We start from the raw sequence: 238,468 nt of genomic DNA on the forward strand, positions 1-238,468 counted from the left end.
TGCTGAATTTTTTCTATGTTAATAGTTCAATAAAGTTGAAACTTCTCTTGATAAATATTGATATGGTTACACTTCTAGATAACACCAGCAATGGGTTAGTGATTTTCTTCTCACCTTTTTTATGCATTGGGGTCAATTAGTCATTATCATCATTTTTTCGACAATGTCCTATTTTTTTTACAGGAATTATTGTTTTTATGCACAACCTTTACATTTTCTTCTCATCTTTTTTATGCATTGGGGTAATTTAGTTTTTGCAGGAATTATCATTTTGAACTTGAAGGCGTCATGTTCACATTTTACACTTTACGGTTGAGAATCCCAATCTGAGCTTTCAAAGTTCAGTTCTTTCTTAAATGTTGTTTCTTATTTTTACTTCCATGTCTCTACATATTTTGGTTGTGATGAGTGAATAAGCAAATTTTACTGCTGCAAAGTAACTATTGTTAGTATCTAATGTAATTGTTATAAAGATCAATACGTTGATTAAACATTTAGAAAAGTGTACAATTACATTTTATACTTTTAAATGGATATTAATGTAATGATATTTGATATTAAAATGTCTTATAATATGTTTTTGTTTAATATTTTACTGAAACATTAATTGACATCCAGGTATATATTATTAGGGTGTTATAGTGAATAATATCACTAATAAAGTCTGAACATAATTTTGTAACTGGCAAAAGACATATTATAAATCATAAGAGAAATTATAATTCAGCGATGTAGCAATTAGTACTCAATTTTTTTTATTAGTTGAAATCTTTTTCTCATTGAAATTTTAAATTACTGTTTGAATCGTAAATAGCGTATAATAATTTTATTTTAAATTTGAAAATGTATTAATTTATATAGAAACATCAACCAGTATTCATTATAGGTATAGGAATTGAGATTAGTGAATATATATGGAATTAATTAATTAAGGCTTAATTGCCTTATAACAAGATTAGTGAATATATATGGAATTAGTTAATTAAGGCTTAATTGTGTTATAACTATTAGTATTTTATTTAAAAGTGAATACCGAGTAAATCAATAATCTTAGATTTATCCCATTTGACCACGATAATCCCATTTGACCAAGATAGAAATGATCCTTATCAATCTTTTCAGAAAATATATTTGTAATTTTTTTCCATTTTTTTCATAACTTCCTCTCACATCAATAAATATAGCAATTTTTTATAAACTATATATATTTTATTCATAAAAGAATTTATTTTTACATGTTTTTATTATTAGTGGAAGATAAATTTAGCAAAATTCTGTTTGACGCACATTCACCGATTATTTTACATGTTAAACAATCATGAATAAATGTGTGTAAAATTCAAAAATTTATATAATTAGATGTCTTACTTTAATTTTAAATTTTCTATTATTGAAATTATTATTAGAAGAAATTTATAAAAATCAATAAAATGAAAAATAATAACAATAAACTTTTAATACAAATCGTGCAACGCACGGGCAGACGCTAGTATATATATAAAGCAGGACGTTTTTTCCCATGCTTTGAGAAATTGACACTTGGCACATTCTCATTCGTTTTGAAAAAATATTACTACTTTAATTGCTTCGATTATTATTTTCACAATTCAATAATACTACATTAATTGATTTGTTAATTTTTTATATAAATTGCTAGCTTGATATACTTCTTTTTTTTCCCTTTATTTTAATCATAATATTAATTCTCTTACATTTTATTATGGAAATTAACAATCAATTAATCAATCACATTAAATAGTAATTAAATTTGTAAGAATTTAATGGTAATTAAATTGGTAACTTAATTTATAATCTTAGCATGACTACCCTATTTGATACATATTTTATATAGACTCCTTTAAATCCATAAATGCTAAAAAAAATCTTCATTAACTTTATTTTTTATATACCATATTTCTGTCTTTAATAACTTTATTTTTACATACAAAATACGGGCATAAATTTTATTTATGTCTAATCACCTTTTTATAACATGTAAATAAATTAAAAATTAGACATTTGTATTAGATATAAAAATTATTTTATAATTTAAATGTTACTAAATATATAATAGTTAAAAAAACTATATAATTTTAACCAAATATAAGTCCAATCATTCATTATTATGCATGGATGATTAAACTCTACAAAGAAAAAGAGAAAAATAGTGAAAAAGAGTTAATGGGAAGTTAAGATTTTTTTTAAAAACATATATTAATTTATTTACTAATCTTTTTAAAAATAAATTGATAACATTTATTATGTTTATTTTTCTATTAATTAGCTGAGTTAAAATGACAAGACTTCTTTATAAGTTACCAAATATTTGAACAAAAATAATGAATAAGGTGGAAATTTCATATTAATGTAATATTTTTTTATATATTTCCTTAATTTTTATTTTTTATCTAATTGCTTTATGATTTGAAAATATGAATACTTTCCTGCTTTATATATATACTAGCTTTAGTCCCGTGCGTTGCACGATTTTTATTAAAAAAAGTTATTTATAATCGTTTCGCCAATATCTATTAAAACAATGATAATTTATATTTTTTTCTTCATTAATATTTCATTAGACTTCTTTACAAAGATTTTAATTTTCCTTCTTTTTCAAACATAATTTCATTAATTAGCAAACAAAATTTTATAGATTCAATGAAATAAAACAATGATAATCTAAGATATCTTATTTGTTTCATTAAAAATTGATAAAATTTTAAAAAATACCAATGATTAGAGCCAAACTTCTTCACTTTTCTAAGAAGATTTCACTATAATATATCCAATTGTTTTAATCGGATTGGAGGTTTAAGTGATTTTTCCACTTCTAGGAGGAGGACCACCTGAATCAATATTGACACATAATGATAGTTTTCAAATATCAATAAACTAACATATATTACGATGCAATTACAATCACTAAATAACTGTATACAAATCTCAAACAATTTCGCACGAAAACTTATTGAATTTTAGGATATGAAACTCTTTAAAAACTTTTAAATTCTACATCTAAAACAATATTTCTATAAATCCATATAGATTAACGAAAATGGAAATAATCAAGATAAATACCTTTTTATTTCATCAAAAATTGAACCTGCAAAATTTAAAACATGATGTTTATAATAATCTAATATTTTATAGTAAAGAATTGAAATGTTAAAACTTAAAACTCACCTAAGAAGTAGTGAAGAAAAACAAAGATGTGAATATATATAATAGTGATTAATATAGGAAAAGCAAAAGAATTTTAACATTAATGACATAGTAATTTTTTCTTTAAGTTTTCAATATAATTTATTACCAATTCTAACGAAAAGGAAACGGTTTGAATTTTTGAAGATTACCATATAAACAATTAGTCATTGTAATTAATTTAAAATATTTATTAATTTTTGTTGGATGGTTGAAATGAATAGCATATAACCTTCTTTTTCATTGGTATGTTTAATGAAAGTTATTTAAATAAGGAAATTTCATGTTATGGATTTTGATAAGAAACTGAAATATTTAAAAATAAATTTTTTATTAAATGTTGGTATGAGTTACCAAAAAATTTATTATGTAGACCATTTTTTAAGCTATGATTATAAAACATATTTACGTTTTTTTCCCATTCATTTTCTAAGCCATGGTTACAAAACATACTATTAGCATTAATTGGATATGTGTCAATTGGTGTTTTTTAAAAGTTTATAATTAAAACAAAAAAATCATCAAATGTTGGTAAGAGTTACCGATTTTTTTATTATGTAGACTATTTTTTTAAGCCATGATTATAAAACATACTAAAAATAAATTAGGAGACTAAAAAAATTTAAACCTTCCATTTATGTTTTTTTTTTCATTCTTTTTTTAAGTCATGATATTTTCTAATACTATTAATTAATTTGGAAGAACAAAAAAATTATAAGACCTTCCATATATATAGTAGATTAGCTTTGGATATGTGTAAATGGAAGTTGTTTTTTTAAGTTTATAAGAATTAAAGAAAAAAAATGGAGAGTGAATAAGTAAACCTTCCATTTACGTTTTTTTTTTCATTCATTTTTAAAGCCCTGATTATAAAGCATACTATTAGCATTAACTGTAGGCTTAATCACTTAAAAACCCCTCACCTTTAGACTTTTTTTTCAATTTCATCCTGACGTTGTCAATTTTACCCACTTTTGAATTTTTCGTTTTCAATTGTACCCCAATTTTTTAATTTTTATTAATTTTTTTACTTAAATGATGAAATCATTCAATTAACTAAGTCTAAAGATAATATTAAATTCTTTTTTATTCAAAAAAGTACAAATAAGTCCTTTACTTTTAAAAACTAACTAAAAACCATAATAAATTAATATTAGTTTAAATTCTTAATTAATTTAACTAAATTTAAATAAATTTTAAAAACATACAATTCATATATGCTAGACATGGAGAATGTTTTTAAATTTTTTGCAAATAAAAAAGACGTTAATTTAATATTTCAGGGTACAATTGAAACACAAAAATGCAAAATAGGGTAAAATTGACAAATTTTTAACGTCAGAGTAGAATTGAAAAGGGGCTAAAAGGTCGGGGGTTTTTAAGGCATTAGACCTTAACTATATGTGTCAACTGATTTTTTGAAAAAGTATATACTTGATTTTTAATGGATTAGTTTAGAAAATGTAAACAAATCTTAAAAATGTCAACAATTATTCATTTTTATATTAGGTTAGCAATTTAGGAATAAAATTAATAAATCTACATAAGTTAATATAAAATGGAAAGAAAGGTAATGATTTAAACGTTATAAGAGTTTTAAAAGAAAATATTACCAGGCAATCAATGCATTAATTTTACCATAGCAATTTAAAAGGGAATGTTACCAAATTAGATTAAGAACCAATTAATGTATTTTCATTAATTTCACCATACCAATTAAAAAAATGTTATAAAAATTTAAAAGAGAAAATATGAGAGTGAATGTGGGAGTGCCAAGTGTCAATCATTTGGAAAAAATGTCCTGCTTTATATATATATAGTAGATAGATTATTTCCTTCATTAACTTGAATTCCTCAATTAACAATAAATTTTCTTTGTTTACTAATTTTAATTTTGCATTTAAGACCTATTAAAGAGAAACAAAAACGTTTAAGAATATTTTTTTTTGAATTAAATAACAGCAAAAAATAATGAATAAGGTAAATTATTACAATTAATTGTAGTTATATTGCAATCATCTCACTAATGTTAAATCTTTTGAGCTACCCAAATCATCATTATAAATACTCCTATTTTTTTAATACTAAGCACTCCTTAAAAATCTACTAATTTCTCACGTATGTTTTTTTTCTTTTCTTCACCATAAACTCTTTTTTTATTTTTATGAACATTTTTGTTTTATGTTTTATTTTATCTAACAGTAGTGATAGATTTAAGAGCAAAAAAAATATGTTGATTGTTTTTATTTCTATTTCAATGAATCTCCACGGATAATAAGTTTTATTGAATATATATGAATAATTGTTAAAATAATTTTTTTAAATGATTGAATCTACATAAAACCTATATTAATGTAATAAATGCTAAGCCAATGTACCTAAGAATCAAAGGACTATATAAAGATTGTCACAAGCTACAATTGATCAATTATGAGGTAAGTTTTCTATTGTTCTCTTATTGACTATAATTTTTTCATGATGTTCTTTAGTTGTTTTTTTTAGTTCTATTATCAAAATTATATATCTTAATTAACAATCTTTTTGCAGAAATTGAGAACATTTGCATCACAATAGAGAATTACATCATATACTTTTTTATAGATTATTATGGTAAGATTTAGTTGGTTGTTGATCTATTTTTTTTAATTGACACTTAACACTTTCACACTCATATTTACATATATTTCATTTAAATTTTTATTTTTTATATTTATTAATCTAATTTGATGAGATTATTTCATTTAAATTGCCATGGCATTTTCTTTTGATTTAAATGGTAAGATTGGTAAACTAAATTTATTAATTGACTTGCTAATCATCTTAACAATTTTTTCTTAAAAAATGTATACTATATTGGTATTTTTTTAGAAAATTCAACGACATATAATTTTCAAATGATATGGTAAAATGGGTGAATTTAAAGTATTAATTGATTTTCTAATCTAATTTGGTAAATTATTTTAATTTTTAATCGTTACCTAGCTTTTTATTTGATATGTTAAAATTGGTCAAAATTAAAATACTCATTGGTTTGTTAATCTGATTTGATAAAATTATTAACATTATTTTATTTGGTTTTCTTAACATGATTAGATTATAATAATTAAGTGATAAAATTGGATAAGAAAATTTAAAAATAAAATTTGGTAAGAGATAATAATTAAAATTTGGTAAGTGATAATAAAATTTGATAAAATTACTAACATTATTTTATTTGGTTTTCGTAACATAATTACATTATTAATCTTTTCTCTAATTTATATAATTAACTTTTTTAGCTATAAGATAACATACAATATATATAAATTAAAACTAATAAAGATGCACAGCACATTCTTTTTTATTTGTATTAGACAAAAGAAGAGGTCATTAAAATTTAAAAATAGAAAAAACAAAAGGCAATTTCCTATGGATGAAATAAACGACAGTTACTGTCATTAATTCCATAATTAAAAATCAAAATTATTCTTAATTAATTTTTAAAAAAATCTAACGTTCTTTTTCTTATAAAGGCTAAAACAATTATTGCACTTTTCATTTAAAAAATTAATTTGGTATTAACATTAATAAGAATAATTTTTATAAAATATAATAATAAATAAGGAGGTTAAAATTTTGATTACACTTTTCATTTATGTGCATTCATGTCTCTTAATTTATAATAGAAATAATTTATTCTTAAATAGAACATACATACAATTAAAAATAAATAAAATTAAGCATATTCTTTCCATTTTATTTGTCCTATTTCTATTCTCACACATTAAGAAAAATTACATATTAACATATCCTTTCTTTTAAACCCTTCATTATATTTCTTGATTATTGATTTATAATTATATATTAAAAAAGACCGGAGTACTCCATGCAATAAAAAAGCATTAAATACCTTAAAAATTATTTTTATTTAAGAAAATAGTATACTTTTACATTAAAAATACAAAATAATCAAACACGCTTATTTATTATACACACATTAATCAATAAACTCCATTCATTAATATTAAAGGTAAAAACGGAAAGTAAGTGTTTATAATTAAATTATAACAATTATTTTGGGACATCTAAAAATAGTATATAGGGTTAGCAAAGTGGGACAGAGAGAGTATTTCATTTCACTTTTAAAGGTTATTGTTTTAAAATAAGTGAATATATAAAAGCACATGATTCAAAAAAAAAATAAGAACACATAACAAATCTCTTTAACTAAAAAATCATCATCATTCATCAAAAAGAAAAACTAAAAAATCATTGACTGAAAGTTCAAATTTAAAATAATTACAATAGTTTTAGGTTATATATAAATTCACTAATGCATAATCTCGCTTCTTCTTTTTTTTTTGATAATTTATAATCCCACTTTTTTTAATTAAAATAACTTTTTACATATTTTTATAAATCATTTAGCAAATGCTAAGAAATATTTTTTTCTTCAAAACGCTACATAATTACTTATTAAAATTAAAAGAATATAAAGACCTCTTAATTCATAAATAAAAAACTTTCTAAATAAAAAATACAAAGTGCTACTAAATAAATCTTACCGTTAATAAAAACAAAATCGTGCAACGCACGGGTTAAAGCTAGTGTGTATATATATCAGATATTAACAGGACTACTTCTCCTTCTCTTCTCTTTTCTCTCTAATAAATCCTAGCCACCTAGAACTTTTTTTTTATTTTTTCTTCGACAGCCGTCAATAGCTTAACTTTTCTATTGACGTAGCCACCCTTTTTGTTTATATTATTTTAATTTCATAAAATATAATAAATAGCCAATTCTTTTTTATTTTTCTGACGGATTAAAATTTATCACGAAGCGCAATTCAATTATCAAGAAGCGACAATAGATTGAAGATCTTTCAGCAATAAAATGGATTCGTCTATGAGCTATATTAGTTTTATTTATTTTGTATTGTTTGTCTTTTTTATGAATGTTTTACTTTATCCTTTCTTTATGAAAGGTTTGTTGTCCTTTCTCTGTGAAAGATTTGTTGTCTCTTTTTTAGAAGGAGTTGTTGTCTCTTTTTTAGAAGGAGTTATATCAAATGTTGATTGAATCGGATGCTGTGAGTTTGCGGGTGTTTGGAGAAGTTTGAACGAAGAGTGATTGAAGACTGCACTTAATTCGCGAAACAGTTAGTAATTTATTTTTATTTTCGTAAGTAAGGTCTGCGAATCAGACAGCATGTTGTCTGTTCCATGTCAGGTCATCGTGTTTAATTTTCAAATTATCCCGAGTTTCTTACAAATGTAACTGTTTCATATTCAATTTAATGGGATCCTGATGAATTCAAAAAAAAAAAACAGGACTACTTCATTAAATTAATAAATATTTAATGCATACTTGTTTAAAATATTGACATTTTTGAGAAATTGGTTTATAAATAATAAAATTCAAAAATTAAGATATTTTTAAATTATTAGATCAAATTGTTACTGTCAAATAAATATTTTATATTATTACTGATGAATTTAATTTCAAAAAAAAAGCTATTTTAATGAATAATGAATAAATAATTTAATTATAAGAGTTTTTTTGTAGAAGGAAATGAAAGAGGCGTTTGGATTGCAAAGGAAAGAAAGAAAATAAGAGAAATGGAGTTAGAGAAAGTGAAGAGATACCTGGAGAAAGGAGATTATGATGATCAGAACAAGAACAAGAACAAATCCGCCATTGAAGGAATGCCTCTGAGGTTCTTCGAACGCTTTATAATGCAAGGCATTCACGTTGACCTCGTTGAACGCGGCCGTCTTCTTTGCTCCATGAAAGTCCCTCCTCGTCTTCTGGTACTCTATTTCCCTCTCTCTCTTTAATTTATAATTCAATTTACTGATTATTGATTTTTAATTCATTGCTATGGAAGAACTCTGGCAATTTCTTGCACGGCGGAGCGACTGCTACGCTGGTGGACTTGGTGGGTTCAGCTGTCATATTCACAGTCGGAGCTCCTTTCACCGGAGTTTCTGTTGAGATCAACGTTTCTTATTTGGATGCTGCTTATCTTGACGTGAGTTTAACTAATTCAATTCAATTCAATGCTATTGTGGTGTGTTTTTATACATGGAAGCCCTAGCTGGTTACTTTAACTTTAATTCCTTGTTTCCTTGTTTTTTCATAGTAATAAAATGATATATCCTATCAATAATTCATGTCTTGTGTAATAGTTTTCTTTGAGAAAATTATGTATGCATAGCTCCACACTTTATTCACAATTTCTCGCACTCTATACCTGCAAATATTCAATAAATTTGGTCTTTCCTGCTCTCTTTCCCTTATAAATTGAATAGCAATTAACTGGTTCCTTAATGCTAGTGTTAGTTGTAGCCCTTTTGAATGTGTAATATTTCTTTGCTCTCGTTTGCTACTCCGCTCCACTAATCTAACCTTCAGCTCCCGTACCTATCTGGAACATTTCCCTTTATCCTAGTTGGTTGGCTAATGGCTACATGTCTACATTAGAGCTGTTAATTCACTTTCCACTACATTTTGCATAAGCTCAACTCAGGCCTATACTCCCCCAAAACTTCAAAGACCAAAATGCTTGAGCTTTATTACATGTACTTGTGTAGAATTGTTTGGTTGTGATGAATTTGTCCTAACTCCTGACCCTCTCGATCCCTTTCTAAACGTACCTCTGATATCCCTGTTACTTTCATCTTCTTGCAAATAAAATCCTCATAGGAAGCCCACATACATTGTAAGCAACCATCAATATTTTGGTTCCACGTCTAAAATGTTGAATAAGTCTCTCAGTTTTATACATCAAGAATATTCGGATCATTGGAGTTGGTGGTCTTTTAACATATTGAAGGTTCTTACTTCTCTCTAGCAGAAGTCATATTTGAGATTATAGTTGAAAGCACTTTTTCAAAAAATTATAAAAAACCGTCAAGTTTCTTGAGTTTTGAAAATTGATATTTGAGTAAAGAAGGTAAAGATTATTTTTTCAAAAAGCAGGTTTGAATAACTTCAACAACAATCCTGAACAGCTCCTGTATATCTTTTGCTTCTCCCTTATTAGTATTAAGTCTTGGGGTTGATGCTATATGCAATAATCCTTAATTCTGGCCAATCTTTGGTAGGCTGAAACCCCTTATTTGCTTTTCAAGGTTTACCATCTCCTCCCCAAGTCCGTCTTCTCCTCTTAAATATGGAATTCTTAAAACATTTCTCCATCTCTAATTTTTATAATACGGTTTGTCTGCAATCTGCATTAAGACAGAGCTTTTGGTATGTGTAAAATTGTTCTGATAAGTTGCACTTGTATCCCGGCTTACTTTAGGGTAGCTAATCTGCACCACCTCTTGTTTTGCACATTTCTTTGCTTATTGGGTACAACAATTATGCTCCGTTGTAGTATATTACTTGATGTGCATATGAAGTAGATTCATTCATGCATGTAAATAACCATCGAGCTGCTATTTTGTTGCAGGAAGAAATTGAAATTGAGGCGAAGGTTTTACGAGTTGGCAAGGCTGTTGGAGTTGTCAGTGTTGAGCTGAGAAAGAAGAAAACTGGGAAAATTATTGCTCAGGGGCGTCACACCAAGTACCTTGCTTTTAGCAGTAAAATGTAAATGGCCACTTAATTTGCAGCTTCTCCATAATATTTCAATTTCTTCATTGGAAGCAATGTTTTTAACACATGGTACCCTATATATGATGATGCGTTATAGTGTGGATATTGTATATGTTCCACTGAGAAAGCAGTTGTGAGCAAATTGATTGTGCTTGGCTTGGTCCTTTTGTTTGTGAAGAAAAAAGAAAGAAAATGTAAATGATTCAAAATTTACATGTATACTACTCCTACGTCACCAGCATTATGGGCAGATGGAACAAGAATAGTTTCAAAGGTACTGCAGATGCTGAATTGGTCAGGGGATTGGTGATAAAGAAGTGTGCAAAGCTTCTTCTCTATGCTTTCAGGTAGGATTGTGCACGAATCCTACAAATTTCTCAACTCGAACAAAAAATCAAATTAAAAATATAAGTTGATTATTTATAATAGTAGATTAATTTTATTTTAAATTGTATATTATTTAAAAATGTTGTTGCAAATAAATTAATAAAATAGTTGGATATGATATAAAACTGTGGCATAACGTTAATTTTTTAAAAAATAAAGAATATAATCGGCGGGTTCCGTTCTATGCTCAAGAGGTGTTTTGTTTTTCTTGAACCGTGATCTGAGGGTTTCGAACCGGAATTGCTGGATTATGAACTCTCTAGATTAAAAAAAAATAAAAAAATCGTGGCTACCTCTAGAAAAAAGCAGCAAATGTTTTAGGGCTGGAGTATTAAATTAAGCAGCATATGACAAAACGATTCCGTTTAATGCGATTCACGTCGTTGTAAATTAGGGAGACAGACCCAAGAAGTATATTCCCTGGAATTGACCGTTCCAATTTCATTATTCTATATTTTATTTCTTTCCTTTCCTTTCCGACTGTCCGGAATCTATACGTTTTCTTGGTTACAAAATCTTCGTCGACAAGCGATTGTTTCGTAAACAAAATTACAGGTTTCTACTTTTCTCTGTTTTTTCTTCTTCCTTCTCTGTATCGTTTTTTTTCTTCTGAAATATGACTTCTATTTGATGTTCGTAGGTTGCGCCGATTAGAAGAATTATTGCTGGTATGTTTGATTTATCATGACTTTTTCTTTTTTAAATTAATATGCATAGCTACCTTTGTTGAATTTTTAGTATCAGATTGTTTTCTTGATGCATCACGTTCTTCTTTTAAGTTTTATCCGTTAACTTGCTTATTCATTTCAATTTTCTCAAATTTTAGAGAGACTTTTAGATCGCTCATTGTAATGGAACCGCTTATTTTTGCTCACTTGTTCCTTTCATTCATGTTATGTTTGGTTGATCAAGTCACATAGCCAGAAACCAATTGGGCTTTTTATTTAGCTGCTAGTAGCACGGAGACTTCATTCAACTAACGTTTCTTATTTCAGGGACGTGTTGAAAACTTGGCATTACGGCCACGAAAGTTCATTTTTAACATAGAAACCTTAAAATAATATGGTTTTGCCGCGTCCAGGTGTCCCATCTCCCTGTATCTGTTGTGTCAGTGCTACATAATTTAGCAGTTAATACATATGTGAAGAGACTATGAATGTTTTTCAATGTCAGTTAAAGATACTATGAAGTTCTGATGATTCTGATCTTCTGAATGTTTTGTTATCTAATTTTAATGGTTTATTTTATCTTAGGCACAATAGACCTGATGATCCAATGGATCACAAACAGAAGCAGCAGCACATTGCAATTTTCACTACCGCAAGCCTTCCATGGTTGACTGGAACGGCTGTCAACCCTTTGTTTCGTGCTGCATATCTTGCGAAAGATGGAGAAAGAAAAGTCACTTTGGTCATTCCTTGGCTGTCTTTGAAACATCAGAAGCTAGTTTATCCTAGAAACATAACATTCACTTCACCTTCAGAGCAGGAAGCATATGTCCGTCAATGGCTTCAGGAGAGAATTTCATTTCAATGTGGTTTTAAAATATGCTGCTATCCCGGAAAGGTAATTATAAAACACAATGTATCTTTGTGGCTCACAGTGTTGATATTTTGTTGATGCTTCATATCATTCATAGTGTAGTTTGCCAAAGACAAAGGAAGCATTCTTCCAGTTGGAGATATCACTGATGTCATCTCTGATGAAGAGGCAGATATAGCTGTACTTGAAGAGCCTGAGCATCTAACATGGTTCCACCATGGGAAGAGATGGAAAATTAAATTCCGCCTGGTGATAGGAATCATACACACCAATTATTTGGCATATGTGAAGAGGGAGAAGAATGGTCGATTAAAAGCATTACTTCTCAGATATGTAAATGGCTGGGTTGTTGGCATATACTGCCATAAGGTATGCTTTTTCATAATTTTCTTTTTTGTTAAAATATATTACATGCTGGGATGAATATAAGTAATTTCACTCAATTTCAATTGTTGTGATTTTTATCGGGAAATCATTTTTGGATATGATTTTATGTTCTTTGATAAAAATCACCTCCGGGAGTTATAGGTAAATGGCCTTTCACTGTACAATTGTTGCCATTCTGTCCATCATAGTTTGGTAGCAACTAATTTGTTAGAGGCTTAATGAGATATTAACTATGTAATTAAATGAACAAGTCAGGTCAAAAAACATGAGGGGGATCAGTATTTAAAGAATGGGAACATTTACCTCTTATATGTTGCATGACCATAGAAAGTACAACAATGACAAAGGAAAGCCATCATCTTGTTGGTTAGGTTGTTTAAGACGAACTCATTCAGCATCATGAAATTTCTAGATATTTGTTTTTCTCTTTCCTGTACTTCAGTGCTGTTATTTTAAAATACTCACTTCCTGACATATCACTTGTATGTAAATGCAGGTAATTAGGTTATCTGCTGCCACCCAGGATTATACTAAATCCATCATCTGCAATGTGCATGGTGTGAATCCTAAGTTTCTTGAGATTGGGAAGAAAAAGCTAGAACAGCAGAAAAATGGGGAACAGCCGTTCTCAAAAGGTGCTTACTACATTGGGAAAATGGTATGGAGCAAAGGTTACAAGGAACTTCTTAAACTGCTTCATGATCACCAAAAGGAGCTGGCTGGGCTTGAAGTAGATTTATATGGCAGCGGAGAGGACTCCGATCAAGTTCAGGAAGCTGTCAAAAAGTTGGATTTGTTGGTTAGAGTCAACCCTGGGTGTGATCACGCCAGTCTGGTGTTCCATGAGTAAGCCCCCCTGCTGCACTCGTTCCTTTTTGGTACAATTCTATTTTAGTATTAATGTGTACCCAGAATCCTGAGCCCTATTACATCTATAAACCCAAAGCTACTCAGCTGACTTATGCCCAGAGTAGTAGGAAGGTCTATTTTCTATATTTTCCCAATTCGGAGTTTACAAACATGAGGAACAATCTGATTGTAACGGATTGTGTCCGAAGACAACTCCATGAATATATTTTATGCGACCAAAACAACTAATTCTATTATATAATGGTTTCCCCTTTCTTTAACTCTGACTGGGATCTCTTATCAAATTTCATTTCCTTTTGCTGCCCCAGTTATAAAGTTTTCCTGAATCCAAGCACCACGGATGTGGTTTGCACAACCACAGCTGAAGCATTAGCAATGGGGAAAATTGTCATATGTGCCAACCACACCTCAAATGATTTTTTCAAGCAGTTCCCAAATTGCAGAACTTACGATAATAGCAAGGGATTTATTGAGGTTACATGTAAAGCTTTAGCCGAACAACCCGCTGAGTTGACGGATGAAGAAAGGTATAAACTATCATGGGAGGCTGCCACAGAACGGTTTCTAAGAGTTGCTGAGTTGGACAAAGCATCTGCAAAGAAAGTGGCAAAAATTTCATCTAAGAGCTTTGCTTCCACATCTTTAAGTTTTAAAAAGAACATGGAGGATGCGTCTGCATATATTCATTACGTTGCTTCTGGGTTTGAAGTGTCGAGAAGAGCTTTTGGGGCAATTCCAGGGAGCTTGCAACCAGATGAAGAGCAATGCAAGGAGCTTGGGCTAACCATTCCTGCCGAAGAAGGAAGCTCAAGACATTGATCTTATGATTTAGTTGGTGACCAATGTGTTAACAAAGGGCAAAGAGGTACATGCCATTGTATTATGCTTTCTTTTTTTCTGTGAATTTTGACCAAATTGTGCTTAGCAGCACTGTAGAAATAGCGACGTGCAGTTTTAGCTTAACGGCAGAATGCATCAGTATTTATTTCTTCCTGTTACATTGTTGTAGGTTTTTTCTTTTAGCTTCATTTGTTTGAGTTGTTGAGCTGTATTGGTTAGTTTTAAACTGTAAATCTTAATAGTTATTGCCGATTATATCTTGGAAATTGTTAAAGCTTGTTTTTTTTTTCTTATCTTTGTTACTAAAATGTTAACAAATGAAGTTGATTCTTGTCGTCTATTTAATCAGAGAGACATATAATAAAGAAGCCAAAATTGGGGATTCATAAAGATAAAAGATGAAATTGATAAAAGTTGGTCTGAGTTAGATGAGTTGAGAATCAATCAATTAGTTTTAAAGCATCTGCTAAGTTAAATGTGCCTCTCATGGTTCTCCTACCAATCCCTCCATTGCCCATCCTCATCATTGCTGCAAATTCTCCATAATCTATTTGCCCATCCTGCAATAAAATCATTTTCATTATTTGCCATATTATTATCTTCTTTTATGAGGGTAGTAAAAAAAGATGAGAGACTTGCATTATCTTGATCAATTTCCTTGATCATGTCATCAAGGTGGAGCTCACTTAATCCAAACTCTTTGCAAGCTTGTTGAAGCTCATCAATGGTTATATAGCCGCTGCCGTCTTTGTCGAAGAACGCGAAAGCCGATACCAAATTTTCCTCTCTTTCTAGTTTATTCAAGTGTACAGTTGCTGCAAGGAATTCACCATACTCGATTGTTCCACTGTTGTCAATATCAGCCTGTCAACACACGCATTCGATTATCCATTAAGCTCGAAAGATTAAATAATTACAACAGGATGAAAAAATTGTTCTTACTGCTTCCATCAAATCCTTTATCTCGGACTCCATAAGTTCAGACCCTACTCGCTTTAACCCTTCTTTTAATTCATCAAAAGTTATTGTTCCACTGTTATCGGTATCGATCATTTTGAACAACTCTTTTAGACCGCCGATCTCTTCTTCTGAAAGCCTCTCTGCTATAACCTAAAATTGAATAGAAAAATAATTACTTCAGTCTCATTGATTATACATATAAGCATTACAACTACATAACTTTAGAAACATGGTAAGAGTGAAATTAGTGAAACCAGCATCCTGTCAATGTAGCTTTAAAATTTTAGCAGCTGAAACAATATGGTTATTCATCTAAGCATAAACCTGATACCGATTTAAACGATGGCCAATCAAGAATCTCAGGTCTAGCAAAACAATTGCCATATGGACGTTTTCAGCATCGCATACACACTGAAAACTTCTATATGATAGAAATGACACGTACAAAGAAAAATGTAATCACTAAGCGAAACTAGATTAACTCCCCTCAAATGCCTTTCGATATGTTTATCATGGTCATAGTCTAGTTTAAGACAGTATGACACACATACAAGATGCATGAGTTGCAACATGCGCTACGTTCAGCGAAAAATTGTTTTACTTGTAAAATCAGACTACTGACTGATAATGTTACCAACCCACTCCACTCAGATGATTTAACCTTCTCTATGCTGATAGAGGGATTTATTGAGGAAAACGGTACATAATTTAACCAAACGTTGTGGCAGATAAGTGCCAACTGGAAAGTTTGTCAATTTGCAAGTCAAAGCAAAATGTTTGTTAAGTGTTTATATGCAAGAATTATGAATTACGTCCCATAATTTTATGACTGCTGAGACAAATGACAAGACTTGACAAATCTCAGGACCCAAGGTTAAGTTAACTCATCAGCCAAAAAACTCTGTTCTTACATAGATTCGATCAAGTTCTCTTAAAATATAGAAAAACATTGAAGAGCAGATGACCATTTAAATACACTAGAGACTTACTCGCAAAGCCATTTTCTTAAGCTTGTTCATTGCAGAAAACTGCTTCAAGCGAGATAAAACAGCAGAATCAAGAGGTTTATCAGGGGCAATTCTGTCATCCACTATCCATGGGTGGCCTGATATGGAAGGCATTAATTCGTCAAAATTATGTAACAATTTTCGCCATGCTACAACTTATTTAGGAGGAAACTTACATAGTACTTCGTGAGCAGTTAGCCTTCTCTTTGGACTCCGCTGCAGCATATTTTTTATGAGGTCCTTGGCGCTTTCTGAAATGCCAGGCCATGGATCAGACTCAAAGTCCAATTTTCCTTGTAATATCTGCCGGAAGATTCCCATTTCAGTTTCTGAAAGTGGCCCACAATGCAAAAGCCATGTCATTAGTACGTGTTACGAGCATTATACTTAATGAGCATAACAGATATTGTAGTTCCTTATCAAGCATCAATGCATTAACTTGAAGATGGCTACCTGCCCAAAAGGGTGGAACTCCAGATAATAATATGTATAATATGATTCCTGCACTCCATACATCTGATTCAGGTCCATATTGCTTGCGTAACACCTCTGGTGCAACGTAGTATGGACTTCCAACAACATCAGAAAAGGATTCACCTAGAAAGAAGCAAAAAATATCAGTGAGTCTATATTAAACAGAGACAAAATAAGAGAAACTTCCCGATTACAATTTCTATTGTACATGCAGCAATAACTTATAGTGTGATGATAAAATTACAGGCCAATAACAGGTTCATTGTATGAATGTTCACTCAATTTTGATTTTTACGATAGCTTTGTCCAATTCAACTTTCACTTTTTTGCAAACCAATAACTGACCAGAGGTACATTAAGAAGATCTTATTATGACGACATCAGAGCCTATTCAAGTGCAGTTGTCAGTTCCTAATTTGATACTACATCCTATAACAAAAAAGCAAATTTATAAGGAAAAAACAAGCTCAATTCTGCTTCTTTCTTTGTTTGCTAGAAATATTAAATTATTTTGTTTGCCTTTGCAAATAGGTGTGTCCTAGTAAATATAGGAGGCATAAATGGTACTAATCTGTGTTGACTGCATAACTGAGTTTTACTAATCAAGCTTCAATTATCTTGCCTCACATAAATTACATTTAATAACACGAGACAAAGATACTGCATCAACCCTCACAACTTTGTTAGAGACTTAACAAATTGAGCGTCACAATATATGTTATTTTATTATATATATTGTTAGATTACTATATGATGTGTGTGTGTGTGCGCGCACATGTGTGCTAAAATACATACAAGTTTAAGTATAAATAAAGCTCACATTAGTTTCTTTTCAAAAAAACACTCATAAGTTTTTTTTTTCTCAAATTAGATAACTAAGAATTATAAAAAGAAATTAGGATATAATAGTTATTAAATAAAATAATTTACAATTCAGAGAGCATTACCTTGTCATTTGGTGGGATGACAAATGAGGAATTTTGAAGGGTTTTATAATTCACAAATAGCAACAACCCTTACCAATTCTTACCAATCCTTTCAGACCCAATCCAAACAATGTGTAAGACAACTTACACAAAAAATAAGGGGAATTCCATAGCAAAAAACCAAGTAACTATACAAGGGACCCAAAAGGAACCTCAAAAAACTACTCGAAACTACCAAACAAAGAAGAAGACTCAAAATGCAACACAAATTGCTACAACTTGCTAATAACAAACATAAAAAGTTGGAAAAAAACATTCTCAAAATGTTCAAAATCCAATATGTAAATTACTACATAATATTTCTAATGAAAGCCCAATAGTAGGCATGATCACATGAATCACATGATCCCACTATAACCACTGCACGAGAATAAAACATTAACTAATCCAAACTATCTCCAATCTAATCATCATTTAAAAGAGAGAGCAATCCCAAGATTCAACATTTGAAGCAACAAAACTAGATGGTACAACAAAAACCGATCGAACCTGGCTTATAGAAGACAGAGAGGCCAAAATCAGTAGCTTTGAGAGCAGCATCCTCATCAACACTAAGAAACAAGAAATTCTCAGGCTTAAGATCTCTATGCATGACACCTAAAGAGTGACAAGCCTCAACAACCCCAACAATAGTCTTGATAAGCTTAGCAGCCTCCCTCTCACTGTAATGCCCCCTCTCGACAATTCTATCAAAAAGCTCACCACCTTCACATAGCTCCATCACCAAGTGAACACAGTAGGCATCCTCATAGCCACCACTGATCCTCACCACATGAGGATGCTCAGAGAGATGGTGCATTATCTGGATTTCTCTCCAAACATCTTCATAGTCTTCCGTGCAGAGAAGTTTTCGTTTTGGGATTGATTTGCAGGCGTAGTTATGGCCAGTGGACTTATGGGTACAGAGATAAGTAGTACCAAACTGGCCTTGGCCGAGCTTTTTGCCTATGGTGTAGTGATCTCTAAGGTTCTGGGTCCTGTAGGGAAGAACCCATTTGGGCTTTGACGAAGTCGGTGGTGCTGCTGCTGGTGGTGGAGGCGGTGGTTGGGTTGACGAAGCCGTTGGGGGTGGCGTTGAATTGTCCATGGTTTGAATGACTTGACCTGGGCTTGACTGTATTGTTAATTTTAGGACAGAAAGCTGAGTCACAGTAGTTGTGTTATGAAAGGGTGAAGTGTATCTCACTCTGGATTAGCTTTGTTTAATGAATCTACCATTAACCTTTCTCTCAACACACTTTTGCTTCTGTTGTGGGTCTCTCTAGACTATTTTTTTATTACATTCTTTTGATTCTATGGGCGGCTCAAACTGCTTCTTTTAAATCTAATCTCTTTCTTTTTTTTCTTTTCCTTTTGCAATTTTTTTATTGGTCCTGTCTGATTATTATTTTTAGACACTTATTTCATTTTAATATTTTAATTCTAATTTTTTTAATTAGTATTTGAACTCTTAAATCTATATAACTTTTAATTTAGGAATATTGGGAAAGTGATTTAAACTCTCTTTTTCGTTAATTTTGGCTAACCGACTATATTTTAGTATGCACAATTTAGTTGAAGAAAAAAAAGGCAGTTTATTTGTGTTACCATTTGTGCTGAGTGTGTACTAATTAGGAAAAGCAAAAAAATAGAATTAGAAATGGTATTTTATTTTTATTTTTGTCATAAGAAATGGTATTTTATTATGTTTATCATTTTAATTCATTATTGGAAACTGTATCTTTTCATCACGTGACTATATTCTTGCTTTTTAATCATTAAAATACAAGCAACAAAGAGAGGAAGATTGGGTAGGGTTTGCTATTGTCAAGTTAAATCTATTTGTATAAATATAGGCCAATAGAGGGATCTAATCGGCAAACATTTCTTGATGTAAATGAGCCATCCAAATTAAGAGCCTAACCGAGTCGAATCAACTCATAACATACTCGAGATTGACTTAAAAATATTCAAAATCAACTCAGTATTATACTCGTAGAATTTAATTTCCAAGTTACTTTAATTAATTATCAAGCCAAATTTTAACATCAAAATATTCTGCTCAATAAGCTCGCAAACCTAATTAAACCATATAATCAAATCAACTCGAACCTAATCTCAATTATTCTACCTAATTTGAATTTGAGCTCCTAAAATAAAACCTGATCAATTTTGAATCAAATTTTGAGTGTTGAGTCAAGTCCAAGAATTACACCCCTTAATCCAAATGTTGATTAAAAGACATCTTGCTACTTGCCATGCCAACCATAGCAAATCAAACACATAGCAGCTCAAAAAATGCACGAGGTAGAAAAAATATAGACCAAAATCTAACACATCTGCACTCAACAATAATCCCCAAAAAATAATCCCAAACTCGAGATTAGAACCCATCGAATCAGTACTAACGGTGAACTTAGATGATAATCGAATGCATAAATAAGTAATAACTCCATATACTATAGAAATAGATATACCCAGGTTACAATATTAGACGAGATAAACAAAAGTTAACATGCCTAGAGTGATTCAGGGTGGAATAACATACTAAATAATAGATGACTGACGTCTTCTTCTATTCAGCCAGATTAGCAGCAGCAGCAGCAGCTCCTAAATAAAAAGATAAGGTGTGGGTGAGTTTCATCCGATGGCTGAAAGGTCGGATGTCTTTCCGATGGCTTCGTAATTTAAACCCCCTAAAACCTGTACAAAATGTGATCCTACCACTATATAAAGCTAAAATACTCTTCCTGTCTATAACTAAATCCTATCCTATCCTTTTCTGTTTCACCTAGTATATTTGCTTTGCCTGCATAGCATTCACAGAATTCACAACCTCCACCATCTGTTCCTCCATCTTCGCCTTCCATTTCACCATTTCCTTGAACATTTCCTGTCACACAATACCATAATTGGATTTCAGATTAACAAGCTACTGCTGCACATGGATTACACGCGTAAATTAATCACTGATAGAACATACATATTTTGAGTAATCTACTACTAAATATCACCTGAAAAAGAACAAATGGATTGTCCAGATCACACTTTGAATTGTTAGTAGTAGAAGAATCAGGGGTGACACTAGCTTGAGCATCTTCCACCCTCTTTGGTAGCAGATCCTGTACATCCCTGTTTAGGCAACAAAGAATCATCAAAACTCTAATATTTATTTCAGATAGCAAAATGGTGAATCCAACAGCAAGTTTCCCGACCTTCTCATTTTTTCCATTTCTTCCTTAAGCAATCCCAGCTCTCTCGCACAGCCAGGTTCCTGAGAGGGACTATCACAATGTTTAAGCCAGGGTTCTGGTGCTAAACATTCCTGGACTGCAGCATTTTGCACAACATTAACCAGATCAGTGCTACCTAACCACGGTGCAAGGTCCTCCTCTTGAATATTATCCAAGTTGGTATTCTCCAACCAGTCCTCCCATCTTTCACCAACTGGACTAAAGGTGGTGCATTGTCTTGGGGCCTGCAAGCTGTTAACCGAATTTGCAATTTCAGTCAACTGTTGTTCAGCTTTGGACTTCCACGTCATCAATTCCCGGCACATATCCTGTTCAGAAAGATATGTCAGATAGGAGGAACTTAATCGAACATGCAAACAGCATGTGAGCAGCTCAAGAATAAAGTACTACTTTGATACCTGCATACCACTCAAAGAACTTGAAATCTCCATAAGGCGTTCATCAGTCTTATTTCTCCATCTCATCAATTCCTTGTGCATTTCCTGTGAAAAAAGAAGAGGGTTTTCAAACTAGCAATAAACAACCCATATTAGTTAATCATGACCACGTTATTATCTAACAAACTGTAATTCAACATTTACCTCGACCGGATTGACCCGATTTTGCTCTTGCTTCTTTGATGATAGCTCATCCATACCCCTGCAAGAAGAACTCTTAGATCTCTAAGGGAAAAGGACCACTAACTAATTCAAGTATTCTGGTACAATTACCTCTTCAATTTTGCTAGTTCATCCTTAAGAAGTTTCAATTCTAAAGATGCAGCAGACTCTCGAATGGCAACACCATTATGCATCCATCCAGATGGAGGAATCCAAGTTGGATCTGGCACCCCAGCCTCACGCTTAATTTTAACTAGGTCTGCACTCTCCAACCAATATTCCATTATCCCTTCAGTGTTGTGACAGCGGCGAAAACGTTCCGTGCCACCTGGTGTCAATTTACCGTCTACGTGCTTCAGCAAGTGGTCCAAGAGTCCAGTGTCTCCAATGTACTGACGAGCTGCCACTCTCAGCTTTAGCCGGGAAATGGGATTATCAAATGCAGCCCCTTCAGCCTTCATCACCTCAAACATATGTTTCTCTGCCAGCTTATACCTTCAAGATATAAATCATTTTATCAAGCCCAGCGGCATTTCAAAAGAAATCACATAAGGATAATCGTTTAACTGTACCTATCTATGGACCATCTATCTACACGATTCTGCTTTTTGCTGCATATAGACTTCGCTTTTATGCTAGGATCAGAATTCTCACGCTTGATTTGCTTATCAATGCTAAATTGGATTTGATTTGTACAATTTGCATCTCTAGCTTTTTTAGGTTGGTCGGCATCCTTGCGTTTCCGCTTCCGCAGTTTGGCCAGCACAGGGGATGATGGTCTCGTGGTTTCTTCATCATTTCCTTGCTCTTCTTTGATAATTGAGGACGGAACTCTAAAGTTGCTTCCCTCATGCTGATCAACCAATATAGCTCGACCACAGGAACCCCACTGTACCATTCCGTCGCGTCTTAACTCCAACAAACACGGACCTTTTTTGGTGCTTTCGTCTTGTCTCTTACAACTTCCATATAATTCTAAATCATATATAAAATAATGAAACAATTCAAAACTTAGATGCTGCAACCAACCCCACATCTTCATAAACATAAAAGGGTCATTTGATGCACAAACGTTCTGCAGGAGTAGGGAGAGGCAAGAATCTCCCATGTCCTACAGATAGCTAAAAGAGCAGCTTTATTTCTACAGCATGACTCACCCTTTTAAAATAATATATTAATATTCATACATCATCGCATAAACCATGATCTGTTGATATTCCAAAGGAAATAAAGAGACCAAACAGGATTTTAAAAAAATTCCAATTAGCTTCCTTGTTCCTTGGTTATTTAATTGCAAGTAACACGAATGGCACACTGAAAAAATATTTCCAAAATTGCACAAAAGGCCTACTCTTTAGAATGAACACATCTTTGGCACTGGTAGTTCTTACAAAAAGATGATTATCAAACAGATGGATGCCCAGAATACTCTGCAGTCTGCACATTTCTGTCTTTTAATATCACTGGTAATTTGAATCCAAGAGCTATTGTAATCTAGTACCCAAATCTCGCTAAGAGTGGAATCTGAAGAGCAAGTAACACATGCTGAGGCAGAAGTAATATGATAGGCACCATACTCCAGCAATGACCCCAAAAAATGGCTTACGCAGCATAAAAAGCTGAATTATTAATTAGCCTCCCTAATTGGTAGGCATATAGTAAAACTAATTTTTGACTCTTGGATTAACAGATATTACAACCCATCATGTGCTTATCAAATGAAAACCCACTCTGGCATTCATAAGGAAACAAGTCACAACAAAAGGCAATCAAAGGCCTAAGATCTTCTATCTTTACATAAAAGAGGGTAATGGATGGGGTGTAATATTGACTAGAGAGATCTATTCCTAAATGGCCGACTCACCGACAGCCGAGCCAGCAAGCCCACCATTGATAAATGTAGCACTATAATGGGAACACCTAATAAAGGGAACAATACATATCTTGCATTAACGAGCATAATCATGCATACAAAGATCTTTCATAAAATACTTGTGCGTGTTAGTTTTCGAGATTGTGATTTTACAACTGTAAAGCTGGAAAAAAATGCATGAAAAAGAACATGAACGACACCTGCTAAAATTATTTTCCTAAATCTCAAAACAATTGATAACATCACAATGCTTTTCTTTCACAATCAAGAATCTAACTTTCAAAGTTTTACCTGCATATGACTTCGACATCAACAAACAGACATTCCCATAGTCCAATAAAGCAACGTTGCAATGATAAATTTCCCTTCAAAATAACCAACAGAACAACAATAGAATATTAAAAAAAAAAACTTTTGATTATCCATTGTTCTGTCAAGACATAGCACACTAGCAAATAGAATACCAATATCAAGAAAAATACACACTGTTTCAAGATTTGGTTCTTTCATGCACTTAATGATCGCGACTGGAGGACAGCTGTACTTTTTTAATCAAGAAGAGATTGGAAAGGAGAGCATGATTAATCCATCAATAATTAGTTTGGTTACAGGCAAAAGAAAAAACATAGCACAGATCATAACAACTACAACATTTTAAGATACTAAAGACTAGGAGTGCAAACCACAGTCCACATATTGCAGGACACCGTCTCTTCGCTGAGTTTAATTTAAGCATCACACGAGGTGCATAGTCACATACACAAGTATAAATGAAAACATATAAGATCGATGTCTAGTATACAATGACTGAGCTAAATCACCATCATACAAAGCAATAATTTATACCAACACAAACAATGAAGAATACTCAACAAAGTTATCATCACGAAGATGCAAAACAGTGCAGTGATTAAATGAGCCAATAACAGGTTAGAAAAAAATAAATCAAATTAGTTAAAAAAAAAAAAGCAAACAGTTATGAACATAGTTACAGAAAAGATTACGCAGACATAAGCTGGGGTGGCAATATGAACCCACATTATTAAAATTAGACCGAAACCCTCTTTAACTGAGAGTCGTTTACAGGACCAAGGCCAACTAATAAACCCTAACATAAATAAATAAAACCTAGCATAAGGAAAATAAAAGGTTTAGGGTTTTACCTCGCAGGGGCAAGATTGAAACCTGGAAAAAAAAATCAAGGCATTGTAAGGTAAAAAGTAAAATAATCGGAAAAATGGTAACAATCGGAATAGAGTGATGAAAATTACAAGAAAAAGAGAGATGATGAGCGAGAGATGATTAGAATTTTAAGATAGAGAATTTGGGCGACAGAGAACCCAAAAATTCTCAATTTCTGTTTTTGTTTTTGGACTTAGAGAGGGAAAATCTATATAATTCTAAATGAAAAAATTAATTTTTAAGTCCCACCCACCCACTAAAACCCTAACCGCCAATTTTTGTAAAACCCGAACCACCTTTTTTATTTTTTTTTATTTTTTTTTATTATTTCCTTTATGGTAATCCTGGTATATCCCTCCAAAGGGAGGGACTTAAAGAGGGATGTTATTTAACCCACCACAATTAACCACCTTATTGTACTGGTTACGTGTCAATAAACGAGTGGATTTATTTAAAGAGAAATTTTAAGACATATACTTTTAAAAAAGAATTGAATAAATAAAAAACTGTCACGTCAGACAGTTCAATAAGATCGATTAATTTTGTTGGATTAAATAGTATTTTCCTTATATCTAAAAAAAATTAGCTCGAGCGAATGAATACTGGATTCTAAATTTTGAACCTATCACCCATATCATAAATTCCGACTCCTGAAGTGGTTTGGATTGAAACATAATACTTAAGGATCCGCCTCTCTAAACCGAACTTATTAGAATTCGCTTTAAGCATTCTCTAAGAACCATACAAACTTCAAGAACGTCTTGAACTTGCTGAAATCAAAATGACCTTGAGAGTTTTTATCTTCGAATGTATAAATCAAAATTTTACGAAGCTTCAAATTTTTTGTCGGTCTTAAAACTGATACCATAAACAAACGTCATTAATAGTCTATAATGATTAAATCAAAAAACAAATGTTGAGGTCGTAGCATATTCCTTAATCTTCATAAGTCGACCAACCCAATGAGCATACATGCAAGTGCAGCATATAATCTCACTACATCGCTAAACAATCCATAAAACTCGTAGTTTTATATACTGGGATACAAGACATGTGCATTTAGGAATCATGTTGAACATTCATTATTGTTCTAACTGTCTCATTATGCATCTCGCCCTTGAGTGAATCAATATCCAAAATTTTGCATGTATTTACTGTCACTCATAGGGGTGTGCGTCGGTCGGTTCGGTTCGGTTCGGTAGTTAGAAATCAGAAACCGACGGTACCGATTTAATCATATGTTAAAACCAGATTGATAAATTTTTAAATGAAAACCGAATGATTTATAACCGATTTTTTTCGGTCGGTTCAATTTGATTTCGGTTCGGTAGTATGATTTGGGCTTACTTTTGGGCCTTGGGCTTTATTACAGGCCTTTTACAAATTAACTTGAAATAAGAATAGCATACAGATAAAACTAAGTTACTGAAAATAATACAGAAATTACATCATATTCTCTTCAAAATCTAATACTATTCTTGATTTCCCACCCTTAAATACAAAAATCTCCCCAATGTATGCATAAATATACAAATTAGAGCCCTTCACAAATATACAAATTATGAACTGTATCATTGTATCATTCATATATGAATTTAAAAGGCAAGTCCCAAATGAAAGTTGGGTAGCTGCCAAAAACACATCCAGCAAACCAGCAGCTGAATTGCAGAGGAAGCTGTGAAAGATTAAGTAGATACAATTACAGAACTTACAAGTTATAAAAATTAAGTTCTTTATACAAAAATTTAGTTAAAAAATATAATAAAAACAGGGGCTCAGATTATGAGTTTATCTGGTCATTTGTAAGGCGAACAAAACATAAGATATGGTGGCTTAAAAAAGTAGCCAGTACATCATATCAGTGTAATATAGGCCTTACAAAATCTGATAGTGGTGGAAGCATCATCACAGCCCATAAAACTAGTTAAAAAAGTTTAAAAATAGATATAAAAATTATAACAGCAGTTTGAATCTGAAATAGCAACTATTCAAAATAGTTTAAAACATATTTAAAAATGAGTTCAAAAATATAAGTTAAATAAATAAACTGAATTAGGAAGTTTCAGAACAGCTTGAAACATTTTCAATCTATAAATTTGAATAACAAAAAAAGTATTAAAAGTTAGAAACTCATACTTTCAGAAGATAAAGTCAGAATTTGCTTTGCTTCCACCACCATATATCAGTTCAGTTCAGAAGGGACATGGACAAAATTGGATCCTTAGATCCATTCAGCAGGCAGGGACCAAAAAGGATCCTTAGATCCATTCAGCAGGCAGGGACCAAAAAGGATCCTTAGATCCATTCAGCAGTAGGGACAGGGACAATCAGAAGTTTGGCTTCCACCAGAAGGTCCAAACAACACATGGTATCACATCACATGTGTTTCCAAAAAGAAAAAAGGCAACATTTGCTTGTTTCATGTTGCAGGTGGACCAACATTTGGCAACTCTGGATAAACAAACAAAAAAGAAGTTCAGAATAGAGCAGCAAAAATGGCATAGTAAAATAACAAAATCAGAAAGGGAGAGAAGTGCATAACCTTGCTCAAATGTTTCCAGTTCATCAATGCATTCTTCAACCACCAGAGGTGCCCTTGAAGCTCTTAACCAATCTTGTGTGCAAATGAGGGCTTCCACCAATTTAGGAGTTAATGAACTCCTAAAGCAATCCAATACCCTTCCCCCAGCACTGAAGGCAGACTCAGAAGCCACAGTAGAAATGGGAACACCAAGAATATCTCGAGCAAGCTTAGACAAAATTGGAAACCTTTGGGCATTCTGCTTCCACCACTTTAAAACCTCAAGTTCCTCTCCATCCTCCATTAAATCCTCAGTAAGGTATACTTCCAGTTCACTCTTTCGAGTACTTGAAGTTCCCATTTCTATTCTATGCTGCTTAAATCTTTCTTTCATAACTGAAGGAGGCTTTCTTGAACTGGATGCATGCACAAGACTGGGGACTGAGCCTGAGGCATTGCCTCCTTGAGGTTGAACCAGTTGGGTTTGAGAACCCACAACAGCAGTATTGTTTCCACTTCCACCACAATCATACAAGCATTTGTACTCATTATACAAACTAGTTAGCTCATCAACAACAGACTTAAACAGAAGCAGACCCTTCTCATTACCAAACATAATTTTCAAAGAATATTCCATACCATCTAACTTAGAGGTAGGATCAAATATATAAGCAAAAAAAAATCAGCTTGTTCATCTTTTCAGGATCGCCCCAATACTTATCAAACTTAAGTTTCATTTTTTGACCCACCAATTTGACATCAACATCACTGCTTTCTATCATATCAGACAGAACCACATTCAAATCACAAATCTCTTGAAAGTGCATATCTGCAGTCACATATAGAGAACCAGATATTCGCAAAGTGACATAGTAAAAATGAGATAGACAATCAGCAAACTTCCTTACCATTTCCCAGTCTAAAGCATCAGGAATGCCACCATTCAAATCACTTCTAAAAGAGGACTCATCCTCATCAAATTTTTCAAAGGCTTTTTCATACAAGCATGCAGTGGTAAGCATCAAGAAGGTTGAATTCCAACGAGTGGGAACATCAAGACATAAGCATTTTTTAGTTTGAATGCCTACAAACTCAGCAGCCTCTTTGAATTTTCTAAGCCTAGCAGGACTGTTTCTGATATATCTAACACACTCCCTAACTTTCTTAACAGAAGCATTCAAATCCTTAAGACCATCACTTACAACAAGATTCAAAATGTGAGCTATACATCTCATATGCAAAAACTGCCCCTTAGCAACCCCAGTTCCCCAAGCAAGCAATTTTTTCCTAAAGGTATTGACTGCAACATCATTACTAGAAGCATTGTCCATAGTAATGGTAAACACATTTTTTAGACCCCAGTCAAGCAAACAATTCTCTAAAGACTTGGATATATACTCACCCCTATGACCAGTTACAGGCATAAATGCAATAATACGTTTATGCAAAACCCAATCATCATCAACCCAGTGGCAAGTTACACACATATAATTAATCCTCTGAATACTTGTCCATGTATCTGTTGTTATACTGACCCTCTGACTATGACTCTTTAAGAAAGCTTTTAGTTTTAACCTTTCATCAGCATACAATTTAAAGCAATCTCTTGTAACAGTCCACCTAGAGGGTATGATAAATCTAGGACAAGCAGTATTCATCAATTTTTTAAACCACAACCCTTCAACAAATCTAAATGGTAGCTCATCTGCAATTATCATATAAGCTAGAGCTTGCCTAACAGACTCTTGACAAAATTTCCAGGCTCCCACATTAACTCTATTATCATCAACAACATTACCAACAACAACAGGATGCAATGTCAACAAAGACTGCCTAGTCTGCTTACTATGTGGGTTTTTTAAGCAGGCCAGCATGTGTGCTCTTAAAGTAGAAGTCCCATTCAGTTTACTATGACAATTATAAAGTCTAGCACAGTACAAACATTTTGCAGTAAGGACTCTACCATTATCATCACACACTCTGTCAAAATGATCCCAGACAGGAGATCTACTAACCGTTTGCCTCCTCTTTCTAGATTGAGGATTAGTATCAATTGCTTGCTGAGGCACAGGTTGAGGTCCAGTGGTTCCCTCAATCAATGACGCATCAACAGGAGCAGGACTGGGAGCAATATTGCTCTCAGTCCCAGCTTCTTGAACTGTAGGCATCTGTAAAATAAACAAGAGAAAGTCAGATACCTTTGAATTAACAGAATACAAAATATAGTAATAATTAACAAAATAGAAAAAATCATTTCTTACCATTGAATCTGTTGCCATCAGATTCTTAATCCCTCAATAAAAAAGAAAGAGATCAAACTTTGCTCCCACCAGAAAGTCTAAGATCAAACTTTTGATTTTGATTCCAACCAACAGAACAGAAAGAGATCAAACTATGCTCCCACCACAAGTAAGGTTCAACCACCAACACTTTAATCCTCAAAAACCATAGAAGAGATATGAATGAGTAATAGAAAATAATTACAATATCAAACACAGAAAGACACGAACAGGTTACAACAAAGTACTCACCTTTTTTCAATCTGATGTTCACAAATGAAATGAATCGGTGCTCAAAAGTCAGATCCAACAGATTAAGCACGAAATATGCAAGAATCAAACACAAAAAGAGAGACCCATTAGTTAAAATCGAACACAGATACTTCAAGCATGAAACTTGATTAAAAATGAAATCAAAAAACTAAAAAACCCTCACCGTGATGTTGTTCTTCACTAATTATTAACAGAGAGTTAATAAAATTGGAAGCATGTTCTTTTAAATGAGAAACAACATCATGAACTGAAAAGGTGTAGATGAAACTCAAAACGAGTTACAATCAGAGAGTACAAGAGAAAGAGCCATTGATTTAGTAGAAAATTAGGGTGGGATTGAGTGTCTGTGAAGAGAAAACGAGAGAGAAAAGGTTAGGTTTAGGGTTTCATTCAGTGAACTGAAGAGAGAAAACGAGAGAGAAAGAGGCTGTGTGCAAAATGAAATGAGCGATTTAGGTTTAGGGTTTTTTAACGAGAGAATATATACCCTGCACAAAACGCTGCGTTTTTGTGTAGGGTTACTCGCTGAGTCACACGCTCTGCTCTCCCCACGTGCGAGTTCCTTCAGTTTAAAACGACGTCGTTTTCTTAATCGGTTTTTCGGTTAAATCGGTTGACTCATAACCATAGCCGAATCGTTTATCATTAACCGAAATTTTCCCTATACCTAGACCAAACGGTGCCGTTTTCTTCATTACTGCCGAATTGAATTTCCTTATTCGGTTTGATTCGGTCGATTTAATTCGGTCGATTTGATTTATGCACACCCCTAGTCACTCATAACTACACTCCACTGTCAATTCAATTGTAGTTAGAAAACCAATCAAAATTGGCACACATGTGATATGAACGAACTAAATCAGCATAAATTTCACATCAAAAAATGTTATGCTGCAAATTTAGCATAGACCAGTTCTCTGAGCCGGTTCGCCTAGAACTGCTAGCACACAGTCCTCATCTGATTATCTCCGAACAAATTGACTTATGAGTGATTTAATAGTGACGCTGTCCTAAATTACAAACAAATTGTAATTCATCTTGTGTTTAAGATTGCTATTTAATCAAAACAAAGTCTATTCTGCAGTGTCGTGAATTTATCAAAATCTGACTATCCCAAAAAAACTTTTCAGTCAACAAACTTTTAAAAGCAATTTTTAAATTTAATTAAGGTCTTATTTCTCTCTCATCTCTCTAAACTTTCTCTTTCTTTTCAGAAACCCTAGTCACAACAAGAGGGAGGTGATTTTGGCCATTTTTTGGTTCAAAATCACCTCCATACCTTCTCGTTTTCTGTTCAAATCTTGTATTAGTTTATTTTGCGTCAATAATCACAGTTATGAGATATGTTGGTATTTTTCTTTCTTCCTCTATGGATGTTTTGTCTTCCTTTGTGAAGTTCTGGCTCGTACCCTTTATGGGTTTTGCTATTTTCTTGATGGAATTATCTACGGAGTATAGATATGAAGTGCTATAAGTATAAATCTTATTTTTAATATTCTCTCAATCGGACTCATTCAAAGACCAAAGAGTCGATTTGTTGTTTAAAATAACTTTCGAGTGGAGCGGACGGATCTTTGAGTTGCATATTCAAAGAGTTTCGTCAATGCGATTGAAGAAATTAGATATGATTTTCTGTTATTTTACTGATGTTCTATTATTGTACTTCTTGAATGTATTGATTTATTCAATATTTGATCAAGTTGTATTTTTATTTCTCTATTAATGTAATTTTCATTATTCTAAAAAAAGCAATTTTTAAATTCAAATCATTAATAGAATTTAATGAGAGTATAAAGAGATTACCCCAATAATTCATCTTACAAAGACTCTATCAAATCCTCAAATAGTGTGTTTAGAAAAGTCACACTTTTCTTCTTTGTAGTTTAAAGTGACATATGCATCTCTATCATAAGAATCTCCTTAAGAATTTTAATACCCGAGTCCATCTTCAATTTGAATCAACGAATTTCAACACTTAAAAATTGGTGGCTTCTCTATCTCCAAAACATCTTCTTTGCGTCAAGTAATTTCACTTTCGAATTTTGAAATCCTCCAAATAATATTTTTGCCATAATAATCATAATACATATTAAATCTGAAAATCAAATTGGCTATGATACCAATTGTTATGACATTGATACCGATTGTTGAATCTTTGGTACCAATTATCTTGACCAGTTCGTGACCGGATTGGTATGCGCAACGGAATCGAACCTATTTGGTAGATATTTAATTATAGATTTGATCAACAAACAGTAACAATGGAAAAATAATAAAATAGAGTGCGAATTGAAAAATAATTTAACACCCTAATTTGGTGGATTTGTATGAGGGTTGAGGAGGGTTAAGAATGATTTTTCAACCCTCTAAAACCTTTTGAAAAGAAAAAATTTCAAATTGAGGTTGAGATTTTCCAACCCCTGTCAATCTTTACTAACCTCCAATTTATCCCTCAATCCAAAACTAAAGTTAAAACCGTCTTTCATATTGTCTCATTAGGTGCAACAAATTGTTTTCATTATTTTTCGAAAACTTTGTTGCCTTATGATAGATTTGGACGTGCCAAAAATTAAATCTAAATTTTGTAATTTTGATTGAAAACACAAAAATCTCAAAATGACTTTAAAAATAACTTTAAAAACACAATATAATTTTACTATTCGCCGTCTATATTTATTAGGTACCGCCTCTAAAAATTATTATTTTTGCCCTTTAACTAAAAGCAAATTCTCTTAACTTGATTTGAATACATCGATTATAATGACGGATAATGCTTACGATTCGTCGGGAAACTAGTGTCAACAATCTGAAACGAGTGTATCCAGATTTTCCAAAATAAATTACTTATTTTTTCGAATTTTTTAATTTCTTTTATTTAACTTGTATAGGACGACGTTCCCAAATGACATTTATCAAGAAGAGAAACGCCTCCATGGGACATTTCTCAAGAAGAGAAATGCCCACGTTTCTCTAAAAGAGAAACGTCCCCTAAGGACGTTTCCCCATTTGGGCCGACGCGATCCCAGGGCGTCGACCCATAAAAAAGAATTAGAAATAAGCAAAAACAGTAAAAAAAAACAAATTAACAATTACTTAGCAGAGGTTTCCGTCCTTTATTTTGGCTAAATTTTAACATTTATATTGTAAAATGTAATATTCGTTGGTCGAGCTTGAATGAGTTAAGTGGATTTGGATATGGATTTTTTTTATTTTGAAATAGGTTAAAGGATATTTTGGTAAAAATAGATAGTACCTAATAATTTAGGGGTGGTATTTAGTAGTCTACTAAATTTATTGAGGTTAAATTCTAAATGATAGCTTTAGTAATTGAAACTGCAAATAAAATTGAAAACGAAACAGTTTTACATTAAAAAAAACTACGCCTTCCGTCCCGTTTAAAAGGAATATATCTCATTTTTATTTTCCCTTCTAAGAAGGCCATATCATGTTTTCTGTGCTAATTTATATGAATTTTTTTATTTTCTTTTCTCTTTTCATAATGAATAATTATTAGTTTATACGCAAATTATATAACTATCGTTAATAGGAATAAAAAAGTTATAATAATTAATGCGTTCTTAATTTATGTGTAAATCATTTATCCCTTCTTAAACGATACAGAGAGAGTACAATTCTCAAATTACAGATTGCATACTCTTTTATGATAAATAATTAGAAGGTCTAATTATTTAAAAAGTCCCACCTTGAACTTTTTTTGCGTTTATACCCCAACCTAGAATTTTTTTTCAATTATAACTCTACCCCAAAACACTAAATTGATCTCTTTTTATCTGAAAAAAAAGGTTAAAATAGTCATTTATTTTTAAACTATATTCTTGTTAGACGTTAAGATATCTTCTTAAAAAAATCTACTAACAATAATTATTTAATTTATACCAATTATTAATAATTTTTTTAAATTAAAAACCATAAAAAATTAAACTTTTTGATTTTTTTCTTTAAGAGGAGCTCGAGCTCTTCCTCCTTCAAACCTGCTCCTCCTTCTATGAAAGGAAGCATGAAGGAAGGAGCTGCTAGGGAGCGAGCAGCTCCTTCCTTCATGGAAGAAAAAGAGCTACTCCTTCCAAAAACCGGAAAAAAAATTATTTGTTTAAAATTTAGTGGCGGATTCTTAAATCAGAGAAATATGGTGGTAAATTGGAATATCTTTTAAATAATTTAATTTTTTAATAAATATTTTAAAAACAATTAATTATTAGGATTTATTTAAATATTTTTAAAGTTGAAGAACTTGTTTGTATTTTTTCAAATAAAAAAAATGATATAACCCTTCTATTTGTTGTTATTAATATTCTAATATTTATATTATTTAAATCGTCAATTACATCTTTAAAAGGGGTAGAGTTGAAACCTAAATACCCGATTGAAAATTTTTCTAAGTCGGGTATAAACGCAAAAGAAGTTTAAGATGAGTTTTTTTTAACTAATCAGGCCTGATTAGAATTGGGGTGGGTATTATGTTTTGTTTGCTATTAATTACAGTAATTGATGATAGGTTTTGCAGGGTTGACTTGTAAAAAGTAAAATTGCAGGTTCTGTTTGAAAGAAAGCATACTCATGTCAACTTTGCAGGATGGGTGCATTACTCCTAAGGTTCAGGTTTGTAATCAATCCATTTTGACCGTCTTGTTTGTTTTTTTCTTAAAAATAAACTTTGGTGCAGGGAAAGTACTGTGCTATGTTTCTATGCTGGCTTCTTGGAACTGGAGCGCTCTTTTCATGGAACAGTATGCTCACTATCGACGATTATTACACCTTCCTTTTTCCGGTATCTCCATATTACTGTCGTAAATTATGCTTCTGCAACTTCTTAATTACAGGACTTGTTCTGTTATTTCATATCACCTTGTAGCTTAGATAATCCAATTCCTAGTTGATTATCAGTTCAGTGGCTTGGTTCATAGCTCAGAATTGGCTCATAAGGACTTCTCATTATTTACGATTTCTTTCTTTGACTAGTCTTGAATGAATTTGAACAGTTTTGTTCTTCGCAGTGCTGCTGCTATCGCTGCGATGTTGATTCGCCTCAATTTTCGTTTCTTATGCAGAGATACCATCCTTCGAGGGTCCTCTCTCTCGTGTATCAACCTTTTGCAGTTGGAACAGTTGCAGTACTTGCTTACTATGAGGCCAAAATCAATACGAGAAAACGGAATCTATTTGGTTATGTCATATTTTTTATAGGTTCTGTCATGGTTTTAGTTGTGAGTACACTTTGAAGTTTTAGCAAACTATTTATCTCTCTGAAATTTTATCAATATACAGCACATTAGCACATCATTTAAATCCTCACTTTTACTATGATGCAATAGTTGGACTTAGCAACATCAGGAAAAGGAGGGTTAGGGGCTTTCATTGGAATTTGTGCTATTAGTGGTATGTTTGGATTTGCAGATGCTTTTGTGCAGGGTGGGATGATCGGAGACCTCTCCTTCATGGAATCTGAATTTATTCAGGTCAGCATATTTGGTTGAGCTCACAACATGTTGCAACTTATCCCATCTTAAACTAATTTTATTGTTGGTTTTAACTTAGTGTGGTCTGAATTTATGCAGTCTTTTCTAGCTGGTATGTCAGCATCGGGGACTTTAACCTCCGCGCTTAGGTTTATTACCAAAGCAGCATTCGAGAATTCTAGGGATGGTCTACGCAAAGGAGCTAGTATGTTCAATGAAATTCTTTACATTCATATCCTAATGTTTTGTTTGTAAACTTCTAGTTTAACAGAAAATCATAATATTGCCATAGCTAATTACTTTTTCACTTCAAACTGTAGTTTTATTCTTTGCGATATCTGCATCATTCGAGCTAGTGTGTGTGTTTCTCTATGCACATACCTTTCCAAAACTACCCACTGTGAAATACTACCGCTCAAAGGCAGCTTTAGAAGGATCAAAGACTGTTTTAGATGATCTTGCTGCTGCTGGCATCCAAGCATTACTCCAAGAAGAAGTATGTTTCTTTCCTTTTATAATGTACTGGGGTTTATGAAAAAGTTTAATGGCATATTAACTTATAAGACGGTGCTATTTCAACAGTCTGAAGATCCAAAACAGCATGAGAGACAGAGCAACAAAGAATTATTGTTACAAAATATAGACTATGCAATGGATTTGTTTCTAACATACGTGCTTACATTGTCTATTTTCCCTGGATTCTTATCAGAAGATACAGGATCACATAGTTTAGGCGAATGGTATGTCTTTCGCTTAGATACATCTACATATGAGTGCACATAATTTCTGAGTGTGATAACTTTTCAGGTATAGCCTAATTCTGATAGCAATGTTCAATGTATGGGATCTTGTTGGGAGATATGTTCCACTCTTGCAATCCTTGAAGCTAGAGTCACGGACAGGTCTTACTATTGCTGCGGTTTCTCGATTTTCACTGATTCCAGCTTTCTATTTTACTGCAAAATATGGAGACCAAGGGTGGATGATAATGCTCACATCCTTCTTAGGGTTAACCAATGGTTATCTCACCGTCTGCATCCTTACTTCTGCACCGAAAGGTTACAAGGTTTGTTTTGAACCAAAAGATTGTAAGGTTTCGAATAGTAGTAATAAGCTGAATACTAGTAGAAATTAATTAAATTTTATTGCATTTCTGTTTTCTTAGGGACCGGAGCAAAACGCGTTGGGGAATTTGCTGGTTATGTTTCTGCTAGGTGGTATATTTGCTGGGGTTTCACTTGACTGGTTGTGGCTGATAGGCAAAGGATGGTGAGATTTAGTGTCATTCACATTAAGGAACCACCAGATAGGAAGTTGTAGATGAATCTGGTCATTAAGAACATCAGATGCTGTGCAACAATGGCAGTTTCTGCAAGCAGTGTTTCAGTTCAGAGTTGATCATATTTGTTGGCAAGCATACATGTTTTGTGGCAAGACTCAAGAGTGCTGCATAATCTTTTTCTACCAAGTCACAACAGCCAACAGCCTTCCAACCTTTGGAGTTATGGACAGCAGCAATATTCACTTGGGCCATTAAACTATAAGACTTAATTGGGTTTGGTATTTGTGTTTAAAAAAGATCATTCAAAAATATTATAATTTGTATTTACATCTTTTAGTTTCAGGATCAAATTATGTGGTCATTAAGTTTAATCTTGTTAATAGTTAGAGTTTTATATGAATGAGAACTTATTAAAGTTAACAGTTAAAGAACAAAAAGGACCAAATTATTAAAAAGGGACTAAAATATTGAAAAAAATTAATGTGATGACTAACGAGTGATTGAAAACAGAAGTTCAAATGATATAAACGTTAGTTAATACACTCTATGATTGTGAGTTCAATTTTTTCCACAAACGCTCTCCTTTCTCCTATTATATAAAAAAAATAAAAATTCAAAAAAGAAAATTTACATTCATTTGAAGTCTTAAAAAACGACTTAACTCTTAAGTGACAATTTGCCCCTTCAACTTGTAAACAATGGGCAATTAACACATAAATTAACTTTGTGGGCAAATTAATCACGAATTTGTTGATTGTGGACAATTAATTTCATTTTAGCAATTTGTCCCCTCAACTTGTAAGCTAATTGTTCTCAAAATTGGCAATTTTCCCCCTCAATTTGTAAATTAATTTATCCAAATGGAGTTAATTGCCTATAATTATCAAGTTCATGACTAATTTGTCCACAAAATTAATATACGCATTAATTGTCCATTGCTTACAAGTTAAGGGGGAGAAATTGCCATTTAAGTCCTTAAAAAACAAACTTTTTTTTTCCAACAACTTTTTTCTACTCTTAAATGGATAAGGGTTCAAACAATAATTAAAAGGGATAAAATTGTGGATCAATGCTTCTTTATTTTTAATGGTAAAACCAAAAAAAATTGTAATTTTTTTTTTGTATTATTAAAAGTAAGGGATCACATTGTTTTGTTAAAAACAAAAGGTTAAAAAACAAGTGTTAATTATGATAAATAAGAGGGTTTGTGAATTGATTAAAGAAAAAGGTATGTGAATTATGATAAATAAGAGGGTGTGAAGAGTAATTTGCTTTTTAAGTTGGGTTTGGTATGGAAAAAGGACTTGTAGTTAGTGGGTCCTATAATCTAAATGAAGACAAACTCAATTATGGCTTGAACATGTGAACCAATAATTTAATCAAACGTACTAATGAATGTTTTTCTATTGAAAACTTTTTGAATTTGAGTTTAATAATCTTAAATCCAAACCCCAACACATTAGTCCCCAAATTGTTTGCTTATAATTGTCAATTAATGAACGACCAACATACTCACCCCTAGGGAGAAGAGGCATCATCTCTCGATGTTCATCACCAACACCAAAGCTGATTCCTTTCTTATTAGTACTAATTAATTAATCAATCAGCATTGAAACTAAACTAATCATCTTAAGTAAAAATCACTTAATTTGTATCAAAATGAATGAACAGAGACAGAAATGTGTGAAGAAGAGCCGAAATTTACAGTGAGCAAAAGGACAAAAACATACCCCAAAAAAACCAAATAGCCTGTTTTTGTCTACTTTAGCTTCACGTGACCCATCACAGTCCTGCTGCCAAAAACTATAGACCATCACTCCCAATTACCAATGTTGTGACAGACATCTAAAAGTATCCAAACATGGAAACTATAATGATTATGGGTATAACAGGAAACCCTAGCAAAGAAGATGAAGAAGATTGAGCCTTTTCGAACTGTAAAGAATCAACAGCCAAAGGCATGTTTTCTTGGTCAGGGCTGCACTTGGATTGGTGCGGCGGATGGGCGCTGTACATGATGGCTCTTAGAACGGCTGAAACTGTGGGTATATACTCTGTTTTGTTGCGAGCAAGTAACCATGTGAGACCCATCAATTGACAGTCTCTGTTGAACATCTTGTTGGCTCTCTCGTCTCTTCCTCCGATCTCCGTCTTGTTGCTGCCTTTTAGCTGCATTATGCCCGAATTATGTGAATTTAAAGAAATTAGAATCTGGGTAGTTTGATTTTAGCAAGTAGAAAGTAAAAAGATAAAATCTTGAATCAATATATAATTATTGCTGAGCTAAGAAACAAATTGTATGCAATGTAAAAGGTTAAATGAGACAAAGGGCACATGGGTTTGTTGGCTTTGTTTTTCTTGATACAGAAAGGCACTAGCTTTACTTATTTTCAATTCCCAAAATCCGATCAAGAAATGGTGGAATTATTGGTTTTGAATTGAGTGGGATGGGTATTTATATAAGCAGATTAGTAACATAATAAATGCAACTCCATATAAATCGAACTAACATAATAAATGCAGGTGAGAAATTACCTTTTGAAGGGCACCAAGACATTTAGTACAGCCAGAGTATGAGGAATTTCTACAATTCTTTTCCAAATTCTTGACAGCAGCAGTCGGAGTAGCATTATGGAAACCAGAGCTGACATTGAAAGCTGCAGGGCAACTCAGTGAGCTTATTTGATGAAGCCTTATCCCACAAAAACACAATATAGCATCACAGCTCGCGTTCGGCTGCGGTATTTTCACATTCTTGCTTAGCAACGCACTTTGCAGCGAGTTCACACATTTTTGTGAGTCGTCAGGCATCATTGGTAGCTCTGCTTCAGCAGATGCAGCGGGGGCAGAGGCGGAGACTTGGAGGGCGTAGCGAGCGTGAGCAGCGAAGAGCCATGCGGCTAACACCGGGCAGCACCGGCTTCTGTCGAGGTCTCTGCCGCAAGCATCGTTGACTCCCCCGAATAGCTCTGCTGAGAGATCCAACCGGCACACCTGTGACTCGGTTTGAACAGGGAAGGCTGGGACTGTATTTGGGGATGAGTAGTCTCCTGGTTTGAGTGGCTGGACCGGTTCTGCTAGTAAACCAGCGAGAGAAGGAGTACACAAGGTGGAGAAGACGATGAGTGTGACTACAAAAGCTTGCATCTTTGCAAGCATATATAGTGAGAGAATGAAACTGAAGATTTGGGTTTGTTATAGTTTTGATCAATGAGAATTGGGAAGGGAAAAAGAAATTGATTCAAGATTTGGAGTTGTTCTAGTTGAGGTTAATTGATGTGAATAATGAGTGAAGAAAAGTTTTAACTTTATATACAAATACAGAAAAGTAAAAAAGGTGCATGGGATGAGATGAGTGGGTTTGGTTTTCTTGGAGGTTTGGTGAGGTGGAGAGAAAGAAGAAGCAATATATGTTCAGACTTCAGACAGTGAATAGAAAAGCTTTGTGGAAGATGAGTTGGCAAAAGTGTCCCTTCTTTTGTTTGTCTGTGGGATTAGTGTTTTTTTGGCTAATTCATAACTTTGTTTTTCATTAACAAGTTTGATTAACAAAAGTCACTTTTAGAAACGGGAGTCGGATCATCCATTGTTTTCTCGTTAAAGATTCATTTACCACTCTAAATTTTGCGTAAACGATCAATTAAGACTGTACGAGAAATTTTTAAATAGACCGAGACTACCATGTTATTTATAGACTAAACTAATCACGTTATAACACCTCATTAAAATGATGACAAAATCATATTAAATGTGTAATAAATGTGTTCAAATTTGAATGACGATATTACAATTTTACCATCATTTTAATAAGGTGTTATAACGTGATTGGTTTAGTCTATGAATGATGTAGTAGACTTGGTCTATCTAAAATTTTTTCAGACCGTACTCATAGTTCAAATAATTCACTTTAAATTTGAGATTTAAATTTGTTTTATCTATTTAACTTTAAATTATCCAATAATATTCTTACACAAGTCACCAATTTGTATATGATGTCGTTTTACGGATAAAATAAGACAAACTATCAAATTAAAAGTGTTTTTATATGTGAAAGTTAAAAATTTACCAGGTTTAGGAACAAGATAAATTTTTGTTGTTTGTCTTATGTTTTAGCAATATCACAATAAGGGTGTCTATTTAGTTGGGTTCGATTGAAAACCGAGCAAAACCGGATAATCAAAGTTTAATTTATTTATTAAACCAAATTAAACAGAACTTTTAATTTTGAAGTTCGAAAACCGAACCATATCCAAAAAATTTGATTTGGTATGGTTCGATTCAGTTAAAACCGAAATTGTTTATTTTTTTTTATTTTTTTTCATTTATTATAAAAGTTCTCAAGGAATCAATTAAAGGAATGCTTTCAATAAATATTGTTTGTTCTTACATATCCCTATTAATTTCTAAATTAATTCCGCATATAGTTTTTATATTAAATTTAATTCAAATATTTAACAATTATTGTCTATAAATTTTTATATATGTTGTACAAAATTTATTTAACTTATATATCAAGAATAATTAATATATATATATATATATATATATATATATAAACTTAATTTTTTCTTTTATGTCTTAGTTTGGTTTTTTCAATTTTTAAAATATCTTTAACATCAAATTTTACCTAAATAAAAATTTGGATCAAACCACTGCATAACCTAATCAAACAACAAATTTTAGTTCGGTTAAATTCAATTTTTGGTCTGTGTTTCAATAGATGGAGATAGTAGTGGTGGGTGTCTTTTCTTTTGTTTAATTTTGTCGTCAGGTTTTTAATCAATATAGAGTTGAACGGGATGAAATTTGTAGAGAATAACAGAAATTGATGCATACTTTTTATAAGAAACTATGTTATTTTGGTAACTAATTTTTTTTCTTTTGAATTAATTTTTTATTTTCATAACTATATCAAACAATTGTTTTAATAGCTGTTCTTATGTTACCAGCATGATAATTTTTTTAAATATACCTCATATTTTTTTTAAATTGATATTTTTTAAATATGCCTCATATTTATTTTAATGTTATTGTTATATCATTAAAAAGGCACCATCACTTTTAAATACAATATTTAAACTTTTTATCAATTACGATCAAATTTTTAATTGTATCTTATTTAAAAGATTTCTTGTAATTGTGTCTAAAACTTTAAATTTATTTTTTAAATTCAAATCTTTATTTTTTTTATCAATTACAGCCAAATATTTTAAAAATGTCTAATAACTTCTACAAAAAGTTATTATAAAAATTTGATCGGAGTGGATATATGCACAAAGATTTGGATTTAAAAAATAAAATTTAAAAAATTAATATATATCAAATATATTAATCAAAGTTTGGTCGCAATTGACCGTCCAATTATTTTGACATAATATTTAATCATCTTTCGAATAATTTAAATTGCAGCTAATGTAAAATATATTTTAGCATTATTTTTTTAGCATTATTAACAGTTGTTGATCAAAAAAATGAAAAAAAAAATACATTCGCTGATATATTTTTAACTTAAAAATCTAAATAGCAATTGAAGAAAAATAAAATTCAAACACTCAAATATAGCATGCATATTCAAAAGAAAATTTGAATACCAGTGATATAGTTTATCTTTTTTATTAATAAATATTATTGTTTTTTAAAATATTAAATTAATATTGTCACTGGAACTAATTTTTTTTGTAAAGATATTCCAATACTTGTCCGCTCTTTGTACGTAGTATATGTACCGCTAGATATCACGAATCAATAACCAATTAATTCATACCGAGTTGGATAGTTATTGAAAATTTAAAACAATAATTCCCTTCAAAAAGTTTTTGAAATTGTTTTATATTAGGATTTTGACTCAAATACCTCTCATTATTATAAGTAAGAACTATAATAGATATTCTCTACGTCTTAAAACAATAGTTAATTTTTTCATTTTCATACAATTTAAAAAAACACAATTAATGCTCTAACTTTTCACGACTTTATCTTCAATTTTTCTATTATATTTTTATTAAATACTATCTCTAATTTATTTTTTAGACTAATAAATGATAATTTTAAAAAAGAATAATATAAAAAATTAGCATTTTAAATTGTAATTTACACTTTGAAGTGCATGAGGTGATAGCATTGTACAACGAAAAAGACACAAGAATTGTTCAATTTCAAACAAAATTATAGAATAGATAATTGGATGGTTCAATGCAAATAGAAACCAATATCATAGGGACCATTAATTATTTTATTTGTACATCTAATTAAAGCATGCGATATGGGATGCAAAAATATACCATCGGGGCCTACTCACACATGCATACGTTCGTCCTAATCACCATAATCAATACATAATACGGATGATTCAGTAGATGACCAAATACGGATGATTCAGAACATGACGTTTAGTACCCGTATATGGTTAATGTTATTGAAAGTCCCTCAATTTCTGTCTATCTTCCGCTATACTAATTCTTAAACATTAAAATTTAATAATATTTATTTTTTTGACAAAGGCTAAAACTTCCATTGATAAACGGTTCTTCAACACAGTGGCGGAACTACAGCTAGGCTGGGGTAGGCTCTAGTCAGGGCTGAAATTACTATATATTGTAACTATTATGTAGACATGACCAAAATATTATTTGTCTCAACGGTTATATCACTTGTAGCCTTCTTGGCTTTTGGGTAAGGGTTCGAATCTAGTAGTCTGTAAAACCAACCATTTGTTTTTTTTTTTTGCCTCTCTTTGTGTTAGAGAGGCATCGGCTTTGTATTGTTTTTCTTTTTTTCTTTGAATATCTTTTTTCTTTTTTTCTCAATAAAAGCTAAAAGTAATTATAATACCAACCATTTAGTCTCAACAGTTATATCACTTGTAGCCTTTATATTAATCATATTTTTTCTTTATTTTAATAAAAGTTAAAACTAATACTAGACTTTTACGTTAATATAAAAAAATTGAATAATCAACCGAAATGTAAAAGTTAAAATTAATTTTTTTATTAAATTAATTTTACGTTAATATAAAAGTTAAAATAAATTTTTTGCATTAATATAAAAGTTAAAAATTTACGTTAATATAAATGTTAAAATTATTTTTTTTTCTTTTTTTTTCAATTGAATAAAGTTAAAAGATTATTCTATATAAAAATCAACCGAAATTAATTTCATGGTCCTAATTTTGAATTAAAAAAATACACAACTTACTAATTTTGATTCAGTCTATATCCTAATTTGACATCAATTGTGACGTTTTTTAATGGTTAAAATGTAAAATGATTAAAATTTGAATAAATATAGATGTTTAAATGCAAAACTAAAAATTTAGATTATTTTGCAGTTATGAAAAAATCAACCAAAATTTATTTCAAGGTCCTAATTTTAAAATTAAAAAAATACGCAACTTATTAATTTTGGTTCATTTTATACCCTAACTTGGCATAAATTTGATGTTTTTTATGGTTACAAATATGAAATTATTAAAATTTGAATAAAAATAGATGTTTAAACCCAAAACTGAAAATTTAGACACTTTTAATTTTTTCCTTTGAGTCGGAGAGGTAAAACGAATTTTTATTAAAAGATATTTTATCATAAATTTTATAGTTATCTCAAATATATTTTGTATTCATATATTATTAAGCCCGGGCTGGAAAAAATTTCTAGTTCCGCCACTGCTTCAACACATTGAGTAAACTATTCTATAAAACATGATGAGAACTGTACAAATATAGTCATAAAAATGGGCTAAACTAACCATTAAAGGTCAGCCAAATACATTTATAAAACATATAATATGCAAAGTCAAAATAATTAGATCATTATCAAAAAAAAAAATTAGATCTAAAAATTAAATCTAGTTAAAATATAATGATAAATTACAAATTTAAATAATTATAACAAGAAAACCCATAAATCTAAAATCTAAGGAAGAATAATCAAGTTGAAAAAAAATCTAAATTTGTAAGTTAACCTTTCAAGTAGACGATTTTTACAAAAACTTCACATTTGGAGAAAATAAATATTCCACAAAAAAAATAAACTCATGAAGAGTGGATTAATATAAAATAAAAAAACAACAATAAACTTTATTATATAATAGAATCGTTTATTTTATGTGATTTATAAAAAAAATTGAGCGTGAGAAGGTGATTTTTAAAAATTTAAAGGTTCAAATGCAATATATTCTGATCAAGCACCATTTTATTACAATTTGATAGAAATACAATTTTTTTTTGGTCAATCACCAAAAAAAGCAAATTTTATTGCTTAAAGCCAAAAAAATCCAGCAAAGAACAAGCTGATAATCAGCTACAACTGCAGCCAAGCTAAGAAAGCTGACAAAAACTAGTTGCTTCTACTTCTACTCATGACATCTGCTTTAATACATCTGAAAACTAGGTCACTGTTATCTACTTTCTGATTGAAGATAACCCCATTTCTTGCAATCTAGAATTGATATACCGTGGCACATAAGAATAATCTTCTTCTCCTGGCATTCAAGGATCTGCCACTGCATTTTCTAGTGAAATAACTGATCTCCCTTCTCCAAGGCATAGGCTGCTTGTTATACCCAATTTCTTGTAAAACACAATCCCAAACATCATAGGAAAACTTGCACCTGAAGAAGAGGTGGTTAACATCCTCAGGGTGCAGATTACACAGGCTGCAGACATTAGAAGGGATGATTTTCCAGTCAATCAGCTTGTCTTTAGTGTTCAATCTGTTACTCAGTGCTAACCAGGTAGTAAAGGAGTGTCTGGGTATGTTACCAGAAAACCAGATAAGCTTGCACCAGGGAACTCTACAGCTATTAGTATTCAAATTTCTCCAGAGACTTTAGATAGTGAAGATGCCATTACTTTGAGCTTTCCAAGTGATGTTATCTGCATTTTCAATGGTAATGCAGTTACTCTAAATAAAGCTGACATGAGGGCGATCATTTAAAAACCTTTAAAAAGAAAGAGAAAGTCTCTCCTTTTGGAGTTTAGTATCCATCTTTTTGGTTTGTTCTCCATAATGGCAGATGTTGTTCGAGGAAAAGAAGTTACAGACATGTGTTCTAAATTATCTCTCAATGATAACCCCAAAGAAGGATTGATTCTTGACGAAAGACATACTGTTCAAAAACCAGTAAGAGCTCAATACGTTTTGGTAGGGCGATTTCTGCACAGAAAAGCCATCCATTTTGATTCTATGCGTAATACTTTGTCTACTATTTGGAGACCTGTTAAAGGGGTGTGTGTGACAAAAACGAGTGTTGATTGTCAATACAAGTTTCAGTTCTTTCATGAACGCGATCTTTTTCGTGTTCTAAACGATGGACCCTGGACGTTTAATCAAAATGTTCTTCTTATGAAACGATTAGGGGACAACGAAGATGCAGATATGGTAGAGTTGGGAAAAATCGAGATGTGGGTGCAAGTTTATGATGTACCAACAGCTTTCAGAACAGAGGTAGCATGTGAAGCCATTGGAAATTTTATCGGAAGGCATATCTTTACTGACCAGAAGAATTTTGATGGAGGAAAACGCAACTATATGCGCATCAGAATTTCCGTGGGAGTGAATTCACCTCTTAAGACAGGAATGAATCTTAAAAGAAGTGGAGGAGAATGGACCTGGTTATCTTTTAAATACGAACGGTTACCTTCGTTTTGCTTTGGATGTGGAATAATAGGACATTCCGAGAACTTCTGTGAATTTCTTTTTGATAATCCTACAGAGGAGAATGCTTATGACAGTTCTATACGTGCTATTCCAGGAAAGCAGAATGTTACACAGGGTAACCCATGGCTTAGGGATCCGGCGAAGTTGAAGGTTGGGGAAGACGACTCGAATATGGAAATAGAATCAACGGGATGTCAAATCCCATCTAATCAGCGTGACTTCAGCTGGTCAAAGGAAACAAATCAGGCAAGTATACACAAGGCAACAGAGGGAAGTAAGGGAGCTAATTCAGGAGGAATGATGGGTATGGAAGTTTTAGAAAAGGAAGGATTGATTTTAGATCCTAAACGGCAACGTACAAACGGAGATATTTCTGGACAGGTGGAGAATCTTCGTGAATCTGATGTTTTGGGGCAAATTCCTATTACAGTTGGGTCAAAAAACCTGTTTATGGTGGGTCCTGTGAGCCAGGCCCACCCGACGAAATGAGTGTGTTATGTTGGAACTGTCGTGGGCTGGGCAACCCACGCACAGTGAGAGTCTTACTGGACTTAATCCAAGTCCATAAGCCTATTTTGGTCTTTCTTATGGAGACTATGATCAGTAGTGAAAAAGTTGACAAGGTTTGTAAAAGAATTGGGTTTGAAGGCTCTTGTATTATAGATGGGCTGGGCCATGGAGGAGGACTAGCCCTCTTCTGGAAGAGTAGAGACTGGGTTTCTGTTCAGAATTCTAGCAAAAACTTCATTGATGCCACAGTGGAAATCCCCAATCTTCCGATCTGGCGTTTCACCGGCTTCTATGGCTTCCCGGAGAGACACCGTCGCCAAGAATCATGGGACTTACTTCGAAGCCTTAACACTTCTGGAAATTCTCCTTGGTGTTGTGCGGGCGATTTCAACGACATTCTTCGTATTAATGAGAAAAGAGGAGGAAACCCTCAACCAAGATGGCTGCTTGAGGGTTTTAATAAAGCAGTGATGGATTGCGAGTTGGTGGATATTGATATGGAGGGGTACCCATTCACGTGGGAGCGCGGCCGGGGTACCAATCATCGGATCGAGGAACGTCTAGACAGAGTTCTAGTCAACGCTCAGTGGCAAGTTAATTTTAATCATTCCCGTCTTCGTAATTTGGTTGCTATTACCTCAGACCATTCTGCTCTTTTTATGGAGTTAAAGATGTGGCAAGTAAATCACCACCCTCGTCGGTTCCGGTTTGAAAATTCCTGGCTTCGTGAAGATGATTGTGCGGGAGTGGTTCAAGAATCTTGGAATCACCATAATCACTCTACTATCAAAGATCGCATAAGGGGTTGTGGCATGGCTCTTCAACAATGGGGCAGTAATATCAGTAGGAAGTTTAAGAAAAATCTTGAAGTTTGTAGAAAATTGATGAACAGATACAGAGGCTCCAACGATGCTTTCTCTTCAGATCAATTCAATTTTGCTTCGAAGGAATATGCCAGAATTCTCTCTCAACAGGAAGACTATTGGAAGCAAAGGGCGAAGCTCTTCTGGTTTCAAGAAGGGGACTGCAACTCTAAGTATTTCCATTCTTATGCGTCTGCTAGAAAGAAGAGTAACGGGATCCATAGGCTGAAAGACGATGCGGGCAATTGGTGCTACTGGAACACAGGTTTGGATAAAATTCTGTTGAATTACTTTGAATCTATCTATGAGTCTAGTGCTGGTGACTTGAATGGTGTGCTGTCTCACATTCCCAACTTGATTTCTGTTGATCAAAATTCTGATCTGATTAAATTTTTTACCAAGGATGATGTTTATTCTGCTTTGTTCGCTATGCATCCGGATAAAAGTCCAGGTCCTGATGGACTGAATCCAGCGTTTTACCAGAAGTTTTGGCATATAGTTGGTCCAGAAGTCACTAAAGCTTGCTTGAACATCCTTAATAGCAATCAGTTTCCTCAGGGGTTAAATGATACCAATATTATTCTTATCCCTAAAAAACAAAATGTTGAATACATTTCTGATTTGCGCCCCATTGCCCTTTGCAACGTGCTTTTCAAAATTGTGTCAAAAATGCTAGCTAATAGGCTTAAACTTGTTTTGCCTTGCATTATTTCTCCTTCTCAAAGTGCTTTTTTACCCAATAGGCTCATCTCTGATAATGTTATAGTGGCGTATGAGTTTATTCATCACTTGAAATGTAAAAGACAGGGCAGAAATGGTATTGCAGCTCTAAAGCTTGATATGAGCAAGGCGTACGAGCGTGTGGAGTGGGGTTTTATCCGGGCCATGTTAATTGCGTTTGGGTTCTCGCAGAGTTGGATTCAGTGGATCATGTTATGTATTGAGACAGTTTCTTATTCTATACTTCATGAGGGTACTGAGTTAGGTCCGATTATTCCTCGGAGAGGACTTCGTCAGGGAGATCCACTTTCCCCATATCTTTTTCTCATTTGTGCGGAGGGTCTTTCTAGACTCTTGGATTTCAAAGCTAGCATGGGGATGATACACGGGTTCAAGATTGCTCAAACTGCTCCATTAGTCTCCCACCTCTTTTTCGCCGACGATAACTACCTGTTCTTCAATGCCACTAATCTGGAAGCTATGTGCATTAAGGAGTGTCTTGCCACTTATGAAGCGGCCTCGGGTCAAAAGATCAATCTTCAAAAATCTGAAATTGTTTTTAGTAGAAACACCACAGATGAGCAGTGCAAGGATATTTGTGACTCTCTGGAAGTCAAGCAAGTAGAGGAGATGGGGGTGTACCTTGGTCTTCCTATTGCGGTTGGAAGGAGTAAAACGCAGACTTTCGGCTACATTAAAGACCGTATTCAGCGCAGAGTTCAAGATTGGAAAGACAGGCTTCTGTCAAAAGCTGGCAAGGAGGTTTTAATCAAGTCAGTTCTCCAAGCGCTTCCTACATATGCGATGAGTGTTTTCTTGCTGCCAATTCAATTATGCGAGGATATTGAAAGGTTGATTGCTCGTTTCTGGTGGAATTCTTCGGGCTCGAGTAATTATGGGATCATCTGGCAAAGATGGGAGAGACTTTGTAAGCCAAAAAACCTAGGTGGGATGGGTTTCCGCAGCTTTCATGACTTTAATCTGGCCTTGTTGGCAAAGCACAGTTGGCGTATTATTCAAGATCCCGAGTCCTTGGTTGCTAGAATCCTTAAAGCCCGTTACTTCCCCAACTGTGATTTTCTTAGTTGTAGTATTGGCAATAATCCGTCGTATGTCTGGCGTAGCATCATGGCAGGAAGAGAAACAGTCCGCCAAGGCATTGTTCGTAAAATAGGAGATGGGAAGGCAACCAACATTTGGTCTGATCCGTGGTTACCATCAGCAGAGAATCCCTATATTACTTCCATTAGGAATGATGGGCTTCATCAACAACAAGTGGCTCAGTTAATTGACCAGAATAGATCTTGGGACATTCCTCTTATTAATTCCATCTTTAATCCGAGAGATAGAGGACTCATTCTATCTATTCCTCTTGGGCATAGACTTGTTTCAGATTGTTGGATGTGGGGTAAAGACCGTGGGGGAATGTTTTCTGTAAAAAGTGCTTACTTTCAAGCTTTCCAATCCAACCATCTGGTTACTTCTGCTGATCTTAGTGTGAATTGGTCCAGACTTTGGAAAATAGCCATGCCGCCCAAAGTTAAAACTTGCCTGTGGAGAGCTCTGTCTGGAAGCCTTCCAACTGTGAACAACTTGATTCATCGACACGCTGCTGTCATGAATGTCTGCCCCGTTTGCGACATGGAGGGGGAATCAGAAGACCATATTTTCAGAGACTGTTCTTTTGCGAAGGACTGCCTTGGTATCTTCTTTGATATTCAGATAGTAGACTCTACTACTCCCTTCTTTACTTGGTTCAACCTTCTTTTGCTCGGTTTGAATGCAAACAGGTTTGCGGATTTTTGTAGTCTGTTATGGAACATGTGGAATCATAGGAATGAGGTGTTGTGGAAGAATATCAAACGCAGCCCTGTTGAAGTGGTTAGAGAAGCCAACAATTTTATCACAAATTGGAGAACTGCGAGACGATCGAAGCCTAACCATGCCTCTATTTGTAATAGTCTGGCCAGCAGTAAGTGGGTTAAACCTCCCCGGGGTTCTTTCACTTGCAATGTCGACGCAGCTATAAACCGTGGAGCCGATTACAGTGCATATGGTTTTCTTATTAGAGATCATAATGGACTCTGTCTAGTTGCTAAACATGAAGGGTTAGCTGGTAGTTTAGACCCAAGAGTGGCTGAAGCAACAGGCTTTCGTGAAGCGTTACGATGGATTAAAGACAACGGTTTCTCCCATGTCCAAGTCGAATCTGATTGCCAGGAGCTGATCATAGCTTTGAAGCATCACAGGAGGGATTTCTCTTATTTTTCGGATATTGTTTCAGATTGCATTTCTTTGATAAGCTCTATGGATTATATATCCTTTGCTTTTGTAAAACGTTCAGCGAATACGGCTGCCCATTGTCTGGCAAAAGCAGTCGATTCTATGTCTGTGCGTAGGTTTTGGGATTGTTCCCCATCTTTTATTGTTAAGACTCTTAATAATGATATAAATTAAAGCGTTTAGCTTTTTCCTCAAAAAAAAAATAAAATAAAGCTGACATGAAATAAAAATTGAAAAAGAATATAAATAAATAGATAAAATAAAGAAACTGCCAATTGAAGATACCCTCAAATATATGAATAACTATCAGATATATAAATAAATTTCACGTATGGAAAGTAAAGATAATAAAATTACAATCGGAGTTTCATTTGGTGATTTAAATTTTGTAACTGGTTGGCTAATTAATCTGGGCCTAAAAAATAATAGGTTAGTTAATTATTTTGAGTCACTATAATCATAAAAAAATTAGAATTTAATTTTTGATCATTCTCGTTTTGTTAACTAAATATTCACATATAAAATAAAATAGACTTCTATACGTATATGATTCAAATTCGGTAAGATTTGGATGCACAAATGTATTATAAATAATAAACTATAGTTTAGAAGTCCATCTAAAATTGTAATTTTGTAGATTGATTGATCAATGAGCATGTAAAGTGAAATCAATAGTATTAATTTTTGAATAATTGTATTGAACGTAGCATTGTAAATATATAAAAGAAAATTGAAATGATGGATTAATTCAAATGAAATTAAAAGAAGTTGGACATTTATGTGTTGAAATTTTGTGAGCAAACAGTTTCTGCTTGACTTCCGTTTGAGCTAAAGCTATCCAGCCACGGGAGTCGTGACTGACAGCCAAACTAAGTTTTATTTTATTGAAACAAATTCTCCTTTTTAAGCATTAATTATAGAATAATAAAATTAATTTCTTAGTTAATGCTCAATATGTTAGCCCACTACTTCTCTATCTTCTCCTTTTTCCTACTGAAAAGATGTGATTTCTTTTCTTTTAACAAAACATGAACAATAAAAATGAATTCACTTCAAAAGATACAGAAAAAGTGAATCTTTCAAGTTTCAACCAAAATTGAAAGTGAATCTTCATTAACCATGGAATCTCTTTTCTATTTCCTTCATTTCAAAATAGTCATATACAAGTGACTACAATTCATAAAGAAAAAGTGACTACATATTTAGTAAAATCAATGTTGTTTTCATCGACAAACTGTTGGGACTAATTGATATATTTAGCTGTCTGCCAGGTTATAAAAGGTGTTCAAATTAGAGGATTACTAGGTCTAACTCGAGTGGAAACATGTCAATAAACAAGACTCATTAGCTTAGCTATGAGTCCAAACACTTTAAGGCCGAATTCTTTTGTTTAAGCTTCTAAAAAGGGCGTTTTTGCAATTACGTCTGATTTAAAATTTTATTAATTTAATTTTTATTATACCCCATTTAGGACTTTTATTTTATTTTAGTATTTAAACAAACTTAAGAGTTGTTGCAAGGTATTTTTAGTTTTTGATGTTTTAAGACGTGATTTGTTACTTCCCAAATATCGGTATTCTCTAAATCAACGTATGTTTGATGCCTAATTTTTAGTATTTTTATTATCGAATCAATAGGTTTTATAGTTAATTACTGGCATTATTTTATACTCAACGACTTTGTTCTTTGCTGTGACTTCCGCTACATCACTATATTTGGTCAGAAGATTAATTTTCAAAAGGTCAATATTCCTTTTAGTAGTAATATTAATACTGTAAACAAACTCAATATGTTTGATGTTTTTCATGTTAATAATGTCCTTGACCAATGCAAATACATAGGGCTTCCATCTTTTGTGGGTAGGAATAAAAATCAAATTTTTTAATTTCATTATAGAGAAAATGTATGGAGAAAAATTGAGGAATGGAATTTCTAAAACTCTCTCGATAAGAGGGAACACTACAAGAAATTCTGTATTTGTTAACAAATTTTTTTGCAGCTAATTTTTTTTTACTGCTAAAAAATATTTTGCAGCACTAATTTTGAAAGTTGCTGCCATTAGTTAAGTTATAGCAGCATCTTACAGGAAATTTTGTTACCAATTATTTGAGGCAACGTTTTATTAGCAGCAACATGCCATAATTTTTTTTGTTGCTATATGTTAATAGTAACAATTTTAGTACTATTTTGCTGCTAATTCTATTATTTCTTGTAGTAAAAGACAATTTTACTTAAAACTATTACCCAAAAAAATGCCTAACTATATTATAAGTGTGATAATAATTCCTTTTAATTTGTGTGCTGAATTGGAAAGGGTGATGAACTTGTTTTGGTGGGTTAGATATCAAGTTGAGAAAAAAGAATTTGTTGGATTATATGGAATAAATTATGCCTCCTTAAGAAATATGGGGGTATTGGGTTCAAAAAAATTCATGATTTCAATTTGTCTATATTAGTTAGACAAGTTTGAAGATTGTTGAATAATAATAATTCTCTTTTGTCAGAAAACATTTAAAACTAAATATCCATGTGACTCTAATTTCTTGCATGCTAAGTTAGCCATAATCTTAGTTATGAGTGGAGAAGTATTTTGCTATGCAGAAAGTAGTGAGAAGATGAGTAAGGGATGGCAAGGATACCAATATATGAAATGATCCATGGCTTTTGTTTAATGGTTCATTATATTTTAAAACAGTAATAAAGGAAGACGTCAAGATTGGCGAAGTATGGCAGCTGCTTAAGCCATCAATAAAAGAGTGGGACGATAATATAATCCACAATGTATTTGATAGTGAAGATCATCTCAGAATTCTTTCAGTTTCAATTAGTTTGAAAAGTATTCCATCCATATGGGTTTGGTCTTTTGGTGCTAAAAATAAGTTTTCTGTCAAAAGCGTTTACATGTGCCTTGGTAGAGAAATTGAGATGGGATCTCAAGGGCAAAATTTAGATTGTTCGAAGTAATTCGAACAGTATTTGGAACCTCAATGTTCCCCAACATGTTTGGAATTTCATATGGAGGCTGTGTTCCCGTTTTCTTCTTACGGCAACAACTCTGAAAATAAAGTGTTGGCTAAAGGCCTTTATCCATAATCTTTAGTTTTGATGATAACTAAAGCACACTAATTTTATTTGTCCAAATATTGTAAGACCCATGTTCTAGAAGCATCTTGAAGGTTCCTCATTTATCAAGTAAAAATGGATGGAGGGCTTTTTGGTCACTAAGCTAATATTTTCAGCTCAGCTTGAGTACCCAGCTTGCACTTATACTTCTGTCAGGCTGGCACACAAACAAACAAGAGCAGCCATGTACTATTGTCAGGCTACTACCAACCAGATTGTCCTCAAGTTAATCAGGACAGCTCAGCATTTATAGGCTCCTCCATTTGGCATCTTGTACACCTTGCATTTATGGATAAGAATCAAGGCACATGACTCAACCCTAATTCTAGAAGATTCTTGGAGCCTATATATACCTCTCTATCAACCATTTATCAAGTGTGGGAGCATCAAGAGAGAAAATCATCACCACCACCATTGTGCTTCATAAATTGGTTATCTATCTCAAAGAAACTAGGGTTAATTTTGAGTGAGAATTTTTACCACCAAATATCTGTAAACACTTGTGAGGATTAGACTAGCTTCTGGGTAGAACTAGGTCTTCATTCTCAAAGGAAAATAGTCTGCTGAAGCTAAAGAAATCAGCTTGTAAGTTACAGACTAGCTTCTGGGTAGAACTAGGGTTGTATTCTTAAAGCTTTGTCTCTAGCCCGTAATAGAGACTGAAGAGTGGAAATCTTAAGGATGGGTATCCTTAAGGAGTGGATGTAGGCAGGGTTGCCGAACCACTATAAAAATCTGACTTGATCTTTTATGCTTTTCACTTTAGCTCTTTACACTACTTAGCTTACTGGTTGATTAGTTTTGAAAGAGTTTTTCAAACTAAATCTATTTTCAAATCTTTGTGTTTTAACTCTTGCAAAAACAAGTTTATCTTCTGATCTTGTTTTAAAGCTAACAAGTTCTTTTATACTTGTCTAGCTTAAACAAGAAACTATACAAATTAGCTTGAGTTAACTCCATAACTTATCAGTTGATCTTATACAGCTATCAAATCTTCAATATTTGATTAGTTTGTCATTGCCTGAACTTATCAACTTAAGCTAATTCTATAGCTCTTTAGTTGATCTCTCGGAGCTATCAAATCTCTTATATTTCATTAGCTTGGCCTGACTAAAACTCTATCTGCTCAAGCTAAATTCTATAGCTTATGACATTTTAGCAGAAAAGTTTTAAAGTCTCAATTCACCCCCCCCCCCCCCTAAGCTACTGTTGGACCCAACATAAAGAAAATCTTCATTAATTCAACATGTGAAGTTTGTAATGGGTAGATTGAATCTAAAAACCTGCCAATTTGCAGCCGCTTGTTGAACTATCGTTAACCTAAATGATGAGAATGGAGTAAGTTAGGATATCCAGGGTTGGTGTTGCAACTAGCTTAGATACGTTGGTGTTTGTAGTAGAATTTGAACTCAATCGTTTGAAAATAGAAATGGTGATTAGTTCAAGAGTTAGTAAACTTGGTAAGCCATCAATTACATGCTTAAAAGTTTGCTAGAGGTATAGGAAAATGTGATTTTGAGCAGCTGTCGGACAAGGAAGACAAGATTGTTGTTTGGTGTCGTTGAAAGTAGGATGGGTGAAGGAAAATATAGATGTTTATTTGTTTGATGATATTGATAGATTTTCCATTGATTGCATTGTTGAGGATGAAGCAAGCTCTTTAATTCAAGCTCGCAAGGTCAACTATTCAGGTTCAATTTCAACAAAAGAGGCGAATGCTTTGGGTGTTAGAGAAGCCCTTAGTTGGTTTAATGGGTAGAATAGCGTAGTTATTGAATCCGACACGCTTAGTGTCATCTTAAATATCAAAAATCCGAAGTCGGTAGAAGGAAATTTGGTAATTCAAAACTGCATTACTGTACAATTCTCAAATTTACCTTTTATTTTATAAGACGATCTGCGAATTTGACGACATATTTATTAGTGCAAACGGCTGATTTATGTCAAGTTATGGAGATTGCTTTGATAATTTTTTTGAATTTTTACATATGTAAGTGATTAGATTTTGTATGAAAATTTGAATTATAAATAAATGTCTAAAATATTCCTTCCAACTTTCACAAAGGACAAAAAAGATAAACACAAATAGTTGCAAGATTCTACCAGCAATTAGAGTGTGGAAAGTTTGTAATGATGCATTATGAATATTATAGTAATAAGATCTCATAGATCCAAATGATAACATATAAAAACCCAATCAATCCAAAATTATTCGAGCGTAAAGTGCCTTTATAAAAAGCTTACAATTTTCACGATTTTCTATTACTTTTTTTTTTCTTTAGTCTATTGGGGTTTTGGGTCAGTTAACTTTTCTTGATCGCAAATGCATTAGATTGAGCAAAGATAGTCGATGGTTGAACTTAACATCGATCTTTGGTAATTGAGCTTCAAAAAGAAAGACAAAGATAGAAAGGTATAATGATGGTGTTGCTTACATTTTCTTCAAATGTAATTGCTTGGGTTAGTTCCCATTGTTATATTTTACTCATCATGAGGTTCAATAGGTCCTTATAAAATCCATAATATGGAGCATCTAATGTTTTTTTAGGGCAGTCAATCCTCAAACAATTCAAACTATCACATTTTTTATATTTAGATGACTAAATTTTAATTCATTTTAATTTGATTAGTAAATTTTATTTCGTATTATTTTAGTTATTAAACTTTTATATCCATCACATCTTTTACACTTTAATTATTAAACTTTAATTCGTTTTAATTTGATTATCAAATTTTTATTTCTTTTCATTTCGGTTATTCAATTTTTACGCGCGAAAAAAATATTCATCCTGCCATTTTTGTAGCCAGATCGACGAGTCAGAGGTTAGCTCGACAAGTCAAGGGTTAGCTTGACGAGTTGACCCTTGGTCTGGGAATATATAGCTCGAGCACAAGGCTGACTCGACGATCAAAGACTCATGCATAATCATCAATTTTTAAAACATCATAGGTTGATTTAAGCTCATTACTAATCAAATGTTAGACATTTTTATATGTTTTTAATTAATTTTTAATTGATAAGATCCTATAAATAGAATATAAATCGAGTCTAAAGCAAAAAAACTTACATGATATAATTATTGAGAAAATAGGGCATAGGGCACACTGCTCTTTTCTTTTATTCTACAAGGGAATATGAATTATTGCTACAAGACAAGAATTATATACATATTTATGTCCTAAATGGAAAATAATTAGTTATTAAAATTATATGCACGAAACAAAGTAGAGAATATGTGGGGTTTCTTGAAATTAAAGCATTAAAAAGATTGTTGTTATACATATGAAGACAAACAGAACCTTATCATATCTGCAACATTTTTACAGATCATCATCACATACATCTAACACTAAGAAAAAGCAAATAAAATGATTTTGAAATCATGAACCAATTAGTAAAAGCTATTCTATGAATAGTAGGTTTTTCCGATATATACCGACCTCCAATGGCAGAATTTTATCGTTCAAGTACTATTTAAAAATAAATAAATAAGTAATTTAACCAATATGTTATTTGTTTTTTTTTTTAAATTTTCTTTGATTCACACGATATATCGTTTGACTGTTGAAAATAAGTCACAATAATGTGTCACTTAACTATTTAAAAAAAAAACTAAACTAAACTATATGTTTGGTCCAATTTTTTAAAAATGGTACAAATATTTATTAAAAAAAATGCAAACAGGGAGCGACGGCACCGGTCCTTCCTATTTTCCGGCGAAAAGGGTCAGCTGATCCTCGACCCTCTAATTTTGGCCCTGCCAACCTTAGCCACAAGCACAAAAGCAGCTGTAACCTTTTGAACTTTTAATTTGATATCTCTAACTCTAACCTTCAGGTTTAATAATAAATAAAGCAATAACCTTCTTATAAAAAGGACAAGGCCATTGAAGTGGATTGCACAACAAAGAATGTTTTAAGTTGGAGATGACGAATGAACTTGTTACTTGTCTATATTATGGACAGTGCACTAATTATTTTATTTGGGATTAATGGTGAAACAAATTTTAAATTTTAACATATTTTATAATTATAATTTAAAATGATAAAATTACTCACCGGTTTTAATTTTTTAACAAACAGAAACACCATTTTTTTAATTGAAGATTGTGCGGAATTAGCGAAGCAGTTTCATAATCTTGTTTTTGTTTTTGTGAGGCGATCTGCGAATCAAGCGGCGCATGTTTTGGCGCAAAACGCTTGTTCCATTTCAGGTCATCAGGAGTGGTACTGTCACTTCCCTGAATATCTCACCTCTGTAACTGCTTCTGATTTGATTTAATGAAATCATTTTCCAATCAAAAAAAAAACAAACAGAAACACCATTTTTTTTTTGAAAAATGCTAACAAAACTGCCATAACATTTTATATTCAAGTCTTCCTATTAGGTTTTTTAATAAAAAAAAAATACCTCTACGACTTATCAAAACAAAAGAATTAGTTACTGATTTTGCTAAATTTTACAGTTCATATTTTATTTACAAATCACACAAAAATTTACAATTTAATTTACATTTAACCATTTTATTTATTAATAATTACTAGCACTCATAATTAATTTACAAAATATTATTTTTAATATATGTATACTCAATTAAGATGTATTTTTAGGTTAAAGAAATCAATTTAATGTTATTTAAATTTAAAATAAAACATATTGGTTGATTTTAAAATACTACTTTTATATAACTTAGATCAAATTAAATTATCAATTTAATATCAATCAAACTAAATAACTTATTAGTATAATTAAATTTATTTACTAAATTTTCAAAAAAATCAACATATTAAATAATTTATAAAAGAATTTAATTTATTAATTAAAAGTCTTGAAATTTTATGACCGTTTACTTTTGAAATTCAATTAGTTAAAATTGCAGTTAATTAATATTTTTTAAAAAATATTTGCATAATTTAGAATTATGAAATTTATATTTAATTTTTTTGAATTTTATAGCTTCAAAGCACCAATAAAAACTCTTTAAATTTCATAATAATACATCTTTTATAATTCTAAGAGTTTAAATTTTAATTAAAAAATTATATTTCAAAAATTATCATATTTCATAATGGAAGCACAATATATATAATGAAAAGGGTTAATTCCTAAAAAAAATCACGAACTTTAAACGGAATTTCATTTTAATCATGACCTTTAAAAGTTGTCATTTAAAGGCACGAACTTTCATTTTATTTCAAATCTATCACCAAAGTAAAATTCGGTGTATTTTAGATGACTAAAAATCTATATCTATATACTTATATAATTGAAAGGACCAACGGAGGCCTCTCATTGATTCCTACAAAATAGAGCTCTCTCATTAATTTTCACAAAATAGAGCTCTCTCATTAATTCCCACTTTTTTTAAAACACTTATATTATTTTAATTTTATAAATCACATTTAATTTACCTTATCTTTCTTATGTAAAACACTAACGTGTAACGTGTAAAACTTGACCTCCAATTCTGAAAAATTCCAGATCTCCAAACAACTCATTCCATCTTCAAATAAAAAGATCAAATTTGCAAGTAACCAAACAATGGTCCGCTGGGTCACAAAGTACTCTGATTCTATTATGGCAACTTGATGGGTAGGTTATGTTTTTCTTTCTTTTCTTTTTTTACTTAATTAACCAATTATTTCTTGCATTTATTTGATGATGGTAAATAAAGTTGTAATAGTGTTATTAGGCTGCTAATTTTTTATTACATTCTTTATTAATTAAATTAGAGTTAAGTATAACATTTCTTGTGGTGTTTTGATTGAATCGTTTTGTTGTTTTGTTGGAATATTAGGGTTTTTGAGAATTTAATTTTTTTTTCGATGAAATATAGTGAGAGGTGAAGAGAGAAAATTGAATATTTTTGCTAAATTAAATTCTAGATTTTCTCTTTTACTTTCAGATTGACTTATTTGTGAAATTATTATGAATTAATTGTAAAAATGACGGGATTTTGTTGGAATAATTGATTTCATTAGGGGTCATCTATTAGTCCCCACAAAATTCATGTGAAGTTTTTTGCTTATCAATGATCAACTGTTAATTAGTTTGCATTAATTTTAAAAAAGCTTTTATAGATCATGTTTTTCTCTAATTTTATGCAGCTTTTATGCCTAGAATTAAAACTGGTAGATCATTTAAGGTTGAAATCATGTGTGATTTTAGTGCAGCACATGAATCTCAGAAGGCAATTTTGTTGTTTAGTATGGTGGTTTTATGTATCTATAGCTTAAATTAATGTAGTTTTCTGATCAGTGAATCAATTTGTATCACAAATCACATAATTGCCATTTGATTCAAAATTTCCTAAAAGTCTCAAGTACAGGTCATGATACCCACAAAAACTAGGGAGGAAGAAAAAACTCAGCATGAGGCAAACAAAGAAAACAATTCAAACGTTGCTCATGAATTTCCGACGTAAGTTTTTCAATTAAACTGCATAACATATTGTGGTCGTACAAAAACAAAAAGATGTGGAGCAGAGTAATAAACAACCAATTAAAGAACAATTATGTGCCTTTGTTCCGGCGGTAGAAAATAATTACAGCCGCCACCTCTGTCTCGACCATCACTTACTAGAGAATTCAAATGCATGTTTCGATTTAAAATTAGAAATACCAATTACAAGTCACATATATTTATATGATTCTTAAATAAATTACTTGCTAATAGTGTCAATGGGACGAGTCAAAAAACAATAATGAGATTGTTTATTGGTATCATATATTTCAAATTCCATTATTTATCTTTCTAAATATTATCCATGAAATTCGTATTTTTGGTTATTTGGGTTTTTATTTTTTATTTTTTGAACCAATATGTGACCTTTCTTTACATTTAATATTTAACTATTACTACTATAATGTTAATTGTAATGATACAATTACATATTTTGTTTTGTTTTTTTCTTATAGATACCATGCCATCTATGAAGAACGGAAACTTCGACGAACCTGTGTGTCCCGTTCCGTAAATAAAAAATTATAAATAAACTAAAACATTCTCAATAGATAATTTTTTTGATACAATTACTCACAATTTTTATTGTTCACGTTATCTATAATAAAGTTTATCTTCTTAATTATGTTTAATTTATTTTATTAATTGGCATAAATATATAAATAAAATTTAATATATATAATATTTTTAATTTTATAAATATATCCTATATTTTAATTATTTACACGTTTCCCCCACGTTTCGTGTCCTTCATTTAAAAAAAATATCGTTTCTGCGTATCCGTTTCGTGTCGTTTTTGTTTTCCGTTTCCGTTTCCGTGCTATCTAGCATGCCATCTATACAAATAAAGAAGAAAAATTCGGCACTACCGTTAAAAGTCCTTTAAAAAATAGCTACAAAATGCAAAATCAAAGCATGACCGATTTACAAAATTTTCAATTAACGTAAGTATAATTATAATAAATAATTTTCAATTATAAAAAAAGTATTCTAATCACTTATATTTTTTTTACAGGTCATTCAAATTTTATATTACAACTCAAAATTTTAAATTTTGAGTTTCTTTATAAATTCATATGCCATGTTAAACAAAATCAATATGATATGATACTAAAATGTAAGAGCATCTCCAATGCAATGCTAAAATGGAGTGCTAATGCCATAATTTAACATTAACTCTTAAAATACAATTTCAATGCAATGCTATAGTTTGTGCTAAATTTAGCATATGCTATATCACGTGCTAAATTTAGCACAGACTATAGCATATGCTAAACTACAACAACCAATAACAGTTCACTAATTACAATTTTACCGCGGTTATTTTTTTCATTTATTATTTCAACATATTTTTTTACTTTTCTATTTTCTTCATATTAAATTTTGTGCTTCTTTCTAATTTTATGATCTCGATTTAATTTTTAATAATAGACCATATATCAATATAATATAAAAATTAAATAATTTATTTTTATATAGTTCATCAATTCTCTTAATTATTATTTTTTGAAAAGCTCATTACTATATCAAAAAACTATTAAATTAATTTTTATTTAGAATATCTAATTAAATAAATTATCAAATAATTAAAAATTAATAAAATTAAGAGTAGTTATTATAATAAATAATTATAACACTTATTTTTAACTTTGTGCATTGGAAAAAAAAATAGAATGTTATGCTATTTATAGCATGTTACCACTTTTATATGCTAAATTTAGCACAAAAAATAGCACTCCATTGGAGATGCTCTAAAAGCGCAAATAATAAATATGCGGGTTTTGCTTATGCAATAATCTAACACGCATTTTACAGTGGAACATGAACTTAATTTTATTATCAATTGCAAAAAAATCAAATCACACAAAAAAAATAATATCGTAAAGTATTGAGAAGTATGATATTTGCGCCATATTTCATTATCAGAAGTAGTTGCAGACAAGTTTGCAAAAAAAACAAAAGAAAGTAATTGGAGAGATAAATATCAAATACCAGTAGAAGAAATAAAATATAAAAAATGTATCGTAGATATTCAGTATTTTAAAACAATTCATTATTAGGATTGTTAGATGTTTTTTTTATTAGATCATAAATTATGAATTTTATTTATTAAGAATTATTTATATTATTTTTTAAAAATTTAATTACTTTTAAAATATATATAAATTTGATTCCGCGCAAATGCGCGGGCTTTCGACTAGTACATCATAAAAGAAACGGATCACATAAATAAATAAAATAAATATCTTAAAGATACTAAAACTTTTAGTATCTAATTTATATTTTATTATTAAAAAATAGCAGAAATTTTTAATCCTCTTTAGTAAAGAAAAAGATGCAAAATATAAATTAAGGCAAAACTCTAAATTAATCTTTTTATAAAAAAAATTATAGATATTCAATTTTTTTTTAAAAATTAATTATAATTAATTCTTATTTTATTTAGTATTTGTAGTTTATATATTATGAAACTTTTCTTTTTATTTTGCATTTTTTGTAATATTTTTTTTTACAATTATTTATATTGATTCCGCGCAGATGCGCGGGATCACGACTAGTACTTATATAATTGAGAGGACCAACGGAGCCCTCTCATTCATTCTCACCAAATAGAGCAATTATGTTAGTTCCCATCCTTTTTAAACAACTTAATTTTATTTTATTATTTTTAATGATAATTAATATAATATTTATCTTTAAGGCTAATACTTCTATAAATTTTATCCTCCTCAATTTAAGATTACCACGTTTTGCAGTATTTGTTTTCTAATAAACTACTTAGTCATTGTTTATCAATCAAACTTTTTTATTATAAATTGTATATGACATCAATTATCCATAAAAGCCACGATGAGAACTTCTGTTTGTTCTGCAATGATACAACTTTAGTTTGTGCATTATATATGTGTGATTTTTTTATTTAAAAACAATTGCCATATGAATTGTTTGTATGTTCAACAATTGTCATACGAGTATGCTTTAATGCGCAATTATATTTTCATTTGCAGGGATATAGGCAGCTTTCTCTTTGAGAATTTGATCCATTCCAGGCTTGAAATGTACGAGGTATTATTATTTTATTATACGCATTATTCATTTATATCCGACTATAACCAAACTGATATTTTTGAGTAAATAGATTTCTTCTTGGCTTGCCATTTTTTTCTCATTGATAAACTGGTAAGTTTGTTGACAAATATTTAACCTTAACAAAGTATTATTTATTTGATATATTTTCTTCATTTAAAAAATAAATATTATATAATTTTTTTTGACGATCTTTCGATTTATTGAATATGGATGATTTGTAATGAAATATTATATGGTTGTTTTGTATGTATAACCCTACAAATGGGACAATTTTTAGTTATGTAAAGATAAATTTTAGTATATATAACCTTACTAACTAATTTAGTGAAAGCAGTTAGTATGTATAACCTTACAAATCTAATAAATAGACTATGTGGCTTTAGGAAACAAGGTAGAGGAAAGCGCGATAGATCATCGTCAGTTGATTGCAGAAGACATTGTGGCTCTAGGAAACAAGATAGATGAAATCACATTCTCTCATGTTAGACGAGAAGGTAATCGATTAGCTCATTCTTTAGCTAAATGGGGTTTGCAAAATAGAATAGATACTATTTCGGATAGTGTTGTTACAAATGAGTTGCAAGACATTGTAATGGCTGATATTTTTCTACAATAAAATCCTACCTCATTCTAAAAAAAAAAAAATAGACTATGGAATCAGTAAAAAAAATACAAAACTTTATATCAATTGATATTTTAATTTGAAAATAAGCTTTAAAAGGTGTTAATATCTATTATGTCGGTTTTTTAATATAACAGCTCATTTAAGAATTTTATTAAAGTCTATTATTTTTTAAATCTAAATATTTACATCTTATATTAATTACAACCAAAATTTTTAATTTTTACAAAATTATATCTAATATAAAAGCATTTTTTTTTTTGCAATTGTAACCAAAACTTTGAGTTTCATTTTCAAATTCAAACATATACATATTTTATCAATTACGACCAAATATGAGAAAATTGTCTAACTTTTACAAAAAGTTTATATAAACGCCTGGTAACAATTGATAAAAAAATGAAAGGTTTGGGTATAAAAATAAAATTTAAAAACTTTCAAATTAGATATAATTTAAAAATTAAAATGTTATTGAAATATATTTTAATTTTAAAAATTAATTACTAAGGTTATTTGAATGCATTTTAATATTATTATTTTAGTAGCTTACAAATTACAACGCTTTAATTTTTTGAAATTATTTATATTTTTAAAATTTTATCATACTTTAAATTATATAGAAATTTGATTCCGCGCAAATGCGCGGGGCTTACGACTAGTACTTATATAATTGAGAGGACCAACGGAGCTCTCTCATTAATTCTCACCAAATAAAACATTCTCATAGTCTCCAATTTTTTCAAACTACTTTGATTTTTATTATTAGATAATTATCGTTAATTTTTGATTTAAAAGATAATATATCTAATAGATTAGAGAACATGTAATTCTATTGGTATAAAAACTCTCTCAGCCTTCTACTTCTATATAAAGGTGTTTGAGGTTTAGGTATTCACGTGTTCAATGGATTCTTCTCATAATAATTAGTGTGATATAAATAATGCATTCCAATGGATTTTTTCTCATCATTTGAAACAACTTCAAAAAGGTAATAGGCATTTTAATCTATTTAGTTAACATTTAAAAGTTTCAATTTTTATTTTTACTTTGTTCAAGATTTTTGCATTTGTTTTTAATGTTTCTGTTAATTAGCTCCTTATTTGGTCTTGCTTTGAGAGGATCCGCATAGGTAAAAGGTTGTTTATTGAATGATTTTTGGTGGGGCTTAATTGAGATTAAAATATAAGGTTTGCGTTGTTATTTACATATTTATGTATTCGTTGATTAAATGGCAAGTGATTGTTGTGTACGTGTAGGTATCAATCTTTCTACATAGATTCAAAAAAAAATGATGTAAAGATCTCCTATTTGTACCAGAAACTAGAAAAAGATGGTTTGTTTCTTCTTTTATGTTTAATTATTATAAACCATCTTTATTGATTAATTTTGCGTACATGATGTGATTAATTTAATACTTGATGAAATTTATTATATTTTAATTTTTAATTATATGATTAAAAAGAGCAACGTTACCGCCATGTAAACCGATAAAAAAGATGCGTTGATTAGAGGAATATGCAAATATATATATATATATATAGTTTAATTTTAGGTATAATTTTTTAATTGATTTTTCCGTTATTTGAACACATAATCAATTCTTTTGTTATTATAATGATGGATACATGGATGCTTCATTTGGATAATAATAATAAATATAACTATGCCATTGTGTAGATAATGGAGAACCTACCAAGCAACATCATGATATATTTTTTATAGACATTTTTACAAAATATCTCTTTTTATGTTTTTTTTTATTTGTGAATTGATCTTTTTCTTTCAATGAGGTAAATTTTAAGATAGATTCAGTTTATCACATCATTCGTAAACTAAACATATTATACTATAACACAACATTAAAATAAGGATAATATTATAATAAATGTGTAATAAGGGTAATATTATAATTGATGAATTTAGTGAACTAAAAGAGTTTGTAGAGTGTCAAGAATCACATCGCATTCAGTGAGGTGTCTTTATACTTGATATCATAAGTCTAAGCTAAATTGGAAAATAAAAACTAATCCATAAAATATGGTAATTAATGAATTTTAAGATTAAAAAACATTATATAAATATACTCTAACAAACCAATTACGAATTTATTGGTAATAAACTAACAATCATATTTAATTATTAACCATTGTAAAATTTATTAGTATGATGTAGTTTGTAGATTGTAATTAGGTGTTTTATTAATTTATCATTTATATTGTATCAAACCAATTATGAATTCATTCACTTATGTATTTGTTTATAAAAGGATTTATAGTTTGTATTAATAATTTAATTTAAATTTTAGAATCAGTGCCTGAAATTCTTCTTCTTTTCTAATCCTTTTTCTTAGATTTATTTAAATTTTTAAGTAATAGACAAATTTAAAAAAATCTACGAAATTTCACGTAGCATCATTTCGGTTGAATTGAATTGCCAGTAAAATAGATCATTGACTTTTAAAATAAATTGGTGCATTAAATTAAATAATTTGGCGAACTAATCTTTTTTCACTCACATTTTAGCATAACAATTTCTTCAATTTATAATTTATTTAAGAATATAATTAAGGATTTAAGTATTAAACTATTATTAAAACTTAATGATCGTGAAAAAAATTCTTTTCCATTAAAAAACTTGGCCGAACAACTTTTATGGAAAATAATGTCAAAACAAATTTCAAATATGCTCAACTAACTTTGATTATTTTAATTAAATTTTAACCAAAGTTTCTAATTTGCATCACTATCATAATCTATATAACTGTCTATTTTATTTACCATTTATAAAATTAGTTAATCATATTATTATGCAAACTCTATATAAAATGTTGGACTAAATTAATAGTGAAAATTGTTATAAAAGAAGAAATAAGTATGTGTGGTTATCAATTATAATAAAATAATTAACATTAGTTTTATTAGTAGATGCAAAACAGTCAGATCATACAAGCAGATTTAATGAATATCACAATGGACTGTAAAATTATGTTATTCTATCCACATTTCATTATAAGAAGTAACCACGGAAAAATCCCGATGAAATAGAAGAAAGTCATTGGAGAGATAAAGATAGAAAACCGACATAAGAAACTTATAAAAATATAAAATATAAAAAATGTATCGTAGAGATTCAATATTTTAAAATAATTAATTATTTGTGTAGGTTTTTTGTTTTATTAGTTCATAAATTATGAAATATTTAATTGTAGCCATTATTTACAGAATTTGTTATTAAAATAATTAGATACCGCGCAAATGCGCGGGTTTACGACTAGTTTCTAATACTAGATACTCTAACTGAAAGATAATAAGATTTGATTAACAACTTTGGTCTTTCATTAATGGTTTAGTGAAGAATTTAGTTAATAAAAATACACTGAAATGATAAATTTGAAACAATATGAAAGTTTATGCCTTTAAATGACAACTTTTAAAGGTCATGATTAAAATGAAATTTCGTGTAAAGTTCGTGATTTTTTTAGGAATTAACCCTAATAAAAATGAGTGCTAGTAACAGTGTAGAACACAAAAAGAAACCAAAAAACATTAACTAAAAAAGAAGAACAAAAAAGATAAAAACAAACCAATTATAAAAGTCACAGAATGATGAAACATTCAACAAAGCGCCACTACCTCAACAAAAAAATTGAATAAAAAATCGTAATGATATCTGTAATTTTGGGACGACAACTTTAATTCTTATATACCTATTCAGCACATAAATAAACCCAGAATAACAATTGAAAAATAGAAGAAAATCTAAAAAGAAACCAGTCTCAGATATTGCAGAAGTATTGAGTGACAAAGAAGGAGAAACGTAAATGCACAAAATTAAATATCAAATTTTTGTACTGTTCATTCTCAGAAAAAGTTGAATATTTGATTAAACTTGTTCACAAGCATAAGATAATATATATAGATTGATGGATAAGAGCAAGATTAAACTTAATTTGTACACAAGCATAAGATAATAAATATAGATTGATGGACAATTTAAGGATTTTGCAAGAAAAGAATCTCCATCGTATGAGCTATCTTCCTTTACTGTTTTCAATTGAGAAAATAGGTACAATTGAAATCTATATCAAAACCTCTTAAAATCGATAGTATTTATAGCTAGATTAAATTGTTGGAAATTAATTAGACCAAAAAAGAGAGGAAGGAGAACAACAGATATTTTCTAACAAAACGGTGGAAGAAGGCCAACGGCCGGATTGAGAAAGTTGAAGAGTTAACGTAAAATCTAGACACTTCAAGAGTTTAAGGCAGAATTTAAACAGTTCAAGAGTTTTAACAGCATAATTATGTGTTTAAGAAAGCTGGAATTTCAAGAGTTTAAGGCAGAATTTAAACAGTTCTAGAGTTTTAACAGCATAATTATGTGTTTAAGAAAACTGAAATTTAAGAGAGTCCACATGTCTGAAATATAGAAGTCCACATGGCTGAATAATATGATTTGAGCTCAGCTTTATAGTATTGTATGATAAGTGTATCATAAACTGACAAGTGAACGGACACAATCATTGTATTAAACATTCACTAATTAGTAGCCCATCAGCACCACCTATGAAATGATTATCAAGACGAGAAATTTTTAGGTAGACTCGGTCCACCACGTCATTCGTAGATTAAGCTAATTATGTCATAACACCTCATTAAAATGAGCGTATTCTTGTAATATCATTATTCAAAAGTGTATGCAAATAACAAACAAAATTACAAGAATATCCTCATTTTAATGAGGTGCTATAATATGATTGGTTAGTCCACAGATGACGTGGTAGACCGAGAGTTTACATAAGAATTTCTCTATCAAGACATACGCCACCCATACGGTCATACATGCATTAACATTGTTAGGCCAAATGACTAAAAAGACCAAACCTTTCATAAAAAATTACAAAAGTCCAAACCTTTTTTTTTTATCTAATTTGTCCTCAAACGCATGATTTCATTTCAATTATATCTAATTATACAATTTTACTTATTGGGCCTTAATGTGTGGCAATGCTACATCAGCGCCATGTAGATGTCATATGAGTAAAGTTATATAATTGGACATAATTGAAATAAAATCATACGTTAGAGGACAACTTGAATAAATTTAAAAAATTTAGACTTTTATTAAATTTTCATGAAAATGTTTGGCCGTTTTTATTCATGCAATAACTACTACATGGATTAAAAATTAAAAATGTTATAATTGATCAAATATACAGTATGGAATAAAGACGATTTCTCAAAAAATGATTAAATATAAAAAATTATAAGAGGCTGGATTGATTACAAGTGATATAATTGTGAAATAAGCATTGTTTAGGCTTTACTAGAGGAACCAAATTAAGCCCAACTGAACAAACATTAAATGAATGATTGGGCGCAAATACATTGTCTCAATATTGATGCATCCATCACTCCCTTTTGAATTGTTTCCCATTCACTGTCAATAGGCCCACATTTTCTTTCTCTTGAGAGGAAATTATTGAGAAGACAATAAAGTTAACCACAACTGCAATTTTATAACTTATTTTAACAATATTTCTATGGTTTATTCATGCAAAACACTCATTTTTTAAGGATTAATCCTAATAATATACCAAATATTTATTGATTTTGTCAGTTATAAACAAATCTTTCAAAATTGTAAAATTTAACCTATTTTGAAATATTTAGAACCTTTTCTGGCCATTCGCAAAAATAGTCATCCGTGAACATGTTAAACTAACCGATTTTGATTAATTCCACTATAAAATGTTTTAAATATCTCATTTCAATCAAAATCGGCTAGTTTAGCCAATTCACGAATGACAATTTTTTTGATTTTTCTTCACAAATGGCTAAAAAAAGTTCTAAATATTCTAATATGGGCTAAACTAGACAATTTTGAAAGGTTTGGTTATAACTGACAAAACTCGCAAACGTTTGATATTTTATTGTATATGAATGGATGTAAAGACAAGAATGCACTTTTTGTGTTGAAACTCAAATTGATTATGAGAAGCTGCTTTACGAAATTGCGCTAATCAATACCGTGGGCGGTCCAAAGATGATACTGACCTTCAATTAATCATTTTTCTTGACTTTACCATTCAAATATCTAACTTTCTTCTGCATTTTCATAGCTTTATGTATATAGCTGCACCATGCAGCAACCATAGAATAACATCTGCTTAATTCTCTCTATTGAAACTGCATTTTACAATAAGACGAGCAAGATTAATAGACGGACATGGATATGAAAAAATAGGACACTTTGATATGGACACGTCTTAACGGTCTTATTTTAAAGTTTTCAAAGTAAAAAAAAAAGTTTCATATCGGAAACGTTTCTAAGATGGAACATATATTAGTCCAAAAGCTTTTGCCCATCGATGCAAAAGAACATTATCATCTGGAAAACTAATGGTAAAACAAAATAAACAAATTTTATATTTATATGAACATCAACTACAAATCCCTTACAATAAGCAAAACAAAAACCAGACGTATAATCTTTATGTATATGTAATAAAAAAACAAATAAAAGAAAGCTGCAACAACTAAACTAAGCAAAACTAATGTTTGAACAACTCAAATTATGCAACAGAAAATATTTACAAGAAGTAATCAAGATCCAAACTCTCCGGAATTTCGAACTTTAACAAGCTGCTGCAGTAGCTTTCTCTTTCATCTTCATTCAAAGGAGCTGGACTCGACATAGGCGTTGATTCAATGCTATAATTTTGGTATCCATTGTTCACTGGTTGGAAACTTAAGCTCTCATCGGGAAGCACATCGGAAACTGTAGGATCCATGTTAGAACCGTACACATAATTTTGCTGCATTAAACTGTTTTCTTGGGATGGAATTTGTGCATGGGACTGCACCAGTTGGTTTTGGTTGAAAAAGCTTGGAGTAGCATTTTCAAATTGATGATTATTAGCAGCAGCTTCTGATAATAACGGGGCTTGGTTTTGCACCAGCAAGCCGTTAAGCAGGTGGTTATCTTGAAGATGCTGCAAAAACATATCAGGATTCTCCTCTCTTAATGACTGTAGTGTAGAGGCTAGCCTTAGAACTTGTGGATTTAGAATTGGTTGCGTGGCCAACAAGGTGGAGAGATTGAGCAGTGAGGGATTACACAAAGCTGAAGTTAGAATGGAGGATAGGTCGAAATGATCGAGACGCGGAGCGTGAGTAACCGGATCGATTCCATTTTTGAGAAGCCTTTTTCTGATGTGGGTATTCCAGTAATTCTTTATTTCATTATCTGTTCTTCCAGGCAGACGAGCAGCTATAGCAGACCACCTACTCAAAAGAAGAACAAGAAATGGTTACTTAAGGCTCAAAACATGTTCAAAAAACAAGTAAAATTTGTTGGGGCAGGTATATCTACTGATTGCATGTTAGTAACCGAACTTTGATTATACCAACAACGAGACGGAGTCTTACTTGTTTCCCAAGAGACTATGGAGTTGGATTATAGTCTCTTCCTCTTCAAAAGAGAACCTTCCTCTCTTGATGTCAGGTCGGAGATAGTTCGTCCATCGGAGACGACAACTCTTACCGCATCTTTGAAGACCTGAATACAACAATTCAATGTATAAGATTCAATTCAAAGTTCAAACATGCAATATTAATTGATCAAAGAATGTATATACCAGCATTCTTGGGAAGGGCACGCCAGTTGCCTGGTCCGTGAAGATGAATATAAGAAATGAGCTTATGATCTTCCTCTGCAGTCCATGGACCTTTCTTGAGTCCATTTTTGTCACAGCAAGGAGCTCTTCCCATTTTTCTTAATTTTTTATAAATGAATAGGAAATTTGAGAGAGTGATGAAAAGTGAGGTGATGATTTGAAGAAAAAGTGAAGCTGTGGAAGGTAATGAGAGAGGTGCGTATATTTATAGAGGAAATGGCTGCGATATAGATATAAGTCAATAGTATTTGGAACCGTCCTTCAGCCACGTACTCTCTATCAAACAGTAGGCACATATATGTGTACGCAAAATTATGAATTATTATTATCCTTCACTCTAAATTATTATCTTAATCTACTGAAATATTATGAGATCATCAGGAAGAAATATTATGACACGTGCCTCTATCTTTATGCTATAAGGGAAACATCAGAACAATGTTTACCTAGGGCATGGAAGATTTACCTCGAGAAAAAGGACTCCAAAAATAAAATATACACAACACACATCATTATTACAACAGATCAATAAAATATCTATCAAATTAAAATATTTATCCTACACATTAGTTGTACTATGTCATATTTATAATAAATCAATAGACATTTGTAATATTTTTTTTAATTATTTAATTATTAATTTTTTTACATGGCGAACGTAAACATTAATTTGTTACACGAATAACATGGCGCAACGGTTGCGTGCAATAATTTTTTTTAATAAAAAAATCAAGAATAATTAACAATTCTATCGAAAACATAAATATGACATTATAAAATTATTGTATGAAATAAACACTCTTATTTTAAATGTAAAAGATAGTAAAATATCAATAGTCCAAATCCTAAACTATATAAAATACTAACTCACTACAACAAAAACAATCTCTAGTAACATATTTATAGCAATTTTTTTCAAAAAAATTGTTTTAGATAATAAATAAATGTTAAAGTAATATTTAATAAAGGATTATCCCCTTAAAATCCCCCCATCTTTTACCCCCAATTCATTTGCACCTTCACGTTGTAAAACCACCAAATATACCCAAATTACGACCTTTCACTTTCAATTGCACCCTCAAACATTAAATTGACCTCTTTTCGCTTAAAAAATGTTCAAATCAATACTTTAAATTTTAGCATATATTTTAAAATAGGACTTAATATTTTATTTAAAACAAAAATAAACCTATTTTTTCAAGTGAAAAGAGATCAATTTAATGTTTGAGGGTGCAATTGAAAGTGAAAGGTCGTAATTTGGGTATATTTGGTGGTTTTGCAACGTGAGGGTGCAAACGAATTGGGGGTAAAAAGTGAGGGGTTTTTAAGGGGATAAGCCTTTAATAAATGACACTACAATTATATATTTATTTTTAGAATGTTCATAAGTCATGAGCTTTCATTTACGTAACTCTATTTCATTTGAGAAAATTACGAAAAACTATTTTATTATTTAAATAATTTATATTAAAATTTAAATATATTTGTTAATATATATAATTATATTTGATGTATTTATAAATTTAATAATTTGTTTCTTTAGTTTTTGATAAATATTTAAGTATTCACAATATGAAATGAAATAATATTAGAAGGGCAAAATATTAATATCTACTCATGAATTTAACCATTTTAAATATATCATATCGTTAAAATCGTGCCATATATGTCATCATCTTTTTAACCTTTGCCAAATATATCCTCGATCCGTTTGGAGCTGATGTAACGCGATATTATATATGCCACGTAATATTAATTTTATACATACAGGCGTATAACATCGCGACATATATATCAACTTCAAAATGATTGTGATATATTTGATAAGGTAAAAAAAGTGATGGCAAATATGACACAATTGAAAAATATGGTATATTATGCAAACATGTTAATTTTATGAATAGATATGAACATTTTGCCTATTAGAAATAACTTAGTGCAATTTTATTACATTAAAGCATCAAAATTGATTCATTAAGAGCATGGTTTGTTAGAATCAATCAAATAGAGTGCAATCAATGATATAGAGGTAAATATGGAGCTCATGTTATATATTTCTAATTAGCTTTGGAGAATTAGGTTAATAACAGAAACATATAAAAGACAAAAACATGAAAATGTGTTTGAATTTTGTAAAGATTAAAGTGGATGACGAAATGAAAATGAAGATATGAGATTATTTGGAGCTGTACGTATAAGTCCAACTCCAAGATGAGAATGATTGGACGGTAGGGAGTGGTTAGATAGCCTATCAACTCTGTGAAACAAAATCTTTCCACTGTTTCATTGCTTAACACTCTCCTCTTCCATTTTGAAAATCAACATATTTTTATTTTAAATTCATTTCTACGTTAGCTTTCATCACCTATCATCAATTTCTCTTTTGCATATTTTCCATCCCAATTCCTCTCATTTGTTCCCCAAATGCTAACTTTTCCCAGCCACGCGTCCATTTTTAGAAATTTTAATTCATCTTTTTTAAAATTAATAACATTACAAAATATATTAATTAAAATTTCGGTATGCTTAATAATATACTATAATGTAACTGACTCTCTTCACAAATGAATATAGTGAACAAAATTTATATAAAAAAAGTTTGCATAAAGAGTCAATTTGTTATCTGAACTTCTGGCTCAGAGTTACATAACTCACTCTCATCCATCTTCATCAATTTTTTTTTTTAAATTTTGAACCAATTAACAATAGAATTATATGATACGAATAAAATTTAAAAATTAGAATAATTCAATATTATTCTTAATTAATATGAAAATAGTAATATTGTCCTATTTAAAAATTAAAAAAATTATTCTTAATTAATCAAAATAGATGAAACAAATTATCGACTAAAACACAAATCTACAAAGCACATTGACCTTTTGCTCAAAATAATTTCCTCATTTTTCAATAATACAGTCTTGTTTTGGTTGAAAAATATGTAATATTATGTTGTTTACAGGTGTTTCAGTCCAAGAGGCCAAACAATAATCTCCCATATTGACCATCAAAATGCGGCCACGTAACTATAGCATGACAAGTGTTCATATATTAAAAAAGTCAACCCTCTTAGTTTTCCCTAAACTTGAGCTTTGACAATGTTTAATCATGATTCATGAGGATTAAGGTATCAAAGCTAATTGAGCTTCACTCTCTATGGAACCAAATTCAAAGTCATTGAAAATCAGGTATTAACTCCATCAACTCCCTATCTAACATGCATCAACAGTCATTTGTCAAATATTATTTTATTACCAATAAACTATATCTCAAATGGTATAAACGCTAAACAGCAGACTACTAAGTCGTGAATTCGATTCCTCCTACAAACGCTCCCCCTCTCCACTTCTTAAAAAAATATATTATTTTATTATAAACTCTTTTTCCCTCTCTACAATCTAATAATTCATCCATCTTTCCTTACAAATTTACCTCACAATATGTATCTAGAAGAATCCAACATCTGGTTCAATGAAACATCCTTGTCAAAACATATAATACCTGTAATTAATCTATCAAAAAAGTGTACTTAATTTGAACTAATTTAACAAACTATGGTACTAATTACGAATGATTTACATGTGTTGTTATATAGAATATTCAGTGCTGCATTAAATTATGTTTATAATTAGATTTTCCCAAATCTTCATCTTAATTAATGTCTCCCTGTTTGCTGTCTCCATGACATCTAATGTTTCATAACACTATTATATATATATATATACAGATAAGGATTTAAGAAATTTCCGGTTTGATGACACATGCAAATTGCATATGTGAATTTGACATTGATTAGCATTATATGGTTAAAAAATTATGAGGTTATATTGGATCAGGCAATTGGATAATTATCGAGGTGATGATGAAAAATTAGCATATTCGGTTCCTTTTAGGAGGATGCATTTCTAAAGGTCAAAAGTTATAAGTGCCGTTTGAATTAAGAGATTTTAAATGATTGTAATCTATGAATTTTAGACAATGTATACACTATTTAAAAAGCAGCATGTCGCTAAAAAGCGGAAATCCGTCGAGAAACATTCCCGATGGATCAAGTCCGTCGACAAAAACTTCGTCACTATTATTAGTGACGGGGAATGGCGATGGATTTTTCTGTCGCCAAACGCGTCGTTGGCCGACGCATTTGACGACGGCCAACGACGGATTTTCCGTCGCCAATTAGTGATGGACAAGTCCGCGCCAATTCCGTCGCCAAATAGGTATGGAATTTGGCGACAAAACTTGTCCGTCGCTAATTAGGGAGTGCACCTCCTAGGGCCCGCTGCATCGTTGATGCAACTGCCGCCTGGATCTGATCACAGATCTTATCCGCGATCCGAGCAATGATGTCAGTACAAATCTTCTCTTTGGCGCCTGGCGACACAGTCTGAGATGAGTTATCGGGCCGTCTACTAGAAGTACCCCGTTGCGAAGCAACATACTCAGAGCCAACTGTGCCGAACCCGTAAAAGCATTGCTTCCTCACTCCCTCAATAACAAGATAAATCTGGCCTGGGTCCACACGAGTAGAGGTTGTGCTCCCCTCAACCGTCTGTGTGGCGGCCTGTATTTCCTGCTCAAAACGCTCCTACAAAAATAATATAAAGACAATTAGTTCAATCTGAATGAAAATATTGATATAAATTTAACTTAAACTTATATTTATAATTAAAATCCGGCAGCAATTTGTCTGTAAAATGGACATCATCCATTTTTCAGGGAAATTTTGCAAACATAAAACGATACAAAATAACGCATACCAACAACCATGTCACTTAATTCATTCAAACAATTTAACTACTTAATTAAAACTATTGAACTACTTAATCAAACTATTTAAAATTGCTTACAATCAATCAATAATAAACCCTAAATTTCAATTTTAATTAAATGACGAACAAATTAAATTCCTCACAATGATTTCTGTTTAAACCATTTGTAGCATTCATTTATCAAACCGTTGGTATGCATCTTTTTTACAATAAAATTGCTCACAATCAATCAATAATAAACGCTAAACTTCAATTTCAATTAATTGACAAACAGATTAAATACCTCATAATGATTTCTGTTTAAATCATTTGTAGTATACATTTATCAAACAGTTGGTATGCATCTTTTTTTTTTAGAACAAAATTGCTCGCAATCAATTATTAATAAACCCTAAACGTCAATTTCTATTAACTGATAAACGAATTAAATACCTCACCAGCTCTTGTATGTTTTTTCTTATTGATCTTTCTGATCTTCAAATAACAAGGGGGACAGCTGGTCATGATTTCTCTGATTATTGAAAATGAAAGGAAATTTTTAATTAAAAAGGAAAGAAAACCAAGTAAATTTGTCAGCAGGGCGGGGATTGGTGGGCCGCTCGCCCAGGCTTTTAGGAAAACGTACTTGACATTTTTTCTCAACAAACAAAACAAGGAGAGGGAGAAGGAGAAGGTGAAGGAGTTAGTTAAATGACAATAAATGATGCATTTATCATGGTGATTGGGGAAAAATCAGGATATATTCGAGGATAAAAGCGGGGTCCTAAACCGATAGGCACCACAACTAAACAATTCATCCATATATGGGCAAGTGGCGAGGGAGTTGGAAAACATGAGGGAAAAGATCCGTGAGGAAATTTTGGCTGAGAGAACTGATGAACTTCAGGCTAAAATAAGAGAAAAAATTTGAGTCGAGATGGAAGTTGATATGTCCTTCTATGTGAAAAAATCGAAAATCTAATTGATGGTTTATCGGTGTTTTCTCAAATGACTACGCAAAATGATGCGTACTCTAAGATGAGATTTTTTTTATCATAAAAAACTATTATTAAGCATTAAATAGGTTCTGTTTTTTCTTGAACTTAATGTTACTTCCTTATCCGAGTAAAGGATCAATTCATGTTGATTAACATATTTGACAACTATTATTTGTAGACAAATATTAAATGAACGTGTGTAATCCTAAAATACTATATAGCAACAAATGATATTGTTGAATTTAATTTTAGTTTGTAAGTTGTGGCAGCAATTGTGATTATTGCTAATTATAAACTTTTGGCAGTAATTTATTTTTGTTACTATTGTTGACTTTTCAGCATAACTTTTGTTGTTACTATTGCTATATTTTCAACAACAATTTTTATTGTTACCACTGTTATATTTTTAGCAGCACATTTTATTGTGACAATTATTATGTTTTCTGCAGCAATTTTTTTATTACCATTTTCATGTTTTTAGCAGCAATTTTTATTGTTACCATTGTCATGTTTTCAGCAACAATTTTTATTGTTACCATAGTTATATTTTCAGCAGCAATTCAAATTTTATTAATAATAATTTAAGGAAACGTTTTATTTGCAGCAACATGTCACAATTTTTATTTGCTGCTATTAGCTAATAACAGCAATATCATCACTTTTAGCAGCAAAATTACTTGCTGGTAATTCTAGTATTTTTATAGTGATTACCATATGGATACTGTAAGTAAAATATTGTTAGAGACCTTGAATATTTTTTTTTTGTCAAAAAGACCTTGAGTATTATAAAAAGGGGTAATGTCATAAAAATTCACGAACTTTACATGTTTTCTCATTTTAATCATGCACTTTAAATTTTCTCATTTTCATGCACGAACTAGCACTTTTTCTCAAATTCATGCACAGTGCTGAGGTGTCACGACTCCATTGGTGTAATTCGTTGAGGTGAAGGTCATTTTACACTAATGAATGAATGCCACCTCAGCACCGTGTATGAATTTGGGAAAAAGTATTAGTTCGTATATGAAAATGAGAAAATTTAAATTTCATGATTAAAATGAGAAAATATGTAAAGTTCGTGATTTTTTTTGACATTAGCCCTTATAAAAACTAATATTACATGTTAAATATAACATGTAAATATTATAAAATTTTAAATGTATATACAGATAGATGCTTACATAATGTAATACTAGTTGAGGTAATTACATGTCGCCATTATAGGGCTTGCTTGTGCATGGCTTACTCTATATGCTCATAGATGTCTTGCAGAGTTGACTTAGAAACATATGCATATCATACGCATAAAATAAAATCTTATTTTATAAAATTTAACAGTATGGTAGTTATGGTGTGGATATATGTAGAAATGTTGTTAAATTATTGTTGGAGATGGCAAGGAGAGCTCCAACAAACTTTGAACATTATTACATATATATCTACATTCTTAAAGTTCTCTTTAGTTTCTGACTTAATCGTTTGAAAAATTAAGACCTTTAGCATTTTTGGTACATTTAATACGATTTTATAATTTTTACAATGTTTGAACAGTAAATTTTAAATTTTTACAATTTTAATAATCTATTAAAAAACTGATGTTATAAACGCCAGAATAATGTATATTTTAGTAGTCGTATCAGTATTTGATTATTAAAAAACAATTCTTTAGTATTTCGAATTGTAAGAAATAATAATTCGTATTTTGAATTGTCAAAATTAAAAAATTATGTTAAAATTACCAAACACGCTAAAATTCGTGAGTTTTTAAAATAATTAAACCTTAATTTAATAAAGGTATCACAAAAGTATTTTCTATGGTTCACATGCATGCATGCATAAAACCATATTATATTAATAAATTCTGATTAATAATTATGAATCGTATTCCCAAAATCATGTCACGAACCAAAGAAGATGTCTTGTGCACTAAAACTATTAATATAAATTCTCTAATCATTAAATAGGAATAATTAATTGTAAATAGATTAGAATGTAAAAATATATGCATATAAAATAAATTTAAATTTAATTAATTATTATTCATCAGAAAATTAATTATTATTAAAATATATAATTGTTTAAAAATTCACTTCTCATTAGTATAAATTGACTATATGTTTTCAACAATTTAAATTTCTTAATAAATATATTTTGAACTTAAAAATACAATTTTCCTTCAAAAATTCCCCTTAAAAAGTGAAATTTAATTAATATATGGTGGACTATGCAATGACATGGAAGATTTACACGTAAAAGATTTGTTAAACATGTTGGTGGCTTTCTACAGATTCAATCTTTGAATTAAATAAGATGCACCATGCATGCACGTATCTTCGATATGGTGATGCAGTACAGATTTATGCAAAAAAATAAAAAATGAAAGCATTTATATACACACACCACAGTTTACACATTACAGTTTGTGGGTTTGGACTGAAAATTCATTTATATATATTTTTTAAGCTTAATTAATAATTTAATAATCAAACCACTTTAATCTATAATAATCTTTAACTATATTTTTCTTATTGCATATCTAACTTTCTAATTTTCCTATCTTAACCTTTCAAAAATTATGTAAATCCTTAATTCTAACTTATAATATTTTAACTTATGATATTTTTTAATTACATTATTTCTATTAAGCTTTTTATTTATGGTCAATTAATGTCTCAAATATTGCATTAATTTGAGAAAAAAAGATACAATTGTGTTTGCAAACATGGTTTTTTACGCTATCTGAAAAAGAGATGTTTACAATATCTCTCATATTTATATTAAAAAGTAATGTCTTTTATGTATCTTTTGATATAATCGTTTAATATCGTTAAAATTGATCAAATTTGTCTCTTTTATAAACATCATAAAAAGATAAATTTTGTTTGCTATAATTGAAATGAAAAAAGACATGCTTACAAGTAAAAAAAATTTCCATAATGAAATTACTTTAGTTAATTCTGGATTATATTTTTATTAATGTTTATTACTTTTTTATCCTAATTTTGCCATCGCCAATAACTTATGAATATATCCTTCTGTTTTAGATTCTATCAAAGTCTGAAACAAATAGTTTTATTTTGTAAGTTTTTATATTAGCATACATAAAATCATTTTACATGCTTATGAGTGTTTAGTTGTATCCGTTTAACCGCAATGGAAATAATATGGTTAGTGTTGATAGGTTAAATTGAAAATAAATTAAAGTCTACCATCAAAACTTATTTTTCTTTGCATTTTTTTATTCTTGATAGACACATATCTTGCATATATAATCTATAAAAACAGAACCCACCGACTTAGTTTTTTTTTTTGAAAGATTTCATCCCTAAAGTAAACAAATTAATACTCCAATTGGGAATTTAGGGTACAATTGAAAGTGAAAAATGTAATATAGGATAGCGAGTTTTCAAGGTTGAGGAAGAATCGAAAAGAGGCCAAATAGTGTTTTTAAGGCATTAGACCTTTATAAAATAATGATAATATATTCCCTCCGTCTTAATTTTAGACATGAAAATTTAAATGATAAATTATGAAGGATGGACAATGGCTAGAAATCATGTATTTTCACAATCCTAATAAAAAGTATACTATTTTTCTTTTAATTCGTGAATTTTAATTATTTAAAATTCCATCAATTTGAATAGTGTCTTATCGTCTGTTAGATGAGAACGAAAGGAGTATATATATACTTTTATAAAATAAAAAACAAATAAATAACAGAGTTGAAAATTTGTTTAGACTGCAAGTTTTTTTTTTAATTTTCAAAGCCTTTTTTGAATAGTTATTCGACGCAACGATTGTGCCACATCATTTACAACAAGTCAATGAGTATTTGCGATGTTGAAATATTTAATTATTATTTATATTTTCACAACTAAATATTCTAATATTACGAATGTTTCATTAGTTTGTTGTACAAATGACGTGATATAATTGTTACGTTAAAAAATTACTCCTTTTTCCTTTTTCACAATTGTTTCATTAGGAGTATTCCTTTTTGTGACACGATAGTAATTTTAAAACATTCAGTGGCTTGTGTTAATGGCATTAAAAGAGATCCAAAGCCATTAATAACAAAGTTGACTAAGTTAGATAATGATATAGGATTCTTTTTTGTTTATCCTTTAGTTTTGAGCGAATCTAGAAACTGAAACTAGGAAAGCAAGCATAGTTGATCTTTATGTAATGTTGTGTGCTGACTAAGGCTAAGAAAAACGAAAAGTGTAGCATTATGTATAGGTGGAGCGATAGAGCACGCATAGAAACTCGAAAACATTAAAGAAATTCCAGAATGAGCGCCAGGAAACAATTCCCACGCTTAGTTTACTCCGCTCTACAAACAGGTAGATGCATGTTTCTTTTTGCATGACAAGCAACACATAATTAACACACATTTCCATCCATATCAACATTTTCTTCTTTGCTTTGAACATGGGAGGCGGATCATCATCCTACAAAGCTAATAACACCAGAATGAAGCCTTATGGGGTGATGCTGCTGCTTGCATTTGGAGCTTCACTGCTCGGAGTCATGGTCATTCACAAGCTCAGAGAGAGACGCATCTTTAACCTCGTCATCAAAGACAAGGATAATCAGCTTCTGTCTCTTCAGCTTCTTCTCCAGGTCTCTCTCTCTTTCTCTCTCTAACTTTATTTCTCTCTCTAAAACTCTCTCTAACTGTTAATCTCATTCTCACAAATGCAGAAGGAAAGAGAGTATATGAAAGAAATGAAAAAGAAGAGTGAAGAGATGAAGGCCAGGATATACTCCCTCAGAAACCAAAAGATGGAGACAGAAAGAAGAATGCTGGAGATGCATTCAACAATTGATGCCCTAAAGGATGAACGGAGAATTATGGAGTCTGCCCTGGAGGAGAAGCAGAATGAGATCAAATTGCATACGGACAAAAGCATGCATCGAGAGGACGAGGCGAATTCTCAAATGATAGCTCTAAAAGAAATTTTGAAGCAAAAGGAAGCTGAAATCGGGGATTTGAAGAGCCAACTTCAGAATCCAGTCAAGCTATGGCCAGTAAACACAGATGATTCGTCACTTGCACAGCCAAATTCAAGTGTGACTGGAATTTTAGCAGATGGAGCTAAGACTGAGGGTGGTGGTGGTCAGTTGCACAAATCTACAGATTACAGCAACGAGGCGAATGAAAGTCGCAATGCATCCACAATTCTTATAACAGGTGAAAATGCTGCCAGAGGTATAGAAAATAGAAGTGAAAGCAAAATAGGGATTGTTGATACTGAAGTCCCCGGAGAAGGATGGGAGAAGAAACTTGAGAATTCACCGGAAGGTCGTAGAAACGATTCAGTTGGAAAAGAGACCATTGGTAATAGTCAAGAGAACATTACAATTGAAGGAATTGTCAGTACAGTTGCTGATACGAAACCAGCAGATGGAGAAGAGCATCAAACCGCTGGAGACAATCAGCTGGAACTTAAGAATTACCAACAAATTAAGGATCAGGATCAAGAGAAGTTTAGGGGTGGGCTAAAATTGGAAAGGAACACCACTACTAGAAGAGCCAGCTACGGTGTGAAGGAAAAACATGCAAAAGGAAAGAAATGGAGAATGCTGGCTAGGAACAGAAGGTTAGAGAACATTAAACACTATGAAGACAATGGAGCTCAAGGCATGATGAACAGAAAATTTTCTCATCATAATCAGGATGAAGTGAGAGACAAAGAAGAGGTAACAACTTCTAAGAATGAAGAAACGTACAACAAGCAAACAATGCGTGAAAATAATTCACCAGAAGAAACAAAGACACAGGATTTTTCAAATGCCAAATTACTGGAACTTCAAAACACTGAAAACACAGTAGATCTGATTAGCAAACCCATTTCCAATGATACAGATCACTTAGAGAAGGAAGGGATGTCAAAAAGGGCACAAATGTCTCAGACTGAGCTGGAGTTGATGAATGGAAACTTTGCCACTAATGCGAGTGATACCCTAAACAAAGCCAAGCGAGGGAGTCCGGATGAAGTTGCACAAAATGAAAGTCAAAACACCAACAACACCAGAGAAGACGAGAACGAAATATCGGAAGAAATAGAGGCTGCAGATCTAGACCATGAGACAGATATGGCCTCTGAAGACTTCTACAGGGAATCAATTTCAGATTTGGAAGAAGATAAAGAAGAGTACAAGGAAGAGACAGAAGAACCTGAATTCTAGGTGATTAACAACTATTATAAGCTTTCAGTCGCCGAATGAGACTGTTGTTTTTGAGTTTACAACTAGCATGTGCTTTTGCTTTATGTAAAATATGCATACTTGCATGCTTATAAGAGCAGCTACTAGTGGTGTTTGCTTTTATATCCAAATCTAAATAGAAATATGATTGGATTACTTTAGAAAAAGACTGATAACACTCCTCTTTTAACTTACAGCTCTGTCTGCCGATCCACAATTGGCATCAAAGTTTGAATTTCAGTTTGTTTCCTCATGTTAGCTTTAAACCTTATCATTTAGTGTAAAGTTCACTCGGACATTTTTCAGCATTTAGATATCGAGTATGAATCCTCGTCATACTTCAGTATAGATGCTTTATAGTTTCTTTCAACTTTTCTGCTACTTTTAGAGATGACAGTAAATGAAAGCATGTAACTAGTAAAGAAACTGATCTTAAATGTGAAGTGGAATCATGCCAAGGCAAAATTTCAAAGATTAATAATCATTTGAAATTATATCTATAAGATAATAGCAACACATTGTTCACACATAAAAAGGTCCAAGATCAAATCATCAGAATATCAAGAAAGGGAACAGATAAATGAAAACTTATTTTTCCAAAACTGTAACTGAACTTGAAGTTTAATCATCCATCATTCTCCAATAAAAAAAGAAGAGCATAATCTGGTTAGCAGAAGAATCTGCAAGCAATGAGAATAAATTCCAAAAGTGAATCCAGCCACTCATATTATTACCAGGAATGTTGAGGAATTCCTCAAAAGCTCCAAATTTCAGTGTGCTGCTTCTATCAGTTTCTGCAAGTAGGTATACAGTTATAAGAAAAGGCTGTAATCTCATAACAAAGCAACAATAGATAGAATTGCCTAAGCTACAACATCCATACTAAAGTTGAAAGACTGCAGGGCAGGTATCTCTCTCGTAATACCCTGTGTCCAAAGCTTATATTTGCAAAGGCAGTGGTCTTATAGTTGGAAGTTATAACATGGTACTACTAATTAAACATGAGAGGTGTGTAGTTTCTATATATTTTGGGACTGATGACTGGAACTCGCAATGCAAAAATTAGTTCTTTCTTGTCAACGACAAATTCACTCAATCGGCTGGACTAAACATGGGATCGACAACTTAAACTTTAGCAAGACACAAGCAGGCGTAAAGAATATGAAGAAACATCAGATAACAGCTAATGTAGACCAAACAGTAAAACGAGGCATGAATTTATTTCTACCAACCAAAATGAGAATATCCTAATTATGGACCAAGAATGCAAAAGACGAATATACAAAAAATAATAACAATTGTAGCTTTAGAGATACACAAAAGGAAAACACACCTCTTCCTTGTTGGATTTGCCTCCAGTAAAGAACTTGTAACTACTATAGATAAGGAGGCCCCAACCAGACAAAGAGACGATTACAAACTGCAAAAACAGAGCATCCCGTTAGCTAACAACTTCGAAACGAAAAAGCAAAAGTGATTGGGAGTTTCGGAGACATACATGCTCTTCCTTCCATTTAGAGGGGCTCATAGGGTCTTGCCAACAGTTAATCCTAGGAACTCCATGATGTTCTAATGAAATTTTCCAGCAATTCATTAAAACAAACAGCACAAATAACAAAAATTAAATTAATTTTTCCCCCAAATTGTAATTATAGATGAGATCTTTTTGTTTTTTTCAAACTGCTACTTGAATACGAAACAATAGGAGCATTGAGTACAATTATAAGCACTCGGAATCGAATCAAATAAGAATGAATCGAAAATAAAAAGGATATGCGATCTAAAGAAAGGGAATTAGAATAATACCAGCAGCGCCGGCGAGGCCACGGCGGTGGATGAGGGAGGCGGCTTGACGAGCTGACGAATTGGAAGAGGAAAGCCGATGAGCTGCTTGTCGAGCTGCAACTGCTGCAACAGAAGCCATTTGCCGGAGATACGAATTAAATCCGATTTGCGGACAACGTCAATGGAAAAGAAGCCTTTTGTTTGTTTTGTTTTAACAGAGAGAAGAAAGAAGCTTAGTTATGAGTAAATGTAAGTGTACTAAACGACGTCGTTAGTGACTATTTATTTTTCTGAGGTTTATTTTTATTAAATATGGTTTTTTTTTTCGATTTAAAAACATTCTACCAAACGTGACACCTCACATCTCGACTTTTCATTTTTAATATAAGAAAATCTATTTTTTATTTATGTGATATTTATAGCCTAAAGTATTATTCGACGCCAAAAGAAAGCCTTCCAACGAAAGAAGGCAGCTCTGGCGAGAAAAAGGGTAAAGACAGCTTGAATGGTGGAATTTCGTCGAAAATGAAATGAGGGAAATGGGTTTAACATTGTTATCTTTCTCTAGTTAGTTAGGTTATTTCTATAGATAATTTAGAAGATAAGATATCGAGAACTATTAGCAAATTATATTCGTGTATTTATTTTGTTAAAGTAGGGTAGTTTGAAGATAATCCTAATTAAATAGGTAGGTTTTTAATACAGTCTATGTCCTATTTTATTAGTCACTTTCCATTTTTCATAAATATTAAAAATAATACTATATTAAATATTATAACACGTTTTTTGTTATGCCTCATTATGTTTTTCGGTTATCAAATTATAATGACTTATATTTTTTAAATACGAAAAACACTTATATATCATGCATTGAAAATTTAATATAATCAAATACAATCATAAATGTACACAACAATATATCAAACTCACTAATATTAAGAATTAAGAAGAAAAATACCAGTTCCTAATAAAAAAAAGTCTTTCGAAACATTAAAAATTGAAAAAAATGACAAATAAAATGAAGCAAGTGAAATATATCATTTCATCCATCTATTAAGCTAGTTGTAATAATTTAAAAATTTGATTAACTAATATTTGTGTGATACTAACATACAAGTAACATGTATACTATAACTTTGTTCTCTCAACACAAGGAAATTCATCATATTTTATTACAAACAGTGAGATAAAGTAACAATACATTAAAATTCATTTTTATCGAGATAAAATGGCACAACTTATGTCAATTAAAAAGAAATAAGCCATGATCTCTGTTAATTACTATCCTATTCATTTATCAATGATCAACTCATAGCTCGCTGAGTATATATGAGCACTTGTCAGACAATGATTTGTTGCTGCCACTGACTTAACTGGATCATATAACACTTCAAACTCCTCTCTTGAATCTGTCAACACAATCAAGTAAATCATTTTGACACACTTCCTGACATGTTTGTCTTTCAAATAAAATGCGAAAGATATATTACCTCTAATGTAGAAACTGATTGAAGAAGTTCCACACACTCCTCTAACAGCAACTTCTCTTGTGAAACTACTTGTGCTAATTCTGAAAGTAATTCTGCATTCTTTTCAGTCTGATGATCATATCAAACAATTTCAACATTAGTTCCGACAAGAGGAAGTACTTGTAGTGATGTATTTTCTTTAACAATTGGTTCTTACCAGCGGTAAAAATGTAGTTAACACCGACTTGACGGAGGTTGTGAGATCCGATGCATGTCGAAGTGCGATGAAAGTCGATTGTGGGTCAACCTTTGCACCTTCAATGAGGGGAACTTTACAAACAACAGAATGTAAACACTCTTTGGTCTTCGAAACTGCAGACATGTGCTGTCTTTCCATATCTCCCCAAGCTTCGAGTTGTTTAATCTGCACAAATTTATCGTATTCGTATCATCATACTAAATTATATATGGATCACAATTTTCGATTCAACCTAATATGTATATAATTAGTCATCCTTTCATGACCAAATGTTACTAACTTGAGAATGCAGTATCAAGTCCAGCTTCATGTCACACTTTTCCTTCTGAAGCTGTAATTTCTTTAGCATCACAGATTTTCGCAAATTTTCTAGACTCTCACATGCACAAAACAAATCGTTCTGCAAAATCCATTCGGAGAAGAATGTTAGAGACTTGAAATCAGGAAGGATTGCGACAAGTGTAACATGTACATTGCAAAACAAAATTCAGTCATCATCAGTCTGCAATTTATAGACAGGCAGCCTATTTTTTACTTTTGGTTTTCACCATTTTCTTATCATGCTTTTATATCAATCAAATTCGTATATCTTTTGATTCTATGAAATGACAATTATGATGTATGTTTGTGCAACAAACGATTCATTTCAAATAGCTCTGCCTTAGGACAACCAATGGAAGCTAGACTGTTGCAACTTTGTTTATCACAAATTCATATTCGAGAATGATTTATAAAAGAAATACCTCAATTTTTTCATCATGTAACGGATTGGGATTTTACGCATAAAACGATCAAAAAAGCCATAATTTCTTGCTCAAATCAGATGTTTGCAGAGAAGCAACAAAATAGATATTAATAAGCAAAGTTGATCATACATACCTCTACTTGCTTAGCAATGTTTCCATTCACAGCATTAACTCTATCGTTTGCATAACGCCATTGCATCTGCCCGTTATGGAGCATTCTGAGCTGATGAATGCTCTCTGAATTCCCAGACCCCAAATCTGATGAACTTGGCCAAGCCACTTTCTTACTTTTAAACAAGTCCAGCCCCAAATTCAGCAATTTCTCCATTCCTTTAGTGCTACTCCTCGAAGGACTCGACGGTGGCTTCATACTTGAAAATGACATTAGTCTTTCTTTACTTTCCACTGACATCGGCGGTGATCCTGAACGCCCCGGCGACAATGCCCATTGTGATGTGGCACTTCCATAACCAGTAAGAGAATTAGCCCTCTTAATTGCATTCTTGATATTAAATTTCCTCATTTTTGGAGAACCATCTAGCGATAGTGGAGGTTTTATGTTAGAATCTGATGAGCCTCTCCTAAGCTTTGTCGAAACATCTTGCAAATATTTTGAAGAAACCTCAATGCCAGATTTTCTTGAGGTTCTCCCCATAGCAGGAGAATTGCAATCTGTACATTCGGATTCTGAGTCGAGATTATCTGAAACAGAAACAGAAACAGAATCTGATTTTCGCCGAGATGCAGCAGTAGTTTTCGAGTTTCGAAATAGTGCATTTTCATCAACTGATAATCTTCCTGATGCAAAATTTGAACTATCAAACAAATTATTTGCAGAGGATGAAGACGACGATGAAGAAGAAGCTCTTCCTGGAAGGAAAAGCTTCTTCGTATATCTCAAAGAACCTCCGAGTTGTCTATGGTTCTCTTTCGTAATTTCCTTCTCTTTTTCATTCTGATTCTGATTCTCAAACCTACTGAACTCCGAACAACTTCTTTGTCTAGTAATTGAGAAGACACTGCTGCTGTTTTTAGAAGGCTTCTCATCCTTTTTCTTGTCCAGCAAGTCTCTGAGCCTTTCATTTCCGAGATGATCAGCAAGAGTTCCGAGGTTATTTTTGTTGTTTAACGATGAATAATGTGAGGGAGATGAGGAAGCAGACGATGAAGGCCAAAGCCCTCGAGTAAAACCAGAGTCGTCGACGCTCCGGTGCTTTTTGTCATCGGTGGATTTATGACGAACAAGTGAAGAAGCTTGGCTTGAAGTTGGAGATGGAGTTGAAAGTCGATGATCCTGTGAAGTTGAGACTGGAGACAAATATCTAGAGCTTACTCCACGGGACTTCAATTTTTTTAGCTTCAGATACTGATTTGAGAGTGAAGCTTCAGTGTCAGTCTTCATGGCTTCTTTAGAGAGAGAGAGAAAAAAACAAACTTTTGAAAACAGTGGCAGATTAGATATGCACACAGCCGGCAGATTGCAGGTTTTACAAATTTACTGGAGTGTCCTCTTGAATTGTTCTTTGGTTTGGCTTTTTGATTTCTGGAGCAGAGGACGACAAAGGGTAACGATGTAAATGAGTTCACTTCTGTCTGATTTTCTGAGAGATTTTTGGAGATATAGGAGACAACAAACGGTTTCTTGTTCCAGGATCCTGCTCGCCGGCATTTTAAATTACAAGTGGTTTCTGTGGGATACTGCCACGTGGCTGAAACATTCTCCTATCTCAATCTCCAGTTAAGATATTCAAACACTCAAGATCAGGAACAGTTCTGTATCTTGACATATGGCAGAACTGTATTTTATTTCCTTTTTTCTTTTTGAATTTCAAGTTTCAATTTTTTGAACTGATATTATGATCTGGTTCAAGTTAAACCTATCTTCATGAACAAGACAGAGAGACTTGAAACAGCAATTGACAAAACAAAGGGTGTTGTTTACAGATCAATCTAAATAAAAAATGATAACCTTCAATAATTAATGGAAACTAGAGAGTCTATGCTACAACAAGCACTTGTACAATCAGTGACATGCTTGATCTTGTAAAAATTGCGCAATCATATACTTGACTACAAAATTTAGATATTCTTACGCAATAGGGGATGATTGTGAGTGAAGCTTCTCAATGAAAATTACATTGCTGCAATAAAGGATGAGAATAATCTACATACTTCTCCCAAAGCGGTTTGTACTTTTCCATTCCGATCTTCAACCACGGCTTTGAGTTTCCGTTGAAGTGCAAAACTGCTCCCTTCTCTATCAAATGAGGGTCGACATTTGCGTAACCCAATCCCAAAATGTGCCATGTCGGCTCTAATGGCTCTGTCAGTCCATAGAATGTCAGAAGTCCTGGTGGTAGAGTCCCGAGTTTCCAAAGCGTACGGTCCACGTTCTTTTCCTGCCAGTAGTGGTAGATGTTTGTTACGTTTCTTTTTCTCCACTCGACCAAATCGAAAACATTCATCCCGAATGCCCAGCCACATGCATCGGGATCAAAATGGTCACGGATGAGAGGGTGAGAATAGTTGAGGTACTTGTGGTATCGGTGAAATGTCTCCATGCATGTCTCGACTGCTCCATTCACATTGCCGTTCAAATCAATTGAAAAAAGAGCAGATACGTCCTTCTGTACCACTACATCATCGTCAAGAAATACCACCTTCTTCAACGCAGGAAAAACTTCAGGGATATAAAACCTCAGGTGATTTAGCATAGACAGATATTTTGGGTTTCGGAACTTGATTGGAGTCCGATTTTCATCATTATGGCCCGAAAAGTAATAGCTTTGAGTTTCAGAGTCTTGTAGCTGCTTCAGAACTGGAACATAAGAAGCATTCAACCACTTAAAGTCCTCAAACTTCTGAACCTCAACAGCCACTCCTCTGAAATCATTCATAGAAAACCAGGCTTTCATTGCAAAATAGTTTATTTCATCAGTTATAATATGAAAGACAACCAGATCTGGGTTTTTGGAATTTAATGCAGTAGAATTGACCACAACTGAAGTTGCAAGGATGTTGTCGGAGAAGACACAGAAATGATAGAGACTGCTATCTCTAAGTTTTGCTTCCACGTGCAATTTTCCACCGACTTTTCTCTGCAAATTTAAATTTCCAAACCATTCAGTAGTTAACCGAATACCTAGGCAGTAAAGACCTTTTGGAACCTCTTCTGCAGCTATTTGTCCATACTTTGAGCTCTTCTCTGTCACAGAACCCATTTGTTCTTCAAGTGCTTGGATTTTGGCTTTCAATCTCATGATCATAGTTGCGCTATCATAATGGAGCTGCTGGGCTTGATAGAGTAGAAGTGCCATATCACGAACTGCAGTTTCTGATTCTCTGATTGTTAAAGGAGCTCGTCTTGTTGCAGCACTTGAAAGGAGGACCTGCGAATTCCGGATCTGAGCACTTAATTCCCAAGCAAACTGAAGATTGTTGCTTTCTTTTGCAATCACAACAAAAGCTTTTGCAAGAGAAATTTGATCGGTGAGTTGTCTGGTAACTGAGTTAGCGCTCAGCATTTCTTCAGTAATGTTTAAGCCTTCAATAATTCTATCACGACTATAATATCTCCCCTAAACAGAAAAAAAGTACTGATCTTAGTATACAAATAGAAAAGCTAACAGAGAAAAAATATTAAAACAAAGTGCTAACAACAACAAGATCGTATGAAGGGAACCATATGCTAAATGAAAACATTGCTTTCTTAACACTGTTAAATTGCTCTGCTGAATCCAATAAAATTACTTGCCACTTCCAGTAATATTTGAGGGTTACAATGGCGGGCATTTTAAAATGAATTGTTGAATACAATGTCACTTCTGCCTTCAAGAGAAAGGCCTTTTTGTGTTTCAATAACATGTTGAGATCCAGAAGATGATGATATTTAACTTCGTATATTCTAAATTCTAATGGCAATGATTAAAGTTAAAAAATACAGAATTTGACATATGTTTTCATTTCTTGCAAAAGTAGTAAAACAAGTCATCAACTTCTAGTCTTCTACAGGTAATGTGTATAGAAATAGATTTAAGCTAAAGAAGACATCAGTGCAAAAGCAATGAACAGTTATCGGCTAATAGCAAACCTCAAAACACTTTTTTTTAATCAAATTTCAAAGCTTCACCCATAATATCGAGAATATCTGCTCTTCCATCATAAATTACCATCAGAAATCAGTTCTTTGAAAAAACTTAAATTTGATTGAAAATGCTTATATAAATTAAAATCAGTCCCCTTATAGCCGATGAAATTCTCTTCTTTCATATGCTTTTCCCCTTCTTCTCCAACCATGCTTTTACTTATTAAAAGACAAGAGACATGAAAATTCAACTACACTACATTCATCTCTTTAAAACATACGGCAAACAAATTTTTTAAGATGATGTGATGCGAATCTCCTATCATCACCTAACGACGTTACATATGTCTAAGCACCACACCACCAATCCCTATACATACACTTTGGAACAGTTTTCTCACATACAACTTATGTCAATCAAAAATGAAGCAAATTGTTAAATGAAGTAATGAACAATAAAGTAAGACAAATTATATAAACTTTAAATTTGCAGGAATCAAGTAAAAGCATTTAGTCTCATGTGCCCTAAGGATAACGATTTAAAGCAAACAAATCCATTAGCAAGTTTAAAATTGAGAAGAATTGCACAAACACTACTAGCTGATGCAATATTAGATTCCTACTCGAAGCCAAAATTATAGATCGGACAGTATCCAATTCAAAGAAAATTTTAAGGTGAATCTCGAACACGAAAACTACAGCTATCATTGCTATAATTCACAAAAGCAAAAATCTCTATCACTCCAACTCTACTTAACCCAAAATTTTAAAGCTTTTCTCCTATAATTTTAGCCACATTAAATAAATAAAAATGAGAAATTTATTTTACCTTTGTATGGGAGTGTCTAGATTCAATCTGGCTCTCTTTACTAAAAATTACTATAAAGAGCACAACCACTATGCCACACAGTGTCCACCACACCACATTCGAAATCCGCCGCCTCACCGGCCGTCGAAGATCCATCGGTCTCCGCCTCATTATCTAATCACACTTTTCAAAGATTCCAGCTTTTTGTTTGTTTCCCGAGAAAGTTCAGATTTTTCTCACGCATCGAATCGTAATTGTGGCTCGTGAATGCAAATTGGTCAATACCCAGCACAGATCAGATTGATGTTGGAAGTGGGTCTACGATTTGAATTAAGTTTTTGTTGATTTGGATTGATTTTGGGTGTTTCCGAGTCTACTCAAGTGTTCTGTGAAGCTAAAAAAGTTTTCTGAGATACAGTTATAATAGTTGAGAGAGACAGAGAGAAATGGGTTTTGCAATTTTCTAAGTTTTTGGTATTTTTAAGATTTATTTTGCTGATTTAAAGAAAATGATGATTTTATTAAGGCCTAATGCCTTAAAAAAACTCCGACCTTTTAGCCTTTTTTCAATCATACGCTAACGTTGAAAATTGATTAATTTTACCCTATTTCATATTTTTGTGTTTCAATTGTATCCTAAAATATTAAATTGACGTTTTTTTCGTTTGGAAAAAATTTAAAAACGTTCTCCATGGCTAGCATATATTAATTGTATGTGTTGAAAATTTATTTAGATTTAGTTAAATTAATTAAGAATTAAAATTAGTTTTAATTTGATTATGGTTTTTAGTTAGTTTTTAAAAATAAAAGACTTATTTGTACTTTTTTGAATGAAAATAAATTTAATTTTATCTTTAAACTTAGTTAATTAAATGATTTCATCATTTAAATAAAAAAATTATGAAAAACTAAAAAATTAGAGTACAATTAAACGAAAAAATACGAAATAGGGTAAACTTGACCGGTTTTCAACGTCAGGGTAGAATTGAAAAGGGACTAAAAGGTCGGGGTTTTTTGAGGTATTAGGCCTTTTATTAAACAAAACAAGGGATGACTTTCGAACTTTTATTTTGAGATCAAATAAATTATTTTTAATTATTTTAATTAAATAAATTTTAAAAATTGTGTATCGAAAGTCAATTTTAAATTTGTTTAATCAATTAAATATCCAAATTTGTGTATCGAGATCAAATAAATCATGTGTTTAAAGTATATACCAGAAGTTATTTGATTCCGAAACACAAATTTTAGGATATAAAAGTTAAAATGACTTAATTGACTATAAAACACAAATTTAGGAATCTAATTGACTAAAAAATTAAAAAATAATTTATTTGAATTCGTGAGACAAATTTAAATGTCGATTCAACCTTTTGGTCTTCATGAAACAGTAAAATTATAACTAACCAAAAAGAATTTGCTAAAAGAAAGTACCAGTTCAAAAAAGCTAAAGTCATTTTTCTTTCTATTTCCAATATAATGTCGGCAGTGGAGATATCTTAGCCTCTTATTTTCACGAGACCTAGTTGAGTACAATTTTCAGGTCAGTCGAACTACGTCAAATATACATGTCAAACTGTTCCTGAATTTAAATTCAATACTATGACTCTTTTTTGGATCAATGGGCTAAAAAGAAGGGATATGATACTTGTTTTTCAAGTCGGAGGCTAGAAAGCTGAATCATTGTTAGGATATTTCAAAAAAAATCATTTAGCAAGAATATAGTAAACTAATTGTTAAACAGCATTACAATAAACCAAAGGTAATTGTAAATTCTATCTGAATATATATAAACTAAAGACATTAAAGCTCGTCGGTAACATTCTACACTGAATCTTCTCCTTCCTGCATTCCCCTCGTCAAGCTTTCTCAAGATGTCAACTCTGGTGCATCTCAGTGTCTCCAAACAATTTTAAGAAACTCAAACCCACAGGATATAACTAGAAAGGCCGTTGGAAACCTCCGATATTAAACAGGGTATGAACTAAAGCAGCATCGCTGATAAACGGGATCTGTGCATATGCGCCAGCAAGAGCACACCGTACACACTGCAACAACATCAACATGTATGCAAATCCGACACCTGCCCAGTAATACATCCCCAATGTACCATTAAAGTGAATGATAGGAAAGAAGTTACTTGTATACCAGACCACCTGCAATGCTGTTTCCAACAACATTCCCATCATCAGATGGAACCTAAAGAAGTGGGGAACCTTATTGTTTTTCACGATTAGGAATAACGCAATGGTGTAATAAAACATCGGAAAGTAGGTTGGCAGTCTTGAGACAGCTCCAGGTACGAAATAAACCAAACCAAAGTAGTCGTAATGCTCTAGGAAGGGTTGGATAAAATTTCCAGTATCTGACATGTAAAGCGCAAACAAATAGGGGAGAGATGCCAATGTTCTCCACCACCATTCTGGCTTCTCAGCTATTACTGGCAAGGGCAACCTGAAAAAATCGCTCTTGTATGCTCTAGACAGCTCTGGGGATCTTCTCCGAGTAGGCAGCCTCGGGACTCCGTGCAACAGATCATTCTCATCTCCAAAAAGTGAGATTGATGCAGTAGAAAGATGTGAGAACTTCTTTTCTGCCAAGTGCAAATATTATATTAATGTTGTAAGATTCGAATTAGAACCACAATTAATCTAATGAGAGGACACCATGCTCCATTAGAAAATTTATATAAACTTTCACCTAAACGAACACACAAATTTGACCTATTTATCCATATAATCAATTTCCAACTATAAACATAAAATTGCACATGTATACATGTCAAGTTTTTATCTATAACCCTTCTGAGAACAGCCATCTGATACATCTATTAGCAGCACTCATCTACCAGAAAAAGGGAGCACAAAGAAGAGCATAATTTCTTTGGACCATGTTCAATCAAATATAATAGAAATCCCAAAGCATTTGTAACTTCCAATTCCAAAATGAGGTTTTATAATTCTTCAAGCCTCTAGAGCATGAAGCAGATAGAGGAGCTGAAAACCAAGTACTTAATATAGAAAAGATAATACCATGTGAATACTGAAGACCTCGGTGAATATTAAAAAGTTATGTGAATACTGAAAACTTACTTCAAAAACTTGACGTAAAAAGAAGAAAACTCAGACAATGACTGCTAAAAAACCCCATTGGTTCAAAATAACATAAAAGGTACGGAAAGATAGTAACCTTTAGAGCAACTGACACGAACAGGCTTAAGAGATCCATGCGAACTCCTGCTCAACGATAATCGAGGGAAGGAAGGTAAGTTAGATTCACATACGACAACTGAATTGTTGCTTGATGAGGGCTTAGGTGCTAAGCTTTTAACACACCTATCAGCGATGACGTCCTTATACCTGGTATCCAGTAATTTACACATACACAAACAAGCATCAGCAACACTGAACACTTACATCCATGTACTAATTTTTGTTAAGAGTCTCAAATTTCATATTACAAGAAAAAACACATCAAAAATATTCTTTTATGTATCCAGAAAAATTCTAAATTTGTGTGTAGACTGTAGTGTGTATGCTCACTTTAATGAGAAATTCTTAGGTAGACCGAGTCTACCACGTCATCCGTAGACTCGGTCTACCTAAGAATTTCTCCACTTTAACATTCTAATCAACAAAAACAAATAGAACAACATTTCAACAAAACAAATTCACTCGCATTCAAATTCATTTACATACACCTAGCAATAGCTAAATGCATAATTAACATAAACTAATGAATCTTTGACTGATGCTAAATCTCAATTAAATTCTCTGTTTTAATGGACTAGCACAATTACCACTGCCTCATAATTTGATTGACTAATAAATTCTTAACAGGTGCTAATTAAAACCTCATCTAAAAAACAACTAATTAAATTTAATTATCTAATATTTTCTATTATCATATCGGAAAAGTTTCAATCGGAAAAGCAAATCGAAAGATAAATAGTGTTACCGGTAAGCTGCAACGGCGAGAACAGCGGCGGGAGCGAGAAGGGAATCTTTTCGGAGAGCATGGCGAGCGGCGTGATTAGGGACGGTGGTGGCGACAACAGCCCTAGCTGCGACGGCGGGCATTCTCGTGTTAGTGGCTCTTTTTCTCTGCTTTGCTTTGCATGCAAGAAAAGATCAGCTGTGTCTATGTATTAAATAATTTTTATATACTGTGCTGAAAACGACGCTGTTTTTTAGATGTAAGAATGGCGGTGATAATTTGGGTTGGACCTAAGTGTGTGAACCGAACTTAATTAACTCTAACCGAATTTCTCTGATTTTTAACGGAAAAACATACGAATATGTTGTGCCACGTTCTCCGTGCAACAAACGAATAAAGAGTTAGTTATGTTAAAATATTTAATGATAAAAATATAAGTAATAAATAAACATTCATATTGCAAATATTTATTAGTTTATTATTTGACAAAAAAATTGGCTTATTGTAAAAAAGATGTGGCCCGGACAATTAATCGAATGTTTGATAAGATTATTTATTTTGTCGCTTTTTGAGACTTGTTATGGGATCCGAAACAACCATTCATATTTTCTAACGTCGGTTATAATACCGTGAAATCGGGTCGTGACAACAGAATATAACAGTGTCATTATTATATAAATGCAGAGTTAAAAATTATGACAAACGCGTAAAATATAAAATGTTATAGAATTCAGTCGGCGAAATGAGAAAAATTGATTTAAAACGCCAAATTTGGAATTAGATCGTATCTATAGACACCTCTTTTCCGAACATGTTAACATAATTTGAACAGAGTAACGAAATTTTATTGAAGCTTGTAGATTACAAACTTAGTCTAAACAATTAAGCTTTAAACTGTATTTATAGAAGAAAAAACTAATATGTTCCTAAATATTAATCCCCACGCAAATGGCATGTTATCCAGCTGTTCATCAGCTGGATTACAGCTGTATACAGCTGTATTATAGCTAGCATGACACATCAGCAGGGAGCTTCAACTTGGAGCAGCAAATCAAATACTCAATTACCCCCGCTCAAGCTGGACATATGTATTGAATATGCCAGCTTGATAAGAAAGCAGCTTCAGCAATTTAAGCGCATATTGATGCAAGGTTGATAAAGGAGCATCTCCATCAATATATTGGCAGCAGCAGCGGTTTGCAGTTCACAACAACATTTATCAACAAATTTGTATTATAAGAATCAGTTTGGGCACATTAATATGCTTTCGTTGATAAGAACAGAATATCCTTCAAAATTTCTTTCCAAATTAAAGCCAACTCAGCTTGGAGCAGCCTTGAAAATCAATACCAACAGCAGCCATTAACATCAACGAAACCAAAACTTCTCATTGAGGACTTTTATCGGACATGAAGGGTGCATAACTAAGTATCAATTGGTTTCAACAAATATCAGAACTGATCCACTCTAAAAATAAGATCTAATCAAATCTCAATACTAAAACAAAGAGAGATAATCTCAACAAAGATCAAATACAGAGAATGAAAATTGGTATAAAAAATTATTTCGGACTATTTCGATAAATAAAAAAATTAGAAAGCTATAAAAAAAACCTAAAACAATTTAAACCGATAAATTTTTATATTGAATTATTTAATAATTTTGTTATTCACATTATCTATAATAAAATTTATCTTTTTATTTTTGTTAGAATTATGTTTGATCTATTTTATTAATTAGTATTTTATAGTCTCTAATATTATAAATATATACCCCTATATTTTTATTATTTACTCATTTCTTTTACGTTTCGTATTCAGGAGGCGTAGCCAGAAATTAAAATTAAGAGAGGCAAAATATATTAATTTTTTGAACAGTATGTAAAATTTAAGATATATTAAAATTAAGGCGGTCAATATATAATATTTTTTAAATAATTTTTTTGAGAAAAATATTTTCTAAATAACTAATACAAATAAAAATTAACTTTATATAGAAAATTGTAATTTTTTTTAAAAAAAAAAGAGGAGCAAATAACCTTCATGTATGTGGCTGTTTTCCGTATTTGTTTCATTTCGTTTTAGTTTTCGTGCTATTTATGCTGCCACTGTATAATAATAACAGAGAAAAAGAATTAAAAAGATTTTGCAAGTTGCAGCCATTGTTACACATATGATCAATCTTATCCAACCAGATGACCTTTCAACGTGTCCATCTCATCCATTAATCCACGTGCTTATATGCTCTTTCACTCCAATTACTCAGACTGCAACGTGCTCTCTATCTTTCTCGTTGCATAGGTGTATTTTCATTCAATATAAACAAGTTTATTAAGCATAACACCATCATTAAGGAAAGATTGATAATCACACAAACCGAGTTAAATATTTTTACGGTTCCTCATCTATATATATTCTTTTATAAAATGATTATATTCTTTTAGCAACATGAGGTTACTCAATCAATTCCGGATAATAATTATTTATGTGGACGACAAATTGCTGGATATCCAACTTTGTCATATACATACAATTTGTTATTTAAAATATAAAAACTCTGGTTACCAAAATATATTGCATAAAATGTTAGTCACCGTTTTGTAAAAAGTGTATAGTTCGCACAAAATTTAATCCGACATAACCGACAACAAAATCTCTCTTGCCAGGTGGAGATCTGCTATAAAGTTAAGTAAGATTAACCCAGAAATAACTTAGCTACTTTTCAGAACAGTAACACCACATTCTATATGTATATGAGCATCCTAGCTAGCTATTCTTAGTATATATATATATAAATGAGTTGACAAATTGTTCCTCAGAGAAAGATGCAAGCAGTGATGGAAAACAAAGCTTCAACAAACAGTTGCAGTGTCAAGAACGACACTGCCTTGTCTTCCAAGAAAATGACAAGCTTTTCAGGTAATAACAGCAGTAAACCTGATACTAAAAACAGAAAGGGCGGAGACTACTACAAGCTTAAACAGGCAGAAGAATCGCTTCGGACCGTCATGTACTTAAGCTGTTGGGCTCCTAATTAATTATTACTTATGTTCTAATTATCCTCTTTTTGCATGTATTCTCCTTTTCTTTTCTTTCGAGGAAACATAAAATAGTACTAGTAGTGTGTTGCAATGATGAATGTTGATAATTCTGGTGAATGTACATATGACTACAACTTATAATAATTCTTCTTCTTAGTTTTTCCTTTACATTTTAGTATTTTACATTCATCAAAATATATCCAGCTTTTCTTGAAATCTATTTTGTTTGTGGATTCTAGAGCTGGCTCTAATTATCTTTGATAGTCTTAAAGGTTGGATTTGGATTCTCGTGTTGGTTATTTAGTAAAAATCTGGATTTGCATTTTCATGCTAAAGAATTTTGAGTCATTCATACTTAGTATCGGAACTAAAAAAATTATTTAAGTTGGACAATTTTTTTAATCAAATGATATATTGTTCAATTATTTTTTAGTCCAGACGATATGTTGATTGATTAATTTTTTTTATTTTTTTTAAACTAACCAACATATTCTTTTAGACTAAGTGACATGTTGTTTGACTTTTTATTTAGATTGTTTTTAGATCAAATGATGTATAACGTTTGGCTCAAAAGTTTCAAGAAAAATTATTCGATAAAAAATATTAAACTTAATTTACAAAATTACAGAAATACCAAAAGACAAAAAAAATGGCAAAAGTATGGTCTAATTATATTAGCATAATTTCATTACATTTTAGTATAAAACACAAATTTCAATGCAATTTTTGCAAATGAGGCTAAAATTAATGAAAGAGCAAATTACGGTGACATTCATGATATTTACAGTTTTGTCTTTTCTATATAAAAATTGAAAGCCAAATAATCAGATTAGACCAAACTTTTCATGAAAGTTTCACAAAAAGTTTAAACTTTTTAATTTTATTCATTTTATTCTGAAACGCATGATTTTATTTTAATAATATCCAATTATATAATTTTACTCATGTGGTGCCTACGTGGCGCTGATGTGGCATGCCACACATCAATGTCATATAAGTAAAATTGTATAATTGGACATAATTGAAATAAAATCATGCGTTTCAGGATAAATTGGCTAAAATTAAAGTGCTTGAACTTTTATAAAACTTTAGCCAAATGTTGAAAAAAGGCCAAACCTTTCATAAAAGTTTCACAAAAGGCCCGACCTTTCAATTTTGTCGATTTTGGCCAAAAATAAATTATTTGATTTCAATTGTGGCCAACTCTCAATTTGATTTCAATTTGCCTATGTGACGCCTGTGGCATGCCAAATATTGAAAGATCAGGACTTTTGTGAAACCAAATAATTCATTTTTGGCCAAAATCGACAAAATTGAAAGGTCGGGACTTTTGTGAAACCAAATAATCAGTTTTTGGCCAAAATCGACAAAATTGAAAGGTGTGGACTTTTATGAAACTTTTGTGAAAGGTTTGGCCTTTTTACAACATTTGGCCTAAAACTTTCATAAAAGGTTTGACCTTTTTTTTTTTGATAATTTGGCCAAAATTAAATGACACGATCCTTTAATTTTATTTTTAACTAACCTGCATTTTCGGGAACTAAAAAGTTGAATGTTGGTGTGGGTTGAATTTAGGCTACATTGGATTTGGTATAGCAAAAACTGTGGGCGCATTTTGGAAATTCAAGCAAAAGAGACGCACGATTAACTTGTCCCCATCTACCACATTTACTTGATAATAAAAAAATATTACCATTGGCTGCAGCCTCTTGTTTTCCTCAAAAACATTTGGCACCTATATATAACACATCTGCTTAGCTTTTCCTTCATCAAAACCATTTAATTACTTCATCCATATGAGATCACAGCCAAATTTGTTGCATTTTAAACAAACAAAAAACCCAGAAAAATAGTAGCAAAATGAGGTCCACAAGCAAAGCTTGGATGGTAGCTGCAAGCATTGGAGCTATAGAGGCACTAAAAGATCAAGGCTTCTGTAGATGGAACTATGCAATAAGATCTTTTCACCAACACGCCAAAACCCGTCTCCGGTTAATCTCTTCGGCCAACGACCTCTCCTCTGCTTCTTCCTTTTCCAAGGTTTCAACCAAATTGAAGGAAGACAAGTCTGAGGAGTCTCTGAGGAAAGTCATGTACTTGAGCTGTTGGGGTCCTAATATATGAAGCTAGGTTAGATAGAAAAGTTATTATGTACTAGGAAATGTTTAATATATAATGCCTTTGTCTACAAAAATTGATGCAGCCTGTAACTCAGAATTATTGTAATTAATCTATGATATCTATCTCCACGTTACACAAACTTGGTCATCAAACTTGTGGAACGGGCTCATATAAATTAAAATTAGAGGAAATTACACCATTTACCAAAAAAATGAAAATAATTACAAAATTACATGTTGACTTTTTTCATTTATAAAAATATTATTAATATTTACAAAAGTATAAAAAAAAATATATCAAACATACGGTGTATACTGTGGGTATAATGTCAGTATACTAATAAACTAACATTATATCAACATTATACCAAAATTATACCAACATCATACATACTGAGATTTTATTAATATTAAATAAAAATTTACCAAAATTACATCAAATCGTATACTAAAATTAAATTAATAATATACCAAAATTATACCAACAATATACCAAGAGTGTACACATCAAATATACTGAAATTTATTATTACATCAATATTACACCACATCGCATACTAAATATTAACCTAATAATATACTAAAATTATACCAATAATATACAAATTCTCTAGTTCATTATAATCGATATACCGAAAATATATATAAAAAAATATACATGTTATCAACTAGAAAATATATATAAAAAAATTATAATCGATATACCAAAAATATACTGAAATTATACCAATAACAAACCAAATATTATTTTTAAATTATCTGATTTATAGTTTTAATAATATTCCAAAATTATACCACAATTATACCGACATTATACAAATCGTACTTTTGTAATTAATTTTTATTTTTTGATACTTTTATAATTAATTTTAAATCAGTCGTATTTTTGTAAATAAAAAAAAATTACAGGTATTTTTATAAATATTTCTAAAATTTTAGGTACTTTTGTCATCGTCCCTTAAAAATTAGCATATTTAGTCTTTAACTTTGTAAAATAAGACCAACTATTGTATTATTTTGAAAATTAAGAACTAAATTATAAAAATATATTATAATTCATTTATACGAACTCTCGTCTCACGAGTTCAAGACAAAATGATCCTTTGATGTTACACAAAACTTTAGAGAATAAAGGGCCAGTTTGATCCCTAAAGCTATGACTCGGAGTTAATTAACTCATTCGCAGCCATTTTAATTAATTAAGGACAATATTTCTTATTTTACGCCAGTTAAGGAAAAAATTAGATAATATGACCAACTTTAGAGATCGAATATAATCCACTTTTATCTTTATTTGATCTAAAAAAAGGAGAGCATATTATCCTTAATTGATCAATATAGCTAAATACAGATAATTCAACTCCAAATTACAAGTTTAAGACCGAATTAATCCTTTGTTCAAACTTCAGATGGCTCCGGCTGCTCTTAAGATTGAAATTAGATCCGTTGAAAGTAGATCATTGGTGCTATTATTGAAGGATCCTGAAATCTTGTCACAGAGTTCAAATCTGCAAACAGGGCACTGACCATGGCTCTTGACCCATGGCACAATGCAGGCTTCATGAAACATATGGTCACACGGGGTCATCATCACCGTTTCTTTGGGCTCAAATTCTTCTAAACAAACTGCACATTTCTGTTCATCTTCTTGTTTCTCCCTTGCCATTTGATTCACAACATTGGCAGCTTGGTCTCTATAATAGAGGCACAATCTAGTAGATAATCTCTTCGGCGTAGGGTTGTATATTTCTTTCTTCAGCTTTTTTAAAGCCTCAATTTGCATCTCTTTGCTCAACTTGGAGTCATCATCCTGGGCACGGAAATTCCTTGGAGCTGACTCCCTTGCCAGGTTATTCAGGACAAGAAGAGGGTGTTGTTGTACATGCCCTGGAAAACTGCAACATAATTAGATTGATCGATCAAAGTGTTAGTCTTAGAGATAATACTATGACTAAAACATCACCCCCGGCCCTTGAGTTTATATGCCGAGTTCATATAAATCATATTTATATATTTTGACAATTTACTCCATACCAAATATATCCCTTTTTGTATTTTTAAAATGCAATAAAAGCAAATATAAAAATATTTTTATTTGATATTTTATGCCAATTCAACATATTTACATTTATTTAATATCTTATGCAAATTTTTTACGGTTGCGCTCTATAAACACATTAATGGATATAATGGACCTTATATTAAAAAAATGTGGACTAAATTTGATTTATATGAATCTGATTTGTACTAAGTTCAAAATCCGGAATGACAACTTGGACTTCTAGATGAATTAGTTATTTATATTATAGCCTTAACATAAAGTTTTTTTATGAATATTATAGTGTTGGATCCTTGACAACGCTATTTAATTAATTAAAGCATAAAATAAAGTGAGTTTGGATGAGTATTTGAGACAAATATTTTTTTTGATGAATATTTGAAACAAATAATTGGAATCAACATTAAACAACTTCATTAGAAAGCTAATCAAGAAATAAAAATAAAATTCAAGTTCAAAAAATAATAAAAAAAAATTGTGTACCCTATGAAACCAAGAGGTGTTGCCCGCCATGGATCATAAGCACTTGTACTTGGATCCTGTCAATGCAAGACAACTCAGTCAAACGTTGTTTTACTTTTATGGTTCTAACTAAAAAAAAAACTGACAGAAGATTATGCTGACCTGAAGAGAATTGGGATGATAAAACATGGGAACCGAAGAATTCCAGCGATTGATATTAGGAACATGGTATTGATAACCAAAACCAACTTCTCTTCTTCTTCGATTCGCGGTCGGGTTTGTGAAATTGTTGGTTCTGCTCATGGCAATGGCAGCTGATTCACCTTGGCCTTGGAGAGAGCTGTGTGTCTAATTCTGAATGTGTTCTTGTTGCGATGCAACCATTGATGCTCTTCTTCTGATGTAAAAAAAAGTTTTCATTATGCTTCTTCCACTTAGGTAGATGCTTGTGATGTGTGGTTACCAATGATGATTTCATTTCAACTGAGACGAAAGGAATCTGATTCTAATTTTGTTGAAATTATTAGGAGGACTTAAACTAAAGAAAAATATTTTATTTACACTAAAGTGTAATTTGTACAATGCACTTTACACTATTCTTGCACTTTTTACTCTAACTCCTATATCGACCGAATCAAACTGAAATTTTAATTCGGTTCGGTTTTTTATTAATTAGGTTCGGTTTTGATTTTCATTTTTAAAAAGTTTGGTTCATTCGGTACTGTTTGATTTTAGATATGGAATTTTCGAATTAATCGAACCGACCAAAATAATTGAATTATATAAATTTACATTATTTATTTTGTAATTTTTTTTTTAAAAAGTCAAGGTAATTTTGTAACTTTTTTAGGATTTAATTACTAAATGCCCCTGAAATTGTACATTAATTATAAATTAGTATTAATTTTTTTAATAATTAACTGAAATAATCGACCGAATCAAAATATTATTTCGGTTTGATTTTAATATAATTTGGTTCAGTTTTAATTTTAAAAATTTCTTATATTTTAGGTCCGTTTAACTCGGTTTTGATCCTGACCGAACCGGCCGATGCGCAACACTAATACTATCTTCATATAAACTTTCCTAATCCAAGTAGGATTATAGACACAATCGTTGTCGGTCACAAGTATATGTTGTGTGAAAATCATATTCTGCCACTTAAAGAGTTCAAAATCATATTCTTAAGTATTAAGCAGTTTCGATGGATTTAAGAGCTGTACTTAGACTTTTACCTTCCTTTAAAGTGGATCGATGTTCCCCAATTATTCACTCTGCAAGTCTAATGGAAGAATCTTCCATTGAAGTTTCAATCTCAACACCACCAAATCAACAAAATAGAGACATAATAAGCAGTTTGCCAGATGATGTTGTTTGTCACATATTGTCGTATTTGGAAACTAAAGAAGCTATCGGAACAACTATCCTGTCCAAAAGATGGCGTCACGCTTGGACTGGTCTGGTCGATTTCAAGTTCGATGATCAGAATTATATCCTTGAGGGGGCAAATTTCTTCGGAAGATTCGTAGACAAGGTCTTGCTTGTTCATCGCGGTGCAATAAAAAGTTTAAGATTTGATACTCGTTGTTTCCCTCACGAACACATGAATCCATGGATTCGCGCTGCAGCTATGCAAAATGTTGAGGAGCTCAGCATAAGCACAGACTATAGCATTAAGAAATCATACTTAAGCATACCCCAAACTCTTTTTAGTTGCAAGACGATAAGGTTTCTGCAGCTTTACTTTCGTGTTGATTTCCGGGTGATTCACGACTCTGTTGTTTGGCTTCCAAGTCTCAAAGTTCTTCATCTTAATTTTGTTTATAGTTTTGATAGTCTTACCATACACAAAATCTTAGCCAATGCTCCGGTTCTTGAAGAATTATTAATTTATACACAACTTCCTCCTAATTATGGCTCCAACACTTTGCGTATTCAGTCATCATCTCTAAAACGTTTCTTCGTTCAGAGTTTTGAGACGCCCGCTGGAGCTAATGGCTCTCGTATGGTAATTAAAGCTCCGAAACTCGAGTATCTTTTGCTCCACGATTCCAACTCCGAAGAATTTGAGATAGAGAGGTTATCATCGCTGGCTTATGCACATATTGATGTTCGATATTTAAGAAATAACATAAATCATGTTTCCTATGCGAATCAAGTGGTTAATCTACTAAGGAAAATTAATAATGTCAAGGTTTTGCGCTTACAAGCATCAGTACTAGAGGTAAGTTTTATATACCGCTAAATTTATTAGTTTCGTAAACATTTTAATATAATGCTGAGCAATAAACTTACTGTTTGTCTATATTTCTCAGGCTCTTGCTAAGGCATCAGATGATAATTTTCCAAGCTTTCTTAATTTGGTGCAATTAAAGCTGAAGGCTGAGCAAAATGATTGGCAAATGCTACCTAAGATGTTACATTCCTCTCCGAAATTGGAAGTACTTACTCTCATTAGAAAGGTCAATCCAGATTTTGTTTTGATGATTAGCCCTTTCTTTAACATATAAATATTATTATGCATCATGATTAATTTTCTTTTTTATGAGCAGGCTCCTCGTGAGGCGATTTTTAAAGAAGAATCGATGATTTTTAAAGAAGAATCGGTGCCCAAGTGCTTGTTGTCCTCCCTCGAGACACTGGAATTCAAAGATTTTGAAGGGAATGCAGCAGAGATGCAAATTTTAGAATATATTTTGAAGAAAGCAAGTCTCCTGAAAATGTTTAGAATCTCGCTTTCTGCTACGATTGATTCTGACAAAGAGAAACACACTCTTAGTAAGCTCGTTAAGTTTTCAGAGGGCGCTAACACATGCAGAATGTTAGTTACTAGGAGATTTAAGAAAACTCCTAAGAGTTTTGCTTATTTTATGGGACTTTAGTTACTGAATTCTGATGATGTGCAATAAAACCATTTATAATGTTCATTAATAAGATAATCAAGTTTGCTTAATTTGACTCAAGACTTAGGATTTCTGATGTATAATTCAAATTTCTCCATGAATTCTGATGATCTATAAAGGATACATAATGCTTGATAATTGTATATCGTAATTGCGGTAATTGAACTAATGAAACATTTTCAGCATGTAACAAATACAGCTTTTTAATAGCCTGAACCTAATTCATACATTTTGTCAATGTACAATACCTATTCCTCCTCCCTCCTCATCTCCTACTTCTCAAAATTGTACAATTTATTTGCATAACAAGAGCAGAAGAACCTAGCAAAATGAGAACCAAAACTTCGAACTTAAAAGCCTTACAATTTCCACATAGGCCATGTTTGGTTCATGGAATGGAATAGTATGAAATAGAATAGCTATTCCATAAGGAATGGAATAGCCATTCTTTAGTTTTTTTGAGAGGAGTCCTTATTCCACAAAATCATGAAATAGCAATTCTTTGAAATACCTATTCCATGAACCAAAGTAAAGAATTGTCATTTTATACGGAATAGCTATTCCATTCCGCACCTATTTTATGAACCAAACATGGCCATAGTTCTTTAGTTTATACGACCATCCATGTCAAATGCCGATACCCAGCCCATTTAGCAGCAAAACGAATCCCAATGGCTAAGGCAGCGCACAACAATGGTACGGGAACCCTCTGACCTGTGGTCACAACATCAGCTTCTTCTTTAACTTCTAAGAGCTTCCTTGAATGGTGAAAAATAGCTAAAGCAAGATAAGAAAACATCACTAGAACTCTAACCCAGGATTCTCCAATGGCAGTCAATACAGCAGCAGCAGGCAAAGCAGATGTAACATGATCTCTCTTGCCAGGTTATTCAGGACAAGAAGAGGGTGTTGTTGTACATGCCCTGGAAAACTGCAACATAATTAGATTGATCGATCAAAGTGTTAGTCTTAGAGATAATACTATGACTAAAACATCACCCCGGCCCTTGAATTTATATGCCGAGTTCATACAAATCATATTTATATATTTTGACAATTTACTCCAAAATTCTTCCCTATAATACCATATATATCCCTTTTTATATTTTTAAAATGCAATATAAGCAAATATAAAAATATTTTTATTTGATATTTTATGCCAATTCAACATATTTACATTTATTTAATATCTTATGCAAATTTTTACAGTTGCTTTTTACGCGCTCTATAAACACATAAATGGATATAATTGACCTTATATTAGAAAAGGGTGGACTAAAAATTTGATTACTATGAACCTGATTTGTACAAGTTCAAAAGCCGGAATGATAACTTGGATTTCTAGATGAATTAGTTATTAATAGGCCAAATGACTAAAAAACTGTCAAACCTTTTATGAAAGTTTCATAAAAATTCAAATCTTGCAATTTTATCCAATTTGTCATGAAACGCATGATTTCGTTTCACTTTTGTCCAACTACACAATTTTTCTTATGTGGCGCTGATGTGTGACATGCCACATCAGCGCCACGTAGGCGCCACATGAGTAAATTTACATAATTGAATAAAATTGAAACGAAATCATGCGTTTCAGGACAAATTGCATAAAAAAAATTGTAAAGTTTGAAATTGTATGAAACTTTCATAAAAGATTTGGCCTTTTTTTAATGAATATCAAAAAGTTATAGTGTTGGATCCTTGAGAACGCTATTTAATTAATTAAAGCATAAAAGAAAGTGAGTTTGGATTAGTATTTGAAACAAATAATTGGAATCCACATTAAACAACTTCATTAGAAAGCTAATCAAGAAAAATAAAAATAAAATTGAAGTTCAGATAATAATAATAAAAAAAATTGTGTACCCTATGAAACCAAGAGGTGTTTCTCGCCATGGATCATAAGTACTTGTACTTGCATCCTGTCAATGTAAGACAACTGAGTCAAACGTTGTTTTAGGGTAATTGATCTTGAAGATCACTAAACTTTCGAATTTTTTCATTTCAGTCACTAAATTATTTTATTTTTCATTTTGATCACTGAACTTTCATTTTTTTTCATTTTGGTATTTCAGGCCAAAAATACTTAGATGGCAGGCGGAAGTTGACATGTGACATCCAGATTTTACAAGTTTTACTTTGAAAATTTATCACACATACATACTTTCACTTTGAAAATGACTTTTTGGATCAAATAATGCATATATGGCAATTTTTCAGGTTAAAAAAAATTAATTCCGGCTGCCACCTAAGCATTTTTGGCCGGCAAAAACCAAAATGAAAAAAAATGAAAGTTCAGTGATCAAAATGAAAAAAAAAAATAGTTCAGTGACTGAAATGAAAAATTCGAAAGTTCAGTGATCTTCAGGAATTAATTACCCCGTTGTTTTATGGTTCTAACTAAAAAAAAAACTGACAGGAGATTATGCTGACCTGAAGAGAAGTGGGATGATAAAACATGGGAACCGAAGAATTCCAGCGATTGATATTAGGAACATGGTATTGATAACCAAAACCAACTTCTCTTCTTCTTCGATTCGCGGTCGAGTTTGTGAAATAGTTGGTTCTGCTCATGGCAATGGCAGCTGATTCACCTTGGCCTTGGAGAGAGCTGTGTGTCTAATTCTGAATTGCGGTGATGCTCTTCTTCTGATGTAAAAAAAGTTGTCATTATGCTTCTTCCACTTAGGTAGATGCTTGTGATGTGTGGTTACCAATGATGATTTCAATTTCAACTGAGACGAAAGGAATCTCATTCTAATTCTATTTCTATTTCTATTCAATGGATGATCCATCATTCTTTTTGCAAAACCACCACTTTTCAACCTTTGCGATGGGCCTTTCTATCCGCCCGGCCAGCTCAGATCTGTTTGCCTTGGGCTGAATTTGGATATTATTTTTTTGAGAAAATTAAGATAAATACTCTATTTTTAAAAATAATTTGATTTTCTATCTCAACAAGTAAAATATATAGAAAATACCTCATCATTTTAATGTTTTTATTTTTTTACTCTAAAACATATTTATATTATAATTATACCTACTATTTATTAATTTTTTACTCCAAATATATTTTTCCTACTCTTATCATGTTACTGTTGGCTTTTTTTTATATTTGTCTTTCTTTTTCTCTCTCCTCTCTCCTCATCCTTTTCTTCTTCTCTTCTTCTTCTTCTTCTTCTTTTTCTTTTTATTCTCTGGTTCTTTTTTCTTTTTTTTATTTCTTCTTTCTTTCTTTATTTTTTTCTTTGCTCTACCGCCGTCCTTCATCGCTCCGCCGCCGTTCCTTCGTCGCTCCGCCGTCGTTCTTTCATTGCTCCGCCGTTTTTTATATTTAATTTTAGAAATTTTTTCTCAACTCGTGGTGATTAATACGATTTATTTTAATTTTCATATCTAAAAGAATTACTCTTGAATTTTCTCATTTTTAGATCTAAACATTTGCATTAAAAACGATTTTATACACAAAAATTGATTTTCTGCAAAAAAAAAACAACTTCTGATTATCATATGAGTATCATCACTGCATTATCATGTAAGTATCATAACACTGCAAAAAAAATGATTTTTTTATTAAAAACAACCTCTGATTATCATGTTATTATCAATATATTATCATTTCGTTATCATAACACTGCAGGAAAAAAACCTCTGGTTATCATGTTATTATCATAATATTATCATATAACACTGCAGTATGATAACTAGATGATAATGAAATATGATAAGATTATGATAATTGGATGATAATATACGTGAAATATAATTATAAAAAGATTCATGATACCAGTGATAACCAGATGATAATTAAATAATAAAGTAATGATAATAGTATAATAATATGATACCTATATAAAAAACAATGCATAAAAATTATGATAATGTGAAGATAGAGTAGTATGATAATTGGATGATAATGTACGTGAAAATATAATTACAAAAAGATTCATGATACCAGTGATAACCATATGATAATTAAATAATAAAGTTATGATAATAGTATGATAATATGATAATATAGTGATAATAACGTGATTATCATGTTATTATCACTATATTATCATTTTGTTATCATAACACTGCATGAAAAAAACATCATCTGATTATCATGATATTATCATAATATTATCATATAACACTGCAGTATGATAACTAGATGATAATGAAATATGATAATTGGATGATAATGTACGTGAAAATATAATTACTAAAAAATTCATGATACCAGTGATAAACAGGTGATAATTAAATAATAAAGTTATGATAATAATATGATACCTATATGGAAAACAATGCATAAAAATCATGATAACGAGATGATAATGTGAAGATAGAGTAGTATGATAAGGTTCTTATTGATAATAAAATGATAATGGTATGATAATATGATCCCTATATAAAATCAAATAACAGAAAAATTATAATAACGAGATGATAGTAATCTGCTACATACGATACTAATAATGACAATGCAATATGATATATTGATAATTATATGATAAGGTGAAACTGTGATAATCATATGATAATGTAATATTATGATAATCATATGATAATATGATTTTGTCTAATATTATCCAGCAGTATCATCACATTATCATATAATAATCTGTTACATACGATAGTGATAATAATATGATAATAAGATGACAATACAATAGGATACACTGATAATTACATGCTAAGATGAAACTGTGATAATCATATGATAAAGTGATACAATGATAATCATATGATAATGTGATACTGTGATTTTTTATTTAATTCAAATAATTTTTGAATATACTATTAATATAATAAAATATTTAAATAGTAGTATATATTTATAAATTATAAAATATTTAATAATACTGAAATAAATGAAAAGAAAATATTTTATTTATTGGTAATTTATAATAGCAAATTTGTTAATTTAAAGTATGAAGAAATAAAAAATACCTAATTTAAAAAAGTTTGAAAAATATTTGAAACAAGTAAATAAAATAAAAGTTTGAAAAAAAAGAAAGAAAGAGACGTCATGTATGGAAAAATAGAGAGAAAGAAAGAGAAAGAAAAAGAGAGAGAAAGGAAGAGAGAGTGTGTCAGAGAAGCCTATTATATAGGCAGAGTAAAATTCTAATAAGTTAGACATGGAGAGTAAAAATATCAAAGTGGCCATATCATGGAGTATTTTTGTTGACTTTTCCGTGTTGAGGTAGAAATTCAAATTATTTTCTTTTTTTAGGTAAATTCATAAATCTCTCTATTTTTTTTTATTTCTCAAGTCCAACCCGAGATTGAACTCGAAAAAAGTCCACTATTATATAGGCGGAATATGAACCTGCATATAATATATATATATATATATATATATATATATATATATATATATATATATATATATATATATATATATATATATTAGAATGTAAAAGCCGGACTTGGGTAACAAATATAAAGGGCTTTATACATAAATGCTTGAATTGGGCTAGGGTTTTGTAAAAATACTCTGCTATTAGAAAGTTAGCAAAAGTACGCCTTTTTCAATTAAGTGATTCCAAACTTACATAAATTGTGTTAACAAACTAAAAACCGTTAACCTCCATCTTCTTCAATGAACGACAACAATTTCTTCTTCAGAATCAGTACAAAATAGGTTCCTCAAAAATCAAAACTAAAGATAAACAAATTTATAGAATCAAATGGCAAATCTGGTGATGTAATTTTCGAATTATTTGCCGAGTTCAACAGATGCGTTAATTCAAGTATTACTCTGATTTTTTATTAACCCGATTGTTATTGCTTTGATTTCAAGTATTCAATTTCTTTTCTAATTCAGGTACATTTTCAATTTAATCAATCTCTTAATCAAATTTTCATTAGATTCATAGTTGTAGTAGCAAATTATAAATCTTGTGGTTTAATTTTCATTCGATTAAGGGAGATCTATATTTTTAGGCTTTTCTTTTAGATCAGTTTCAATTGTGAGGAATGTGCTTTATTTATCCATTTTTTGAATCAATTTCTATATTTTAACTGTGCAATTATATTTTACAATATATAAGAAAGTTTTTGATTAGAAGATTTAGATAAATTGAAAATAACAATTCTCTACATAGATTTATAATTAATCTGTTTGAATATGGCTGTTTCTAGCTCTATTAGTTATGTGTGCAAATTAAGCTTATGGAGTTTTATATTCACTGTCATGGTTAAATTGGATTTTCATTTTTTAATTCTTGATGAGTTTGATGTATAATAGTTAATGGGTTATTTATGAATTTGAAGAAGAGGTTCTAGTTATAAACATTGAGAATCAAGTCTTAATTTTGTTTGACTGTGTAATAATGTGACATACTTACTAAAATTATAGTTGTGTATGCATCGACCAATTTCTAAAATTTTGAGTTTTATACTTATTTGTGCATTTGTTTTATTGTAGAGTTTGCTAGTGAGAAGGAAACAATTCATAAAACCTTATAAGTGCCTTCTCTGCAATTGGGGAATGATTTCTTCCTCATGCACGTAGGACGTTTTCGATAAAGCCGTTGATTGCTGCATTCAGATCTTGTTGTTTGGCTGGAGTTATACATGGCGAGGAACTTTTGTTGTTGCTAAATTTGGGGATTCTGGAGCTGTAATTAGTTGTTTAGGTAAATCTAGTAAGATAATCGCTGAGCAACTAATTAAGGACCATTACAAGTTTTGAAGAGGTTAGACATGAACTTAAATCTTTACAACAGGATGATTCGCATATTGCAGTTAACAGGTATTGTGTTTGGCGCATATATAAAGGGTATTATTCGCATTTGCCGCTATTCTAATATTGTTTATTGTTGCTACTTGTTGCTGAGTAAAAGTTTTAATGTATGTACAATAGTGTATTGCATGTTTAATAAAAAACAGTGTAGTTAGATTACAAGTTCAATAACTTTTGAGTAGCTCATTAGTAGATTTTAACATTTATTGTAATTGATAATCAGCATATATTGTCTATGTATTATACATTAACATGAAAAGTCTTTTATAGTAAATTTGAAAGAAAAAACGGTGTCATCTATTTTTGTGTGATTTTACTCAACATTTCTAATTTAATAGATAAATCGTAGGACTAGTTTGAGTAGCTTTTAAGTAGCTTATGGGTTGCTTGGCAGTAGTTCTTAATATTTTTTAATAAATGATCATTTCTTGTAGGTATCAAAATAAACAAATGAACTCAAGTTGACTATCAAATCCTGTCGGAGATACCATCAAATGCGGCAGAAAAAGTGCACCCACAGCATGGTAGAACCGAAGTGCGAAAAATTCAAAAAGAGAAATATTAAGGAAACATGTAAACTTAAAAAATAAAAAGAGATGCATCGGACGAAGAGTGTTCAAGCATAATAGACTAGCATGTAGGAATATTACTAAATAAAACTGATCATAATAATCATTTAAGTTACATTATTATTATATAATTTTATCCCGTTGTTTAAAAATATATGCAATTCATTAACGAATTTATTATGACCAAATAAGTTTGTAATTTTTTTAACTTGTATCTACTGTAGTGATCTTAAATACAAAATTTCCAATAGTTAGTTAGTATCTTTTCAGTAGTTTGTCAGCAACTTTTCAGTATCCTGCTAGTAACTTTTTTGTAGCTCATCAGTAGCTTTCAACAATTACAATCTTTTTTGTTTAACATAGTAATATTAAAGTAATTTTCATATAAATTTTGATAGATTAACTTGTATTCTCAAAATAGTATTTCACTGAACTTAAATAATCATAAATACAAGAACATGAAGAAGAAAATCATAATCCATCGTTAATTTACAAATACAAAAAGTGTAATATTATTTCTCATGTTCACATAGCAAAAACGTTATGAATTATTATTCCGAATTTGCCAGGCTCAGAAAAAGAAATGACTGATTCATTGTGGTTCACACAAATAACTATCGTTTCAGAATTTTTATAGAAGACTAGACACAAAACTAGGGTGGTCGACTTGCTCTCGCACTTCTCACAACAAGATTGAAGATTTTCAATTTTGACACACCTGCATTTACCCATTCAAACACACATCAGAAATTAATTTCCACTATATCATGTTAAGAAATAAATAGATGCAGACGTAAAGGTATATAACAACTCATCATACTATCTTGGGAGCTTCGAGGACATTAACAAATAATAAGATCAAGGTTAGAATGCAACTGTCATTTTACTATATACCTAAAGAGCGGTTGAAAACTAGTATTAGTCTTTACGTTCCACAGAAATAAGAAAAGATTAAACGAAAAAAAAAACAGCAAAACGATACAAGAATATTTATGAATATAAGATTTCGGAGTTCCGACTTTCACTACTTTTGCTGGTTAAACATTTTAAACTACAAAATGAAATGAATTAGCGATATTGTTCTTATATGCAAATTTAAAAACATGAAAATTTAGAAACAGGTACCCTGTTACCACACTAACTAATAATAATTATCAACTATGTTATCTCAAACAAAATTAGGCAAAGGCATTCATTCTAATTAACCAAATCATACAAATCAATAATTAATTAATAGAAATTCAAAATCAGACACAAAAATCAACAAAACAACAAAGATATGATTCTCACCAAATCAAACCACCGGTAGTAGCAGGCAACACCAAACAACAGAGACAACGTCGATAGAGACGATTGTTTGAAACTAAAGGTAAGAACGATTTCTAGCCTCAAGATGACATGTACGGAAATGATGAAGATGATTTTCACCTCTAAAATATTTTTTGAGATTAAAAACAATCAATACATAAAAAATTAAAAGTATTATTTAAAAAGAAAAAAACTATAACCCTAATTTCGAGAAGATAAGAAAATTTCTAAATTGTTACCTTATTAAGTAGAGATTGAAACCACACTCTAAATCAATAAGAATGAAAATAATTTGTTTATGACTTCTGAAGATAATTAGAGAGAAAGAAGGAAGGAGCAGCTGGAGAATGAGAAAATAGCAAAGGAAACGGTACAATATTCACACTGTGTAAAAGAGCGTAAATATGAAAAGGAAAAGTTAAAATTAAAGTACGCTTGAAAACCCAACTTTTGAGTAGGTAACTTTACAAAGATTTGATAAAATGGGGTACACCCGGTAATTTTCTCAAATATAAACCTCGTGTCAGACTTGGATCTAGTCAAAAAATATAAAAGCTCGACAATGCTGACCCAAACCCGGTCCATGAACAAGTGTACTCATGATTGCCTCGGTCCCCTAATTGTTGGCCCTTAAACCTGACATTTATATTCATCGCTGGGTTTAGACCAGTTCAGACCAAACTCTTTCAAATGTAAGTTCAACTTATTTTCAAATCTATGATGATTCAAAATAAAATGTACTTTCAATTTTTGTTTTCAATTTAATCCATTTTTAAAAATTATTATATAATAGGTTTAAGTATTATTCATTTTTTATTTAATGGCTCTTTTTATGGATATAAATTGTGAGTGGGCAGCTCAATTGCCTTTAAGTGATTACTAATTTTTATATCAAAAATAAAAAAAACATATTTTTTTATTTATGCGGTCCCTTTTTCTAGTTTTTATCTAATAGGCTATATTTATAGATTTTTATCTATTTTATTGTTGATCTTTTTTTCGTCAAAAAAGGACGTAAAATTTCAAAATAATTTAAGTAAAAAGAAAAAATAAAGATTGTTTTTTTTTTGAAATATGACTAAATAAATAATATTTTCAAAATACAGGGGTCTAAATATAGGAATTTAATATTAGCTGAAAAAGGAACATGTTGCATCATCATTCCAAATCATACCATGCTGTCCACTCTGCTTTGTTAATGGTATAATTTCTCCATTCTTTTAATGCTAATAATGCACTTCAATTATACCCTTTTTCCATTATTCATCATTCTTTACTGCTACCAACTTACTATTATCTTCCCTTCACATTAAAATACTTAATTTACCTTAAACATCAAACATTCAAACTTAATACACTACTCATAGGAATTAAGTGTTTGTAAAATGCCCTTTTGGCAAACCAACAATGCTGCTACCTCTACTTCCACCTCGTCTTCTTCATCATCTACAACTACTTCTTCCAGTTCTATGAGTAGTAACAGTAGTATTAATGGCACCCAACAAACTCACTTGACTACTCATGAGGTTGTAGGAGAAAGATCCTCACTTTTTTCTACTACCAATACGATGTCTCTTGTCGCCAAGTCTTTATTGCCTACTCGAAGAAAACTCAGGCTCGATCCTCCTAACAAACTATATTTTCCTTGTAAGCCTCATTATCCTATAAATGTTTCATCTTTTAGTAGCTTTAGTTCTTACTGGCATGTGTTTGATTGATGTTCTAGATTGAGTTTCATCTGTCCATACATGATTCTTTTATGTCTGCTTATATACTTGAACTGCTAATTTTAAGCAATGTTCTTGGATCGTAAAGATTTGTGCTTTCACTGATTTTGATAAACTTGGTAGCTTTCAATGCTTGTTCAAGAACTTGTATGGGGTTTATTTTAAATGGATATCAATATAAACAACTTGGCAAATTTATCTTCAGTTCTTGAGAGACTTGCATTTCATTTCCTTGATGTTATTTTACCAATTTTTCATTTAAAATGCTAGATCTTGTGTTATTGCTGCTCACTAGTTAATTAAGTTTTGTTAAAATTATTGATTGATTATTAGGTGGAAGTGTTAGTTGTTAATGGGTTAGAGTGCAAGAACTAAAATGACTAGAACTAACCATTTGGGTGGTTGGCTAATCATTTGGATGGTTGCCCCCCCGTTGTTCTTTGTATTTTAGCAATGTGGGATATCTTAACAAGTTTTATTTCATTGTTATGTGATTTGTTTCACAATTCTACTGTTTTGAAGATGAACCTGGTAAACAAGTGAGGAGCGCCATTGGCATAAAAAACATCTCAAAATCTCATGTTGCTTTCAAGGTGGGATATGTTGTCAATTCATTTTCTCCGCTCATTGATTATTGCTCAACCTTTATTTTTCACATTCCTCATAATGATATATATATTATAGTTTTGTAGGCATTTGTTTAATACTACTTGTTGAATAGCAAGTGTGATGGCACGTTAGAAAAGTACGAATAAAATGTGAAACACGTAAGTGGAAAAGACTTACTAATTCATTATCATAGAATTTTGGGTTGAATGTCGTATTTTTCCATGATTGTGGTTTCTTTTATGGGCCCATGAATGTGTTTTCCCTATACATTGCAATTCTTCTAGTTACAACACTACCTAACTTGGCAGTAGGGAAGAATACTAGTGAAGAGCTAAAAATTATGGGAAATAATACAATAAGTAATTGAGAAATCTTTTGTTTTGTTTTACTTACTTGACTGTGAATTTAGATGCCTGCAATTTTCCTATATTTTGTGTCTTGATGTATTGATATAGTTTAAGTTGTTAATGGCACAAGATATATGATGTTAGTTGTATCTTATAACTGGTTGTAGTTCCAAACAACTGCACCAAAGAGCTGTTACATGCGACCTCCTGGAGGAATACTTGGTCCCGGTGAAAGTATTATTGCAACTGGTAATTCACCATCTTCACATTATCACACTCTTTAGTTCTTTAATTGTCCCCATATGCAAAGAATTATAAGTTTTGGTATTAGAGAGTTTGTTTGTTAATAATGAGTTGATCATTGACAGTGTTCAAATTTGTGGAGCCTCCTGAGAACAATGAGAGAGCATTGGATCAGAAGAGCAGAGTGAAGTTCAAGATAATGAGCTTAAAAGTGAAAGGAGAAATGGAATATGTGCCTGAAATGGTATGCATTTGTTTTCAAGTCATGATTTGCAATAGCGGAATAGTGTATATATAGGAAAATGCTAAACAATTGCACAGTTTGATGAGCAGAAAGAGCAAGTCACAGTGGAGCAAATATCGCGGGTCATTTTCGTTGATCCAGAAAGCGATAACCCTGTAAGTAAGTAGGAAGAATAAATGTCTATAAGTAGAATTGAATTGAATGATGAAATGTTGATTTGTTGTTTTAAGGCACTAGAGAAAGTAAAGCGACAATTGGCTGAAGCTGAAGCAGAGCTTGAGGCACGCAAAAAGCCTCCTGAAGCCAGTGTTGTGGGAGAAGAGGGTGTCATTGATGAATGGGTGAGATATATATATATCTACATAAATAAATTTATTACTAGAAGTAGAACTATATCACGTTTGACACATATATCACATTCTTTAAAACTTGTCAGTTTGATTTAACATTTTTTTCGAGCTTTACCAAATATGTATAAAACTCGTTTGTAGCATGATCAATCTCACATCGTGGAACGTCTACATGTACTGTACATAGAATAATACAACATCGCACTACGTTAGGTCATCTTCAAACAAATCATGAATGTACTTGTCAAAGTTTGGAAAAATATTAGACCAAATGATTTAATAATTAGGATACATATGACCGATGAGCTATGAATATTTGTAGATAAATTCATTTTGCAATTAGGGATTGTATCATTTTGCTGATATTTTTATATTTTTGGTATTGCTAGAAAGAGAGAAGGGTGAGATACCTGGCCAGACAGCAGATTCAAGTGGACTCTCTGTAAAAAGAAGAAAAAGTTGATGTGTTTTTGAGAAAGTTTTGATTAAAGTGTTGTTGTATGTTTTAGATTTGGATTTGGATTTGGATTTGGTGTTATGCTCCACTGCTAGTAAGTAAATTAATAATAACACTCGAGTTGTGTGATTATATTAATATTAATATTAAAAGGTATGTTGTGTTTGAGCTGTGAGATTCATCTTTTCTTTGCAATCTCCTAACATTGCTTTACCTTAAACATTTGTTTAATATAGAAAACAATAAAGAAAGATTATCTGTTAAACAATTAGATATTGATAGCAACTTGTTTAACTTTTGTTAGTGAGGGCTAAATAATTAATTTAATGTCAATTATTGTCATTTACACTACTTTATCTTCTAATATTATGGGAAGAAAAAAGACAACACTTTGCAAGTGGGTGATATGCGACATTTCTGAAGGGAATATGGTAATGATGCCAACTTGGATGAATGGAACCAATACATTGCATGCCACGTTGGCATTGGCAGATGCTACCTTAAAAATTTTATGTATCAAATTAAAAAAAAATCGTATACTATATTTTTAGCATATCAAATATATGAGTGATGTATTATTTTCTATAGCGCAATAAAAATGTAACGTAAATTAAACTTTTATTTTTTTAACTAAAGAGGACAATTTTAGATTTAAAATGTATTTTAAAGAATAGTTTTGGGTAGGTAAATATTAGTAATTCTGATTCACTGAAACATTAAAAAAAAGCCCACATCCACACACGTGAGGCCCATGTCCGGTCCCAGAAAATGGAAAGCTTACTCCCAATTCGTTTGTCAACACGTGTCTCCATCAAAGGGACCACCTGCGGAAAAAGACATAACTGTCCCCACAGGATGGGTGAGAGATATAAAAAGACAGCTTGGTGGGCCCTAGTGGTCCATTTTTTGAGGTGGTATTGGTTAAGTTGGATGAGTCATCGATAGAAACTAAAGATAAGGTTGCCACCTGTTCCCTTCACCTGCGACACTATTTACTCGCCACATCATCTCATCTCATCTTCTCATATTTCTTTTCAAAAATCATTATTGCTCATCTTCTTTCACTATTAAAACTAAAAGAGCAAAAGTTCATTAACCTCAAACTTTTAGCACTTCAACACTATTTGAGGCTTTTGTTATGTGTTATACTCCCTCCGTCTCAATAGAATTGTTCACTTTGCCTTTATCACACAGTTTAAGAAAAGCAATTATTATTTATGGGTTTTGTAAATTTTTTCTTACTTTCCTTATCATACCCCTATTTAATATAGGATCCACTTGCAATTCACTCATTAGTTTATTTTAAATAGGGGTAATATAAAAAAATTAAGTGTAAATGTTAGTTACTTTTTGAAAGTGGATAAGAGTTTTGGGACAAAAAAATTTCTCAAAGTGGACAACTCTATCGGGACGGAGGGAGTATTATTTTTATTTTTATTTTGATTTAATTATAATTAAACAGCAAATTTTCTATTTTATAACATTAAAAATTGAAGTCTAAAAGTAAAACACAATAAAATCATCTCCGACAATACGTGTTCATTTATCACTGAGTTCTTTTAGTTTAATATAATTTATATTTTCATTTATTTACTCAAAGACATTTTTATTTAATTCATACCTATAATTATTTATAAAATTTAGACTTTTTTTTAAATAGCACCTATAGTATAAAGATAATTAGTACTAGTAGCTCTATAATTATAATAAATAATATTAACGTGATATGATTATCTTTTGATAATTAAAAAGAAAAAAATATTAAACACCATAACTAAACAGTTTGCTAATATATTTCATCAAAAAAAATATCATTTTGAGATATAATTCGTTGATATTCATTTGATGCGTTTAAGTACACTTATATGGCAATATGAGACCATATCGGAAGCTTAGTAAGTGATTAATTTCTCGGGAGAGGAGAGATTGGGGTTTTTGTACACAAACAATGAAGACAAAATAACCTTATTTTATCCTCTAAAAATACCATTTTACCCATTTTTTGTTTTTCTTACAAAACCGCCCCTCCCCGTCTATAAATATATGCACTCTGCTCCTCATTTTCCTCCACAAAGCAACTCTTCTTATCAACTTCTTTAACATAATTGTGCGAGTTGGAGCGAACCAATTATGAGTTATTTGAACCGAGTTTGCATGGCGGCTAGTGTGGCGGTGGTGCAAGGCCATCCTGATCAAGGTTGGAAGTCAAGCCTTAAGTCTTTACAGCACGGCAAGAGAAGGCTTATGTCTGCCGGAGATGTGTCGGATCTGCGGCCTCTCTCCGGTGTATTCGGATCGGATCGTAATAGCGGAGTTCCTGCTGATAACAGCGGAAAACAAAACGATGAGTCTTTCCGACGAGTCATGTACCTTAATTGCTGGGGCCAGGGCTAGAAAAGATTAAATCAAAAGAGACTGGCCTATCAGGCAGATGGCGATCGTTTAGCTCTCAAAAAGAATTGAGCTTTGGGATGAAAAGAGGTGAGTTAACTCCGCGTTGACCGAGTCGGACGGACGAGTTTACTCTTCCGAGTACATTAGAATTGGTCTCTCATCTGCTGTTCTTTTGTAAATAGAGAGAACAAATTGTAAATTTGTACAAATGAAATGAAAATCTGAGAACTGAGAAAATCCTTCTTCTATGTCCAAAGTACTAACTTGCCTTTTTTTTTATTTCTTCAATTCACCAATTTCATATCCTTATTATTCAATTCCTCGGCATATGTGATTCAATTTGTGTGTTGCCATTTAATTATTAGTTACACTCATTTTGGAGAAAGAAAATGTTGATTTGAACCTTCCTATAAATGGAAACTAAAAGAAATCCCTATCGACAAGAAAAAAGAGTGAATCCTTTTTTTCGTAAAAAAATGGGCAAGGTATAATAAATAAAAAAAAACGAACTTAACTAGATATTTTTATCATGAAATCAATAGATATTTTGAGCAGACATGAGTGAAGTATCACCAGCCAAGTGTTCGCTCCACTCTAATTTATTGACCTTGTCGGCCTGTAATTTGGGTCGCGCCAAATGAACAGAAAAGTGTACCATCCAAATAATAGAGACGATCAACTAACTGTTCCAACATTAATATCTGAACATCAATGTTTCTTAAGTTGTCTTCTCATGATCTCCAATGGTCAGGCTAGAAAGATGTCCAGTAAGTTCTAATCATGGATTGCATTTCAACTTGTCTATTGCCATTTTCTTTTGTTTTACATAGATTGTTGGATTCAGAGGTGTTAATTCAATCGCAGAATGCAATTCAGTATACAGGGCACAAGGGTAATACTTTTACCAATGTATGAATAAATAAATATCGATTAAAGGACGACAAATCAAAACCTTATGCTAATTACATTGGAAGGAGGCCAATTGGCAACTCAAAGAAGGCCAATTGGTAAATACACGCATAGGGAGCCTTGTTACCGATCGCCATGATAGAGACGAAGATAAATTACAGACACAAGCAAGCATTTGCTCAACAAATAAAGTATAATTACACTGGTAAAGAAAGTGTCCGCTGGCTTCCGAGGTTATGTGATTTTATCTCCCATGAGCTCACCTGATGTGCTTCCTCAGGGAGAATAAAGGGTAAGGAGATCTCGTTGATCATCAGTTCCCCGCAAAATGGACATTCACTGGCTATCGCGTCATCCAGTTGTGCACGGAGCTGATATCATCAACACAAAATCCGTTATAAATCACTCCAAGACAGAAAAAGAATGAAAACGAATCTTCTTTCCACAAATAATAGCAAACTACTCTACATTGACATTGATACTGCAAATTTGGCTGATTAGAATACCTTATCTACAGGGGTTGTGCTAGCAATGGATTCTTCATTTATGCCGCTCTTCGAGATCCCAGCTCCCTCACCAAGTAAAGTAAGTTGCTTCTGCAGATCAAGTATATGTTCTGCCTGCATCATGCGAAAAATCAGAGGGAACAAGTTTAGATCAATACTAAGTAGTAGCACTCAAATACTGGAAGATAACTACAGATCTTTGAAATCAACGAGACAAGATTTGTTTCCATGATGTAAGCTGATTAGGAAGTTTTAACATACTTTTGCGACAAGCCAAGTAGCCATCTGTTGTTTTTACTCAGTATTCTTATTCAAAAAGCAAGGGAAAAATATATTCAGAAACGAGAGCTCAATTTAACAGCAGCTAATGTAATTCGTGCAACATGCAGATGAGCCATTTTTGTCTCCTTTTTTAAACTAAACCTTTTCAAAAAAACCATCACAAGAATTGTGCTCTCCTCCGAAATCACATTTGAGCTAAGGTATTTTTTATTGCACAGTCGATCATAACTAGAAACTAGAAAGTAGCTTCCAGAAAATACCAGACTTACCTGAGTTTCAGTAGTACAGCGTGTGACATGGGCAATCAAGCATTGAGCATGGAACGCATGTCCACATGGAAATACATAGAATGGAGCCATCGGTCCTACTGATGTATAGCCTCGTGAGCGATAGTCCCCACCCATGACCAAGATTTTCCTCTTACAAGCCTGATAATAAAATTTATAAGACAGAAATTTTCCATTCGAATCTTCAGAAAAACAATTTCAGATACTAACAATTTCAACTAAAAGAGAGCACATTTAAGAAAAAAATAAATAAAAGCGAGGTTTGATGAAGATGTGTGTTCTGAATTTCCAGTCATTCTAGCAACCTTTTTGAGTTTTTATAAGATTTCAGAAAGCAATTTTTTGAAGGAAAAATAACACTAGGGAATATTTAAATGTGCTGCTGTCAGACTCGCCAAGTCAATGGACCTATGAGTGAATAGCAAATGTGCCTGGCATAACTAATAGTTGGTTCAGCTTCACTAGGAGCATATGATGGATAAGGTGACTGAGAATATAAAACTAAAAACAGTTCCAGTGAAACTTGCGACCTGTCAAGAGCAACTAGAAATCAGGAAAACCATACCCCACATTCCTCATCACGATCAATGACAGCATATCTCTGAGCAAGTGCACTAATGTCATTTCTTATCTTGTCTGCGCCATGTGTGGCATCATTCATTTCTTGTTTTAGTTGTTCAATTTGCCTGTTGTAATCCTCCAGTGATGAGCAAATAGCCTCCTACATGGAAAGGAGAAAGTCAAATGCTAATAGCTGCTCAAGATAACATATAAGACAACAAAGATAATCAAAGTAAATTACATAGCTTCTGATTAACTTATACCCTACTCCAAAAGGTAAAATCAACATACTCGTATTCCACCCATAGTTAGACCGTTTAAAATAGTAAATATGTGGTGCTAAACGAATGGTAATTTAGTCAAAGTAATATGGCTATTTAATCAGAAGGCCAGCACAGAATTTATTAGTTGCCACAAGACACAAACATTACTCAAAGCATAGATAGAAGATCTAACCTTGAAGTCATCAATGAGGGCAAAGTCTGGGAAGAATGGTAATATATCTTCAATCTTTAAAAGGCCATCAGTTTCCTTGAGAAATGCTATTGCCTTCCGTATGTTCTCCCTTTTAGTACCCTTTTCCTGTTTGATAACATGTTTGGCGACCATGAGCCAAAGCTTCTTCCTCAAGTCTTCATCATCTTCAACCTTGTCAGCTTCAGCCATAGCAAGCTCAGGATCCACCTAGTGCACCATGAGGAAAGGCCAATTTAGAGTTTGGAAACGTAAAAAGATTGGGTTTCTTGGTAAGATCTTTATTGACTCTAACAATTTTGTTAAAATGCATGCTTTTAAAAGTGAATGTGCAGCTCCTTAAGAAAAAATGTTCATCCTATTTTATAAGATTCCATGCCTAAAACATTATGCTGATAAAAAAATGTATTGTTATGTAAATTTCACTTGACATGAAATCTCTAAATGGCAGGTAGAACACGACATTAACTTTTATCATTCATAAGTAGTCGAGTTTTACTTTGTGAATGTTTTCTTTCTGTTGTCTAACCAAATGCTTCTTACAGTTTGCAACCAAAATAGCAAAAGCCCAAAGGAAAAGAGAGAAAAAAGAAAGTAGAGCAAACTAACCAAATGGAACATAAGGAAAAAAAATTGAATATCCAAATGTAATGCACTTAAAAATATTACCTGAAGAGCAAGAGCAACAGCCTCTTCGTGCATGAACATCATGCTGTATATATGAACACAAGCACGCATTCGCTTTTCCTTGAGGCAAAGACGCAAAGCATACTTGGGATCATAGAAGAAATCAGGGCCACTTTCTCTTCCTTTCCCAAACTTGCACTGTAGGAAACGCAGAAGAGAGCCATCGTCTTCCTGGCCATAAATGAAGAAAGAAAATTGTCATGAAGACTTCATATTATTAGCATTCCGTATCATTTGGGACCAAAAATAGGTGTTCTGATTTCTCACAGCATAAATCACATAGATAAAATAACATTTCTGAGAACAAGCAACCTGCTTAGCATATAAAGACAGAAGCAAATTGTGAATTCCAGGATCTTCATTATGCAAACGATGAACACAAAATTCCAAATATTTGATGACTTCATGGGTTTCATTCCTGCATTTTAAATCAGAATTCAAAATAATATTCCAGTCCGTATCATACTACAGAGCTAAACAAGGAACATCACTTCCAAAGATTATAGGAACTTCTACTGGCTCATCTATTGATTAACAATCATTCATTCCAGATGAGTGAGATGCAACTGAAATTGAAGACTTAAAAACTTTTAAAAGAAACTGTGTATTTATAGAATTTTAAATAATATTGATTCAATTAAGTAGGTAGATAAATGAGCATCTCTATAACTGATTGGAGCACTCTCCAGCACCATTTTCCAGTTTAAATACGAGTCATAAGCTTCATTTCTATACCTGAAATTGTGAAGCACATAGATCTCGTAAAGAGAATCCATCTCAAAAAACGCCACTACTAGCAAAAGTTTTTTGGAAATGTAATCCTAGCACAAGATTGAACACATTGTCCGGCACCATTTCTAATTTTTATTATGAGTGGGAGCTATATTACTACAAGCACCCCATCCCATCTTAATGCCTATGCATCACATGGCATACACATAATACAAACTCATTTTGAAGGAGCATAAAAGAATAAAAAAATTCCACATTACTTTGCATGAGGTTCACTTGAATAGCGCATCATTGCAGGAATCAGTTTCCTTGGTTGTAGATTCTTCGTGGCCATCCATGATTCCACAGTTTCATATGCATCAAGCGCAATAAGGTCTGGGGCAAATTTGTACTGCAATTTCAAACAGCCATTAATTACCTTCCACTATTATTCCACTGAAGATGTAATATACTCTTATTGTCCAAGTTTTTGCAAATGCGAAATCGACCATATTCTAATTAATGAACTCAAGTTGGGAATGGGACCTGAAGATCAACAGGAACAGCAGGTTTTTGAAGAACTTCCAAAGCCTTCTTCGCTTCTCCTTGCTGAACATAGAGACCGTCCATCCACAAAAAGAAAAACAAAGATTAGAGACATACAAGAATATTGCTACTAGAAAGTCAATACAGAGAAAATAAGACATCGGAATCCAGTCTTGAAATATTAATCTTTTTAAAAGAGAGCCAATGACTATCAAATGGGTAACCCAAAACCAGCACCCACTTATCCATTCATTGTTAGCAGTAGGAATAATTATGTGTCTAAACAAAAGCCATAGTATCGAAAAATAGTCGGTTATTCTTATTTTGAAGCCTCTTTCTGTAATTCATCTTGTTTGCTGAAAATATCAAACCAATTGAACAAGTGAAGAAGGAGGACCAAAAATTTAACTTCAAATTAAAATTGGTGAGAAGATTTCACAAAAAAATGGCAGTAACTTTATGTTTTAAAAAACACGAAACAGATAAGGTTCCATGAAAAAGAACATTTCAAAATAAAATGAGATATTTCAGATGTCCGACATATTTAACAAAACAAAAACACCAATTTGGTTGGATAGACTGAAATTCAAAAATTAGTATTCAATGGCATCATTGACCTAAACAAAAGAAGAAAAAGGTTGTTAAAGGACCTGTATGTAGTGGTGAATTACGATCTCATACTGCTCCTTCAGGCTAGCAAAATATACCAATTCTTCAACTCTACCAAAGCTGCAGAAAATACATAAAACTCTAAACAGCCATTCTTTCAACAGACAGTGAAGAGAAAATGATGAAAGAGAAGATCAGGTATGCTGTTTAAATGTAGTGAGTTTATTGGCACTTAAGATGTTTTGACTCGAATAAATCTATGTAATGAAGGAACAGTTCATCCACCATGCAAAGAAATGAGGAAATAATTATTGATGCCAGACAAAAGCCTGTTTATCACATACATAATGTATGCTAAGTAAAGAAAAGATCCAGTATTGAAAAGTGTCATATTACCATGAAACATCTAAAAAAATACAGTACATTTATAATACTTCTTACTGTTGGGTTTGACAAGCATAAAATTTATAACTTTGAAACGAAATTTCCAAAACCATAAATGTAAAGAAAAGAAAGTAGATAAAAATGCTTGCCAAATTTCTTCTACTTCTCAGTTCAAAATACATTTCTTCTGCCAACAGCTAATTAAACTCCAGTCTCTAATCAGATTCTCAAATAAAAATCAAAAGATAAAAACAAAACCAGCATGTTGGTTTTCCCTGAAGACAACCAAAACCCATACATTTCAATAAACCTCACAACTGTGAAGTCCTCTATCCCTTCCAATCAAAGACAAAAATGAAACCATTACAATGTTCAAAGTTCGCTATGCTACCCAATAGGGATCCAGATTCGTGAAGTGTAGAGACAAACATTATAGTGACATGTTCAATGGCTATGGCTAACAATTTACAGCAGAAACTCCTGAAATATAACATTATGAATTGGCAGATGACTTATGGAGCAAGAACTTGTAGTATGATTACCTCTCCAATAGTCTCATCGTGGTTGCTTCATCCAAGACATCCTTGCTGTCGCAAAGGAAAGCACGAAACTCTTGAATAATTGATTGGTACTCAGAGCTATGATTCTCTGAAGCATTATCTTCTTCCAAAAGTACACGATTTATCTAAACATAATTAAAATATAAAATCAAGTGCCAGTTTTATGACTCTTAAGGATAAACTATAGTGGCAGATAAATTCTGCATCAAATATAAAATGCCTTTAAAACAGTACCAAGCTAAATCCCCATATTAGAATGCAGCAACTCAAGTTTTCAATATACCATATATAAAATATCAGAGAGTAGAACTTGTGCAGCAAGTACATAACAATGTAATATATATATATATATATATATATATATATATCCAAAAGTTGTTTTGATGCTTTGGCGCTAGTTCTTTTGCTTAGGATGCAGAACACTGCTCGGTAAGAACATGTTCTGAATGTGATTTCAAAGCTATGAAATGCCTAGTTATATACAAAGTTCTACAAACATCACGCAAACAATAAAGCCCCTATTCTCAACAAAGCAACTATCTTCTTTTAAAATTTAAATGTTGTGGACATACAAGTGGAAATATGAGATTTTGTAGGGAAAACAAAAGGTTGCATAATGATTCTATAATGACCAGTGTGGTCGGATTCATCAAATCAAACATATGCATATGCATATGCCCCTATTCTTCCACTAAGATCAATGAGTTCTATAATGCCTTTTATCACACCAAAGGATAGCGTGAAGCAAGTTTATATAGTCAGATTTCATTGAGACTAATGCATGGAAAGAAAAAACATAAGTTACAAAACCTTGTCCAAGTATAATTCAGTTGCCCATGTAGAAATCATTGTTATTTGGCACTTATCATCCTTCGTTAAGTTGTCAAGCTTCCGCAACAAGAATGTTTTCAATGCGTCCTGCACGTAAGCAAACCAGCCAAGAATGTTTTATTATGCCTCCCAAGTCTCAACTTCCAAAAGACAACATTTCAGTTGATTTATATCTACGCATAATGCAATCCCCACTCATCTATTGTGTATTAATGATTCATATCATTCTTCACATGCATCAACTTTTTCGTCAAGCGCCTATCTCTGCTCAAATTTCATTAGTTAGAGCTTAGAACCCAAAAACCATGCATCGGATTGTGCATGCAAGTTCTCATAATAAGCATGGCCAAATATGTGAACAAGATCCACGATGTCGAATTTTGAAGTTAATAGCCAAGTAATGATAATACTACAGGGACTTGCATATTGAATTAACATCCTGGTCAAACTCTATTATTAGCAAGACGTACACTTACCTGCCCTCACCCTCCTTTCAAAAAATAAAAAAAGGGAAAGAGAAAAAAAAATGATCATGAAATATTTTATAAGCAGAAATGGTTCATCAAATAAGAATTTCTATAATATGCAAATTATGCTGGAAAAGGTAATTATACTGTGAATCTGCCATTACCTGTTCACTTGCACTAATAAACTTCAAAGTGATTTCCTCAAATGACAATATGTAGTTTACCTGCATAACACCTTAAGTCAGTTAAGTTAGTCTAAATAAAAAAGGGAGGTGAGACTGTCAACGGGCTTCAAATTCTGAATTTTATGGAAGCCACTTCAATTGCCAGTACCAACCCTCATCATTGTATTTGACATGGCTGCATGTGTTTATAATACTAGCTCAAATCTGCAATGACTCTTATGATAGAGAGCAGGTTCATACTTAAATGCTTCTTGGTTCATGTATAAAGTGTCATCTAACCATAGCAAAATGAACCATTTGAAAGATTATTGTTTTTATCAACGCCTTTTACCAGTACAAAAATTAACTCCAAGGGACCACAATTGAGGATGTGATCATGCTACATGGCAAACAAGATAGGAACGAGTTTACTCGTACATATGAAATTGCACAATCCGCATTTAGAAAGAATTCATTGACATCAGGTTACATGAAAAATATGATGAGAACATATATACAGAACCAGATACACTACAAAAAGAGAACTTACTTTTGCATAAAAAGATGCCGCTCGCTGGAAATCCCTGGATGCAAATGCAGCATCTGCCTGCATAAGAAATAACTCCAAATATAAAGCAATCACATTAAAGAGAATTCTCTCAACTTTCTTCTACTAGAGGCATTTATAGTCGCACAAATAATACTTTTGCTAAGATATAGACAAGAATACTCGATATTTAAAACAAAACAACCTTCATTTTACTTGTAATGTGGTTTTCCCAAAATTACCTGCAATAGATATACTTGGTCTCTCTGGAGTGGGTCACGGCAATTTGCTAAAGCTGCAGCATATTCTTTCATGTCTAGATACACCTTCCACATGTCCCGGCCTTCGTCATTAACAGACACCTGTAATATGTTCATTCCAAAACGATGAACGCAAATATTTCTTTATTTTCCAATAGTAACAAAAATGGAAAAAATGGTGTTATTATCGGGTATAAACCTGGTATATAGAATTTTGGTCATACGCATAAAACAAGCCAGCAGTGGCATCACTACATAATCCAATAATATCCCTTGAAACTGATTCTGATGCTCGATCAAACTGAAGCTCCTCTATAATTTGCTCACTGATTCTGTTTACAACCTACAGAAGAATTTAACTTGCGGATCAATTTTAAAGGCTTAAAGATAGATTACTGAATAACACAGGTATCCATGGCAAATGTAAAAGGATCCTAATGTGAAAAGCATGAATTCTCAGTCAGTTCGAACAATAAACTTAAGTGGAAAAGGATGCGAATTAGAAGCGTAATGGCTAGAATTTTAATAAAAACAGTAATACAGACTTAACAAAACCCCTTATCGGGATGCATAAATAAAGAAGCTGGAATGACATAGGGTCAACTAATCATGACCGCTTATTGCAACACACCTTAACCTTATTTCTGATGAGAAGCAAAAAATGGAATTCAGACACCGCCATTGAAGTTGGTTTAATTGTCTCAGCACTCTCGCTTAATTTTGAATAGTCCAGAAGAGCCTTGTTCTCCACAAAATTTTCATCTCCAGTTGAATAACTACCAGAACCAATAAATACTTGTAAGAGAAAATTTTATGTAACAGAACAAACTGCAAATATCAACAAAATTGACTAATTTGTTCCAAACTGTGAACCATAAAATCATACCAGAAACAGAAGAATTATCAATAACTAAAGAATATACATTGCCCATACAGAGAGAAAAGACTGACAGATCCAGGAATATCTAGAGGATTAATTGTTATGTCACTATACTAGAAGAAAGAGTAAGAAATGTTGGTCTATACCTGTTCTGTGCTCCAAAATTTAGACCTCCATGATATATGCCTGCTCCAGAAAGCCATGCAAAATGCACCGCTCTTCTTTGCTTGATAAAGAAATGCAGCTCACTGAAAGCTTATTAATAAATGGAAGGACTGTTAAGGTGAGATAGTTCATGAAACTTGTAAATAGAATAAAAGTGCTTGCCTGTTTGGTATTTCTCCAGGCAGTTCCATAAAATGCACTGCACGTTCCAAATAACTAGCAAAAACCGTCTAGTGATAAAGCAAATAAATTAGCATGGAATTAAAGTTACATAACATAGAATACACATACCAGGAATTAACATACCTCCAGGGATCCAATCCCAGTGAATGAATAAAGTCGGGTAGGAGTAACAACCATCACATAATATCTTGTTCCAGTGCTTAAGTTAGCTGTTTCCATCTGCACATACAGTAAACATTAACGATTGCATGCAAGCCAAATTTGTTCTTTTTCTCAAATAATTTCATGATATTGACCTGCAAATCCATAAACGGTTGAGGAAGTTCCCTTAATTGAAAGAGAAATTTAACATATTTCTCTCTTTTATCCTTCTCATCAACAGCAACCTCATGAAGCTGTCCATTATCCGTCCCTAAGATAATTTCTTTCGTCGAAGCTGCATTTCAACGTAAAACTAACAATCATCTCATAATCTGCATTAGTCAACATAAAAATTAAAAAACAAAAAACACTACCTTCAGTAATCAATTGCCTATTCCAAGCAACAGCATTAACAACAAGACCTTTCAAATTAGTCAGAGCACGAGGCTTATTCCATTTAGCATGTGTATAATAAGTCTCAGCACCCGCACTCCCGACCACTGTCGCAATACAGTGACAGCCTCCTGGATCAACAAACACTCTGTGTACACTTTGCTCTCCTCCTCTTCCCGCCGTTAGATCAATTTCTTTGAATTTTAATTCACACACAAAATTGTACATAATTAGAGACCTAATTCAGTGAAATTTTAACAAAAATAGCTGACAGGTTAGGTTTTTGCATTACCGTAAGAATCTCCGACGCCGAAGTCGTGTCGAATTACCCATCCTTTACTAGTTCCGATTACAATTACGTCGTTGCCAGCTGTCATACATGTAATCACTCCCCTCCCTTTCGCTGCGTATCTTTCCAGAAGATCCACCGTGAACAACTGCCTCCCCTGATCCATCTTTTCAGTTTTACCTGATCGGAATTAGTTTTTGAGATCGCCGGGAAAGTGTTTATATACGACTACCAAACCATTGGTTAGTAGTAGTTAGTTAATCCAATTTTGCTTTTACGACGTCGTTTTGAATGTCTGAGTCTGATATGAAAACTCATCGTTTCGAGTAGGACTTGAGTAACAATTTGCACCCTTAATTTGTAAGAAATAATTAATTAGCTCATATTTTAATTTTATAGTCAATTTAGTCCTAACTTTATTTTTTTTTTAATCAAATTACTGCTTTGTTACACCTGATTTGACATGTGTTTCTCATCTCTGATAAGAATAATTATGTTAAAATGGGAAAATTGATTAAAAAACCAAGTTTATACTAAATTGACCATAAACTTAATTATGTGCTAATTGATCATTATTTGCAAGTTGAGAGGGCAGACTATCATTTAGGGAAGTTTAGGTATTTACTCCAAAAATAAAAATATTTACATTTTATACCTCAACACGGAAAAGTTATAAGAAAATACCTCATCTTTTTTCCAGATTTATGTTTTTACTCTCGGTATTAAAATATTTATGATTTTACTCCGTTATCATCTGGTTATCATAAACACTTATGTAGTTTATTTTTTTCGTAGGTTATCATACAATTATCATAACCTTATCATACTTCATTATCATCTAATTATCATACTGCAGTGTTATGATAACGACATGATAATGTAGTGATACTGACATGATAATCAGACATTGTTTTATCATAACATAATCATAGATATTATCACAACATTATCATCTAGTTACCATAAATATTATCATCTCGGTATCATATGATAATATTATGATAACGACATGATAATATTATGATAACGATATGATAATCAAATATTATTTTCTCCAGAAAATCATTTTTTTCTTGCAGTGTTATGATAACAACATGATAATATAGTGATACTCATAGGATAATCAGACGTTATCTTTTAAAAAAAATCATTTTTTCTGCAGTGTTATGATAATATTATGATAATGCAGTGATACTCATATGATAATCAGATGCTATTTTTTGTGCATAAAATCGTTTTTTTCAATCATAAAATCGTTTTCATGCAGATTTTTAGATCTAGAATTGAGAAAATCAAAGAATAATTTATTTAGATATAAAAGTTAATATAAATCGTAATAATCACCACGAATTTAAGAAAAACTAAAATCAAATATGAAAAGAACGGCGGAGCGACGGTTGAGTGATGGCGGAGCGACGACGACCGATGAAGGAACGACGAAGAAGAAGAGAAGAAATAAAGAAGAAGAAAAAAGAAGAAGAAGAAGAAGAAAAATGGCGAAGAAAAGCCAAACAGAAAAGAAAAGAAGAAGAAGAAAAAGAAGAAAGAGAAGAGAGGAGAGAGGAGAGAGAAAAGAAAGAGAGAAAAAAGAAAATAATGACAGTTGTCATTTGAGAGTAAAAAAATTATGACTAGAGTAAAATAATAATAAAAGTTAGGTATAATTATAATATAAATATCTATTAGAGTAAAAAAATAAAAACAATAAAAGGGTGAGGTATTTTCTTTATCTTTTTTTTATTGAGGTAGGAAATCTAATTATTTTTAAAAATGGAGTATTTATCCTAATTTACCCTATCATTTAAGTCTTTCGAGTAGTATAAGATATTATGGGCCGTTTATAGACCAATACGCTCCTACTGGGCCCCATTGTTTGACCCATACACCAAAATAACCTTTTAAATCAAATCGGAGCGTCTATAACGGCCGTTTTTCATCAAACGGCTGATACGACACCAGCTCCCAACGTATACATCTCCCAACGGTCAAAAAAATCTTAAAAACCAGAGACAACCCACAAAAAAATCCCTCAATTAAACCAGAGATTAAATCTTCAAGAAAATCCAATTTCAAAAGCAACAATAAGAAACAACAAAGTAAAAGCCAATCTTGATTTGATTCCTTTGAAGAAACACCATCATTTTTTTGTTTATTTTTACCAAATAAGAAGAACAATGAGTAGTATACTTCAGTACCCAGAAGTATGGAACAATGAAGCATTCGACGATGGGGATTCAGAGGATTCTTTGGGCTTGATGATTAAATCATCGTCATCATCTTCTTGGTGGAACCAATCTCTTGAATCCAGTTGCAGTAAAGAAAATATGAATCCTGTTCTTGAAAAGTCCGCTGCTTTTTTCAAACCCTCAATACCCACCAAGCCTCTCAAGTCTAATAACATCATCGTCAACTCTCAAGGCAATAATAGTACTGTTAAACTCAACAATCCGTTGAAGATTGTTCTCAAACGGGATGGATTGGGGTCCAAGAATGTGAGTCAAGAAGATGAGACAAAGATTGATGAGGAGATTGAAGCGATTGAGAAAGAAATTAGCCGTTTATCGTCAAGATTGGAATCGCTGAGGCTCGAAAAGGTGGAGCGGAGTTTAAAGATTGGTGAGAAGAAAGGGAAAGCTGTGCCGGCGAAATTCATGGAGCCCAAACAGACTGTTAAGATTGAGAAGCGAAGAGGAATGAGTTTGGGGCCATCTGAGATATATTCTGCTACTAAGGCTAGGTTGTTTAATAAGCAAGAAGTGGCCACTCCTGTTTCGACAAAGAATCGTAGGAAATCTTGTTTTTGGAAGCTTGAGGAAGTTGATGAGTTGAAAGCTACTAAAGAAAGGGGTAAAAGCTCGAGTTTAAGTCCAAAGTCGCGCAAGATTCAAGCTCCAAAAATGGCTGCTACTACTGTAGGATCAAGAAAGTTGGTGAAGAAAGAAGTTGGGGTTATTGCTTCAATTCAGCCCAAGACATTGTTCAAAGATGGAGAAAAATCTGTGCCTAATAGGAAATTGGTCAAGCCTGGAAGAGTTATACCGAGCAGGTATAATCAGATTGGATCTAATGTGTCTGCAAGTGAGGCTAGGAAAAGGTCTCTACCTGATAGTGATAAGGAAGATGCGAATAAGAGGCGTTCGCGCGAAACTGGAGTGAATCAGAGAGTTGAGATCAGTTGTAGCAGAGGGAAGAAGAAATGTGAAGTTCCGAATGAGTTAGTGGTGCCTGTCTGTGTGGTTGAGGAATCGGTGATATCGAATTCGTTGAAGGGTGATGTGCTGCCAAAGATCAAGACTTTTCGATGTGTTAATGAGACCCCGAGAGATTCTGGAGCTGCTAAAAGGGTGGCTGATTTGGTTGGGAAGAAATCCTTCTTTTGTATTGATGAAGGAGAAGAGACAGCAGAGGACTCTGTTTGTCAAACTTTAAGGTTTGATTTTGAAGAAGATGAAGAGGAACTTTAGTTGCTGGTTTTGTTAATGAATGTTGGTAAGCTATAACTCTTGTTATGGTTTGTGGTTCTTCTGTTAAATTGATTTGTAAGTTTTGTTTAGTTAATTTTGATTTCTACAATGCAATAATGGGATAAGCTTGTCTCTTGCTGTTGATTGAATATCAAATTATGTGTAGTTACCAATTTTTTAATGAATCCATTCATCTTATATGCTTCTACTGTCTCTGTAATATTGTTGAATGATCACTGATCTAATTGATGTGATTTGATTTGATCTACAAACATCTTATTCTTGTCTTAATTTAAGTCATCTCGTTTGTACTGCCTAGAACTTCATTAGTATGGTTCTGATCTTAAGCTAGATAGCACGGAGTCACGGACACTTCATTCAATCAACGTTTTTCGTTAGGAAAGCGTTTCAGAAATTTGGCATTTCGGACACAGAAACTTCATTTTTAACATAGAAAACTTTAAAATAACATCATTTGGCTGTGTCAAGTGTCCCCGTCTCCTATTTCTGTGTGTCCGTTTCCGTGTCCGTGCTACATAGATCTTAAGTTGCAAAAATCATATCCATCAATTGTGTTGATAACAGTTATTGATCGAGAGAACAAAAGAAAATCGTTGCGATGCAGGAATTACAGAATGATGATGGTTGTTCGACTTAGGCCGAAAATGGCAAGGTGTCCAAACATTTTCTTGAAACAAAAAAAGACTGAAAAAAACCAGACGCCCTACTAATTTCTTGACAGGCAAGCAAATTTCTACTAAATTGGGAAAAAAAGTTCAAAAAGGTAAGAACTGAAATAGGAAAGGAATAAAATTTGAAACATGAAAAACCCAGCAATTCTTATATTTGTTTCCTATTCAGCTGCAATATATATTCAGACTTACTCACGTCCCATTAATGAGCCTAAACCCTAAACTTGAATTTTCCTTCTTTGACGACCAGTATAAAATAAAATCATAATTGAGAAAACAAAAACAAAAGTAGGGTTTTACAATGAGAGGCTCAACTTTTTTCAACAGAGCCTCTTCAGTTTTTCATGACCACCCTATTTTGTCCAAGCTTATTATCATCTCCACAGTCAGGTTGGTTTTTGTTTTCATGATTTATTTTCGCCTTATGTGTTCATGTCTCACTGTGTGTGTTCCTTGGTAAATGTTGTTGTAGTGGTGGTGGCTTGCTGGTTTTTTCAGATGCAAGTCCATTCCAGAGTTTAATCACGGATTCATCTTGTGAAGATGAAGTTAAGACAAAGAAAAAGATGGTCGTACTTGGAACTGGTTGGGGTGGAACTAGTTTCTTGAAAAACCTGAAAAACTCAAATTATGATGTTCATGTCATATCCCCCAGAAACTATTTCACATTTACTCCTTTATTACCTAGTGTTACTAATGGAACGGTGGAAGCTCGGAGTATTGTCGAACCAATTCGCAATATTGTCAGGAAGGTGAAGAGCATAATGTTAGAATGTTTTATAACATTAAGAGCCAATATGCAATAAGATTGTTAGTCCTTAAAAGTTAAATATATGATTCTTGCTTTGCAGAAACCTTATAATGTCGAATTCAAGGAAGCTGAATGCTACAAGATTGATCCGGCAAACAAGAAAGTTTACTGTCGATCATCGAATTCCGGTGAGACTAAGGAGTTCACTTTGGATTATGATGTGTTGGTGATGGCAATGGGAGCTCGTCCGAATACTTTCAACACCCCTGGTGTTGAAGAACATGCCCATTTCTTGAAGGTAAGTAATGATTTTCTTTCACTGATGCTTCCTAGTTAGTAATTTTATCAGTTTCAGATGGAAATGGACTATTGAGTATAGGAAGTAGAAGATGCTCAGAAGCTCCGTAGATCAGTGATAGATTGTTACGAGCGCGCGAGCCTTCCGAGTGTAAGTGAAGAAGAGAGAAAGCAGATAATGCATTTTGTAGTTGTTGGCGGTGGTCCAACAGGCGTGGAGTATGCTGCAGAACTTCATGACTTCGCTTTTGAAGATTTAGCAAATCTTTATCCTTCACTAAAAAGCTACCTCAAAATAACATTGCTTGAAGCAGGCAATCAAATTCTAAACATGTAAAAAATTTGATTGTTCCGAATTGTTATTACGATTATGATCTATGCAGCTTTTGAATGATGAACAACTTATGTTGCACGATTTTAACACACAGGTTTGACAAAAGAATAAGTGATTTTGCTAGAGAGAAATTCGAAAAAGACGGGATTCATGTAAAGACAGGATCGATGGTTGTCAAAGTGTCGGATAAGGATATTTCTATCAAGGAAACACAAACTGGACAAACTGATTCCATATCATATGGAATGGTTCTCTGGTCCACTGGCATAGCAACTCGCCCTGTAATCGTAGATTTCATGAAGCAAATCGGCCAGGTTAACTTTTTGTTCTTCTTTCTCATTTACAAAATACTGCTTCATCTGCAGAAAGTCATTCCTGAGATGTATTTGAACACAGGCTAACAGGCGTGTATTAGCAACTGACGAGTGGTTAAGGGTCGAAGGATCAGAAGGAGTATATGCCCTTGGTGATTGTGCCACCATTAATCAACGCAGGCTCATGGTAAAGTGAATGCTCATATTTCTATTATTCTCTATGTGCAACATGATACAATTATTAGTTTGATTCTTCATTTCAGGATGATGTAGAAGCAATTTTCAGCAAAGCTAACAAGAATAATACTGGTGCTTTAGATATAAAAGACTTGAAAGAAGTTGTTGGCCAAATATATGAGAGGTACCCTCAGGTTAAGCTTCATATGGAAAAAAACCACTTGAAAAATTTTGATGCTATGCTGAAGAAAGCTCAAGAGAATGACAAGAAACAGATAGACCTTGAAACTTTCAAGAATGCTCTATCTAAAGTGGATTTTCAAGTTAAGAACCTTCCAGCAACAGCTCAGGTGATAAAACTAACTTGATTTCGTTTTATCGCTTCTTACCTTGTTCTTATTCAACCTTTATCTTAAAATATATAAATCACAGGTTGCTGCTCAGCAAGGCCAATACCTTGCAAAATGCTTCAACCAGATGGAACGCTGTGAAACTTATCCCGAGGGTCCTCTCAGATTTCGAGGATCGGGTCACCATCGTTTTCAGCCCTTCAGGTATATGTTCTGTAAAGATGGCCAATTCATTTTTAGAGTAGTTCGGTTGCAAATGAAGATATTGATCCATAGATGTTTCTGTTTGTAAGGTACAAGTATTCTGGACAATTCGCTCCGTTAGGAGGAGAACAGACTGCTGCTCAGTTTTCGGGAGACTGGGTTTCTATTGGTCATGGTACTCAGTGTCTCTGGTACTCAGTTTACGCAAGGTAATCAATGTTCTTATATATTCAGCTCTTTATGTATCTTTTAATTTCTGAAACATAATAGTTATTTACTGATTGTGATCAACTTTTTACAGCAAGCTCATCAGCTGGCGAACCAAAGCGTTGGTGGTGTCTGACTGGTTTAGACGGTTCATTTTTGGAAGAGATTCAAGTCAAATCTGATCTTTTTTTGTTCTGATATAAGAAGAGTAATGTTTTCATTTCATTAAACTAGTCTATTTTGATTGTAACTTTGTAAGGCTTTGGTTGAGGACTGAAAATTGCAGATTTTGTTTCCCTGCAACATCAAGCAGTGCCTTTAACAATAGTCATAAGCGAAATTTATCTGCATTAAAGACATTTAGTTCTAGGCTTCTGGCCAATACAATGCAAGATAAATAAATGTTGTGCTTGTTAGGGATTATTTTCTACTGAAACAGACATAAACTTTAGTAAAACCAGGATGGGAGTTGATAAAAAGTACAACGGAAGATTTTAGAGAATTAAATGATACCAGTCTCAGATTTTACTAGAGTCCCTTCCGAATACGAACCTTCTGAACCAATCAGATATCACCAGCACTCTTGTTCTCCCACTAACCAGCTTACTGAAAAGTTTTGAGTTGGAAATTTGACAATTATGATATATTCTATCCATAGAGTTAAAAAAAAGTTAAGAATTTGTATAAGAAAATTACCTTGCATACACCGAGTACCAGAGCCATTGAGTGCTATGACCAATTGAAACCCAATCTCCTGGAAGCTGAGCTGCAGTTTGTTCTCCTCCTAGTGGGGCAAATTGTCCCAAGTGCTTGTACCTTACATTACAAGCAACAATTGTTTCAAATGCATATTCCCTGTTATGACTAATATGCTGTGCGTTTAGTCAGTCGGGCAAGTACCTGAAAGGATGAAACCGATGGCGGCCTGTTCCCCTGAATCTGAGAGGACCTTCTGGATTCTTTTCACATTCCTCCGTGCGATTAAAACAATTTGCCAAGTATTCACCTTGTTGAGCAGCAACCTATAAAACTAGCGTTAATTAAAGCCATAGCAAGTTCAAATATAGGAAAGAAAGAGCTTGAAAAATGTGAAAAGTGCACCTGAGCTGTTGCTGGAAGATTTTTCATTTGCTTGTCCACTTCAGATAGAGCTTTCTTAAATGTTTCGATATCTATCTGCTTCTTGTTGTCTCCTTGAGAATCATCAAGTAAATTTTCAAACTTCTTCAGCTTGTTCTTTTGCAAATAAAGATTCACTTGAGGGTATCTCTCGCAGATGTGGTCAACTACTTCTTTGAAGTCTTGGAGATTCAGAAAACCTGTATTATTCTTGTCTGCTTTGCTGAATATTGCTGCTATATCTTCCTGATGAATGACAAACAGAATCAGAACTAATCATTGTAGCACAAAGTTAAACCAGCATCCCATGTTCCATATGAACATAGCCAGTTTAAAATATCAACCAACACCTAAGAAGTACTGCATTTTTTCAACTATGTCTTGCAATTGTAGTTCACTAGCGAAAAGTGAAGCTATGTATGCACTAAAGTATGTTACATACCATGACACTGCGTTGATTTATTGTGGCGCAGTCACCCAGAGCATATATGGTATCACATCCTTCAACCCTCAGCCATTCATCAGTTGCCAGAACACGTCTGTTACCCTGTGCTTAGAAATAGATGAATTCTCAAACAACCCTGTTTGCTGAGTAGACTCTGGAATATAAAGATGGATTTTTAGTTGTAAAATACAAACCTGACCAATTTGCTTCATGAACTCTTTGATTACAGGGCGAGTTGCAATACCGGTTGACCAAAGAACCATTCCATAAGGTAGAGAAACAGTTTGGCCAGTTTTCCCATCTTTGGTAGAAATGTCCTTCTCGTTAACTTTTACGACCATCGAACCTGTCTTTACATCAATACCATCTCTATTGAACTTCTCTGTAGCAAATTCAGTGATTCTCGCGTCAAACCTGCAAGTAACGACATTTGAAATCCAATTCTCATTATCACAGCTTTCACTTGTACATTATACATTTCCAAAAAGAATTTATGTGGTTTACATGTTCAAAATGTGATCGCCTGCCTCAAGAAGTGTAATCTTTAGGTAGTCTTTGACAGAAGGATATAACCGAGCTAAATCTTCAAACGCAAAGTCATGAAGCTCTGCAGCATATTCCACTCCTGTTGGACCGCCTCCAACTACTACAAAATGCATGATCCTCTTCTTCTCTTCTTCGCTTATATCTGGAAGGTTTGCCCTTTCATAACAATCTATTATGGACCTGCGGATCCTCTGAGCATCTTCCACTTCCTGCATCATGAATTCAGAAGCTATACATTAAAATTTGTTCATTCAACTTGACAAGGAAGAATTTTATTATTTCTGTTTTTGAGCTGCACAAGATTCTTTGTTTCAGAACTAAATAAATTTAAACATGGATCAACATTGATGTACCTTTAAGAAATGAGCATATTCTAATACACCGGGGGTGTTAAAAGTATTTGAACTAGCTCCCATGGCAACCACCAAAAGGTCATAATCCATCGTGAATTCTTCAGTCCCACCTAAATTCTTGGCAGAGTTAGATCGACAATGAATTTTCTTATTTACAGGATCAATCTTGTAACATTCAGCTTCTTTGAAATCAACTTTAAAAGGCTTCTGCAAGATGAAAAATAGCTCTCACTAATCAGAGATTCATATATGCCTCGAGCCAAAAAAAAAAGGAAGATTTTATAATATTGGAGAGTGATGGCTTACCTTCCTCACAAAATTCCGAATTGGTTCGACAATGCTGCGAGCTTCCACGGTGCCATTAGTAACACTTGGTAAGAGAGGAGTAAATGCAAAATAGTTGCGGGGCGACACAACATGAACATCATAGGATGTACATTTCAAGTTTTTGAGAAAACTAATGCCGGCCCAACCTGTTCCTAGCACTACCACCTTCTTCTTCTTGCCTCCACCTTGAGCAGATTCAGATATTAAGGTTTGAGATTGGTTGGCATCAGAAAATGCCAGCAGACCTCCACCGCTACAGAAACAAAGGCATGATGTGATTATCAATACGTGAGTAATACGAATTAAATCACATAACATCTTGAAAAAGTTTTGATGATCACCTGACAGAGGAGATGACAAGAAGCTTAGAAACTACTGGGTTGTCATGAAACGCCTTAGAGATTCTTTCATAGAACGTGAAGCCTCTCATTGCATGAGAATTAAGAAAAGAAAATAAAAAAAAGTAACAATAATGCCAATTGTTTTCTTTTGTTTAAGGACAAGACCAAATCCAGGCAAAAAGTAAGGGTTTAGTATTCGGCTGTCTGCAGATCCTAAAAAAGTGCATGCGTGAAACTAGTACCTGTATGACTTAGTAGTAATTATTGCGTACCATTTTAATCTCAACCATCACTAAAGCAGAGATTTGATATTCTCTTCTTTTTCTTTTAATTTTCTTTATTTGTTTAATTAACAAGTTTGACCATTTAAAAACAAAATTAGAAACCGTGCAAGACAAGATTTCTATCTCAGAGGTTGGTACTTGGTACTGTAGACGTGTTGCTTCACTCATTCCCAAAAGCAGGAAATGAAAAGAGTTTAATCATTTGAATTTACAAACTATTTACAAAGGATTTTCAATAAAACTGAATACAGTTGGGAAAGAAAAATGTGCCTTGAGATATTTTACACAGAATGGCATAGTTAATGCCTCAAATACGGCTTGAATCTCTTCCGAAAATGAATCTGCGAGTCCAGTCGGAGACTACCAACACCCTAGTGCGCCAGCTAACTTGTTTGCTGAATCAAAAAGTCACATTTATCAACTTCATGCAAAACAAAAGTTAAAATACTCAATAATCAGCTTAAGGACACACATAATCACCTTGCATATACAGAATACCAGAGCCACTGGGTACTATGACCCATGGAAACCCAGTCTCCAGGAAGTTCTGCAGCAGCCTGCTCTCCTCCCAAAGGAGCAAATTGCCCAAAATGTTTGTACCTTCCAGTTAAAAGTTATCAGCAGTTTAAAAGTCAGGAAGGGTAAAAAACCAAACAAAACAGCATAAATAACAAATTAGTAAACATGGAATAAGCATTGATGTGAATGGAACAAATGCCTTTTAAAATCAGATTACAAAATATAAAAGAGCAAAGATAATGTCTGACTCAAGATTGCAGAAGAAAGAAAAATCAGCTGCATAATTTTCTGATACTGAATATAACACTGAGTTAAATAGGAAGAAATGAACAGTTAAAGCATATATCATACTGGAATGGACGAAACTGATGACGCCCAGAACCTCCAAAATGCCGAGGACCTTCAGGAGCGTTTTTACAATCCTCCAAACGGTTGAAACAATGTGAAAGATATGTACCTTGTTGCGCAGCAACCTGAAAATTTAAAGATATTACTTGTCGCGTACTTGACTGCAAAAGCATTTTTATTATGACTACTAATAAGTATGTACCTGTGCAGTTGCAGGAAAGGTTTTGGTCAGTGAGTCCACATGAGCAAGGGCTTGCGTAAACCCTTCAATATCCACTTCTTTTCTGTCTTTACCTTCAGAATCTTTCAATAGATCTGTCACATCCATTAGATGCTTGTTTTTCAGATAAAGTTCCACCTGAGGGTACCTCACTAGTATGTCATCTACCACATCTCGGAATTCTTGAACTGTCAAGGTACCAGAGTTGTCTTTGTCTGCAGCCTTAAATATGGCACTGATATCTTCCTAAAGACATATCAATAACCCAAGATATAAATGTCAAATGTAATTTTAAAATGGCTTAATTACTTAAAAACCACCCACCTCGAACTTTTTTTTCGTTTATACCCTGACCTAGAAAAAAATTCATTTATACCCTGACGTATGTATTTATGTTTCACCTCTACCCCGAGACATTAAATTAACCTCTTTTCATTTAAAAAAAAGTTTAAAATAGTCCTTCATTTAGAGAAAAATTTATTTTTAATTAAACTCTAATTAGTTTAGGTTAAAAATGAAGAACTACTTTAAATTTTTTTCTTAATGAAAAAAGGTTAATTTAGTGCCTCGGGGTAGAGGTGAAATATAAATACAAACGTCAGGGTATAAATGAATTTTTTCCTAGGTCAGGTATAAACGGAAAAAAAATCAAGTTGAGTGGTTTTTAAGTAATTAAGCCTTTTAAAATAGATATGGGATTATTTTTCAGAAATCTACAAAGTTGATAAACCTGCTAAAATGATTGGAAGGGGAAGAAAAGTACAATGTAACTTTTTCCTAAAGCTACTCATGCCATATATGATCTTTAAAGAACTCCCTCTTTCCAGAAAATGAATAACAAAAAGATTTTGACAACTTCCTCAGAGAAGTTAGTCCAGAACTGCATAATTTTTGGATGATGAGGTCCAGGTAAGGACATGCCATTACCACTTTCTAAAATCATATTTACAAATATTTATATTTAGAGAGATGTCATAAGGAAGATTCCACTAGCAGTCTTAACTCCACAAACACAAACTTGATTGAAGACTTCCATTTTTATCTGAAAATAATATGCATAAATCAGTGCCAAGTGACATTTTGTATGGTATGTTCTCATTTTCCTCTAACATAAATGAATTGCAGTACTACAGGCCCTGTGTGACTAATTTTAACTAGGTGAACTATTTCCTTATCAAAATTAATTCACAAAAAAGAACAAAGTAAAGTCACCTTGACTAATTAACAGGTTTAACAAAAACTAGCCAAGAAGCAATAAGCTTCACATACCATTATCTTACGCTGATCAATTGTCGCACAATCTCCAAGTGCATACACGTTTTCACATCCTTTTACTTTCAGCCATTCATTAGTTGCAAGAACACGCCTCTTGGCCTACATATACAATGAAAGTCTAGGTGGAGTAAACTGATTGAATATAGCTTAACCATACTTCATCTGGTAGTCAACTTCTATACATTCAGAGTAGGAACTTGCAACAAACCTGCCCAATTTGCTCCATGAAATCCCTCACGACTGGGCGAGTGCTAACACCAGTAGACCATACAACTAAGCCATGTGGTATAGAGCAAATCTCTCCCTTGGCTTTGACCTTCATGGTGATATCTTTATCAGAAATACCAACAACTCGACATCCAGTTTGAACTTCAATACCGTCCCTTTGAAACTTTTGCTCAGCAAATGAACTGATTCTCCCATCAAACCTACAAAGAATACAACATCCTGCTAAGGATGAATATAATTCATCCAGAAAAATTGATAAACTTACAGTTTCAAATTCCAAATGATGACTCATACTCAAACGATGCACAGTCAGAGAAGGTTTCAGTAATATGTTTACATGTTTAAAATGTGATCTCCAGATTGGATGACAGTTATTTTCACAAGATCTTTAACCATTGGATAAAGATTGGATAGATCTTCTTGGAGAAAGTCATGCAGCTCTGCAGCAAACTCCACACCAGTAGGACCTCCTCCAACAACTACAAAATGAAGGTTTCTTCTTCGCTCTTCTTCAGTTAGGTCAGGTAGAACAGCCTTTTCAAAACAATCAATCACACTTCTCCGGATCTTTTGAGCATCTTCCAAGTCCTAAACCAAATAACAAAGTTTCTCATGAATTTTTACAAAAATCATCTCTTGCAAATTTGCTGATAAAAGTTTAATGGAACACAAACATGTCGTCATGTGAACCTGCATAACACTAACAAGAAGCAACCTCTCTTTTACAACAGAAGAAAATGACACTTATCACCACATTGTACAACTTGCTTGATCCTACCTTGAGAAAGTGGCAGTTCTCCGTGACACCAGGGGTGTTAAAAGTGTTTACTTGTGCTCCTACAGCGATAACCAAGTAGTCATATTCGATAGAAAAATTTCCACTTCCCACCATGTTGTTCTCAATATTAGACTTGCACAAAACTTTGTTGTTTGCAGCATCGATCTTGAAGCATTCTGCCTCCCAAAATTTAATTTCTCCATTTTTCTGCCAGTTCAAAACAGAAATTCAATAACAATAAGAGTCCAAGAAATGGCTTATGTATGTTATCTAGACAGGATCTAGAAGACTTCCAGGAAGCACATACAATGGACATATGCAGCATTTTTACATAAAAAAAACCATCATACAATTTTCATTGCCACTTTTCTCATCTACCTTTTTGATAATATTGCGTACAGGCTCTGCAATGCTTCGAGCTTCAACCGTCCCACAGGTTACACTAGGTAACAAAGGGGTGAATGCAAAATAATTCCGAGGAGAGACAACCTGAACATCGTATGATGAGACATCCAGAGTTTTGAGGAAGCTGATAGCAGCCCATCCGGTACCCAGAACCACTACTCTCTTCTTTTTCTTCTCATTTTGATTTACATCAACAGCCGGCACACCGGTTTCAGATTGTGACTCAGAATATGCTACTAAACCTCCACTACTGCAACATATCATAAGAAGGTATGAATGGAATTCTATTACAGTCTACATGCTGAGAAATCAAAAGGTCAATAGATCTATTATTAAACAAAAATTGAAGTCTTTTTAACTGAATCATGTGAAAATGGTGAAAGAAGAAAGCTTTTTAACTGAATCTTTAAAATGGCTTTAGACCATTTATTTATAAAAGCCACATTGAAAAATAATTTAACTTTTAGCTATGTTTTGATTTCAAGGAAAGATAATGCATTTCTTGAAGAAACCCAAAGAAAACAAACCTGAGAGTGAAGAGAAGGAGAAGCTTAGAGTAAGAAGAGTGGCCATGGATAGCTTTTGAAGCTCTCTTCAACAACCAACCAATCTCCATACTTCAAATTTCACACAATAATTTGATCCAGTATGATCAAAATGGATAGCTTGTTACAAATATAGTTTATTAGATTTGTTTACTTTATTTGTCTATAAAAAGACAAACTGAGATATATCTCCGACACCAATAAGTCAATATCACTCATCTAATCTTCAATTAGCTTTTCCAATGGTTTAATTTTGAACAAAGGATCATTTCACCCTCTCAACTTGGCACGAAATATCAAATAAGTTCAAATTTATGAAACCGGATCAATTCAACCTACAATTTAGCAAAACCTGATCAATTGAACCCATAGTTTGGCAAAACCGGATCAATTTCACCCTTCTGACAAAAAAGAGAGAGTGAGACTAACTAATTAAAAAATTCAATCTTAATTAACTCTAAATTATCATAATTAACATTAACTAAAACCCTAAACAAACCTAATTAATTAAATCACTAATTAATTAACATTAGGAACCTTTTCTGCCCTTTTTCCTTAACCTAATTAAACCTAGCTAACTAATCTCCATTTAGACTAATTTAACATTAACATTTACTTTTCTAGACTTCTTCTTCTTCTTCGTTAATTTCTTTCTGCCATCACTGCCTGCTATCTTCTTCTTCTTCGTTAATTTCTTTCTGCCATCACCGCCTTCCATCACCGCCTGCCATCTTCTTCTCCATCCATCGCCGCCTTCGGTCTCAAACTGGTGATGGCGGCAGATAGTTGCCGGTTGTTGTTCCTATTCGTTGAAGTTGAAGGCAACGAAAACTTCGTCGAGGATGATTGGTGTGGTGGAGATGAGGTGGCGAGTGAGTGACATTGATAAGTAGTTCGTTTTGTTTTATGGGTATTGAAATAGCTGTAATTTTGATTTCAATTCTTTGATTGTAGAATAACAGATCTTGAATTTATTTGGCGTATTGTGCATCTAATTATAGTTTAGTATGTTTCTTAATTTTATATTTGGTTTGATCGTCGGTTGTTGCCTGTTTCTGATGGTTTGCTGCAGTTGGTCTGTAGGCGGCAGAGGGTGGAGGAAGAAGGCGGTAGGTGCTAGGTCGTAGAGGAAGAAGGCTTCGGTCTGATTAAAAATCATTAAGAATTAAACTAGAAATTAAAAATAATAGTGAGTACTATTTTAAACATTTGTCCTTCAAAACCGGAAAGTGTGTTACACTCTTTGAGAAGGGTGCGATTTGTTCGATTTTGTCAAGTTGCGGGTTTGTTTAATCCAAAACCGTTCAAAATGACTTATTTGATATTTCATGCCAAATTGAGGGGGTGAATTGATCCTTTGTTCGTTTAATTTTCATTAAAAGTTCATTTTGCATCCTAAACTTAACATAAAACATTAATTAAAGTGGTCAACTTTATAATTTTTCTTAAAAAATTCAAAAAAAATTAGCTTTTTCTATTCCTTCATATGAGATCAAAAATATAATTGAATATTTATATACATATTGAATCTGAAGTGCTGGACAATTTTTAGATAATTAAAATTAAATGAATAAAGTGAGTTACAATATCTGATTTAAAGTGTTTTTTTAAAAAAAACCATAAATTTGATATTAAGTGATTTTTATATCTAATTAAAGAGATAAAATGGAACCTTTTTTGTTGGTTTAATATTTAATACAATTATTAGAAACCCATGAGATTAAACAAACAATCATCTCTCGGAATTGAAAAATGTTAAGAGAATTCTAATATTTAACTAAATTTATTACTAACTAGGTTGATGTCTCCGCGTAGCACCTGTGAGATTAACTAATTTCTATATTTATATAATTAGCTTTTTAATTTAAAATTTTAATATATGTAATATTTTCTTTTTGAGAAGATTTATGTAATATTATTTTAATTTTTTTTTAAAAAAATCTTATTCAATATGATAATCGCATTAGCTGGTAAAAGATGACAATTTTCAATTTAGTTATATGTCATATTGATAGTCATTTTCTCCTAAAATGTTGTGGTTTGTTAACAAGAAAATAATAAATATAAATATAAAGATTGAAGTTAAATATAACGATTAAATATTAAAATAAATAATGTTAAAATCATAGAAAAATAGCAACCAATTACTAGTTTGGAAACATAAATAGATAGAGAATGACAGCATGTAGATGTTAATTTGTGACAAAAAAAAGGTTAAAATGGTTTTATGATATAAATTTGTAAACCTTTTTGTTCTTTTGCCATTTGGTCCAATCATTCAATTTTGCTGATCTTATCGATTACTTATGGTTATGGAGCAATACAAGAGCTTGCACAACAATGGCTGATGATGAACAACTCATCGCTTCCCTTCCCAAAGCAACGTCTGTGTCATCGCTTGCCGAATTGTGTTTATATCAAGGCTTTTGGTGCCCAACCAGATTACTTCCTAATGTTCTCTCCTTTCAGAAACACTTTCAAGCTCAGCACCAAGATATTCTAGTTGCCTCCGTTCCAAAATGCGGCACCACCTGGCTAAAAGCTCTCGTCTTTTCCATCGTTAATCGTACCCGTTATGATTCCTCAACCACCCCTTTGCTTTCTTCAAACCCTCATCCTCTTGTGCCCTTTCTAGAGTTGGAGGTCTTTTCTAAAAAGGATGTTCCTGATCTCACTACAATTCCGTCTCCTCGGCTTTTCTCCACGCACATGCCTTATGCAGCTTTGCCGGAGTCTATCAGAAACTCCGATGCTTCTGTTGTTTACATCTGCCGCAACCCTTTCGACGCTGCGGTCTCTCTTTGTCATCATCTCGACGAGCTCAAGTCAAGCAGTGAGGCTCAGAAGTCCATGGAGGAAGCAATTGACATGTATTTTAAAGGAATTGCCGGATTTGGACCCTTTTGGGACCATGTGTTAGGATACTGGAAGGAAAGTTCAGAGAAGCCGAAGAAGGTGTTGTTTTTGAAATATGAGGATTTGAAGGAGGACATTGTTGGTGAGTTGAAGAGAATTGCGGAGTTCATTGGATATCCTTTTTCAGAAGAAGAAGAGAGACGAGGGATCATTCAGGAGATAGCAAACATGTGCAGTTTAAGAAGTTTGAAGGAGCTTGAGGTAAACAAGAGTGGCACTTACTTGGAGGTTCATCCTAACACGGCCTTCTTTAGGAAAGGCAATGTAGGTGGATGGGCTGATTACATAAGTCCGCCATTGAAGCAGCGTTTAGAAAATGTGATGCACGAAAAATTAAGTGGATCTGGCTTGTCTTTCAAGCTGTCTTGATTTGTATGTAATTTTATCCTTCTGTGAACTTTTTTCTTTGAATATGAAATCTTATGCAATTCTCCATTCTCTGTAAGTGTTATTGTATTCAGGATAAATCTGCAAGTTTGCTTATATATATTCTGAATGAAGAGTTGGTGAAAAGCATTGTAGGATTATGTTAGTAGAATGATTATTCCAAGCATATAGCTCATTATGATCATATCTCAGTTAATGTATGAAATAGACATAGATCGAGATTTTATTCTTAATTAACCGTCTGAAAAGTGAAAACCGAAGCCATATATGTAATCCATTTTTCAAACAAAAACTGAATCATGTCACAGAATAACCAAAATTATTGAATGCCTAATTCTTAGTATTCTTTAAATCAATAGGATTTGAAAGCTATAATTTGACATTAATTTATTAATCAACTGATTTCATAAATTTATTTTTATTTTCGCTACGTTTCATACGATAATAGTCAATTATGGCTAACTGTCGTGGAACATGAGCATCTTGAATTAATTTGTATAGTTAAATATAATAAGAAATGATATGGACGAAATGATAATTTTTTATCTCTACACTGGAATTTTGAATGAGTGTTCGAGTTTTAAATATGGAACTATCATATAAATTATAAATATTTTGTAAAAAATTATATCAAACATATATTAAAAAATATATTTAATTTTTATTTGAATCATTTTTTAAAGTAGCTTATTAATTTTCGAACCAAAAATTCACACATTACATTTACTCCTATTGTCTCATAATTATGGAAATGTTTTGGCTCTTTTTGACTTGTATATGGATTAAAAATCATCAATAATGCTATATTTGTTTACTAAAATTTTAAAATAAATCTTAAATTTATTCTAGTTTGTATATTCTAATTGGATAAAATTAAAAAATCTAAAACTATCAATATTAATCCATAATTGTTAATATCCAAAAAATAAATTCATCAAAAAAAAATCCAAAAAATAATAAAGATAGTTTTGTAAAAAAATTTAAATAATAGCATTTAAAATATAATTTAAAATAAAAAAATTATTATAAGATTTTTTTTGAGAAAATAAAAATAAATAATATATTATAAGATAATTATATTATAATTATAGAAATATCTATACTATAATATAATCTTGAACTCTTAAGAGTCGGTTATAAATATTTCTCATGTAGAAATTTAGTAACTTTAATATTTTTCATATCGATTATCATTTTCTCTAAAAATATAATTTGTTAACAAGAAATAATAAATATAGATATAAAATAATAAATTTAACTATAAATATTAAAGATTAAAAGAAATAGTGTGGAAACATAAATAGATAGAGAAAGACGGCATTATAGATGTTAATTTATGACATAAAAAGGTTACAATTTTGAATTTTAATTAGATTGGTTTTATGATATAAATTAATACACCTCTTTGTTCTTTTGCCATTTGCCCCAACCATTCACTTCTCCTTATCTTATCGATAACAGTACTTAAGTAATCTTACAGTACTTGAGTTATTACAGAACTTAAGTTATCTTATCCATTGCTTAAAGCGCCCAATATTATGGCTGATGATGAACAACTCATCGCTTCCCTTCCCAAAGATTTGGGGTTGTTAGCACCTTCTGAAATGTGTTTATATCAAGGCTTTTGGTGCCCAACCATATATATTCCTCATATCATTTCCTTCCAAAAACACTTTCAGGCTCAACACCAAGATACTATAGTTGCCTCCGTTCCAAAGTGCGGCACCACCTGGCTAAAATCTCTCGTCTTTTCCATCGTTAATCGTACCCGTTATGATTCCTCGACCACTCCTTTGCTTTCTTCAAACCCTCATCCTCTTGTGCCCTTTCTAGAGTTGGAGGTCTTTTCTAAAAAGGATGTTCCTGATCTCACCACCATTCCGTCTCCTCGCCTTTTTTCCACGCACTTGCCTTATGCAGCCTTGTCCGAGTCTATCAGAAACTCTGATGCATCTGTTGTTTACATCTGCCGCAACCCTTTCGACGCTGTGGTCTCTCTTTGTCATCATCTCGACGAACTCAAGTCGAACAGTGAGGCTCAGAAGTCCATGGAGGAAGCATTTGACATTTATTTTAAAGGAATTGCTGGATATGGACCCTTTTGGGACCATGTGTTAGGATACTGGAAGGTGAGTTTGGAGAAGCCAAAGAAGGTGTTGTTTTTGAAATATGAGGATTTGAAGGAGGACATTGTTGGCGAGTTGAAGAGAATTGCGGAGTTCATTGGATATCCTTTTTCAGAAGAAGAAGAGAGACAAGGGATCATTCAGGAGATAGCAAAGTTGTGCAGTTTCAGCAGTTTGAAACGACTTGAAGCGAACAGCAGTGGCACCTATTTGGAGGTTCATCCTAACTCGGTCTTCTTTAGGAAAGGCAACGTAGGCGAATGGGTTGATTACATAAGTCCGTCATTGAAGCAGCGGTTAGAAAATGTGATGAGCGAAAAATTAAGTGGATCTGGTTTGTCTTTCAAGCTATCTTGATAGAATATTTCCCTTATAGCTGTCTGTATTCATAATAACTAAAAGTGTCTTTATTCAGAATAAGCAACAAGTGTCTGTATTATTGAAAATGTAAAAAATGCAAGTAGTTGCATTAAAAATATTTAATCTTTAAAGAGTTTGTATTAAGAATGAAATGGCGGAGTTGTGTTCAGTATGAATTATTTGTAAGTGTTATGATTTGGCTTTGCAATGACAACATTGTATGCAACAGAAAGCAATTGCAAATTTCTTTTATTCAGCCTATGCAGATCATTTGATGCCAATGGTTCTATCAATAAAAGGTGAAAAGGTGAAAGTGGCAGTGGTGTTTATGCAACTACTTAAACAAATGATGGCGATTCTATGTATATTCTTAATAAGTTCTACTTACTCTCTCTACCATCCAAGATGAGTTAGTTTGTTGCAGTTTTGCATACCAAGGGATGCGTAGCAATCTTGAAAAACTTGGTCATTAGCAATACTTAATCAATTAAATCTATATACTTATATAATTGAGAGAACCTAAGAAGCACGGAAACTTCGACAAAGTTGTGTTTCTCGTTTCGGAAACGTTTCGGAAACCGGAAACTCTTGAACACCCGTACGAAACGTTTCGGGCCGTTTCTCTAAATAATAAAAATTAAAATTATTACCCACAAATAAAAAAATCTAGCTAGTTACCCACAAATTTTACATTCGCATTGCCCACAATACATCAAATATACTTATTTGCGTTGAATTATATTATATTTTTTATATATTTATAAAAATTTAAATATTTAGTATATTAAAATGAATTATTTTGCTAATTACCATAAATATTTAAATAATATTTTTATAAATATATCCCTACATTTTTGTTATTTACACGTTTCCCCCACGTTTCGTGTCCTTCATTTTGAAAATCTTTCGTTTTCCCGTGTCCGTTTCGTATCGTTTCCGTTTCCCGTTTCCGTTTCCGTGCTACCTAGGAGAGAACCAATGGAGTATTTAATTTTTGAAAACTAGTTATTTATTTAATTTTTATAAATAACCTATTTATATACATTAGTTATTTAGTGTTTATCCTTTTAAGCTATTCAGTAGTGTTTAATTTTTTTAAAACCTTCTAAGAATTGTAAAATAATATAAATGAATCTAGCATTTCCAATTCATCGTAGTTCAGTGTCCATATACCATCTTCATTTTTTTGTTTTTGATGAACATATACGATCTTCATTAGTGAGCAAAATATGAAAGTACTTCAAAGTTCAAACCCAACAAAGAATTAAACTTGAGTGATATTTGTCAAAACTGTTTACGAATCCGCTACCAAAATCCGATAAATATTTTTTACAAAAAATAAATATGTTTTTTTAAATTTTTTTCGGAGGAGCTCCTCCATGATATGCTCCTCCTTCATGGAAGAGGAGGAGGAGCGGGCTCCTCCTCCATGCTCCATGGAAGAGGAGCAGCGGGCTCTTCCTTCGAACGGAGAGTCGGAAATTTTTTTATTTAAAATTATTTATTTTTAAGGTTTTGTATTTAATAAATTATTGATAATTAATAAAATTAAATAATAATTAAAATTTTAATTTTATAAAGAAGAAGGTATTTTTGTACCATTAATAACATTTAAGTCTAATTAAAATATAGGTTAAAAAATAAAGAACTATTTTAAACTTTATTCTAAATAAAAAAAAGTTCAATTTAATGCTTTAGAGTAGAGTTGAAAACGAAAAATGAAAAAAAGGGTACAAATAATTTTTTTTATAGGTTGGGATATAAACGAAACAATATTACAAGGTGGGTTTTTTTTTAAGTAATTGAGCCTTCAAAAATTGTCTAAATTTCAAATATTGTAAATATATCACAATTTTTGATAGATTTATTGAAAATATATCTAAGTTTTCAAAATTGAATTGACTGTGCCAGTATGACAATTAAATGTGTATTTTTTTAAAAGTTCTAAATTAGGATACCATATATCAATTTTAGAAATAGTATATCGGCGATTATTTGAAAAATTTGATAGTTTTTCAATTAATGGACCAAATTAAAATAAAATTATAACTTAAATTTTATGAATGTTTCAATATATCTATATAGAGATAAAATCTTATTGGTCAATTTAATTATTTTAACTCTTTTTTTATTTCACCTTTTTATTCTATATACCAGTATAAATGTTTTGAAATAGACGGACATTTCATTTATATTCATAATATATGTTTTTACAGGTAGATTTTAAAAGAGATATGGATGAAAAGTATTGAAAAAAATAAACTTATATATGATACATTTGAAATTTGCCGCGAGTTAAAAATTCATGGCTTTAGATTTGAAATCTATATTTTTATTTTGGTACAATTTATGTTGGAAAAAAAAAGTTTCATATGTTTCTATGGATAATGACAAATATTGCACTGCAAAAGACGATTTATATTTTAGAAAAGGCTATCATATTAATCACACGCAATTGAGTGGGATTCCGAGTAGTTATCAAATTATCCGGCCAAACATGGAAGAAGCAAACGCACGAGTTAATTGTATGGCTATGCATAAGCCTTTGAGGCTCGAAGTATGTGTAGGAAGAACTTAATTGATTAGTTAAATTTCTATAAACTAAGTCTATTAAAGAGTTAATATTCGGAATTTGTAATAATTCTATGTACAATTGGATTTCTATTTATTGTCATAAAATCAAACAAGACAAATTACAATGCTGAATAAAAACAATTGAGGTTATGCAAGTTCTTAATTCACAAGATAATTAAGAAACAGACAAACTTTCTACACAAGAGAAAGCAATTACAATGTTAGCTCAATTCAATCTACATGAGTTTCAATTTATTTGCCGTCAAATAATTGAAACACTAGCATTCTTCAAATGAATCAGTTCCAAAATCCATCACCACCTGCATCAGAAATCAGCTATAAACATAAAACTAAGAAAACATATTATATGGAAGATAACAGCAGTAGTTGCAGAAATTTAGTGCTGTTATTTAACTCCTAGCTCCTGGATATGGAAGATGAAGCTGATGACAACACAAACTTTACGAGTTTTTCAGACCCTATTCCCATTGACAAAGGTACAAGAGTATAGTTAAAACTCAAATTCAATACACAATTATTCCACAACGTAAATAAACAGGCAATTCACATTATTACAATGCCATCAAATACAGACAGATCAATAAATTAATAAAAGCAATTAACTAACACTTAGGCTCAGAAAATCCAATAATCTCATATATGATGCAGTAGTACCAAGTAGGTTCTTCCTGTAAACAGGAACTTGGTACCAACTGCACCTCAAAACATAGGATATATCATCACCACCGTAGTTTGTTAGCCAATCCAACAAAATCATAGAACAGTGTATCTCATAATCAATCACATTACAGTACACAAAAACACATCAAAATTATGAAAAAAGCTCAGAGAAATAACAGCTCTATCGATCACGAATTTTCTGAAGCAGAACTGGCTAAAGCTGTGTATCAATCATCACTGCCAACTTCACAAAGATGCACATAAAACAACACAAAAGAAGTCCAAAAATTTACATATCTAGCTAATACAATTAAATGGCTCATATCAAGAAATTCAACCATATCCAAAGTTTTCTGCTTCATAGATTTCTCTCAGAAGCGCGGATAATTTATAATCATCGCCAAGAAATGAACTTTCTAATTCATTGTCCTAAACCAACACTAATATAATCGTAATCTAACAAAATATAGCAGTAGTCTTTAGAGGCAAAACTATCAAACAAGACAGACCTCCACGTGAAACACCGCCAACAAATTTACGCCTCTATGACTAGACTTATTTCCCATTATTACTCGAAAACAAGCTAAAGGTGTAGTGAGGCAATTCAACAAACACATAGCATACAGCATGTAATAATTAAATTTAGCCGTTGGTTTGACACAGATCAGCCATGGAAATAAAATGTACAGAGACTAAACTGCAACACTAAACGGCACAGTTTTAGCACGAGTTTTGGGGCTTGCAAAATCATTCAGAATTAACTTCAGAGAAGCCCGGGAGACTCTGTGCAGAGATGTATTTACGAGAATTTTGCTAATCTACAAACCCTAACTCTAACTCAGACTGCTGCTGATGGTAAGCAATGCCTCTCTTTTACTTTATATAGAGAGAAAAATATTGGTTCTCTGAAAACCCTAATTTTCTCTGATTTTCGGCTATTTCGGGTCAAGTAATTAATGGGCCGGTTTTATGAATAGCCCAAATCTGTAGCAACTGAAACGACAGCGTTTTCGTTTAAAAATGATAGATAATGGCAAACAAAACCTTGCTCACAGTCACAGCTAGTAAAAAATGCCAATGCCGATGGCAATGGCCACATTCTCTTCTTCTTCCACCTTCAAAATTCCGTTGCTTTCTCGAAATTTGAACCGACCCATTTCATCGTTCTCTTCACCGGTCAAAACCCGACTTTTCAATTCTAAATCTCCCCTGAAAAGTTTTGGGCTTTTTGAGTATTCTACAAATAAGAAGAGGTTGGGTTTTTGCTTGAATGCAGCTGCAGCAGAGAATGGAGAGGGAGAGAAGAGGAACGATGATGTTGAAACAATGGCTAGAGGAGAGAGTACCATGCCTGATAGATTCAGGTATTTGACTAAAGAAGCACCTGATCCTCCTCTTATTTGGCCTTGGTTTGTAGGTATGATCTACAAATTTAACTCTCTTTACTTCAGAATTATCAACTTTTGAATTTGAATGAGTTGAAGCTGTAAAATTAAGTGCTGATATTGTGTTTTTATGGTTCAATTTTTTACTAGTTATTGGTCAAGTGTGATACTATTTTGGGGCTAGATTTTCAGGAGCATACATGGTTTCAGAAGATGGTTGCTTTGCTCAGGAACAATTATATGGAACTAAACAAGTACTAACATAATTTGGAGGCTGTCTTCACTATTTATTTAGTTTTATTCGACTTGAAAACTAGATTTTGGGCTCTTTATAGTGCGTTGCTTGAACATGGAAACCGTCTTTTATTCATTGTTTCATTAGATTATCACTTTCGAAGAATTACACCTTCAAAATTAGAATGTCATTAACTAAATTCCTTCGTTTTCATATGATACATGCAGCTCTAGGTTTCATTCTCTATGCGTGGAGAGCGGTACTATTCGAACTAGCTAACTGGAGAAAGGGCGCAGTGGCAGTTGTTGGTTTTGTGGGGTACCTCCTGAAACTTCTGTTGGCTGTTATCTTCCATTTCTTTGGGGATCCCATTACTTCTTTGATCGGAGGCGTAGAGACTCTAACCTATGCATTTCGGGCATTTTATTCTTCCATAGTGTCTAATGCTCCCGTTCCAGAGTTGACTACAATTATTGTGCTTGCATCGGCTGTTCTTGCTATTGCTGAAGCTGTCTCCCCAAACTCCATAACCACCCAACCGTATCTTCTCACGATATCTGGCCTGATTGGCTATGCAGCAGTAAGGAACTTTATCTCTGAACCAGTATTTTGGACACTCTTAGTGGCTCTGTATGGTTTTTCGCGATTAGTTAGAAAGAGAGATCATGTCACATCTGCTTTGCCTGCTGCTGCTGTATTGGCTGCCATTGGAGAATCCTGGGTTAGAGTTCTAGTGATGTTTTCTTATCTTGCTTTAGCTATTTTTCACAATTCAAGGAAGCTCTTAGAAGTTAAAGAAGAAGCTGATGTTGTGACCACAGATCAGAGGGTTCCCGTACCATTGTTGTGCGCTGCCTTAGCCATTGGGATTCGTTTTGCTGCTAAATGGGCTGGGTATCGGCATTTGACATGGATGATCGTATAAAGTAAAGAACTATGTGGAAACTGTATGGCTTTTGAGTTCGAAGTTTTGGTTCTCATTTTGCTAGGTTCTTCTGCTCTTGTTAATATTATTTATTTAAAATTATACTCTTACTTTATCTAATTTTATTTTAAGTGTGATATGCATGGTTAATTAATGTAGTGATTAGTAATATGATCCGCTGATTTATTATTTATAAAAATAAATGTAAAGTTTATATGATTTATCATATGTATAAATTTTATTAAGATATAAATATTTATAATTTATTATTTATATTTGAAATTTTCGAGCGTGATTTTTTAAATTTTATACATATATGTTATTCATAACGTGATTTTTAAATTTTTATATTTATATGTTATTCATAAATTACAATGTTGTGTATATTTGATTAGGATTAGGAAAAAAAAATTAAGTCGTTGGGTATAATTAGGAAAGCTTTAAATTGTTAAGAGAATTTTTATCTCTATGTAAGTGTTAGTGGTTGATTAGGATTAGGGAAGATTTTTACTAATTAAATTCTACAAATTATGAAAGGGTATATTTGTCGATAAATGAAAGTGTTCCCCCGCTAATACACTTTTATATATATTATAGATTATAGATATAGATAGATTATAGATATAGATAGATGGATTATAGATTATAGATATAGATTAGCATTAGATCTCTATTTTGTCAATTTAATTTAAATGAAATCTTTTCAACCATGAAATACATCTCTTATAAAAAGAAAAGAAAAGAGTCAAATGTATTACTATAATGATCAATATGAACATTTTGCTTAGTATATGGACTCGATCACTAAAAAGTGTAACCTATAGATATTCAAATATAAGTTATGCCGACGTTCTTGTTCATGGGTTGGCCGGTAAAAGAGAGCCACACATATAATAGGAAAAAAGCAGACGTGGCAAGATCTTAGCTATGATCGACTTCTTTTACTTGCAATTCATTGGATAAGCCTGTCTTTCTTTTCTAACCTCATTCTCTCCAAACTCAACTCCATGGACTGATTTTTTCTCTTCGATTCTTTGACATTATAACAACTCAAACACCCACTTCATCTCAGACCACCAACATGGCAGCAGCAGTCACTTCTGTCTCATTCTCACCCATTTCCCAATCCTCCGCCGACAGAAAATCAATCGGCTACTCTTCAAATTTCGATTCTTCCCGTTTACGCCTGAGTTTTTCATGTCAATACGCCGGCGTCGCTCTTAAAGCTTCCAATTCCACTCCTCGCATGCTTATTCATTGCGTCTCCACTGCTACAGGTCTCGTATTCAATTTCTTTAGCAGTAAACTTACGATCTTTACCAATTCAATTGCTTATCAAGAACCAACAAATGAAAAAGTTCTCACCTTTAATTTACAATGCAGATGATTATTGATGTCCTGGCTTTGTTTTGAAGTTTAGTTAATACCCATTAGTCAGTTATGATTTGTTTGGCTAATTGGATTGGATGCAGATGTGCCGCCTACTGTAGCTGACACCAAGTACAATTTTCTCAAGTCGTACAAGAAACCTATTCCGAGTATATACAATACTGTTCTTCAGGAGCTTATTGTGCAGCAACATTTGATGAGGTATAAGAAGAGTTATCGCTATGACCCTGTCTTTGCCCTTGGTTTTGTTACTGTCTATGATCAACTCATGGAAGGGTATCCGAGCGATGAGGATCGAGAAGCTATCTTCCAAGCTTATATAAAGGCCTTGACCGAGGAACCCGAGCAGTATAGGTTAATTGCTTTTTCATCCCTTCTTTTACTTCTTGTAGCTTATAGTTTCACTTAGGCATTAGTTGTTGTCAAGACTATATACTTTAGTGTTATGTTTAATGTTTCAACCATCCAAGAGATGGACTAAAGCTGTGAATATGTGATCTGAATAGCTGTTTTTAAAATCTGAATCTTCTATTTCGCTGCACTTTTCGCTTCCTTGTGATATTATAGAAAAACTTGTCATTAGTTAGAATAATTCTGTCTGTTGTGCATTGCAGAATTGATGCAAAAAAGTTGGAAGAGTGGGCACGGTCTCAAACTTCAAGTTCGTTAGTTGAATTTTCATCCAGAGATGGTGAAGTGGAGGGGGTATTAAAGGACATTGCAGAGAGGGCTGGGAATGGGAGTTTCAGCTACAGTCGTTTCTTTGCTGTCGGGTTATTTCGCCTTCTTGAGCTTTCAAATTCTACCGATCCCACAGTACTAGAAAAGGTTGGACCTTTTCATGTTTTTCCATTTAATAATCGCATTCTATTCCATTCACTTTTAGCTTATTGTTCCTTAAAGGTTGGCATAATTTTGATTTATGTGAAAAGAAAGTAGTTTGCTTTTGATAGATGTTAGTCACGACAGTTATAAGCTATTCGTTTTCCCAGTGTACTCGTATATTTTTCTAATTTATGATGAATACCATGTCTCGTGATTACTTCTGACTAACTACTTGCCACCATGTCTTGTAGAGATGCTTCAATTGTTAGTTTGTGAATGACAAATTTTGATTTTTCTTTAATCAACATTTTTGCCAAGCTGCAGTTAGAGTTTATATTTATATATGTGTTTTGATTACTTTGGAATTTATGTTGCTGAGTGACATTTTTCCAATTATGATAGATAGGAATTCCTATTCCTAGTCGACTTAATTGGTCTGTATTTTGTGGTTATAGGAGTTGTCTACAAACTACCTACTGATTTATGGCTGTCATAGTGCAGAAACATTACTTGGGTTTAGTAGATCTTATTACGAATAGCTTGATACCTTATTGAGCTATAAGGTTCTGTCATTTGATGAATGCTGAATTTCGGAGACGCATGTTACGTGATTGAGCTATTATGTTCTGTTATTTAGATAAACTTCCTCCTAGAAGAGCCCTGCAGTTTTCTATTGAGTTTGTAAAATTAAATGTCTCTAACTAAAGGGCTTATGTTTTTCTTTTTAATTGCTGTGGAACAGCTCTGTGCAGCTTTGAATGTCAATAAAAGGAGTGTGGATCGGGACCTAGATGTATACCGCAACCTCCTTAATAAGCTGGTTCAAGCAAAAGAGTTACTTAAGGAATATGTGGACAGGTAAAATAGAAAAAACAAAAAACTCCTCTTATGGTTTTTCCTGCTTGATTACAAAGTATAATATATACTTCAGGTTTTGCTTGGTAGTCTCGAATTACATGGTTAAACTGCAATCTGTTAAATGGGAAAATGGATAGGATAATGTAATGGAATGCAATAATTGAGAATCTTAACTTGTGATTATAGACAAATTAAAGATTTATCTTTGTTCAAACATGAATTCTGGACTATGATATCTTCAGTTTCGTAGCATTTAGATGAGATACAGATTTTACTAGATGTCCCCTCTTTGATCTAATATATGATCTAATATATTCAGTTTACTTTTTCACCATTGCTTGTATTGTCTTCTCTTTAACTGCTTTTCATTTTCAGAGAGAAGAAGAAACAAGAAGAACGGGTATCATCTCAAAAAGCTAACGAGGCGGTCAAAAGTTGTATAGGAGAGCCCCAAAATGTAAGCTTATAGGTAGCAAGTCTCACAATATTCGATGACTCGTCTCTCCATTTGCGAGGGAGAAATTTGAAGCTTCTGTTTGATTTGACATCATTGATCAGCTTGTGAGCATGCATTTGTAATCCAGTTGTTATGAGTATGGTAAGTACTAGTACATGTCTTAACAGTACTCTGTTTACATGTTATTACAAAGAATTTTCCTTTGTTAATACTTAATACCTCAATTTCAGAATCTTGTTTTAAAAAGTTAAATGCAACTGTTACTGAATCAAACCAATTCCTTGCAATTCCATTATTAGTGAGATCATTCTAGGGTTTGAGATGGACAATATCAATTCTTAGATTGTAAAAGATATTATTCTATCATATGCCCATAGACCACATGCTCAATTTATTAGCAGCAAAATTAGAATATTTATTACCTAAACCTATACTTAATTGCAAATCAATTGATGAAGAAAACTATAACATAGAAATTAATTGAATGAAGGTGAGAGTTCAACTAAGATGGGCAATTTCAACACCATCTGGGATCTTAAATGTATCAGCTGCGCCAAATTTCTTCCACTCTTCACCTTGTTCAGTTTCTTCTTCATTACTGTCATCGTCTTCATCATCATGAGAGCTCGGAGATGAGGGATCACACACACTTTTAGACTTGCAATCATGGGTGGCAAGCATGTTCACTTGGCCCAGGTGGGATATTTCAACAACTACAGTATCATCATCTCCTGGAAGTGGTTGCTTCCAGGGTTCCCCATCAATCCTCATAAACGTGTGGTCTGCAGCACCTTTGTGGAACTCGAAACGGATTCTATGCGCCTAATTAAAGAAATTAATTAAACAAAACCCAACAAATACATTTTGGAATTATTACATACTGCATTAGGCAATTGAGGATAATTCGCATCCTCATCAAGTTCACTTAATTTTTTAGTTCTCACCTGTGCAAGGCGTGTCCCATGTCCGTTCGGTGCAAGCAAAACAAGCCCATGCCAAGCATCTCTAAAACCAACAACCTCAATAAGTCCATCATCTACGAAAGGCGGTGTCAAGTCTCTCTGTACATGCAGGAAAACAAATATCAGCAATGCAGTCCCAGAATTCTCTGATTAATAAGATTTATAACTCTTTTCCTTGCCATCAAGATTGACCAAGTGAACTAACATCGCGCTGTTTCTTGTTATTTGGTGTTCCCCAAGGACTCAGTCCACCAGAAAAGCTTGGCAAATTAAGGCACACAATCGACCTGATGCTGGTAAATTAGAAGAGGAAAGAACTTAATATGAGAGGTTTTACTAAATGTCTATAAGCCAACACAAGAATAAAGAAGAAGTAGATGAAAGACAGAATACAGCTAGGGAATTACCTGCGGGGTATAGTAAGGTCTTTCCATTGACCATGTCTTTCCATGATCTTAACCTTCGCAAGTTGAGCTATGTTCCTGATATTGAACAGAGAAAATGGTGAAACTGCTTTACAATTTACATAGAGTTCCCCAAAAAAACGATAACTCCAGTAAAAACTATACATCCGGTTTTGACTCAATGTATGACCAAATCTAAATAATCACACGAGTCATATGTGAAACTGCTGAAAACTGAAGCATATTAACAAAATTAGAAGACTGTTGTGTTGATAGTCAATCAAGTAGTAACATTCATCAGCATAATGAGTGGGAGTGAGAGTGAGAGTAAGAGTGAGAGTGAGACTGAAGATTAAAGTCAAGAAGTACTTCTACAAGGTTAACCCCAAAGCATTATAACACTCTTTTTATAGTATGTTATATAGCCAAAAAACAAAACAATACTGTAAGACCAAAGCAGAGTCATTTGTCATAATAAGAAATAACAATTCTGCACTCACTTTGAAGAAGGATGAAAAAGTGAAGCCATAAACCACCCTTGTGAGCAACCAAGCTTTGCATAAGTACTCTGGTTCCAAGGGATAAAGAAAAAAGAACAGTAATTAGTAGAACAGCTTTAGGCAGCATATCCCCAGTACAAGTGCGGGATATGTAAAAGCAAGACTCGCCTACTGAACATTTATGTTCCGGCAGACAAATTAAGCACGATACAACCTCAACAATTACGTGATGAACCAAACTACTAACACAAAAACATGTGAAATAGTTCGACTCAAAAACTAAATATGAAAATGGCAACCATTTGAGTAGATACTAATCTGTTTCCATACAAAACATAAAAGCACCAAACTACCTGATTAACTAATTGATTTTTAAATTTCTCAGGATGCAACTTCCGCTCAGAATGAAATGCATATGATACTTGAGCATCCATTCCTGCGAACAAAAGACAGCATATTTTTAGAAAATCTCCCAAGATAAAAACAAATTATTAAGAGATGAAATAAAGGGTGAAAACTATGACTTAGAGATTAAGTATCTTCATTAAATATCCAGGGAAGAACTCTACCCATACTGAAGTAGTTCCAGAATCCCCCACGAAATGTGTGGTAACCTTCCTGTGATGAAACAAACCATGTGCTTGTAAGAGCTTGTGTAATGCAACATATATTCCAGGAAAGAAGACTAAATGGAGAAATAATCAACTAATACAAAAGATAATGCTGTATGGATTTTTATGTTTTGTTAGAATAGGTTTCTTATATGGTTTCTTGAGAGACGAGTCGCAGAACATCAAAAAACCGACTCAAACATGAGGTTCACAGCAAGACTTAATCAGTACAATAAAAGTATGGTTTACCATATAATGAACCTTAAAAAGGCCATGAAATGCAACTTCAGATGACAGTAGTATTAATGGTGGATGCTGTTATTACAAAAGCCAGTATCTTGTCTCACAAGCAAAAGAGCAAAGAGCAAATTTTTTAGAATGTGTGGAAGGCAAAGTAAGATGCAGTGGTGGTTACCCTGTTGAGTTCATCAGATGGAGAAACACGCTGAAAAGCATGGAGAGAAAGTGGAAGCTCGAGAGGGGCAATGGGATCACAGGAACCTTCTCTAGGAGCCCTCATCCTCATAAGAATATGCCAGCTTTATCATAACAGGTATTTTATCATGAGAGTCTGAAAACACTAAAAAGCAACCAAGAAAGAGTTCAAAAGGTATGCAGACTAACTTGTCTATTTTCATTTCCTTGGCTTTCTTAACTTGGTCCAGAAAAGACAGCACAGAACTACGATCTGTACCCGGGTTCTTTTTTCCCTGAAAATCAACATCCACTTAAAATATAACAATCATTCGTAATAAACAAATACGTAAATCAACAGAATCACAGAGAAGATGAGACACACCCAACCAAAAGCAAAAGGAAGATTGTTCCCAGTCCCTAAAGGAACAGTGGCAATTGGAGGAGGATGAGAGAACTTAAGATCACAAACAACTCCAAGTAACCAGCCAGCAGTTCCATCCCCACCTGCAACCTAATTTAAGGAGTTAATCAGATCATAAAGGCACTAGGTAGCACGGAAATTTCACTCGATCAGCGTTTCCAAACAGAAGGAAACCTTAAAATAACACCGTTTCGCCGTGACCGTGTCCGTGTCCGTGCTACATAGTAAAGGCATAATCTTTTTAAACTCAACAACCTAAATTGAGTGAACTTACAATAATTCGAAGCCTTTTTTGAATCTCAACAGGCAATTTATTCCCACGAGACTTGAGTATTTCAATATTCAGATAGATTCTACGCAGCACTTTATCAGGAGCCTCCTCCCCTAAATCAAACACCTACTCATAACCAAAATTAGAAACTGTACATAAAAAAGATTGCACATTGCGGATTTAAATTCATGGTGCAGTGTTATTAAAGAAGTGGGTACCTGGTTTTCATTTAAAAGGGAGCGGTAGGTGACGAGGAGATCACCGCCCAGCTGGCCACCGCTCTTGGAGTTGATAAAGACTAGAATCGGACATTCAGGTGGCGGAAGAGAAGCTGTATCACCGTTTTCCGACGATAATTCAGGGTGGAATATGACGGACGGAATTCGGAATTCCTTCAAGAATGATTCTAAATCGGAATCCGTTATGTTAGGATCCATGAACTGCATTTCGATCAGCAAAAGAAACGAAAAAGAACCAAAATTGCCTTATTTAGACAGACATGTAGAAATGTAATAAATGAAAAATATTAGCAGATTAATATGAAACGGAGGAAAAAATTAATAATGACAAAATTTAATAATTTTAAGTCGAATATATTTTTTGGAATCTGAATGGCGTCGCTATTGAGTGGATACACTTATAAAAATGAAACAGTGGCAATTGATTTGGGAATATTCACACAACGCCGCCAAAACTCTATTAGCAGCCCATATTAGGTGATGATATTGATGGCTATGGTCTATGGAGATTCATGCGTTTAAAAAAAAAAGTATATATATGTTCATAATATTTATTTCACCAAAGAATTTTTTTTATTTTAAATATATTTTAATAATTTATTTTAAATAGTATTAAAAATCCATTTGACAAGAACATTTTTTTTACCAAAAGATAATATTTCATTGATTAAGAAATATTATCTTTATTAAAGAATAGTAAATCATAAATAAATAAAAGATAATTAATCTTAATTGTCAAAAAAAATAACAAAAATTTATTGTTATCCAATTTTTAAAATGTAAAAATGTAAAATAATTAATATGTATATTTTTTTTTTGCAAAGTGATAATTATAATAACAAAGAAAAGGGATAAATAAGACAAAAGTAGTAATTAATTAACCTTGTTTTTCCACCGGAAGCGGCAGCTACTTGTTTTTGTATGTTGATGATGCTTCTTGCTAAATTCGTCTTCTTTTTGTAGCTTGCTGATTTTAGTGTTCCCCATCCTAAAATTCTATCTATCTTTTTTAATTATTTTGAATCATCAAAAGTTTTTTTAAAAAGAAGGTTACAGATGATTCTTTAAATGGTTTTATATTTATGGAATTGAAGTGGAGTTGTTGAAGAAGAAGAAGTGTTTTTTCCCCAAATTTATACTCATAATAACGTGAGACTGACGACTTAGTTTACCTCAAAATTTCATATTTTAATTTTCCAAATTCAAGTGTTAATTTGTTGAATGATTAAAATTAGGAAGAAAATCAAAACCAAAAAGAATAGTATTTTTGTCAATCCCGCAGCCTCCTGATTTTGCCAAACTCATTACCAAATATTTAGTATTATAGCCGCTGATTGTGTTGAATCTCATACAGTAAGTTAGGTGTGAGTAGTGTCTGATTTTATTTTATTTTAACGTGTGAATCTTTATATTTTTATATCAATTTTAATTTTTTAAAGTGTATCAAACAATAGTTGTTTTTCGATATCGATGTGTTAACAAACAAAAATAATTTTTACTTTTATTTAAATTTATATGTCATATTATTACATACTAGTATATAATTATATTATGTATGCAATAATGCGTTTATAAATATGGAGTTAGAATAGAAAATCATATCATCAATTCATAAAATATTTTTTGCCCATGTTAGACGTCCGTGATCAGGAAATGAACAAAACTAATCTCTCCAAAATAAAACCCTTAATATTGAACTCTAATCATACTGAAATCTTCCATCTTCTTGTGAAGTTTGTTTTAATCAATAGAATGAAGTAAAGAATTATTAGAGAAGATGGTACCTCTTTGGCTTTTCTTTTCGGTTGTATGCAACAAGAAATCAATAGCTTCTTTAATGTCATAAGCAACATCTCTCTTGTAATTAAAATACTTAGAAGTAACAATATTATCTCTTAATTTGCTTCCAATACTCTTCAACTGAACTTCTAACCCAAGAAATGGAATTGGCTCGTTGACTAGCAGATCATAAAGATTCCATAAAACAGGTGAAGAAACAAGCCCTTAATATCCATTTTTATAAGTTTTTAATTCCTAATATAGGTTCTCATAAACTAACAAGGAAAAGGGTGTTGCGGAAAGTAAATTTATCGATTAATTGAAACTTTAATACAAGGTTTACTTTTTTAAGGTAAAATTTAATTATGTTAGTAGTACTTTTTTTTTGTTAGTAATTAGATTTTTTCTTTTTTAAATGGATCTTACGTATTCAAAAAGAAAAAGAAAAAAAATCGGTCATACATCACAAGCCCTACTGAGCCGAGACTTCAGAAATGCACTATAATGTCTTAACCACTTGGAATAGACCTCAAAGAATAAGAAAAACATAAAGTACAAGGAGTACTTTGGTTGGCACATTGTTCTTTGACTTCGTTCTGGCATAGACAATTTCGTGGGAACCTATAAATCGTTGCGCATGCATGCAAGCTGAAATTGAATCAATAAAGTTGGAACTACTGTACACGTGGACTGTGAATTCGCATGGGCCATGCATGCATTTTCGGATTATTTGGTGCAGTGCAGACGTATATCAGTGCCAAGGCTTATGATGTGGAAGCATTTAGGAAGACAATGGTGTGAGGTTTGTTGAACTGAAGATGACTATTAGTTTTTGTTTCGTTGTTACATGACAAAGTTTTAAGGTTGGATTTTTTGGTGGCAGAGGTGGGTATTTGGAGATGAGAATTACTTATGCTGATCCTACGCCGTTTAAGAGTGAACTTTTCAGTTTTGAAAGTTCAGGTGGATTGTAATTTGTGGATTTCTATTATTTTTATATTAGCACACTTAAACTTAATGACATTTTAGCATCACTCTCCAATTCAACTAAGAATTTGTTATAGCCATTTTTCTTGATATGGACTAGTAAAAAGTAGAATAAAGACAAGATAAATAAAAGCCTATCTAAAAAAAAAGCTTAATCCTCGTTTTTTCAGTTTTTTTTTATTTCTCACCTTTCAAAAAATGTGTTTTTAGCTCATTTTTTAATTTTTATTTTAATTATAGCCATTTGTTCAAATTAAAGTTAAAAAATTCAAATATTTCGTCTATATTACTCTAAATTGTTCCAATTTGTATACTTATCATAATAAATTTAAAAATGAAGCAATATGAGAGATTTATTTGAATCTTTTTGAACTCCAATTTGGACAAAATGGCTACAATTGAAAGTAAAAATTAAGAAATAGATTAAAATTAAAGATTTTAAAAGATAAAGTTATATACAAAAAAAATTAAAAAAATAAGGATATTTTGCCTTTTTATTATTATTCGGCCAAGAAAATACATTCAAATATTGTTAAAACGGGCCGGTGGGTCAGACGAGAAACTGGCCCAGTCAACACCTCTATCTACATCCCATTAGAAGCTGCAAACTCCCAAAAGCCTATCTTCCCAAGAATCAACCATCGCCACTTCAAATTCTCCGATTGGTGTCTCCGCTGTTGCTGCTGCCGCGACGTCTCCGTTTCCACCACCACTTTTCTGCAGGTACCCACCACTCGCTCCTTTTCCTCCACCCACTAAAATTCATTATCTCACTCTATAAATTCTCTGCATTTCTCACCTTAACCAAAACAAAAAAAAAAGGGCAAAAAGAACAAATATTTTTCATGGAATCTAACTCAAACCAAGATATTTTCGATTCATCGCTTAATTTAGAGGATGCTCACTTCAGAGAAGGCTACGAAGAAGGACATAAACAAGGTTTAGTGTCCGGAAAAGAGGAGGCTCGACAAGTGGGTCTAAAGACAGGCTTTGAGGTTGGTCAAGAACTTGGCTTTTACCAGGGTTGTGTTGATGTCTGGAACTCAGCCATTAAGATTGACCCTAATGCATTCTCTAACAGAGTTAAACTGTTTATTAAACAAATGCAAGATTTGATTGAGAAATACCCTTTATTGGACCCTGAGAATGAGAATGTTCAGGAGATTATGGATAGTTTGAGGTTGAAATTTAAGGTTATAGGAGCTACAATGGGTGTCAAATTGTATGACGGATACCCTAAAGCTAATGATGATGATTTTTGAAGGTTTGAGTGAGTTGCTATATGGGAATAAATAATTTCTTATTGTTTTTTTTGATGAATAATAATTTCTTATTGTTGCTTATGAAAAGTACTTGAATTTGGATTCCTTATTAGTGAATGTAATTTGATGCTTTTATTTTCAAGTACCTTGAGTTCAATTTTAGCAGGACATAATGGTATATGATACTTTTGTTTAATAAGACTATGCTTTTCACTTTTGGTTTTCTTGTGAGGCATTTTGGCCAATCTACATTCTTTGAACTGTACATTTATGCTACGATTCGAATGGCTCACTGGGTTGCTTAATGTATTTGTGGAATAGGAAAGACGTATTTTTGTCGAACGATTTGATGGAATTGAATTTAAAGGGTAATGGCTGTAACCTATAGTTATCGTAATTGGCTGATCGAACTATGGCCAGTTTGAGAGTTAATAATCAATGAAATTTCAGATGCATACTCAAAGAGAGTTATTAGTTATGGTTACTGCGTACTGGAAGTCTGGAACTATTTAATGTTGATTGTATTCGATCCAAGTTTATTGTTCTGCCAAGTTTTTATTTGATTTTTTACCTCAATTTTTAATTCCTCTGATTAAAGTCGTTACCACACTTTACTAAATATATTACCAATGAAGCATTCTGTTTAGCTGAGTGGTTATGGCCTGGCATTCCCTAGAATCATAACCACATCATTTCTTAATGTTGCAATTTTTATCATCCATATTATAATTTATGTGTGCAGCTTGTGAAAGACTGTAAGGAAGAGAGAATGTTGAAGTTGGCCCTTGCTTGCTGCAAGGTCTATATATCTGAAAGCCGAAACAAGGCTGCTTTGGAGTCGATTGAAAAAGCTGCAAAGCTATTCCCTCAAGCGCCTATTGTCAATAAGTTTGAGGATGCAGCATACAATAGAGTTGGTTATACGCTTGTCACAGATCTGTCTCTGAAGCCGTCTTCAGACTCGCGTCCGTTGGAGAGTGCTGTGCTTGCTATGGTTAAAGCTGCTTTTGAAGCTATTGATTTTGGGCAGCATTCTGGAAGTCATCCTCGCCTTGGTGTTGTCGATCACATCTGCTTTCATCCTTTAGCACATGCATCTGTGGACCAAGCCGCAGGAATCGCGCAGTCTTTAGCAGCAGTTGTTGGCTCCAGTCTTCAAGGTTTCAGCTCTTTGATATAATTTTAGTACTGGTGGTGATATAGGCAGGAAAAAAATTAGTACAATGACAAATTACGGCTGCATGACAAATCATTAGCAATGCATCTTGGTTTTCAACATTTAAGAAAAATGAACTGATTTCTACATTGAAATCGAAGCAGGTCCTATGTGTATCCTGAGTTGTAGCCTTGTTTCTCTAATTAGACCTGAGGAAACATTGGTAGACGATTTTTGTTTTTAATTTCGTATGATGGTTTAGATAATATTAATATTTATTCTTTATGATACCCGCCTTGTGTGGCCTCTATTTCATGAGCTTTGATTTTCATATCGAGTCAGTTCATTAGTATGTTTGTTTTCTGTTTTGCTGATGATCCTATATATAGCTTGCAGTTCCTACCTTCCTATATGGAGCTGCTCATGAGCAAGGAAGAACACTTGATTCAATCAGAAGAGAACTGGGTTATTTCAAGCCAAATTTTGGAAACCAATGGTCTGGGGGGCCAAAAGCAGAGTTCGTACCAACGAAACCAGATGAAGGTCCAGCTGAAGCAACTCGAGCAAAAGGCGTAGTTGTAATTGGAGCAACGCGGTGGGTTGACAACTACAATGTCCCTGTTTTATCGACAGATATAGCTGCTGTACGTAGAATTGCGAAACGGGTTAGCGGCAGAGGAGGCGGGCTTGATTCGGTACAAACAATGGCACTCGCACACGGTGATGATGTGATTGAAGTTGCGTGTAACTTGTTAGAACCAAGTAAAGTGGGAGGAGAAAGAGTTCAGCAAGAAGTGGAGAGGCTTGCAGAAGAAGAGGGTATAGCTGTGGGGAAAGGTTATTACACTGATTTTTCACAAGATAAGATTATTGATACTTACTTGAAGTTAACTTCAAGATGATGTTAGACAAGGTGTTATTCTTTTAAATCAAATTACTTCAAAAGATGTCATAGTGAAAGCTGCTTGTTTTTGGGGTTCTTGTTCCAACTTCCAATGCATGTGATTTGAGTGATTATATGATATCAAAGGTTCATTTTGCCTTTCAACCTTGGTACAGAAGATCAAATAAGGCCAAACTCGTCGCATTGGACAAAAACACCCTCAAAAAATAGCATTGTGACTTGTTTTACCCCCAGTTGTGGTGGCAGAAAACAATTGGAGCCGAAAGGGTAAAATGAGTCAAAATGCTTACTTTGAGGTTCTTTTTATCCAAAGCCACGAGTTTGGCTTTATTCGATATTTTGTGCCAAGTTTAAGTGGCATAATGAACTTTTGTAGGATTATCTAAATACAGGTACTCGGCTGTTTTTATTCCAATTCATATTGATTAGAGGAAGGTGTAGTTTTGGCATCATTTCTGAGTGATTGCTTTGTGTTTATAAGTTATAACAATCCATGAACATTCAACTATTTTATCAGGCTTTGTGGCTCCATTTCTGTCTCAAGTTTGCATTCTATTTACTTAAGGATGTTTTTCAGCTTCTTCTTATGAGATGAAGAGGTGGGTTCAACATATAAGATGGTGAGATGATAAGGTTTGTCCAAAATCATTACTTATTATTATTTGTCTTTTTTGGATTGTCTACCTCTAATTAGTCGTTTTCATATCAGCATCAGTTTTCCCATTATATATGTGTTAACATATTTGTATCATACAGATATAATCGGCCAAGAATTCTGAAGGACCTTGTCGTTTGTCTTTGATTTTAGTCATTTGTTGAGCCATCAATGTCTGCATTAAGAATTCTAAATATTTCAAACCGAATTGAGCCAACTGATGGTTTATTTTTCGATTTTATTGGATCTGTAATTCGATCGCAACCAAAAGTGAACTCAAAATTATTATTTCTAAACTGAATTTATCTGTTTGATTTTTTTCATACCCCTGGCAATCTCATTATGTCACAACTAGTGTGCCGTCCAAAAATTGCCTAAATACTATAAAGATTAATGCATATTGCGATTGAACCCCTCAACTTTTAATAATTATCTCGTGTAATTCGTATTGCGGTTTTATCCCTTTATATAATAATCCGGGTTTCGTTTGTAGGTAACTTGTACCATGTAAATGATAAACAAAGACTAACCTCATTTGTCTTGGATGCCATCAGGTCAACTAGCTACAGCTTATCTTGATTCCTAGTATTTTATTTCTAATATCTAAGCATCTTATTTCTTACACAAAGGACGGGACAATCCTGTATTTTTATTTTAAACAAGTATCAAATATCTAATAGTTATATCACTATTACAATAAATTAAAACATACAACTACCAAACAAAAACGTCACTCAATTTTATCTATTCAACATCTAATCGGGAATCGAAATCGATAGTCAGTTTGGTTCGATATTTTTCTGTAAGATTAAAATATATTTCAACCTGTTTGAACAAAAGCAAAACTACAAGAACTGAAAATTGTAAAAGTCTTCATGTTTTTTAAATATTAATTAGAGTATGATCCTTTATTTATATAAAAACTATCTTCTTCATACGTGTCTGCAATAAAGTATGATGATTGTGCAGTAGCATGTGAAACATCCGTTTGAATAAAGTAATAATCTCTTATCTATAATTACGGATCTTGAGGGTCCACAAGTAGGGACTGTGTCTTAAATATGAGTTGTACTGTGCTGACTCATTTCATATGTTAATAAGACTTAGATGAATAGATATATTCATTCATACAGTAGCTTCTGCCTTGTATTACCCCTTAACTCCTCCCTCTTCAACACACAAGCCAGACCAGACAATGGATTTTCACTCAACTTCCAAGGTAATTTGCTTTCTCTCTTTCTTTTTTCATTGACTTTTAGATGCTCTTTGATAAAGTTACAAAATATGCCAAAACCAGTTCTTAATTTGTCATTCTTGGATTGAAACAGAAGAAGAAGACTAGAATTGGAAACCAATCGATGCTGCTATGTTGCAAGCTGTTTATATCAGAATCGCGAAACCGAACAGCTCTGGACTCAATTGAAAGAGCAGCCAGTGTTGATCCTGAGACAGTGACAGTCACCAAATTTGAGGACCGACACTATAACAGGATAAGGTACACTTTAGTGTCGTATGTTGTTCTTGATACTACAGGAACTCCCATTTATAGCCCTTTGCATCAAACTGTCTTGGCTATGGCTGGAGCAGCTTATGCAGCCATTAACCTCGAGTCCCACTGCGGTGCTTATCCTCGGCTTGGTGTTGTGGATGAAATTCTTTTTCACCCTCTGGCTCGAGCTACCTTGGATGAAGCATCTTGGCTTGCTAAGTCTGTTGCAGCTGATATTGGCTCTAGATTTCAAGGTTAGACCTTTTCTACAGCTCAACGCTTCCTATTAAAAAGTACTGAATTGGGATCGCGGAAACTTGTTGATTCCTATGTTTCAGTATCTCGTTTCTGAAAACGCTTCTAAACTTCCGAAACTTCATAAAAATGTTGTTTCGCCAGTTTCCGTTGCAGCATTTTCTGTTTCAGCGTTTTTGTTTCCGTGCAATGTGAATGAAATATAGTTCTTGTGAATTGCAGTGCCGGTATTTCTTTATGCAGCAGCACACCCTACTTGCAAGCCTCTCGATACCATTAGGCGTGAGCTGGGTTACTACAGACCAAATTTCTTGGGAAGTCAATGGGCTGGATGGAGCATGTCTGAAATTCTCCCAGAAAAGCCTGATGAAGGTCCACAACAAGTGTCTCCGGCCAGAGGCATATCGATGATTGGAGCACGCCCATGGGTGGCATTATACAATGTGCCTGTAATATCAACTGATGTCTCTGTGACTCGCCGTATTGCAAGGATGGTTAGTGCCCGTGGTGGCGGCCTCCCAACGGTACAAACATTAGGCCTGGTTCACGGTGAGGATTCCACTGAGATAGCTTGTATGCTGTTGGAGCCCAACCAGATTGGAGCAGATAAAGTTCATAGCCGGATCGAGATGCTAGCAGCCGAAGAAGGGTTGGACGTAGAGAAGGGATACTTCACTGATTTTTCACCTGAAATGATTGTTGAAAAGTACATGAATCTTATTTCTGCTACCAGAGACTGATCAAACACATTTACTTGTATGTATCAAGTTGCCAAGTTTTCAGCCAACATTAGCAATTGCTTGGCAACTAAGACAATGTACCTAGATATAACATTGACATTTGCTAATGAATCATTCAATAAAACTGCTAATTTGAAACTATCTCAGCAAAAAAATTTCTTTAAAAACTTTGATGTTTCAATCGATACAATGGAGGGCAAATGGAAAAAAAAAATCACTCTAGTTCTACTGTATAATCTATGGATACACCAATGTACACTTTGAGTTTATCAAAATTCAACTTTATCATGAACATTGCTTTCTTAAATTGTCTTCAGATAACAATGTCTGAAACAATTGTTGCAACCTCTCCGCACCAGGGCCAGGTCTGAATTCCGAGTAATTTCCACGCACAGAGCACGGATCAGAACCATTATCCGAGCTGCCAATACACCATGCTCCAGGTGAAAACCGGATGGTGCGGCCTAGAAGCTCTTTGTCAATCTTGTCTAAAACTGGATCATCTCTAGCAAATTTTCGAGCAAATGGAGCCTTACTCATAACCATTTTGTCAAAGTCTTTCATGGTTAAAGAGATGGGATGCTGCTTTGGAGGAGTGTCCCAAGCAATGTAATGAAGATCATGGCTTATTGCTGTATTTCTGAATTCTTCAGTGTTGCAAATAAGTGTATGAAAGTATCCTTCAGGAGAGGAGATGAAATTTGTATAGTACATCAGGAGAGTTCGTGGGAGATTATCCCATCCCATTATACTGTATTCTATAAAAGATCGGGTTAGCATCACCCACGCTGACCCTGTATGTCAGGAGGCAGAAGAATTCAAAACTTTAATTATGGAACCAAAAATGACACAAAAACAAGATGGTCTATCATAAAAGTGAAGCAGATTGGTCAAAGGCGACAAGGTTACTGTCCGCTCAATGAACTTTTAAAGTTGGTCTAGATATGCCTACCAGTAAACAACTTGAAAGATGAGGGGAGCGATCTACGTTGAGAAGTCAAAGCAAGGTCGGATTTCTTTGATAAGTAAAGGCCTGGATCAATAATAATTGGTTTTGCCCTCTGATTCCTGCAGAACATTGACAGATGCAACATGCCCATTTTCAAATGACTATCATAAAATGAATGAGGAATATCTTCTAGGAAAATGATATTGTGTTTTCTTATTATTAACTTACAGCTTCCATCCAGTAATCTGCATATGTTCAATGAAATTTAGACTTCTTGACAAATTTGAGAAAACGTGAAGCATATCTGCACAACTAAAACATACATCAGATTCTAGTCCTGCAAACAACAGCTGCAAGAACCACAGATATAGGCAGAAGACAGTAAGATTTTCTAAATTTCATAGATGAAATTTTACAAGCTAATGAGAACTTATTATAAGATAAGCAAACACATATGAAAGAGATCTTCTGAAAATACTCTCTCTGCAAGTTTATCTAGACCACATAAGCTGTGAATAGCCTGAACATATTGACACAAACACAACCCTATAACAGATGACAGACAGATATGATCAATTTAAAAATCTTTCAACAATTTATTGAATGTTAAAGCCTTATCTTTATATCTCAAGAAAGCATTTTGATTTGCTACATTTTGGAACTACAGTAAGGAGTTTAAACAAGTTGACAACATTTTCGGATTTCACTTTTGATTAATGGCCACTTTTTTGCGGAAGACTCTAAGGAGAATCAAAAGGAAATGAGAAAGATTATGTCCAGAGTCAATAAACATTAGACTGCTCCTGTTATATACTGATGACGAGGCTTCTCCCTAAATTAGAAGGTACCCATAACATTAGTAATCTGCAAACCATAATGTACCAAATCCTGGATGTCATACAATAGGATTTCATGAAACTATACAGTTTAGAATTCCTAACAAGCATCATTTAGCCACTCTTCAATCAAGTCTCTCCTGCAATGCTCATGAACAACAGATTGCTGCCAAATCCCGTATCATGCTCGATTGGACTCTGCAAATATACTCTTTTGCTCTCGAATATCCATGTATCTAATAACAAAAACTAAGCTCTAAGAATGGACTCCAACATATAACAGTGCCTAAGCTGTCTAGCCTTATGACCACATCAACAATCTATTGATAACATCATCAGTCATTACATCATAAAAGCCTCCTCACATGACAAAAATAACAATAAACAAATCAGAAAAGCAAAAACTATAATGCAGAATCATTACTAACCATCTTGTGTCACAAGAGGATAATCCGAGGCACTGAGGTTGATAAACCAGTCCCACTCGACACTCTCCCTCAACATAATTGCAATTGCTTGAAGTGTACATGCTATCATAGTTGGTCCCTTATAGGTCACCAAATTCGACTGTGCCATTACACGAACATTCCCAACTTCAAGGAAAGTAGAATCATTCTTCACAGACATTCCCAACTCCAACCTTTCACGAGGAGGCGCCTCAAGATCAAGATGTAAAATATACTGATTCCTCGGATGATACACTGCTTGCAAAGTTCTCATCATTCTACGACTATCGCCCTTAGTCCCCGAAATGAGATAAGCTAATCTAGGCGCTTCCAATTTCAAATCACTAAAAGCATTGGATTTTTTTTTGAATTCTGATTCTACAAAATACCCGGTCGAATCCTCTGACCTTGAAAAAGAATTAATGTCTAATGACAATTGATCTTCACCATAAGAGGAGGTAAATACCCTAAAACTAGTTGATAACAACAAAGTTAAAAACACAAGCAAGCTTGTTAAGAATGGAATGAACCATTTTCTATCACTAAACACCCTTCCTGAGTGAAAGCTGCCATTTTTTCTAGGGTTTTTCATGGAAATCAAATTCCCTGAGCAAAATGCTCAAAACCCCAGAAAATAATCAAGTGAAGGGAAAAGCACCAAACAGTAGCAAAGATGTTCTGTAACAGAACCAAAGCCTCTTTTTTAGGTATATGAATAACATCCAAGCTAAGACTTTGAAGCAAAAATGCATGAATTAAAACATACCAATTAATCAAAATCAAGATTAAGAAATGAAATCACCTCAATCAAATCAGAAAGATTCGATCTTCAATTTTGTCAATGAATAAGAGCATCAAAGCAAATAAATGAGTTGATTTTTTCTTCTTTTTTGGAACTTTTAGAAACCTAGAATTAGTATAAAAAGTGGGGTTTGCTGTATAAACAGAAGCAGTAGATCTGAAAGCTGGTTGAAAAGGAGATTAAAGAAATGGAAAATTAAGATAAGCTTAAAGTGTAAGTCTTAGATGCTTCAAAAACAAGAGACCACTTCAAAATGGAAATATAGAGACATAAAAAGAGAAAACAAAATTGAACTAAAAATGCTTACTTGATTTGATTATAAGGAGAAAATGAGAGGGAAAAGTGGGAGTTTTTTTTACCAACGAGAGGTTTAAAAATGTTGAATTGAAGCATTTTATTCCTTTTGGGTGGATTAATTTTGAATTTAGATACTTTACTTAATATTAAAAATGACAAATAAGTAAATTAAGACAAGAATTGAGAGATTAAAGGTTCGCCGAAGGCGTTCCGGTGCATTTTTGAAATTTCGGTTTTAAAATTTAATAGAGTCAATAGTTTAAAAATTAAAATGGATTTAAAAAAATAAAAGATCTAATTACCAACCAAATTAGGCTGAACTGTCGGCTGCGGGTTTTAGATAAAACAACAGGGGAGTATGCGTGAGACCCGGTAAGTCTAAGAGCAAAAGTTGGGATCCGCCGATAAGATGTCCGTATGATTCTGGTGCACACGTGGATGCAAAGTGTAGCCAAAATAGCATGGGAATTGGGATTTTGCAGTGGTTAGTTCACGAGTTGTGCAACGCATTTCAGACCAAACATCCTCATTTAGTAGCTTACTGTATCAATTTCAAAATCATTATTTCCAGCAAATCCAAAAGAAACCGATGTTGACATGCCCCCACGTTTAATACACCATCTTGGCACCAAAAGTCGCAGATTCAACCCCGGTTACGCCCTTTCTTAATATGGTGTGGTTGAGGTTGGACTATTGGTCATTATTGTCCGGAATTATTAGGTATGTAAACTTGCTGGCGGTCTATATTCCAAAATTTAATAATAATATTATGTTTCGGTTTAATAGAGTGAGTCTTCGTCATAAAAAAAAAAACATGTAAAGTATAAATAATTTGTGCATTTCTTGCTTTTTAGTAGTTGGACTTCATATTGTTATTTGAGGTTCAGAAAATGGACTTTTAGTCCAAAGTTGGTTTTGACATTCCAATTCTTTTCCATTACATAAACCAGCAATGGCCCATTGCAAGTGATGACGGTACAATTGTACAATTTGGTTGGATAATACATAGCAATTAAAGGTATTGATATTCATACTAATGACAATTAGTTGCTTTAATAGTTATTAGTGATAAAATTAATTAGTTCAGTAATTTTCTTGTGTATAAAGAAGTTAAAAATCAAAGTTTTTGTTTAATCTTTTTAAGATTTTATTTATTTTAAACAAATGAATCTATTGTCTAGTAATTTTCTATAACTATTAGCACATTCATCTATTATAGTAATTTATTAATTTATTTGTTAGCTATAACTAAGAAATAAAAGCTAAAAAATTATTTTTCAAATGTTATAACTTGATTAAGTTTTTTTTTTAAAAATAAAAATACTCATATTCCGTAAATAAATAAGTATTTCTTTATTTTTTATAATTAAATATTATAATATATGTATTAAATATGAAGGTGTTTTATTTAAAAAAATATAAAATATGAGCTTGGGACAAATAAAATACTAGAAAACATATACTCTATAGAGAGAGAGAAATTTATATAAAATAATATACTACTATATATGTAATAACATATATAATTCTGTTTTTTATAATATAAAAAGGTATATATACATATTTCATATTAAAAAATATGTAGATGACAATTGATTAAAATATCTAATAAAACATTCTATTCTTTAGTTATCTTGTTAATATCTTAATTGAATTGAAAATCAAAAACCGAAACATATCTCATTCTTTAACTAATAAAACCATATTTACAGTTTTAATTCATTTCGATTTCACGGTTCAAATTCAATTTTTGCACGTTTTATTCTTTCTATATAGATGACAATTGATTATCGGAATTTCAAGTGTTAATAGTTAAATGTTTTTAAGTTATGGATGTAAACCGCCCGTTCTGTCGGAGGAAATAGGATTCGGTTCGAGATCAAGACCTTCATCATTCCACGAAAAAGAGCTCCCGCTGCTGGACTGCACAACCTAATTACACATCCTGTGAGTGCAAAAGCCGATAAATGCCTTGAGAGGGATTAGAGTCTGCAATACGCAAAACACATTGGCAATCGTGCAAAGCCAAAGCCATCCAGCTTCTGCTATCTTCTGCACCATTTTGCACCACATCAACCCATTATTTACTTGTAATAACAATTTAAAATAATTGCTTTCAATAAGATTTTCATTCATTATTCTTTGTTTCAACTTTCAAGTTAAAATCGGGTCGAATCTATTATCCACTTTTTGATTACAAAATATACAAAAAATCATTTTCGCGATGTTCTTATTATTTTGGACTTAGAACTAACTTAGAATTGCATTTTGAATTTATGTTTATAAATGATAATGATCCATTATTTTATTTAGATTTAATTGTTAAAAAGTACTTAAATTTTTTACCTTTTTATTTATGACTACAATTTTAAAATTGTCAGTTTTTGCAACAAGTGTTCCTCTTCCCCAATTATCAAAAGAAAAAACTACCGATTTAATAAATATGGATTTTACATTTTTTTGTGGATTTCATTTTCTTTATGAATTTTTTTTTTCAGCTTGTATTGATTTTATGGACATTATTATTTTTTAATGGATACATTGGTAGAGATCTGGGACTATTATTAATGATAAATTTCTTTAAAATGTACTCTTACATACTAGAATTCATGCAAATTTTACATAGTCTATGTGTGGTTGTAAATAACCACGTACCCTTGCTATCAATACTTAAATAGTTTTGGAAATTTAAAACGATCCTCTATAACCGTTTGGAGAACGGAAAGTTTCCGGCCGGCACAACTACGTACCGGAAATATAAAAGGTGAGGAAAATAATTGTATTTGAATGTGAAGAAAGGTAGCACATAAAAACAAGAGGTGACATGCAAAGCTGTATAAGTTGAAGTATTTTTGGAGGCTATGCAACTGACATGTGAGTTGTGAGAGTAGGCTAACGGCGCAAGCAATAGCATTATATATGTAAATAGGCCAAACTCATCTTTAAGTTACTATACTTTCAAATTTTGTATAACTGGTTCTTTTTCAAATTTTTTGTCTTTATTTAATCCATGTGTTTAATTTGTTTTTGAATTTATAGGTCATTTTTTGGACAGCAAATGAGTGTGTGTTACACACGTCGTGAGACACGTATGAGATCGAATCTAAATGACTAGCTGCTTAATGGAATGCTGATAATTAAGGGTATTATTTGAGATTAAATATGTAGAGGGTCTAGATTGGTAATGAAGTTTCAAAGCAAGTGGTCCTCTGACTCACATCCCAAAAGCATCAAAAAGTCTCATTTGATTATTAAGTAATTGAAGTGACAATGATTGCTATCACTCTCTGCATAACCCAAAATTCATACATTTTATATTCGTTTAACTACTACTAGTTTCTAACAAATCTATATGTAGTTCCTTTAAAAAAAAAAATTATTTAGAGAGGGGGATTTTTGACATTTTTGTAAAAATTTGATATACATCTTTAACATATTTGATTTACGACTTTAGTAGAATGTTGGTGGATGTACACAAAATGTACTATAGTTAATATATTCATGGATGTAATTTCTTGTTGCATAGGGCACTTGCAATGTTGTTTGATCCATTCCTATAAAGTAACTTTTTACCACCAGGAGGGGTTGTGGTGAAGCGGTAATAAATTATTTTTATTAAACCAGAGATTTTTAAGCAGTAATTTTGAGCATAGATCAATTTTTTGAAAAAAATTGAAATTTTTATCGATTTAATAAGTCTCCTTCAGAATTGGTCATTTGTTGTTGCTCCTCCTACCTGCTAAGTATAAACTATTCTTACCAACCATTTTATAGTAAAAAATATGCATGTGAATATTTTTTAATCATTTGAATATTGCCTTTTTGGGGACACAAAAAATGAGTTTACATGTTTTTGATAATAGCATTGTAAACTTTATTTCATTTATAACTTTTAAAATATATCGAATAAGTATTTTTAACTCTTTTCTAGTTACCATTATTTTAAAAACAAAAATAAATTCTATTTTTTTTTCATATTGACTGAAAATTTTTGATAGTAGTTTAGTTTGTGCAAATACCTTTATACAAATGGAACCAAAACACAATTCATATCAATAAATTTAAAAATTAATTTTGATTGCATCAGTGGACCAGTAATCGAAAAATAACCAAAAAATATAAATTTAAAGATGGACTAAGCTTATCATTTTGAATTTAAGAGGTCGTATTCACTATCTATACCGTTAATTGTAAAATGAACGGTATGTATTAAAAAAGTTTAATTTAATATATATGACTTATGAATTGCATCAGTGTTGTAAAACCACATAAAAACTGTACTTGCCATATTTATAAGACTTTATGCCAAAATGCCTACGGAACATATAATTCTTGTCTCTATCTTATTACTTACAATCTTGCCTTTTCTTTCTCTTTACTAATTAACTTTTCTTCTAGGAGTCCTTTTGACAATGTTTTTGTTTAATTTCCAAATTTTATTAAATTGAATCTAAAAAATTAAAAAATAAACCCGATGATATGATATGAAACAAACATTTATACTAGCACCCGCTGCCTGATTTACAGATCTACTTATAAAAAAAATTATTCAAATCAATTATATCAAACATTTAACTATTCATATGGACAAACTCACAAATCAATGGAAACTTGACTAATTAATTTATTTTTGTTTATTAAAACTTGAGTAATTACATACATTTACATTACATCTATTTCCAATCATTTGACTTTTTCAGCAACTTACACTACCTAACACTATGCCTACAAAAAGGAAGATTATTTTAAATTTTACCCCATCAAACAAAAAGGAGCCACATGCTACAGCTGCTTATAAACACAATCACAACTTTTTCTCTGGAGTCTTTCACTCACCATTTTACAATCACTGTAACTATTAGGGTTTCATTTCACCAACTAATGGAGCTGTCGCCTTGTAAAAATAAGCTACACACAGAATGTAAAATTTGAATATAGAAAGCAGCAAAAAGATACTATATAAAGAAATCAAACCTAAAGATTTCCTTTTTTTTTTCAACTCGGTTTGGGATTCGAATAATGGGTATGAACCAACTTTAGTAGTCCTTCGTCGTTTCAACGAATTCTATCTAGTTTGATTTAAATTAGTCGGGATAATGACTCCGAGTCCGAAGATCGAGCAAAGTGTACCCGGAAAAGGCACTGGAAATAGAGCAAAGCCTACCAACAAAACAATCAAAGATATTTAATACTACTATACAATAAGAAAACAATGAATGAAGTGGATGTAACTTATAATTAGCATTAGTGTATGCTCAATAATACTTCATCTCCTTCCTTCATATGAGATGGAGTTTTCTCATAAGCCAATACAAAAGTAAACCGAACCAAATCAAACCGAACTAAACCAAACTAAAATCCCTTTTTTATGGGTTAAATTTAGTATCTGGTGTCATGTCATGCAGCAACTAGTATTATATAGTTAGAGCAAAGCAACCAAACAACATAAACAAGGGGCTCTTAACTCTCGTCTCCATCTCCAACACTCACACCCCACGCCATTTGTTTCTCTCTCTACCCACTTCTCTCTCTAAAACGCACGAACCCCAATACCCATCTCTCTCTCTTCACCAGATCTCTATATATCTTACCACCAAAGCCTCGATTTTTATCATTTTTTAACCTTTTCCTTTCGTTTTTTGCTCTACCCACCAACCAAAATCCAATCTTTTTCATCGGTTTGGCTGATTTTAGCCTCAAAGATCATTTTTTTAGAGAGGGGGAGTGAAAAAAAATGGCTAATGGGGGTGATGAGAAGGAGATATTAATCTTCAGCGATGAAGAGTTGAGAGAGATGAGTGGTGTGAATAGAGGTGGGGATTATATTGAAGTGACGTGTGGGTGTACTAGCCATAGATATGGTGATGCTGTTGGTAGACTTAGGGTTTTTGTTAATGGTGATCTTGATATCACCTGTGAATGCACTCCTGGCTGCAATGAAGGTTTGTTTTTCCTGTCTTTGTAGTGTATGTTGTTTTGTCTCACAGAAATCTTCTGGTTCCTTTGTTGAGTTGTGAAATATCTGGTTCAGTTCGAACCAATCTTTGGAAACTGCATTACCAATGTTGTTTGAGATTGCAGTGTCATTGTCTTGGTTTACCAAGATTTTGGGCTCGATTTTTCCTGTTAGGTGTACTAACTTAGCCTTAGTCTAGCCTATCTATAACAAAAAAATCCTTCTTCTATCATTCACTTTGTTATTTCATTACGATCATGTAAAGATATTCACGCTTTTTACTGTGGGAAAGAACTACGAAGTACACTCGCTGGCTTGAGTCAAACTGTAGTGTTGAATTCTATGTGGACCAGCATGCACTGAGATTTTTAAGCTGAGATGTGTTTTTCATGCTCATTTTTTGTGTGTATAATTCTTGGTACGTGAAGATGAGTTTTTATAGCTTGAAGTTTCATGGGAGGATAGGATACATCTTCTGACAGCACAGGTTCTATTATCTTCCACATTGTTTTATATTTTAACTGAGCAACAGTATGGCTAAAAGACCTGCCTCTCTAGCATCTAAACTCATGAAGATTGCTTTAAAGATCCACGTAAAATATCACTTTTCTTCTTTGTTTCTCCATCTGAAATCTCCCTTATATACCTAACTTGCCCGGGCACTTTTGGCTTCATATAGTGTTACTGTCTCCCTCTATCTCTGTAAACCCGCTATTCTGGGCCTCTTGCTGAACTACGTGCTATATTTATTGTCAAGATGATCATGCTAAGGCATGTATATATTATTTCTGTTGCTAAGATTGTGTAAGCTTTTAGCATAAGGTGGTTGGTCTTCATTCACATGCAATTTTCTCATAGGATATAAAGCTTTCATACTCTGCCTCAAAAAAATGTAGTTCCTTCCATCTAAATATTAGCAAATTAGTATGCTTTATGATATTTAGTTATTGCATTCTATTATATCAAACATGTAAAAGCTTTATTTTAAAATGTTTTTCAATTCTCTCCCCATTTTTTGTAATGGATTGGTGATTTTGATGACTAGACAAGCTGACTCCAGCTGCATTTGAGAAACATTCTGGGAGAGAGACAGCAAGAAAGTGGAAGAACAATGTATGGGTCATAGTTAACGGGGACAAGGTTGCATTGTCAAAGACAGTATTGCTCAAGTACTATAACGAAGCATCCAAAGGTGGCAATGGCTCTCACAGATCCAATAATGGAAAAGTTTCTCACCGTGATGAGTTTGTTTGCTGCAGTAAGTGTAAAAAGGAACGGAGGTTTCGCTTACGAACCAAAGAAGAGTGTCGAATTCACCATGATGCTTTGGCTGATCCAAATTGGAAATGTGCTGATCTGCAATTTGACAAGTTAGTTAAAATTTATTTTGCTTTACTTAACATGAGTTTAAGCTCTAATGATGTGTTTATACTTCTGAAACGGTAAGGTTTTTCCTTGAGTTTCCTTCTTCATGAAGCTTTTAATTAGAGCCAAATGTTAGAATGAAGCAACTTTCGTTGGCTGATGCACCACTAGCTAATCTGTCTTTTGAAAGTTGTTCTTGCATAGTATCCATTAAGTTTGTCACTGCAGCAAGCATTTTATACTGGTTTTGTGAGTGTTTAAATTTGAAATATTCAATTAAATCTTTGTGATTGGCTGTGATGCAGTCATTCTAAAATTGCAACTTATTTTTGTTTATTTGCATTTTTTGTTCATTGCCATGCTACTCATTTTTTTTCTTTCTCGTGGAACATTGTATTGACTAAATAAGTAGGTTTCTCGTAGTTCATTGTTTTTGCGATTTGGATTTGGATGATGAATTATAGCAGGAATAGGAATTAAGCCTAGAATTCAAAATTAGCTGAATAGAAGAATATAAGTATGTATAGAAGGATGCTCTAGAGGATGGCTTTTTCAATTAATATATCTCTCAGAATCTAGACTGGCTTTTATAAACATATGTATAGTAAGTTTTAATAAAATCCACTGCCAGCATGTGAAGAACATTAGTAATGGATCATTACTGTCATTAGTCGCATATTATATACTATAAAAATAATTATTTCCTTATATTTGGTAAGTAGCTGTTAATGTATTGAAGATGTGAGGATTTTGAAGTAAACAAATGCTTCTTGCTGTGAACTTGACTAGGAAAAATAGATTTGGCCAAAGTATGTGCAAATATGCACATAGAATAGAACGGGACATGAAGGCGGTCTTATTATGTGCTCCTATTCCTTTAGAACCCTACGCAGGCTTCATTTCTCATTTCTCATTCCATTGTTTGCATCAAGTTGTAGTGGCTGCATGTTTTCTATCTACATTAGCTACAATGCGATGATTTCCTACATTTTTGAGTTCAGCGAATACCGGAGATTGATGCTCTTTTGATATTTCAGAATAAAATGTGATGATGATGAAGAACGAGCAAGCAGACGGGTATATAGAGGATGCAGTAGATCCCCTACATGCAAGGGTTGCACTTCTTGCGTATGCTTCGGGTGTGAAATCTGCCGTTTCACAGATTGCAGCTGCCAGACTTGTACCGACTTCACAAGGAATGCAAAAGCATGAATAGTCCGTCTATCTTTAGTATTATCCTTTTCTTCTTTTCTATTTATGGTGACCCTTTAATGGCCATTAGTGCTCTTCTCCATCCTCATGTCCAACTATTAAGCCTAAAACGGCATTTTCTGATGTCAAACTAAAAAGATTTGCAGTCTTTGGGTTCATCATTAGTTCCCATTGGCGTTTGCAGAACTTTGAAATTTGTAACTTGTCCCTTCATTATTTAGCTTGTTAATGTCTATTATTATCTGCATATTTTTTGTTTATCACATTCCATATTGGGAGATGAAGTTTGTCGAAGTTATCTATTTTTAGCTATATACTCATCTTTGTGGAGCACAAATAAACCAACAAAGGTTCATTTTGCTCCCTTTAGTATGACTCAAATTAATTAAAAATAAGCTCATAGCTTTGGACAAATCAAAACACCCACATGTTGATTAATTCGGCTCGTGAACTAAGCAATATGAATTGGAGCCGAGGTGACAATATTATTGAACAAATGTCTATTTTAAAGGTGTTTTGTTTAGAGCTATGATATTTAAAGGTGTATTTGGAGAAATACTTGTGTGAACCTAGTTCGCCATGTAAGATTATGAACCATCCATTAAATGCATGACACGTGGCGTAATTAAATATCATAACCAATCAATAAATATAACATTAATTAGTGATCTTTTAATGGATGGTTCATAATCTTACATGGCGAACTAGGTTCACACAAGTATTTCTCATGAATTTGACCTTATTTGATTTTGTACATTAAAATCAATAGACACAAGGTACTAAAATATCCCTTGAAGTCTTTAAGTTGGATATGGTGCTGATGGCTAATCATTTTCATCTAAGCATGTCGGGTACAGATAATATTAAATTTAGAATAAAACATTTTTTAAAATTTTAACTATAATTTTAGTTTTAAAAAAACATTAAAATAAAAATAAAAATGTAAAGAAATAAAAGTAAAAGAATAAAATGGAAAAGTTGTGATGTCACGAAGACAAGTCACAAGCACATGGGGTTGGGGCATGAGTAGGTGGTTAATTGAATAGGGTAGATTTTTCGAATAAATTTCCATAGATCAGCAGGCAAAATACAAAGCACATACTTTAAGTACAAATACCAAAAGATAACACACTAAGTGGCCACATTTAAAAAGCCTACGATCCAGTCAGCCTATTCTAAGACATCGCAATATGGTACAGCAAAGAATCACTATGATGGATTATGACCTCTCCCACCTGAAAAACGACCTCTTCCACCTGTGAAACGACCACCACCACCCCCTCGATGGTATTGTCTCCTTCCACGACCTGGAGAGGAACCCGAATTAAATTGCTGGGGAGCTTGAACATTTCCAGGAATGCCAGCGGGTGAATGCAAGTTGTGGTTCTGCGCCATACCGAATCCGCTGGACATCATCCCTTGCTGTCCTACGTTCATCGCATTCATGGTTGGTTGAGTCGGTTGAACCTGTAAACCCATGCCAAACGGGGCTTGGTTAAAGCAATTTTGACCAATGCCTGCTGGCCAGGGCGAGGGTAGTCCAGTGAAAAGATTCGGCTGCCCACCGTTCAGAAGTGGCCCTTGACTAGGATTAAACTGTTGCTGGAATGGCATAGCATTTGTCATTGGCATCTGACAAGGGTGCTGAAGTTGATTCTGTGCAGGCCATGACATCATATTAGCTGGAACTCCACCAGGAATAAATGTATTCTGTGGCTGCTGTAAAGACAATCCATTATTCCAAATTCCATGAGGAGGTTGGAAAACGCCAACATTCGGTGCGCCTGGTGAGAATGGTTGAAAAAACCCAGCTCCGCTATTAGCACTAGAAGATGGATAATTACCCATTGAAGCTACAGCAGAGGCATTATGCTGATTTTGATTAGGCGGTGGTTGATCCCTGCCCGTCGATGCTTGACCCCTTGTTGGTACAATTTTTTTCCTATTGCCGTTCCCATTCTTATCCTTTGATCTCCTGTTTTTCTTGCTTCCAACTGTCTTGTCATTCATACCTCTCTTGGACATTTTCTTCATTCTCAAGTACTCTGCCTCCTTTTCATCATCAGAGAACTCAGCCTCAACTGACTCTTCCTCATCATTTTCACCAGATGCATCGTATCCTTTCTTGTAAATATTCTTTTCACTAAGCACATGATTTGCAAACTCAGGAACAAAAGAAACCGAAGTTCCTTGACCAATATCGGAAGGGACCTCACTTTCAGAATTGTATCTTACAATATAATATGGATTCTGAACAGGTCCAAATATCTCATCTACAAGCCCCAGTGGACATCGCTGTTCAGTTATCCAAAGGATGGAACCCTCATTAAGCGGGTTGTGTTTTTCCACAGCTTCTACAATGACTTGCGAACTCATTATCTGAAAATTGTTGACAACATTATCAAGCTGGTACATTCATATGAATTTACAAATCAACCTACAGCATGTAAGGTAAAAAAAGGAAGAGCCAAAAACAAGTACGAATCAGTAAGAAAATACAAGCATCTAAATTAAATAAACACTTGGGCTTGTATGGCTTACCGACAAAATGACCCCAACAGGCAACATGTGATGATGCGGCTGCAATGTAACATCTACAGGAGGAACCGGAGGGAGAAACTGTATATTTTAGTACAGTAATCAAGTTAGTATTAAGCCTAATAACAGATATACACATAACACAATGATTTAATCTCTCTCTAAATGTTCAGATATACATAAGCACAGTGCAGAAACATACCATTGTATCCGAAATGCATTTTCAAAAATAAATTGGGATATTAAAAGTACTCTAACGATTGTAATTTTGTAAAACAAGCAAGGACCACTAACGATGATCCATTAGGTACGAATTATATCCAGATTACAGCTCTATACCAAAATATACTCAAAGAGAAGTTTAAGAAAAACACTTGTTGGATATATTGGGAATTAATCAATGAACTCACAAATATTTGACCAATAGAAAATGCTCCAGCTTAAGATTTAACTGGTTTACAAAAACACAATCGATAGAAAACATTTGCTTTTAAGGTAAAACCTAGCCCAGATAACTAAAAGGGGTTCCAACGGAGTGATCAATTATCTTCATTTGTAATACTCTAACACAGCCAAAGTGATTTCAAATATCTCTCACATTGAAAGCTATCAACCCAATGTATTGTCACAGCTACAAGTATGCAGATATTCTAGACTTATCTCAAATACATCAGGTAAGAAACCATATAGATTAAACAGAAATTTATCCTTATACCCAAACGAAAAAGGAAAAATGTTTGGTGCGATAACTTACTTTAAGCTCATTTTGTGATCTAATAGGGCCCTTGGAAACACCGGCATCCTCTTCCTCATCAATATCATCAAATTCAATTCCATTCCATTCAACCACATCATCTTCATCCTCCTCTTCTTCCTCGTCAATCTTACTATCCACCTGCTCTCCATTCAAATCTCTTATCTCGCCTTCCTCGACCTCACCCTCTTCTCTCTCTCCCTTTAGTTGCTTGTTCACTTCCTCTTCCTTCTCCTCCTCTTCATCCTCATCATCGTCACTACCAGAAGACGATGCCGATGACGAACTGCTTTCACTTTCAGATTCCGAGTCACTTCCACTTTCGTCCTCATCGATCATTACCTCATTACTCACACCACTCTCAATGACATCCACTGAACTTGACTCTTTCGCCAAACTAAGATCGCCTATATTCTTCTCATTACCCGCTATATCACTCATGTGACCACTCTGATCAGAAATAACCAAACTCGGAGCAGCAGCCAAACTTCCCTTACTAATCTCGACTCCATCGCCCACTATTTCTCTCTCGACAACAGTCTCATCACCACAATCAGTATTACACTCACCAACCAAACTAACCTTACCCATCTCCTCTTCAATAAAACAGCCTAAATTTCCCAGTTTTTCGTCCTTAACCGTCGCAAACCCGCAAGATTGATCTTCAATAACTAAATTAGAACAATCTATAACTGGGTTTCTTTCCAAACCACAATCTTTATCACCCACTCCCATCTCCATAACACTACTCTTATCAGAGCCCTCCATTTCAATCCTATCCAATAAAGAAACTTGATCAAGGTCAGGGGCACCTTGAAAAAACTCTCTTATAGAATCAAAATCGATAAAAGAATCATCAATAGAAAAATCAATGAACTTAGGATCCAAGAATTCACCTGATTCCCGCAAAGATTTAAGCTTAGAGTCTTGATTTTGTTGTTCTTCTTCAAGAATGGTGGTGGGTTCATTTACAAACCCTACCATCTCTAGGGGTAGTAAGATTGCAGGTTTTTAATAGGGCAAAGTTTGAATTGCAGCGACTGAAATTAAATTTCATAGCTGAAAAAAAGGGAAATGAAATGAAGGAAAATTGATTTTATAGTAATGGGAGTGCTGAATTGGAAAAATGGTGGCTTGTTAAACCCTAGAAAGACGCTAGGGTTTAAGGGGTGCATTGGCGGAATAAAAACGAAACAGAAGAATAACAGACATTTTGCTTAAACGCGTCGTTTTGTGGTGGGCTGTCTAGCTTCGACTATACAAGAGGCCAACCCGCCGAAGAAAGGCCCATTTGTTATTGTTAATTAACGAAATTACACTCAAGGTTTGATTATAAAAAATAATTCCAAAAATACTTGAGCATCTTATTTTTTTTTCTGTCAACACTTCATTCCACCTTTTTATTTCATCTAGCATTTGATTCCATATTTTTATTTCATCTATCACTTAATTTCATTTTTTTAATTTCATACAGCACTTAACCCAACCTTTTTATTTCATCTAACATTTAACTCTATTTTTTTATTTATCCAACATTTAACTCCATTTTTTTAAGATTTAGAATTTAAATTTTAAAATTTTAGAGGTTTAGGATTTATGATTTTAGGGTTAGAGTTTAGCATGATTTAGGATTTAGCATGATTTAAGATTTAGGGTTTAAAATTTAGAATATAGGGTTTAACATGATTTAGGATCTAGGGTTTAGCATAATTTAGGATTTAGGGTTTACGATTCATGATATAGGGTTTAGGATTTAGTATGGTTTAGGGTTTAGGGTTTAGGGTTTAGTATGGTTTAAGGTTTAGGGTTTAGAGAAATAAGATTTTAAGTGTTAGGTTTAATGTTTTTATTAAATCAAGTGCTAGGTGCAATTTATTTTCTTTTGTAAGTATTGTTCGCAAATAAAAACGAACATAAGTATTTTTGAAATTATTTTAACAAAATCAAGTATTTTTCAGCTTTTTCCTTGTTAATTTGCTGTTGTTGGGCATCATTTGATAAAGTTACTAGGATTTTTTAAAAATATCATAAAAACAATACTCTCTCTCCTCCATTCTGTTTTTTTATGAATCTTTCTCTTCCATTCTAATTAAAAAAAAATTTATGAATCTTTCTCTTCCATTCTAATTAAAAAAAATCCCGATGGATATTGTTTAAGAAATTTTACTAATTTTATTTTTATATTTTTATATTATATTAAAAATATCATAATTTTTTAAAAATATATTTTTAAAATGCATTAGTTAGAGAAGGTAAAAGAAAAAAAATAGTGTGAAAAATAAAAAATTTCAAATAGAATGAGACACATAAATTTAAAATTTTGTTCAAATAGAATAGGACGGAAGGAGTATATGAAAATAACTACAAAGATACTGATTGATTTAAAAAAAAAAATTAATCTCTGGTTGTGAAAAATAATTAAATCAAACCAATCCTAAATTTTAAAGTCTGACCACTACTTCCATAGTCTACGTCCAGCAGCCGACGGTTATCGAAGGAAACTATCGGCCACTTCTCCTCTACTGACGACTCTGGTGAAAATTTGTCATTTACCGACCACCACACGCGACGGTTTCCGGCAAAAATTGTTGTCCACTTAATGCCACTGGCCACCGCCCATCGACAATCACCGAGAGAAACCTTCGTCCATCTAGCATCGCCCAATCGGCAAAAACTGCCAGCCACCACTGACCACCGCCGGCCGCCATCATCCTAAAAAGACAAATTCAAACCTAAGTAAGAATTTATTCGGAAATGGATATTTTTATAAAAATTCGGTCAAATAAGCATTGTTAAAACTAAGTGAACTAATAAAAATTCTTAAGTAGACTCAGTCTACCACGTTATCCATAGAGTAGCCAATTAAATTATAACATGTCATTAAAATAATGACATTATCGTAATTTTGGTTGTTACTTATTTACACCTTTAAATGGTAATATTACGATATTGCCAATATTTTAATGACGTGTTATAATATGATAGTTTTTGTCTATGGATGACGTGATAGATTGGGTCTACCTAAGAATTTCTCGTGAATTAAATATAGGTGTAATGTAATCACTTTTTCTTATTAAAATATAGGATGTAATTTTTTTTAAAAAAATAAACTTATTTTTATAATTGAATAAATTATAGAATGAATTATTATTTTTAGGGTGCTTTCTAACTTTAATATAAATTTTAATGTTGTCATTTAAAATGTAAGTTATTAATTTTTTTATAATTTAAAATATTGTGGAATAACTTCAAAAGAATACGGAAAATATTAAGTTTAAAGGCGCCAAAAATTACAAACTTTCACGTGTTTTTGGTATTTAACATAATCTTTTAATTTTGACATATTTAATATGAATTTTCTAATTTTTTGCAATTAAGATCACATATGTTTTTTTTTTTGTAAAATAGTGTCATTTTACATTCAAAACGTCGCCGGTGTCTTTAATTGCAAAATGTAATTTAGGTAAGTTATATGTTATAGAATTAAGGAAAAACTCATTTTCAAGTCCATAAACTATACCTGTTTTGTTTTTATGGTCTTTAAACTATTTTTTGTTTTTATCTGATCCTTTAACTTAGCGAAAAACCATCTTCCAGTCCCTAAGTGCCAAATACGACCCCGTTTAGGGTATCAATTTGTATTTTTAAAAATAACTAAACAACGTCGTTTTTATCATTCAGAGATTTAAAAATGCATTTTCGCTTAGTTGAAGGACTAAATAAGGACAAAAAATAATTTAAGGATTAAATAGATAAAATAAATATAGTTTAGGGATTTGGAAATAGGTTATTCCTAGAATAAATCCATGAGTGATGGGGATGTCAGTGTCGTATCGCTGCTCATTCATGTTTACAATATTATCTTCACCCGTGCCTAGGTATAACTCCAATGACAACCTAGTTGACTTCTTTTTCTCGATAATAGTTGACTTATGTTAAGAAATATTATACTCCCTCCGTCTCGTTTAAGAAGGGGCAAATGAGTTTTACACAAAAATTAATAAAATAAGATAATATTTTATTTTGTCATGTCTATCCCTATTTATTAGTGTAATTTCTCCTAATAATAGTATAGATTTATTGTAAATTGAGTTGCATTTAATACATATTGAAATAACTAAAGGGATAAAAGTGGAAGTTCAATATAAATTGGCACAGAAAACGATATGACCTTCTTAGATGAGACAAATAAAAATGGGATATGTCCCTTCTTAAACGGGACGGAGGGAGTAGCATAGATGGGACCAATACTGTTTCAACTCTTAATTAGGAATGGTGTTTAATTAATGTTGCAAGTAGAACTTCGAAGGAGTATCCAATAAGCAACCACCTGTACAATTGTAATAATCATAAGGGGTTTATGCCTTTGTTAGCCGGAGAAATTTCCAATATTGTTGAAGTCCTTAAATTTTCTTTTTGGTAAGATTAATATAGTTTAGTGTTTAGAAATGTATTATCCTTTACCATCATAGATCTTCCGTATTCACACATTAAATAGATAGTAGTTTTTCAAATCGCAACTCACATTCAACGTGATTATCTAGCGAATAAACTCATGCTTTAAATTATATTTGCAATGCCAATCGCGATACAATTTCTTTAATCATATCAAGTAACGAGTTGGGTAGATCAGTATTTAAAGATCGACCGGGTGGGTTGATGGTGCAATATAGTAAGATATTAGTTAACCCTAAATGCTAAAAAGGGAAAATCAGAATCTAAGAACATAGGAAAAGAGTAGTTATTGCAGTGAAGAAATTTAAATATTTGGACCAACCAAAAGCGAGACAAATAAATAGTGAAAGCTGGAATCTATGGGCAGCCATGATTATAGGTACAGACCCAAGTACATAACCTCATTTAACCGCAAAGGTAACGATCATCTGCAATGCAAGTGCAACATAACATTACAGCTGTCTTATTATTACTATTCATTTCCCAATTTGACCTTCCAAGTGCAACGGTCCCTGCAACTGCATGCCCTAATCCTAAACTGGTATTATCCTTGTGTTATTGGTCAGCCTATACTTATGAAAATTAGGGCATTTCATAATCTATAAATACCTAAATAATAAATTCATGATATTTTGGAAGTCAACCTTATTCTTTTTTTTTCCCCTAGTAGATTACAAAGCACGCTACCAAGCAAACTACTAGAAATTAGAGTATTGTCGTCTGAGGGACGCTTTCTCCCTTTGCACTAGTTGATGGGCCTCCTATTCTTATCTCTTTTAATCCACCTGAAATGGCAGTGATCAAAGGCAGTTTTGGCTAGCCATATATCGTGGCAGAGTCCCCAAACTCCAGCCAACAGGCATGAATCCTGGTTGACGGAGTCGACGATCTGAATGGCATCTCCCTCAAATATCACTTTTCGCCATCCCTTACTTTTGGCCCACCAGATGGCTTCCCGAAGCGCTAGGAATTCGAGGATACCCGGATCCCAGATTCCTCTGAATGATTTAGAAAAAGATTCTTGAATATTGCCCTCATTATCTTTAACTAAGCCTGCCACAGCCCCCGACTTCAAATCTTTTAAAGTACCACCATCATAGAAGATTCTGATATAGTCCTCTCCAGCCTCAGGGAGTCGGGTATATTGTCTGCTTCTAGATGGCCTATGAACTTTCTAACTGTCTTTTTCTGTTGAGTTCTTGAAGCTGTGCATCGTGGAACTCCTTTCTACTTTTAGCTGCATGGAGGTTCGTTTCTTCCACTGACCAGGAATTTTGGTGAAAATTTTTTGAATTCCTAGCTTTCCAGATAGACCATAGGGTAAAAACCCATATTTGCATTAGGATTTCTTTTTCCTCTTTGTCCACAATAGATTGCATGATGTCCTTCCAAATCTTATCCATTGGATCTTCATGGACTCCTCTGGCATCCAGTCTCAATTCTGATAAGAACCAAACACGCTGTGCAAATTGGCAACCAAAAAAGACGTGGTGTATTGTTTCAGTGTCACCACAATGTGGGCAGGAGAAGCTCGTTTTCAGGCGATAGTTCAGTGCTTCTGAGACCGGAATGCCCTTATGGAAAATTTTCCAAATGAAGATGTGGATCTTATTTGGGATTTGCAGCTGCCAGAACTGTTGCCAATCCTTTCTAGAGAAAGCTCTTGGCATGTAATGGTTTGGCGCTTCTTCTGTCACATTATTTAGAAAGATATAGTAGCCAGATTTGACCGTATATTTACCATTAACGGTGAAGTGCCAGATGATCCTGTCAGCTGCCAAGCATGATGGAATTGGGATTGTGAGTATGGCCTCAACATCTTCTCTATTGAACAGCGAATTTAGCAGACCAACTTTCCATTGGTTGTGAATGGGATCAATCAGATCACTAACTCGAGCTGGAACATCATTTATCAAAGTATTCTCCCTAGGACTTAATCGTATCGGTTGGTCACCAGGAATCCAAGCGTCTTGAAGAGTTCTAATCAGACGCCCACTATTACACTGCCATCTGGTACCGACCCTAAGTAATGCAATACCCTTCAGCAGGCTCTGCCATCCCCAGGAAGGATTACAGCCTCTAGAGGCCTCCAGCATAGTGGTCGTTCTAAAATCTTACTTGAACTTCTATTTTTATCTAGACTTGCTATTCAAATTATTCTAATATTTAATCTTTTGAAATTGTTTACGGAAAACAGTGCATTACACTAACTGCGAACATGCGTGATTGAATTTTAGATGTCTACTTAACTAGACGTGTTGGAAAGACGAGCTACATAAACAAAACATCTTTTAACAAATAAAATATGGACGTATTGAATAACAAATTTTAAAAAGGAATCAGACAAACATAAAAATCTCTAATTATTCTTAAATGAAATAAAATATGATGTCGTAAATAATTTTATTGTTTAACATCCATTGAGCGGCATCCTTATAACTTCCGTTTATAAAGGGCGCATTAATTAGAAAACAAATAATACGTAGATATTTTGAATATTACATTGGCGCCATTTTATTTGTCATTTTTTATTTTCACACATATTATGAATACGTTACATAATATATATAGTTACATTTTCATTCATATCGCCCATTCTTGTTTTGGAAAATGACACTCTCATTATTCTATATATTACACTCATTAAGTTTAAGGGTAAAAATATATTTTTCAGGACTTAATTAAGAAAATGTAAAAAGTGACAATAAAATGGGACAGGAGAGCAATAATTTTTAAAAACAAACAATATAAATAAAAATGGGAAATATGACGCTCATTAATCTATATATTACACTCATTAAGGTTAAGGATAAAAAAATATTTTTCAGGACTTCAGAAAATGTAAAAAGTGACAATAAAATGGGACAGGAGAGCAATAATTTTTAAAAACAAACCATATAAATAAAAATGGGAAATATGACGCTCATTAATCTATATACTACACTCATTAAGGCTAAGGATAAAAAAATATTTTATCCTTAAAATAAAAATGGGTAATTGATTTTGGAGGTCACTATACTTTTTAAAAATTGCAAAATGGTGACCGAACTTCAAAACGTAACATTTTAGTTACTATACTATTTGGTCACCGAAGAAAATTATTTCGAGTCGATTTTTGTTGATTGTGTGTATATATGAAATATAAGATATTATTTGTTATAAATAATCAAAATTTGATTACTACATATGTATAATTTGACCGTAAAACACTTAAAAACCTTTCAAAATCACATATTTAAAAGTTCAGTAACCATTTTGTTATGTTTTGAAGTTCGGTCACCATTTTGCAATTCTTGAAAAGTACAGTGACCCCTAGAATCAATTACCCTAATCCATTAAAAAGTTCATTTACTTATGAAAATTAATTTGCAATACTTATTCAATTTCAATTTTTGAAACATATACCCATAAACTGCAATGCGAAAAAAATAGTGAATTTTATATAATTAATAAAAAGACCCTATATATATCCAACCTGCAACTGCAATTAAGCTCTCTGCTTCAGCCATTACTTGTCTTAGCTACATTTGCCCTCCCCATTAATGCTGTCATCATCTCATTTCACAAAAAAGAAAAAAAAAAAGATCTGCACAACTTTAATTCTTCATCTTCTCGATCTTTCTTATCCGGAGGCTTAGCCCAAGTGGTTAAGTCGCTTCAGAGCATTTTTACTGTCTCGACGTGGAATTTCAGACTTAAATAGAGCTAGTGGTTTAAAATCGGTTAAAAAAATAAAAAATTTAACTACTAACTACTAAAATAATTAAATTCTACCTCTGTTTAGAAGAATCCTTACTCGTAATCTCTCAAAAATATGGTCCCATATAAAATAGAGAATATATATTTATATAGATTGAGAATACAATAGGGTTAATATTATTATTTAGAGGAAAAAGAAACCCTAGAAGGAGAACAAAATAATATTGAAATGAGAAATGAAAATATCATCGGTAAGTTCGAAGAATGGAGCCACAAAAAGTACACATGATAGCTCTCCAAGACTTCCAATAAAATGGGACAAAACAAAATCTTGTACAAGTTTTCATGTCAGCAACGCTGGCTCCGCCACCGCATCTCGAGCAAATTCCGGCCGCCGGTTTACTTCTCCTAACTTTTCTGGTCTGATCAACGAGAAAACAGAAGCATACCATGATGTTTATTTTGACTTTGAAGTGTAATAAGAATGTTCTGAGAAAGGCTTGAAGGAGAGAAATAAGACACGTTACTTTAGCGTAGTTGGGTGTAGAGCATTTATACTACAATACAAGTGTTTAAAATCGGGCAATCCTCAACCGTTGATTTAATGATATAGATTTGGGGTTGAGTATTAATTAAGAGGGAAGTTGTTGTCTGGTTTAACGTTGCTAATTTGTTCTCTTTAATTATGTCCTAATCTAATGAGGCATGTGGGTTTGTGCCACGTGGAAAAACAGTTGGTATGTAATAATGGGGCCGGTGATGGGGGTGGAGAACCTGGGATATGATTAGGGACAGGGTCACAGAAGTCGGCAAGAGAGATGGGCAGGGCAGCCGTTGTTCTAGAGACTAAGACCATTCGGTTGGCAAATTTTTAGGTTTTTGTTGTTTTTTGGCTTTCTAAACATCAATATATTTACGTCCCTTTCATCTATGTAAGTATGTAATTAAGGCGTTTACGTAATTTAAATAAAATTATAAATTCGAATTGTACTCATATATATAACTGTTTAAAATTTAAGGTTCAAATTTGTTTTTCGCAAGAAATTAACCTACACGTCTTAAACGTGGAAAAAATTAAATGTGTCGTTTTATATTTCTCTATACCAATAAAAAACTGTGTTTTGATATCGTATAGCAATGATCCTTTTCTCAAACTAACTGAATAAATCTTACGCAACATAAAATTTTAAATTTCAAGCGGTTATATATATATTGAACTTGTATTTCATTTAAATCAAAAGAATCCCTTATATGTTTTGACTATGGTATTTTAAACCTACTAAAAAAGAGTGTTCATATAAGCAATTTACGGTAGACAACACCCGTTCAGCTAAGAGTTAAGTATTTATGAAACTAGCGAAACAATTAATATGAAGCACCGATACGGACACGGGTACGGGTACGGACACGGGTACGGGTACGGACACGGGTACGGGTACGGGGAACGGCATTTTAGAAAAAAAGGGGACACGTCAATTTTTTTTTAAATATATATTTACTCGTATATAAGGTTTCAAGATGGAAAAACACTAAATATTATATCATAAGATGCGTAAGTAATACGTAAGTTAGTTGAACTAACAATTCCAACATAAAAAAGTGAGTTAGGGTTCTTTTTTTTAAGAGAGGGAATGCTGCAATTTTTTTAAAATAGGGCTGCCCTATTTTTAAAAAAATAGGGGCTACTGTATTTTTTTTTAAAAATAGGAGCTGCTGTTTTGTTTGTTTTTTTCCTTCTAAAACAACCTACTGCTTCTTTTTTAAAATAGAGAGTTGCTGTATATTTTTTAAATTAAAAATAGGATTTAGTTTATGTTTTTATCTAATTGTATTTGGGTTTGGACCTATTTATTTAATTTTTTTATAAAAAAAAATCCATACAAAAATTATCTAAAATTAACTAAAATGCTACTAGAAGTGTCCCCGAAGTTTCCCCGGCGTGCCCCCCCTTTGACCAGTCAAAGGTACGGGGACACGCCACGTGGCGTATCGGGTACGTATCCCCGCCGTGTCCCCCGCGTGTCCCCGTGTCCCCGTGTCGACCCCCTAGATACGGCACTCCGACGGAGTGTCGGTGCTTCATAGCAATTAATAAATTTTTAAATAAGTTGTAGTCAATTTAGTAATGGGTTAATTTGACAAAGAAAAATAAAACGAGTAATGGGTAAATTTGATAAAAGTATGTAGACGAGCAACAATACATCACATAAACTCAAAACAGTAATGGAAAAATTTGATAAAACTTAAAAAATTAATAGACCAAACTGACAAAATTTAAAGAGTGTTTTGATAAGAACATTAAAATTACAGTAGATACATTAATTTTGTCAAAAAGAAAATGTCGTAATGTATGGGGAATGAAGTGTATAGTTTATTAATGTGAATATGGAGAAAAAGATTGATGAGAATGGCAAGACATGAACCTTCAAGTTCTCAACCATATGAAGGAAACAACATAATGTTTCTGTTTCACATGGGCACCCATAAAGATAAATTGGTATTGTCAATTGTGCAAATTAAGTACAATTAAAGCATTTATTTATATTGAGTTGAAGTTGGCATAGATATTTATATAGTTTGAATAAAAAAGCATCCATATATTAAAATTGCATACTTATCTTAAACCATAAGTCATAATTAATCAAATTCAAGTGGAGAAGGAAGGAGATGTTTCCATCTTTACATATTGCTTCAACAATTGATTTGATGGCACCCCATCATTTTTAATTACTTTAATATTCATCATTATTAATTGCTCACACCATCTTCTGCTAGTTGTTATTTCAATAAATTGGAAAGATTAGTTAAAGTTAAATTTATCATTTTTTAAAAAGTATTAAAACTTGCATCTTGGCTCGTTTTACTCTATACACGATTTATTAAAAAAAATATTTAAATTGAAGCTAATGTGAAAAGGGTATAATAATTGGTTAATTTGAAGTTGAGGGAGTAAGACATTTCTTGCATATGAAGTCCTATATATAAAGATCATGCATCAAGCAAACTTGCAACTGATCTAGAGAAATATCGGAATGAACCATGTATCCAATCTTGTGCTCTAGGTTGAACGATGCCAAAAAATTTGCTGCAAAATTAACTTCGCGGTACACATGCCAAACTTGGACCACCTACAACTTGAATAAAAGAAGTGTATGAAAAATAGCACAAAAATGTTAGCTATAACGACAAATCTGAGAGCTTCCGAACTACATCTAGATTATCAATCTCTAGAATAATTCTTTTAAATCCTAACTCCCAGCTTAACCGAAGACCATTGTAAACGCTCCAAAGCTCAGCTCCCAGGATCGAAGACTTTCCAATTATCATTGAGAAGCTACTAATCCACCGCCACTTAAAATCTTTGATAATATCATCGACTCTGCCTATACCAAAACTGCTAATCCACCGTCACTGAAAATTTCTGATAATACCATCGGCTCTGCCTATACCAAAAGCTGCATTGTAAGCACCATTAGTGTTTAGCTTGACCCACTATGCCGGAGGCGAAATTTAACTTATCATGTGTATTCTTTTTCTGCTCGATTTTAGAGTAACCCTCCACCGGGCACTTTAAGACAATATTTATTTATTATATATATAAGCTTTCTACCATTACTTTATTTTATATGAAATTCCTTTTACCTCAATATTTGCTCAAAACTAATGTCAAGAAAGTAATTAAGAGAAGTGACTAACGAATGTTACACGAACGTATTTAAGTTACTCACTAACTGCTCGTTCCCCCGCTAATGAATTGCGCATAAAATTTATTTTGTTCACTTATCACTAATTGATGAATTACAATTACCTTTACAGTCGACCGTCTAATAATTAATATTTAATAAATTAATAACTCTAATAATTAATAGAAAATTAAAGGAACCAACTTCGTTCCACGTCGGATAATTAATAATTCTATTATCTAATAATTAATAAAATATAAAATATATATTCTATAAAAATATTAATTATTAGAGGGATTTTTCTAAAGAAATATATAATAACTGATGATTTTTTTGGGGCAACAATAACCTTGATCAATGAGGTGGAAACTGAAATATCATCAAATTCTGACTTTCTTGTTCGTTTGAGAAAATTTTAAAAAAAGTTATTAGATAAGCAAGTAAAAGTAAATGAAGCATCTCTAATATAAAATGATATTAAAAATTAAATTACTTTATGAATACATTTTTTTGATAATTATTTTTTGGTTCAATAACAAATTGATATTTTTTAAATAGATCTAAAGTTATTTCTTTTGTATTGAGTGATTATGAAGTGTATTTAGTCAGCTTTTTATATTATAGTATTAATATTAGGTCTACGAACATATATGCTTTAAAATATATTTTATACTTTTTATAATTTTTTCTATAAAGATTCAATAAATTAATAATTTTAATAATTAATAAATTTTTAATGTATCATGTATATTAATTATTATAGGGTTGACTGTATACAATAATATAATGAATAAAGTAGAGTAAAAACAAAATAGTTAGTGATAACGTAGTAGTATAATTAGTAGAACCTACTAATTATACTAATTATAATACTATTACGTTATCAGTTATAAATAAGTTATGTATAATATTTATTTTTATTTAACTAATTGAGCTGGTGATTGAACAAACCGAACCAATTGGACTCCGGTTACTTCACAAATTCAGTCACCGCTTTGACTTTTAAAACACCCATAAAAACCAAAATATTTATAAAAAATAAAATAAAATAAAAAACAAAAACTGTTTATCGTATCAGTAAAAAGCGCGAAACTTTTTTAAAAATCAGTTACACCATTTCTCTTCTTCTACATAATCTCATGAAGCTCCTCTTCTCTATTAAACGCCGTTACACTTCTCTCCCATCTCTCAATCTCCACTACCCACAAACCAACGAACCCAAAATCCTCCATTTCTGTAAATCTGGTGATCTCACTCACGCACTGAATCTTCTCAACTCCCTAGACTCAACCAAGCTTTCTAATAAGCCATTCATCTACGCTTCTCTCCTTCAAACTAGTACGAAACTTGGCTCTTTTAGCCCTGGTCTCCAAATCCATGCACATCTAATAAAATCCGGTCTGGAAACTGATAGATTTGTAGGTAATAGCTTACTTGCTTTATATTTTAAATTGGGTACTGATTTTCTCGTGACGAGAAAGGTTTTTGACGGGCTTTACTACAGAGATGTGATTTCTTGGACTTCGATGATTACGGGTTATGTTAAAGTCGATAAATCGAATAAAGCAATTGAATTGTTTGGGGAAATGTTGGATTTTGGTGTTGAGCCTAATGATTTCACTTTATCTGCTGTTATAAAGGCGTGTTCGGATCTTCGGGATGTGATACTTGGTAGATGTTTTCATTGTGTTGTTGTGATTCGTGGGTTCGACTCGAATCATGTTATTGGTAGTGCTTTGATTGATATGTATGGGAAGAATTATGGAGTGGAGGATGCACGCCGGATGTTTGATGAATTGCTTGAACCAGATGCTATTTGTTGGACTTCTGTTATTTCTGCATTCACTAGGAACGATATGTATGATAAAGCTTTGGGATTTTTTCATTTGATGCAGAGGAGATTCGGGTTGGCTCCGGATAGTTTTACGTTTGGAACGGTGTTGACTGCTTGTGGTAACTTGGGTAGATTGAAGCAAGGGAAGGAGGTGCATGCTAAGGTCTTTACATCAGGGTTTAGTGGGAATGTGGTTGTTGAAAGCAGCCTGGTTGATATGTATGGGAAATGTGGTTTTGTAAATGAATCTCAACTTGTTTTTGATGGAATGCGTGTAAGAAATTCGGTTTCTTGGTCTGCATTGCTTGGAGGATATTGTCAGAATGGAGACTTTGAATCTGTCATCAGGATTTTTAGGGAAGTGGGAGAGGCTGATCTCTATAGTTTTGGAACTGTTCTACGCGCTTGTGCGGGATTGGCGGCAGTAAGACGAGGGAAAGAGGTGCACTGTCAGTATGTGAGAAGGGGCGGTTGGAGAGACGTTATTGTAGAATCAGCTTTAGTTGATCTTTATGCAAAATGTGGCTGTATTGATTTTGCACATAGAATTTTTGCAAAGATGTCGGTTAGAAATTTGATAACTTGGAATTCAATGATCTGTGGGTTAGCCCAAAATGGAGGAGGGCAAGAAGCTCTTAAAATGTTTGATGACATGATCAAGGAAGGGACGAAACCTGATTACATTACTTTTATCGGTGTTCTTTTCGCTTGTAGTCATACAGGTTTGGTTGATGAAGGGAGAACGTATTTTACGTCGATGATCAATGAGTATGCAGTTAAACCGGGAGTTGAGCATTACAGTTGCATGGTTGATCTCCTGGGCCGAGCTGGTTTACTAGAAGAAGCTGAATTACTGATAGAGAATGCAGATTGCAGAGATGATTCATCTCTTTGGGAAGTTCTTCTTGGTGCTTGTGCCACGTGCAGAAATTCTGATACCGCAGAGCGCATTGCAAAGAAAACTATGAAATTGGCACCTGACTACCACTTGAGTTATATTTACCTTGCTAACATCTACAAAGCAATAGGTCGATGGGATGATGCTGTAAATGTTAGGAAACTAATGGAAGATAGAGGAGTTCAAAAGATGCCTGGAAAAAGTTGGATCTCCGGTGATAGAAACACGACTTCTCATTTAAATGCAAGCGGAGTAGGCTAATGAATTTAACATAACAATATTAACATAGGAATTTCAATGTTCTACACTTTGCTGGGTTCCCGTATACCCATGCTCAATCACTATGCTTATCGCTTTGACTATTGTGTCATACATTACAGAATAAAATCTTCAATGTTTGAACAAGTTGTTTATGTACAGTTTACACAATAGGGATCTGGTCATTTTCTTTTTCTCAAGTTTTTTACTTCAATATCAGCTGCATCTTCATCTTCAAGGTCAGAATGCCGTAAATCAGAATCAGAATCGGAAAATTCTTGAGAATCAAAACCAAATTTAAGCTCTTGAACAACCAAAACGGCAAGATCATGCCTGTTGGAACTTTCGAAGGCATCAGCAACAGCCATGAAAACGGAATCACTGGGCTTGACTTTTTCATATTTTAGTTGGTTATATATCCTCTTCACACCCTCAATCATGCCAGCTTTACCATAACAATGAACCAGATTAACCGAAGTAACAATGTCTGGTTCGAGACCCTCATCCTGCAATTTCATAAATGTGTTCAGAGCCTTGTCATATTCCCCTGCTGAGCCATAAGCATAAATAGCAACATTGTAGGCAAACAAATCGAGAGCTATATCTGCTTTTGTGAAAGCCATGCAGGATTCAAGCGCTAAAGAATGCAAACCGACTAGAGAGAAAACAGAGGTAATGACAGCTTGTCTAGCATAAGGTTTTCCTTCATGATAGTGCGACTCCAGCTGCCTTACAGCTTCAGCCGGAAGTCCTCCTTTCTTCAGCACAGTAAACAATACTTTGAAGGTCCCCTCGTCAGGGAATATTTTCTTTTTTATCATCTCGTGCAACAACTTGCCGCATTCAATTAACTGACCATTAGTAGCATAACATACCATTACCTGATTATACGACATAGACTCCCGTAGTAAACCTGACTGTTTCATTTCCTCTGCAACATTGATGGCTTCATCAAGCATGCCCATGCTCTTGTACAGATACATCATTGTTCCATAGGATAACGCATCTGCAGAACCCTTTTCTCTCAAATTTTTGAAGACCAATTCAGCTTCAGATATCATCCCGAGATCTGCATAAAGACTGATCATGCTATTTGATGCAACAATATCTGGACCGCCTTCCAAACACATCATCTTTTGATACAATTGTTTTGCACTGTTAAAGCATCCTAGCTTGCTATAAACCTTAATAAGGGAAGTCAAAACTATTTGATTTGCTGAAATCCCATTCTCTCCCATCATATTGAAATATTCAAGAGCTTCTGTAACTTCTCCAGCCTCTGCATATCCATTAATTAAGGCCCCATACACAACTTCATTAGGTTTAACCCCCACCTTTACCATGTTTTTGTAAACATCAACTGCGTCAGAAAGCTGGCCTAGACGGGAGTAGCACGCAATAATAGACGAGAATGTAAGACATTGTGGTTTAAATCCTGCTCCTTGCATTTCAGCTAGCAGGTCCATTGCTTGATCTACTAAATCAGCACCAGAGAACATTTGGATTAGAGAATTATAAGTGCACTCGTCAGGCCAAGTGCCGTGATTCCTCATGCTCCTAAAGAGAGAAAATGCTTTCTCATAAAGCTTTCCCATACCATAAGCTTTGATCATGACATTGTATTCCAAAATGTCTGTCTTTTGAGCCGCTGAAGTCCACTTCTTATAAAATACAGCCTCAGCTTCAGCCCAAAGCCCCTTTTCAGCATACACATCTATAATTGCTGCATTTGTCTTTGCTGACAAGCCACCATCAAACTGGCACTTATCTAAAAGGCTCTGTGCTCTATCAAGCAACCCTTTGTTAACATACATCTTAATAATACCAGGTATTGAATGCCCATCAATATTTTGCGAAGATTTGTCAATTTCTTCCATAATAGCCTCTGCTTCTTTCACCATATTCCTCCCACATAATTCATGAAGAATAGTCCGGTGGCTTACAGTATCAGGGAAAAGACCCACCTCCCTAATTTTCCGATAACATCTGATGGCTGCATTCACGTCTCCTGCATCAGCATACAAAGACAGAAAGATGTTGTAAGTTCTCGTATCAGGAGATATTCCCCTTTCTTCCATCTTACTCATCAAAGCCTCTGCTTCTGACAAATTCCCACGGCTTCCACAAGTAAAGATCATAGTATTAAACGTGATGGCATCCATTGCCACCCCAGATTTCATCATATCTGAAAAGACTTCTGCTGCATCATTCAGACGCCCTGCCTTCCCATACATATCGATCAATGTATTATATGTGGATGTTAGACGTGGCTTCCTAACCAGACTTTCTGCATCCGACGATCCTAAAGATTTTGGAGTATGTACTCTCCCACCTGTTTTGAAAAGTTCAGTTGACAAAAAATGCTTAAAGCTAACTGGGGAAGACCCAGGCCCATTTTCGTAGTCACTCGTAGAATCTAATTGGAGCTCATCTAACTCAATCCGCCCAGCGCACCAGTCCTTATAAAACTTATGCGCACTATCAAACTCCTTGGCATCTTTTAAAACCTTAACAACCGTATTCATTGTAACCTCATCAGGATAAAGCCCTCTAACTCTCATATGCTTAATCCACAAAAGTGATTCCGTAACAAGACCAGCCTTACCATATACATCAACAAGCATCCCATACGTATTATTCGTGGGCACAACACCGTTTTTCGCCATTTCAATCCAACAACGCCGCAGTTCATCCCATTTCTGAGCTCTCCCCAATATTCGAAGCACAATATTATAGTGAATAACATTCGGTACATAATCTTTCCTCGACTTGAAAAACTCGAAAACCCTAATCACTCTCTCCCAATTTCTCTGCTCTTTAAGAATAACAGTTTGCTCTTTCGGATTCAAATTCTCACAAAATGAATTGAGGGTCTGCTCAATGTTATTAATATCACAATCCAATGACTTCAAAATTGAAGGCAACTTACCTCCATAGCTCTTCTTTTTACCATTATAAGAAGAGTTCTTAGTGGGCAAAGTTAGATTCTTTGAGAGACAGTGAAGCTTAAACCCTAGAGAAACCCTAGTTTTTTCTTCTGGGTTTTTCTGGTTTAGTGAAAATGAGCATATAACACCATTATGTAAAGATGGGTCGCTTAAAAACTGGTGTCTTTTATCAAAGCTGTGATTTTTAGACTGATTGTGACCAATAAAGATGGTAGCTTTACAAGGAGAATTAAGGGAAAGAAGCTTACTTGGAGAAGAGATGGGATGGTGATGCTTGAATTTTCTTGAAGTGTGATTGCAACTGTAAGTATAAGAACATCCGTGAAGCATCTTTAGGTTTAAATTTAGATGGGTGTGCACTGAACTGAGTTCTATACTGCTCTACAGTTCCCGCTACACGCCATGCCGGAGAAAGAAACAGAACATACTTGATACTTTTCTTTATTTGAAGAGAAAAGGATCATTTATGCTTTTAAATTTGACTCGAGAATCATCTAAGCTCTTAATGTCCAAAAATTTTTAAATAAGTCCCTAATATTTTAAAAAATAAACAACCAGACTCCTCAATTTTGACAATCAGGCCCCTAACATATTTTTTATGAGCCAAAATTGGAGTATTGGGGTATGATTGTTCACTTTTTAAGACGTTAAGGACATATTTGAATTTTTTTTAGATGTTAGGGTCTTATTTGATTTTGTAGACAAATCTTAGCGCATAAATAAATCTTTTTCCTTATTTGAATTTGGCATTGCTGTTAATGGGGTGAGTGTGTATGTCTGTTCATATTGGATTGGGCTGTGTATGAAAGGTGTGTGGGTTTTTTCGCAAAAATATGGAGGAAATGACGCGAGTCACGGGAAAAAGACAATTTTTCTCAAAAATACGATGCGGCGCCGATCATTGCAGAATTAAGGTGGAAGTTGATCGGAGCTGAAAATTTATCTTTTTTCTTACTTTTTATGATTTCTTCTTGCAATAATACGATGTCCTTTGTTTCTGCTATTTTTTTGAGTTCTTATACACCGACAAAGACGAGTGAGACGATATGATGGCAATAAAGACATGTATAAAAGTGGTAAACCGATATTAAATCTGCAACAGGTAATTATGTCAAAGTAAAACTGTGATACATCTGTGGTAAATTAAGCAAAATAGTGTATTTTAACTTTTATAATTTCAATAATAAAGTAAAAGTGTATTGTTTTTTTTTTGGTAAACTAATAGTAAACTAATTGTAAATTTGTTTTTACAATAAAATAAAAGTAAAAAAAGTTGAAATTAAATTTAAGTACACGTTCTATAATATTGATAGTAAATTAAATAATAATTTATTTGAACATTTTATAATTCAAAAAATAAACAATAATAAATTAGTTTTTTAAGTAAACCGTTAGTATATTTATTTTTAGTAAACCGACAATAATAGTTAACTTAAATTACAATTTATGGTATATTTATTAATTAATAGTTTTAAGTTTTACTAATTTTATTTTAATTAATTGTTTTAATTTTTATTAAAATTCAATTCAAATGAATATATATAAGTCACTTAGATTAGATGTTATGAAAAATGATACTATATTTTTTAATTTCTGAAAAAGCTGTGTGTTTTCAAGAAAATGATAATGCACATAAATTTTATTGTAAAAACAGTAATGAACAATTTAGCAAAATTCTGTAAAAAAATAAAAATCAATACAATACAAAGATTAAATCATTTATACTCAATAACATGTAAAGATCAGCTTTGATCATGTTGCTGCCTCGTTCACTATAAAAAAAAAAACTCTAGCATGAATCCTATCCAGTAATTTCTAATTTGTCAAATACTTTTCAGGCGAGAACAAGTATTTAGACATCACATTAAGTTGTTTTAGTCCTAAAACAAAGCCAAGAATGAGAAGTATAGTTTTGAGTCCCATGGACGAAAAGCTTGTGTTTTTACAGATGTGGTTATAGTGCAGCCATCATAGTCCTCGTTGCAGCTTCCCGCTTCACCTGTGCAGCTTTTCCGCTGCCTCGGAAATACATGTAAACTTGCTGCAAATTTAAACCAAGAAAACAAACCAACTTCAGCAAGTTACAAAGAAAATTGGACCGACTAAAAACTGTTTGATTTCAAGGAAACATAACGGGACCTGAATAACCCAGATACTGAGCACGGATTCAATGCAGAAACATCCAAATCCGATGAAGTAAAATATCTGCATATAGAATTCCATGTTACTCGCATTAGCCATTTTGAGAAACTATTTAAGCTTAGATATATTAATTTCAACTATCGATTTTTTGGAATCTCAGAAGATTAATCAAACTATTGCTTCATTAATCCCAACATGCATTAAACCTCTTCATACATGGTATGGAAGTCATTTTTAAAGGAAGATAATAGCTAAAAACTTACCCCAACTAAAGCATGATCGCCAAGAAGATCTATAGCAGGCAAAATCCCTCTGTCCAAAATATCAAACCAAATATTATAAAAGTGTAGAAATTACTAATGCCCAATTTAAAAAAATTACTCTACAGTCTACAAGAGTGTGGCATACGAGAGCATTGTTAATCGCAAGGAAAAAGAGCCATATCAATTGGCATCTTTTGTAATTTCAGGAAAAGAAAATCCAATAAAAAATGGTAATTCTGAAATACCATTTCCTTCTTTTTAAAAGCAACCTTCAAGAAGCCATGATATCATTGTTTTCGGAGAAAAATCTCACAATTCAATGTAATTGAAAACTTACGCAAGAGATTTCCCCTTGAAAATGATTGGAGGAGCAACAGCAGCAAAGACACAAAAGCCAATATGGATCTGCACAGTAAACACGAGAATGAATAGGAGATTTGCAGAAGAACTTCAAAGAGAAAAAAAGATCTGCATAATAATGTGAACAAACTTACCAGGTAAGATAAGAAAAACCATCCAAATTTCAAAGCACTATCAGTCCTGTAAAAGAAATTGGCACGCGATTCTGTTAAAAAAACTGGTGCTAGGGCAAAACCATATAAGAAAAACATGTAGCAGTTTTCGTTATTCAATAGAATTCCCCAAAGTGCACTATTCATCTCAAGAAATGCACATAACTATACAAAATTCCACCACGCAATCAAAGTAATAGTGCTTTCATTACCTCCCCCCTACCTCCCACAGAATATCACATTCTTCAAATTACTAATTATACAGTCAAACAATTATTCATTTGCATGATAATGCATCACATGAAACATGTATCAATAAGGATTTAAAATTTTAGAAATACGAATTTGAAAAAAACCATTTCTGGGACAATTCTTGTAAGACATACATGTGAAAATCAGATCACGTCACTTTCATTAATGCCATCTCAGTAACACATTACAGATATGAAGCTTCTATAATCATCAGGGGTATAAATTGCACAGTAAAAAAATTCACTGAGCATAGTAAAATGAATAGTTAAACCCATCCTAAAGGGAAGTACATAGCCTCATAGGTGAAAAGCATTCCCTGTAAGCAGTGTTGGTAAAAGTAATATGCCAAGTACGAAATGATCTAATATTAATACCTCATTGCACGATACAGAGGGCGATACCACATAACATATGCTCCAGGAACCCCTGATATAAAGTAGATGATAGCAAGAAACCAGATTGTTGGGCCTGAAAAGGAGAAAAATAGCACAAATTTAGACTAGAAGTACGCTACAAGCAGAATTTTAGACCCAAAAGATAAAGCAGTTTGGATAAAAAAATGAATTGACACTGCAGCAATTACTTTAGGAAGATTTTAACCCACCTTCTCCCTTAATCCAAGCAGTTGTCACTGCCACAATATTCCACAGAAGACACGCAAACAAACCTGTAATTTCACAAAGATTACAAGTTATTACAAACATCATCTTAAACAGTACATATATACTCCTCATAAACAAAGATAAGGAAACCGATAACACACTGCTTCTGAGTTCTAATTTACTAACAGCTGAAATTTTTCGAAAAACAACCTAAATCAATTATGGGAGCCTCAAATATAATGGAGAAAGGTATGTAAAATCACCATGTTAGTGGCAGCAAAGATTTAATTTTCTTATACGAATTATGAGACATTGGACCAAAACTCACCCAACAAAGTTGTAAATGCGACATATTGCATCTTTTGTAAATGGATTGGTATTTCAGTTGCAATGTCATGATGAATAATGGGAAAAAATGGCGGCCAATTCTTCTCTTCTATTACGATTCCAGCTGCCATAACAAATGCGAAAGTACATAGTTATATAAAATAATTTTATAGCCTCACAATTCATCAAACAATCAAAATAAAAATACCTCGTGATATTGCATCTTCCCTCCGCTTAAGGTCCTAAAGAACACCAAAAAAAGAAGACTTGAAATAACTAAAGAAAGTTCTCTTAATGTATAGAACTTGGCAAACCTTATCTAAAAGGTATTTTGGTTCCAGTTGTAAGCAAAAAGTCACATTCTAGATATCTTAAATACAAATAACAGAAAAAATAATAATTATAATCATTGAGATTATGAGAAACAAGGCATCTTTTTGTAAAATTACTACATTGATTCCTCTCAATAAATTCTACATATTAATAAAAATATCTATAGCAACAATCAAGATATCAAAGGACATCGAGTTTTTTAGGGAGCAGTAGATTATAATAAAAGTCACCAATGCATGTAAGCCACAAAAATATAGGTGCCACACCTGTTCCCTCTTTTTCAATTCTGCCTCTTTAGCTTGGAGTTCCTTCTCCTTGGATTTCAAATCCTGAATTTCAAAACAGTTTAAATAAATAAATAACCCAAACAGTAAATTTACTTTATGTATAACATCTTGAAGTCTTTCAATACCTTTCCATTGTCAAGAGGAATATCAATTGTCGCACCACGATCATACGGTTCATGAGGAAGGGGCGAAAGCGCTGCAGGAGGAACACTCGTAGGATTCTAGAAAGTTTACAAGAATGTAACAGGAGAAAACACAAGAAAATAGATCAATAATGTCACCACTGTATCTGAAATGACCCGGTAAAACCATTTCACAGGATAAAAAATGCATAAACAGCAAAATAAAAACGTAAACATTAGTTGTAATATATCACACTGCTAGAAAATTTCAACAAGAATAAAGCTGAAACTAAAGAGATTGACATTTGACACATAACAGAGAAGGCAAGTGTAGAAAGGCATCCACAACAAAAACTAATCATTTTTCTTCTTTAAGATAATTGGTAAGCAACCACCATTAGTCTAGTATAGATGAATATGATCCAGCATTCCCAGTTCCATAATGATGTGATGGATAAAATATTTTCGACTCCAAAAAAGAGACAAGCAAAAAGCACCCAACAAGTGAGAGCAGAGCATCTATTACGATAAATCATCAACAAAATCATACAATTAGTCTAAATGAACTAATACAGTGCCAATATCCTACAAACTGCAACTCCACCCCTTAAAAATACAATTAAAAGAAGAAACAAAAACAGATAAATTAGATTCCAAAGATGAAAATAAAAAAACTTACTTGCATATAAAAGGCGCCTCCACCATAATTCGACTGCCCTGATCCTTTTGCTTTCGCTTTCCCTTGATCCTAACGCCATCAAACAAAATGTTAACAAACAACAACAAAAATTTATCTAATCATTACTCAGAGATATGTACACACATCGAAAATGGAACATAACAGCTTAAAAATACATCACATTACCATAGCTGCATAGCATTATTAATAAGAAAAACACATTCTTTCTATAAGTTCAATTAATAATATCATAAACTTAAGGCACTAATTCCTAAAAAAAACTCAAATTCTTATTTCTTTTAGATGCCAAATAAGGTGACATTATAAGATCTGAAAAATTGAGGAGTTCAATTTTCATCTACTTTGCTACACAAACAATACCACAAATGCAAAATTAACCTAACATAAAATTTAAAAAAAATCAAGCATTTTATGATCAGATCTAAAACGTAAAACAAAATTGAAAAAAGCGTCATTGCATCTGAAGTACAAAGAAATGGAAATGGTGTTCATACCGCAAATGGATTGACCTCTTCGTCTTCAAACGGATTAGAATCGTAGCGACTCATTGCAAAAAGATGTAAAGCTTTAACGAACTAATAATAAAAAGATCTATGAGTATGGAGTAAGAAAAAAGAGAAACAAATTTGGTGAGCGTTAGAAATGTAAAAGGAAAGTTAACCGTTGAAGAAAAGTTTGTTTGTTTCTCAGGAAAAAATGAATGGGAAAGTAACAGAAAATTAGCGGGTGAGAGAGAGAGAAGGAGATAATAAATTGGGGGGAAGGATTTTATATTGTGGTGCTTATTACATTTATTTACTTATAACTAATTATATTTTTCATGTGTTTTTTAGAATTTAAAAATGGCAGGTGCAAAAATGAATCAAACAAAAAAAAACAAATTGATTACCTTTTGCTCGATTTTTTTCGGTTCTGTTCGGTTTTAGACATAAAAAAATTAACCGGAAGATTGAATCAACAAGAAAAATCAACGGAACTTACTTGTTCAATTAGGTTCGGTTTGAAAAAAAAATACATCCTTATCATTTTAGCTCATGTTGATTTAAAAAAAAAATAAGTATGGTCGATTCAGTTCGAACCGAATGAACACCTCTACGGATAATAGACGGGACAATCCTAATAATTCACATTTTTATTCATTGGAGTCATTTTTAGAAAATAATGGTTACTTACTTGCAAATAATATATATTTGCGTAATATAAGCTTTCCATTAGTTTAACATACTATATTTTCTCGTGTCAAGTCTCTTTAACACGTCGTTCCGATTTCCTAAGCATGGTTAGGTTATATTACGCAAAATGTGCATAAAAAAGTGAAGGTAGATTAGTATATCGCGTCTTAAGTCTCTTTAACACGTCGTTCCAATTACCTAAGCATGGAAAGCTTATATTACGCAAAGTGTGCTGAAAAGTGACGGTAGATTAGTATATCGCGTCTCAAGTCTCTTTAATGTGTCGTTCTGATTACCTAACCATGGTTTGGTTATGTTACGCAAGGTGTGCGTGAAAAGTGACGCTAGATTAGTATGTCGCATCTCAATGCTCTTTAACGCGTCGTTCCGTTTACCTAAGCATGGTTAGGTTATATTACGCAATGTCTGTGTGAAAAGTGACGCTATATTAGTATCTTGCGTCTCAAGTCTCTTTAACGCGTCGTTTTGATTACCATGCTTATTAACCCGTCATTCCGATTACCTAAGCATAGTTAGGTTATATTACGCAAAGTGTGCGTGAAACGTTACGCTAGATTAATATGTCGCTACTCAAGTCTCTATGATGCGTCGTTCTGATTACCTAAGCATGCGTAATAAGAGACGCTAGATTAGTATGGCGCGTTTCAAGTCTCTTTAACGCGTCGTTTCGATTACTGTGCTTATGTCGCTTCACAAGTGTCTCTAACGCGTCGTTCTGATTACCTAAGCATGGTTAGATTATATATTACGCAAAGTGTGCGTGAAAATTGACAATGTATTAGTATGTAGCATCTCAAGTCTTTTTAACGCGTCGTTCCGATTACGTAGGCATGGTTAGGTTATTTTACGCAAAGTGTGCGTGAAAAGTGACGCTAGATTAGTATGACGCTTCTCAAGTCTCTTTAATGCGTATTCCGATTACCTAACCATTATTTTTAGAAAATAATGGTTACTTACACGAGAAAATATATATTTGATCAAGCTTCTGGTTTACCTTGTTAAACTAATGGAAGATTGATGTGGACTGACGTATACAATATCAAATAATAGTATGTTTTAAGATTAGATGGTGCATTACAACCAAAATCTCACTATCAAGAATTACCAACAAATGATAAATACAAAACAATCAGGGGTTATCAAATTTCCACATCATTGTATAATTCTAATCAACAAGCATCACAAATAATTTTTCACAAGAATTGGTTTGTTCCATTTTTTGCAGCCGGTTCGGTGATGGCAGGCTGTTTTTCTTGAACAAATATGAGTATGAAACTGAGATCTGAACAGTTCTGGCTGTGTTAGCAATTGGAATTTTGTTTACAGTAGATCAGATCCATCTTCTTGAGTTGAACTTCAGCACTTTACATGCACAAGCTTAGATGAGGAGCACTACTTAATAGTTTCAGTCAGTCGCCAATTGACTCGTTGCTAGGTCGTTCTCTACGAATCATGTTCGTCAGATCCTGGACAACTTCAGACATTGGCGGCCTGAATTCTGGCTGATTCTGCAATATAGGATTGAAATTAGATGAAAATTCTATATCCTTGGGTAGCAAGCTAAAGATCATTTCGTTTTCATACTATACTCAAAAGTACAACAGTAACATTACACATGATAGCAGAAATGGTAACTTATTGGGAACTTGGTAACCAAATGCATGAAAGATCGGAAATTCTCACCTGGACACATCGAGAAATAATGTCCGCGAAGTGCGATAATGATTTGGCAGGGTATTGTCCATTGAGAGAAGGATCAACCATCTTGGATAATGCATCAATGTCATGAAGCTGAGGGATTGCCCATCTTACCAAAAACTGTTCACCTCGATTTCGTGTTCTACAAAGTTTTTGACAAGGATATGTAATTACTAGAAAGAAAAATCGGCATACAATGATAAAAAAAACAACATTCTGGATAGTTTTACCTGTCGTAGGATTTTCGTCCTGTCAAGAGTTCTAGCATAACTACTCCGAAGCTGAAAACATCACTGTGGACGGTATAAATTCCCGACTCGAATTCAGGAGCCCCATAACCATAAGCTGTTAGCAGATGCCCTGACAACTGAAAATAAGTAACGTTACATAATTAATACATGCCAAAGGCAACAGAAGCTTCCTGCACCACTTTCTCTACAAATAATTTATAACATATCGAAACAAATCCTACAATGCAACTATGGCAGTGGAGAAAAAAGCCACAAGCTGCTTTATCATTGTCTTTGGCCACCTTAATATTTGCAGGTTTACAAAAAGTAAACGCTGTGTAGGGAAGAGTAATAGCTATAATAAAGGTCCCAAGAATATATTTTGACACTGGAAACTGTTTCTGATAACATTCCATTGGATACTCAAATCTATTATCAGGGATGGGGGAGCAAACTCAGTCTGGCACCAAACTGGGCAACAACAAAATGACTTTCATGATGCCAATACTATGACTTGCCTGGCTAACAGAGCCTGATGATATAAGTGGAGCCAAACCACAATCTGAGACGCGCACATCAAGATCATCATCAAGGAGAATGTTGGCAGATTTGAAATTTCTGTGCACAACAGGTGGATGACAGACTTCGTGCAAATACCTTCACAAAGAACAGAAAATCAGCAATCATAAACAGAGATATACCTCCAAAGACGACTCCGCACTCCTAAAAAATACTTCACTTACTGTTCAAGATATCAATAATCATCTTTTACTAGTAGTAAGTGCATGAGTATTTCTAGTTGATTGCTATAAACCAGCCTGTATTCTACTTAATGTGACATGGGTACTAGATATTCAATCTCCTAGTTTTTCCAGCTATAAATATCTAGAAATGAGTAGAGTGTAAACTATTGTTTTTTGCATAATATTATGAGTACTCATATTATTTTCTACCAATTAGAATGTTTGATTGTGGACATGGACAAGTTTGATTTTGAGCTATATCTAAAAAACAAATTGAGCTTCTAACTAGCCAGCCCATTGCAAAGTGAGTTCAACTTGGGTTGAAGGATGACATCTAAATGGATACTGGACTTACTCTAAAGCTCTGGCAGCTCCAAGTGCCATCCGTATGCGGGTGTTCCACGAAAGCTTCTCCTTCAATTCGTCATCCGAATGGAGTGCATCCTGCATTGTCCCATTACTGCAATATTCATAGATTAGAAGCCTTTGATCATGCTCTGCACAATAACCCATGAGCTCAACAACATTAGCATGTCGGATCCTATCAATATTGTTAACCAGTTCAATAAATTCTTCGTCTTTCTGCTGGCTTGAGGCCCTCGTGTCCAGTTTCTTGACAGCAAGAAGCTACAAAAGCATTCAAAACGATTACATGAAATTAAAGCCACTATATAGTCATCGTCTCATACATATAATGTCAAACAAAAGATTATGGACAATGTATCCCTATTAAGATTTCAGCACCCGTCAGAGGTCATAATCTAGAATCATACCTTCCCATTAGGAAGCTCTGCCCTGTAAACATTTCCCAGCATGCCTCCTCCAATGAGATTGTCTTGAGAAAAGCTATTGGTGTATTGTTGAAGGGATGCAATGGTGAATGACCTAGCAGAAGTGAGGGGGTTTTGAACTTTAGTAGGAGATTTTGTGGTGCTTGCTTCTGTAGGAACAACAGGTGTAACAATGACCTTCTCCACTGAAGGTAGGGAAGGAGGTGGTGGAGGAGGAGGTGGAGGAGGAGGCGGTGGAGGTGGAGGTGGTGGAGGGGGGTCCATGAAAAATGAATCCATTCTGCTTATATCTATGGCATAATCATCCCGCTTTGGTATTCTGGGCATATTTCTCTCGTGCACAACTTCAGGCTTTGAATTATTCTCCTTAGCTCGTACCACAGCCTCCTTTGGAACTGTTAGAAAATTGAAAATGTCATTTACTAATAAAATATAAATTTGTTAAAAGAGAAGATGGTACAAAGTTGAACCTTTTTCTGTTTCAGTAGTCGGTCGGTCCAAGGACCCATGGTCCCTTGGATTCTCTCTGTTGCCTTTAAATGCACCAACTTGATGCCGCTTGAAAATTCTACTAGCCTCATGCCTTCTTCTGCTACATCTTGGCATAAAAAGCACCAGTGCTATTACCAAAATTATAAACAATATTACACCACCAATTGATATCCAAACAACTCTTTTAGTAGTTAGAAATTTTTTTCCTCCAGAACTTGATTCCTTTGGCGAAGTCGGCCCGTCAACAGGTTTGCTAGGTGTTTTTCCAGATGAAGGTGTAGATGGTGAAAATGGTGCTCCATGGATCCTTGGTGATGATGGCGGCATCAGTGGGGATGCCGGTGCAGGTAATGGAGAGGCAGTATCATTGAATGGGTTCCCGTCTTTTCTGCACAAGTAGTACTATCTTAGCTAACAGCCTAGTGACTTGACCAACAACTACAAGCATAGCCGCTGTCAGCGCCATAGCTAATTTAGGCCTGATTTAAACGAAGTTTTCATATAATTATCGAGAATTCAGTAATCATATTCTAATTTGGGGATTGAGATATGATTGACATAGTTGTTCTTGGATATATGAATATCCGATGGTTTAATTTACATAGGTATAAGCATGAATCATATGAAATGCAAATAAGTATTCACTGAGTTCACCTGAAATTTGGAATGGCCAGTAGTTTATCAGGTATGGGTCCTGAGAACAGGTTATTCTCAATATTCCTGTTTAACAAGGAGAAAATGGCCGAGTAATTAACAAATTGAATTCCATAAAACTTAACAATGGAGTTCCAAAATAGTAAATAGTCATGTAAATCGGTAGAGAATTGTAAAATAAAAAAGGTTCTGGGATATTACAAATCTCTCAATGAAAGATCTTGAAGAACGTCAAGGGTCCCAGACAGCTGATTATCCTGCAAACGTCTGCCAACTTAGTTGTTAGCTTAATGTACATAAAAAATTGGTATACTCAAAATGCATAACCACAGTAACTCACAAGGTTGTCAGACCAATCAAATTTTCAAATGAAGGAGGTAGCTGCCCGCTGAAATTGTTACTGGATAAGTCTCTGCACACATAAAAGGTTCCATTAGCTACATTGAAATTGAAGTGCGAACCTAGCGATGAATAGCACACAAACTTTAAAATGAGAACCTACAGATTGATCAATCCTGCAAGGGACTGGAAAGAATCTGGTATCTCTCCACTTAAGAAGTTGTTATTCAGAGACCTGCATAGCATACCAAACAAAGATATTAGCGTGTAACATACAACATCGAGACCAAGAACCATTCAAGGAAATCTTACAAGGCTGTTAGCAAAGTCAGAGATGAGATTGAATCTGGGATACTTCCAGTAAAATTATTTGCTGCAAGGAAACTGTAAAGGGTAAACATTATCAAACGAAACTATAACTATTGCTAAAACAGGTGCACAATGGGTATCTAAAACTGAAGTTCACAAGGCATCCTTTGACAGATATCATGAAAATAGAGTGTCATGTCGAAATGAACATACAAGTTCTGCAAAGTAATGGGCAGATTTAATGGAATGCTTCCCCCAATGTGGTTGTTGCTTAGATCTCTGAAACATAAAAGCAGCACAACGATTAATCATAATATCCGAGAATTATTTCAACAGAAATAATAATACCTGCTTTTACAAGTAATTAAAATATGAGAATGAACGGCTAGCGCCTATTCCCTAGTGTGCAATAAATGTGAGGCAAGCACAAAAGATACCTAAACCAAATCTGTTTAGATGATTGGAAATTCCTTCATTGATAGATAGCATGCAGAAGAGATGTAATCATCTATAGAGTATCCATGTCATCCATTTTTGTATAGAATGAAAATCAAAAACTGATTCTAGTGACAGTAGAAGAGCGAAGAATTTGATATCAATAGCCAACTAGATGATAGACATGAAGAAGAGAGACGGACAGAGAGTCAGAGAGGGTACTACTTACATTGATCTGATAGAAGTGAACATGCCCAAGCTATTACCAAGTTCTCCTCCCAAATTAGCTCCATTTAGAACTCTGTAAAACCCCACAATAAATCGAAACAAAAACCATAAGCGAGGCTAACATTATGAATGTAAAGAAAGAAAACTGTAACTTGGGGATAAAAGTCAAAAGAACAATAATTCCATACATGGACGTTATGTCTGAAAGCTCACAGGCAACACCTTGCCACGGTTCGCCACATGGATCTCCCGCAGCGGCAACCCATCCGGGCAGCACAGGAGATCCCAGTGAAGTGTATAAGCTATTAATTGCAGCAACTAATTCAATCAAACCAATGCAGGTAATAAGATTCAAACCTCCAAGTAATAATAACAAAATAAGTAACTAACTAACATTAATGCATCCCAAAATGGGAAAAAAAATACATAAATGCTATATCTTCAGCTTAAACTGAACAATCTTGGACCTATTAACAATTGCAGCAATGCCATTGAAAATTAACATCATATATTGCTTAACTTCCTTACACATCCCACATTTTCCCAGAAGCCAAACAAGCAAAACAAAGAAGTAAAATTACCATCAGTAGGATTAGTATCTCCAAAGGAAATTGCAGCTGAGTAGATCAAAACAAACCCAAAAAAGGCCTTTAAATAGATCTCCAAATTGAAGTACTCCTCAACTTTACCAGATCTCTTCATCTAATAATTATCTCAACTCCTCCTCCACAACATCAATCATAAACTAACTCTCCAATCTGAAACAAATAAAACTCTTTAATAAAACTTTAAAAACACTTTAAAAAACTTAACAGAACTGAACAAATAGATAAGAGAAAAGCAAGCAAATTTACTGGGTGGTAAGTGGTAACTACTAATGTTTCAAAAGAACTGAACTTTTCAAAAGAATGGAAGCTTAGGAGCTAAGATTCAATGAATTTGTGACAGACATAAAAGAAAAAGAGACGTAAGCTTAATAACATCAGAATTCAGTAAATAAAATTGTCATATAGTATTAAAAAAAGACTTTAATTTTACCTGTAGAAAGAACTGGAACCAAAGAAAAAGCAAGAAAATGTGCAATAAATAAAGGTACGGGCAATAAAGAAAGTTTCTTTCTTTTTGCTTTTGTTTCTCTCTCTACTTTCTTGGATTTTCTCTCTCTAGAAAAGAAAATTTTTAAGGAAGTAAAAATCAAAAGATAAACAAAACTGTGAAGTAATGTCTGAAGTAAGCAGAGTGTGTTTTGTTTTATCCTCTGATAGTGGTAATGAAACTTTATTTTAAAACAAAAAAATTTGTTTATTTGATGTTAGAGAATAAATTAATTTTGACGCGCTGCGGCGGCGCGTGCCAACTTCTATTTATGGACTTTATGGGAAAAGCGGCAGTGTGTGTGAAAGTGCTAATCTTTCAGTAAAACTGTTAAAAGTGTTAATCCCAACAAAAAGTTAGCGTTCAGTCTACATTGGCATTTGGCAGCTCATTCTTTAGTAGACTCCAATTTAGACTGAACTCTGAAAGTAAAAGTGGCAAATATGCCCTTAATATTTATAATAAAGTGCAAATGTATCCTTAATATTTGAAAAGGTACAAAAAATATCTAATGTGTTTGAAAAGGAACAGAAAAGCCCATCCTTTTTAACGGGAAGTTAACTTATACCAACAAAAGCGGACATGAATATCATTAGTCCTGCGTATACTAAATATATAATAACTATACATCTTATCTTATTCTTCTTCTCATTGAGAAATCAAATAAAAAAATTAAAAATGGTAAATTTATAAAATTTATTGATTCTCGTCAGTTTTAACATTATTGAACGGTAACTTTTGTTATTATTTTATGTAAAATTTACGAATTTTGTAAACTCCCTCAATCTAAGCGACTTCATATGCATAGACTTATAAATTACAGTTATATAACTTAAATTAATATACTCCTACTAAAGTAAATAGTGGTATTAAAATTTAGTCAAAACCCAAATAAATATGGTATTGAATGGGGAGGAGAGTGATACGCATGTGGTTGGATGCGTGTAAAGAAGATAACATTTGTTGCGTACATTTCTTAGCATCAAAATGTCAATAATAGCCGCCAGCCAGTTTTATATGTTATTCACGTGCGTTGTTCCTCCTGCTTGCATAAACTCCATTTTATCCTCTGGCAAAATACACATTTGGATCCCTGTATTTTCTCATTTGTTAACATTAATTCATTTATTCTATTTATCAATTTAAATCCTTATATTTTTTATTTTATAGCTATGAGGTCCCTCCATCACGGAAATAAAGTTCGTGTATTTCAGGCGCAGTTAGTACGATAGATAGAAGTTATTATTCATTTTTTATGTTAACTTCAATAAAATTTAGTCCCTGCACTTATAATCTGAATTGATATTGACACCGATTTTTTATGATGATAGAAACCAATTTATATGATTGAAAGTATAAGTGTTTAATGTTAACAAATATAAATAGAGGAATTCAATGCCAAAAATATATATTACCAATGAGTTATACCTTAAATGGTAAAAGTGCTAATAATAAAATTAATAGGTCGTGAATTCAAATCCTCTTTCTTTCTCTCTCTCTCTCTCTATATAGTTTCTATAAAACTCCTATCATGTACGATTAGGTTAAATGGGAGAAATGAATTTGCACTATTTTTTAGAGCATCCCCAATGATATTTTTTAAAATAAAAGCATATTTTATAAAATAAAGAGCATCTTAAAGATAAAAAGTGATATTTAAAATTTTACTTCAATGGACTCTCTAATATTAATTTTTTATTTTATTTAGTTTTAATAAATAATAATTAAATAAAAATATTAAAAAATAAAAATGTTAAATTAATTGACTATCTAATATTAAATTTTATTTTATTTTATTTTCTTAAATAAAAATAATAATAAATATTATATATTAATAAAATTATTTATTTATTTATTTATTTATTCAGTTTTTTATTAAAAGAAAAAATATACTAATATTTTAATGTAAAAATAACCACTTTGTTTTTTAAAATTTAAAATTCTACCATTTGAAAAATGAAGTAGAGAGTGAAAATGGTTGTCCACATGTGGAGAGTCATTTTTACTCTCTACTCTAAATATAAAGAATAGAGAGTCTATTGGACTTCTAATTTATTGTCAAACTCTTTAATTTAAAGAGTTTGACAATTTTAGAGAGTCCATTGGGGATGCTCTTATTACGAAATAAGCTAATCATGGACGTTTTATTTAAATTTTCTAATATATTTTATATAAAAAAAATATTGTCTATTAAATGTTGAAATTTTAAATGCAACCTTAAAAGGGGAGTGAATAGGTTATTAAAAAATAAAAATAATTAAAAAATGGAAGTAAAAGGAATTACTGCTTGAAAAATTGACTTAGCAAGTTTAAACTGATTTGGTTCAAAATCAAACCTACATATACTCAATTAAAAATTGAGATAATTCTTTATCGTACAAAAAAAAATCAAATGAATAATAACAAATGTTGTTTTTAAAAAGCTAACTCATATCTCAGAATGAATGACTTTTAAAAAACTATTAGGAATCCATGATAGTGAAATTAAACGTTTTATCTAATAAAAACAATCAAACAACAAATTAATTCACAATGAATATTTGAGAGTTTGGAGTGAAAAATATAATATAATTTCGTTAATAGTTGTTCTAACTTGATCCAAGATGCTAAAATCCTCATTTAAATGATATGTCATTATTCTATTGGTCTGATGCAAATCGTCGGAAGTCTTTTCTTTTTTCATTAAATGTTTTTTTAGATCAAAGTTGACGAAGGTAGCTTTTTGAGCTACGGTCGTCGACTTTTAACTGTCAACAATTAACATTTATATTTTTATAGTCGAGTAGTTGAAAATTACCGGGAATCTCTAATCTCACTTTGACAATCATTGACTGAATTGTTGCTTAACCATTATGATTCATTTATCATTTGATCAATTAATTCTTGTTTCGGATTAATCAATTTGAATATAGAATGATCCAAAGAACCGTTAAGGCAGTCGTTGTGTGGTAACATTGAAACTTTGTAGTATATGGTTATTATTCTCTCTCTTTCTAACGGATAGTTTAGCCTTAGTTTTTGTTATCCAACCCAAAAGCCAAAGCTGAAAATGCTCTAATTCCCATTTAGTTCTCACCGACCAAATTCGAGACCACTTGCTATCATTTGTATATGTTCACTTTACATCAAAAATTTGACATTATCTTTAGACTTTAGTAATTTGTTGGACCACACTATGAACTATAATCAAATTTTTTTATAATTGATAATGTTACATGAACAACCGCAAAAAACCTTGAAATTTATTAAATCAGGTGAGTCAAATTCGAATGTAAAAATTCAACGCAAAGCTAGAGGAACGAAAAAAATGAGGACCATAGTTTGATACGCATATTTTATATAGGATTTTTCCAAGTATTTGATATAGTATTATTGCATATTTTGAGGATATTATGCTTGGAAAGGTGTTTATTTTGTAGGTTTATGCGTATGGAGTGAAGCGAATCAATTTGGAACGAATTGGAGAAAATCTGAAAAAAGTGCCTATTTCCTCAAAAGTGCCTCCAGACACTATTGAGGAACTGGCCCGGATTACAATCTGCGAATCCTTTGTGGCCAATTCCTCAAAAGTGCCTCCAGACACTATTGAGGAACTGGCCCGGATGTACATGCGAACCTAAAACATGAAAATCCTTTTCCAACGCGGATTTGGATCCGATTTCAACTACAGCTCTTGCAACACATCAAGGACTCTTCCACTATATAAAGACATCTCAAGATCATGTATTCTATCTAGTTTTTCATTATTTTCTACAAATAATTTGTCTTAGGTTAATTTTCTTTTAGTCCTTAGTTTTATTTCAAGACTTAAATCTTCGAAACTTTGATTCGAAGACTTGTGTTCCGAATTATTCCAGGTTTTTATTATTATTAATTGCTTAGTTAATTCAATTATGTCTAGCTAAATTTCTTGACTTGGAATATTGTGAGTAGTATGGATGCTAGATTTAAATTCTGAAAACTAATTTTTATATCTTTCTTTGTTAATGCAATCCTTCGTTATTGAGAGTAATGCTTGTGATTGAGTAGCTAACAATTGCATGAATTTAGAATAAATTGTGAGGAGGGGACTTAAGCAATTTAATTGGAAAAGGGTAACCAAGGCATAATTACAAAATATGAGTCTGACCACCATGTTTGCGTTATGTGGTCTATGTGGATAACTAATCGATAATGCGTTGTTTATAAATTGCCGTTTATCTTCTATCGTTCTGTAAGCCGTGACAGTAAGGGTGATTCGGGATAACGGGTTATAACCAATAGGCTAGCAATAATATAGGAATATTGAGCTAGTATCTTCGATCTATCCTCCATTGCATGTAACAATTAAAATTGATTGATATAAGTTAGATTTGTAAGGCATCGATAATCCATACGAAAGCAATATTCTGAGTTATTTGTCGTTATTGTTTAATCCTTAGATTATTATTTTCTGTTTTTATTAGTTTTAATTAAAATCACACAAATCTTATCTTTGTTAGTTCAAATAATTTTTAATTAACTATTTTGGTACTAAATTCAATTCCTCGTGGGTTCGACTTTTACTTATCATTATATTACTTGATTTATCGACATCGTACACTTGCGATTTTGTGTATCATAAAGATTGTTTTGATATAACTAGTGTATTACCTTCACACGCATATACGATATTTTTTTCAAAAAATAAATATAAATGTACAACTCGGAATTAATATATGAATCAGTACGAAAAATTCTACAAATCACGTAATTTTCTACATATACAACTAAAAATAAAATTCTAGATACATAATTTTGTATATTATTATCTTTTCTTTCATTATAATTATTATATTTACTTATTGATTTTCATCACAGTGAACACTCTGATAAAATGAATAGATGTCAGAAGAACACCAAAACCGTTAGAAAAACATTAAAAAATTATTATTAGCTTTGATACTTGAGTCATTATTGACAAAAAAAAGACGATGTTAGAAATAAAAATAAATAACCTACCTAGCTTGGTGTTCCATTTATAATTGAAAATCTCATTAACATCTACTGAATGAAATTGTAACTAATCTTTTAACTTATGAACAAATTATTAAAATTAAATATTTGATTTTAATTATAAAAAATCGTAATTTTTAATTTTGTTAGGAATACTAGATTTTGTTTGATATACCGATTACATAGTTAAACACATATGTTAATAGAGTAGATGATGAAATTGAACTAAAATTGTAGTTAGTCTTTCAAAATGATTTAGTATTGATAAGCTTTACAATTTTAATTAAATGAATAAAAAACAAAAAATCTGGATTACCAAAATAAAATGTGCAGAATTTAAGTACGTAAGGTGAGGCAAAATATTGGCGTGTACAAGTTGAAAACGATATCTAATCCTAATCCTAATCTAATCCAAACCATAAGCTTCACATCAAAATTGACGAACAAATTTAATTTGTCATGAAAAATATGAGTCAAAAGACTAAGAGACAGACGAAGATAGCAACCTCATAACATAGTTTAGCAATTAATAATACGGTTAAGTCATTTTCATTAAACATTTTATAAATCATTTATACATATTTAATTTACCAACAATTGAATTTGACATGAGAAATACGGCTCAAATAATGCAACAAAAATCTGAATCTAATTGATGTATTACACAGACATAAGAGGACGACATGGACTGGAATTGAATACTAATATTTGTCTCAATTTCTAATATAAATTTGAAAAAGCCTATTTCGAATTCAAAAGTATACATTATAGAGACTATATATAGGTAGTAAATATTAAATTTGAAGTTGTATTTTAAAGAGCACATTATTATGAGGCCCCTCACATTTAACATAATTCACACTTTAGTTTTTCTTATTTGAAAACTAATATGATCTCTCACTTTTATTTCTGTCAATATTTTAGTCCTACATCTATTTTTAGTATTAGTCAACGAAATCAAACGACTTATGGATAAATTAATTATCAAACCTGAGGGACGAAATCGTTGACAAAAACAAAAATGAGGGGTAAAATTATTGAGAAAAATAAAAGTGGGAGACCATATAGTTTCGTTGACTTCATTGACTAACATCCAAAATGGACGGAAGGATTAAATCGTTGAAAAAAACAAAAGCGAGGAGTTATATAGTTCAATTTTCAAATAAAAGGGACTAAACTGTGAATTATATCAAATGTGAGGGGTGTTATAATAATTTGCTCTATTTTAAAATGTCAGGTATGTTTAAATTTGACTTAAACTTGTTCATATCCTCATGAATAAGTATAATTAAAAATAATAAAACAATCATACAATACTGTTAGGTTCAATTGGTTTAACCGAAAAGCGGCCAGCTATGCAGTCTAATTAGATTGGACGAAATAACCAAACTAAATCAATTGTTGAACTGTTAGACTGATAGTTTGATTGGTTGATCCGACAGTTGAACCATTTAAATTAGTGGTTCTATCGTTAATCATACAAGATAGGCTCAAATTTTTACTACAATTTTTTTAACCGGTTCAACTGAAAACCGGTAGCTCCACTAGTTCGATCATCGGTTTGGATTTTAACATTATTTAATATGAACCAAAATAAATAGTTAGAAAATGAGAAAAGTAGGACCACCATGTTTCATCATCTTTTGCTCACCTATCCAATGGGCTTGGCAAGTGGACTTGCCTGCCACTCTCAACTAACATCATATATCCTTGTTTAAAAAAAAAAAAAAAAACTAACATCGTATTCTATAATTGTTTCATGCGATCATCAATATCATACGAAAAATAGCGTTAGCTTCATCCAAAAATAATTCGGAACTTAAGTAGCAATTTGCTCCTTCAACTTGTAAGTAATGGCAATTAACACATATTTTAACTTTGTTGGCAAATCAGTACACGAACTTGGTGATTATGGGCAATTAGCCCATTTTGGCAAATTAACTTACAAGTTAAAGGGGCAAATTGCCAATTTAGAAGAAAATTAATTACAAATTGAGGGGGCAAATTGCTAAAATGGGGCAAATTGCCCATAATCTGCAATTCGTGTACTAATTTGCTCACAAAATTTATTTATCTGTTAATTGCCCATTACTTACAAGTTTAGGGCGCATATTGCCACTTAAGTCAATAATCCGGCATTACTTTTGTTGTTATTATATATTCTAATTATAAATTTAAAATTTAAATTAATGATGGAATCATCCATAGATTTAGATAGATTTTAGTCCGAAATGTTGTTGATTTGTTTAAAAAATAAAAATAAATTTATATAGAGTTTAAAGTTAGATGGTATTATTTTCAAACTGATGGGAGGTCAAAAGTGAATTAGATAATTACATATCATTTAGCCTATAGTGTATTTTTTTTCATTTTACTGTCAATTTTAATATTGTAATGAGAGAGAAAAATTAGCATATTACCATAAAATTTATAATAAATATTAATTAATAGTTATGGGTGTGACATTTCATATCCACATTATGCATCCTTATCATTCCCATTCTTAAATTTTTATATGAGAATGAAATTGGGACAGCCATTGGATTAGACTTACATCATGCCATCATTTTCTATCCTTATTGCCAATGCTTTCTAGAAAAATCCTTATCTAAACAAGATTTTATAAATGGACTTCACAATACAGTTTTTTTTTTTTTTTGGTAAGCCCATCCGGTTTCCAAGGCTTCGCCCTGACTAATCCGGATTCGACCCGCGTCGCGCACCTGGCATGGTGGGTGAGTCTGCCAGTGGGAATTTTCTGCATTCACAAGGACTCGAACCCGAGACCTTGCTTAAGCGATATCAAGCCGCTTACCACTTGAATCAACTCCCATTGGTCACAATACAGTTTTTTGAGAATCGGAGATTATTAATTTTTTTGAAACCAAAGTCAAAATCGAATTTTTTTAAACTAATATTTATAGAATCATATTAAACTTTCAATTTCATTAAAGTCTTTCGTGTTAAAAATATTAATGGCAAACTTGTTTATAGGTTTGGATTTCCATTCGGTTCGTCCAGACCGAAAAAGCGCAATGTATAAAAAATACACTCATGAACCAATGGGGGTTGGTTCAAGTGGTAAGCGGCTTGATATCGCTTAAGCAAGGTCTCGGGTTCGAGTCCTTGTGAATGCAGAAAATTCTCATTGGTAGACTCACCCACCATGCCAGGTGCGCGACGCGGGTCAGATCCGGATTAGTCAGGGCGAAGCCTTGTAAACCGGATGGGCTTACCAAAAAAAAAAATACACTCATGAAATCCAAAATGAAAACACAGTTGTAGATCTTACACTACATCGAACTGAAACCCTAAATTAATAGGTTAGACAATTTTTTCCACTTATATATTTCATATTCTATACATATTTGTTCAACGTGAAATTTCTATCCACTAGTTATTCTACAATTTCCCATTCAAATATGATATCTTTCCACAGAAGCGTTTTACTTCCCTCGAAACTTGACTTCAACCCGTGGTTTTACTGGAGTGGCTTCCGCTTACTACTCCTCGGATTTTAAATGCAGAATCGCCTTGTTCCATCTAGCTGAACTGAACAATGATAACATTTGTTGGATTAAATGTATGAAGGCCATAATGGGAACCACTATCATGGCTGGACACCGCATCAAACTTAAAAATCTTAAGACAATGAGTTAAACAATCCTTTCTATTTATATGTTCCACGTCTTATTCATATTTTTTTCAGTGTGAAATTTTCATCACACTTGTTATTCAACACTCGATTATCATTTTTATGTAATTCTACACGCCCAGCCTGATCTCACATGCATAGTGTAAGGATTCAGTTAGAATAGAAAATATAAAATTCGAATCGAATTTGAACCGAAATTGAGCTTATATAAAAATAGTAAAACCCAACATGTTTGGTCTGAACCCAGCTCATGAACATGTGTAGCACCTTATTTTGTTTTGAGAAAAATTAACAAATACCCAACATGTGTTAAAATATTTGGAATTTTACAAGAGAAAAAAAGAGAGTTGAAAAATAAAATTATCAACTTTGTGTTTGCGCAAATAACTTTTTCACTTTAAGAAATACGGTCAACAATTAAATAAGAAAAGCAATTGTTATACAATATCAAAATCTTTCCAAATAAATTAAGATCTTTTCAATTAATTTTTTTTCAAATAAAATCAATTAAGATCTTTTCAAAGTAAAAGCAATTAAAAATCTTTTCAAATAAAATCAATTAAATTTTTTCAAAAATTAAATTAAACAAAAAATTAATGATAATATTTTGTAAACGTTTATTTTAAAATCATAGTTCACTTTAAAACAAAAATCACGGTTCACTTTTTTTAATCTCAAAAATATGATTTTGGTTAAACAACGGTATACCAACAGGTTACTAATGATACATTAAAAAATACTTTAAGTTTGAAACGCACAATTTCAGTTTACTAAAAATTATTACAAATTAATTAACTATAAGTTTATCAGCGGTTTACTCACGGTTCACTAATGATATCCTAAAAATAAAATTATTTAAAAAAAAAATACTATTTGTTTAAAATACACAATTCAAACTTATTAACGGTTTAGTAACAATTCATTAACGATATATTCAAAATAATATCTACTACATTTACCAACGGTTAACTCAACGTTTACTAACAGTGTTCTAGAAATAAAATTATTGGTGTACTATTAGTAAACCACTGGTTAACCAACAAACCATTACAGATACAGAAGTGAAGAAGAAAAAAATACATCAGAAAATCAAGAGCATCATCGGTGGACAGTTAAAAGTTTACCCAAATTTAACCATTAGTGTACTGAAAAACAAGATTATTGGTGTACCATTAGTACACCATTTGTTAAACAACAAGAAAATCAAGTCATAAAATACAAATCAAAAACTGTCGTTGCTTCGAGGATCTGATCTCTCATTCTGATTTGTTCATCATGGCGGCAAGAGGTCCTCCATCTGTAATTTTCTGGAAACGGGAAAACTAAAGCGGAAAAAGAAGCGAAGATGGCCCGATGAAGCATTTTCCAACAACGTTTTTCTATGATGAAGCGTTTTCCAACGACAGCTTGGAAATCCTTTCAATACTCACAGCGGTTTGAAAATCCCTCAAATCAGCAGCTACCCTACGATGAAGCATTTTCCAAGAGCTCTGATTCCTCATCGGAAGAGCAAGTTAATGAGCCGATCAACGAGGAGGAAGACGAGGATCGAAGCCGTTTCCGACATAATAGATTGATTGGTAGCAGCCCTAATTTTCGTCATTTCAAAACTAATTCAACCTAAATTCAAACAGAAATGGAAAATATTTGGTTAGCGAGAGGATAATGAAATACGGCGAGACTTTTGGGGAAATTTAAAAGAAATAGGAAAATGCTTAATGATCGTGGGTGTTACCAAATTAACAGCTTTGTATTAAGGCCCATGATAGAAATCAAGAAACTACAAGCAAATGCAGACAGCCCAATGCCTTAAAAGGATAACAAAGCTGGTCTGTTTTTCATTCTGGGCCATCCACGTCAGCACCAACTGCCACCACCATCACCCAACCAACCAACTAAACGACCATCTCCCCTTCACCCAAATCTCTCCATTTCCTTGTCCGAACTCTCTCCCACAAAAGGAGAGAGACAAAACGCCATAACCATGTTCCAATCTCGCTTCACAACCTTAATCCGCAACCTAAACTCATCAAAATCCCGCCTTTTTTCCTCAACAATCGAACCCACAAAACCCCAATTCCCCCAAACCCTAGCCGGTCTCCGAGCTCGATTAGCCACCGAATCCCCATCTTTATCACAATTCGGCGACCTACAATCCAATGATTCCTACTCTGTTGAAGTGGGCACCAAGAAAAAACCCCTCCCTAAGCCTAAATGGATGAGAGAAGCCATCCCGGGCGGCGAAAAATACGTTCACATCAAGAAAAAGCTTAGGGAATTGAAGCTGCATACTGTCTGTGAGGAGGCTAAATGTCCTAACATGGGTGAGTGTTGGTCCGGTGGCGAAACTGGAACTGCTACTGCTACAATTATGATACTTGGAGATACCTGTACTCGTGGTTGCAGGTATAAACTTGGTGTCTTTTTCTATCAAATTTTGTATATATGTTTTTGATCTTGTTTTTGTGTTTTGTGTGTTTTAAGGTTTTGTAATGTGAAGACATCGCGAACTCCTCCTCCACCTGATCCTGATGAGCCTGCTAATGTTGCTGAGGCCATTGCTTCTTGGGGTTTGGAGTATGTTGTGATTACTAGTGTTGATCGTGATGATTTGCCTGATCAAGGCAGTAATCATTTTGCTCAGACTGTTCAGAAGTTGAAGGCTTTGAAGCCTCACATGCTTATAGAAGCTTTGGGTATGAATCTTCCAATCTTTTTTTTAATTGACATTGAAATTATGATTTGCTTGGATACTCTCGGATTGGAAATGGAAAATAGAATGGGATTGGGAATGAAATGAGTGTTTGGAGTATGGGAGTCATGTTTGCTTTAACTAGAAAAGGTTTTAGTGACAATCTTAAACTTTGGACTTAATTATGAAGGTCATGTTAACTTCAATTTAAGTCATATAAGTATGAGACCTTAAAAAAGTGGACTGTTTTCATATTCCAAGAATTGCACACCATAGACACCATTTATTCGTCATTGAATGGTAGGAATTTGAAATTGCAATTTACTCTTGATCGGAGCAGAATTACTTATTTCTTAATGTTGGTTATGCTTGTTTGATTGTATAGTCCCTGATTTTCGAGGAGATCCTGGCTGTGTAGAAAAAGTTGCAAAGTCAGGATTAGATGTATTTGCTCATAATATTGAGACAGTTGAAGAGCTTCAAAGTGTTGTAAGGGATCATCGTGCTAATTTTAAGCAATCGTTGGATGTTCTAATGATGGCTAAGGATCAGGCTCCCAAAGGAACACTTACGAAGACCTCCATAATGTTAGGGTGTGGTGAAACTCCTGCACAGGTTGTGAAAACAATGGAGAAGGTGAGAGCAGCAGGCGTTGATGTAATGACTTTTGGTCAGTACATGAGACCGTCGAAGCGCCATATGCCAGTATCTGAGTACATTACTCCTGAAGCTTTTGAGCAATATAGAGAAATTGGCATGGAAATGGTAAACTACTTTCTTTCATCTAAATATGTTGGTTTGTTTTATTGTCTTCTGTGGATGGCTTATTTGGTCTCTAACTGATTGTTGTTTGTGTGATATGCTATTTGTGCATAATGTATAGCAAAGTCATTGCGCATTTCATTTGAATGATTGACTATTGATCAATGCAAATGGACCACTCGACTCTCAAGTGGAATAATATTAGCTTTACCTCCTAAACTTCCTTTTACTCTTTTCCATTGTTTTCTTCCTTATGATGGAACTTCTTTGTTCTTTTAAACCTTGATGCTCTATCGCTGTTAAACACTGCTTACCTTTATTATTAGTTCATGTGGGCTAGAGCCTAGGAGATTATTTAAAATCTATATTTTGTTTCTTGAGCTTGCAAACAAAAGCCAAGTTGTTGGATGAATTTTCTACTTTCCTCAACCTAATTATGATATAGGCTAGAGGGATTCGTCCTTTTTGCAGAGTAAGGTAGCACTGTGGCCAAGTATAGTTTTTTCCCCTATGACCATCTCTGGCTAGCTTTTACCAAAGTTGGTCTAGAACCATTTTGGAATTGTTAAGAGCAGAGAGGCTTTATTAAAGTGGAGCTGTTATCTTCAAGTGCTCCTTTCATCGAAATGTTCACCCTGCAATTTATTTTCCCTTGTAATTCCAGTGTAACAGTGAACCTGAAGGCAGCTATTAGGTTTTCTGGTGCCATTATCTCAAACTAATTTTAGTTTCATTCTGAGGTGTGTCTTGTGGGCGTGTGCATCACTCCTGGTTTTCTTGTACTGATTGTCATTTATTAACATTTGTTTTGTCAATTACATGCATGGCACTTTAAAGCAATGATTCCAGTATTATTAACAGTTGAGTTTTTGAGTTGGCCAGTTAGCATCATCTCATCACTGGCAAGCGGCAACAACCTCCTTCTCCTCTTGCCTTGTTTCTTTTTCTGAATTAACTAGCATCATCTCTCAAATTTAGTATTATATGAAGTCAAAAATGTTCATTTATTTTCACTTTAAGTGAAGTCCAAAAGGAAGAGAGTATTTATATATATCTTAAGTCACCTCTCTTGAATGGTACAGGGATTTCGGTACGTGGCATCTGGTCCAATGGTGAGATCATCATACAAGGCAGGTGAATTCTACATCAAATCCATGATAGATTCAGATCGAGCTGCATCTTCTTAACTCCTATTTCTTCATGATTTATTGATTTTGTTCTTCCACATGACATCACATGTCAATACTTGTGTGTTGCTTCGCTAATGACTACAAAGTACAAACTTGGTGGCCTTGAGCACATTCCTCTAGTCATTTTTTAGAAGCTAAGTTATAAAAGGTTGATCCTTTGGAGCCTGTAATCTGTTCCAGTTGTAAATTTATTCTATCATAATTCAACTTTCCTCCCCTTTATCTAATTCCCCGTTCAAATTTTTCTTCTTGTGTTTTTTTTTTAATTCACTCTCTTTAGTAAGATGCTCATGCTTTTCAACTAAGCAAAACTATTAATGTTGTCGGCCCCCAACACACCTATGTTTTCTTAAATTTGTATCCCCACAGTAGGTTTAATTGATTGCAACATTTCTGCTGGCAAAATGTAGTTGATCCTTAATTATCAGTTGCAAATCACACTAGGAGTGGTGGCCAAAACACTGGTTGAAGGAAGCATGCCATGAGCTATCTATAATTCTGAATTGCAGCTGGTCCCAACCCACCCTTTTGCTCTACTGGTGTCTCATTAGTAAGTGCACCTTTTTTTCCACCTACATTGCACGGAAATAACGAAACGTAAGACTCGTCAAGTTCTCATTCTACCACAGGTTTTGTTTGGTATTGATCTTTTGGATGTAATTACTGAGTTTAATTCTGATTATAGAGTTTAGTTATCATCAGTCCTTAAAACATTGTTGGTTCCAAATAGTTTTAGTCTAGATCCGGGTCCGGGTCTGGCCTACGTTAAGCATCTCCTTTTACAATGACAACTCAAGCCTATAATTGCGTCCAATCTGTCCCTCTCATTACATTGTGCCCACCTTCACCCCCCAAAAGGTCATTATTTTTAACCATTAAAGATTTCAAAACCACATGCGATGCAAGTTTTACACTAGTAATATTATCACACTCTCTCTGCTCGACTAACACACTGCTCACAATGGGTTGCTGCATTAGCTCTACCGCCAAAAAACACCCAAAACCACCACTACAACCACCACCTCCTGCCCCTGAGGAAGAAACAGTCAAAGAAGTACTCTCTGAAACACCCATCTCAAAACCACCCCAAAACCAAACTGCTACAACCACCAATGCTCAAATCCCAATCTTTCAACAAGAAGCCAATGGCCACCAAGTTCCAATCTTTCAACAACCCAAAATCCAAAATCCAATCTTTCAAGAACCCAATACCCAAAATCTAATCTTTCAAGAACCCAGAACCCAAGGTCAAATCTTTCAAGAACCCAAACGAAAAGATCAAATCTTTACCACCAGGCGCAGCAACAATGAAGAAGATGAAAAAAGAGACAGAACACCAGAAATATCTCAAACATCGGAGATATGTAGCAATGCCGACACGTACTCAACAGCGACAACAACTACAACCATAACAGAAATAAGAGAAGACAATGAAGTAACCAGCAAGAAAAGATTAGTCAACAACAGATCTCCATCTAACTCTAAACTACCAAGAAAACGTCCCTACAATCCCGACAGAGATAGACTTCCCAAAAGACAACCGGTCCGGAGAGACTTTCCGGCTCATTCAAGAACTTCCGCCGCCGCTAACGGTGGTACTCCTCAGCGTAATAATGTGGGGTCTAGCAGAGTTGGAAGAGATTTGGGAGAGAGGTCTGGCCGGAGGTCAAGGTCACCGGCGACGAGGGGCACTAGCGGTGGAGTTGTAAGAAGCCGTGGTGGTAGGAGTCCGGCGAAGGTAACTGGAAAAGGTGGTGGTGGCGCAGAGGGAGTGAAAAAAGAAGAGAAAGTTGAAAACGATGGCGTTTTGAAGCAAGAACAGAGTCAACAGCAACAACCAGGGAACGAGTCTGTTGATAACCCTCTTGTGTCTTTGGAGTGTTTTATATTTCTGTGAATATTAATTAAATTAGTGCTTACTACTAGTTCTTTTAATTTGCAACTGTATAATTTTTTCTTCTTAGTTAATGCAAGCTAACTTTTTGCCACAAACCAAAACTTGCCAATATCTACGCCGCAAATGAACCGAGTCGAACCGAGTTTTAAGGTGTACATGTTTAGCTTGTTATATGAATGAAGTGTTTGTGTTCGTTGGAGTTTTGAATAAGGTGTTTATGTTCGATTCAATTAAAATTTATATTGTTCATTCTGTTCGCATTTAACTCGTGTTCATTCGATTAATCCAAAGATGAACAAGCTCGTAAAGATACTAAATAAGCTCTACGAATTATGGGACAGTTTTCGTATTCAACTCGTTCATTCATTTAATCGCTAAATGAACAAGCTCGTAAAGATACTAAAACAGTTTTTGTAGTCTTAAGTTTTACACCACTTAACAGTGAAAGCTGTAGGAAATAAGTTAGCAAATTTTTGACTATGGTTAAATTGTCTAGGAAAATGCAGCAAAAAAGAACC

The 238,468-nt window shown here is 32.8% G+C and overlaps 36 protein-coding genes, 2 long non-coding RNA genes and 5 other non-coding genes across 55 annotated transcripts; 19 read left to right on the forward strand and 24 right to left on the reverse strand.

Moving 5' to 3' along the window:
- The first annotated feature begins 8,741 nt into the window (after window positions 1–8,741).
- On the forward strand, window positions 8,742–10,924 carry LOC126655977 (uncharacterized). Its single transcript, XM_050350404.1, has 3 exons — window positions 8,742–8,990; window positions 9,068–9,211; window positions 10,637–10,924. The coding sequence occupies exons 1-3, from the start codon at window positions 8,799–8,801 to the stop codon at window positions 10,778–10,780; spliced, it is 480 nt and encodes a 159-aa protein (XP_050206361.1). The 5' UTR covers window positions 8,742–8,798; the 3' UTR covers window positions 10,781–10,924.
- Window positions 10,925–11,021: 97 nt separating this feature from the next.
- Window positions 11,022–15,082, forward strand: LOC126655976 (digalactosyldiacylglycerol synthase 2, chloroplastic). Its single transcript, XM_050350403.2, has 6 exons — window positions 11,022–11,724; window positions 11,810–11,837; window positions 12,423–12,735; window positions 12,814–13,080; window positions 13,595–13,944; window positions 14,277–15,082. The coding sequence occupies exons 3-6, from the start codon at window positions 12,445–12,447 to the stop codon at window positions 14,785–14,787; spliced, it is 1,419 nt and encodes a 472-aa protein (XP_050206360.1). The 5' UTR covers window positions 11,022–11,724; window positions 11,810–11,837; window positions 12,423–12,444; the 3' UTR covers window positions 14,788–15,082.
- Window positions 15,083–15,169: 87 nt separating this feature from the next.
- Window positions 15,170–19,510, reverse strand: LOC126655974 (calcium-dependent protein kinase SK5-like). The gene is given in 7 exon segments (XM_050350399.2): window positions 15,170–15,368; window positions 15,448–15,672; window positions 15,751–15,918; window positions 16,758–16,873; window positions 16,952–17,104; window positions 17,229–17,372; window positions 18,725–19,510. Coding segments are annotated over 7 exon segments (1,581 nt in total). The 5' UTR covers window positions 19,323–19,510; the 3' UTR covers window positions 15,170–15,191.
- A 1,120-nt stretch (window positions 19,511–20,630) lies between these two features.
- Window positions 20,631–25,357, reverse strand: LOC126655975 (protein DYAD). Of its 4 annotated transcripts, XM_050350400.2 has the most exons (10): window positions 25,212–25,357; window positions 25,104–25,125; window positions 24,232–24,305; window positions 22,640–23,042; window positions 22,179–22,562; window positions 22,050–22,107; window positions 21,867–21,950; window positions 21,430–21,776; window positions 21,229–21,346; window positions 20,631–21,107 (listed from the first exon to the last, which is right to left on the reverse strand). In XM_050350400.2, the coding sequence occupies exons 3-10, from the start codon at window positions 24,248–24,250 to the stop codon at window positions 21,006–21,008; spliced, it is 1,515 nt and encodes a 504-aa protein (XP_050206357.1). In that variant the 5' UTR covers window positions 24,251–24,305; window positions 25,104–25,125; window positions 25,212–25,357; the 3' UTR covers window positions 20,631–21,005. The 4 variants fall into 4 exon arrangements, with proteins under 4 accessions (XP_050206357.1, XP_050206359.1, XP_050206358.1 ...); XM_050350402.2 differs by lacking the exon at window positions 24,232–24,305; XM_050350401.2 differs by having other exon boundaries at window positions 25,104–25,342.
- A 9,288-nt stretch (window positions 25,358–34,645) lies between these two features.
- LOC126656470 (equilibrative nucleotide transporter 3-like) lies at window positions 34,646–37,325 on the forward strand. Of its 4 annotated transcripts, none has more exons than XM_056103665.1 (10): window positions 34,646–34,664; window positions 34,749–34,809; window positions 34,880–34,984; window positions 35,265–35,420; window positions 35,529–35,672; window positions 35,772–35,877; window positions 35,993–36,168; window positions 36,255–36,412; window positions 36,480–36,738; window positions 36,838–37,325. In XM_056103665.1, the coding sequence occupies exons 2-10, from the start codon at window positions 34,774–34,776 to the stop codon at window positions 36,943–36,945; spliced, it is 1,248 nt and encodes a 415-aa protein (XP_055959640.1). In that variant the 5' UTR covers window positions 34,646–34,664; window positions 34,749–34,773; the 3' UTR covers window positions 36,946–37,325. The 4 variants fall into 4 exon arrangements, with proteins under 4 accessions (XP_055959640.1, XP_055959639.1, XP_050207002.1 ...); XM_056103664.1 differs by having other exon boundaries at window positions 34,647–34,664; window positions 34,749–34,815; XM_050351045.2 differs by lacking the exon at window positions 34,646–34,664 and having other exon boundaries at window positions 34,676–34,815.
- Window positions 37,326–38,583: 1,258 nt separating this feature from the next.
- Window positions 38,584–40,419, reverse strand: LOC126656552 (uncharacterized GPI-anchored protein At4g28100). Its single transcript, XM_050351142.2, has 2 exons — window positions 39,490–40,419; window positions 38,584–39,123 (listed from the first exon to the last, which is right to left on the reverse strand). Exons 1-2 carry the CDS (start codon window positions 40,111–40,113, stop codon window positions 38,800–38,802), a joined length of 948 nt encoding a protein of 315 aa, XP_050207099.1. The 5' UTR covers window positions 40,114–40,419; the 3' UTR covers window positions 38,584–38,799.
- Window positions 40,420–59,533: 19,114 nt separating this feature from the next.
- On the forward strand, window positions 59,534–61,198 carry LOC126657726 (uncharacterized). Its single transcript, XR_007633406.2, has 3 exons — window positions 59,534–59,703; window positions 60,440–60,531; window positions 61,029–61,198. It is a non-coding gene; the product is annotated as an uncharacterized LOC126657726 (long non-coding RNA).
- Window positions 61,199–70,690: 9,492 nt separating this feature from the next.
- LOC126654987 (transcription factor MYB41) lies at window positions 70,691–72,224 on the reverse strand. The gene is made up of 3 exons (XM_050348991.2): window positions 71,925–72,224; window positions 71,716–71,845; window positions 70,691–71,571 (listed from the first exon to the last, which is right to left on the reverse strand). Exons 1-3 carry the CDS (start codon window positions 72,055–72,057, stop codon window positions 70,878–70,880), a joined length of 957 nt encoding a protein of 318 aa, XP_050204948.1. The 5' UTR covers window positions 72,058–72,224; the 3' UTR covers window positions 70,691–70,877.
- A 9,665-nt stretch (window positions 72,225–81,889) lies between these two features.
- On the forward strand, window positions 81,890–84,172 carry LOC126657467 (uncharacterized). Its single transcript, XM_050352157.2, has 2 exons — window positions 81,890–82,332; window positions 82,414–84,172. The coding sequence occupies exons 1-2, from the start codon at window positions 82,141–82,143 to the stop codon at window positions 83,899–83,901; spliced, it is 1,680 nt and encodes a 559-aa protein (XP_050208114.1). The 5' UTR covers window positions 81,890–82,140; the 3' UTR covers window positions 83,902–84,172.
- A 2,643-nt stretch (window positions 84,173–86,815) lies between these two features.
- LOC126656082 (QWRF motif-containing protein 3) lies at window positions 86,816–90,026 on the reverse strand. The gene is made up of 5 exons (XM_050350554.2): window positions 88,312–90,026; window positions 87,713–87,832; window positions 87,391–87,597; window positions 87,195–87,302; window positions 86,816–87,113 (listed from the first exon to the last, which is right to left on the reverse strand). The coding sequence occupies exons 1-5, from the start codon at window positions 89,578–89,580 to the stop codon at window positions 87,045–87,047; spliced, it is 1,773 nt and encodes a 590-aa protein (XP_050206511.1). The 5' UTR covers window positions 89,581–90,026; the 3' UTR covers window positions 86,816–87,044.
- A 103-nt stretch (window positions 90,027–90,129) lies between these two features.
- LOC126656083 (probable galacturonosyltransferase 10) lies at window positions 90,130–93,549 on the reverse strand. The gene is made up of 2 exons (XM_050350555.1): window positions 93,092–93,549; window positions 90,130–91,756 (listed from the first exon to the last, which is right to left on the reverse strand). The coding sequence occupies exons 1-2, from the start codon at window positions 93,239–93,241 to the stop codon at window positions 90,302–90,304; spliced, it is 1,605 nt and encodes a 534-aa protein (XP_050206512.1). The 5' UTR covers window positions 93,242–93,549; the 3' UTR covers window positions 90,130–90,301.
- A 1,230-nt stretch (window positions 93,550–94,779) lies between these two features.
- Window positions 94,780–97,216, reverse strand: LOC126654609 (protein TIC 20-IV, chloroplastic). 2 transcript variants are annotated; one of them, XM_050348524.2, is made up of 4 exons: window positions 97,028–97,216; window positions 96,406–96,429; window positions 96,260–96,306; window positions 94,780–95,663 (listed from the first exon to the last, which is right to left on the reverse strand). In XM_050348524.2, exons 1-4 carry the CDS (start codon window positions 97,147–97,149, stop codon window positions 95,011–95,013), a joined length of 846 nt encoding a protein of 281 aa, XP_050204481.1. In that variant the 5' UTR covers window positions 97,150–97,216; the 3' UTR covers window positions 94,780–95,010. The 2 variants fall into 2 exon arrangements, with proteins under 2 accessions (XP_050204481.1, XP_050204480.1); XM_050348523.2 differs by having other exon boundaries at window positions 96,260–96,429; window positions 97,028–97,215.
- A 6,217-nt stretch (window positions 97,217–103,433) lies between these two features.
- LOC126654706 (E3 ubiquitin-protein ligase RING1-like) lies at window positions 103,434–105,135 on the reverse strand. Its single transcript, XM_050348652.2, has 3 exons — window positions 104,850–105,135; window positions 104,709–104,764; window positions 103,434–104,061 (listed from the first exon to the last, which is right to left on the reverse strand). Exons 1-3 carry the CDS (start codon window positions 104,988–104,990, stop codon window positions 103,572–103,574), a joined length of 687 nt encoding a protein of 228 aa, XP_050204609.1. The 5' UTR covers window positions 104,991–105,135; the 3' UTR covers window positions 103,434–103,571.
- Window positions 105,136–105,855: 720 nt separating this feature from the next.
- LOC126654705 (putative F-box/FBD/LRR-repeat protein At5g22670) lies at window positions 105,856–107,714 on the forward strand. Its single transcript, XM_050348651.2, has 3 exons — window positions 105,856–106,911; window positions 107,003–107,149; window positions 107,240–107,714. Exons 1-3 carry the CDS (start codon window positions 105,892–105,894, stop codon window positions 107,567–107,569), a joined length of 1,497 nt encoding a protein of 498 aa, XP_050204608.1. The 5' UTR covers window positions 105,856–105,891; the 3' UTR covers window positions 107,570–107,714.
- Window positions 107,715–115,366: 7,652 nt separating this feature from the next.
- LOC126657379 (uncharacterized) lies at window positions 115,367–117,266 on the reverse strand. Its single transcript, XR_007633313.2, has 3 exons — window positions 116,443–117,266; window positions 116,186–116,325; window positions 115,367–115,613 (listed from the first exon to the last, which is right to left on the reverse strand). It is a non-coding gene; the product is annotated as an uncharacterized LOC126657379 (long non-coding RNA).
- Window positions 117,267–117,412: 146 nt separating this feature from the next.
- LOC126654478 (vesicle-associated protein 4-2-like) lies at window positions 117,413–120,355 on the forward strand. 2 transcript variants are annotated; one of them, XM_050348345.2, is made up of 7 exons: window positions 117,413–117,850; window positions 118,453–118,523; window positions 119,054–119,135; window positions 119,255–119,373; window positions 119,463–119,528; window positions 119,604–119,714; window positions 120,113–120,355. In XM_050348345.2, the coding sequence occupies exons 1-7, from the start codon at window positions 117,589–117,591 to the stop codon at window positions 120,167–120,169; spliced, it is 768 nt and encodes a 255-aa protein (XP_050204302.1). In that variant the 5' UTR covers window positions 117,413–117,588; the 3' UTR covers window positions 120,170–120,355. The 2 variants fall into 2 exon arrangements, with proteins under 2 accessions (XP_050204302.1, XP_050204301.1); XM_050348344.2 differs by having other exon boundaries at window positions 117,421–117,850; window positions 119,451–119,528.
- A 1,877-nt stretch (window positions 120,356–122,232) lies between these two features.
- Window positions 122,233–122,822, forward strand: LOC126655192 (uncharacterized). The gene has a single exon (XM_050349231.2). The coding sequence runs from the start codon at window positions 122,311–122,313 to the stop codon at window positions 122,572–122,574; it is 264 nt and encodes an 87-aa protein (XP_050205188.1). The 5' UTR covers window positions 122,233–122,310; the 3' UTR covers window positions 122,575–122,822.
- Window positions 122,823–123,452: 630 nt separating this feature from the next.
- On the reverse strand, window positions 123,453–133,656 carry LOC126655190 (vacuolar sorting protein 18). Its single transcript, XM_050349229.2, has 23 exons — window positions 133,414–133,656; window positions 133,103–133,315; window positions 132,884–133,023; window positions 132,711–132,806; window positions 132,567–132,634; window positions 132,386–132,487; window positions 131,991–132,135; window positions 131,559–131,702; window positions 131,342–131,461; window positions 131,103–131,159; window positions 130,553–130,612; window positions 129,901–130,008; window positions 129,073–129,215; window positions 128,188–128,266; window positions 127,538–127,600; window positions 127,273–127,403; window positions 126,593–126,698; window positions 126,263–126,451; window positions 125,576–125,803; window positions 125,124–125,279; window positions 124,541–124,699; window positions 123,990–124,103; window positions 123,453–123,854 (listed from the first exon to the last, which is right to left on the reverse strand). The coding sequence occupies exons 1-23, from the start codon at window positions 133,574–133,576 to the stop codon at window positions 123,681–123,683; spliced, it is 2,958 nt and encodes a 985-aa protein (XP_050205186.1). The 5' UTR covers window positions 133,577–133,656; the 3' UTR covers window positions 123,453–123,680.
- A 1,735-nt stretch (window positions 133,657–135,391) lies between these two features.
- On the forward strand, window positions 135,392–137,078 carry LOC126657670 (uncharacterized). The gene has a single exon (XM_050352400.2). It carries the CDS (start codon window positions 135,585–135,587, stop codon window positions 136,872–136,874), a length of 1,290 nt encoding a protein of 429 aa, XP_050208357.1. The 5' UTR covers window positions 135,392–135,584; the 3' UTR covers window positions 136,875–137,078.
- A 407-nt stretch (window positions 137,079–137,485) lies between these two features.
- On the forward strand, window positions 137,486–140,559 carry LOC126655568 (external alternative NAD(P)H-ubiquinone oxidoreductase B4, mitochondrial-like). The gene is made up of 10 exons (XM_050349800.2): window positions 137,486–137,956; window positions 138,039–138,318; window positions 138,418–138,615; window positions 138,697–138,947; window positions 139,043–139,262; window positions 139,345–139,449; window positions 139,526–139,789; window positions 139,872–139,993; window positions 140,083–140,202; window positions 140,295–140,559. Exons 1-10 carry the CDS (start codon window positions 137,868–137,870, stop codon window positions 140,380–140,382), a joined length of 1,737 nt encoding a protein of 578 aa, XP_050205757.1. The 5' UTR covers window positions 137,486–137,867; the 3' UTR covers window positions 140,383–140,559.
- LOC126655566 (external alternative NAD(P)H-ubiquinone oxidoreductase B2, mitochondrial-like) lies at window positions 140,532–143,680 on the reverse strand. The gene is made up of 10 exons (XM_050349799.1): window positions 143,332–143,680; window positions 142,970–143,243; window positions 142,664–142,870; window positions 142,269–142,519; window positions 141,959–142,178; window positions 141,762–141,866; window positions 141,302–141,565; window positions 141,101–141,222; window positions 140,897–141,016; window positions 140,532–140,806 (listed from the first exon to the last, which is right to left on the reverse strand). Exons 1-10 carry the CDS (start codon window positions 143,418–143,420, stop codon window positions 140,719–140,721), a joined length of 1,740 nt encoding a protein of 579 aa, XP_050205756.1. The 5' UTR covers window positions 143,421–143,680; the 3' UTR covers window positions 140,532–140,718.
- A 94-nt stretch (window positions 143,681–143,774) lies between these two features.
- Window positions 143,775–148,116, reverse strand: LOC126655565 (external alternative NAD(P)H-ubiquinone oxidoreductase B1, mitochondrial-like). Its single transcript, XM_050349798.2, has 10 exons — window positions 147,916–148,116; window positions 147,362–147,638; window positions 146,984–147,190; window positions 146,543–146,793; window positions 146,186–146,405; window positions 145,972–146,076; window positions 144,685–144,948; window positions 144,486–144,607; window positions 144,096–144,215; window positions 143,775–144,010 (listed from the first exon to the last, which is right to left on the reverse strand). Exons 1-10 carry the CDS (start codon window positions 148,002–148,004, stop codon window positions 143,923–143,925), a joined length of 1,743 nt encoding a protein of 580 aa, XP_050205755.1. The 5' UTR covers window positions 148,005–148,116; the 3' UTR covers window positions 143,775–143,922.
- Window positions 148,117–150,181: 2,065 nt separating this feature from the next.
- Window positions 150,182–151,284, forward strand: LOC126656434 (cytosolic sulfotransferase 15-like). The gene has a single exon (XM_050351010.2). The coding sequence runs from the start codon at window positions 150,274–150,276 to the stop codon at window positions 151,216–151,218; it is 945 nt and encodes a 314-aa protein (XP_050206967.1). The 5' UTR covers window positions 150,182–150,273; the 3' UTR covers window positions 151,219–151,284.
- A 1,380-nt stretch (window positions 151,285–152,664) lies between these two features.
- On the forward strand, window positions 152,665–153,978 carry LOC126656433 (cytosolic sulfotransferase 15-like). Its single transcript, XM_050351009.2, has one exon. The coding sequence runs from the start codon at window positions 152,775–152,777 to the stop codon at window positions 153,717–153,719; it is 945 nt and encodes a 314-aa protein (XP_050206966.1). The 5' UTR covers window positions 152,665–152,774; the 3' UTR covers window positions 153,720–153,978.
- Window positions 153,979–156,689: 2,711 nt separating this feature from the next.
- On the reverse strand, window positions 156,690–156,794 carry LOC126658978 (small nucleolar RNA snoR97). The gene has a single exon (XR_007634542.1). It is a non-coding gene; the product is annotated as a small nucleolar RNA snoR97 (small nucleolar RNA).
- A 135-nt stretch (window positions 156,795–156,929) lies between these two features.
- On the reverse strand, window positions 156,930–157,044 carry LOC126658949 (small nucleolar RNA Z278). The gene has a single exon (XR_007634514.1). It is a non-coding gene; the product is annotated as a small nucleolar RNA Z278 (small nucleolar RNA).
- A 90-nt stretch (window positions 157,045–157,134) lies between these two features.
- LOC126658946 (small nucleolar RNA Z223) lies at window positions 157,135–157,223 on the reverse strand. Its single transcript, XR_007634511.1, has one exon. It is a non-coding gene; the product is annotated as a small nucleolar RNA Z223 (small nucleolar RNA).
- Window positions 157,224–157,292: 69 nt separating this feature from the next.
- On the reverse strand, window positions 157,293–157,380 carry LOC126658986 (small nucleolar RNA U36a). Its single transcript, XR_007634549.1, has one exon. It is a non-coding gene; the product is annotated as a small nucleolar RNA U36a (small nucleolar RNA).
- A 235-nt stretch (window positions 157,381–157,615) lies between these two features.
- Window positions 157,616–157,768, reverse strand: LOC126658993 (small nucleolar RNA snoR134). Its single transcript, XR_007634556.1, has one exon. It is a non-coding gene; the product is annotated as a small nucleolar RNA snoR134 (small nucleolar RNA).
- Window positions 157,769–158,028: 260 nt separating this feature from the next.
- LOC126655886 (uncharacterized) lies at window positions 158,029–159,672 on the forward strand. Its single transcript, XM_050350232.2, has 2 exons — window positions 158,029–158,394; window positions 158,825–159,672. The coding sequence occupies exons 1-2, from the start codon at window positions 158,049–158,051 to the stop codon at window positions 159,520–159,522; spliced, it is 1,044 nt and encodes a 347-aa protein (XP_050206189.1). The 5' UTR covers window positions 158,029–158,048; the 3' UTR covers window positions 159,523–159,672.
- Window positions 159,673–160,472: 800 nt separating this feature from the next.
- On the forward strand, window positions 160,473–163,283 carry LOC126655405 (protein THYLAKOID FORMATION1, chloroplastic). The gene is made up of 5 exons (XM_050349586.2): window positions 160,473–160,799; window positions 160,995–161,265; window positions 161,526–161,739; window positions 162,479–162,594; window positions 162,970–163,283. Exons 1-5 carry the CDS (start codon window positions 160,604–160,606, stop codon window positions 163,061–163,063), a joined length of 891 nt encoding a protein of 296 aa, XP_050205543.1. The 5' UTR covers window positions 160,473–160,603; the 3' UTR covers window positions 163,064–163,283.
- Window positions 163,284–163,366: 83 nt separating this feature from the next.
- On the reverse strand, window positions 163,367–168,016 carry LOC126655401 (diacylglycerol kinase 5-like). Its single transcript, XM_050349580.2, has 13 exons — window positions 167,759–168,016; window positions 166,856–167,077; window positions 166,641–166,763; window positions 166,328–166,456; window positions 166,153–166,238; window positions 165,944–166,067; window positions 165,487–165,535; window positions 165,271–165,353; window positions 164,918–164,985; window positions 164,421–164,495; window positions 164,219–164,306; window positions 163,996–164,112; window positions 163,367–163,873 (listed from the first exon to the last, which is right to left on the reverse strand). Exons 1-13 carry the CDS (start codon window positions 167,861–167,863, stop codon window positions 163,550–163,552), a joined length of 1,593 nt encoding a protein of 530 aa, XP_050205537.1. The 5' UTR covers window positions 167,864–168,016; the 3' UTR covers window positions 163,367–163,549.
- A 2,174-nt stretch (window positions 168,017–170,190) lies between these two features.
- LOC126655404 (uncharacterized) lies at window positions 170,191–173,041 on the forward strand. 2 transcript variants are annotated; one of them, XM_050349585.2, is made up of 3 exons: window positions 170,191–170,856; window positions 171,647–172,064; window positions 172,457–173,041. In XM_050349585.2, the coding sequence occupies exons 1-3, from the start codon at window positions 170,488–170,490 to the stop codon at window positions 172,960–172,962; spliced, it is 1,293 nt and encodes a 430-aa protein (XP_050205542.1). In that variant the 5' UTR covers window positions 170,191–170,487; the 3' UTR covers window positions 172,963–173,041. The 2 variants fall into 2 exon arrangements, with proteins under 2 accessions (XP_050205542.1, XP_050205541.1); XM_050349584.2 differs by having other exon boundaries at window positions 170,217–170,365.
- Window positions 173,042–173,175: 134 nt separating this feature from the next.
- On the forward strand, window positions 173,176–176,244 carry LOC126655403 (uncharacterized). The gene is made up of 4 exons (XM_050349582.2): window positions 173,176–173,597; window positions 173,721–174,838; window positions 174,948–175,362; window positions 175,586–176,244. Exons 2-4 carry the CDS (start codon window positions 174,815–174,817, stop codon window positions 176,101–176,103), a joined length of 957 nt encoding a protein of 318 aa, XP_050205539.1. The 5' UTR covers window positions 173,176–173,597; window positions 173,721–174,814; the 3' UTR covers window positions 176,104–176,244.
- LOC126655402 (beta-glucuronosyltransferase GlcAT14A-like) lies at window positions 176,243–179,885 on the reverse strand. Its single transcript, XM_050349581.2, has 4 exons — window positions 178,317–179,885; window positions 177,281–177,356; window positions 177,056–177,171; window positions 176,243–176,897 (listed from the first exon to the last, which is right to left on the reverse strand). Exons 1-4 carry the CDS (start codon window positions 178,924–178,926, stop codon window positions 176,389–176,391), a joined length of 1,311 nt encoding a protein of 436 aa, XP_050205538.1. The 5' UTR covers window positions 178,927–179,885; the 3' UTR covers window positions 176,243–176,388.
- A 4,841-nt stretch (window positions 179,886–184,726) lies between these two features.
- LOC126655406 (protein ULTRAPETALA 1-like) lies at window positions 184,727–188,201 on the forward strand. Its single transcript, XM_050349587.2, has 3 exons — window positions 184,727–185,375; window positions 186,435–186,759; window positions 187,792–188,201. Exons 1-3 carry the CDS (start codon window positions 185,168–185,170, stop codon window positions 187,964–187,966), a joined length of 708 nt encoding a protein of 235 aa, XP_050205544.1. The 5' UTR covers window positions 184,727–185,167; the 3' UTR covers window positions 187,967–188,201.
- Window positions 188,202–189,018: 817 nt separating this feature from the next.
- On the reverse strand, window positions 189,019–192,437 carry LOC126655882 (uncharacterized). Its single transcript, XM_050350226.2, has 3 exons — window positions 191,259–192,437; window positions 190,508–190,585; window positions 189,019–190,345 (listed from the first exon to the last, which is right to left on the reverse strand). The coding sequence occupies exons 1-3, from the start codon at window positions 192,240–192,242 to the stop codon at window positions 189,176–189,178; spliced, it is 2,232 nt and encodes a 743-aa protein (XP_050206183.1). The 5' UTR covers window positions 192,243–192,437; the 3' UTR covers window positions 189,019–189,175.
- Window positions 192,438–199,131: 6,694 nt separating this feature from the next.
- Window positions 199,132–199,959, reverse strand: LOC126656374 (uncharacterized). The gene has a single exon (XM_050350931.2). The coding sequence runs from the start codon at window positions 199,862–199,864 to the stop codon at window positions 199,658–199,660; it is 207 nt and encodes a 68-aa protein (XP_050206888.1). The 5' UTR covers window positions 199,865–199,959; the 3' UTR covers window positions 199,132–199,657.
- A 4,203-nt stretch (window positions 199,960–204,162) lies between these two features.
- LOC126655639 (pentatricopeptide repeat-containing protein At1g03540) lies at window positions 204,163–206,285 on the forward strand. Its single transcript, XM_050349882.2, has one exon. It carries the CDS (start codon window positions 204,235–204,237, stop codon window positions 206,086–206,088), a length of 1,854 nt encoding a protein of 617 aa, XP_050205839.1. The 5' UTR covers window positions 204,163–204,234; the 3' UTR covers window positions 206,089–206,285.
- Window positions 206,043–209,486, reverse strand: LOC126655638 (pentatricopeptide repeat-containing protein At1g73710). Its single transcript, XM_050349881.2, has one exon. The coding sequence runs from the start codon at window positions 209,361–209,363 to the stop codon at window positions 206,268–206,270; it is 3,096 nt and encodes a 1,031-aa protein (XP_050205838.1). The 5' UTR covers window positions 209,364–209,486; the 3' UTR covers window positions 206,043–206,267.
- Window positions 209,487–210,690: 1,204 nt separating this feature from the next.
- Window positions 210,691–215,347, reverse strand: LOC126657521 (secretory carrier-associated membrane protein 1). The gene is made up of 13 exons (XM_050352226.1): window positions 215,068–215,347; window positions 214,553–214,621; window positions 213,877–213,972; window positions 213,731–213,793; window positions 213,340–213,373; window positions 213,133–213,255; window positions 212,807–212,869; window positions 212,577–212,670; window positions 211,933–211,978; window positions 211,776–211,843; window positions 211,439–211,487; window positions 211,173–211,238; window positions 210,691–211,074 (listed from the first exon to the last, which is right to left on the reverse strand). Exons 1-13 carry the CDS (start codon window positions 215,119–215,121, stop codon window positions 210,988–210,990), a joined length of 912 nt encoding a protein of 303 aa, XP_050208183.1. The 5' UTR covers window positions 215,122–215,347; the 3' UTR covers window positions 210,691–210,987.
- A 1,451-nt stretch (window positions 215,348–216,798) lies between these two features.
- Window positions 216,799–222,905, reverse strand: LOC126655408 (protein STRUBBELIG-RECEPTOR FAMILY 3-like). Of its 4 annotated transcripts, none has more exons than XM_050349589.2 (17): window positions 222,724–222,901; window positions 222,267–222,443; window positions 221,874–222,003; window positions 221,687–221,758; window positions 221,236–221,301; window positions 221,026–221,097; window positions 220,877–220,948; window positions 220,715–220,786; window positions 220,576–220,641; window positions 220,375–220,440; window positions 219,699–220,108; window positions 219,211–219,623; window positions 218,793–219,064; window positions 218,213–218,351; window positions 217,695–217,831; window positions 217,450–217,606; window positions 216,799–217,274 (listed from the first exon to the last, which is right to left on the reverse strand). In XM_050349589.2, exons 2-17 carry the CDS (start codon window positions 222,385–222,387, stop codon window positions 217,176–217,178), a joined length of 2,364 nt encoding a protein of 787 aa, XP_050205546.1. In that variant the 5' UTR covers window positions 222,388–222,443; window positions 222,724–222,901; the 3' UTR covers window positions 216,799–217,175. The 4 variants fall into 4 exon arrangements, with proteins under 4 accessions (XP_050205546.1, XP_050205547.1, XP_050205548.1 ...); XM_050349590.1 differs by lacking the exon at window positions 222,724–222,901 and adding an exon at window positions 222,540–222,664; XM_050349591.2 differs by lacking the exon at window positions 222,724–222,901 and having other exon boundaries at window positions 221,874–221,987; window positions 222,267–222,351.
- A 10,369-nt stretch (window positions 222,906–233,274) lies between these two features.
- On the forward strand, window positions 233,275–236,280 carry LOC126655570 (lipoyl synthase, mitochondrial). Its single transcript, XM_050349803.2, has 4 exons — window positions 233,275–233,815; window positions 233,894–234,105; window positions 234,487–234,866; window positions 235,946–236,280. The coding sequence occupies exons 1-4, from the start codon at window positions 233,394–233,396 to the stop codon at window positions 236,048–236,050; spliced, it is 1,119 nt and encodes a 372-aa protein (XP_050205760.1). The 5' UTR covers window positions 233,275–233,393; the 3' UTR covers window positions 236,051–236,280.
- The last annotated feature ends 2,188 nt before the right edge of the window (window positions 236,281–238,468 follow it).

The sequence above is a fragment of the Mercurialis annua genome, linkage group LG7, assembly GCF_937616625.2.
Source record: "Mercurialis annua linkage group LG7, ddMerAnnu1.2, whole genome shotgun sequence".
NCBI lineage: Eukaryota > Viridiplantae > Streptophyta > Magnoliopsida > Malpighiales > Euphorbiaceae > Mercurialis > Mercurialis annua.

What these genes read in the sequence shown, in the direction of transcription:
- LOC126655405 (XM_050349586.2), top strand. Translation starts at nt 160,604, where the DNA reads ATGGCAGCAGCAGTCACTTCTGTCTCATTCTCACCCATTTCCCAATCC. An exon ending in TTGCGTCTCCACTGCTACAG is followed by an intron (nt 160,800 to 160,994) that starts GTCTCGTATTCA and finishes GATTGGATGCAG; the next exon opens with ATGTGCCGCCTACTGTAGCT. An exon ending in CTTAAGGAATATGTGGACAG is followed by an intron (nt 162,595 to 162,969) that starts GTAAAATAGAAA and finishes TTTCATTTTCAG; the next exon opens with AGAGAAGAAGAAACAAGAAG.
- LOC126655403 (XM_050349582.2), top strand. Translation starts at nt 174,815, where the DNA reads ATGGATTTTCACTCAACTTCCAAG. An exon ending in ATTTTCACTCAACTTCCAAG is followed by an intron (nt 174,839 to 174,947) that starts GTAATTTGCTTT and finishes GGATTGAAACAG; the next exon opens with AAGAAGAAGACTAGAATTGG. An exon ending in TATTGGCTCTAGATTTCAAG is followed by an intron (nt 175,363 to 175,585) that starts GTTAGACCTTTT and finishes TGTGAATTGCAG; the next exon opens with TGCCGGTATTTCTTTATGCA.
- LOC126655886 (XM_050350232.2), top strand. Translation starts at nt 158,049, where the DNA reads ATGCCAATGCCGATGGCAATGGCCACATTCTCTTCTTCTTCCACCTTC. An exon ending in TATTTGGCCTTGGTTTGTAG is followed by an intron (nt 158,395 to 158,824) that starts GTATGATCTACA and finishes TGATACATGCAG; the next exon opens with CTCTAGGTTTCATTCTCTAT.
- LOC126654705 (XM_050348651.2), top strand. Translation starts at nt 105,892, where the DNA reads ATGGATTTAAGAGCTGTACTTAGACTTTTACCTTCCTTTAAAGTGGAT. An exon ending in TACAAGCATCAGTACTAGAG is followed by an intron (nt 106,912 to 107,002) that starts GTAAGTTTTATA and finishes TATATTTCTCAG; the next exon opens with GCTCTTGCTAAGGCATCAGA. An exon ending in TACTTACTCTCATTAGAAAG is followed by an intron (nt 107,150 to 107,239) that starts GTCAATCCAGAT and finishes TTTTATGAGCAG; the next exon opens with GCTCCTCGTGAGGCGATTTT.
- LOC126656470 (XM_056103664.1), top strand. Translation starts at nt 34,774, where the DNA reads ATGTCAACTTTGCAGGATGGGTGCATTACTCCTAAGGTTCAG. An exon ending in ATTACACCTTCCTTTTTCCG is followed by an intron (nt 34,985 to 35,264) that starts GTATCTCCATAT and finishes TTTCTTATGCAG; the next exon opens with AGATACCATCCTTCGAGGGT. An exon ending in TGGAATCTGAATTTATTCAG is followed by an intron (nt 35,673 to 35,771) that starts GTCAGCATATTT and finishes GAATTTATGCAG; the next exon opens with TCTTTTCTAGCTGGTATGTC.
- LOC126657467 (XM_050352157.2), top strand. Translation starts at nt 82,141, where the DNA reads ATGGGAGGCGGATCATCATCCTACAAAGCTAATAACACCAGAATGAAG. An exon ending in CTCTTCAGCTTCTTCTCCAG is followed by an intron (nt 82,333 to 82,413) that starts GTCTCTCTCTCT and finishes TCACAAATGCAG; the next exon opens with AAGGAAAGAGAGTATATGAA.
- LOC126655568 (XM_050349800.2), top strand. Translation starts at nt 137,868, where the DNA reads ATGAGAGGCTCAACTTTTTTCAACAGAGCCTCTTCAGTTTTTCATGAC. An exon ending in ACCTTCCAGCAACAGCTCAG is followed by an intron (nt 139,790 to 139,871) that starts GTGATAAAACTA and finishes TATAAATCACAG; the next exon opens with GTTGCTGCTCAGCAAGGCCA. An exon ending in TGGTACTCAGTTTACGCAAG is followed by an intron (nt 140,203 to 140,294) that starts GTAATCAATGTT and finishes AACTTTTTACAG; the next exon opens with CAAGCTCATCAGCTGGCGAA.
- LOC126657521 (XM_050352226.1), bottom strand. Translation starts at nt 215,121, where the DNA reads ATGAGTCGCTACGATTCTAATCCGTTTGAAGACGAAGAGGTCAATCCA. An exon ending in TGCTTGGATTAAGGGAGAAG is followed by an intron (nt 212,671 to 212,806) that starts GTGGGTTAAAAT and finishes TCTCCTTTTCAG; the next exon opens with GCCCAACAATCTGGTTTCTT. An exon ending in GGTTTTTCTTATCTTACCTG is followed by an intron (nt 211,844 to 211,932) that starts GTAAGTTTGTTC and finishes TTTACTGTGCAG; the next exon opens with ATCCATATTGGCTTTTGTGT.
- LOC126654478 (XM_050348344.2), top strand. Translation starts at nt 117,589, where the DNA reads ATGCCCTTTTGGCAAACCAACAATGCTGCTACCTCTACTTCCACCTCG. An exon ending in TAACAAACTATATTTTCCTT is followed by an intron (nt 117,851 to 118,452) that starts GTAAGCCTCATT and finishes ACTGTTTTGAAG; the next exon opens with ATGAACCTGGTAAACAAGTG. An exon ending in AATCTCATGTTGCTTTCAAG is followed by an intron (nt 118,524 to 119,053) that starts GTGGGATATGTT and finishes AACTGGTTGTAG; the next exon opens with TTCCAAACAACTGCACCAAA.
- LOC126656433 (XM_050351009.2), top strand. Translation starts at nt 152,775, where the DNA reads ATGGCTGATGATGAACAACTCATCGCTTCCCTTCCCAAAGATTTGGGG.
- LOC126654987 (XM_050348991.2), bottom strand. Translation starts at nt 72,057, where the DNA reads ATGGGAAGAGCTCCTTGCTGTGACAAAAATGGACTCAAGAAAGGTCCA. An exon ending in TGCCCTTCCCAAGAATGCTG is followed by an intron (nt 71,846 to 71,924) that starts GTATATACATTC and finishes TGTTGTATTCAG; the next exon opens with GTCTTCAAAGATGCGGTAAG. An exon ending in CATAGTCTCTTGGGAAACAA is followed by an intron (nt 71,572 to 71,715) that starts GTAAGACTCCGT and finishes TCTTTTGAGTAG; the next exon opens with GTGGTCTGCTATAGCTGCTC.
- LOC126656082 (XM_050350554.2), bottom strand. Translation starts at nt 89,580, where the DNA reads ATGAAGACTGACACTGAAGCTTCACTCTCAAATCAGTATCTGAAGCTA. An exon ending in ACATTGCTAAGCAAGTAGAG is followed by an intron (nt 87,833 to 88,311) that starts GTATGTATGATC and finishes TGGATTTTGCAG; the next exon opens with AACGATTTGTTTTGTGCATG. An exon ending in TAACTACATTTTTACCGCTG is followed by an intron (nt 87,303 to 87,390) that starts GTAAGAACCAAT and finishes TATGATCATCAG; the next exon opens with ACTGAAAAGAATGCAGAATT.
- LOC126655402 (XM_050349581.2), bottom strand. Translation starts at nt 178,926, where the DNA reads ATGAAAAACCCTAGAAAAAATGGCAGCTTTCACTCAGGAAGGGTGTTT. An exon ending in CAGATTACTGGATGGAAGCT is followed by an intron (nt 177,172 to 177,280) that starts GTAAGTTAATAA and finishes AATGTTCTGCAG; the next exon opens with GAATCAGAGGGCAAAACCAA. An exon ending in ATCTTTCAAGTTGTTTACTG is followed by an intron (nt 176,898 to 177,055) that starts GTAGGCATATCT and finishes CCTGACATACAG; the next exon opens with GGTCAGCGTGGGTGATGCTA.
- LOC126655192 (XM_050349231.2), top strand. Translation starts at nt 122,311, where the DNA reads ATGAGTTATTTGAACCGAGTTTGCATGGCGGCTAGTGTGGCGGTGGTG.
- LOC126654706 (XM_050348652.2), bottom strand. Translation starts at nt 104,990, where the DNA reads ATGAGCAGAACCAACAATTTCACAAACCCGACCGCGAATCGAAGAAGA. An exon ending in ATCATCCCAATTCTCTTCAG is followed by an intron (nt 104,765 to 104,849) that starts GTCAGCATAATC and finishes TTGCATTGACAG; the next exon opens with GATCCAAGTACAAGTGCTTA. An exon ending in ACACCTCTTGGTTTCATAGG is followed by an intron (nt 104,062 to 104,708) that starts GTACACAATTTT and finishes ATTATGTTGCAG; the next exon opens with TTTTCCAGGGCATGTACAAC.
- LOC126655408 (XM_050349589.2), bottom strand. Translation starts at nt 222,387, where the DNA reads ATGAAGAGATCTGGTAAAGTTGAGGAGTACTTCAATTTGGAGATCTAT. An exon ending in CTGACTTTGCTAACAGCCTT is followed by an intron (nt 220,949 to 221,025) that starts GTAAGATTTCCT and finishes TATGCTATGCAG; the next exon opens with GTCTCTGAATAACAACTTCT. An exon ending in CAGAGCTTCCTAATGGGAAG is followed by an intron (nt 219,065 to 219,210) that starts GTATGATTCTAG and finishes ATGCTTTTGTAG; the next exon opens with CTTCTTGCTGTCAAGAAACT.
- LOC126657670 (XM_050352400.2), top strand. Translation starts at nt 135,585, where the DNA reads ATGAGTAGTATACTTCAGTACCCAGAAGTATGGAACAATGAAGCATTC.
- LOC126656083 (XM_050350555.1), bottom strand. Translation starts at nt 93,241, where the DNA reads ATGAGGCGGAGACCGATGGATCTTCGACGGCCGGTGAGGCGGCGGATT. An exon ending in CTAGACACTCCCATACAAAG is followed by an intron (nt 91,757 to 93,091) that starts GTAAAATAAATT and finishes TTTTCTGTTTAG; the next exon opens with GGGAGATATTATAGTCGTGA.
- LOC126655975 (XM_050350400.2), bottom strand. An exon ending in ATCGGGTCAATCCGGTCGAG is followed by an intron (nt 21,951 to 22,049) that starts GTAAATGTTGAA and finishes CTTTTTTCACAG; the next exon opens with GAAATGCACAAGGAATTGAT. An exon ending in GTTCTTTGAGTGGTATGCAG is followed by an intron (nt 21,777 to 21,866) that starts GTATCAAAGTAG and finishes CTTTCTGAACAG; the next exon opens with GATATGTGCCGGGAATTGAT.
- LOC126655977 (XM_050350404.1), top strand. Translation starts at nt 8,799, where the DNA reads ATGGAGTTAGAGAAAGTGAAGAGATACCTGGAGAAAGGAGATTATGAT. An exon ending in AAGTCCCTCCTCGTCTTCTG is followed by an intron (nt 8,991 to 9,067) that starts GTACTCTATTTC and finishes TTGCTATGGAAG; the next exon opens with AACTCTGGCAATTTCTTGCA. An exon ending in TGGATGCTGCTTATCTTGAC is followed by an intron (nt 9,212 to 10,636) that starts GTGAGTTTAACT and finishes ATTTTGTTGCAG; the next exon opens with GAAGAAATTGAAATTGAGGC.
- LOC126655570 (XM_050349803.2), top strand. Translation starts at nt 233,394, where the DNA reads ATGTTCCAATCTCGCTTCACAACCTTAATCCGCAACCTAAACTCATCA. An exon ending in ACCTGTACTCGTGGTTGCAG is followed by an intron (nt 233,816 to 233,893) that starts GTATAAACTTGG and finishes GTGTGTTTTAAG; the next exon opens with GTTTTGTAATGTGAAGACAT. An exon ending in CATGCTTATAGAAGCTTTGG is followed by an intron (nt 234,106 to 234,486) that starts GTATGAATCTTC and finishes TTGATTGTATAG; the next exon opens with TCCCTGATTTTCGAGGAGAT.
- LOC126655638 (XM_050349881.2), bottom strand. Translation starts at nt 209,363, where the DNA reads ATGCTTCACGGATGTTCTTATACTTACAGTTGCAATCACACTTCAAGA.
- LOC126655406 (XM_050349587.2), top strand. Translation starts at nt 185,168, where the DNA reads ATGGCTAATGGGGGTGATGAGAAGGAGATATTAATCTTCAGCGATGAA. An exon ending in CACTCCTGGCTGCAATGAAG is followed by an intron (nt 185,376 to 186,434) that starts GTTTGTTTTTCC and finishes TTTGATGACTAG; the next exon opens with ACAAGCTGACTCCAGCTGCA. An exon ending in GCTGATCTGCAATTTGACAA is followed by an intron (nt 186,760 to 187,791) that starts GTTAGTTAAAAT and finishes TTGATATTTCAG; the next exon opens with AATAAAATGTGATGATGATG.
- LOC126654609 (XM_050348523.2), bottom strand. Translation starts at nt 97,149, where the DNA reads ATGCCCGCCGTCGCAGCTAGGGCTGTTGTCGCCACCACCGTCCCTAAT. An exon ending in CTCGCCGTTGCAGCTTACCG is followed by an intron (nt 96,430 to 97,027) that starts GTAACACTATTT and finishes ACTGGATACCAG; the next exon opens with GTATAAGGACGTCATCGCTG. An exon ending in TCGTGTCAGTTGCTCTAAAG is followed by an intron (nt 95,664 to 96,259) that starts GTTACTATCTTT and finishes TGCACTTGGCAG; the next exon opens with AAAAGAAGTTCTCACATCTT.
- LOC126655404 (XM_050349585.2), top strand. Translation starts at nt 170,488, where the DNA reads ATGGAATCTAACTCAAACCAAGATATTTTCGATTCATCGCTTAATTTA. An exon ending in TTATAGGAGCTACAATGGGT is followed by an intron (nt 170,857 to 171,646) that starts GTCAAATTGTAT and finishes TTATGTGTGCAG; the next exon opens with CTTGTGAAAGACTGTAAGGA. An exon ending in TGTTGGCTCCAGTCTTCAAG is followed by an intron (nt 172,065 to 172,456) that starts GTTTCAGCTCTT and finishes TATAGCTTGCAG; the next exon opens with TTCCTACCTTCCTATATGGA.
- LOC126656434 (XM_050351010.2), top strand. Translation starts at nt 150,274, where the DNA reads ATGGCTGATGATGAACAACTCATCGCTTCCCTTCCCAAAGCAACGTCT.
- LOC126656374 (XM_050350931.2), bottom strand. Translation starts at nt 199,864, where the DNA reads ATGGTATGCTTCTGTTTTCTCGTTGATCAGACCAGAAAAGTTAGGAGA.
- LOC126655190 (XM_050349229.2), bottom strand. Translation starts at nt 133,576, where the DNA reads ATGGATCAGGGGAGGCAGTTGTTCACGGTGGATCTTCTGGAAAGATAC. An exon ending in TAGGCAATTGATTACTGAAG is followed by an intron (nt 133,024 to 133,102) that starts GTAGTGTTTTTT and finishes GTTGAAATGCAG; the next exon opens with CTTCGACGAAAGAAATTATC. An exon ending in TGTCTTTATATGCTAAGCAG is followed by an intron (nt 126,452 to 126,592) that starts GTTGCTTGTTCT and finishes ATTTATGGCCAG; the next exon opens with GAAGACGATGGCTCTCTTCT.
- LOC126655565 (XM_050349798.2), bottom strand. Translation starts at nt 148,004, where the DNA reads ATGGAGATTGGTTGGTTGTTGAAGAGAGCTTCAAAAGCTATCCATGGC. An exon ending in TCATGGAGCAAATTGGGCAG is followed by an intron (nt 146,077 to 146,185) that starts GTTTGTTGCAAG and finishes TTGTATATGTAG; the next exon opens with GCCAAGAGGCGTGTTCTTGC. An exon ending in TGGTATTCTGTATATGCAAG is followed by an intron (nt 144,011 to 144,095) that starts GTGATTATGTGT and finishes TTTTTGATTCAG; the next exon opens with CAAACAAGTTAGCTGGCGCA.
- LOC126655401 (XM_050349580.2), bottom strand. Translation starts at nt 167,863, where the DNA reads ATGGGGAACACTAAAATCAGCAAGCTACAAAAAGAAGACGAATTTAGC. An exon ending in ATAACAAGAAACAGCGCGAT is followed by an intron (nt 164,113 to 164,218) that starts GTTAGTTCACTT and finishes CTGCATGTACAG; the next exon opens with AGAGACTTGACACCGCCTTT. An exon ending in ATGGGACACGCCTTGCACAG is followed by an intron (nt 163,874 to 163,995) that starts GTGAGAACTAAA and finishes TTCTTTAATTAG; the next exon opens with GCGCATAGAATCCGTTTCGA.
- LOC126655639 (XM_050349882.2), top strand. Translation starts at nt 204,235, where the DNA reads ATGAAGCTCCTCTTCTCTATTAAACGCCGTTACACTTCTCTCCCATCT.
- LOC126656552 (XM_050351142.2), bottom strand. Translation starts at nt 40,113, where the DNA reads ATGCTTGCAAAGATGCAAGCTTTTGTAGTCACACTCATCGTCTTCTCC. An exon ending in GTCTTGGTGCCCTTCAAAAG is followed by an intron (nt 39,124 to 39,489) that starts GTAATTTCTCAC and finishes GGCATAATGCAG; the next exon opens with CTAAAAGGCAGCAACAAGAC.
- LOC126655566 (XM_050349799.1), bottom strand. Translation starts at nt 143,420, where the DNA reads ATGAGAGGCTTCACGTTCTATGAAAGAATCTCTAAGGCGTTTCATGAC. An exon ending in CTTGTCATCTCCTCTGTCAG is followed by an intron (nt 143,244 to 143,331) that starts GTGATCATCAAA and finishes TTGTTTCTGTAG; the next exon opens with CGGTGGAGGTCTGCTGGCAT. An exon ending in TCATGAAGCAAATTGGTCAG is followed by an intron (nt 141,867 to 141,958) that starts GTTTGTATTTTA and finishes TTCTAAGCACAG; the next exon opens with GGTAACAGACGTGTTCTGGC.
- LOC126655882 (XM_050350226.2), bottom strand. Translation starts at nt 192,242, where the DNA reads ATGGTAGGGTTTGTAAATGAACCCACCACCATTCTTGAAGAAGAACAA. An exon ending in GATCACAAAATGAGCTTAAA is followed by an intron (nt 190,586 to 191,258) that starts GTAAGTTATCGC and finishes TAAAATATACAG; the next exon opens with TTTCTCCCTCCGGTTCCTCC. An exon ending in CTGTTGGGGTCATTTTGTCG is followed by an intron (nt 190,346 to 190,507) that starts GTAAGCCATACA and finishes AACAATTTTCAG; the next exon opens with ATAATGAGTTCGCAAGTCAT.
- LOC126655976 (XM_050350403.2), top strand. Translation starts at nt 12,445, where the DNA reads ATGGATCACAAACAGAAGCAGCAGCACATTGCAATTTTCACTACCGCA. An exon ending in TTGGCATATACTGCCATAAG is followed by an intron (nt 13,081 to 13,594) that starts GTATGCTTTTTC and finishes ATGTAAATGCAG; the next exon opens with GTAATTAGGTTATCTGCTGC. An exon ending in GCCAGTCTGGTGTTCCATGA is followed by an intron (nt 13,945 to 14,276) that starts GTAAGCCCCCCT and finishes TTGCTGCCCCAG; the next exon opens with TTATAAAGTTTTCCTGAATC.